The 247,823-nt window shown below is 36.3% G+C and overlaps 15 protein-coding genes, 3 long non-coding RNA genes and 1 pseudogene across 26 annotated transcripts; 12 read left to right on the forward strand and 7 right to left on the reverse strand.

The window, feature by feature from the left end:
• Positions 1–25,053: 25,053 nt before the first annotated feature.
• Positions 25,054–27,560, reverse strand: LOC113495729 (annotated as a pseudogene).
• Positions 27,561–28,041: 481 nt separating this feature from the next.
• Positions 28,042–31,979, forward strand: LOC113495727 (UPF0061 protein Pfl01_0444-like). Its single transcript, XM_026874637.1, has 12 exons — positions 28,042–28,300; positions 28,394–28,557; positions 28,630–28,710; positions 28,911–29,074; positions 29,405–29,577; positions 29,787–29,886; positions 29,996–30,156; positions 30,349–30,470; positions 30,615–30,744; positions 30,953–31,079; positions 31,457–31,638; positions 31,815–31,979. The coding sequence occupies exons 1-12, from the start codon at positions 28,157–28,159 to the stop codon at positions 31,935–31,937; spliced, it is 1,671 nt and encodes a 556-aa protein (XP_026730438.1). The 5' UTR covers positions 28,042–28,156; the 3' UTR covers positions 31,938–31,979.
• An 83-nt stretch (positions 31,980–32,062) lies between these two features.
• Positions 32,063–38,055, forward strand: LOC113495728 (UPF0061 protein PFL_0486-like). The gene is made up of 12 exons (XM_026874638.1): positions 32,063–32,520; positions 32,835–32,998; positions 33,412–33,492; positions 33,851–34,014; positions 34,740–34,915; positions 35,366–35,465; positions 35,978–36,138; positions 36,460–36,581; positions 36,836–36,965; positions 37,131–37,257; positions 37,423–37,535; positions 37,735–38,055. The coding sequence occupies exons 1-12, from the start codon at positions 32,329–32,331 to the stop codon at positions 37,855–37,857; spliced, it is 1,653 nt and encodes a 550-aa protein (XP_026730439.1). The 5' UTR covers positions 32,063–32,328; the 3' UTR covers positions 37,858–38,055.
• Positions 38,056–38,508: 453 nt separating this feature from the next.
• On the reverse strand, positions 38,509–41,073 carry LOC113496000 (DNA repair and recombination protein RAD54-like). Its single transcript, XM_026875044.1, has one exon. It carries the CDS (start codon positions 40,928–40,930, stop codon positions 38,630–38,632), a length of 2,301 nt encoding a protein of 766 aa, XP_026730845.1. The 5' UTR covers positions 40,931–41,073; the 3' UTR covers positions 38,509–38,629.
• Positions 41,074–41,733: 660 nt separating this feature from the next.
• LOC113495731 (leucine-rich repeat-containing protein 47-like) lies at positions 41,734–46,499 on the reverse strand. The gene is made up of 6 exons (XM_026874639.1): positions 45,747–46,499; positions 45,053–45,481; positions 44,166–44,325; positions 43,700–43,802; positions 43,204–43,362; positions 41,734–42,747 (listed from the first exon to the last, which is right to left on the reverse strand). Exons 1-6 carry the CDS (start codon positions 46,366–46,368, stop codon positions 42,640–42,642), a joined length of 1,581 nt encoding a protein of 526 aa, XP_026730440.1. The 5' UTR covers positions 46,369–46,499; the 3' UTR covers positions 41,734–42,639.
• A 633-nt stretch (positions 46,500–47,132) lies between these two features.
• LOC113495732 (collagenase-like) lies at positions 47,133–50,779 on the forward strand. Of its 2 annotated transcripts, none has more exons than XM_026874640.1 (8): positions 47,133–47,226; positions 47,634–47,673; positions 47,878–48,034; positions 48,761–48,927; positions 49,306–49,419; positions 49,784–49,929; positions 50,276–50,384; positions 50,579–50,779. In XM_026874640.1, the coding sequence occupies exons 1-8, from the start codon at positions 47,185–47,187 to the stop codon at positions 50,719–50,721; spliced, it is 918 nt and encodes a 305-aa protein (XP_026730441.1). In that variant the 5' UTR covers positions 47,133–47,184; the 3' UTR covers positions 50,722–50,779. The 2 variants fall into 2 exon arrangements, with proteins under 2 accessions (XP_026730441.1, XP_026730442.1); XM_026874641.1 differs by having other exon boundaries at positions 47,881–48,034.
• A 9,802-nt stretch (positions 50,780–60,581) lies between these two features.
• LOC113495784 (collagenase-like) lies at positions 60,582–65,998 on the forward strand. Its single transcript, XM_026874721.1, has 8 exons — positions 60,582–60,677; positions 61,803–61,845; positions 62,177–62,336; positions 62,758–62,927; positions 63,908–64,009; positions 64,262–64,407; positions 64,901–65,009; positions 65,340–65,998. The coding sequence occupies exons 1-8, from the start codon at positions 60,630–60,632 to the stop codon at positions 65,909–65,911; spliced, it is 1,350 nt and encodes a 449-aa protein (XP_026730522.1). The 5' UTR covers positions 60,582–60,629; the 3' UTR covers positions 65,912–65,998.
• Positions 65,999–66,829: 831 nt separating this feature from the next.
• LOC113495743 (collagenase-like) lies at positions 66,830–75,368 on the forward strand. The gene is made up of 9 exons (XM_026874655.1): positions 66,830–66,908; positions 69,365–69,407; positions 71,720–71,879; positions 72,082–72,251; positions 72,851–72,952; positions 73,092–73,237; positions 73,492–73,600; positions 73,811–74,538; positions 75,234–75,368. Exons 1-8 carry the CDS (start codon positions 66,867–66,869, stop codon positions 74,536–74,538), a joined length of 1,500 nt encoding a protein of 499 aa, XP_026730456.1. The 5' UTR covers positions 66,830–66,866; the 3' UTR covers positions 75,234–75,368.
• Positions 75,369–77,125: 1,757 nt separating this feature from the next.
• Positions 77,126–113,187, forward strand: LOC113495751 (ATP-binding cassette sub-family A member 5-like). The gene is made up of 36 exons (XM_026874663.1): positions 77,126–77,406; positions 92,478–92,643; positions 93,688–93,867; positions 94,104–94,276; positions 95,095–95,326; positions 95,821–96,047; positions 96,185–96,263; positions 96,402–96,509; positions 96,929–97,072; positions 97,437–97,587; positions 97,989–98,130; positions 98,905–99,135; positions 99,393–99,507; positions 99,766–99,915; positions 100,173–100,340; positions 100,448–100,523; positions 100,924–101,100; positions 101,439–101,611; positions 101,689–101,787; positions 102,057–102,213; positions 102,518–102,869; positions 103,183–103,369; positions 103,786–103,902; positions 104,373–104,592; positions 105,031–105,118; positions 105,375–105,543; positions 105,998–106,147; positions 106,537–106,764; positions 107,115–107,275; positions 107,875–108,082; positions 108,304–108,395; positions 108,477–108,570; positions 108,712–108,790; positions 109,187–109,307; positions 109,696–109,862; positions 110,093–113,187. The coding sequence occupies exons 1-36, from the start codon at positions 77,333–77,335 to the stop codon at positions 110,206–110,208; spliced, it is 5,571 nt and encodes a 1,856-aa protein (XP_026730464.1). The 5' UTR covers positions 77,126–77,332; the 3' UTR covers positions 110,209–113,187.
• A 24,585-nt stretch (positions 113,188–137,772) lies between these two features.
• LOC113496007 (mitochondrial fission process protein 1) lies at positions 137,773–143,387 on the reverse strand. The gene is made up of 6 exons (XM_026875056.1): positions 143,002–143,387; positions 142,673–142,785; positions 142,043–142,170; positions 141,465–141,562; positions 140,893–141,061; positions 137,773–139,974 (listed from the first exon to the last, which is right to left on the reverse strand). The coding sequence occupies exons 2-6, from the start codon at positions 142,725–142,727 to the stop codon at positions 139,963–139,965; spliced, it is 462 nt and encodes a 153-aa protein (XP_026730857.1). The 5' UTR covers positions 142,728–142,785; positions 143,002–143,387; the 3' UTR covers positions 137,773–139,962.
• On the forward strand, positions 142,147–187,638 carry LOC113496003 (solute carrier family 26 member 10). 6 transcript variants are annotated; one of them, XM_026875048.1, is made up of 18 exons: positions 143,825–144,206; positions 166,477–166,682; positions 176,565–176,665; positions 177,009–177,170; positions 177,495–177,640; positions 178,016–178,088; positions 178,392–178,468; positions 178,877–179,041; positions 179,339–179,443; positions 179,811–179,944; positions 180,339–180,501; positions 180,933–181,013; positions 181,271–181,434; positions 182,222–182,302; positions 182,630–182,753; positions 184,138–184,326; positions 184,771–184,897; positions 185,465–187,638. In XM_026875048.1, exons 2-18 carry the CDS (start codon positions 166,624–166,626, stop codon positions 185,614–185,616), a joined length of 2,103 nt encoding a protein of 700 aa, XP_026730849.1. In that variant the 5' UTR covers positions 143,825–144,206; positions 166,477–166,623; the 3' UTR covers positions 185,617–187,638. The 6 variants fall into 6 exon arrangements, with proteins under 6 accessions (XP_026730852.1, XP_026730849.1, XP_026730850.1 ...); XM_026875049.1 differs by having other exon boundaries at positions 166,493–166,682; XM_026875050.1 differs by lacking the exon at positions 143,825–144,206 and adding an exon at positions 164,704–165,441 and having other exon boundaries at positions 166,493–166,682.
• On the reverse strand, positions 181,988–189,234 carry LOC113496008. The gene is made up of 2 exons (XR_003400773.1): positions 188,512–189,234; positions 181,988–182,147 (listed from the first exon to the last, which is right to left on the reverse strand). It is a non-coding gene; the product is annotated as an uncharacterized LOC113496008 (long non-coding RNA).
• A 73-nt stretch (positions 189,235–189,307) lies between these two features.
• Positions 189,308–194,768, forward strand: LOC113496006 (collagenase-like). The gene is made up of 8 exons (XM_026875055.1): positions 189,308–189,411; positions 190,300–190,345; positions 190,620–190,776; positions 191,318–191,490; positions 191,935–192,042; positions 192,533–192,681; positions 193,183–193,291; positions 194,621–194,768. Exons 1-8 carry the CDS (start codon positions 189,361–189,363, stop codon positions 194,743–194,745), a joined length of 918 nt encoding a protein of 305 aa, XP_026730856.1. The 5' UTR covers positions 189,308–189,360; the 3' UTR covers positions 194,746–194,768.
• Positions 194,769–199,735: 4,967 nt separating this feature from the next.
• LOC113496005 (collagenase-like) lies at positions 199,736–204,881 on the forward strand. The gene is made up of 8 exons (XM_026875054.1): positions 199,736–199,838; positions 200,480–200,528; positions 201,035–201,200; positions 201,696–201,862; positions 202,180–202,287; positions 202,964–203,109; positions 203,418–203,526; positions 204,396–204,881. Exons 1-8 carry the CDS (start codon positions 199,785–199,787, stop codon positions 204,677–204,679), a joined length of 1,083 nt encoding a protein of 360 aa, XP_026730855.1. The 5' UTR covers positions 199,736–199,784; the 3' UTR covers positions 204,680–204,881.
• A 1,737-nt stretch (positions 204,882–206,618) lies between these two features.
• Positions 206,619–212,588, forward strand: LOC113495604 (collagenase-like). 3 transcript variants are annotated; one of them, XM_026874415.1, is made up of 9 exons: positions 206,619–206,723; positions 207,798–207,843; positions 209,014–209,176; positions 209,607–209,773; positions 210,216–210,323; positions 210,729–210,877; positions 211,180–211,288; positions 212,004–212,362; positions 212,453–212,586. In XM_026874415.1, the coding sequence occupies exons 1-9, from the start codon at positions 206,673–206,675 to the stop codon at positions 212,549–212,551; spliced, it is 1,251 nt and encodes a 416-aa protein (XP_026730216.1). In that variant the 5' UTR covers positions 206,619–206,672; the 3' UTR covers positions 212,552–212,586. The 3 variants fall into 3 exon arrangements, with proteins under 3 accessions (XP_026730216.1, XP_026730215.1, XP_026730214.1); XM_026874414.1 differs by having other exon boundaries at positions 212,004–212,416; positions 212,489–212,552; XM_026874413.1 differs by having other exon boundaries at positions 212,004–212,588.
• A 149-nt stretch (positions 212,589–212,737) lies between these two features.
• LOC113495605 (hsp70-binding protein 1) lies at positions 212,738–217,077 on the reverse strand. The gene is made up of 6 exons (XM_026874416.1): positions 216,736–217,077; positions 215,893–215,973; positions 215,355–215,547; positions 214,787–215,005; positions 214,176–214,331; positions 212,738–213,723 (listed from the first exon to the last, which is right to left on the reverse strand). The coding sequence occupies exons 1-6, from the start codon at positions 216,856–216,858 to the stop codon at positions 213,419–213,421; spliced, it is 1,077 nt and encodes a 358-aa protein (XP_026730217.1). The 5' UTR covers positions 216,859–217,077; the 3' UTR covers positions 212,738–213,418.
• A 2,690-nt stretch (positions 217,078–219,767) lies between these two features.
• LOC113495903 lies at positions 219,768–223,415 on the reverse strand. Its single transcript, XM_026874903.1, has 2 exons — positions 223,383–223,415; positions 219,768–223,047 (listed from the first exon to the last, which is right to left on the reverse strand). The coding sequence occupies exons 1-2, from the start codon at positions 223,413–223,415 to the stop codon at positions 219,811–219,813; spliced, it is 3,270 nt and encodes a 1,089-aa protein (XP_026730704.1). The 3' UTR covers positions 219,768–219,810.
• A 2,396-nt stretch (positions 223,416–225,811) lies between these two features.
• On the forward strand, positions 225,812–227,989 carry LOC113496090. The gene is made up of 2 exons (XR_003400778.1): positions 225,812–225,877; positions 227,243–227,989. It is a non-coding gene; the product is annotated as an uncharacterized LOC113496090 (long non-coding RNA).
• Positions 227,990–237,709: 9,720 nt separating this feature from the next.
• LOC113495999 lies at positions 237,710–238,002 on the forward strand. Its single transcript, XR_003400772.1, has 2 exons — positions 237,710–237,751; positions 237,889–238,002. It is a non-coding gene; the product is annotated as an uncharacterized LOC113495999 (long non-coding RNA).
• Positions 238,003–247,823: the final 9,821 nt, after the last annotated feature.

The raw sequence follows: 247,823 nt of genomic DNA on the forward strand, positions 1-247,823 counted from the left end.
AATCGCGAATAAGGCATTAACTTTTTCGGGCTAACCAGATGGAATGCATCATTATCTATATAATCATTTACTGTTGCCTGCTTGAGACATGAGGTTGAAGCAGTTGGTGGAGGTGGAGAGTTTGCTAAATGATTTACGGCGGTGTAGCCATTTAAGCATCAGGAAATGACAACATTACTGTTTTTGGAACTGTACTATAAAAAATAGTTAATGTTGAATGCAATCTCAATACAAACTGAATAACAACTCAGCGGATAAGATCGGGTACCTACCCCGTCTTGCCCCACATAAGTGTCCCATCTTTCCCAAACTGGACTTAAAAGTTGTATTGAATTTTTAGAGGTTATAAATCAAAAGAAACCGGCATGAATTAATGAGTTTACAATAGTAAAATAAATACAAATTAACAAAAAAAATATGTCACACATTATGTTTATCATACATTATAACAGTCATGCACTTTATATGCTTCAATAATTAGATAAAACCACTTCAAATTTTAAAAATGTACTTACCATGAAGAATCGTGCGCTCCTTCGAACAAACTTTTTGCGACTCTAACAAGTACTGATAAATACGACTAGATGGCGTCAAAATAACTTTTCAATTAATACTGTATTATATATTTTTGGAGGGTCCCCATCTTACCTCGCTACCCCGTCTTACCCCACCTTCCCATACGTGTACATAACTACACACACGCACGCACACACCTATAGCTCGCTATAAATGAACTATGTATGTGTGACGTGGCGAGCCGAGCGGCGTGTGACGTTTGTTGCGTCAACTTTTACTCGCACTTTCTCGCTGCGCTTGCGCAACTCTAGTACGGCGCAATACTGGTTTACTCGACTCGTCGCGGTGACAGCATTTCTCTTCCACCTCCATTTATTTACATCAACGTCGCTACCAGTTATTGCTAGATAATAACTAATCTTACGATACCACAACCAGCAGCCGGTGACTTAACCACTGAAGAATTTTAGTAGCGACAGTTAACGAGCGCTTTATTACACGAGAACATGACCTTAAACTTAATAAAACCTAAGTTGCAACAAACAAAGAAGGGAACTCAGTCCGTTATTCACTATGCTCCGTGTACGTAAGTATTATAAATGTTAGCAAAGTATTTTTGCATTTAACATAGAATATTTCTAAAGCAAGCAATAGAAACAATTCAATGAAAAGTTAGTGGTAGGTAACGGGACGACGGCGGGGCGCGGGCCGCGGCGGGGGGGAGCACGCGGTACGTGCCCCAGTTTCGCGCGGGTGCATGAACTCTAACGAGGTAAGGCCACCGACCGTTGCGGGCGTCAATGTAAATCCTACCTTTTACTTATTGTATTACGTTATATTTTTGCACAAACAACTTGTTTCTCGATATATCGTAACGAAGCACCTATCTAGTGATACCAAATGGAAGAGTCGGGCGTGTGATGCCACATCCAGCTGCGACGTGACCTTCGCAATTATCGCCCTCGTGAGATACGACACGCTCCTGTCTAATAGCGCCACTACATAAAACCAAATCTCTATATGGGCCACGGTTATTTACAGAACGAGATACTTTAAAACGCAGAGACAAAAGATCCGAGCTTGTTTTGTTCTAGAAGGTTTATGAAGTCCTTAGTACAGTCACTTGGCTTAGAATAATCCTTTCAGTTCTTATTTCCATAGAGACGGATATAATTAATGTTGTACAGCAACATGCATTTGAATAGCATTGACCGAATTCGCGCTGCGTCGGTAATACATACTGGTATTAGTCTTTAAATGCCTTCGTTATGCCAATCACTATTGTTATTGAATTGTAATTACAATACCTAATTAGCGTCTAAGTGATCCTGATCATTATTTTGTCATAGTGTGACAGGTCTTACGGTTTTGCATTTAAATGTGGTATTTAAAAAGTTTCAATGTTAAATTGTAAAGATTAAGTTATGCGATTAGTAATTATAACTGTTCACACTGTTAAAATTAAATAAAGATTTAAATATGGTTAGTTTGGTGTTATTAAAAGAATATGGTTTGGTTATTGTAGCCTGTGGTAGTGTAGACAAAGATCCGTCTGCATGTAGGTCAGCGGGAGCCGCGCTGCACACGGCGATATTTGCGCATCACAAACTATCCCGAAATAGATCAACAAAATATTCCCACCTCAGCTCTGTGACATTTCATAATATGACGTGTCTCGTCATTGACGTACAAAATATTATTTTAGTTACAGGAATAATACTCAATTTAATTAATTAATACGTTTTGACAGATATGCCTAAACGCATAAAGTGATAACCTTGTTTTTCCCTAATTGGTATTAAATTGGGAATAATATGTTTTTGTCAAGTTCACAATGACACATGGTATTCACACCATTATAAATCAATATTTTAAATAATATCTACCTAACCATATTTGAACCTCTTCACGGTTTTCTTTTCAGTTGAAATAAAGGTTATTGATATAAAAATACAACAAAAAAGAAAACAACTATCATAATATAGAAGCGCATATTGAATGTAAATTAACAGTAAAGAGTGTTTATTCTTTTTTTGTCCTTAATTCCACGTCAGATCAAATCGAATACTCTTCCGACTGCAACGAGCTTACTTTAATAGGTCACCGTATTGTTATGGTGCTACACAAGTATACCTATAGTGGACTGTGATTATGTGCGACGAAGGCAATCGAGTGACAGGCTCTTGAATAATACAATTGTATTGGTATATAGGTCAAGCCGACGTCGGATACGTAAACAGCTGTAGTTACAGCTTGGGGGACGATTCACTATCTTAGCTAAGTTCTTGCATTAAAAACTAGGACAAGCCACCGATGGAGACGCAACCGTGACGGCCGTGGGTGGACGACCCATCGTGAACAAACCCTTTGTTATGCGAACCATTTAAATTTAAAAACGCTGATGCTGATCGTATCGAATGTATACTAATCTAATCTATATTCAACAGGTGCAAAACTGTCGTTTACATAAACATTTAAAACACAATGGAAACATGCAATAGCAATAGAAAACGACGCTTGGTAACAGATATCAGAGCGAACTGTGTACGGGCTCAAACATTCTTCTTTAATAAACAATGTGCATATATTGTAAAGGATAATTCATCAATGCAATGCATGTGTGGAAATGTAAACAACCTGTATTTGGGACAATAAACTTCATCAAGAACAACCGATAATTCTGGTCGATAGTTAAGTAATTATCTCATTATGTTTCCGAACAGATTCATATTTATCTTGAAATTAGCTGAACGAAGCACGCATTCGCGTTACAAGAACAAAAAAAAACTATTACTGATGTTAATATTGCTATGAACCTTGTTGCTTTCGATATGGTGTGAAGGATAAACTGTACACAGAGATAAAGGACATATTATAAGCTGGCGATGGACCGAGCATGTAGCAATATAGTAAACATGCTTATCGTTAATGAAACATCAAGGCATGACGATTAGTACCATCACAGAAGCTCAACTTTAAAAATCAGACGGCTAGAGCTACAACTATAATATGTACCTTATTAGTGGCAATCGCTAGGCATGTTACATGTGTAGAGACCTAGCAATGATCGCAATAGTTAACTAGAGGCCTACCGCCACAGCGTAACTATTACAGTTAAACAAAAGGTTTCATTGCGTGTCCCAAAAAATGTTTTCTATCACTAGTTGCGAATTGTAACTGATTGCGTAAGGTATATTTGTAAATTGTTACCTAAGTATGGTGTAAGCTTAAGCAAATTAGATTGTCGTACTGTTGTTGTTTATCTGTGGTGTAGTTGGACCGTGTCACTGGAGGTTAGATGGGCACCCGCCCGCGCGCGCCCGCCGTCGCCTTGCCGGAGCAACAAACTCTGCAAGGTTGCACTGCGACCGACTCCGCTATCGCTGGCTACAGTTACGATATCGCCCGCCCTTCTCGGGCAAACTACTTTATTTTATTACATTGCTGTCATTCGATATTATGCTCGAAGGTCTTAAAGATTGTACCTTTGTTTAAACGACCATTAATTGATAGTATAATTAAATACGATGCACTATCCTGTTAAATAATGCGGTTAATATCGTAGTTTTACTAAACGTAATTATGTCACACGGTTACTTATAATTAGTTGCTATAAATGTGCATTTTGTTTTTAAAACTTTGATGAAAACTCCTTTATACATAATATATGTAACTTACTATAAAAAAAAAAATTCCTGGTATTAATAAAATATTCAAATTCATCTTAATGACAATAATAAGAAGTTTAAACACAACAATAAGTATTGTTGTCACGTAACCATCGTCAATTAGTATATTCTGGTGATGTCCATCGCTCTGCACAACAAATATAACGCGTGCTGCCATCTATGAACGAGTAGCGAAACTAAGAGGAAAAAATGAAATTTAAAAATATATATCATTATTATTTTATCATGAAAAAGATGAAATGAAACAATATGTTTAAAAATAATTTGGGTTTCTGTCTGCTTAATACTTATTTTGTTGCACTTACAGTCTCACGACGCAACTTGGTTTAGTTATGTAGGTATACTGTCTATAATAACTATCTATTTATTTTAGTTGGAACTCATTGGTAACCCAATTATCGCAGTTGCTATATCCTTATATGAGCAATGAGGGTCGTAGGTTGAATGCCTCGCAAAACTGTATTTGCTAGGCAAAGTATGTGAATTTGTAACCTACCATATGAAGTATTTGAGTCTATTTTCCTCATGTGACTCTCGCAAGGCAAATAACCTAGTAAATATAATTTGTTGAGCAATATAACAACAACCATACGATGACCTAACAACCGGTCAGCAATTTAAAAAAGTAAAAAGTTTAGAAAACCTCAAAAAAAAGAGTTGTAACTTGCGAAACGTTAAGAGATATAGAGAAAAATATTAAGTACCTACCTAGGTATCTGCGGGGCTAACTAGGTCCTATAGGTAGTTTAATTATTCTTTATGTGACTGCATACTTTGTGCCTGCAACTTAGAATGTCTGACCTTACAAGTACTTTAATAGTCCGCGTTGCCTCTACTTTAGGAACGTTCGATCTACAGGTATTTAAAATATGTACCTAGTTCTATGAAATATAATGTTAAGTAGTAAGTATTAGATGGACAAGCAAAATATCCCTGCAGAATAAACAATATTTTACGAACAAATATAAATAATCAAAAAAGGAATGTGATGTAAAATATAGTGTCGCATTTATTTTATTATTATTTAGCTGTTAAAAAAATGGCATATCTGCACTTAAAATATTTATTAAAAAAGGTTTTGGCTTATGCAACCAAAGAAAGAAATACTCTTCTTTCTTTGGTCAACCAGCAAACAAGCACATCTGAAGCATCTGAAAAAGGGACAACAATAACAATCAGTCGTTTATATTTATATTTACATTCGACGACTAAAATATGAGAGGTTGTGTTGTGTTATACAAAAATACCCATAACGTTGATTATGAGTCAGATCGTTCGTTGTAAGGGGAGCGACGACCGCGAGCGAGTGAGTAGTGACGCATTTCTACGTGCCTTACGAACACGCAACACGTCGCGCTGACGTAGCCCAACTTACTGTTTTATTTGTTTATAAGTACCGATCCGGATTTACAGCCCACATAATTCAATAACAATAATTGCGTTTTGAGTACATTGCCCGATAAAATGCAGTGTCGGTTGTCAAATGATTGAATATGAATGTTTTATGATTGTCCTACGTTGCTCTACTTAGATGAGAGATCTAATTTTATAGAGATATAGTAAGAGCATTATAAAAAAAATATTAATTCAAAGTTAGACAATGATCCTTAAAAAAATACTCTGGTTATGTAAAACCATTTATACCGAATTAAATAACTATTTTTTAAACTTCTGCAAGATTATCCAAAGATTCGCGTTCATCTCACAAAGTGTTGGACAGCGCCATCTCTGAAGATTCACTTGAAACCTCAAGTTGCTTACAGCCTTCGAGTAGCGCCATCTAGCGGCATTTTCCGAAACAACGTAGGCTGTATAAGGTTGGTGTTTGGTAGAAGGCCCTGGAAACGCTACTAGATATCGCTTTTCTCAATTTCGTTCCGTCTTCGTCTTTCGTTTAACATTTTTTAACTTTGGCGTCAATCTTGTTATTTAGAGACCTTTTCAAAAATTTTACACAAGAATTAAACTACTAATCTAAATATGTTAATAATTAACTTTTCAAAATCTAGTTTTCTTTTAAATGTCAATTGACAATTTTCATCGTAATTTTGCGTTGGTTTTATTTTAAATTGTTATTAAAAAACAATTTCTAATATAATGTATGAAAAATACTGTTTTCGCATCCCTGTGCTAAGCGAAGCAATAAACTAAAGAACTTATTTAAATAAACAGTGTCATTAAAATCCTACGTACTTAAGCGTCCAAACAAATTATGCTTTATAATCGATGATGATGCAAGAAGTAGTTACCTAAGTGTATTTAAAAATAGTTCACTGATGTGTGCAATTGTGCATGTCCTTTTAACCTATGAGCTATGAGGACAAAGAACTAAGAAGGACTCGCTCGGTCAGGCAAATTGCCTGACCGAGCGAGTCTGTTTACAAGTTTCCGTCACGAGACGACGTGCTAAGTGGTCTGATTCAGCAGATTTCAGCTGTGTTGATAATTTGCAAACATTGTTTGTTGAGCTCTAACTTAAATAACTACGTAATGTAACCTCCAGCCGACTTTCGGACTATCGTCCGGAACAAATACACGACTGACCTACAAACAGCCGCGAACACAGAAGATAATGTCGGCCATCCTTTTTTAACCTCTACAATTTAGTATAGTGCGGAAGAGATGGAGAATCTTGTTACGATGACGAGCCTCCGTTCTCAATGTCAAGTTCACCGATTATTATTAGTGTTCAATGCCACAAAACACACGCAAGCATTATGGCGGATCGCCGGACGAACAAATATACTCTGAGGTGATTTTTCTTTAAACTATGCTATAATTACAATCGACGACGTAACTAGACGCAAAAAATGTACCACATGCACGGCTCTCGTCCCAACTGACGCGTACCAAAGGAATACTTCTAAATCTCTTCTATTTTCAATTTGCTCTTTTGCAAATACAATGACAACATCTGATGAAATTCCTTTTGTGCTTCTGATTTATTGATTTTTGATCAATCACACTTTACTAACTTTTATTTATAAAACTTACCTCTTACTTTAATTAGTCTAATCATTAGTGTAATTAACTGAATAATGAGAACTATTCTTACACATTTAATTAATTACAAATAATTTATCAACGTAACGCATCAAGTGTGACTGTTTACTAATTTGGCAATTCTGAATCGATCTTATTTAGACATCTTATGTTTAGATTAAATGAGGAAACTCCTGCATCGTAAACTGATATTACAATTTAACGCATCTTACTGTAAACGCAAAGCGTAATCGACTTACGGAAATCGTCATTGACCAGCTTCTTAGGAAAAACTTATTAATCCAATCTATGACTAGATGAATAGACCTTTGCATCAAAGTAGTTACAAGCTGGTTATAAACAAACGCTTGTTTATAATGATAATGTGTAACTCGTAACAAAGTATTCAACTAACACGGAAGCGTGTATTATTTAATAAATTGATCATGTTACCTATATTTACAAGAGTGAGTTAGGGCCAAATGGCAAGTTTCCAGTTAACTTCCGCCAAAATAACGTCTATATAGTAAGTATTCCCTGAAACGGACCAAAACTTCGAAACTACAAATAACTTTATAATTTCAAGACACATTCGTAGATCATAATTGTTTAATCGCAAAACCTTGTTTCGTTGGGTTTATTTTGTTGAAACTAATTAACGTTTTCGGAGGGTATTATAGTATGGTAATAACGAATTCTTTCGTAATGTTTGACCGCTTTACCACACAAGGCCGCGATATCACGATTACATACGATATTTGAGCATGATTCATATTTCCGATCAATTTGTATCCCACAGTCAATCGACCGTTAAATCTTCTCATAAGGAATGAGTCCGGGAACAGCCGAACAGCGCCCGGGGTAAACCCGAGGGCTGGCTAACAAACAGAACGCGGATATCGCTATTTTCGTCTCACAACTGAAAATTACAAACATAAATCAATTTAGAGATTACAGGTTGTTTAACGGTCCGCAGACGGAGAAAAACAACAAGGGCCAGAAGATTAATTATGGTGAATCCTTTTGACATCCCTAACAGATTCAACAAGTTCTTTACATTTATGAGATACCAAATTAATGTGCACAAATATTGGTATAAGTACACTTTAATGCATCGAAACAAGAGAAGAAAGATTTCATATATTTAAAAAAGAAATTCCACTATATTAGTGTGACATCACCAAACATTTAAAAGAGACACTGTTACACTAAAAAATATAATCATTAGAAGCGCTACAAAATACAAAAGACGATGTAGTTTCTAAATCAACCCATTTACAACGAATTATAAAATAAAACGAGAAACTCTAGATGAAATTATCATACTGTTGTATACGTTAATACCATGTTATGACCACTTTCTCTAACCGGACAAGTAAAACGCCAAGCGATGTTTTTTTAAGCAGAAAGTCACAGACAAGCTGATATGTGTATGCTGAAAGAACAAAAACTGTTTACAGTTCATAAGTAATGTTTACATTGAGCTTACAGTTATACTCGCTTCAGTGGTCATTCAGTACGAAGACAAACCATGTTATAATTTCCAGTTGCTATAAACGCAATGCCTGACAACGCAACCATTATTCTAATGTTGACTCAACAAAGTATTTTATTTTGAAAATGTCTTCAATGTTTATATCGTCTAATCAAAACTCTTGGGATTCTTTCTGTTTGGAAAATAAACTTTCGAGGTTAAGTTGTAATCTGAAATGTTTGTAGTCTGTACGCCGAGCGATGCGACCCGCAGTGAAAGCCGGCTTTTAGAAATCACCAAACACCTGTTTTAGAATAATTATTGTTTATTTACAATCTCTCCACTTAACTTTTACTTTTATTAGTTTTTTTAGGACTTTAATGACTAAAACTCCCATTTTTATAACATGAATTTACTATTTAACCTTGTGTCATTCGATTACTTCATTCTCTCGACAAACTAACGGACGTGGGTCCACATTTCCCAATAGCCGACTAAATTAACTATAAATAATATTTAAACAGCAATAATTTGAATAACTCAACCTCAACTTATGTTATTGATCATAATCGAATAATAAACCTTGAACGCTGCATAACATTAGAAAAAACATAGTGAGTGTAGGTTACACCGGGGCAACGACACCTTTATCAAAGCGTAACATAGTGAATGAAACACGTACCTAATTCTTATCACTGTAAAAAACAAACTGTTCACACAAATCACGAATCACTTTGTCTATTACACGATATATTTTTTTATCGAACGCGTTTGGATACGTGCAGCGGCGTGCACCGACCGCGGCCCGCCAAGTCCGACGACTGACTTGACTTCCCGCGCTATACGCGGATGCGGCCGAATGACCGGCGGCGCGCTTGTGGGCGTCTTGTTGGCTCGCTCGTAAATCATCAGCATGGCCGAAGACGAACCGTCAAGTGTTACACTAGGTCTCACTCTGGTTTATTACGTGGCATTGGAGCCCATAGTTATGGAACCACACGTTTGAGTTACTCAACATTGTGTGTGCTTGCACCTTGTGAGAGTCGAATACCACATCTGCCCGCCCTCAACGATTACACTCATCTCTCTTTAGAATTTGACCCTTTTTTGCTTTCGAAATGTGTCCGAACGTTCACAAAAACAAGAGGCATGATAAAAACTGGGTACATGAAAAAAACGATGGGTACAAGAATACATCATACATCTGTGTAACAAGTACCCAACTAAAATCAACATTAGCAACACGCAACAAAAGCATTGATAGGAAAGTCTGGCAGCACGCACGGAAAGCAATCAAACATCCTCGTTTGCCGGCCGGAGGAAAACCTATTAGATTACTTATTATGAGAATAGCTAAATACAGTTTAATTTAGTTTAGTTACGTAAACGAATAAATATTGCCGAATTCCGAGGCAACATTGTTAATAGTAATAATTGTTATTAGCTTGTTTTGAATGGATAGAGATAAAATAGGGAAATGCTTTCGTATAATTTTGTACTGAACATTGAATCATCCATCAATAGAATCCCTGAAAAGGCAGGCAAACAGTTGTCAATTTTGAAATATCATGTTTAATGTAAAACTACAGCTACATTATATACAAGTCTGATAATTAAGTGCACATCAAGAGATTCAGCAATCCATCACACTCGAAATCGACATGGATCAAAAAACACATGGCTAAAGTTTTGAATAATTAAACCGACATAAAACACCTTCTTAAATGATGTTCTAACAGCGCAAATACACGTAAAGTTTATTTGAAGAATACTGGGAAACGGACTATCTTGTAATACACGGAGAGCCCGACATCCATAAACAATCGTTGTACATTCTTCCCAGACTACGGACAGAACCGTTGGTGACATCAACATCAATCATTATTCCACACACATTTAACACATACTTAACCTATCGTTAGTCTTTAATACTAACCAAAAAACTAATTTATTTTGTAAAACAAACCAATTAAGTTAGAAGATGTTTCATAACTCGCTATAATTCGACGGGACCTTGTGCACCGCACCGGTGTTTGATATTGCGCAACGCAAACCCGAGTATTTTAGCATACTCTTGATGTTGACTCTGTTACTTAAGCACCTTTGTTTACTTAACGCCAGATAAACGTGACATTGGCATTTGATACCACGAGCCCGCGACGGTCATATTTTTTTCTGTTTTACAGAGAAAGCTATGACTCCATGTTTTGGTTAACTCATGTGTGTATGATGTGTTCAGTTTTTAATTAGCATCTTACTCATTAGCGTCGGAAAATAAGCATAAAATATAGGTAGCCATAGTCACTATTACTCAGATAAGACTAAACTAGCGCTCAAGTACTTAAATCTTGATTATCGGACTTGTGCAACTTATAGCAGATAATTTAAACGTTTAGACCTAGTTACAAGTAATTATCTTATTGACTGAGATCGAGTTTTTTAAACAAATATTTGTTATGTGCTAACAAAACCCGCATCGCCTGTTTGGCAATTGCGTAAAAGCTATTACATTACAATAGTATGAACTGGTTGACGTCAACAGTTTTCATCAAGTAATTTTTTATGTCAAGTTACATTTTTGAATGAATGATACATAACTTAGTTAAAAAGAACTCGCTAAGAGCCTAGTGACTAATGTTTCAGGATCTTAGGGACATTTTTGGTATAGTGACATTCTCTCAAATAAATTTCAAATTATTGTCAAGTTTACAAGTTGAACCAGCTCCAAAACTTTTATCAGTAATTTGGCTACAAAAAAGCCAAATTATTACTACGTTTCCGTTACAACTTGGGGGTTACATAAACAGTTCACTCCATGCGCCCCCGCGCTCCGCGAGCTGCGTCAAGGCTGTCTGACGTCTACGATAAGGTGCGGTTACTTTATGCCTAGATTATTCTGACCGATTGTTAATACTGAATTCAGCTACTGAATAGATAAACAAAGATTATCATTATATGCAATCGATTTGTCGAAAGCATTTGACACTGTAAGCCCGGATCTAAAATACGGTGAATAATAGAAGGTAAGTAAACAACTTTTTAGTATCTACGATGCAAGATACTAGGAGTACCTCAGGGCGCAGTTCTAGGGACCATTAGAATAATTCAGTACTTTAAATTCAAATTAAGGCATAACCTAAGTGCGGTCTACATAGCCGTTTTAGAAGATATCCATGCACGTGTTACATATGTTTAAAATTGTCTATTGTTCACTACCAAATAGCTCATTTACATGAAAGAGAAAAAACAATTGAATGGATTGGAAACGGTGATTTACTACTGGTGTTTTACAATGCGTTTAAATAATGGGATCGTATCACTTCGACTATCTTTCTGTAACAGAAGTATTACCTAAAGTGTCATTTCAGATTAAACGTTTTAGCTCTTTCAGCACATTTACACAAATTTCACGAAAACTGAAAGCAATTGAATTGTATTAAATTTGCTTACTAATCTAGAGACTTAGTTTCTATCAAATAGCCATTTCGCAATCAATGACCTTGAAGATATGATAAATTGATTTCGTATTGCTTTGTTTCACGATAACTAGGCACAATATTCGTTTGTACCAGTACTACCAGTAGCAAGGTCGGACATTGTCATGTACGGAGAATGACTAAAACAGGTGAAAGTAACACCGGACTACTTTTCCACAGTGAAAGGAGATTTGGGGCAAATTCTTAATGCGTAATTACACTGTCCACTTTTGACTGGTGTGGTAAAAAGAAATGTACGGCCGACATGTTTTTATGCACAACATATTTCTCTTTTTCGGGGAATAATAAATGTATACGTAAAAAGTGCAATTATGGAATTGTCGAAATATTTTCACAGGCACAGAAAAGGAATGACTTTTCCAAAAAATCAAACTTGGGCAAATCTAATATGCATTATATCTATCACACTACATCTGCATTTTATCAACCCAAAATATAGCTAGATAAGGATGTAAGCCACTATTGCCACTAGGGTCACAGCTAGCAAGGTTAGTAGCCTTGAATTTGGACCGTCACTCAAAACTACACTCCATTGTGATTTACTAAGAGTAAGAATTTTATAAAACTGACATTTAACACAGTTATTTTTGGCAGTTTGTATATGTACCAATACCAGGTCCACACACAACATAACTTTTGAATCATATGACCGGTCTTCCGAAAACAAGTATTGTGATTCGTTTTCCCTTTCTATTGACATCAAATAACCTCGTTTGCATATAATTCGTAAATCGCGAAAGTGACTTAGGAAGTTGCTTTTATTTCCATTTAGCCCAATGATACCTAGACAACTAATTAGGTTAAGACTTTCCCTCTTTCTAATTCAAATAACAAATGTCGAATTTAGACTGTCTTCATGGGCTGGTGCTTTTATTTATAAAATGGTTGATTAATACAATATTTTATTTATGCATAGTCGCGATGAAACGCATAATTTTAAATTATCGTTTATTTTTAATCCATTGGTATACGCTGACGTGGTGTCGTGCGTGAAGTTTATCTTTACGTTAAAGCGTTTCTATCTTTCCGATTTTTTATCCTGTTATTTATTTTTTTGATCAATGCACCATTATTCTTAATATGGGAAGCTCAACAGTAGGAAATGAAGGTTAGAATTACTTTTTTGCGTTGAGATATTTTTATTTAAACTAAAGAGTCATGAGGGTGTGTAAGAAAATTATTACCCTCAATAAAGATAAATACTGGTACAAAATTGCGTCCATGACATTATCATAATGGTAGGTTGGAAACGCAATCAACCAAAGAAATTATAGAGGCACTAACTCAATCGGATGACATTGTAGGAAACACAGCATTTTCCAATTACAATTCAAGGCAGCACAAAGGCGAACTCGACTGACTAAATTAGTAAATTAATATGCACGCAATGAATGAATCCTAATTTGATAAATAGCCTATACCTACACTGAATGCAACAGCATGAGTTGATTAGGCCACAAGTCTAGTCAAACCGGATGAAGGTACGTACTTAGCTATATAGATAGGTGGAAATCTAGACAAGAAAGTTACTAAGGCAGATCGTAAGTTTGAAGACCTTGGAGATATCGTTGATGACCCAGATGTTTGCCCCAGAGATACCGGAGCCAATGAACTTGCGATAACTTTGGCACAGTTTGTAACACGAATGCGAATAAAAGGGAAAGTGATACTTTCTTGTTTCTCAATAATATCCTAATATGAGCTAATAGAAAGTAATTTATTTCTACAGCTTTCGTAACAGAATGCGTATTTTTAGGATTTAACTTTATAAAACTTCAGACTCGGCACCCGTCTCAAGTTTGTAATACTAGATTTCGCAATACGGCTTCTTACTTTGGCATCTACTTACAAATGTCTAAGTACATTAATAACAAATTGAAGTTCGTTATTTAATATTTTTTTCAAGGAATTACACGCAATTATTTTACATCATTTTATTTTGAAACTATACAGTTGAACTTTCTTTATGCTATTCAATTTCACGGTTGCGAAAAGCTAAGTACATTAGTACGTTTTGAGGCCAGACCCAAATTCACTGTTTAAGTCTACTTACATGTAATTACTATTAATACAAAATATTCAGTTTTACGTTTAAGAAACCATCAAAAATTTGAGCAAAATATGTTTCATTCATTTATTCTAGCGATTAAAATCTTTTGAATACTACAAGTTAACACTTAATCTGATGCAATAATTTTATGCAGTATCTTTATATTACTCACTTGTCACAGATAATTACTTTACACATATTTTAATACGTCACATAAAATATGATTTATCTAAATTGTCGGGTAGCCACAAGTCGTTTTGCAATCCGTTGCAATTCGTCCATTGTCTTTGGACATGTGTAATGGCCATGGATGTCTGCACATTAGGACAACTGTAAGCGCGGTGAGCATGTGGCACATGCGCAATTTTGTTGAAGGTTAACCTAAATGGAGCAACATTTTATTTTATCTAGCAACATTATTGCATCTCTTACTGAATTCAAAAGAACTTAATCACTTAACCTGATTTACAGAGAACTAGTTCCAAGTACTTAGATGATGTTTTGGAAAAAATAAACATAGTAGAGACGAAAATATAGGCAGATTAACATACCTTGACTAGAATTTAGTATAAGTAATCTCTGGAAACCAAAACACGTAGTAAGGACTTAATTTCTTGTTTCATTTATTTGATAACGATCTGAGAAATAAAGAAAAGCAGACGATCCAATGTTTACGTAAAATCGAATGTTGTTTTCATGTGAGTTTTACTTACAGTTAATATAAACACTAAACACATCGTTTGTATTCGGGGTTTTACAAATATTACATGCATAAAATGAATATATTAGACATAATTTAAGTAAATAAATAAAAATAGCAATTACAAAAAGACTCATGATGGTCAGTTTAAAATAAAAAATGCTGTTTTTTCCAATACACTATTTGATAAGTCCTACAAACAAAATTATTTTCAGGGTTAGTTCATTAAGTAATTGAAACGTCAGGAAAGGAGTCTTCACCAAGGCCTAGAACACGGCGAAATATTGAAATTTTCACTTTTTTTCGTCACAAAGGGACTGACCGATGACCTGTCTGCCTCGCTGAAGACCGGTTACTTTGAGCTAATGACCTTCATCACTAGTCAATCGAGTTAAAATTTGTTTCGCAACAAAACCTTTACGGATTTCGAATTGCCATTTTTGCAGGGTTAAGAGGATATTTCGTTATAATGGCACTGTTCAAACTAGATTTCGAGTTTTCGACCGATACAAACCGGATATTACGAAAAGCAAATTATAATTAACTAACTTAGCTTTACCAGGAATATTCAAGTCACCTGAAATAAGACCAAAGATAATGATGTCAATCTTTAACAAAGATCAACAGGAGATACTAAGAAACAGCATCTACAAAATATTGGAAGTTAATCAGAGGATGAATAATTACTCGATAAAATTTCCAGAAGTCTTTGTTTTCTGAAAATATGAATGATTTCTAGGAAGTGTTCGCTTCATGGCATCGCATGATCACAACTCCATAATGTCACATTTGCATTCGCTATAGATAAAGGTGGGCGGGCGGTAATATTTTCCTCATCTGTATTACATGTTACGCATAAGTGAATAATTTAGAACAGAACATGACGTCATACAGATCCCATTTGATAATAATGAGAGTCATTCATTGTCTTTGCAGATGCAGTAGTAGGAATTAGTTTCAGACATGGATATTCATTACACAGCAATTATGAAGAGTGCATTTGGAGAACATTGTAGACCGTAATGATACTTTCAAGAAACGGAGTTCGTTTTTGTTTAAATAATCACAAAAAATATATCTATAGATGTAATGAAAAATTGCCGTTCTGGATTAAAAGCAAGTCCCATTTGCATTGTTACCGTTAAAATATATGCGGTTAACGATTTGCTTAACAAAAAGAAAACGTCCAAGAACCCATTGAATACTTTTTTGTCTTACGTACTTTGTCATCAAGAATTCGTCCACATTTGGAAACACCACCAATTCTTGTTTGCGTCACCCTCATGCCACTACAGAATTCATTATATGCGTAACACGTTGTTACCTTAAATATGCTTCGCATGTTGCGGTCAGTTTCGGCGTAAAATAGGATGGCCAGTATTAAATAAATTGCGGTTGTCTGCAATAAATACCTATTACAAGAAACTATTAACAGCCTAATTATAAATGTTAAAGCGTACTAACATTTATAATTGAATACGATTCATTGTTTGCCGAAGAACGTCTGGTGTTAAACGATTGTTACCTAAATATTGTATTGAAGTAATTTTGTTTCAATATCTACTTTTATTATTATTTTGAATTCACTGCAATCAATTCGTTACTTGCCAACAGAGCAAAAATATACACCAAAGGCCGTCACTCATTTTAGCAAGACATGAGTCAGTGCTTTGTATGGAATATCGACTAATCAAGTTTTTGCCAAGTCATAGGCCGTTTCAATTTTCAAAACCTTGTAGAAGATATGATAATTGATAATAATAGGGAAAGGTAATGTCGAATTTTAAAGGTTAATTATAATTTATATACATCTGTAGATGTATATGTACGCAATTGTAAATGTCTTTTTCAACATAGTACTTTACACTAACATAAAGAAGTTACATTTTGAGCGAATGTAATGTCAAAATCGGTGATTCTTTCAAACATATCTTACGAAACTGCTGACACAAATATATTTCTAAGACCGATATATCTTAAATCTTAATTAATATTGACGATAAAAAAGAATGATTTAAACAAAGCGCAGTTTAAGTGATGGTAACAGCCGTTTGATGTGGGAAAGAAATGAGAATAATACGAGACCAGAAGCATACAATTAATCTGGTATCAGTTTCAAGTACCGATATCAGTATCGGAACTTTGATCGATTTAAATACAAAAGGATAACTTGTCAGTTTGAAGTGCCGTCTATCTCTTTCCTTCATCATTCTTATGAAAAGGAAGAAGAACAATTTATTTTTAAATCGAATCACGCACTCACAAATTAGCTTCATTGTTCTGTTTGCCGTTTTGTCTATCATGAGTCAAAAACATTCCTGGGAGTCCCAGAAATTATTCCTATTGTATCACGAATTACGATCGCTTACGATACTTTTTTGCGAATCGGTGACGCAACTTTGGCAGTGTCGCCTGTGGGAAACTTCGAGGAACTGTTTTTAAAACTGTAAAGGCCAGTGAACAAATGTATGTGACGTAACTGTAATAGAGAAGCAATGAGACATCTGAATTTTTAAGATCTTTGTCATGGGACAATTGTCTTTTAGTGGGACTTTACGTTTAAGCTAGGAGTCATAGTGTCAGGACGAGAATATTTAAAACCTGGCAGTAACGTCGGTTCTTTTAGATTCGTGGAAGCACTTATGTAGTAGTCGGGAGTGGGAGTCATTAAAACATGTAAAATAGATAAGTTTATCAGTACCTACTCAAATTGTTTATTATTCTTCCGGTAGAATGCTTGGCACTCCGCACTCATTCGTTTCGCCAGTTCAAGTTATACACGCTATATTTACGTACGAGCTTCCTTTCTGTTTTCCTACGCGTTTGAACCTACCAATAAATTTTGATTATGCTTACATACCGAGGTTTACGACTCAATCTCATTACCATTGCCCCACATCACCGCTTCAAATAGTTCAACTAAGTTTATCGAGATCTGCTTAGAATACAGAACTAGTTTAATAGAAGCGAGATTTGCATGCACAACAGATACTGACGCTTTTGATAGTAGCTTTAATTAAATACATGACAACATTTATATGACGCTTTGTAGGTCTCTTAATCATATTTCTGATTCTTGTCAACAACGCTAATGTATTCCCATAGTGCATTTCTCAGGGACATAAGGATAATGATAAAAGTATTGACATCACGTACTAAAGCGACTTACTTTGGTACAATGTGTAGCATAATCTGAAGTGTTCAGACGTCAGACCAGCTTATTAATCTGAAACGCTTATTCCAAAACATTATGCACTAGTTGCAGCTTTTATCTGAAAAGGCATTGAGATAAAATAATCAGTAAAGATATCAGTGCATGAAGACTTAAATTGATACAAGTTAAAAGCTAAGTTTATAACAAGATTTTTCGTTGTTTAGCTTGATCGGGGAAATACTTCGCTCTCACCTTTATTCAGGTATTAATTAACAAGATTATGATTAACAGCATTTCGCATAGTAAGTGCCGGAAACGCTTCAACGATTCCTTTGGATTGTAACGTTCATGACGATGATCACTTACCCTCACGCTAGCTTATGCTTAATTTCTTCTATTTATGATCACAATATCTAACTATCTTCATTATGAACGTCTAAAAGTCTTTAACAAATTCCAGTAGCTATATAAATAATTTTATACAGTTGTAATCTTAGGCTAGTATCATTAACGTTCGTGAGTCAAGCGGACATAAGCTGATTTTGTCGAATTAAAGTAGTTATGTAGATGTTTTACCTACATGTTAAGTGCTTTAACCATCAGTTAATTTCTCTCTTTAATAATTAAGTTCCGAAGGCTAAAGTTAACCACAAAATTGGGCTGAATATCTCCGATTTACTTGTAGTGCTGCCCCTCCCCAGTCCCCATTAGGCTGGTTAACTTGGCGCGACGCAAGCGCATCGATATGGCGTGTGGACGCACGCGGCACGCAGACCAGTGTAATGATGCGATTTGTTTCAGTGTTGTGCTCTGTATAGGACGCGTCGCTCCAATGACGCGTTAATTTATGGTCAGTAATTTGCAGGGACTGAAAGGGGTTACGGTATAAGGTTACGCTACCGGTATAAAATAAGTGTACCTTAAAAAAATAAAAGTAAGGGTATACCGCTATTTAACCTTTATGCGATATCGGTACCGAAAAATATAGCGTTGACAGTTGCGGGACGTGGGCGAGGGGTGCGAGGCACCGAAAAGGGTGGTCAAGGCCAAGGCACGACCGTGCGCACCGGCAACAATCCTGTTTTCTTCGTCTTTCCGTCTCTTTCATACTTTTATTTAGTAACGGCTAGGTACTGCTAGCGAAATATACCTTTTTATATTGGTACCCAAAAATTAAGGTACCGAAATAAAATTAGGTATCCAAATATAGCGGTAACTATTTTTTTACGGTATGACGTCATACCGTTATTTAAACATACCGTAATTTTCGGGTTATTCAGTCCCTGGTAATTTGATATGAAAGTTTCAATTTAATGTTGAATCGCTCTGTAATCTTCTCATGCGAACAAATTGTTTCATTTAAAATTTTGCCATCAACTAACACAAAAATGTTATTTTATTTGTGTACTTAACGTGTAGCTTCCAAAAGCGAATGCATATTTTAAAACTTAAATTTATAAATTTCCATCTACATTTTATGGTGAATTTTTCATCATTATTTTTCGAGTAAGCCCTGCAGCCAATTTATATTTGAACCCCGCTTAGGATTGGTGTCAAGTGTTGTATTGTGATCAAGCTAGTCTCGTAGATACCACAAATTAATCAACTGACCAATTTCTTATCTAACGATTGACAAATGGGCAGGCAAATGGATTCACATCACCGTTCAAGCACGTGCATGCCCAGTGAAATCATGCGTCAAATTATGCAACGCTCAGTGAAAACAGCACGCACGCCGCATACCGAGTGTTTGTGGCAGGGACTGAATAACCCGAAAATTACGGTATGTTTAAATAACGGTATGACGTCATACCGTAAAAAAATTGTTACCGCTATATTTGGATACCTAATTTTATTTCGGTACCTTAATTTTTGGGTACCAATATAAAAAGGTATATTTCGCTAGCAGTACTTAGCCGTTACTAAATAAAGGTATGAAAGAGATGGAAAGACGAAGAAAACAGGATTGTTGCCGGCGCGCACGGTCGTGCCTTGGCCTTGACCACCCTTTTCGGTGCCTCGCACCCCTCGCCCACGTCCCGCAACTGTCAACGCTATATTTTTCGGTACCGATATCGCATAAAGGTTAAATAGCGGTATACCCTTACTTTTATTTTTTTAAGGTACACTTATTTTATACCGGTAGCGTAACCTTATACCGTAACCCCTTTCAGTCCCTGGTTTGTGGGTTACATTTGTGACAGAGTTCCCCGTGGCACACTGGCTAAAAATCAATCGGTGGGCTGGTCTAACCTGTACAACTTGGTTAAATAATCAAGAAACAGATAGGTAGGTCCGTTAACCGGTCAAGAAGGAAATCGTTCTGATTGTGTTACATTCGCCGTTATCTAGGTCAAATTAGCTTACTTTCTGGTTAGAATTTTAGATTAGGTTAGAAATAACTGGCGCTCTTTATTACATTATAATATGTATATGGGAGAAATACATAATGTAAACGCGAAGTTAATTTTACTTAACATTAGACAGTGCTTGTGTTTTTTAAATTAATAAGCAGCAATGTTTTCCACAGTGCATTGTAAGCAATTATTTACCTATTTTATGTACGAGTCTATAATTAACTTCAATATAAATAATCTAAACAGTTAAAAGCAACTGAGTGTGCCATAACCGTAAAAGTTTGATGAGTTTTCAGATTATGAGTTTTAAAATAGGAAACATGAATTAGCTTTCGCCTTTGATTTTCCATTTTGACTCTCAACAATCAGAAACGCATTCTTACCAATCTGTAAGTAAGTATGCCACTTACGTTTTTGAGCAAGCAAGTTTTTGTTCGCAATTTATTAAATTGCAAAATAACAAAAAACTTGGCCTATTTTATGTACTTAAGTAATTACTTTTTTCTACTTGGTGAATCTAATTGAAAAGAGTTAAAAAACTTTCTAGACGCTCAAATTCAAGTAGCAAAAATTAATAAGTTTTAACTGTGGAGCATAAATGCTCCGGTTTACTCATATACATAAATAAATGTTCTGGGAAACGGAAGTTATGATCAATTATTATTTTTGTATGATGACTAATGAAGCAAGTGAATGACAATACGCTTGTCATTCATGGGCAGATCTGCAATCCTACACGATGTATCGTTTAGAAGATAAATGGATTAATAATACGATCCTGTTATCGCCACGTTTAATATACTTTTACATACATTCTACATCAAATAAGTAGGTTTGGGTATTTCTTGCCAGAGGAATTTATCTTAATGTTGTACATACAGGATAAACATTCAGAAAATAAAAGCAAAAGAAAAGTACGATATTCCGCAGAATAATAAAAGGGCATTTAATGATGCAGCTCGTATATCCAGATACGAAAAAGGAAATACCAGTTGAATGTAAAACCAATTAGTTGGACACTTTTACCTCACGAAAAGGCGGAAGGGAACACCACAGAATGATGGACAATTTATAATAATATGCTCACATTTACATATTCAAGATTCGCAACCATCAAGTATGATAAGACTGAGTTATTATAAACAATTATTAATTTAACCTTTGCACTGATAAGCTCCGCATAATGTGAAGACATTAGTCGTTGCCTATTAATTGCGAGGAAATGAATTTATTAGTGACTTAAAAACAACTTATTAGAAGGCATATACCTAAAGTGATCGATTAGTTTCAACTTGACTGGAAATTAATAACGGGCGATAATTTTTTGTTTTCCTTATGAGATCTAATTTCAACTGCGCCCGTGCTCATCAGGAATCTTTTATTTTCTCTTTGAATGGGAAAACAACATATTTTTATGAGGTCCTTGTGTCTGATCATCTGGAAAGATTTTTATCATGCATGGAGCAGATCGATTGAATATTTTGCTATTCTTCTAATAGAAGCTTTCAATAACCTTGATAAATCATTAGACCCGTAGTCGCCCGAATTACTGACGGACTATCATGAATCCGCGTAGTGTTTTCCGTCAGTGCCCAACAACCATGTTGTTATTTCAAAATTAACAAACAAACGCGATAACAGACGATAAAAATGAGAAGATTGCTCGTATTTTATTAATTTTATATATTGCGGTTAAAAAGCGAGTAGGATCTGAATAAACTTTATCACGGCTTCTTTGTCAGAGATGATGCTGTGATTAAAATCATAACCATAATACAACCGCAATAAGCCCTAAGTAGCTACTTTTAAAATCTTTTTATTTCATATGCCCATGTTTTATGGCTGATCAAAACGGACATCCAGCCGTTCATAGCTTTCGATTTTAGATCGACAGAAGATTACCAATTTCTTTTCTTGAAGAAGTTCTTTCTTTTCAAAGTATCAACTAGTCCGGTAATCTGCATAACATGTAGATTTATACATATTCTTCATGTTTTGTCTAGAGGCATGTTGTAACAGCTGCACATTGTGCAAACAGCAGTTGACAATCTCATTAATTCTCAAGGTAGAGTTTCGTGAGGTTTTGTGTTTAGTGGTAACGAAAGACGTCCGATTTCTCGTCTTTATCATGATCAAAGATACTACAACAGGATCTTTTTATTAATTTATATCAGATCCGTGTATCCGTTTGATAGTTATCAACGGTTTCCTTGAATTAATTACACGTAAATAGATTTTAACCAACGTTACACATTCAATGAATAACCTATCTTACCTACTAGTTACTTGCCTCTACATATTACCTTGCGTATCAGCATATGAGTTACAAGTACATGAAACAACAACAAGTCTATGTTTTAAACGATTTTAAAAAGGCGTTGATTTGCTAATTTTATTGCTGGCCAAGTTTCTTTTTTAATTTTAAGACCATAAACTTGTAAGGCAATTGTAAGGTCTATACAGGGTGTAAGGAACACCGTGACTTTTCCGTGGGACCTGAGTTCTAGACATGATTCCAGACCCCACTGCGTTGGAATTTTTCATCGGTCTTTTCATGAAAATTGCAGTTTTTTTTCGCGTTTTTTTAATTTTATGTGTCATAAAATCATTTTTCCTACGTATTTCAATAATATTTTCATAAACAAAATCATTATTAAGCCGTTTTCACAAAAAAAGGCAATGTAAATGAAACACTAAAAACTGCTCTCGATCAGCTGATTCGTAAAGGTACTCGTCGGTCATCGCTCTCTTGCAAATCTAACCGAAAGTGACGTCAAAACCGAACCAATACTCATGAGCGACAAGCGTAAGAGATAGCGCAACTATTGCGCGCGCACTCGCACGCATTATTCGTAATCCTGCCTACTATTCCTTTAAAAAAAGCCGCGCGCTTTGTAGGCACCGCTAGCCGCCTTTGTCGACACCGCCAGCGCGCCGACAAACACCTACAGCGGTATCGGCGAGTGACGTACCTGTGACACTGGATAAAATAGTACATCGATTTTTGTTACACGGGTTCCATGTTATAAAATAGAAAATCACCTTCTCAGCGTTTATCAACTTATCGTACTACGAAATTTATTAAAACCTTTTATTATTAACAGTTTGTTATTGTTTAGAATTCTGTAGTTCTAAAACGTGTTGTTATAAACAATAATTTATTTTTTCTAAAATTAAACTCTGTTTTGTTACTAATATCCATCATCTACTAATGAAATTCCTGCCTAAAAATTTTTATCATTTTTTTTCCTACGAACTGCTGAATAATTATTCCAGTCACATAAAACAATTATGTTCTTACACAAAAGTACATTTTGTGATTAATCAATTTTAAAGGTTTAAGTTAAGTACTTTATTGTCAAGAATAATTTTACGATATTCACTTCGACCTCATGTAATTTATCGATAAAGAATCATAGGTACCTAGGTCCAACACTACTCAAAGGTAAATCCGAAAGTTCGGCTTTTTTCAAAATAGTACCTATTTTTACTCAGTTTGTTCCTTACGCTAATCGAATGTGCATGTGCAATCGGGTAATTCGCGGACTAATTATCGTGTAGGCAGACAATTTTATTGTGTTAAGTGATATAAGTGCGTGTGTTGTGTGTGTATTATTTAAATTACGATCCTAGTAGCTCGATAGGTTATTTTACCGCCCGGGAGAATGGCAACATGCTAATGTGTTATGGCGAAGCACGTGGCAATGCAAGTCTCGCGATGAACATTTACTGGACGCGGTACTTTTTGCCCCGGGTTCAGCAGCAGATTTTTCGCCGCGCCAAAATTTGTGTGCACGTACATGGCGGACATTTCGAAATTTTCGAACCTTATCTGGTTAGAAGTGAGCGAGATTAAGGTAAGAGTAGGTTTGATTTAATAATACACAAGACACAGATTGAAGTCAGAATAGTGTAAATTGATTGGTATTTTTTTGTGATTGTTTTTCGTTACATCACAACATTTTTATAAAATGCGCGCGCGTTTCGAATGTTTCGATCGTGTCGCCGAGTGTCGCCCTCCTACCACATTACAGTTCGTGTAAGTACGTACGCTGAGCGTAAGGATCGCGCGGTAACCAATTCATTGCGTGCTCAAAAATGACTAAATCTATAAATATTAATCTCCGACGGTAGCGACTTCTTTAATATTAATTAACATGTTATTTTAAAGTCATTATGCGACTTTGGTGGTACGGTGTTCCTTACACCCTGTATTATGTACATCATTAGTACTTGTTACTGACTGAGCCTAATTGACGTTAGAACATAATGTTAAAAGCGCTATGATGTTGAATTGTACGAAATTCTATATCCTATTACCTTTTTACTAGGTAGGTAGGTAGGAAGGCGTGTTATATGATACTAGTTTTACAACTATGATGTCATAAATGCTGTAGGTCAAGTGATTGAAAATACCTTGGCATGTTAGCCTAATCAGTACCTAGGCTGCCTTTATAGCTAGCTCTAATATAGCTAAAGTTGTATTATTGCAGTTATAGAAGAGATACGCCGGTCTATGCCGTTTAGTGCATTGTCACACTTTGACAAACCTCCCACAATGTAGGCCCTCAAAACTGAAGATTTAAGTCTTTAAATATATTCACAAAGGGAGGGGGTTAAAGAAAAGCAATTTATGCAATCTACAAATTCATCAGTACCTTTATTGGGAATGTAATTTAGAATAAAATAAAAACACTACTTACAACAATTAATAGATAACATAAAATTAGTTTACTTAATTTAGCAACTCACATCTAATTTTATAAGCAGCAACTGTACACTTAACATGAAAAATCACTAGAATATAACAATTTTAAAACATGTATGTTAAAATCTGTTGAGACTTAAAATAGGTAACTTTAACTCGGTATTAACTATCACATTACTTTCTTTTGACTTTTGTTACCGCTGGCAAGCAAACAGGCAGGGAAAACTGTTGGTAGTAGAAGTAGAAGAAAAAGAAAAGGAAATGCCCACATGAATATGCGGAAACTAACAATGGGAAAATATCAGGGTACTGTGGTGGAGGCTCTACAAACACTGTCCCTATAGTCAATAAGATCATCCCAATTACAGATATGAAGAATATCAGGCTCAAGAAACTCAACAACGGTGAACTATCCTTCTTATTTGGTTGAACAGTCTTAGCAACACGGTTTGCATTGAAGATAGAAAAGTAGCCAGAATTTGGCTGAGACAACCGCAAGCAGATACTGTAAAATGAGGTATAAATGAGGTTGGTAGCAATAAAAGGGATAAACAGACCATCTTTTACCAACAAGGGAAGCATACTAAAGCTAGACACTAACAAAAACCAGAAACACATGAATGGATCTTCAGGTAAATGTAGAGCAACAGGTATTGCCACTAGCAAAATAGATTTTTCATGAACTTGGAAAGAAAACAAGAAAAATGCCAGTGACACATTGATTAAGCATGGCACAAACTTCTTCTTATTAATCCTAAAAAATAAGTCAACACAAGCTGGCCCAGCTGCCATTGCTGTGATCAACAGGCAAGTTTTAGCCATTTCATGATTGCTGTAAATAGTTTTAAGCTTAATAAATACATTTACCATACACCAAACATTTGAGACTTTATCTTCAAATATACCTCTATTTAAGGGAAACAGTCTATTTAAAACTTGAAAAACATTGTCCCAGCCATCCAGGAATGGGTACCAAACTATAACAAATGTTGAAACAACAGCAATAGCAAGTTTATTAAAGCTCCGGACAAAATGTGAAACCTTGCCCCGGCCCAACGGCATTCCTATAAAACATTTTCTTAACAAGTAAAAGAAGAAAGGCAAAGCATGATACAGTTCCATCTGTTTATAATTCAAAGCAAACACAAAAAAGACTGTAGCTAATGTATCATTCTCTATGGCTATTATAAAGAAAGTAGCCCACAAAAATAAACCAAGAGAAACACAATTGTATTGGAAGTGACCGTGGTCAATTAATATTATGCCAGGGTACAATAAAAACATTGTGGTAGATATGTCAGTCCTTTTAAACACACTCTTATCTTTTGGTTCTTTACCCAACACTCTTTCAGCATCCATGCATATGCACAGCACTACAGTCACATAAAAATAAATGTCACTCAGAAAAACAGTCCATCTCATGAATGTTTTATGGAAATCGTTTTCATAACCTCTGGACGCAAAAAGGCGCACGGATTCTGGATCGAGCCAGTCGGCAACCAGCCCCATGAGAAGACTATGGTACGCCGTGAGCGGCGGGTAGTCCAGGCCCCAGTATTGAAGATCATTTTGCGTGGTGTTATGGTACCATTTACTGGCATTTACCTTTTGGCGTGTGCACTGTAATTTCTTGCCAATGTCTCTGTGCTTCGTAATCGCCGTACATAGGCGGTGTCTTATATCCTGAATACGGATAAGCCGCCACGCACCAACGCAGTAGCAAAGCGAATAATAGACCGGGAAGTAACGCCTCTTTCGTCACACTAAATTTGTCCGGATCTGCTCTTCTCGTCATGTTGCCGATTTATTAGATTAAAAACTCGATACAAATACTTATTTTCATTCATAAATAACTATTTATTTTACAACGCGGCACAGGTTGTTCGATAAAATTTTGACAGATTACTTACGACGTGAACGGCGTCCAAATCCTTGGTCAGCTTCTCCTTCAAATATCCCTCTGTATACACCATATTTTTCGATAAAAATCCATTTAACGTGAAACAAATACCATGCACGGCTCACGAAAATTATTTCACACTTTACAATGGAATAATATAAGTACGGAAACGGGTTTGATTCACACAAGTAATATTTTTTTCGAAAGTGACAAAACGAGAAAGCGGCTCACGAAAGTGAAATTGCGGTCGCCGAACTGACGAATTTCACACCGGACGAGTTCTCATGCGTATAAATCTACAATTTCAGATCACCTTAATACAGGGCAAAGTTCATAGAAAATGTGGCTAATACAATTTAGTAGCTTAACCATGACCTTGACCACTACTATTTGGTGCCACTAGACGTAATACCTGCGCATTATATTTTTCATTATCTCTCGATTATTACATAATTAATGGTCAAATTACATTTAAAATAAAACAGATTAAAGGATTATAATCGAGATTCGCAATGTCTAATAATCATTTTTCTCGTTCCCGTAATAAAAAAGATCATTCAGTTTTAAATTATTTATGTTTCAGGAACAACTTGGTACTAGTAATCTATATGAGAATATCATCTGTAATTTATTCAAATAAAGCGTCCCATGTAATTAAGACATTGATCGATTTCATCTTAGTTAATAAATTTCAATGGTTTAAAAATGCTTCATGACGCATATTTCATAAAAAAATCATTTTCAAAGTTAGGCAGGATATTATAAGAAGATAAATAAAAACCCAAAAAAATATTTTTCTTGATAAAAGTCAGAATGGTAAGTCGAACTGTGAGTGGAAGCTTTATTTTAATTTTCTCTTCATATTTCACACCGATTATTTGTGAAAAGAATTTATGTAATTTTAGTAGTAATAGTAAAATTGAAATTTTACTATTACTACTAAAGGGTTCTCAGTAAAATACTAATTAAATTAAAAAACCACAAAGCACCTAAAATTTTTACAACTGGCTACACTTTTGCCATAGACTAGTAATGGCGGTCAGTTCAATATTTTCTGATTTTTAATGTGTTTTTCTTTTTCTTTTAATAATTGTTAACAATTGAGTTAAAATTAATTAAAAATTTCGCTATGAAAATGGAAGGAGAAAGTTCACCATTAAAGAGAAATTTAACTGAGTGGCGATTTAGCCAATACCCTAAATACATTTTATTGCCGATCGATGAGAACCACGACCAGATTAGGTCAAATATAAAAAACGTTGTGTTTTCTGAGGTTTGTTTGTTCATGTTACAGATAAAATTTATTTTGAAATGTGGTCTGATTTAAAATTATTGTTTTGTATAATAAAAAAAAAATGTTTGCTAGGTAACTCCTCGACCACTTGAACGCAACATAAGGCTTGTGTGTGCATCACAGGATGCCTTAACCAATATTTTGGACATGGATCCCGACATGGCCAATCGTGAGGAGTTTGCCGAATTCATTGCTGGTCGTAAACTGCCGTATGGAGCTTTACCTGTAGCACATAGGTAAAACTCGTCATTCTTGTAGCAGTTAACAATCGGATCAACTATAATACTGACGGTTATTTCAAATTTCAGATATGGTGGACATCAATATGGCTTGTGGGTAGGACAACTTGGTGATGGTAGATCTCATATCCTTGGAGAATATGTTAATCGGTGAGCTAAAATGTTTGGCATTGAGTAAAACTATTTCTTGGTAATTTGAACACTTTATACGTACGCCCAGATGCGTTTCCATTTTGTCCTGAATAAAACTCCTGTCTCCCTTTATGGGACAAGGAAAAACTACATATGCCCGCAATATTTTTTGAGAAGATTAACTGTCAGTAATTTGAATGTGGTTTTGGTATGTTTAGTCGCGGAGAAAGATGGCAGATCCAGCTTAAAGGTTCAGGACAAACGCCGTACGCTCGCGTGCATGACGGACGCGCAGTGCTCCGGTCTGCTATCAGAGAGATGATCGCATGCGAAGCCTGCCATTTCTTGGGCATACCATCTACTCGAGCTGCAGGATTAGTTGGTAAATTTAATGAAAAAAGATACATCAAGTCAGTTCAAAGTAATGGTTTTGGCAAAAATGAATTATCCTTGCCTTTTCCCAAGCGATTTTAGGGTCTTCTTCCACTGCTTTCAGGAGTTGCAACGACTGCTTATCTGACCTTCAATAACATTATATTGAGTTACATCGCTATTATAATCAAATCAAATAAATTGGTACTTATATTGTTGTAGGAAATTTGTCCTAATGAATATTTTCGACTTCCTTGACCTAAAATCCATTGAAACGAAAATGAGAATTGATATAAATGTAATTACTTACATAACCATTGTGTCAAACCTTACATTAAAGTGAGCGACGAAGCGATAGTCAGGGATGTGTACTACAATGGATGCCCTCGGCGCGAGCGTGCGGCCGTGGTGCTGCGTCTGTCCCCAAATTGGTTCCGCTTCGGATCCCTCGAGATACTGTCTAGGACCGGAGAGATCGCCGTGTTGAGGCAACTGTCTGATTTTATTATAAAGGTAAGAGAGGTTATTAAAGATGAAAACTCTTAAGATTTTCGCTGGCTCTAAATAAACGGAAGTCAACCAATTTTTGTCGGAAATTGCTGAAATGGCTGTTTTATTGTTACTTACAAAGAAATTGTAGTGTAAAGTTTGTGTAAAGTTCATGAAAGGCAAGTTGCTGAAAGACTACCATCAAGCTTAAGATAATTTCCTTCGATTTTCAGGAATATTTCCCAGATATCCAATTATCGGACGAGAATCGTTTCATTAGAATGTTTTCTGAAATTGCGCACAAAACATTGGACTTGGTCGCCAAATGGCAAGGTAACATTAATAATTGAATAAAGATCATTTAGGAATAAAATCTTTATTTGCTCCACTGGACATCTTAGTAGGCATCTTGAAATAAACGTTTGTTTTCTTGCACTCGTAGGTTTGGGTTTCACCCATGGTCTATTAAACACAGACAACATGAGTCTTCTAGGCCTCACCATGGATTTTGGACCCTTCGGTTTCGTGGACTCCTATGACGGTGGATTCGTCGCTAACTGCTCTGATGGCGAAGGACGGTATGCTCTTGCTAAGCAACCAGATGTAAGATGTTCCTTATATCCTTATCATTATATTATATGCCGATGGTTTACCTGAACCTACATAATTACATAAATCTTTGATTCCCGACCGCGATACTTTGCGATGACAAAACGAGCAAATATTTATTTATCTATAAGTTATAAAGGAGAAAATGGAAAAAGAGTAGAAATCTTTTAATCATTCTTCTTTAAGGTGGTGGTATGGAACATAGGTCAGCTCGCCAATGCTCTGAAGCCTCTATTAACTTCTTCTCAACAAGTCCACATGTCACACATTCTGAAGACTTTGGACACCTACTGCAAGAATAAAATATTGTTAGTAAACACAAATTACTCTCATAAACCCTTATCTTTGTTTCACGTATGGCGTACCTAAGTATGTCAATCCACTGAAAGCCGTTCAGTCTACTATTTACTGTCTATGTCTACTAGTCATAAATGTATATTTCGCTGTTACAGGGAAACGTTCCTCATGAAGATAGGTTTGAAAGAAGAGCGTTGGGGTGATGAGCAACTGGTAGAGAAGCTTCTGGATATGATGCAACAGACTGGTGCAGACTTTACTGCCACTTTCAGACAACTTGCTGAAGTAAGAACTTAATAGTTAGCATGATTCTCATCAGTTACGCTGAACGGGATTGGTAATACTTACTGAACAAGTCATAAAAAAAAATCAACAGTTATAACCTGATAGTATAGCTGTAAAAGTAATTGAGTCATTTTGTTCCCAGCAATTTTTGAAGTGGTGTTATTAAGTACTTTTGCAATCAATTCTTTAATTTCTTCTCCAATTCCAGTTAGAGCCAAGTGAGATGGTAAGTGAGATTAAGCTAGAGGAGAAGTGGTCGTTAAAGCGGCTGTCGTCTCATGCTTCGTGGGGATGCTGGCTGGATCAGTACCGCGAGAGACTCGACAAAGAAGCGGGTAAGAGAGCCACCATATTTACTTCGAAAAGTGATGATAACAGCCATATGACTTGTCAGCCACTTGCTTTTCCTTTGAAGTGCGTATCGAAAAAAAGAACAATGGAATCGCATAGAGTGACCGCTTGCTCTTAGCCTTATCTTGCAACCGTATTCCGTATACAGTCCTGCTGCAATCCGTATACAGTTCTGCTGAGACAGCGGGATTGTCCGAAAAGGTTACCTGGTTCACAAAGGGCAAAAGAAGGAACATGGGTGGGATTTAATCAATAGTAGTCTGACACTGCCTTAGCCTTAGCCTTAATAAATACTTCGGCTAATAATGCATTTTAGACGGTCAAAATATAATTTTGTTTATATGTTCATCTGTTTTTGTAGGTGTTCTACCTGTGAACAGTCGTGTGGTCGATTGTGGTGTTACCGCTGTTGACGCCAGCTCCTCTGGCTTGTTCGAAGACGAACGTCGCAGGCGCATGTTGAGTGCCAACCCAGTGTATGTGCCACGGAACTGGCTGCTGCATGAGGCAATTGTTGATGCTGAACAGGACGATTATCAAAAGGTTTCTAATTTGTTATGAATCTAATTTTTGGGCAAAATATACTACCTATAAACTTAACATAATTATAAAGGCGTAATTTATATTTGTAAAACCAATCACGTTCATGATTAAGGATAAGATATAATTAATACTATAATTTTTTGTGTATTCAGCTATTTAAAGATTTTTATCCTTAGGTACGCTTTTTGCTGGAAGTTCTAAGAAATCCGTTTGAAGTGAACCCTGAAGCTGAGAAGCGAGGCTTTTCAGCGCAGCCACCACAGTGGGCGTATGCTTTGAAAGTCAGTTGTTCCAGTTGAATGTTTGTCTTCTCTTAAAATAAATATTTATTATTTACTAAATTTTGGTATAGTTTAATTTTAAATTGTAGTAATAACAAAACTAACTTTCTTTACTTCACATCGAAATGATATAAACAGTATGACAGTTACTGTCACTTGAGCAAGACAAGTGTTTATTTATATTTTGTGGTGAACCTGATAATGCGTGAAACTGTTTCAAAAAAGACCTTATAATGAAAACTTTAGAGTTGATTTTGTAACAAAAACAGTAGATATATGTGTGTAATTATAAATAAAAATCTCAACAATAAAATTGATAGCATAACATTATTTATATGCCAATAATCATGAGTATGCAGTAAAAACTTCAAGGACATAATATATTTTGCACTCCTTCGTATGATAATCGATGAAGCGGGCTTTTTGTATACTAGCGGCTCTGAGAACCGAGCATACAGCTAATTATATAGCTAAAATGAGTCCTATAACCAATTTCAAGGAGTGGAAGTTTCACGATCCTCCAAATTACGCTGCGTTACCCATAAACGACAACCCTGAGTATAATGTGCCGGTAGCCGTTAAAGATGCTGTGTTTTCTAAGGTAAATATTGTGCTATAGATATTGTTATTACAACATACTCATAGCCTATGTTATTTCGTTCAAAGTTGAAGAAATAATGCTGGATGAAATGAATTTATTATTTCAATAAACTTTTTAACATTACGCCAAGTAAAAATAGTAAACATATTTAAACTCTTAATTAATTCGTTTCATATATAAAACAGTCATACCTTGAGTGCTGAACTTATATTCATACATAAAATTTATTCAGATTTTTACTTCTGCAGTACTTTTATATAAGAACTTAATAAATTGCAACTGCACACTACAATTTCGAACTTCTTCGTTATTAGGTGCCGACAGAGCCTTTAGTAGGTAAGCTGCACTTAGTGTGTGCATCAGATGATGCTCTCACAGACATATTGGACTTGGATCCATCTGTGGCTGAGTCTGAAGAGTTCATCAACTTCATAGCTGGGAGCTACTTGCCTGAAGGAGGACTGAGTGTCTCACACAGGTAAGGTACAATAGCCTATTATATGTAGTATACAATACAATACAATACAAATCCACTTTATTGCACATCAAAAGAAAACATTAGCTGTCCCAGCAAATATTGTATTGTCATAGTGCAGAAAAAAAATAAACAAGTAAAAAGACTAGTCTAAGGGGTATGAAGATGTTGTCCAAAATCTGAACATAAAATTTAGTTCAGCTGTTTCAGAGGATTTCGATTTTAAACACTATGATACAAGAATGGTAGAAGAATGAAATTTCCTCAATGCTGATAAAATTTCATTTAAAAAACAACTTACAGTATTAAACAGATAATGAAAAATAATTATTAGCTTGTTTCACAAAAAATTAATTACTATTTTTTTTTTTTAATAGTAAATTATGTTTTATAGTCAGTGTTTCTTTTCTTTACAGATATGGAGGATATCAATTTGGCTTCTGGTCGGACCAATTAGGTGATGGAAGAGCTCATATACTTGGAGAATATATTAACAGGTATTATAATGAACATAATATTTATTATAACAGCTGTTTGCCTAACAAGGAACAAAATAAAATAATTTGTTTTGTCTTTTTCTAAAAAAAAAAACCTTTTTAAATCATTCCTATTTTTATTAAAAAACTAGCTACTTCGTAGACCCGCCTGCTAAAAATCGAAAAAGATCCAACAGGAGCATAAAATCGGGTTAAAAACTATGTGTTAATTCTGGTTACAAACTATCCGTGTACCAAGTTTCGTCTAAATCCATTTAGAAGCTTTTGCATTGAAGAGGAACTAACATCCAAACATCCATACATACAAACTTTTTCATTTATAATATTAGTAGGATAATAGATTTATTTCTAATTGCAGTAAAGGTGAAACCTGGCAGCCACAGCTGAAGGGTTCTGGAGAGACTCCCTATTCGCGCATGGGTGACGGTCGCGCTGTCCTCCGTTCATCCATTAGGGAAATGATTGCTTCAGAAGCTTGCCATTACCTTGGAATACCAACTACAAGAGCTGCTGCTTTAGTTGGTGAGGCTTTTAGGATATTGGATTCAAACACAACATAACAATATCTGACTCTAAAATGCTTCAAACCTGGTCAGGTTCATGACCGCTTTAAAAATTTATATCTGAAATCATTAATTTTAAATAATATAAATACAATGTACAATACAATAACCTACAGGGATTTAAGGCTTACTCTCAGACTTAAAAAAAAAAATAGATTTCCCAAAACAAAAAAAGCAGACAGACTGTCTGCTTATTTTTTTATTTGGCTCTCGATTTCGAATTAACCAAGACCGAGCAGCGATCGAGTGTTATCGGCGTCATTAGTTGTCAACCGAGCGTAGCTCCAACTCTGACGACCTCCGTGGTCGAGTGGCGTACGCACCGGTTTCAAGGTGTCGCTAGCTCTGAGGTCCCGGGTTCGATCCCCGGTCGGGTCAATGTAAAAATTAACATTTCTACATTGTCTCGGGTCTGGGTGTTTGTGGTACCTTCGTTGTATCTGAATTCCATAACACAAGTGCTTTAGCAACTTACTTTGGGTTCAGAACAATGTATGTGATGTTGTCCGCATTTATTTAAAAAAAAAACTCCTGCCACTGCTCAGATTAGCGCTAATGTCGGCGTTCCAATTCGAATGTTACAGATCTCGATTCGATCGGGAGTAAGTCAACTTCCTCTGACGTAATTAGTAGTTAGTACATAAGGAGAAGCTACTAAACTAATCTGAAGACTTTATTTCCTAGTAAGTGATGATCACAAGGTGTGGCGTGACAAGTCCTACAGCGGTCACTCGCGGCAAGAACGCGCCGCCATAGTGATGCGGCTCGCGCAGGCGTGGTACCGCATCGGATCAGTGGAGATACTGAACAAGCGGCGCGAACCCGCACTCATGAAGGATTTAGTCGACTTCATTATTAAGGTAAGTAGCTTATTTACATTATAAGATAATATTAAAAAAATAAAAACATTCACTGCAATTTTTGAAACGCTCGACCGATTTTTATCAAACATGTCGGATTTAACAATGACAATGACATGATAATACACCTTTAACACTTTAACGAACTACTACAAACTACTAATTCGCTCAATGTTTGGGATGTCACAGGCAAACAGACAGACATGTGAAACTAAACACACCCCTATTTTTGAATGTTGCATTTCTGGAATACTGCAGTCGTTCAAGACTTTGTATCATTGTTTTGAAAATCCTGACAGTCTATTTATGTAAATTCAGCCTTAGTTAGTGTTGTGTTGCTTTCTGCGAAGTAGGGTTTTTAGCTGGGAATTACAAAAGCGGGACCACTATACAGGGATGTCACAACTAACTTTTATTAAACATTTAATTTTGTTTTATATTTTATTTTAGCACCATTTTCCGGAGATTGAGAACGGCAGTGGCGATAAATACGTGAAGTGGTTCCAAGAAGTGTCTTACAGGAATCTAGATACGGTTGCTATTTGGCAAGGTAATAATTTTAAGCACATTCAGCTTTATTTTTTATATTAAACACTGTTGCGATTCTTTCATAGCTGTCAAGATCAATATTTATTAGACATTTTAACGTAAATGATAATCACTGTAATCCCGCATCCGTTTACCCCCGATATCTTCAGCAATAGGGCCATAACTGAACAAATATTGCTAAATTCAATTAAAATATCTTCGTAGACTGTTTATGAATGTAATATAATATTTCACAACTTTCACACAACGCCATCTAGTCTCAAAATAAGCAAACCTTGTATTATGAGACAACTGATGAACATACTTAAATATATCTTAACACATATACTATAGATAAATTACACTCCGACACAGAACAAATGATCGTGCTCATTACACAAAAAATGTCCTGACTAGTCCTGAGTACGAATCGAGCCCACGACATCCCGTTTGGGCCACAAACCTCAGTAACCTCTCCACCAGTCAATGCCACCACGAGTCACGAACTATTTAACTTAAACCTCTTTTCCCAAGGCTTGGGCTTCACTCACGGTGTTCTGAACACGGACAACGTGTCTCTTCTCGGCGTGACGCTGGACTACGGGCCGTACGGCTTCATGGACTACTACAGCCCGCATTACGTGCCCAACACCTCTGATGATATGGGTCGCTACGCTTTCAATAAACAGCCGGCGGTGAGGTCTTTTTGTATATATATTGTATTAATATATAGGTACAATCATCACGCTTATTGTCACTGTACCCGATACGATGTTCATGAGATCGAGATGGTTTTTTTTTGTTTTATTTGATTTTTTCTATTCCTTACTACTTCTAAGGTATTTTAAAACAATATTCAACACTTATCTACTTAATTGAATTTCAAAATCAAAGGAAAATGTATGTATTTCAAATAGGCCGTTTTCCGGGCACTTTTAAAACGTTATAGTAATGGTAATCTAGTTTAGTTTTCATTTATAGTGTAGTTAATTTAGTCATTTATTATATTTTTGCAGATTATGGTATGGAATCTGTGTAAGTTGGCGGAGGCCTTGGACCCGATACTGTCGGAGCAGCAGCGGCAGAAGATCAAAGAAATTGCCGCCACGCTTTTAGACTATGTCCATGTTAAAGTTGCGTAAGTATCAATGTGTTTACCTAACTATTATTTTTATATGACTTAGGTCTCTTTTTGTCCGAAGAAGCATCTGATTTGTTCCAGTTTAGAAAGTACACGTAGGTTTGTGGTAATGTAGACCTCATTTTCTCGTACTAAGGTTGAGTTTTGTATTTCTCCCTGTTACGGAAACAGCAGGTTAACTTTATTAGTGTTGTTTAGTAAATGAGCAAAGTTCTTGATTCTGAAGAATCCGATCATAATTTTTCTTTCAGACTGGCGCTTGTTTTAAAACTTGGATTTAGAGAATACAAAGGAGGCGATGAAAATATGGCCTACGATCTCCTGAAAATGATGCTAAACAAAATGGCGGACTTCACTGCCACGTTCAGGCAACTTTCTGAAGTATGTGAATAGATTAGAATTATTGCATTTTACGATTTTGAACCTTACTATCAGAGTATAGAGTACATTATCATTTCACTCTAAAATATTGAGCACCTAAGTTAGTATATTTGAACACCCCTAAGTCTCTTGTTCTTTAAAACATTTTATTATTATATCTTTCAGGTAGATCCACAGCATTTATTAGACAAGACAGTTATTGAGAAACATTGGTCTCTCAACAAATTGATAGAAGACAGCGATTGGGAGAAATGGGTGAAAAACTATGAAAAGAGATTAGCAGATGAAAATAGTAAGTTACTTAATTTGCAGTCAGTCAAGAGCTAAATTAACATATCGAGCAAAATGCCGCTCTCAGAATATAGAGACAGTCAGATAAAACATCACCTATCTGTCACTTGTGACAGAGTAATTTCACTTTTATTTATATGAATATAAGGTCTATATTACTTTGCAGTTACCGAGGAAGTAAGAAAACAGCGAATGGTCAAAATGAATCCCTTATACGTACCAAGGAATTGGATCTTAGAAGAAGCAATCAAAGACGCTGAGAAAAATGACTTTGAAAAGGTAAATATAACTAAATAAACAGCAATCTGAAACAAAAACCAACATCCCTTAAGCTGTTATTGCAAAAGAATATTTGTAATTCTTTAAAGGTATCTTATAATATAGTAGTACTTACCTAAGTACTTATGATATTTTATAAATTAACCATTTCTATAAACTCTGCGTTTGTTCTAAAATCATTTATAAATATGTATTTCAGGTTAGATTTTTACTGAAGCTGTTTAAAAAACCGTTTGAAGTGAATGAAGAGGCCGAAAAACTGGGTTATTCATCTCAGCCGCCGAGTTGGTCCTATGGACTGAAACTTAGCTGTTCCAGTTAATGAATGTTAACTGCTCAAATTGATGTTGTACGTCTTGTTGGTCGTAACGTAAACGTACAAATTGCGAAAGAGGTCAAGTCTGTTGTATAAAGTGCTTGAATCAGGCACTAAAATCAATAATCATGTATTATTAAATGATGTAACGTTTAACTCACGCGTATTTATCGGGGTAGCCGGACCCAACCGGAGTCCTTAACCATGAGCAGACGCGGCAGGATCGCGTCTAAACTAGTCGGGCTACCCGGATAAATACGCGTGAGTAAACCGTTACATCATTTAATAATGAATCATTCTCACGACAGTTACTATCAAAATAATGATGTAGTTTTATTATATTAAAGATACATAGCAAGAAGGTTTATGTATTTGAGGGTAGGCAAAAAATGTTAAATGGTTTATTTTTTTGTTAAATGTACAACTTTAGATTATAAGAGGACATTATTTTTTGTTTATTTATATTGTTTATTATAAATAATATATTGTTAAATGAATGTTTGTTTATTAAATATATTTTTTATGTTGAATTTGCTCCAATATTTTTTCGATTCCTTTTAAATAGATCATTAAAACTTCAAAGTAGTCGGCTTAAACTAAAAATGTTTACTTATAAAATAACATTCTACTTCTACTATAACCAAATAAAAAATTACATATCAATATATTGTTTAATTCGCATAATAACTTAGAACATAATATTTATATACAATCAACATAATTTCCTGTCTGGCTAAACGTCCAGCATATTATTATTATTAATACAACAATATTCACATTATTCATAATCTTCGTCAGCACTATCATCAGGCTCAGAGTAATCCTCTTCTATTTCTACCTTCCTTCTTTTCGGTTCTGGAATATTCTCTTTTTCTTCTTCAACAGGCTTTTCTGCTTCAGTCTGAGCGGACCTATGATGGAATACAAAGGAAATAGTCTTTGCTAGATCCCAGCATTGCTTTAGCACCATATCAGCTAGGTTTTTCTTGTCAGCACAGTGGTACCAATTGGACAAATCAGAGGTGCAGTCTGAATTTTCTGGAGGTAATGTTACTTGGATGTTGTTGACACATCTGCGGCATTTAAATTTACTGTGAGTGTCAGATAACGTGTTTTCTTCTAATCTAAACAGATCTTTTAAGTCTTCAGAAGTGAAATGCCTCAGAGACTCCTCATTTTGATCAACTACAGTATCACTTAGTGCCTTCTTGTGTGCTTGTCTTTGGAAAATCTTCTCCTCAATGGTTCCAGTTGCTAATAATCTATAAATGAAACAAGGTTTCTTTTGCCCATCTCGCCAAACTCTTGCCATTGCTTGGTCATCATTTGCAGGATTCCAGTCAGGATCAAACATGATTAACCGGTTAGCACCTATAAGATTAAGACCACAACCACCAGCTTTAGAACTTAACATAAATATCCATTCTTTATTTTCCTTATTGTTGAAACTTTCTACTACTTTTGCGCGTTTTTTTATTGTCATAGAACCATCAAGTCTGACATATTGATAACCTCTCTTTCTACATAATTTTTCAAATAGATCCAATGTCTGTGTATAATTGGAAACAAGCACGATTTTATCATCTGTGTTAGTTTTCAAGTTGGCTAACATACAATCTAAGATCATCAGTTTTCCTGATAACTCAGGTTTCACATCTTTTGTGTCATAATTACTTGGTAACAAACTAAGCGCTTTCTCAAAGCCTTCAGATCTTTCAACAATTTTATCATAAACTAAGTCTGGATGATTGCAGAGCTTTTTGAGTGTAGTTATACTAGAAAGAGCACTCAGGGTGCTGGTGTTCTTTTCGCCCGTTCCACTAAACTTGTTGCGAATGGCATCAGAGTTGATGAAGTTCTTATAAAGCTGTGTCTGAAGGGGAGTCATCTTCACACATATGACCTGTTCAAACTTAACCGGCAAGTATTTAGTGAGTAAACTGCTTGTTCTGCGAATCATACATTTGTTGACTATGGATGTTAAAGTTTGTAGACATTCCTGTGCTCTCTCTCTTTCTGCAGCAGTAGCTAATGCATCTTGGCCTCTCAGAATGGCATTTTCATACCGTTTCTTAAATTCTTGTGCTGTACCAAGAATTCCTTCATTGACAAAGTGAACTAAACTGAAATATTCTGTTAAATCGTTCTGGATAGGTGTTCCTGATATTAAAATTCTTCTTTTAGCTTTTAGACCCATTAATGCTTGGTAAGTCTGGTTCTCACTGTTCTTCAATCTGTGTCCTTCATCACACAATACTAATCCAACTTCAGATGAGTGTAAAATGTTGGAATAAATTCTGAATGTTTCATATGAGATGATGAGCACTGGGGTAGCAACTCTGGTGGTTGTGAATGTGTTCATATACTGCTGCAACTTTAGAGTTATATCAGCTTTAGATCCTCCATCCATAGCTAGAGCATTTATCCTTTGACCCAACCACTTATGTATCTCATTATACCAATTCTTGACCAAACTACTTGGGCAGACAATAACAGCTTTACAAATTGTTGGTTTGCAGTCTGGTCCTTGCCTTAACAGAGTCCATAGCAAAGTGATACATTGTAAGGTCTTACCTAAACCCATTTCGTCTGCCATGATACAGCCATACGCGTTCTCTATTTGGTTTCCTGTGACACAGTCGTACATGAACTTCACACCGTCTCTCTGATGCGGTCGTAGGATATTTCCCAGCACTGGGTCGACTACAACAGCCACTTTTATGTCGTTAGGGTTCATCTTCATCTTCTCGTGTTCCGGGATGTACGGCGGTCGGTACAGGACGAGAGCGTTTGGTTCGTCAGGATCGTGTAAAGCGCGCCTAACCTGTGTCCTCTTGAGGCCCAAACTTTTACCGCAATACGACGAAACATAGTTGGGTATAGGTACTTTGAATGGCTTAATAAGTATCTGTCGAATCAATTCTTCGTGTTCAGAAGTGGATAATGCTTGAGAAGCAGACTTCTGTGTCAGAGCTATCTTCGTACATTCCCGCCGCTTATTTCGTTTCGATTCAAGTATTGGGCTTTTGAAGACGTTTTCGCCGGAGCCAATCTGGCTCGGCGCTAAACTGCGCCGCATATTTGTTATTCTTTCTTATGCACCATTAAGTTAAACACAACTTACACAACGCCAAACAAAAACACTTATTTCATGCTTTAACTTGTTTTGAAAATGTGTAAATAATTTTAATATTGACAGTTCGTTAGCCAGTGCTGCCAACAAAAATAAATATATCTTCGCGGGGTTTTGTGACAGGGGTCGCGTCCAGCTCGATTGATTGATTTCTTCAATAGTTAAAGGGTTTAGAGAATCACAAAATCACCTAGAAGACAATGATAAAAATGTGTGTCAACTAAAGAAATGATATTAAAACTCAAAGGTACCCGAATCTCTCAAAGATTCTCATAAAATTTTGTGTGCATATTGGTTGGCTTGAGAATCAAACATCTATTTTTATACCCTCATTTTCCCTCGTAGGTCTCATTTGTATGGAAAGCTAGTATGTAGTACTAGCAGAAATGGTTCTCCATTTCTTTCACTAGCGGGCAATGTTTATTAATTTATTTATGTTCCTAAGATTTTGACTTCTCTTTCTAACGCTTAATGGTTTCTTTTTTCTAAGACTCTGAGTACTTAAGAATAGAATGACAGTTAGTAGACTAACAAGAATAGTTCATTGTCACGGATGCGGTCGAATTCACAGACATCTGAATTAGCACATTTTTTTATATTCCTAATTTATACAGAACCATTTTCAAAACACTATATTTATTTTGGTCCAAGTTCAGTTGAATAATCGATTAAATTATTATAACTCAATTTTCGATGTTCAGTATCCATAAAAGTAAGGGTTCGAGGCACCAGGAAAATAAAACAAAAAATACAGGTTACAAAAATACTTATATTAAAAAGAAAACATTTAACAAAAACTTTCTCTTACTTTTTAAGTTACAATCGGTATTGATGTGTCACATCAAGTACTTTATACTAGCATGATTCATCACAGACAAATTTTAAACTTAATTAAAGCATACATCAAAATGATTTTATAGTCTAAAATTAGTAAGACATTTATAAGTTTTTGATACATGGATAATTAGATGTTTAGATTAGGAAATACACTGGTTTAGATTTAACACAAAGCAATGTTGCCACACTTTTAATTGGCACGCTTAATTTAATCAATCACAATATTAAAGACATAAAAACATACAATTAAACTTTAAGGCTGTTAGTAAATGAGACAGCGCTTGCATTCGATACCCGAAGTCTTTGGTTTCTATGCAACTACTGCCTTACAAGACCACAGAGTAACACACTTGTAGGCAAAAGTCTACTAGTGGTTTCGCGCGTTTGGCCCAGTACGACCCTGTACGAACGCGTCGTTGACTTGTGATCAGGTACCGTATCAAACACTTGCTCTCATGAAAAAACAAGCCAAATCAACACTCAAAGACAAAAAAAATCAAAATTAGCCCTCTTTAGGTGTAAAATTGTGGCATTAAACTTATAATCACTGGTTACACATAGCTTGGTAGATATTTGTGCATAGGTATATATTTAACGGTATGAAATATGAATGTAATCGCTTTTCAATAATTGTACAGAATTTAATATACAAGCGATATTTTTTTTAAGGATTATCATGTGAAAAATTCCAGTATATGTATAGTAAATATTTTTATAAAAAGTTTTTGGGACAGATCTTAATCTGAATCTTGCCTTCTCCGTATGTACAATCTTCTAGTGAACTTCCATCATAGATTCATGGCCAATGGGAGTGTGGTTTACTTCTTGTTGTTTCGTACAACTTTGATGTTGGTGCCTTCGTAGACGCAGTCGGTTCGCGACGGGTAAACGTTTTTGAGGTTGCCTTCAGGATCCACCACTTTTACCTGCAGAGGAGAAAACATTTTTAACTAGCTGAGCCTGTAGATTTCTATCGCGATCATTTATTTCTGATATGATTTCGCTGGAAAGTTGAAACTTGAATATTGTCGTCTTTGACATTGGCCTAAGTTACAGTCGTTTATTATCTGTTACATTTTATACACTACTTGTTTCTTAAGCCATTTACTCCATTTGTCTAAAATTTCAGTAGAAAAATAAAACGCTACTAAAAACAAATGTAAAACATCAATAAAGATTACCAAATGAAATATTCCACTGCAATAAATTACGCGTTTATTTATTTAATGTGTGTTTGTACAAACACACCAAGATTTAGATACTCTATTATAAGACTATACAAACAGAGGGAGCATAGAACCTTACCGTACCATACCTACCTTAACGTACTGGCGGCGATATATATATATTCATATGTTATGTAAAGAACAGTCGTATATTACCTGTTGAACAGTAAGCGTGTGGTAAGAAGCGCCGGGTTCCTGAGGCCCTATCCCCAGCAGCAGGCACTCCTGCAGCACCTTGTTCATCACAGTCTTGCAGGCGCCGAGGGACGTGTGCGATGTTACTTCGACCAACATCGACTTGGTCTCTTGGGACATCTGAAAATAAATGGTGGATATAATGCTTATAAAAAATGTGATAAGTTTTTCGTACGTCGGCAGTCTTCTTTTTTATTTTGGCCGAAAATTGGTGGGGGATGATAAAGATTTTATTTTAAAGAATTTGTGTGAAATGGCTCTGAAGAATACAGTACAGAGTTGAATAAGAGAGGCCTTTGCTCAACGGCTAATTCATTAAATGTCTTATTTCCCCAACATTTTACGAAAATGGCATTCTCCTCATATAAATCACAATTTGGTAACAAAATATGTTTTTTTTTTTGTTAAGTAAATGTTTAATCAGCTACAAAATGGTCGAGAAGAAATTAATAAGTACCTTAGTGTCTTCAGAATTGGTTATGGGTGGGAAGCTGATCACTTTGCCAGAAGAATCTGCCAGACAAGGATACAGTGGCTTGCCTTCTAACAAGTACAAGTACCTGGAATAAACGTGATTATTAGAAACTCACTTGTATTAAAAAGGTGTACGATTTTTATAAAATGTTTCCACACTCAAATGGCTGGACCGAAATAGATACAATTTGGGTATGGAGGTAGCTAGAATAACTACGAAGATGTTCTCTGAAGTTATTTGAGTTACTGAAAATATATTTTTATTTAATAACGGCTTTCTAATACGCGTATTTATTGGGTTCGCCCGACGAGTTTTGGACCCAACCCGAGACTCGGTAACTTTGCGATGCGATCCAATTCTCTTAAGTAAACTATTATTCAATAAATAACTGTCTTGAAATGATAATAATATGCATTAAGACGAAAAACTCGTTTAGTAAATTCCTTACTTATGTATTCCAGAGTAGACATTCCTCTTCTTCTCTTTACGCAGAGCCTCAGCTTCCGCGGTGAGCTGCTGGAACAGTTGCTCGCCAGAGTAGAGCCGCAGCCTTGACAGGGGCGTCAGTTTTAGTGCCGCTGGCGGTTTAGCTGTGTATACTAGGTCACCTGCCAAATGAAAATATTGAAAGCTGGTTTCCCATTGCAATTACAATCAATGAATCGTAATACTATACAGGAACTGTGATAGCCTGATGAGGCAAGTTGTATGGTTTTTAGAAAAGCAATTTCGCCGCCGATTATTGACATTTAAGAGGGCGGAGTTGCTGGCAAGAACTAATACAATAATATAATATCAATGTGGTTTTTTTTTAAATCTGATGGCCAATTGGCATCTGACAAAAAACTTCATTTTGCAGCTGAGTTTTGATGAATTTTTTTGTAGTTGGAGAGCAAAATGTCTAGCATATGGGAATTTGTGATAAAACATCTAAAATAAACACATAATATTATGTTTTCCTACTATAGTATATTATATCCATTAGTTGCATTAGGATAGGACGACAAACTAATGGATGATAAGCTTATCTAATCTCCTAAAAATAGGTGGAAAATCATTCTCTAACACAATCCCTTGCATTTGCATTGTTTTTGGTTTAAGGTAAATTATGCCTAACATTGAGCAAAGAGTGAATATAAAAATTAATATATATTTTTTTAAACTGATAACAGTTACTGTTGAATGCAAAATACCCTGAATTGAGTGTTTCTTTTTGTCATTTGAGGATGGTTTTGCCTGAGAAAGGAAAAAGGGATTGCTTGCACATGCTCTGCTATATGACTTTGTACCTACAACAATTTACACAGACAACAAATGGATTAAGAACTAACTAACCTGGTGCAATCTTATTCAGATCATGAGTAGCAATCGTAGCAACATTTCTCTTATCACATACGGTATCATGGAGCTTCGTTTGTAGCTGAATAAACTTCTTGAAAGAAGTCTCATCAAAGGACAGGTCATGTACAATACAGCACAATATGTACGGACGGACTGCAGATACGAGGGACTCATTAATCTTGACCCGTAGGATGTCATCTTCTACGTGTAATATCTTCATTGAGTGGCATAAGTCTGATTCTGTGTCTTCTGGAGGTGGTTCTTCCTTCTTGCCCTTCTTTCCTTTGCCTTTGCCAGCAGGCTGAGCCTGGTCAGACTTGGGGCAATGGTCCCGTATGTAGTCTAGGATCTGCTTAGTGCGGCATTGGTCTACGAGTTTCATGAACCTCTTGTCCGTGAATTTGTTGCCTTTTAGATTTATTTCTGGAAATTAGTAATTATTTTTATTAGTGGATGGTTATTATAATGAATCATGTATTGTGAAAAAATAATGATAAATGTTGTGAAATTTTTGATCAGAAAGGAGGCAGTTGCATCACATTTAATAAGAGCTTGTAACTTTAATTATTCAGTATTAAAACAATGTTTTTCTTTTTTAATTTATTACATCTTGTCAATTTTTTTTTATTGAGAATGGTCTAGGAATACCACAATACTGCAAATAGCTTTAACACACTGATGAGCTTACCTTTCAATTTAGACATGTTAGCTATTTCTCCAGGCATGCTCTTCAGTTGATTATCTCCAATATCAAAGTTCTTCAGAAGTGGAAAGCTGCGTACTATGTACCCTGGCAATGTGTCAATGGCATTCCCCTTAATCTTCACATCAGTCAGGTGCGGGAACACGGCGTCCTCCACGTCCAGGAAACTAGTCAACTTGTTATTTGACACATCAATGGTGATCAGATTAGGAAAATCAATGAATTTTGGCATCTCTTCAATTTCATTAGAACTCAGATTAATACTAGTCAGTTCCTTCATATCGTTCAAACTCTCCGGAATACTCTTCAACTGGTTCCTCGACAAATCCAGCACTTTTAATTTTTTTAACGAGGTTATGTTTTTATTGAATTCCACTATTTTGTTGCTGAATAAAAGCAGAGATTGTAGGTTTACAAGACGACTAATATCATCAGGGATGCTCGATAAACATGTATCACTGATATTTAGAAGGTTGATATTCGTTAATTGAAATATACCTTTGTCTAAACCACTTTCCGATATACGTTTCGAAATAGCCGCACCCGCCAATTTAATTTCATGACGATTTTCCGACTTCGCAGTCGTCACTTCAGGCCACGCACTCATTTTTAAGGTTAAAGTAGGTTTAAGTGATATTTCCGATGTTATATGGGTATCGAGTTAGAATTTAATAAGAAAAAACGCGCGCCACGACGGTTACAAACAGAAAACATGAGAAAAAATTATTGAATGTCAATTTGGTTCCTGTCAATGGCATTGTGACAGGTAAAGGTTAAGTGCTGCCAGCGTATTTTATTTTCAATCTTAGTCCAGCAAATGAGTCAATAGTTCTTCATTAAAAAAAATACTAGCTGGCTTCAAAGTGTTTTAAATATAGCCCCTGCTTTTCAAACCAATCCTTCGTGTCTTTGTGTCCCTATACGCAACTTTAACTATATTAACTACCTAATTATTCAAAAAATGTTTGTCCATCATGTGACACCACTGTATTCACACTATTCACCCATGGATTTCATATCCTTAATATTATATGCTCGACTTTTGATTCTAGGTAGAAACATATCAGGGACTTACAAAGAGGTCCAATTTTTAATTTTTAATAATTTTACTATTTGTTCGCTAAAGCGTCTGGTTTCTTTGCAATAATACGATACGTGTTTTCTATGAACAAGGAAATGAGCTCTGCTATTTGGTTTTGACGAGCTCTTGCTAAATTATGTAAATTGTAGGGCTATTTTGGCTAACTTAAATATAAATTCAAAGATCATAAATTGAATATCTAGTACAATGAATCATACCTGCGTTAGATAAAAAATGATAATAAGATAAATTAATTAGAGATTACATGAGATTATGATGACGCTATCAGATAGTAAGCTAATTAATTATTATTTAGTTTTAATTGCAATTGGCAAATCGAAGATGTGGGCTGTGGTCGCGTTTTTAGCAATAGCCGGAGTTTCGGTAATTATAAAAAAAAAACTATTTTCTTACTTGCTATTTTGGTAATTCTATTTAATTTATAACATTTATTGGTACGCCGAGGTATTCCCGAAATATTTCAATGTTCGAATAAGAAATTATGACGTCAAATAAACGTAAGCATCGAGAATCACTACTCACACTATGTACTTTTCTTTTTTTGCAAGCAAAAGACATTTGTACCTACGCGTAATTATATTTTAATCTTATTTGCAACTTATTATATTAATACCAATAGCTAGGTATGTACCTTTATCAATTAGATTAGCGTAATGAGCCGTGAACAGAATCGCGGCTTAACGAACTTTATTCCGTTTCGAACCAGATTGGATATGATCCGATATAATCTAATTGTTTGTGTTATATACAAAATATTGTTGTTATTACAGGCAAATGCTGACACTCTTCAAGCGGTACCTGAGACAAATGGTATATGTATATTAGTATGACTTAAATACAAAGTTCTATAAAATCATATCTTTAATAAGGTTTTGCAGTTGCGTAGTATATCTACTAGAAGCTTTGTCAATACCAGTAGGTAAATAGGCACAACTGGAGAGCTCAGTTCACTTATATTGCTGAAGAACTACTGGCCAGCCAGTATCTTCAATGTCTCTGTACCCCTATTCCCAGCAGATTCCCGCATCGTGTCAGGGTGGGAGGCCCAGGAAGGCCAGTTCCCCTACATGATATGGCTGAGGACAGTCCGGTGGACTGGCGACATCACCTCCTGTGGCGGCTCCATCATTCACAGGAGCTGGGGCATGACGTCTGCTAGATGCACTGCTCAGTAAGGATAACTTTTGGCTATATTTTTGTAGTAACTATCGTGAGACTGATCCATTATTAAATGATGTAACGGTTTACTCGCGCGTATTTATCGGTATTGCCCGATTAGTTTCGGACCCAAACGGAGTCCTTAATCATGAGCTGACCTGCCGCGTCGGATCATTTAATAATACGTTTGGCTGTTGTTTAGCAAACCCAGGAACTTTGGATATTTCGTTCTCATTGGATTTTTCCTTAGTACTAATACTGGTACTTCTAAAAATTGAAACATTTAGGGTGAAGGGATAATCGGAAAATTGTATACCTGGTATAAGTAATTTGACACTTTCACGTGCTCACAGATAAGCCCCCTTAAAAGAGCGATGATAATGTAGTTAGCAAATGGGTTGGAAACCACTAAACCAACAGGCCCATTCGTTTAGTGGTAAGTAGCCCTGAATGTTTTATCAGAGATTCATGGGTTCGATTTCCACCCAAGACAAATGTCGTATGTTGCGTTTCTCGTAATGAGCACGATAATTTTGCTTTGTGTTTGGGTGTGATTTATCTATAATATACAGTATGTATTAAGGAATATATAAGTGTGATTATCAGTTGTCGAGTACTCTTGTCCAAGCTTTGCCTCGTTTGATCTAGATGGAATTGTGTGAAAGTTGTAGAATATCGTTATTAATGACTTCCCAGGTAAAAAATACTATCATCGATAATTGTTCTCTGTTTGTTATAGGCGTGTTGAGATCACCGTCCAGGCCGGCGTGAGCCTGAAGGCTCCCCGTGTGACCCTGCATGTGACGTCATCGTACAGGCCCCCGGAGTACGACGATGTGCTGCAGCCCATCACCCAGCCCAACGACATTAGTGTTATCAGATTTAGTCAAGATCTTGTCTTCGATAGTGAGAACTTTATTATTAACATATTTTTAAAAATCAATTCGGATAAGTATAAGCCTTTTACTAGAGAAAACAAATCGAACGCGCCTGAGTAAAATTTCATCTCGATCTGATGTCAAAGAGCGGTTCCAATTTCATTTCATCCTATAGGCATGTACTTATTCTGTATACTGTAGACAACTGCAACGGGATAGATTAAGCTCTGTAATAAAAGTTTATGACAAATAATACGGTTTTGATGCGTCTAGGAGTCTGCCATTCAACGTGGCAATGCTGCCAGCCTTCTGGGCACACTCCCAGCCGGCAGCGGTGCCGATGAATTTTTTGATGCCATGTTTTAATTATTGAGGATGATGTCCTAATTTTATTTTTATTTTCAAGACTTCATCCAACCGATCAGGCTGCAGAGGTCAGCTGACATGGACCGCAACTACGAAGGTGTTAAGATGACAACAAGCGGTTGGGGATCCACTGAGACTTGTACAGAATTAACGTGTAAGTTGTTCAGCAACATTTGAAAATTTCTTTAGTTAAACTACTGTTAGGTGTTGTTTAAGAGGATGTTTCAAGATGCTTCAGGAAGCATGCTTCTTTATACTTTATAAACATCCTTAAACATAAGTGTAGTGAAAGTATGGTCCAAATATGTAGTGCTTCAGAAATTTCCTGAGGGTCAGTCAAGCACATGCACACACAACACAAGATTAGACCATGATTATGCAGTCCTTATTAGTTATTTATGATTTTTGCCAGTGAAGGTCTGGTCCATATCTGGTAAAAGCTGGAAGAACTTTAATGTCAACATAGGTCGGGGTGTGTTCTATCAGTAAAACTATCCTAAACGTTTCCTTTTATTTAGGTCCAACACCAGACATCCTGAACTGGGTGCATCTATCAGGCTGGACCAACTTCATGTGTCTTCTAGTCTTCAACTCCAACTACTTGATCAGGCCGACTAGCATCTGCGCCGGCCCTTACAATGTCACCAGTCAGTCAATTTGTGCGGTAAGACTCTCGATGAAGATTTTCGAACACATGTGCACTAAAATACCTATTTAATGCGTAGCCATTTTGGTCGAAATCTTTTATTTTTGTAATGTAAGGAAGTTTAAGTAAACAAAATGCCTATCATTACTGGCGCTGGCGTATGGTGTTTGGCTACAAGTATGGCAACACTCATTCTTTAAAAAGTGGTGATAAGTTCTTGAATTAAGACAAAAGAAGGCCGCCAGAAAAATATTTCCCAAGGCTATCAAACTAAGATCTGACTTTTTTCTAGAGTATTTCGGGCTATTTTACCCTTAAAACATCTAGCTTCAGTTGTTTTAAATTAAAAACTGTCTGATTTCAGGGAGACAGCGGTGTCCCTCTCACCACAATCGATGTCGACGGCCGTGTGACACAAATCGGAGTTGGTTCATTTGTTTCTAACTTCGGGTGCCATGTTGGTTTGCCTGGAGGTAAGGGATTCAGTGGACATTTGGAAATCGAATTATAATGCAAACATGAAATGATATTGATAATACTGTTATTTTCACATGTTTTAGGTTCCTACCTAAAGTTTAAAATTACTTTTTGTTTTTAGCCATTTCCAAATTAACTTTATACTCGTACATTCACTATTTTTAATTAAAGTACCTATCCTGTTTCCCAGCTTTCACTCGCCCTGGACACTACCACGCCTGGATACGTCAGGTGACAGGAATCAACTTTGACTGGAACCCAACAGTTGCTGAAGAGGAGCTTAAAGCGCAGGTGCCTGCTGCAGACAATTTACAAAAGATAAAATACTATTAAAATAAATAATTTTTGAAGGTCATTGACAAAATTAAAATAAATATTTATTTTTGGATTATCTTCCTTTTTTTGTCTTAAAATAATTTTTTTCTGATGTGAACTGCATCGAATTTCCGCAATCGTTGACGTCAACAAATAAAAAAACTAGCCAAGAACAAATCGAACTTGCGACCGAGCTAGACTTTAAGATGGCGATCTGTTGCTTAAGAATTTAGACTCTAACACAAGATTTTCCCCCATAAAAAAGGGATGGCAAACTCTTAAAATTTGCCAAATGTCCTTGTAGGTAGAGCCAAATTTCTAGTTCCACTTCCATTACTCTACAAGACCTTTTTGTGTCACTTTTTCGTGTGTGTCTGGAGGCCACCGTGTAAAGAGTATATTACTCCCTTTAGGCGTAAATGCGTGGCCTCAGTCTTTGGATAAACATCTATTGAAGACCTATCTTCTTTTAAACTAATATTATTTCTGTTGTGAAAGAGAGATGCCGCTCTACGTCTTGCATTGCGCTGTCACTTTCCCAGAACTGTCATAATAATACTTTAGGGCGCGACATTAGGCCCAAAGTTCAATAATTTTATGATATCAAATAAGTTGTTATAGTTACTTAATCATACTTATTTCATATTATCAACCGCATGTAATTAATTATTTTAAGACATAAGACGTTAATCTCAATGTCCAATAAAAAATAATTGTGGACTCATTGTTAATCAAATAATTTTTGTAGGCTTTTGAGAAATTATCCCAAATTGCCAACATTAGGTATAGTGTTCTTTTTCAATAATATTTCACAACTATCCCACAACATTGACAGGTGTCGTTGTTGACAAGGGCGGACGTTTCTGTGAATGTTTTTTCGTATTTATTATAATTTTATTGGAAACAGGTGAATTGTTTAGTGGCGATTGCTGCCTCGAGCAGTTATTGCCGAGATTTACCTTTGGCGCAGAACTGACCGCCTGGTTAGTTCTGCGTCCGCTAACAAATTTTGAGAATGTCGCTCAACGAAACCGAACAATATGCCTCCAGCAGCAATTTCTTAGAAGAGGAGGAAGAAGAGAGAATTATTGCAATGGAAGAGACAGAAAGCATGAAAGGAAGGAAAAGGATTCGGGAAGAATGTTCGTCGGAAGACAGTTGGAAGACAATTCGACGCAGTAAGGTTGGTCGAAAAGCGGTGCAGACTGACAATAAGAAAGTAAGCGTTTCCAGTAAAACTCCCTTGCCAAAACAATTTGGCTTAGCACGATGGTTCTTGGAGAATAAGGTAGCCCATGTTGAGCAGGTGAAGTATATCAACAGCTACAGAATGTTGGTAACGTTCCAAGACGAACCTAGTGCAGACTTTTTCATCAATTGTGCAGCTTTATTGAAGAAGGATTGGTTTTGCCAGAAGACTTCGGAAGTGGGGCTGTCTTTTGGAATAATAAAAGGCATTGAACTGGATATAACGGAGGAAGAATTAAAGAAAAATTTGTCATGTGATGGTAATTTTGAAATTATTTTTGTTAAAAGGCTTAACAGACGAAAAAATGTGAATGACAAGACAGAGGCGCAGTGGGTTCCAAGTGAGTCAATTCGGATAACTTTTAAAGGAAATCAAATACCAGAGTATATATCGATTTATGACCTAAAAGTAAGAGTTGACCGTTTTAAGTTTCCTGTGACCCAATGTTCAAGATGTTGGAAGTTTGGGCATTTAAGGAGAATGTGTCAGGCTAAGAGTATTGTTTGCCCAAAGTGTTCTGGCAATCATGAAAATTGTTCTGCTGAGTCGTACAAATGTGTGAATTGCAGTGGAAATCATATGGCACTCGACAGATTATGCCCTGCTTACAGCAGAGAAAATAGGATCAGGGAGATAATGTCACAAGAGAATTGCACCTTCAGCAAGGCAATTGCTATTCTAGCCCAGGCCGAGCCGCAACAAAGGGACATAATAAAACTCGAAGATTCAGAGGATTTGAATGGTGGTTTTGTGGAAACACAATATTGTGAGCCTACGTCGGTTATACCGGTAGATAAAGACCAAAGTAGCTCTCTGACAAAATCCAAAAAGTCTTATAGTGAAGTAGCTCGATCTGGACCTTCATCCAATAAGGAGCCGAAGCGGAAAAAGCCTGTTCAGAAAGGCCCTAAGCGGGGACTTCCAGAAGAGCCAAAAATAAATTGGGATAATTTTTTGACATCGCAGTCAGAGTGCTCGGTTGCTCCTCCTCCTCCGAAGGCGCCACCTAAGAGGCAAAAGAAAGACTCTTCGGGTTTAATGCAATTAATTATTAAGTTAAAGGATATTTTCTTAGGCAAAGAATCTTTATCTGTTAAAATCAATTCATTGTTTCTAGTATGTTTAGAATGGTTTCCGAAGCTAATAAGTTTTTTCTCCGAGTTTTCGTTTAACGACCTTTTTGTAAATAATGGATAGAATTCTTAATAATCTGTCCTTAATTCAATGGAACTGTCAAAGTTTGAGGCCTAAAGTAACCTCTTTAGATGCACTTCTTGCTCTCGAAAAAGTTCACATAGCCGTCCTTTCAGAAACGTGGCTGGAGCCCGATTCTGCTTTTAGAATTCGTGGTTACCAGATATTTCGCAATGATAGAATTGACGGGTATGGTGGTGTAGCCATATTAGTACATAATTCTGTTCAGGCTATTTTTTGTTCTACTCGAAGTTCCAATCCTGGAATCGAGCTTTTGCACATAAAGATTTTAAATTGTCGTCATATAGAAAACGTTTTTTCCGTTTATTGTCCTTCTAGTGTTCAAACAACTCAGAGTGACTGGGATTTTATTTTTTCTTCTGCTCAATCAAAGTCCATTATATTAGGCGATTTTAATGGCCATCACAATAGCTGGTCGTGCAAAACCGACATAAGGGGAAGTCAAATTTATGATTCCATGTTAGAACACAGTTTTATATATCTTAATGATGGCAGACCTACTAGGGTTAAGATGGTTGATGGGTGCTTACAGCAGTCTTCCCCAGACATTTCCTTTGTTTCCTCTGATTTAGCCTTGTTATTTACGTGGAATACGACGAATGAGTCCTTAGGTAGTGACCATTTAATAGTTAAATTATCGTGCAAGTTTTCTTCAGATAAAGAGTTTTCTAAGAAAAGAAATTTCAAAAAAGCAAATTGGGCTTCTTATACAAATTTCATCAGTAATTATTTATCTGATCACTGTATTCCTGATAGCCCCCAGGGAAGGTATGACGTCTTTCTGGACTCCATACAAAAAGCTGCAGATAGTCACATTCCATTTGTAAAAACTCCGAAGGGTATCTGTGTTAATTTTTCTCCTAAACCCTACTGGTCAGCAGATTTATCTAAGGCTGTGGCTGAGCGGAGATTAGCTTTGGCAAATTTGCGGCGGTGCCCTTCAGCTTCAAATTTAATAATTCTTAAAGAAAAAATTCGTGTTGCTCAAAAACTCATTCGGGCTGCAAAATGTAAGTCCTGGCAAGAATTCTGCTTATCTATAGATGAGACGACTACCTCTTCAGAAATGTGGCGGAAGATGCGGTGGTTGAAAGGTCAGCGGAATCGGAATTTTACTGCGGATAGAGATATGGTTGAGACCCTCCTTCAATCTCTTACTCCTGATTCTGTTAGTTTACCTCGCCCTATGTTTTTATCTAGTAATAGGCAGTTGGAGGCTGACATTACTATGCAGGAGTTTGAAAATTCTTTGAAAAAAAAGGATACTGCTCCTGGAAGTGATGAAATATCCTTTTCTATGGTTTTTCATCTTCCCCCAAATGCCAAACGACTTTTACTCTCTATTTATAATCAATGTTTTTCTTTAGGTTTTGTTCCAGCACAATGGCGTGATATTAAGGTTATCCCTATCCCAAAGCTTGGAGGTAGTGGACGTTCGTCGCTACGTCCAATATCTCTTATTTCTTGCATTTGTAAAATATTTCATACAATCTTGAACAAAAGGCTTGAATGGTATTTTGAGAAAAACCGTATGTTTTCAGATGATGTTGTGGGTTTTCGTAAAGGGCAGTCCTGCCTTGATAATTTGGTTAGGCTTGTGTCTCACATACAGCTCGGGTTTTCTAAAAATATGAGTACAGTTGCTAGTTTTATTGACATTGATGGTGCTTATAACAACGTCGATGTATCTTGTTTACTTCGTATTTTGGATGAAATGGGAGCTGGTTCAAAATTTTGCACCTATTTGTGGTCGTTTCTTGGGCAACGAAATTTAAAAGTCTCTACCTATGCGGGTGAATTATGTCGGTCTACTGATCGTGGCTTAGCTCAAGGCGATCCCTTATCTCCGCTTTTATTTAATATACTTACGATTAAAATATGCAAAACTTCTCATAATGTTAATATTTCCCAATATGCAGATGACTTTGTATTGTATTCGTCTAAAGGAAATATTCATTCAGCTGCAAATGAATTGCAGTCAGCATTAGTCGTATTTAATAATCTCGTTAATGATTTGGGCCTTTCTATTTCACCTACAAAAACTAAAGTCTGTGTTTTTAAAAAAGGTCGATTTACGGAAAATATTAGTCTTTCAATAAACAATCAAAGAATTGGCCTTGTTGATCATGTCAAGTATTTAGGCATGTGGTTAGATAGGTCTTTAAAATGGGGTAAACATATTAATGAAACAGTGCAAAAGATTCTTCAGTATGTTAATATCTTCAAAGTGTTAGCTGGTCCAGGGTGGGGGCTCCATCAAAAGCATTTAAGGCGATTATATATTTCTATTATCCGTAGCAGAATTGATTACGGTAGTTTTTTGTATGATAATTCTAGTAATAGTAATTTGAGTAAGTTGGACAAGATACAAAATCAGTTGTTACGCGTTGTTGGTGGCTTTATACGAAGTACCCCCATACATGTTATGGAAAGTGAATTGTGTATCCCTCCTTTATTTATTCGCCGTAGGTACCTAGCATCAAAGTTTGTTCTAAAGACTAAATCAGTGACTAATAACAAAACTGTTTGTATTATAAATGACCTTACTGCACACTGTCAGTCTAGTTACTGGGCGAACAAAAAAACACCTTTACTTACATCCTCCTTTGTATCACATTATCGTAATATTTATGTTTATTCTAGTAACCAAGTCCAAATGTTTTCCTTAGATACTTGGGTAAGTAATATAGACTTACTAGATGTAATCCACCCAAGTATTCCTGCCATAGATCGTCCTAAGCGTAGTTATAATCAATATCATCTAAACAGTATTTGTGTGTCTTTTATAAATAATAATTATTCTGATTTTTACAAAATTTTTACTGATGGCTCTAAGGAGCAGTCTATAGGTGGCGCTGCATTTTTAGATTCAATGGTCGGAATTGGTGCTAAATTCAAAATTAGTTCAAATGTTTCGATAATGCATATTGAATTAGTTGCAATAGCGGAAGCTCTTTCATACATCAAATCCTGTCAGCTTAGTAAGGTGGTCATTCTGACTGATTCTAAGAGTGCCTTGCAGCATTTGCTTCGCCATACATCGCATGCTGGTGGTTTACCTGTAGCGTATGATATTTATAAGTTAATTTTGGATCTGCAGCCTTTTATCGAAATCCGGCTACAGTGGATTCCGTCGCATGTTTGTGTGAGGGGCAATGAGGAGGTAGATTTTTTGGCAAAACAAGCTATAACGGAAGGTATTCTTTTGAATATTCTTCCGCTATATTCTGATTTTTTTGCTACCCTTAGATTAGCATGTTTACGTTTATGGCAGGAATACTTCGAGGACCGCTCTAAATATAAGGGCATTTGGTATCGGACTGTTAATCCACGGATATCTTCCTTTCCGTGGTTTGACTCCGATCTGGTTACCAGGAGAATAGTGACGACTGCCCTTAGGCTTCGTTCTGGACATGTTCCATCGAGGAAGTTTGCACACCTCATGAAAAAGGTCCCGTCGCCCAACTGTCCTGACTGTGGCACAGTAGAGGATGTGCAACACATCTTGGTGGAATGTGTCCGGGGTGAAGCCTATAGGCGAAATAACTTTGGTTGCTGTGTGGGCTTTGTAAATAGTGTTTTGGCTTGTCCATTCTCCGAAGAGTCAAAAACTTTATATAAGATATTGGACAGGGTGTTAGATAGAAGTTAATTGTTTTTTTTTATTTTTATTTTTTTTCGTGTCATAGGTAAAAATTGTTCTTTTTTATTTTATTTTTGTGTCGTAGATTTAAGCTCCTTGTAACAATTAGAACGGTGTTGTCGCCAAGCGACAAAGTTCTTAAATAAATTTAAAAAAAAAAAAAAAAAAACTATCCCACAACGTCATCTAGTATCAAACTAAGCAAAGCTGGTCGTTTGAGTACCTACTAGACAACCGATAATCGTACTGATATTTTTCACATATAGCTCTTACCCGCGGCTTTGTTGGAGTAAAATTCGTTGTAAAACCGCTCTTTTTCCCTAACGCAGCTTGCAGAAGAAAACTGGGAACGACATATAATTCTATACGCTACGAAATGTCGTGGTAGCCGTTCTACATGCGGACTTGTGGTGCAGATTCGATTCGAACGCAGGCAAAGATCCAATGTGACTTTATTAAATGATGTAAAGGTTTACTCACGCGTATTTATCGGGGTAGCCCGACTAGTTTCGGACCCAACCGAGTCCTTAATCATGAGCTGACGCGGCGGGGCGCGAGTCGAGAGTTCGACTAGTCAGGCCCCCCCGATAAATACGCGTGAGTAAACCGGTACATCATTTAATAATGAATCAGTCACACGATAGTTATTATAAAAATACCATATGACTTTTTAAAAGTTTCATTTAATTTCCTAATTCTTAAAAGACACCGCTAAGGAAAACATGGTGAGTAAACCTGGATTCCAGTTCCAGATAATGGAATCTGAAATCGCCAACCCGCAGTGAGCTACCGTGGTGATCAATGTTCAAACCTTCTCTATACGGGAAGAGGCCTGTGCCTGTGTGTGTGTATATGCTAGTCTAGACTCGCCTTAATGTGTCTTTCTATTTAAGGATAGAGTATTAAGATTCGTGAAAGCAAAAGCACTTATTTTTAAGTTCACCCGAGACACCTTTAATATGAGGTGTGGAAATTATTGGGATTTGTAGGATCAAAAGATTTTCCCGCTTTTCTACGCGCCTTAGTGGCGCTAATTAAAATAATTTTGATCTGAAAGTACGCGAGAACAAATGCTAACGCCAACAGCAGACTCAATGCAGAGAGTTCAGAACAGTGTGTGCAGCACAATGTTTTTGGGCCGTTTTATTTATTTAATTAGCCACGGCTGTAAGTACATTAAAAAAACAATTGATTTATCGATTTTCGATAGCACTTGTTGACTTCGATCAAATAGGTAACATTCGTAATGGAAAAATGAAATCACAACAAAATTTACGTAACATTTACCTACCTATAGGTACTTTGTTTTTTAATTGAATGTGATAAACTTAATGTAGTTTGGAACTCCGGAATTTGGATTTACAGACTTCTTGTCTAGAGAAAGCAAGTGCCTCATTTCGATCTTATTGCGGGCAGAAGTTAAGATTGATTATCGTGGCAGACGAAATAAGAACAATTAATGACATTTTACTTGAATTCGGTGTAAACCACCATCACAAACTATTAGAGTGCCTAATAAGTGGTTTTATTTGAGGAGGTGGTGGTATGCCCTAAGGCGGAAAAAAAGTAAGATGATGTTCAAGTCTTAGAGAGGACGCTAACAAATCGGTTGGACCCAGAAGAAGACAAGGTTACCTATATTATAACTGAGAAGTAATAATAAGATTCTGGAAGTTAGAGTAGACTGGAAAATCTAATATACTTCTGCAATGGATGATAAAAATGCTAATAAACTGTTTTTGTCATTTTAAGAATGGTGATTAAGACAATTACTAAATGTGAGCTTTAGCTTTCGAATGGAATGAGGAAAATGATCCCAAGGGAACATAAAATCCGGATAAAACTCCTATGTGTTAATATATAAACTATGTGTGTACCTAGTTTCGTCTTAATCCGTTCAGTGGTTTTTGAGTGAAAGAAGAACAAGCATCCATACAAACTTTCGCGTTTATAATATTAGTAGGATTATTTTCAGCCGATAGCTTCACAAATGAAGTTTGTATGTAAATGGGATTTATCAATGATAAGTAATCCTTCCATCCGGTGTTTATTTTCGTGCAAATTTATCGCTAGATTATATTGCTAAGCTTATCATGATTAGCGGATGTAAAAGCTAGACGAACAAAATGTTTTGTTTTCTATTAGATACTTTTTCATGGTCTACAAAACATGTATACCTATATTTCAAAAGCTAGCTTATAATGGTATGTGGCTTCTTTAAGACTAAGCTTGTTAACACTGGCAGGTAGAACATTGCTTTTTCTTTGGGCTAAACAGCCCTTTGGGATGTGGTGAAGGCTATCGTTTATCGGACAAGAGACGAAACATGTCCTGTGTTCTACTTACAACGTTGCATAACATGTATCTATAAAGTAATTTTTAGCGATAGTTTTTAAAGCAGTACTTTTAAATATGGTATAAGAAAAAAATACAACATAAATATTTTGAAAAGCCCCCGCCAAAAACTCACATTATAAATCTTATTTACTAGAATTGCTAGGACTGAGATTTCTAAATTGATACTTACTGTTCATTGGCAATCGGATTTCCATATCCCTTTAGTCCCAAAACCAATTTTTTAACAAGAAAATCTTCGAACTTTCTTGACTAACCCGTGGGTATTATATTTCAGTGTGCTTTAATTGTAGTACCCACTCAAGTACATTCTGTTATTCTTCCTTATTTTCACCCGTGTCTAAGAAACCTTGCACATTAAATTGAAGACGCTCTATCCTCTTTTTGCCTCAGGGTTTAGAAAGTGAGAAGGTGGTCTCTGTTGTGTATTGCCCGTCTTGCTTTCACAACTGAATCGATGCTTCTTTAGTTAGGATGGGTTGCTACAATCCAGATTAAACAGTACAGGTTAAAGTGATTTGTAAAAATGTAAGACAATGCTTTAGCTCTTAAACAAATGGATTTTCCAGTTTTTATAATTTGTGAGGATTAAAGTTATCCAGTCGCTTAAGATAAGGAAACTACAAGATTATAAGTTCATTCAAGAATATGGCCCAATAATAACAGTAACATCGTGGTGTAGTCGTAATCGTCGGATAAGCTTTATCGGAAATGACGCAGGTTGTACAGACAGCAACAAAAGTCGGTGAACCAAATCAGCCATAAAAATGGTGACATTATACAATAACAACTGCTTTTTTCGTGTGGTAGATGCTTATCCTGGTGTCAGAGTTTTAAACCGTCCGTGGCCCCTGACGTGGCATAACGCACCCTTAACTAAGCTACGAAGCGTGCCGATTTCGACACTATGTTTTCGTTCATCGTGTTCATAAAGTGGTAATTACGTGGGTGAAAAACTTTTGCGTGCAATTTGACTTGGCCGTCTTACTTATATGACAAATAATTTTCAGTCGAACGGGATGGATTTCGTAAAGAAAACAGTTTTGATCGCATCGTTTTTAAAAAAATCTCAAATCAGCTCCTCCAGTCTACCCGTTTGCAGCTAAGCAGCTAGCTGACCAGTCCTTTGAAAGACCAGGGAATCCTTTGGTGGTACAGAGTTCAGTCTTTTTGTTAGACGAGAAAAGGTCCTGCCGTAGCTGTAGCCTATCCAGATTAAACGTGTTTTGTTTCTCATTAAAAATAAATAAATCGACCGTAGCCAATACAATAAATACCCGCTACGCTTGATTCTAATCAAATGAAATCATTGAATATCAGTTACGAAAACAGGCAAGGCTTAGAAAGATTACGAATGGTTAATTTTTTTAACTTATCTTCAATAATTAATCTTTATCAGTTAATACCCGGCTCTGAATTAATAAAAGGTAACGAGATTTTATTGTAATAAGTAATTTGTTTAAGATGGCGGTGTGGGGTACATTATTTTTGTTGGCGGTTGCTGGGACTTCGGTAAAATTTTTGTTTATATTTATAAGAAAGTAGAATAAATAGATTGTGACGTGTTATTGTTTTATCTAGTGCGGGAGAGCTAGTTAAGAGTAAAAGATACCATTAAAGTTAAAAAATATGCTGGCAATTATCAAATTACCGTAATGAAACTACTTTAAAGTTTTGGGCAATATTTAGAAATACGACTTCTTGTTTTAGCTGTGAGTTTTCGGTCAAGCATTAATTCACTGCCATTATTGATTAATGACATTTCTTCAATCTTTTCCTTTTAAGTCGAAAAGTCACTTGATTTTAGCCGAGTGAGAGTTTTCTCATTACCACTTACGATAGGCGGAATGGGCTAGAAGTCTAGGCCTGACTAAAACTGTGTTAACATTAGTGTGAATAAAGGACTGAAAAACATACGTTCTTAGGTACTTGATTATTTTAATTGTTGTTTATTGAGATAAACGGCAGGAAAAATAATTGTGACGCAAAGAGAAAGTTGCGTAACGTATAATTAATCACCTTCTTAAGATAACGCATTTTTTATACTGATTTTTCGAATAAATCTCGTGACTTGTTGGAAGCCTTCAGGATATGAATGCCCATCTTGCAAAGAAAGCTCAATAACCTGTAGACTCAGACAATCAAGTGCAGAGTCGTGTCGCCTAGACCCCCGTCTTGCTTTTTCCCTTAGTTCTTAGCTTTATGCACCTGCACAGTCCACAGAGTCAAAACGGATGCCCCCAAAAATATAAAAAAATACTTACAACAAAACAGAAAGTTTCATTTTAGTTAAATCTGATAGCCCCAAAAAGCTTAACCCCAAATTATGTAAAAGATGCAACATATATTGGAAAAGGCTAAGCAGAGGAATCCTATGCAGTGTTTGACAGCACAAGGTTGTTATTCCGTAGGCCTATAGTTAAGGAATTATCAAGTGACATTAGGTATGATAGATTTATTTATTAAGGCCATTGAGCGTCTGTTCATAAACCTAGATAAATAAATATATTCTTAGATGTTAATCAGTATTAATGAGATTATCTTGTGACTACAACTGATTAGGTATTATCGCGTTGTGTACAGTACTGGTTTTTTTCATGTTTACTTTTAAATAATTCGATTTTTGTTTCGTTTCAGGTTCTAGCAGAAGATAGGGGCACCTTCCCTGAAGTTGCGAGAGGTAAGGATGGGGTAAAACGGTTTTAAAAGTGATTAAGAGTCTGAAATAAGTTAACAACAAGTTGAAGATAGATGAAATTAATCAATCAGTCAAAGGTCAATCTTCAAGAAAATGATTGATTAACTAGTTATTGTTTTTCTCATTCCCTATGCTCCTTAATATCATACCTATACGTACAAAATCTTGACCTCTATCACCTTTCTATTTATTGCTATTGACCTAAAAGAACATAACAGCTTCTTTCTAACTTCATTATTCCCTTTGGACTTTGAAATAATCTTATTCGTTAACCTAAGTTTGTCTGTACAACTGTGTTTTCTTATTTTTACAGCTGCCGGCTCTCGCATTGTGTCAGGATGGGAGGCAAAGGAAGGCCAATTCCCCCACCAATTCTCTCTCCGAATGATTAACCCCATCGGTCAGGTGTTCGCTTGCGGTGGTTCCGTCATCAGCTCCGGCTGGGGTCTGACTGCTGCTCACTGCACAGCTGGGTAAGTTGTAACCATTTTTGACCATTTGACGAAGATTTTTTGGGACGAGAAACAGAAAATGAACTTTGTCAGGGATCCTTGTCGAACCTGCCTTATCATTTGCTTTAATATTGCTTTACTTAAAAATTGCCTACTTTGTTCATTGGATAATCTTATCTTGAATGAAGTTCAAAAAACCAAATCAATGACCGAATCGACTGACTACACTATTACCTAGTGGTAAAGGTTACCAAGCTAACTACCAAACAAGAAATGCAGCGGGTTTAATCCGCGTAACCATAAATGGTTGTTCCTACATTGTCTCTTAATTATGCATGTGATTTCTGTGCAAATGAAACGTACACCACGATTCCTTAAATCTGGCTCTGTTTAAATAATTGAATGTAATACGACCTAATTTTCTTTAACACTTTAATTCCAGTCGTATCTCCTTCGTGATCCGTGCTGGTGTCGTCAACCTGACCCGCCCCGGAATCATCTTCGAGACCACTGACTTCTACAACCACCCTCTGTACAACAATAACTTGCCCGGAGTTGTCCAGCCCAATGACATCGGTCTCCTCCGCTTCAACAGGGACCTTGAATTCTCCGGTGAGAATTATAATGTATAGTCACCATCATCCAAAAACACTATTAGGTTACAAGACGCCTTGATAATCATCATCATCATCAACTTATATTCGTCCACACTGCTTCAGATAGCCCTCCCCAATTGCACTTTGATGCTTGATGCAATTCAATATAGTATAGTATTGGGAACGGATACAAGGAAGATGTCAGATTGATAACAAAAAATACATGTAATTTTCGTCATCGTTTTCTTGATCTTCTTTCCTCATTGCAACAATAAACGTTAAAAATTTGAGATTCAAGGCCCATATTTCCCATCAAAAGAAATAGTTATGCATCCTTGGCGATGATAGTATGGTTAAAGAGTGTCATGGTACCATCCATGCATCTTATTTCATTAAAGAGTAAAATATTTTTTTTTACATTTAAATCACACTTCTATGGAGGAGTTGTCTAGAATCAGAGTCCATTATGAATGCAAAAATCTTAGGGACCCAGTACAACCAAAGAGAACGACTCTAATTAAAAAGAATGACTCCTCTTTTTTGTTTCAATTTGGGTTAACCTCGGTCACGTTATACAAATATTCAATTAGCTGATAAAGTAATTGAAATGCGTGCGTGAAAATAATATGATGAAAAACAGTCTGCGCCATCTATTGGCAACTGATTAGATTGCAACTAAACCAGTCGGTAAAACTGCTGTAACATTGGTTCGCTAGATGTCATTCAGTTCACTGGAAATGACCGTGCAAATAAGACAACAGTTACGCGACTTACGCGAATTGGCGCGGATTACCCGACTGTAGTTTCGGTCGCTACCAGATGCTGTTCTTGTAATTCCAGGTTCAATTTATTACCTGTGCCAAAAAGAAAGCCATCTTCATTAACCAATTCATTATTTGTTTTAATGAACTTGATCTTAATAAAAAGCCTTCAATATAGCAATTTATTGCCTAAGAAAGAAAACATTTCAAAAACAAATCACGACTTATTTCACAGACACCATCCAGCCAATCAGGCTGCAGCGCACTGCTGACAGGGACATCAACTACGCCGGCGTTATCTCTATTGCCAGCGGATGGGGTAACACTTGGACCCAAGGTAAATATTCTATCATTATTATCATAATTTTCCCCATCCAATTTCCGCTTTAATTCATTTTATCCTCGTCATTGCAGTTAATATTTCGGATACTATTTTTTGCGTAACTTGTTAGTACAATCATTGAAAAATTAGACTTTAGAAACGGAGAAGCATGTGTATCAAAATCCTAGAGTCAAATGCACTTTTACGCTGCAAAGGTATCTTTTGATTAATTTTAATTAATTTAATTTTGTTTCATTTTCCAATAAGGCACATCCCCCGAGAACTTGAACTGGGTGTACCTGACTCTGACCTCCAACGCCGCTTGCTGGGCCGCCTTCGGCTTCAGCTCCATCATCCAGCCCAGCACCATCTGCGCTGCCAGCTACAACGTTACCAGCCAGTCTACTTGCCAGGTCAGTACTATGTCTAATATCTAGAAAATTTCTAGAACCAACAAAGAGATTGTGAAAATGTGATTGACGTAACATAGTGCAATGGTGTGATTTGGGCTTTAATTGGTAAAGCGATTTGTTCGATGAATCGGGAGTCGCAGATCAAGCCAAATGTATGGTTAAACTTTACATAGCAGCATACAGAAAATTGTTACACAGTTTGCTTGTGTAAAAACGGAGTTAAAAACTTTAAATAATCTTATTTCCCCTGTTTGTTAATAGTAAATCGATGTATACAGTTTAGTACAGAATTTAACATAATGTATTTTATGAGTATGCTATAAAATGGTGATTACCGATGTTAGACCAATCCACACGTGGTATGCTTGCGTCATGGAATTACTTATTATCTTATCGTATTAAAAAACATTTATACAAGATGAACTTTTGTTTTTAACAATTTTTTTTCCCTATCTGACAATAATTCTTCTTGGGTATTGCGTGACGGTTACAGGGTGACAGCGGTGGGCCCCTCACTATTGTTGAAGATGACGGCATCACCACCCAGGTCGGAGTGACTTCCTTCGTCTCCAGCTCCGGTTGCCACACTGACATTCCTGCTGGTAAGTATTATAAGATGAACTTACAAGTGATACCTTCTAAGTTTCCATTTTCAGACGAAATAAAGAGAAATAGAGATCAGAAATACTGTTTCCACATTTTTTTTGCTATTTTTTAGCCGATGAATTGTTAACAAGACAAATTCTATGTAGTCTATGTCGATGCATCAAAAGATAAAATAGACTTTCTTTCTCTCTTATCTTTCTCTATAAGAAAGCAAGTCTATTGAAAATCTAATCTTTTAAAGTCTACATCGAACTTATTCATAATTAAGTCAGGATGTTTTCAATCGCGTTATGTAACACAGTAAAACCATTTTATTATCTCAACAGGTTTCATCCGTACCGGCTACTACCACGACTGGTACACAGATGTGACTGGCATCGACTTCGAAGGTCTATACACAACTACATCCACAACTGAAGCCGTGTCGACTGTAACTAGTCCTGAAGAGACGACACAGCCTGAGGATACCACCACGGAAGCTGCTCCTGAAGACACAACCTCTGTAGCACCTGAGGACACGACCACTGAAGCTGCTCCCGAGGACACAACTCCTGCCGCCCCTGAGGATTCTACCACAGAGGCTGCACCAGAAGATACAACGGTTGTTGATCCGGAAACTACTACTACTGAGGTTGCCCCAGAAGACACAACTTCTGCTGCCCCTGAGGATACCACAACTGAGGCTGCGCCAGAAGACACTACTGTTGTCGACCCTGAAGAAACCACAACTGAAGCCGCACCAGAAGACACAACTTCAGCCCCTGAGGATACCACCACTGAAGCTGCCCCCGAGGAATCCACCACGGAGGCTGCAACCACCGCGGAACCTGAAGATTCTTCCGAGTCTTCTGAATCTTCTGAGTCTTCCTCTTCATCCGAGGAATCCGAGGAAGATTAAGCTATAAGCTGTTAAATTATTATCTCTTACATTAATTAGTCATTAATAATTCCGATGGTAACCTCTAATAAAGAATTTTCGATTTTATTTTGTTTTTAGCTCAACATGTTACACCTTTCCATTCATTGTTTTATATATATCTTTTAAGTTGTTTGCGCTTAATACTGTCATCGAAATGAGAAATACATCAAGAAATGTAGAAGGTTACTGACGCTTCTTAAAATTATGCTCTTATGTCACCAGTGGACTACCGAACAACGGAACAGCATTGCTATTTTGAAAAAATTATAGCAGACAGAAAAGTACAAAATAACACTATTATAGATGATTGTTTTATTTATTTTGCTAATAATGTGAAGTAGGACATCGTCATCTTGTGTGAGTCATGTCATATGGGTTCCACTATATTGATATTTTGTCTTACAAGTTCTTAGACAAGCGACATACCTGTCCGGCCATAACTTCTAGGTGTGCAACTTTCAGACCAAATCATGAGTCTAGAGAGTTTTGGAGCGCATTATGCTGTTCCGTTTCCAGCCTTTAACTTCTAAAATACTGTGCTCCAAGGGTCGCTGGCAAAGTCCTGGTCAAAAATCTAAGATTAAATAGGCCGAATGAGTCTAAGACGTCGCTTGACACACTCTTGGCAAATTCTCTGATAGGCTGGTTTCCTTACGATGTTTTCTGAGGATCAACGACTGATATTGCTAAAATGCTACTTAAAAACCAATAGTGCTAAATAGACAAACAAGTTTTGAATTTACTTATTTACTACTTTATTTAATCTTGATAAATCTTGGTATATCATTTACAAAAACGTGCTAAAGGGGATTATTCAGATTAGGCAAAGTTAATTATTTGTTATCATTAAATTGAGTTCTTTATCATTTAATACCCGGTTGGAAATTAAATAAAAGTTCCATCATCGTAGTGTAATTAGTTAATAGTGTTGAAGATGTGGGGTGTTATAGTATTTTTCACAATTGCTGGGACTACGGTAATTTTTTTTCGCTTATTAATTATTACGCCATGTAGCCTTAGCCTAATTTTTTCATAATTTAGATTTTTTCTATTTTCGATCAAATTAAGTATTTCGTAATATTTTCGCTTACACCATCGGCGAGTTCTAGGGAAAAAAATATAATAAAAGATAATATACTTTTGTTAGATAGTTAGAAACATAGTGGTTTCTTAGGTTTACGCGAATGTTAGACATTGAAATGAAACTACTTTTACGGATTTTATCGCGAAGGTTTTGAAACGTCGGGAACTAAAATCTAAAATTAAACCGCGATAAAATCCGTAAAAGTAGTTTCATTTCAATAGAAACAGTTTGTGCATTGGCTTTACTAAAATTTTAATGCAAACAAACGCTAAAATACATACACATTGATGTATTCCTAAATAACATTTCCAAATTTTTGAACGTCTTTTGACATAATTATAGCGCCTTAACATTTCGTTCTCAGCTTAAAAGCTAGTTGTTCTCTAAACATCTTTGTTTATCAGTTTTTAGGGCAATCAGAATAAACGTTATAATTTAAATTAATATTACTGTCGGTCGCAAATAGGCCTAAGAAATGAAGTATAGAAGATAATTTGTGTACCTACCAAACATTATGTATTTGCACTGTTATGATCTTAAGAAAATTAAATTGTTTTAGCCACTTAACCGATCATTATTTCTGTCGGTTGTATCTTATAAATCTTGGGTCATCAATAGCCTAGCCTTTTCCCAACTATGTTGGGGTCGGTTACCAGTCTAACCGGTTTCAGCTAAGTACCAGTGTTTTACAACACGATACCCCTTGGTTGGACTTTTCAAGCTTCTGACTACCTGTAACGACTGTCAAAGTTGTAGGAATAACAGCCGGGACCCACAATTTAACGTGCCTTCCGAAAGTCGGAGGAACTCGTTATGACAAAGATGGTCACCATCTACGGACCAACCGCGTCAAGCATAGCTTAACCTGTGATCGAATCACTTATGCGGTTATAGCTTATAAATCTTAGGTAGCGAGTCGAACTTCGCGACAGTAACAAACTCATGTGAAATAATAATGCTTACTATACAAAAATCTTAATCGATATGACCTAGAAATAGGAAAATTTATGTATGAATAAGAAACGTGTTTTCGGATAAGAAAACTGTTTTAATGTCAATATATTTATGAAAAAAAAAAACACTTAGTATAAAAATATTATTTTAGAAAACGTAACGTACCTGATAAATCATACTATCAAATACGCATATCGGCGCCAAGTTTAATCTTACAAATTCGTTTATCACTATTATGACAGTACGAATTATTTGGTTATTAGGGCTTTTTTAAGTCGGTTAAAATACGAACGTGTGACGCCATAAAATCCTTAGAGTTTTAATTTAGCTCAAAATCCCGTTACAACAGACAGTTAATCGTATCCCCTGGCATACAATTTGTTTTTGTCCAGTGGAAATCCTCATGGATGTCCTTCGCCCTGGGGAAGGCGAAGGGGTATAGGTATAGGGGGGACTCCTACCGGCTAAAACCACTGGAATGCTTTCCCGTTTCCTTTAGTCGGGGCCCAGCGGGAACGCTTTCGCAGTCTACTACGAAACCCGACATGGGAGCTCCTAAAATAATTGCATCATTTTTGTGAGGAATAGCAGTGTCTTCCTCATTGCTTTTAAGAGGCGCGCTGAAGCGTCTCGCGCACCTTCCTTGCCTATGTATAGTACAGCAGTCTTCCCCAAGACTACTGTCCGAGGGAAATCATGGTGGCTGGAGGAGGGCAAATTGTGCCCTTCTTCTGCCCCTTGCTCGCCGGGCGCGTAGAGGATGGTCACGTCTCTCCCGTATTCTCTCCGCGCTCTCTTATCCTCTGGCATACCTAGCTTAAGTGTTTTGGTGGCTTTCCCTGGTTTAATTAGATCCTGGCTTGGATAAGAAGGCTGGATTCAAGAAGATCGTTTTATCGTTTTTTTAAATTTCTTGTCTTTACATTACACTACAGCGACAAAGGCTAGAACAAAAGCTTATGAGCGACGTCTACAAAATACGGTCGTTACAATAGTTAGCTTGTCAAGACGTGACTTATCAAAACGAAACGTAATTTTCATACATTTGAATGATTTCTATTGATGCTATCGAATATAAAAAGTCGACTTGCCTAGATGGGCTGGTATCAATTCGTAAAAATTTGACTTGGCTGGTATTCATTTGACAGATAGATAAGCTGAAGATATATGAATATTGCTGTAATTACTCGAAAAATTTGCTTATTTCCAATCAGGACAGGTTTATACAGGAAAATGATACAACAATGTTTTGAACTCTTTTAATCGCATTTTCCAATTAATTGTTTCCATTTATCAGTTTATCTATTGACTTAAAATATTGTTATTGTGTATTTAATCTATTAAACACATGTTTTTGTTGAATCACCTAATAAGACATGTTTGATTGATGGCAGGTTCTAGCCGATCCCCGGGCCGTGTTTCCTGAAGTCGCCAGAGGTAAGTGTAGTTCAAACAGTTCTTTCGTTTATACATATAATTAGTTATTATTGACTAATTAGTAAAGATATATACATGAGTAGTATGATAAGCAAGAGAAATGTCTTTATTTTTCTTATCATTAAAATAAGAGACAGAGTTTAAGTTTTGTTCATAATGTAGAGACTGATATCTGTATAAGGTAAAACTTATTAACATTAACTTTCAAATTAACTTATTAACTAGTAGCTGTTGCCCCCGACTTGGTCCGAGTGGTTAGAAGATATAAATTAGGAATTTTTGAACGGAAACCCTCGAAAATGAATATTTTTCCCCGTTTTTGCCACATTTTCCATTGTATCTTCGTATTAGTCGCAGCGTGATGGTATATAGCCTATAGCCTTCTTTGATAAATGGTCTATTTGACACAAAAATAATTTTTCAATTCGAACCAGTAGTTCCTGAGATTAGCGCGTTCAAACAAACAAACTCTTCAGCTTTATATATTAGTAAAATATAGATTATTGACTAATTAGTAAAGATATATACGTGAGTAGTATGATAAACAAGAAAAATGTCGTTATTTTTCTCATCATCAGAATAAGACGACGCGTGACGAAACAACTTCTTTTCAAAATAACATGAAAGAAAAATGACTGAACTTTTTCTCTGAAACTGTATTAAACTTTGTACCCGGACGTACAATACTTCATGTCAACAAATCAAACAGATCTAGGGTGTGATAACTTGATAAGAATTTCTTTGATAAGTCATCGAGATTCTACATAGATACGTTACGGATGTCCGTTTACATCTGCCCCTCCAGCGTCATTTTGACGTCGATGTGTCGTGATTATCCTTTATAGTATGACTAGCTGTTGGCCGCGACTTCGTCCGCGTGGTTAGAAGATATAAGTTAAGAAGTTTTAAACGGAAGCCCTCGAAGATGAATATTTTCCCCCGTTTTTGCCACATTTTTAATTGTATCTTCGCTCCTAATAGTTGCAGCGTGATGTTATATAGCCTAAAACCTTTCTCGATGAATGGTCTATTGAACACTCAATCTTAAAATTTATACTCAATCGTGACGTCACGCGTAAGTTTCATTCACTGTAATTTGGTCAATTTATGTTTGCGGGACAAATAAAAAAATACGTATCCATTATTATACAAAAAAAAACTACAAGACGGACACTGCAAAAAAAAAATGTCATCATCCCTATTGTTTTATGGTGCAACTTTTCCCCGTTATTATTACTGCTCTGTTCCTATGAATCGTAGCATAATGGTAAATCATGTAGCCTTCCCCAATAACTGGAGTATCTAACACTAAAACGTTATTTCAAATCGGACCAGCAATTTCTGAGATTAGTGAGTTTAAACATAAAAACAAACTTAAACACAAAATAAGTACAGAATATGACATCTAAAATTGTAAATAACGTTATGGTTTGACTAACATAATGCCTTAATATGCAGTATATGATATTTCGCTATCTTTGGTCAGTTCACAATCTTGCCTGAAAGATTATTATTAAACGATGTTTTGTTTGCAATTTTACAGTAAAATTTACGAGAACCTTATACTATTTGCTAATTAATTGTCGCCGTGAGGCGGCCTAGGTATCGGTGGTGAGAAGATGAGAAGAGAGAAAACTAATTTAATAATTTGTAAACTTAAGATTTACATAGAAACCATAATTTAAAAAAGACACGATTATAAAATAAAAAAATATATAAAAGAAGAAAATGGCCGCCACTGAGTCCACAACTTTTTGTTTAGTAATCCAATGGTCACACGACAAGTATATCACAGTTAATTAATCTTACTTATTGCCATTTGATTTACAGTCTGATAAATCATATAGATAATAAAAAACAAATAACTTTATCTAATATAACTTCTTACAAATATGATAAAACGAAAAAGGATTTGTGTGTTTTTATCAAATTTTACGTTAGACAGTAGAAAACCCGAAAAATAATCCGGTACAAATTACACCATATTTTGAAACCAATATTATATATAAAGGTATGATAATATATATTTTTTAATATTAAAAAATAACCGACTCCCGCATTAAGGAATTTAATCCTTGTGTCGCGGGGGTTTTACAAACATACCTACAACTCACGTGAACAAAGACCCCCAGACTCAGAACAAGCATTAGTGGATCACACAAATGCTTGTCCAACGCGGGGATCGAACCCGCGACACGTCGCGCTCAGTGGCGTGTTGACCTCAACCACTCGGCTATTCGTGCAGTCTATATGTAACGATTGTTTTATACTATGAGTTCTTTACACTTTCTAAGATGGTTTGCTTTCCACAGAAGCTAGTTCGCGTATTGTGTCAGGATGGCCAGCTTCGGAAGGTCAGCTGCCCTACCAACTGTCACTACGTATGGTGACTCCAGTAGGTACTGTTGGGGGTTGCGGCGGCTCCATCATTAGCCGAGGGTGGGGTCTAACTGCCGCTCATTGTACCGCCACGTAAGTAGAAGTTTATGTAAAATTACTTCTAAAACCATGTTATGCGGCGGCTTTATTCAATATTTGCTTTAATGATTAATTTTGTAATTTCGTTGTTCTTTTATTTTGGACTCTCATCATCATCTTAATTCATTTTCCTTAAAATCTTCGCCATTAAATTCAATACTCATTCGTAGAAATTAACAAAATATTTTTTTGACAGCCGTATTACTTTGGTGGTTCGCGCTGGTACAGTCAACCTGACCCGTCCTGGAGTCATCTTTGAGACCAACGAGTACTACAACCATCCCAACTTCAACAACAATCAACCGACCGTGGTCCAGCCCAATGACATCGGTCTCATCAAATTCGGCAGAGACCTCGAATATTCTGGTAAGAGTTTGTTCAAAAATTAATCCGTCCATTTGATTTCCAGTTTATTAGTGTAACAAAGACATTAGACGGTCGCTGTAGCCCTAGTTTCATAATCTACATCTGCTGGTCAAAGGTGCAGCTCGTGCAGATCGTCATTCTGATCGTGATCATGAAGGTCTGCTATCAATCCGTGAACAACAATCCAGTTATACTCTGTGCCTTTTTAAGGAGAATATACTACTTACTATATGGTACGACAAGGGTTTAATGGAATTAAATGCACTAAGTATTTGACACATATGAATTTATTCAGACCAAGCTTTAAAATATGTTTTTTATCTAAATATTGGAAAATATCAAAAGTGTTAACTGGATCATAGACTAGGGATAGGCAACTCACGTGCACAAAGACACCCAGACTCAGAACAAGCATTTGTGGATAACACAAATGCTTGTCCAACGCGGGGATCGGACCCGCGACATTTCGCGCGCGGCATAAGTAATAGCTATAATTAAAAGGGGAGACTTAAACTCTGCTGTTAATGCTTCCGGGCTGATCATTTATTCCAGTTTTAAGTACCTTACTACAATATATTTACGATGATTTATTTTTACAGAGACAATCCAGCCCATCAGACTCCAACGTTATGCCGATAGAGACCGTAACTACAACGGAATTAGATCCGTCGCCAGCGGTTGGGGAGCCACTTGGACACAAGGTAAATCCCTTATCACTTATACCAACATCCCTCTATCAAAATTATAATTATAAGATCTTTGAGGATCTTTGTGGCTGCTGTTTTACAAATCTCAATTTTTTGTGGAACGTAATAAAACACATTTTTCTTTGTTTAAAAGGTCAATCTGCTGAGCATTTGAACTGGGTCTACCTGACTCTCATCACCAACAGCAACTGTTGGGCCTCATATAGCTTCAGTCCCATCATTCAGTCCAGCACCATCTGCGCCCGCGGATACAACGTCACTAGTCAGTCTCCTTGCCAGGTTTGTACAAAAACTTCGTTTAGAACTATTATTCAATTTTTTCTTTTATTGACTAGGGAATTCAGTAGTATTAGCCCTGAGAGATTCAAAAACACCCAGACTCAGAACAAGAATTCGTGGATCACAGAAAGGCCTGCACAAAACGTCTTGTAATTGGGTTTAGCATGCTGACCACATCCTCTCAGCTATCCGTGCAGTCACTATGTAAAAGTTTATCTCAATATGCATTTGTTTCATGTACTTTTCTTTTGTAGGGTGACAGTGGTGGCCCACTAACAGTTGTTGAAAGTAACGGTGAGCTCACTCAGGTCGGTGTTGCATCTTTCGTGTCAGCTACTGGTTGCCACACTGATTTCCCTGCTGGTAAGTTTTTTCCATGTTTCGTTTTTATTATCATTATGTTTATGCTATTATTGCAAGCTATGACTCGATATAAATATACATATATGTTTATTTCTCAATGGCTTATTTTGTGATGACTTAGAAAATATTTTTTACAACTACTATAATTATATACTTAAACCTCATTAATTCAATGAAAACCTAATTTTTAAAACTCTACAAACTTTTCAGGTTTTATCCGTCCCGGTCATTACCACAGTTGGTTCACGCAAATAACCGGTGAGGATTTCCAACTACCCTTTACGACCACTACGCCAAGACCTACAACCACGACGAGCCGACCAACAACACCGGAACAAGTATCGACAGTTACGCTGCCGGAACCTACTACTACCACCCCAGTACCAACCACTACCACACCAATCCCAATAACCACTACCCCAGTCCCAGAACAAGTATCGACAGTTACGCTGCCTGAACCTACAACTCAGGCACCTACTACCACCACCCCAGTTCCAACCACCACTACCCCAGTTCCAACCACTACCACTCCAGTTCCAACTACCACCACCCCAGTTCCAACCACCACTACACCAGTCCCAACCACTACCACCCCAATCCCAACCACCACCACCACCCCAGTTCCAACCACTACCACACCAATTCCAACAACCACCACCCCAGTTCCAACCACTACCACCCCAGTTCCAACCACCTCAACTACCACTCAAGAGCCGCCAATCACCGTTCAGGTTCCAACTACTACCACTTCACCAGTCCCAACCACGACTACTCAAGAGCCGCCAATCACCATTCAGGTCCCTACTACACCCACGACCCAGCGTCCAACTACTCGTCCTCCTAACTCGTCTGAATCTTGTTCCTCCTCGTCATCATCTTCGTCGTCATCATCATCATCTTCATCGTCTTCTTCGTCTTCATCCTCTGAGGAATGTTAAATGATTAGGGATGGGCCGAAATTCGTTTTACATTCGGTTTAACCGAACTTCGACAGCTTGAACCGAACTTCGTCATTCGGCCGAATTTCGGTTAAAATGCCGAATATTCTGCACTAAATATACTTGCACTATCATAATAGAAATTAATGAAAAAACTTATGTGTAACAGTGAAATAAAATAAGCCTAATATACTCATAGTTATTTATTTGAATAAGAAAAAGTAATCATACGTGATAAACAAAAAAACATTAATTAATTTTTTAATTACCTGTCTCAAAAATATTTGGTTACTTAATCAAACAAAACACAAAATTAAACCGCTCTTCTTACTAATCAAACCAGCCTTAGAAATCTTTATTTCTTAATCAAAAACAAAATTTTAATCGACTAAGTTTAGTCAGTCAAACCAACAAAAATCACGTAAAAACAATTAATTTAATTTGCGAAATGTAAATAATAGCACGTGACAAGATGGTGACGTCTTTACAAATGACTAGCTTGCTAACGGCCCCGCGGGGAAGTGCGGAGTACGGGCGAGGTACATCTAGCAATATTTGCAGCAAGTGCGTAAACAAGACACAACACGAAAAAGCTCGGCGAAATTGAACCGAAGTTCGGCCGAATTTTTCATTTTTACCGAATGTTCGGCCGAAGTTCGTATTCGGTTTAAACCACATTCGGCCCATCACTATAAATGATCAGTAGACATAAATTGATCTTTGAAATTGGTTTCTTGCCATATTAAGGTGCGAACAAATTTATCAAATGTTTATTGTGAGTTTCTAAGAAATCTTAATAATTGAATGCAAATAAACTTTAATGAATAAATGAATGAATAAAATAAAATGAATAATAAATTACTGTTTTGTGTTTTAAAATCACCCCCAAACGAGATAACTATTTTTGCGACACGTTTCGCAGCCTTTTCATATGACGATCCATGTAAAATATGTATAATCATAAAAAATCTTTTTTGAGAATTGACTTAGGCAGCGGAACAGACTGCAGTTTTAAAGGCGTTCTATCGGGTAATATCTTAGGTCCACTGCTAAACTTGCTATAAGTTCATGACTGCATCTTTTGTGATCAATTTTGTTATAATCAATGCATGAAAAAATATGTTGTAAATATTCATCATCATAGCAAAACATTAATATGAAACACTGACTAGAAGTTAGGCACAAATTATAAATTAGCTGAAATAGGTTCCCTAGGGGTTTCCCTCTATTAGATATCGGACAACTGTATTACACCTATAAAGCAATAGCTTTGTCTCCTAAAAAGTATCAAGTAAAGTAGCTACCTACATATATATTTATGTTTTCTGAAGAAATAGATGAACCAGAGTCATTATGATAATAAAATAAGGTAAAAGGCCAAAATTTCGCTATTTACAATGGCCGACGAATGATTTTCCAATCATTGTGTTGGCAAAACGTTTTTTTAAAGAGAATACGAATATTGTCGAATTTAATCCAATTCCGTTGGAATTGGGGCCAGTAGTGCTTTGATGAATCTTTAACAGTTTTAACCTAACCTTTCCAAGTAACGTGTTGGATCAAAGCTCTCAGCTGTAAGTCACAACAGGTCGCTAGCCTGCTGCTTCTACTCCTCTCACCTGTTCCCTTACTCGGCTTAACTACAAGACAAAGGAATGATTCCCCGATATTCCTTTGTTCTACAAATCGCTATGAAAAGTAACACTTTTACCGGTATTTTGTAACCTCCTTACCGTCTCAATTCTGCTACGGAGTCGCGCCGGGCGGGATCAATGTCGCCCTTAGGGACCTTAAATTTAAGCATGAAAATACGAAGGAAATTCGGTTTTGGGTTTCATAAATTATTATTGAAATTATATGACAGATTCTCGTTACTAAATTAAATAGTTTGTCGTGGAATATTATGTAGATGCACAAATTAAGTGCGGTTAGTCGCTAGTCGCAAATCGCGTGTTGTAGCGACAAATCGTACGGAAATAAAAATAGGCGCATGGTGCTACAGCGTCGTATTGCAGTGGCGGGCTATCGCGCATGCGTCAAAGTGTTGCAAGCGCTCGGACTAAATTAGCCACAACCCGTGTATTTTTATTGAGCTTTGTAATGTTATGAAACCGGGTTGTGAATAATGTTTATAATTAGAAAGTAAAATGGATTTAGGTCAAATTAAACTACATGTACTTTGTTTTAGAACTTATTTTATACATTAAAATTCGTACCTACGCGACGACCTAGAAATAAAAATATATCTACTGAAATTCCTCGTGATATGTTTTTGTGGATTAAGTGTCACTTTGTTCTACTACAGGTAACTAGTACATTTTACAGATATTGAAAATCATTTTACAATAAGAGAAATATAACATTATTTTTAAAAGTAACCTAGGATACTTTCCCGTGGTAATCTATGTATGATATGTATCTAATAGGCAGATAAATAAATCTATTTATTATGTTAAAATATGAAAACAAGGAAATAATGCATTACGAAACAGTAATCAAATAATAAAAAACGATTTGTTACGTAATAAAAAAAACAACCAGAAAAAGTGTAAAAATAAAAACTTGGCAACATCTAATTGCATTTGGCGCGCGCGCGAATTGCCCTACCAAAGCAACATGGCGAACGCTCGGGGAGCGCGCCTCGTCTCATAAAACAAGCGGATAATCCCATTCTAACATCACATACATAATTATTATTTCTACAATTCATTCGCGGAAAAAAATGTTATAGTGTCCGACCCGCGGCTGTGAATAGTGAATTCTTTTGTGTACACAGTGAGTTATTGTTTATTGCATGAGTGGATCTCATGGGGTGGCCGAGGCACGGGACGATGGACGCGACTCACCGGCCAGCACGGAGCAGCTAACGTAAGAAACTATCGAAAATAATATATAACAAACCCTTCATCTGAAATTGAAGCACTTAATACGTTTGGTTGCGTTATTTGTTAGAGACATTTTCATGGACTTAAGTACTATGCATAATGAACATTTACCGCACCCCTAATGGCAGCCTTTTATCGAAAGGACGGTTTCTATAGTTTTCGTGAGGCTTTTGTTATTCTTTGAAACGGACGGGATAATACCACAGGATTGACTTGACAGGAATTGTATGTTTGTCATAATCGAAAATACGATGTGATTCAGGAAGTTTAAAGGGTATCCGTTTGTCATGACCGTGATTCAATTGGTGTTTAAGACAAGCTAAAATGTTTGCCTTGTTACCTATTAAAATAAAATCCTGCATTAAAATCACGTTTAATATTTCTAAACTGGAATATTTTCGCCCTATTCCATTTCTAGGATATATCGACCCGGTCGTTTTCATAGAATGACACATTCACCAAAACAGCCTAAAATCGAATTAGCTTTGTTTATATGCGCTGTTAAGATATTTAAGAACAGAACTAATTACACTTCCATTTTATGGAATGGACAAAACGATGACCTAAAATACTTCTTACTCTATAGAAACAGAGTTAACAGAGAAGATTATAAACGTACAAGACATGATTCACAAACATTTTCCTTCATAAATTATATGCAATCGAAGTCATTTGGCCGCTCAATGCTAACGCCGGCTGTCAACAGATGCATTCAACATACCACCTACCTAACACTAAGTATTATACGAACAGCATTGTCACAAGATTCCATTCAATCTTCACATTGAGACACAATGTGCCTTGTATTTATTACATGTATGTTTATTATACCACATTTAATATAATGCATAGTAAAATCCATAAGCAAGACAAAAACCGATCAAGTTCGAATCTAATAACGGAAATAGTTACCCAGTAATTTAGTATCGTAACGATTGTTGCTAAACCAAGATCCTTGTTTTAGGATTTGTTTTTACGTTTGCGGCTTTATGTGAAACAGCCTGGTAAAAAACGGATAGATAGCAGTGCCTCAGCTTCATGTTACTGTTATTACGTTTTAGATACGGAATTTCTTAGATATTTTGGAGAAAGTTATGTTTACGATTAATCAATCAAGGATGAACAATTAAGGAATTTATGAAACAACAGCCAAAAAGAAGATACTAAACCGTACCCATATTTTGTTACAGTGAAATTCAATCTTATATCGATTTTACAAGTGTTTGCAAATCATTCAATATGGCCTTCAATTTTTTCCCTTTTATAACACCGAATTTTATCAAGTCCCGGACAAACAAAAATATGAGCATAAACCATTACTCTCAGACTAACAGGACGATAATTCGAAGGTGACCTTTCTTTCGACAAATATTTACTTTGTCCAAGTGACATCTATTTGTTACCATTTTCGTGTAACATGGTTTTCTAAGACGAATCCAGCCAGTGTGTCAGTGTAGTTGGCCGGGAGCCAGACAACAACGTTTACGCTTCAGACGATTTCTACGTCATCTCTGCGTAAAAATCCATACGTATTGTGTAACGTAAGCTTGGAGGGCTTCTATAGACACCGATACGACTCGTAATTAGAGCCGATCTTAGACTGAAGTATAAAGGACCAATTAGCAAGCTTTGTGGTTATGGGAATACCCCGTTCCTTATGTGATAAAATACGTCAAAGACTTATAATAGCTATTACTTAATTGGAATTATTTTCTATATTCATATAAGCTAAGATGAATATTAAATCTTTAGCTGATCATTATCAATTTTAATCTCGTCTTCAAATTAAAGTACTATCAGGAAGAACGCATTTTTTGATTTTGCGCCAATTTGGCAGCTAGATACATATATTGCATTATTATGCCTTACGTCACGTTAATTTTACGGTTCGAAGACACTTAAAATAAATAGGTACTTGGTCTCATTGATGATTGATATATTGTAGCATTACAATTAATTGCATGAACGACAAAGAAGGTATAAAAACATTTGAACTTCGGTTTATTACAAAAATCCCGTAAAATTCATCTTAAAAAATGAACAAGAAGTGATTCTTACACATCTTCTAGAATTACATTTTAATATTTTCCCTGTAATACAGTATTACGTATGATTCCCACGCGGTTCGTTGCGTAGACCTAGACTAGGTCAGACGGGAATACATTAGGGATGCCCCTCGCATTACAGAACATTTCAGACTTACTGGACGCTTATTAATGCATATTGTGGAAGACAGAAGACTGTTTATTTTGCCTTGAGTTTGTTTGATGATACTTCTTTACAAAGCATGTTTTGGTACCTTCTGCAGGATACGTTTACTAACCACCAGAGATTTGGAACTTGTGAATATAATTTTCACGATAGCATAATGTATATTACTGAAAGTAGTTATATACTTAAAATAAAATTGGTTTATTTGTTCCCAGCAAAAAAGAAACTAAAGTTATTGTGAGTATAAAAAAAGAATTAAGAAATTATTAACATTATTTCTCATTCGTATGCGTTTCCTAAACAGTTTTGTTGCAGAAAACTATAAATATTCCAGATATTTCCGTAACAATGTGGTATTTTTAGTCTAGAGCTATTTATGTTGGTGTTGTTGGTTCCCACTTGACCGTGAGTCAATGAATGGTTTCAAAACAGAGTTAAATCAACTATTTTTGTTGTATGGTCTTACATTTTTACTGTTTTCTGGAATTTTGTTTATTCCATGGCAGTGTCATAAAATCAAAAAGTTTGCCGAGTCCTTCTAATTTAGTTTTATCATTTATTGAAGTTGTTTAGAACAGAATAGAATATTCTTTATTGTACACCATAGATTGATATCAGCCAAATTAATTACAAGCGATACAGTGTATGGGTACAATGGCGGTCTTATCACTAACTTCCAGACAACCTGGTAGATATCGCTATTAGCGATAGCCAGTTTCTGTATTGCTTCATTAAACGAATTAGGTACTTATTAAAAAAGGTATGTTGCCGATTTATCAGACCCATTGTTAGTTTTGTTCGTGGCTCATGAATTTTCTCTTTCTTATTTAACCATGAAGAGGCTTACGTCGACAAAGAATTATTAAGACGGTATTTAAAAATATTTTGTCTGGAGAAGAAATAAATAGGACTGGGTTACTGAATCGGGACACATGCCAAGTAAAACGAATCAACTTCGTGTGAGCCTAGCATGCGACGCCGACATGTCTGTGTGCGCTTGAAAGAAATGTTTGCTTTATATGTGAATTATGTTCCGTTGTCACTGACAACAATGAATTTTATTACAATTTCAAGGGTATTTGGGGGCTGTAACTCATAAGGAAGTGTTTTCCTGTTGGCGCCCAACGTGGGGCTTTGAGACTTTGGGCGCCTGTCATTAGCCATGCTCTCGAATTATCCTCGTTTAAAAAAAAAACTTGTGTGACCTGACTATTTAAAAAATACATATTTGTGAAAGAGTAATTTATTCCGCCAAGGTTCTTTCTACTTCACATAGACTTGAACGCATAAAATAAGAAAAAAACCTCTTTCTTACTTAAAATTTAACTTTCTATGCCGTCACTACAATTACAACCATTGTAACCAAAAAATATATCAAAACGTAACTTATACAAAATATTTCACCATCCTATCAGACTTTCCCATTGGACTTTCCCATCGTCCCGCTTCACTAGGGGCCTAATTTCGGCTGCGCCTACTACCCTCGTTCGGTGTTTATTCCAGTCACGTCGCCATTACAGCACCCTACGTGACGTCACCCATCCGAATGTCAATTAACTTATAAATTTGCGAAACATTTTCTGTTAATTAGTTATGATGTTGCTGATGGTATGAGTGTTTTGGGTTCGGTTTTCAAAACTTACCTTCATTTTTTGGGGAAAGTCCCATAATATGATAAAAGTAGATGAAGAGATTCGGACATCGCTTGGGGAAATGTGGCTTATTGACGGGCTAACAAGCCAGCAGACATTGGAAAAAAAATGTCATACATAATTTCAAGTGACTATTTGTAACAACGCTTAAGCGTAACAATGTCTAAGCCCACAGGTCTCTAAAATAACGTCAGATAATATTTTTACAAGAAACAGGACTAAGGACGGAAAGCTTTACTTTGTAAACTTAACACTAAAAGGGTTTGCTCCTAAAACTACATCATACTTCCAATCTTATCAAACAGAACGGCTAAATTGCCACTTTTCCTTACAGACCAGATTATCTGACCTCCTAACCCCTTACTGGACAACACGATACCCTTTAAAAGATCCTTGAAAAGATACCTTTCAAGAACATTACAATATAACATCAAAAGTCCATTCATGGACCCCTTAAAAATGTCCCCTTGCGTATTAAAGCGTCACAAAGGAAAACCTTGGCATTTTAAACACAGCTGCAAGTTTATGCGAGTCAGGAGCAAAAGTGATTGACGTAAGCACCAGAAAAATGTTATATAGCTTTTATAGGATACTTTTTTGAGTGCCACAATTAGGTGGTCAATGTATGTAATCATTATTTAATCAGTTTTATGGATGTTGTGATGTGAACACAATGTTTTGTTGAACAATCTTAGATTACATTATATGTATATGTATAATCCGTAGTTTAAAGGACTAAAAATAAGCTTTATTAAGTGTTAAGTAAACAAGATGCAAATATTTAAATCTTGTCATGCAATTTAATGACTTGGCATGCTTCAGTAATATATGTAAATCTAAAATTTTGAAAATTTATTTCTTTATCAGTATCAGGTTCATCTCTAGTATCTAATTTAATATCGACCTATCTAATATAGATTAAAAGACTAGGTGCCGAGCAGAGAAAGATAAAATATTTGACCTACAAAATAAGGTTTTTTTAAATTATTGTTTGGAACTTTTACGATGTATTCCCCAAACAATAACCCCTATCGACCGCATATACATAGGTAAGTGTAAAGAATGTACATAGACCGTTACACTTAAAACACCCCTCTATTTATCGAGGGTAAAAAACAATACTAGGTATGTATGGTAGCCCTTCAAGTAGATGCAAACATCGTGTGTCTACTTGCTATGGTTTAAATTTATCTAATGTCAGTAGAAACCGTTTAACTATCATGATTGTTGTTTATTCAAAAATATTTAACATTGTTTCCATAACTTGACACGGTTAAGAAACATTTGTTGACAAATTACCTCTTACCTTAACTCTTAATCCTTAATCATGAGCTGACGTGGCGGAATAGCGAGTCGAGCCCGCCAGTCTGCTGTTGTTTCCGTAACGAGTCGGGCATACCCAATAAATACGCTGTAAAAAAGTTAAAATTTACCAAGTAAAATCTAAGGCAAACGACACAAGATGATTCTACAAAAAGTTCTGTACTCGTAACATGATACCTCTACGCTCTGTAATTATAATTTGTAACTACACACAACTAGTTGCAGTAGTTCAATTAGTGGTTACGATCTAACTACCACTCACATAACCATAAACGTTTTATTAAACTACCATACGTTATTATTTATGACACGCGACTGTATGTATGTCTAAGAAGGTGACATTTTGCAGACAACAAAACTATATTAAGTGGTAAGCGAGGATGTATATTTTTGGAGCGTACTTTTTTTCTTTCAGAAAGTGGTTTCTTAGCATGATGTGAAAGACGTCTTTCTTACTAGATATAATATGTTGTAACATGCTGTTACATGTTGTTTATAATTTAAAAGTTTTAATTAATTGATTTACGTTTATAAGTACTATAGTATATAGAAAATATCTCTAGATTTGTCCTTATTGGATGAGAAAAGCAGTGGCAATGTTAGCAATGGAAAAATCGAAGGGAGTCCTTTGCCTCGCAGTGGAACAGTAGTAGCTAAACAAAAAAAAAAAGTTAGCAATGTCTCATATGGCCAGAAAACCACGAATGTAATTACGGTTATCAGATACTTAATGTGTATTTTCTCTATTTATATTTACTTCATCTAATGAGTCTTGATGCTATGTCGTTGCCGTGGTGAAAAAGAGATGCCATTATGGGGTATGTGATGCTCCATCTCACTTCCACCAACAATAGCCCTGCTTGCGCATAGTAGTACCATTGTTTTAATAACATTAAGTACCTATGACTTTTGTTTTAATGAATCGAAGTCTAAAAGCGTATGTAACAAAAAGGTAGTTAAACAAAATTTATTACCGTCATAAAAATATATGGCTTCTTAATTATTCTATGCATATTATGGAATTGAATAATGAACACATAACTCATATATAATTGTATGAATGAGTATAATAATAAACTTTACTTTGTCAGATTAGCTTTTTTACTAACACCATATATACATGCTGCACGAAGACCTCTTTATGTTATCCAATCTGCTCCTTTACCACGAAGGTTTTATTTAAATCTAAATTGGGAAAGTCAAAACAGTCTTCTTCATTGAATATGTCCCTGACTCAAGTCATTACCATGCTTTTGTCACCACATCACATTAACATCTTAACTGAAAATATATTAACATGGGTACAAAGCTGGCTCAGGTTAATTCTAGAACCTAATTGTAACCTTAGTCAAGGTTTCAAGCTAACTAATATAAATGATAATTCTGCCCCACGGTGGGCGCCATTAATGATTTCAAAGTTAATTAAAACTGACTCACTGTATGTGTGGACGAAAGATAATGCTGAATACGAGTAGTGATAAAAGTGAATCCTAAAATTAATTGTCAACGACACTTAGCGATGAAAGTTATTAGACTTAGTGATTAGTCGATTATGAAATACGTGCGTGTAGTGAAAACTTTCCTTCCATTAATTCCTCTTGGTCAAGTAGGGAAGGACGGGTTGATGTCGGGTTGGGCCGGTGTATGCGCTTAAAGCCCAACCCAACCATATCGGATAATAAAAACTCTAAACTCAACGGGTGTTCCAAGTTTTGGTCATGGTATTCTTCGTATGACTATGACGTGATGTTTTTTAAAGGGTTTTAGATTCTGACTTTTGTTAATCTATGACTGGCCACTAATTTTGATGATGATGATATGTAAAAAAATGTGGCTTCCTCGTGAAATAAGGACCTTCAATGTTTTTCTTATGAAATGGAATATGATTCCCAATCGTTTTTTTTATCAGAGTAATTATAAGCACTTATCAAATAATATGTTGTTATGAAGTGTAGAATAAGAAGGTCTGAAGCATCTTTCAGTGTTTTCATGGTAAATCACCCTTCTTGCTTTTACAATTTTCACTTCACGTCACATGAAGTTATCTGGAAGAATATTAAAGGAAACCTTTGTTCTGAACGTAAAGGAACACGTTTTCCAAATAATGCCATCATGACATAGCTTTTGTAAGGTAGACGAAATCGATGTCACCTTGGTTGTGATGTAACGTGACGTCATACCTTTGGTTTCAAAAGGTATACTCATAGAGAGCTGTGATTGCAATGTTGTTTAATGGGAAACTATGTTTGATGCTTATTCATGCAATGAGACTTGGGGTCCGAAAGTAGTCGGGCAATCCCGATAAATACGATTGAGTAAATCGTTGCATCATTTAATAACGAATCATTCTCACGATGGTAACTAAAAATATATGCAAGAGATTCGTTCACAATCAAGACTTAAATATTTCTTAGGTTTCAATTTTATATTTCGTTTTCCAAAAACGATATTTAGTACAAACATTTCTTGTAACTGACGTGGCCTTAAATGCTTTATGACTGTAAAGAAATTAAGTACAAGTTAATTGAATGACACAACTTCAGAAGCGTTTTTAATTAAGTTGTGATCAATTTGAAATTGCTTTTTAATAAACGTCTGTACAATTTTGGTGAGATATAGAACGGGGCAAAACTGCAATGGTGAAAGTGTTTTCTCATCTCCACTCACATGAGGTCTACATCTCATATAATAACATTAGTTAAGGTTGCAAATCAAAATAAATCCTTCTTGCCTGAAGTATCCTATGACACACAAAAACAAAAACATAAGAATCAAATAATCAATCTAAAAAGTTTAGAGAGTAGACACATCACTTATCATTTGCCAATATCTGTACATTTTAGCATTTTACGTCAATGTTGGTATCGCAAAAATGCCACTCTTTGACCCCCGATCAATTACCGGATGGCAGAATATTGATTTTAATTTAGACAAAGTTCGACATTCAATGTTCGTTATTAGGAAAGTTGAAAGCAGTTAATATTGTAACTTGGCATCGGATGGCCTACTGGCTCATGTAACGTCAAGTATCAAGTGTATTTATGAACGAAGCTGGGTGAAAGTCGGCCTTATGTCCTGCTGGGCTTATCACTGTCAAAGGGGTTGGAGAGACAAATATAAATTAAGAATGGAATTGAGTTTGGTGTTGTGTCAGGACAGATCAAAATGTTTAATATACTCTTGGTTCCGAAGCTTAGATACTTTTCAAACACTGGATTGGGTATAAGGCGTACTTACGCATATGCTTTATATCAGTCTAGGAAGGGTGGTTACGAAGACTGCGAATTCTATCAATCAACCTGGGCTGTCGCGAACTATGGCAGGACATAGGCCTCAACTGTACCAAAATAACTGATGTTACGCCTTGTGCATCCAATCCGACCCAGCTACCTTTCGTAGGTCTTATATATTACCTGAATCACATTAAATCAAAGAAAAAATACAAATAGAAAAAATCATACGATTAAGGACCGATTTTTCAATCGCCAGATAACTATTATTCGACGAATATGTTTGACGTTTTGACAGCTTTTGTATAGAAAATATGTCAAACGGCCATATTTATTCCTCAGATAAAAGTTATCTGACGATTGAAAAATAGGGGCTTAGTTAAATAATACAGCAGGTAACGGTTAAGTTATCTTTACCTAATATTAATTTAGATAATATGTAATCTGAGCTAAAAGCATTTACGGTTGACACGTATCTATCTGTATCAAAGAGTACGTCCTTGTCCTAACTAATTGAAAGTGTTCACGAGAATATGAGTTTGTTTATCACGCGTCCTCGCCTGAACCAATTAACCAATTTTAATGAAATCTTTAATAAATGAAAACCCAAAATATCATCAAACAACACAACGAAACAGACTTTCTCTTCATTTTTTGAACGAGGAACGCGACGTGCTAAAATAGATATCGTATTTAGTGTCTAATGTAGACAAAAACTATAACTGGGTGAAGTTATAGTTTTTGAAACTACGTTGTTTAAAACTATGTTTTTTACAGACTGTAAATAGTTGGCTACATGTTGAAATACAAGTCTATAAACCTTTCCGATGCTAATAAACATATAGTACTTCTAAATACCTACAATACTGAGTCAACCTCCAAACGTTACTAGACAAAAATCTATTTCTGTACATAAATAGTCATATTATATAAAAAGCTAACAAGTAATAAAACAGAGCTACGGCATTATCATCAGTGAGTTAAAATCGCGCGCCCAAGTCACACCGCCCTTTCAGCTATTGATTTTGTAAGGAAAACGCTTCGCTTGCGTCAAAACATTTTAACTAATCCGACTTTATGGAAGCCTTGACATTACCTGAGATCTAGATTAGCGAAGGACAATAAACTTTGTTGAATTGTAAGAAAGATGTCATTCTGTCTAATGTTTGTACAGAAATGGAGACTTTTGAAACGAAATTGAACTCTTCTGAAACGGCTATCCCGATTTTTATATGAAATTTCGTGTGCGTATTGGATAGGTCTGAGAATTAACAACATCTATTTTTCATACCCTTATTTTTTTATACCCTAGAACTAATTTCTATGGCAAAACAACGTTTACTAGTACAGCTAGTTCATTTATATAGCTCTCGTAAGCAATTTGAGTTAGGCCGTGCTTTTTCGACAAATAATTTTGTAATCTATGATTTTGATGATAAAATCATGAAAAAGTTACAGGAATGGGAGTCTAGCCTTGTAAAGAGTGACGTTGCAGTCGTAATTGGATGGACGGTACTTCAATGGTTACGACGAACTTTAATTTATTTTCAGTACTTTGGAAAAGTAAGCTATAAATCTAAAAAAATATTACCGTCATGAGCTAAGAGCATTGAATTTGTTCTTCAATTTTATCTCACCGTCCTTGGCCTTACATTTATCCGCCGATGGAATTGCTTCAAAGTCTTAAATTAATTAATTCTGTTTCATTTAAGTTTAGTTCGTACATCCAGGACTACGTAAAGCGAAATAACAGAAATGAATGTTAGTACCTACTTTATTTTTCACTGTCCAAATCCAATACCACGAAGAATATAAATCCGATGTTTAAGTGATCAAGTAGATACCTAGACTGGTCTCCACAATCTTGGCATAACGGCCATGACCGCGGGGGTGCAGCAGGCGCACCCTCGGACGCCATGGAACCATTACACTAAGTTACGCTGAGCTCATGTAGAGCCAAATTAGATAGATGTCACGGACATATTGCCAAGGTTGTTTGTAACTGGTGGACTATTGATCATTGCAAACTTCTTAATGACTAGCCGAGGGGAATGTTTGAGTAATGCCGTGTTTTAGGTTAAAATGTTTTGCGGACCTGTAGGCTAACGAATAGAGTGGATTTGAAAGGAGTTAAGGAGTATATTATGATTTTGAAAATGGAAACTTTTTGGAGGTAAATCTACGAACGATGATAAGACATTAATATTTTTTTTTAATTAAGACATGTTTGTTAAAAAGAGCAATTTAAAAGTTGTGGGGGATAAAATAATCGTGACTTACTTCAAAAACGAAATATTTGTCTCACCTCGTCAAGGGTAGCGAAACGGCGACGCCATACATGTTGAGAAATGAGGGTTGGTAGAGTTACGCCATATAGATTTAGACGCTTGGTTCTACGCGAGATCTGATATCTTTTTAACAGAGCAAACCTTGTGTACTTAGTCATCTTGGTAACATTTTACATGAAATGTTTTTGGTGGGATTTTATCTTGCCAAAAATCAGTTATCTAGACGAGAAGACGGAATTCCAAAAACGATGTTAATAATATGCGTAGATATTAGTCATACACGAGTGATAAGTTATCAGTACTGACCGGAGCGTGGTCGCATTGCGCAAGTTAGTATCTAGGTCGTCAGACCGTCACCTTACCGCCGCCAAAACCATTCTGTTACCAGTTACTATATAATGTTCATCATAGGTGACTGACACGAAAATATGCTGGGCTACAGAAAAGGTTACTGACATCGACAAAAAAGCCCTTCTTCTCAACTTGCGAAAATACTTAAAATGTTCTTAGCACGCAATTATTAACACATGAAATGTGGCCGCAGTAAGTTTTCGTAAATAAAAATGAATTACTCTTGGAAAAAATACTTTCAGCCCTTACTTCAGTGGCTTGCTTCATAGAGAGAAGCCATCATTTCTGAATTGAGTTTGTTCTTCTTTTTGCAAAAGACTTATGCAGAACGGTATAGAAAACATATTCGAAAATTTAAATCTCAATCTGACCTTATCCTTATATAAACTACCCTTTAGTAGGTTTCTGTGATCGAAGCACAAACGTTATCATTAAATTCGACAACGGACAAAATAGGGTGTTTGACTAAATCTTATAAATGTTTAGTTCAACATTGAATACGTGTATGATAGTGGGGGCTAGTAACATCACTTGCTAGTAAAAGCCGTACTGGAAAGTGGCGTCACACGAGATTTTAAATCACTGTATCCTCTTAATTTTTCTACGAGATGAAACGAAAACGTACGCATCCAATATTTTAAGGAAATCTATGTGGCGGACTTAACAGTAAAATATAGTTATATATATAGTTTCTGTAAAATACCCTATTGCTAATGTTTCGAGAATCTGGGAGTACCTATACAAAAGTTCTAGCAACCAGTAAAGTAATATAGCCATGTTCTGATCGTAGTGTCTCGCACGTGGGAGCAGGAATGCTCTTTTATTTGTATTCCGTGTACATCGTGTCCGTAATGGACGCCCACTGTCCATTATACAGACAAGCATTTGTCACCAGGAATGCCATTAAATGTACTTGGGTAGTGATTTATCTTGCATTAAACTGTCGGATAGAGAGAAATAAAGTGATGAGGAACACCTGGGGATCTCTAATTTTACTCGTTTCGTAAATACCTTAGTTACAGATAAAACGTTTTTGTGGTTTGGGTGGAATATCACGTCCTCGAGAGAGGAAGCGACAGTGTCCAGACTCTTACTGACTTAACTTGAACGTTTTCTGCATTTGGTTGGTGGTTTACGTTTAGCAATTTAGCATGCTACTATTGGTGACCCTTTTTTTCCGGGGTGAAACTGTAATGACTTCAACCCACGCCGAGGGCATGGTGAGGGGATATGTCGGACTCCCACCGACTAAAAACACCAAGGGCCCCTTCAACTGCCTGATCGCAACTATCAGTGACCCTGACTATCCTGGTACCCTGACTTAATATTTACGTAGTTGTTATCTTTTTTCTTTCATCTACCTTTTTTTCTTATCTTTTTGTTTGAGTCATCTTCCACACTTAGAATTCAGCGGTTACCAATCTTTCACATAAAGCCGCTACCTCCCTGCCTCCAATAACTCAGTAAATAGCCCACATTGTTTTGATGGTCACGTTCACGATTTGACTGATTTCCTGAGCCTCTTTTGTAGTAATGTGTCCAGGCTTTAGTCAAATTACAATTATTGTATAATCCTCAGCGCATATCGAACCACTCAAATGTACCTATAGGAATCATATTCCTATTTGACAAGAGGCGTGGCATTGACTTGTAAACTATCTACCAGCTTTCGCGCTAAGAGAAATATCGGATACTAGCTGTTGCCCGCGACTGTTGCCGTTAGAAGATAAGTTACCGTTAGAAGATTCATACCTGCCCTGCTTTTTTCACATTTTCCATTGTATCTTCGCTCCTATTAGTCGCAGCGCGATGGTATATAGCCTAAAACCTTCCTCGATGAATAGTCTATTCAACACAGAAAAAAAAAATCATTTTGAACCAGTAGTTCCTGAGATTAGCGCGCTCAAACAAACAAATAAACTCAGCTTCAGCTTCAGCTTTATATATCAGTATTGACTTATAGAGTATAGATTAGGTAAAAGTAGTCTATAAAATATTCTGTATCAAAATTATTAGTAGTCAGTTAAGAACACGATACTCCTAAAATATACAAGCGTTTAACGAAGGGGGGGGGGCGGGAATTACCAGGTCAGGGCGTGTCATTTACTTTTATAGTGATTAGGGATAGAAGACAACCGGGGTGTGTTCCCATAACTCATTATTTACGAGGGGAACTCTGATATTTATGCGATATAATGGGTATCGAAAATGACTAATTGGTTTTCGAAACGTAGAAAAACGTTTAAGGCGATTTTGTATCGTGTATCGTCGTCCATACTTAAATATTACTTAATGTCTAATATTTTTCTTATCACGTAACTAAACTTTTTAGCATATTTTGCTATTAATTCGACAGAATTTTTAATGTATCGAACTTAAAGGAATAAACCTATATAAAGTATTTTATACGCCTCTCCATTATACCTTAATGGGGTTGAAATAGCGTGAAATCGGAGGCCAAGTAACCGTGTCTCCTGATGACTGTCAATTAACTAATCAATATAAAGGGGAGCACACGACACCGGTCCGAAAGGGACCCTACCCCTGCGATACAATATGCAGCGACTTCCGGGCGCCAGCACTCCCCTCAGTTTCGTGGCCTTACCCAACTATCGACCAGTTCCACGGAAGTCGACAGGAAACCAGGGGTTCTATATCGGAAGAATTACAAGTTTATAAGCAACATATCGAAAAAAATTGTCCTTGTATTTTGTGTATGGTTAAGTTTGATAACGCAAGAAACATTGTTATATAATGTATGTATGTAATAATAATGAACAAGATTAATTTCAAACGATGATTTTATCGCTAATTCCGATTCCATAATTACAAAAAATTACATAAAAAAAAACAACAGAAAACTGCTGAAGAAAGGACAAGTCTATATTATGACCATTTCACTAAACCATTTTAATCAACGTGAATATTAATAGGTCATATTTCTTCTCTGAAAGGCCGCTAACTAAACGATCCTATAAATTTATCTAGGTACTTAATAAAAACAGTGTCTTCTAAAACTGTAAGTAGGTAGGTACATTTTAAGTTTCGCACAATATCTGACCTTATTTTTTATGTTGCGCAACTTTTATACTAAACTGTGACACTGCAGTGTGTAATCGTTAAATTACTTCTGAGAATAAATCGATTTTGTTATTAAATACAATGTTGTTTTTAAGGTTTCGCATCTATTTAAATCTAACGACTCGGAGTGCCAACTATTGCGAATAAAACTTTTAAGAAAGAAAGAGAGAGACATTAATGAAAGAGACAACAAAATTAAACTTACTTACCTACCTATACTTATCTGCTACATCGCGTAAAGCTGAAACAGAGCAGTCATAGACTGACACTAGCCTATATACGACCCACTGCTGGGCACAGGCCTCTTTCTGTATAGGTAAGGTTTGAGCTCTAAGTACTTAGCTAGACACTAGCATTTAGCTAGATGGTAAATAGTAGGGAATTATGGGTAGTGACTGGACACCTGTTTCGTGAATGACGCCAAGTATATCTCTTGACGTTCCATACCAACAGTTGGCATTACATCAATCCGAGTAACGCTAAACGTATTCACTATGTAACATTTTATAAAACAAATGTTTCCCTACAAATGTACTACGCAGTCTTTAAATGCTCCTAAACCTCATTTGTTTGTGACGAAAATTGTACTTCGTTATTCATAAGGAGAACGACTCCTGCAGTAAGGAATTTAATCCACATGATTTGTACCTATATCTCATTTTTAACTTTTTAAAATGTCGCTCACATGTATCAAATTAGTTTTATAATTTCTTAATAAATATACTTAGGTTAACAGTAAACTATTTACTTATTCATCTAATGACTATCTAATGAAATCTAATTTATTACAAAATGTTACTGATTTTGAAGAGACAGACAGCTCTACAAATAACGATATATTGGTATCCATACAAATTGAAGCAAAGCTATAAAACATGTTAAATTAAAAATAACCTCAAAACCTTATTTAATCCTCAGGAAATGCGGGGTGAAGGGTACGAGCGAGCTGGACTGCGTAGCAATAGGTAGCCGGCTGCGCGGAGCCATGGGGACCAGGCCCCCGGCCAAGTTCTGGCCCCAACTCTGGGCCACCATCGTTAGAAACATTCTGCTCAAGAAACGGGATACCAGGAAGACTCTTGCTGTAAGTTACCAACATATACTAAGAATACAATAATATTACTAGCCTGGAATTTCCCAGGCATGGTTCGGAAGTATCTTAGGCAAAGGCCACTCTTCTTCCACTTGTCTTCTTCATGAACCGCGAGATCAGTTCTGTAAGAACAAATTTAGGGATGTCAAAATGTGTGTGTTCCGTATTTAAAAAAAAAAAAGTTCAGTCTAAGAAATTACTTAAATATGTCATATAAGACAGCGTTTACCAGGTCACTACCATCACGTACCATGTTTGTTCGAAATTATTGGTGTTCATGAAGAGAAAACTTAGCACCAGTTCCTAATTTATATGTTTCGAGTTGCCAATTTGCCATACTTTGGTACTCGAGGTCCTAGTATCTACTTCTAATGTACAAATACTCTTAAGTGTGAGTGCGTTTGTGTGCGTATAGACAAATTCTACAGGTACAATTGTACCTACCTATCTTTAAATATCAAGGAAGCACCACAATGTTTAAAAACAGCAAAATATGATTTACTTTAGTGGCAGCCGCTCGTAAAACTACCCTTCACAAATGGGTTGTACGTGTACCCGCAAAAGTATCCGGTACATGACATATAAACGAAAAATAAGTAATGTACTCATGAAGGAAGAGGACGTCTTTCTTAAAACCGCAAAAAAAATGTCGGGAACGCGGAATTTGAATAGATAATGATTCTTATTTACCTAGGTATTACTAAAAAACTCTATAAGTTTTTTTTCACGTTTAAACGACTTGAAAATAAGGAAATTAAATTCTTTGTGTCGCGGGGTTTTCCAAATTAAATACATTCAAGTCACATCGAAAATACACCCAGGCAAAACATTTGGAATTACAAAAATAGAATTGAGAAGCACATGGGATAAAACTCTTTGTCTACGAGTATCTCTTACCTTTGATAGTCTGTTGTTGACACCATGAAAAATTACCAAATCTTTCCCGGTATTATTACGTTGAACAAATTTGAAGTATTCTACGGTTCAAACATTGTGCGCCAACTATTAATAAAAAATCTCGTTTTGAATTACCAGGAGGTGCTGGTGCCATTATACTCTATGGGAGTGCTGATATTCCTCAAGATGTTGGTGCCGAACCCCAACTTCCCGGAGATGTCGAAACCAGGCCCGTTGCTCAGGATCCATCATGACGCCTTCCCCGAAAACCACTCGGTTGCCGTGGTAGCTGACTGGCAGAATGCTAACGGAACTATGGTATGTCAGGTGGTTCGACAATTTTACTACAAGCTAATATTGTAAAGTACCTGAGTAGGAAGAATGGAAGTGGAAATTAAACTAATGTTTTGGAATGTATTCAAATACCTTGTTTCTTTTGAATTCTTTATTACCTACATGTATTATTCTTTGCATCCTGTCAGTACAAAAATAAATAAGTACACGTTGTATGTTTAATATTAAAGAAATCTTCACCATAATTTGTTATTTTGCAGGGTTTTCTTGACGAGATAAACGCGATGCTGGCGGAATCCCACCAGCAACCGATAAACTGGATCAAGTACAACAACAATTCCGAGCTGAACGACGCCTACCACAACGACGCCAAGAACTTTCCGATCACCGTTATTTTCCAAACTGACCCCACGTCTCGCACCGAGCCGCTCAGGTATGGGAACATTAGTTGAAAATCTGGATTCCAAATATTTGAATCTGGGATCATCCATTCGCAGTGATCAAGTAACGTGGCCGATGCTCAATTATTTCTCTCATGCGACGACGCCTTTGCCCGGCAGTTGGAAATTAATACTGATACTATATACTTACTATTATTTTTATATTTACAACTCTACAACATGAGAACAAACGAATTCGAAAGTTTTATCAAGATTGTATCTCTATTTATTTTTTAAATTTGCTTATTGCGTATAAAGTTGCCCTTCTACATTTGCATTACGTAGATTGAATTTACAGTCATTGCATTATGCGAATGCGCATTATGCACTGATTACATTCAATAAAGGGTGAATACTGACTATATCGAACTACACAAAAGGGGAACAATATCGGATATGTGAGTACTACATATACGCAGTGTTCTAATTTAACTCAAATTGCACCACTTAACGTAATCTAAAAGCCGCATTCAAGAACAAAATCTAGCTTCACGATGTTCTAAAGTACCTTTTTATCTCTACATGCTGCTTAAGAATGATAATTGTCAGCATTTTGCCTCGTTACATTCGTCATTACAAACATCGTCGTCTTTTATTAATAAAAAAAATTCCAGCACTAAAAAATTAAATCCTTGCTTTTTTTTGTAATTTCACAAACATTCAAGTCACATTGTACAAAGATAAAGACTCGAAGAAGTATTGGAAGCATTTGGAGGAACACAGATCCTTCTCCTAGTCTCTACACGGGTATTGAACTACGTGTGCAATCGGTGTGACTACAAATTTTCTAACACACATATTACCTCCACAGATATACCATCCGGACCAACCCATCCCGTAGCGGCACTCCAACAACTCGTGCCCTGTATACCTCTCAAGCCAAGTGCCGCGTCAGGTCCAGCTCCACGGAGTCGGACTGGGCGCGCGGGGGACAGCTCATCCCTCTGTCCGAGATGAACCGAGAGGACACGTGCCCAGTGCTGCAGTATTACTACTCCGGATTCCTGGCATTGCAGACCCTCATCGATTACATCAAGATGAAGGTGAGTTTTTTCTGTGTCCTTGTCGTAAACTTTTTTAGTAATGTTTAGCAGTAATGGAAGAAAGATGCCGGTCCTTATCGTGTGCTGTCTCGCTTCAACGCCTGCAGTTAAAAGTTATTAGTAAACCTTATGGTACTAGGGAAGATTTGTACGTCATTAATTAAATTAAGTTCGCATTCAGTGCGAAAGTAACTAATTTGAATAACGGATTAAGTAATTGCTGTTGTTTTGCGCTGCGGTTACTGTGGTTTTACAGTGCTACATGATCTTACAAATATACTGTAGTTTTACTTGTGTACTGACCACTTACCAAGTTATAAATTTTTAAGTTTCCACCACAACGGAAACTCAACTTTCATAACTTATTCAAGGCTTTACGTTAATCTTCAAGTTTTAACTATACTATATCGTGATGGATCATACTTTCGATCATAACACAAAAGTCACAGTCATCCACAAAAATCTAATCCTTACAAGTTTACTTGTCTCCTCAGGTGGATACAGACTCCCCCATCCCTCCTCCCCGCATAGACCTGCGACAGTTTCCAAAGCGCCAGCACACGGGCGACTGGCTCGTCATCTTCAGGGTCATCATGCCCATGTATATGGTGATGACTCTATCTCAGTTCATCACCTATCTTCTAATGTTCGTTGTGGGAGAGAAGGAGAAGAAAATACGAGAAGGCATGAGGATTATGGGGTTAAAGGATTCTGTATACTGGTGAGTTAGATCCACGGATGTTTAAATGTAACTTAACTTTAAGAGGGTCTTAAATATTTATTCCTCTTTATCCTTATTCTAAAACGTGCCTTAAAACAATTTTTTGTAGATTAAAATGTTTTGCATGTTGTTTTCAGGGGTTCCTGGTTTTTAATATACGCAGTTTTTGTAACCGTATTATCAATCGTCAGTACTGTACTTCTTTTTACATTAAAGGTAAGAAAAAAAAATCGAATAATTCTTTGATACATGTTAAAAATATTGCTATATAATAAATAATTCAAATGTAATTTAATGCTTTAAGTAAAAAAAATATACTGAGTATACCAGTATTTGACGAATTTCTTTTTTCAGGTATTTCAGCATTCGTCGTACATCTTGATATTCCTCCTGATGCTTCTGTTCGGCTTCACAATAATAACCTTCGCATTCATGCTGACACCATTCTTCGACAGAGCTAGGGTAAGCAGAACAAATATAATTTACGATTCTATAGACTGCACGGATAGGCTAAAATCACCGCGTCAAAACACAAACAGACGATAGTCCATGTTATGATCTATCAAAATATTCTCCTTATAACGGACATAGTATGCCTACGTAGATAACTTAAAAAAGCCACTTTTGGATTTTTTTACTTTTTGCGAGTAGGTAATTGTAGCCTTGACTGTCCAATTTGACCGGTCTATTGCCAGTGAATTACCCGTATGTCCTACTGGCAAAATTTCCCATCTGTCAGCAATCTTTTAGGGTGACTTTAAAACAACATTCAGCATATTTGCGAGTACACTAAACTTTAATTCTTCTTCTCTAACTTTAATTTGTGTTATGAGCTTAATTACTTTTGTACAAAATATATTCATATCTTATATTAATTTCAGACAGCGGGCATCCTGGGCAGCTTCGCTGTGAACCTGATGAGCGGCCTCTACTTCATCCAGGTGTTCGTCTCCAACGCGGACTCCCTCGCCTTCTGGTTCGTCTCGCTCATCAGCTCCAGCTGTTACGCTCTGGCTATGGATAAGGTATGTTCTGATGTAAATCTATGTCCTAAATAAGTGTTGTTAAGAACTACCACACGTCTGCCACAATTATAAAACACTTTTATATTATTTATTTTAAGCTGTCCCTTTTATGACCATGCCAGAAACCAATAAATTAATAAATCAATGGTAATTTACAAACGACTTATGTATTGCACTAATTGTTGACGAAAAAGCCACGTCGCCTTCTGGGTCCTTAGACAAAGGAAAATTTTACAACCACTAGTACCTATTTAACCGTTCAAAAGTGTGGGATCTACAATCATTTAAGACGAGGCAATTCTTTATTTTAATACTCGATCTTAACATAAATGTCATAAGGTTCATATTCACTTGTTTACCATAGGCGTTAGTCCTGGATATGGCCGGTGTGGGAGTGACGTGGGACAACCTGTGGACCGGACCCGGTGTGCCCTTCGGAGGCAGTCTCATCATGATGGCTATTGACACCGTCCTTTATGGATTCATCGCCTATTGGCTGGATGCCGTTATGCCCAGTAAGTTTTTGCTAAGTAGTATATCAAAAAATGATATTACTTTTAATTGCTGGATATTTTTTTAATCAGTAGTCGTCTTTTTGCTGGATTTTCCCATAAAGAGAAGTATTGCTACACCAGGTTTCCTCACTGTGGAGTGGCTATTCCAGAGTCCAATTTTTGGAATCCAGTTTCCCACAATGTTCTCACAATTTAAAGTTTGTCAGTAGGCCGGGGCCTCTTAAAACAATATTGAGGTATTGATTATGAAAAAAAAAACAGAATTGAGCTTTGATCATCATGACGACTGCTGGTCAGCGATTCTAGATTCAAATTATCGAGAGTCTAGGTTTCTGCATGATGTTTTTCAACGTTAGTTAGTGGTGCTTTAACTTTAAATAAATCTAACGAATCTCTTCCAGGTGAGTACGGCATCAAGCAGAAGCCATGGTTCTGCCTGATGCCGTCTTTCTGGCTCGGCAGCCGGCGCAGCAGGGTCTCCGCCGTCCACTTCCATTCCAACGGCGATGCTGCCCACAATAAGGATATCGAACCAGTTCCAAGGTTCGTAGATTATTATCAAAGTATTTGTAGTACCTAGTGGGAAATACTTAAAATGTAGGAAAATTTACAGAATTCCCTCTAGGCCAGCTGTGTTGCGCATCATCTAGCTTCTACATTCGTAGTTTTGGAGATGGTTTAGCTCCTCTGGATTTCTATACATTTCAAAAAGAAAAAGTTTATTTTTGGTCCTAAGTAAATGTTTGCAGAACATTGTACATAGTTCTTGTAGACGTTTTTGGTGAATGCGCTATCTTCTATTTCAATACAATATGAACGGATGATGCTCAGTGAGTGAGTACATACGATTTCAATTGCGGATGTCTCTGTAGTTTTGTTTGTGGGCTGGTTGCCAAAGCGCCGCGTGGGAGCAAAGTGCGAAGCGCCGTTAAACATTCTGTATCAAATTTTGATTAAACACTTTAGTAGATATCAGAAAATAACGTTCTTATATACTAAGTATATATGTATGGTGAAAAATGGATGTTAACATTTTACAAAACAAATTAGAGATCTTTTGAGATTTAAGCCAAAACATAAATAAAACGACATTGATGGATGAATAGACTTCGCTAATGATCATACGAAGAGATCTAAATGAAACAAATTATTGCTTGTTTTTCTTCGGTAGTCGACAGAAAGTCTGATCTAGATAGTAGGGATAGAGAAATTAAATAAAGCTTCAGTTTATGTAAAAATCTAGTACTTAGCTGTATCCAACATAATTGGGATAATTTATATTAAGACAGCTCCTCTGAATTCAATCTTTATTTCCAGGGAACTCCAAGACAAGGAAGCCATTAGGATCGTGGGTCTGCAGAAGAGCTTCCGTCAGTGTCGTCGTCCAGAAATGAAAGCCATCGACGGCATTGATCTGAGCATCTATGAAGGCCAGATCACTGCAGTGCTGGGTCACAACGGTGCCGGGAAATCTACGCTCTTCAATATCTTGACTGGACTAACTGCACCCACCGCTGGGACAGCCTATGTTTATGGGCTTGATGTTAGGTACCTCGGCTGCCCAATATTTAGTTGAAAGAAACTGGAGACCTTAATAGCCCCAGATCACTTACAATTTTTTCAAAATATGCTAAACGCAATCAGTTTAGCACTAATTGTCATCATTCCGTCCCAAACATTTGAAACTAGCAAAGAAATTAAAAAGCAAGCCTTTGTTTAGTATCAAGACTCTGTTGAGCTTTGAGTCTGGAACCTTAATGGAAACCGTTGATAAACACTGTGACTACAAAAAAAATGTTTTGCAGAGACCCCGCCGACATGCACGAGATCCGCCAGATGATCGGCGTGTGTCCTCAGCAAGACGTCCTCTTCGATCTGCTGTCGGTTAAAGAGCACCTCAGGTTCTTTGCCGCTGTAAAGGTGAGATGCTTTCAAGTCTTAACTCCAAAACTGTCACTTTAAGAATTTTTTTATCGTCAGCTCCTTTTTTCTGGATGGGAACTCGTCAAATTACTCCTCCCACTTTGGGTTAGTTGGAAGGGAGTTTCAGACTTACCGACAAAGCTGCAATACCTCTTTCAAGCAAAAGGCTGGCCCGGGAGGCATCGGCGCCATTGGGCCCTGAGTCGCCACTTCCTTAATGGTTTTTTAAATAATGCTTCATAATTTGTTTTCCAGGGGATCCCTCGTAAAAAGCAGCCAGAAGAAATACACAAAGCCATATCGGATGTCGGCTTACTGGACCAAGCACATGTATTTGCTAAACATCTATCGGGCGGACAGAAGAGGAAGCTTAGTATAGCCATCGCTTTAATTGGAGATCCAAAGGTAATTGTGATGTTGATGTAGTGATGGCAGACTTAACCGAATGGGGAAAATACTGTGTCAGACTAGATTGATTTCCTTGGTTGCTAACGCAACTGAATTGTTTCTATGTACTGGATTGAAAGTTCATTCACTAAAAAGAAAGTAAAGGAAGGGTCAGAAAGAAAAGAAAAGAGACCTATTGTCAAAAATAATGCTCTTTCTATTTATTTAAAGATTATAATTCGTTCGTTTTTCATTTCAATGTGTGGCTTTTTCAGATTATAATCTTAGACGAACCAACAGCGGGTGTGGATCCAGTCTCTCGGAGACAAACATGGAGAATCCTTCAAAGGGCTCGTCACGGGAAAGTATTATTATTAACGACACACTTCATGGACGAAGCCGACATATTGGGAGACAGGAAGGCTGTCATCAGTAAAGGCAGAGTAAGTTAATATTTAGAGCCTTATAATTTGAGTTATAAATGCCTGTCTTCTGTGTAAGTGCGTAAGCCAGTCTTTTCAAAATAAAAACTGTAATATTTTGTTTGCAGGTACGATGTGCGGGCACGTCGTTATTCTTGAAAAACAAGTTCGGTATTGGATACCATCTGACTTTGGTGTTAGACGGTAAGAATTTTTACAAGCTTTAGCTATTCATGCCTAAGTAAAGGTGGAAATCGAAGCAAATGTGTGAAGTAGACAAAGAGGGTCTTTATTGAGTAAGTTGCCAAGGACACTGACCAGGAGATCGAATTTGACCATTGTCCTCTGGTTGACGTGCATCTGGTGGGCTAATGTTGCAAACATTAGCCCACCAGATGCACAAGCTTTAGCTAAACGTATTAGACGCTCTAGTGGCTTTACCAACTAGTAACTTTAGCCAGTTGTTTGCAACTTCGAATTCAGTCTAAGTTTTTTTTTATATTATTGAAAATTGCCCTTTCTCCAAATTAAGTCATAAAGATATAAGCTGACTCTAAAAATCCATACCATCTCCTACATATTGTACCCCGTTCCCCCGTACCAGGCGCATGTCGCGAGCACCAGATCACGCGGCTGGTGCGCGGTCACGTGCCGCGCGCGGAGAAGGCGCGGCGCCACGGCCGCGAGCTGTCCTACATCCTGCCGCACTACGCCGTGCATCTGTTCCCGCCGCTATTCAACGCCATCGAGCATGAGATTAAGGACAAGACTAATAGGCTCGGTAAGATGAAATTCGATACTACAACTTCGACAAAGGATGAAGATAATAGAAATTATGTCTTTCGAAGACTTATTTTTATATATGGGCCGTTATACTACCCTAAATATTAGGAACGTTTAAAAAGATTCCTTCTTTTAGCATTTAGCAAATGTTAAATGACGAAATGTCAAGTGAGCAATCTAGCAACGTAAATGAATAGTCAGAGACAGGTATATCAAAATGTTCTCCTCTTCCAGTTTTTTTAGACACCATTCCACTTGAAGATGCGGATAGGAAATTAAACTCTTAAAATGTTATTAAAAAGAAAACAATTTAATAAGCTACTTTAAATCTTCTAGGTATAACAAGCTACGGTGTATCAATGACGACTTTGGAAGAGGTGTTCCTGAGTTTAGAAGGTGAAAATGCAGAAGAGACAGAAGTAGTAGAAGGCGTGTCTTCTGTGAAGTTAGTGAGAGCAAGAGCGTTGTCCAGGAGTCTATCATTACAAAGCAAAACATTAAGTTATCAGGTACGAAGAATCATACTCATTTAGATAACGCCTTTATTGAAATTGGAACGAAGTAATAAGCAGATCTTTGGTTTTAGGAGCTCAATGATAAAGACAATCAGAAAGCAACGTCTCTGCCGACACCACCGGCATCACACGCGTTACATTCCACCACTCACGGCGTGGAACATGTTAAGGTAACTAGATAAAAAGCTTCAATATCGGAATGGGGAAAGATGCTTTCAAAAAAGAATAGCATGGCGAATTATCATTAGACAAAATTTTCAACAAACTGAAAAAAATAATTTGGTTTTTGGACAATCAAATTCGACGTTATTACAAGGCTGCTTCCTAAAAATAATTTTTAGGAAGTTTTTAATTCATTTTTAAGTTATTTTTAAACCAACTTAGTCTAAAAAAAGAAACGTTTCCTGCAAGCAAGCTAACAAACATGTGTAATTTTCAGGTGGCTCCCGAAATGCCTATATCGGTAGACGCGTTAGGTGAAACAGTGAAGACCACTCCGTCGTGTTGGAGGACATTCTGCGCGCTTGTCTACATCAGAACAGTCAGGATGATCAGGGACCCTTACAAGTTATACGTCATGATCTTGCTGCCGATCAGTAAGTAGTAAAATCTGTACACACTTCCCTTTTTTCATACCAGCCTATATCCGCCCTACCGCATGACCCAAGCCTCTTGCCATGTCTTTCGTTAAAGTTTGAGCATTTGGTCAATGCTATCTCCAGATATGTTAAATCTAGGCTTCCTTATGATGAATAAAATTGTTTTACCTTTTTGATTAAGAAACGTATTTTTTATATTCACAAAAAGATAAGGACTTTAAACTCAAGATTAGGCTTGTAACGTAAAACTTTGCTGCACAACTGTAGCTTGAAGTATTCTATGTTTTTGTTTTGTTTCCAGTATCCTGTGCACTGGGTCTCTACATCAAATCCAAGCAGATCGTCTTTTTTCGAATGCAGCCGCTCAAATTGGATCCAAATGCGTATTCCAACAAAACTCCTATAGCCATATACAGCGAGCAAGATAACTTTAAAGAGCTCTCAGATTTGAGGGACTCTTTAGAAACATTAGGAGCGTATCCTATTGTAGATTTTGATGGAAACTTCTCCAGTTTCTTAGACATGGAGAATTTTGGGGCTTTTAGTTTAGGGGACAGTTTGATTCCTTACGGCAAGATCATGGCTTATTACAACACGTCTTTTACGCACAGTCTGCCTGTTATAGTGAATTTGTTGGATAATAGCATCTATAGGTGAGTTGAATTTTTATTTTGATCTATCACCCGAATATCTTTGTTGTATTAATATATTGTGTATACTACAATTTATCATTGAATATATTTTCAAATTATTGCCAATTACATGAACTTTTTTTTATATTCACAGCTATTCAGAGGCATTATCAGTCCATATTGCAAAAGCAACACCATTTGTATTTATGTTATCAAAATCAAGATTCTTTATTTCAACTTGAAAGCCACAACTTAAGAACGCGCTTCAACTTTTTTCCATAATTAAGAAACATCATTCTTTTTACTAAAATAACGTCTTTTCTCCTTCTTCCAGGGTTCTAATGTCAACATCAGGTCTCATAGAGAACTTCAAACCGATCGAGGTGCAGACCCATCCGTTCCAGATGACGGAACAGCAGGAAGAGTTCAACCTCGGCAACGTGGTGTGCGCCATCTTCATGGGCATGATCTTCGCGCTGGTGCCCGTCACTCTGGCTGTGGATATCGTTTATGATCGAGAGGTAACTGTTTCGTTATAGATTTTGTGTGCCTGTAGTCGAGTTAGATTGCGGTACGTTAACGCTGATGGATTGCTCTTATGTTGTCTGCCCTGACTGACAAGAACAATTTATAATGTGTCTTGTCTAAATAGCATGTACCAGTAAATTTGCAGTTATCTAGTCCAACGCAATGAAATTTCGCTTTGACCATCAGATTTTTTTATGCCTTGCAAAAATAAGAATTTTTTTCCAATTTCTTTTTAAGAGTCTTTGTAACATATTTGCTAAACACGTAATCTCAAAGCATTTCATTTATTTTTCATCCTGATGGATATATTTTCCTTGTACTTTATGTGCCCTACAAAAACCTAATTATCTATAATTCCTTTTGGTTAATGTTTCATAGTCTTCAATTGTCGCATTCCTCTTAATTTCAGATCAAAGCCAAGAACCAGTTGAGAGTGAACGGGCTGTCAATGAGCCTGTACTTCATCACGTACTTCATCATCCTCGCATTTATTATGGTCATCACAAGCGCTGGAGTACTTCTCTTGGTATGTCTTTACTATAGTCTTGCTTTAACTTCTTAGATACTCGTACTTCTGCATGTAGAGATGTAGCAAGCAATATCTATAAAACATGACGGAAGAAGAGGCATATTTTCACAGTACTTTTTGAAGAATATTGTTATAATTGGTGTTACTCAAAATAAGGTCCATAATATTTTGCTGTTTCCTGCGTCAAAATATTTTAAAGTCTAGGACTAGGAATATATTATATTACAAACAATGTTTAATTACAATGTCGATATCGACCGTGGGCAGTCTCAGTCCCTACCACATTGGTGTGAACACCTCTGATTTTTTCCTTTATAAATTACAATACCAAAACTAAATTTATGGTTTGCGCGAAGATAGCAGAATTAAGGATATACAATATTTACAGCGAACTCAAAAATTAACCTTATATCAATCCATTAAAGGTTGCTTTAAAGTATTTTTAATATATTTTTTCATATTTTCAGGTACTGCTAAACGACATCCCAAGCTTGACCAACAGTTCAGCCATGACGATGCTCTCCGGCCTGCTCGTGCTCTACAGTCCGTCCGCCATCTTGTTCAACACGTGTCTCTCGTACATCTTCGACAAGATGGACTCCGCGCAGAGTATCATGCCCAACATTACGACGTGGGTTGGCGTTATACCCTTCGTGTTGGTGTCTGTGCTTGATACTTTTAAATGGGGTAAGTTGGCTATAATTTATTTTGGTTACAATATTTTGAGAACCAAGAGCTTTATTGATTAGCCAGTTGGTCTTGTCGTTACTTCTCTGACTGCTGTACTGGCGGTCACCAGTTCGATTACCACCCGGGATTTTTTTAGTATTATCAGCACGACCAGTTTTGTGTTAGGATGTAATTTATATATCGTATCTTTATCTGCAAGCTTGCGAGACTAAAAAAAAATAACAATCCACCTACAAAGCAAATAGCGGTAAGTGCAGGTTTAAAAGGAGGATTCAATGAAAGAATAAGCGTAACATCTTCATCAAAAACTGGTACATGCAGAACATTGTTTTTTTGGAGCAGAAATTGCTGAAAATCACCCCTACATACAATTCAAAGTATGTGGGGGCTATTTTCATCCATTGGTGGGTTTTAATGAAAACCTCCTTGTTACAGGCAGCGATACAGCTTTCTACTTACACATGGTGTTCAGTTTCCTCGATGTGATGTACATACCTTACGCAATAATATACTATGTGGATAGGTAAGTACCACATACTTTACAATATGTTTGGGAACTCCTTAATTCCGATAAGTGCTCGTGAGTAAACCGTTGGATGTGGCTGAAGCAATTGGTACGTAAAAGGGGAGGCCAAACGCCAGCTGTAGGAGGACAAAGGCTGTGGATGATGGTGATGAAACCGTTGCATCATAGTATAATGAATCATCCTTCGGAAAGTGTGTTTTGTATTATGATACTATGAGAAAATAATGTATTACATTTCGTTTTTCTCGTGTAGGGTGTACGTGACGTGCAACCTGCGCGGGCTGTGCACGACGCCGGCGCTGAGCAGCTACTTCACGGCGGAGGTGTGGGTGCTGGTGGTCGCCATGCTGCTGCACGTGCCCGTCTGCGGGGCTGTGCTGCTGGCCGCCGACAGGCTCAAGTCCGGGGGCAGGATCTGTCCGGTAAACTTAGATTATTTTAAAGGTTTTCCTTATTTTCTTCTTCATTGACGACTTCAAGAATTTAATATTTTTCTCTTGAGGGTTTTACAATAACTTTAAAGTCACAAGCAAAAAGCAAAAGTTTTGTTAACTGGTATATTAAAATTAATTGACGGATATTTCAAAGAGAAATTGAAGAAAATTCAAAAAGTTGCGCGTGAGTAGATATACGGAGTTACATCAATTGGGTATAAGGATATTTTTTAGTTGTCCTCTATTTTAGTTCGGCGCATATTATTATAAATAAAATATAAGCTTCCATGACTACACTTTTATAAAAAAATCTTCTCCTATATTCCACGTAAAGAATTCAATCAGGTTCGCCAACTAGGATAGATAGAACTAATGATTGAATAGAACTTTTAGCTCCAGTAGAAAAGGTGCTGTTGTTGCTCAGTGGTATTTTGTATTGCAGCGCAAACGCAGTGCGGCAGAGAGCGCGGGCGCGGAGGAGGCGGAGGCGGGCGGCGAGGCGGGCGAGGACGAGGACGTGCGGCGCGAGCGGCGCCGCGTTGCCAACATCCTGCACCAGCCGCTCACCGCCGCGCCGCCGCTCGTCGTGCATGTGAGTAGCGAACACGAGAAAACAACACTTGCAAAGAAAACTGATCATTGATGATCACTTACATCATCATCTCGGCCTATAGCAGTCCACTGCTGGACATAGGCCTCTCCATAATTTCTCCAACGCGACCGGTTCATTGCCACCTGTATCCAACGGGACCCAGTACTTACATAGCCAATATGAAAGAAGCAGCCTCAGTGGTTTGTAACACTTGAGTGGGGAATCACATAATATTGTGAGACTTACAGTTAACTTCATGACAATGACATCATAATCATCAGCCCATATTTGTCCACTGCTAGACATAGGCCTCCAAAACGCACGCAACAGAAAACTCATCAATATTATAATCCAAGTAATTGAAGTCCTGACAATAAACATTTCCATAGAATCTACGCAAGGAGTACAAAGTCCGTGGCACTGGGAGTGGCGGCGGGTCCTGCTGCTCCCACCAAGAGGAGACCGCGTCCCGCGTCCGCTCGCGGTACGTGGGGCTGGGCCGGCTCAGCCTGGCCGTCGAGGGGGGGGAGGTGTTCGGACTGCTCGGACACAACGGCGCCGGGAAGACCACCACCATGAAAATCATTACTGCTGAGGAGAGGCCCACTAATGGCACGGTGAGGATTTACTTAAACAGTTTAGATAAATTTGCGGATATCGAAGTGTTGAGAAATTTGCGACGGGATTTTGGAAATGTCCACTTGAAGGACATTTTCACATTTGTAAAGAAATCAATGTTATTGAAAAACAAAGAAAGGATCAGGTTCACAATAAAATACAATTGAAAAATTAAAACCACAAATCTATGAGTCCTGTTTGCGGTGTGATATAACGCAGCTATTTACCAGATTTAATGTTGAGCCAGAGATACCAAACTATCAAATGTATAACTTGTATTTTAATGGCCAGGATGTTCTAAAAGCACTTGCTATAAATTCCCATTCTTACTATTATTTTCCATCTCCAGGTGATTCTGGGCAGTCAGAACATGGAAGACTCGCAGACATCGGCGTTCAGGATGCTGGGCTACTGCCCGCAGCACGACGCCATCTGGAAGAACGTCACCATCCGCGAACACATCGAGTGCTACGCTGCCATCAGGGGCGTCAGCAAGCAGGATACTCCTAGGTAATACATCCATAAACATACCTTGGAGATACAAATTGGTAAAAAAAGAAGAGACTATTGCAGAAACGATACTTAGCTAAGTAAAGTTCTTAAATGTATTTTGACTCCATTGAGAGTGACTATAAAAAAGATGGTATGACAAATGAACAGGATGTTTTGCTATGCAACGTTTTAGTACATGACTAGAAGCCAAAGACAGTTTTCTGGAATGAGAGTCCCAGATCGTTATTTTCCTAAAAACTTATTTTTATGATATACGTTTTGAAGTAGGCAACTATGATAAAAGTTATGATCTCTGCCTAGTTTCTCTGGAGCTTTAGTTTCTGTCTAGGAATTTCCACACTTGTGTTAGTTTATTCGCTGGTTAGCTAAAAATAATCGTCGGTTTCGTTCATTTCTTTTTCTTCTTCCTTTTCTACAGTTGATTTACAACCTAGGGTTTCAAATCATCCGTGGGCCTTTAACGTTGCGTGAAAATTTTGTGGTGTGCTGGGTTTCCTTATTTTCCGTATTTGATATGGAGCTGGAACTTTTTCAGGGATCTATTTTTTTTTACCACTGTGTATCACAAGTCTTCATCAAATTCTTCCCGTTCTTAGGATAGTAGACGCGTACCTGAATGGCCTCCAGATAATGGAGCACGCTCACAAGAACGCGGAGGAGTGTTCGGGCGGCACGCGGCGCAAGCTGTCGTTCGCGCTGGCGATGGTGGGGTCGCCGCGCGTCGTGCTGCTGGACGAGCCCTCCACCGGCATGGACCCGCGCAGCAAGCGCTTCCTCTGGGACACCATCCTCGCCAGCTTCCAGGTAATAATTGTTGTTTTTCTAGGTGTTTGTGTCCCACTGCAGAAATGGTCAGACCGTTCAGAGTTAAGACCCGGGTTGGTCTAGGCTTGGTACGAAAATATACTAAGTGTACTCTGTGGTAATTTCATCTTCAAAGTCCCATAAAATACCTATAACTTATGCCACTTAGGTACAGATCATTAGATTATATTATTAATAGCTTTTGTTTTTTTTTGTTCTAGGGAAAAAAGGGTGCTATACTTACGACACATTCCATGGAAGAGGCTGATGCTTTATGTTCCAGAGTCGGCATCATGGTTAAAGGTAGCCTAAGGTACGAATAACATACAAGACAAAAGAATCTCTTACCTAGCAAAATAAGACCAACTTATCTTATGTTATTTTTCTCTTTTAGATGTATTGGCTCCACACAACACTTAAAGAATCTGTACGGTGCGGGTTATACGTTAGAAATGAAGATCGGAAACAATAGTTATCAGAAATCAACTGTAAGTTTATTTGACTATAAAACAAAACTATCCCCATTTTGGGCGCCAATATTATAATCAGTGTTGTCGCCCAACGTGGGGCTGATCTTATTTTTATTTTATTTTACTTATGTAAATGCTAACAAAAACAATTGTACATAGATGATGGAGTCAGAGTCTATGTCTCCATCGCCGCTCAGATCAAATGAGAACTCCCCATCGCTAGGAGAAGCTGACGAGGGTAAGAAAAGATTTTAATATGAAATATTCCCTGTGGCTATGAGCCATTTTACTAACATCTATCTATAAAAGTTTTACTGACATGGAACCTACTTCTCAGATTTTGAAACCTGAACCCACGTTTACCCTCACATGACTTCCATTTGCCTCTCAAAGCATTACTAAGACATTGGACATAAGTTTAAAAGGTCAACGGAATGTTACAGATTTCCAATCAAGTATTCTGACAACAATTTGGAAAGATGGTCTTACAGAGAACCCAATAAGATATAATATGCACCCTATAACCTACCTCACTACCGCACATAACGCACTGTTTGTTGTGTCCGAAACCCAATAACCTGTACTATATCCACCTACTTCACTACCTCACATAACGGTATATTTGTTGCGGCAGGTGCGTCGGGCGCGGGCTCGGTGTGCGCGGAGGCGGAGGCGGAGGGCGAGGCGGTGGACGCCAGCATCCACACGCCGCTCGTGGCCGGCACGCCGCCGCCGCCCAGGCTGCAGCATCATCGGTAATTACACCACTCATTATTGTTAATTACTAAAGTTTGGCCTAACGGTAAAGGAAAAAATTGTGAGGAAACCTGGATTTTCAAAGATAAAATCCACAGTAACCCAGCGTGGTGTTCAATGCTAAAAGTTTCCCTTTATGGGATAAGACCTGTGCCTATCGGTTGGGCATCTATAGGGTGGTTTTATTATTTTCACTCTTCAATAATAAATATTGTTCAAGTATACTTATTTTGAGTAATACTATAAATAAAAGCAACTTGATTTTTCATATTAAAACTTTCCAAAACCACTTCTTGCCATCTAATTATTTAATTTCCGAATAGCCAGTAAAGATCAAATGGATACTTTACAAAATGAAATATTCAAATTTCACTATTTATCATATAGGACGGAGTCCGGTGGTGGTGGTGCTAATGCTGAAGCGGCGATAGCACTCGTAGGTCAGCTGTTCCCCGCCGCAGTGTTAGAGGAGAACTTCGCCGAGCGCCTCGTGTTCTCCGTGCCGCAGTCCGCTGTCTCCAGCCTCGCCAGGTGTTTCCAGCAGATTGAGGACGGTCAGTACTAACTAAAACATTTAAAATCGTGGAGCAAAGCTTGTTAAGTAATTTGTTGCCCCACGTTGGGTGTCAAATTAAACGCGTTATCTTTGAAGAAATATAGTTTTTTCAAGTAAAGCGTTATCATTTGAAAAGATTAACAATAAGTCAAAAGCAAAATACATTTTAAGTGTTTGAGCACTATGTTTTATTTAGGAAATATCATTGTCTTTGTTAATTTTTTGCAGCGAAAGAAAAGCTGAACATAATAGAGTACAGCTTTAGTCAAACGACATTGGAGCAAGTGTTCCTGAAATTCGCACAAACTGAAAACGCCGATTCTACAGACCAACAAGAACATTAAACCGTTGATAGTATTGTAAGTGTGACGTCACTGTTTCGACTTGGCGTTAGGTAGCGGTAGAAAAATAAATCCAACAATATTTTTACAAGAGGAAAATAACTAAGTCCATAATATGAGGGTACTTCGAAAATATTCTCATACGATCTCGATAGGAGTACAAAAATCCAAGAATTTCATAGATTATCGTAGACTCCTCAAATATTATAAAAAAACAATGGCAGCTATAGACAACGTAGAAACAAGATGGCCGGTTGGATGTTGTAAACGGTCAAGTCAAAACAGTGACGTATTTTGTGCTTTTTTGAAAAGAAAATGTAAAATAAGAATCGCTTCTGATATTAAATATTGTGTAGTTAATTTAGTTGAGTTATGTTTATAGCCAACGGACTTATGGGGACTTTTGGCGCCAATTCGAGGTTTTAAACCTTAGCAACTATTTGAATATTTTACTTTTGACTTTCTAGTAATATCGACTACAATTTAAACTTTAATGCCTACATAATACATGACTTTTGAAAAAGTAGTGAAAACCTTATTGTTTGCCTTTAAGAAAGACACCCGAGCCAAGTGATATTTCTACAATATTTAACTCCGTAACAAAATACTCGTGACTTATCGAAATGAAATAGCATTTCTATATATTTGTGCGTTATTTATTGACGTTGATAAAAGTAGATATTCCTCTTGGATAAGAAAGCAGGACGCCTCTCGTTATTATCTCACTGTTGCCCATCTTTTTTTCCCAGGCGTCATCAATATTTTTATTCTCGGTGAAAGAGATTTCAAAATGTCTTTCTAATTAAATTCTATCAAGAAACATCTGTAATCTATTTTTAATGTTAGATGAAGTTGGCATCAAAAGTACCCCACTATGTAAGTACAGGCTACAAGCTTTGTAATATTTCCGGGCGAAGAGAGAATATTACCTAGGTGTGTAGACATAGGAAATGTTGACTGCGTGACGTTTTATAATCATTTGATACGTTTATTCGCCAGTTTTATATTATATAGGTACACGTGAGGTAAGGATTGTGTTATCTGTGGAGTTAAAGCTGTTTTTTTTATATTTGTGATATTTTTTTAAGATCGTTCTTAATTTAAACGCTATAAGCCAATATGACACTAGTGATGGTTAAAATTTGAAGCTTTTCCATGTCAAAGTGAGATAGCGCTCTATATTATGGATAGTTGTATCTCTTTTGCACAAAGGATACGTTTTTGCTTTTAAAGCCCGAGGTTACCTTGTAAAAAAAGAAGTTTTTTTTATAAAAATTTTGCGCATTATAACCTTTTCTTGTTAATGACTTTAAAAATGCGGATATTATTATTAATGTAATGAACGCCGAATAACAGACACAATCCTTACTTGACAGTAGATATAATGTCATTCACAGCGTACGGTCTAACAGTGCCTAAGAACGTTATACAATGTGTAACAAAATAAATGCAGGACTTTCAAAAGGAATACATCATTATGGACAACTTTTATTAAACGACTAATAATCTACACGCGAAATACATTTTGTAGAGTCATGAAAGCCCAGAAATGTATGGAGAAGTCAATTTATGTTTTGCGATTACCTAATTATTTTTCTCATGATAAAAGTTGTTCCTTATGGTTAAAATGAGCAATTGAAAGATTTTGCGTTTATTCTGTTATACGGTGTAAAGAACCTACTATCACTTCTTAAAGTACGGTGGAACAGAGACAGCGATAGCCCATGTAGAGCGCTGTCCCTCTTCCACACTTCAAGAGGTGATGGTCGGTCCCCTGGTTATAACCATATGGAAGTTTATATCTTTATTCTTAACACCAATGTGATTTTTTTAAGTCTTAGATAAAAACATTGTGATTGATTTTCTAGTCGCTAGTTGTGTGTTTCATTTTGTACGGAGAAGGAAAAAAAAAGTTCAGTATTGATTTTCAAGCTTGTTGAATTTGTTAAACAATACTTATGATTAAATAGGTGATAAATAAACAAATTAAATGGTACTAATATTTCATACAAACCGTCTTTCCCTTTATAAATGTAATGCGTAATGTCCAAACTCGAAGCTCAATACAAAATGCCGCACACACGAATATATTTAGTTATAATTTATAGAATTTTACATTTTCATATATGTTGCTATGTTTAATAATGTCGATACGTATATTATACTGCGATTGTTGACAAATTGTCTAAAAACCTAGTCTTTAAAGTACGGACTGTGAGGTGTAAGTACAGTTTCCATTGGCTCGCCGTGTCGGGTGTCAAATGTATTACATATACCTTGGAAAGGGAATGATATAGCTAAGTAGGAACTACGTTATACGTTGACTTCATCATTATAATTACTTTCGTGAGGATATAAGAACAATTATTTATTAATAACGGTATAATCGTGCGTATTTATCGGGAATAAATAGTTTCGGGCCCAACCGGAGTCCTTAATCATGAGCTGTCTAGACGGCTGACTTAACATAATGTTCTAAAACATCACATTTATTAAAAAAAAGTAAGACGAGTAATTTTTTTACATAATTGATTAAAGTATTAATTTCAAAAGGTTTTAGTAACATATTTTTATCTAGACGTGATATGAGTGTTAGGTATTCCCGTATGCGCTAAGGTTTCAATAACTTTCTAAAAGACAATAATTAAAATATTATGCAACAATAAAAAAATAAAATATTTTCAGATAAAAAATTGGCCCTGGAACGCTAAATACTTACGTGAAATATAATATAAATACATAATTGTCTGGTATACAGAATCTAAGTCTCAGCGAGCAATGAAACAAAATTGTACTCCAACATCCTGTAATATTAAATAATTGAACTAAGTTTAATAAAACAACGTTTAAAGTCCGCATAAATATCAGATCGGAACGCAGTCCAATAAAACTATTTCGATAATATTTATATCTTTACCTAGCTATAACAATCCCTTATCCAACTACCCATAGCTATTTGAATATTATTTAAAATATAAAGAACATATAAATGTTCAGACAAACGTTACTCCGACGAATGAGTTTAATATACTGTTAATAGGTTAAACATTTTAGGGATAAGTATCAGTATTAGGTTAAGATCGCTTTTATATTATAATTATTCAAATAAACTACATTTTTATTGAAGTACATATTTTTGCTGTATTGTTTTTTTAAAGCTTCAGTTTTCGTTGACATTTCGGGCGGCCATTTTCGCGCCACGAAATGTCAAAACCAATAATTTGGACAGACAATAAATCAACAGCCATAGACACTTTGATTGTACTTTATCTTTGTGATTATAACAAAGTATTTTTTGCTTATAAAGCCAGAGGAATGAACATCAATATTGTTCTTAACATTATTGTTTTATTTTTTCTCAACATTCTAGAGCCATGTGTTATAGGAGAACTATTGTAATAATTAAATAACACGCATTTCTCAATAACTGAGAGGAAGTGGGAACGTCACGTTTTATCTTCATTTCACTTTGTTTAACAATGTCACTTTTGTAGACAAGTCAAACATGCTACTGATACGAGATAAAATCTTCATTGAATAATATTAGAACAAACATTATGAAAATTATAACCTGATCTTTTAAGTTTTGACTAATGTTATACAGAAAAAACAATATGTTAATGTTTTCATCCTATTTAGTAAGGTTCCTAATGTATTATGTTTAAATATAAACCTAGCAATACTTAATTAAGATCATGATAATCAAAACAGTCCAAGTATTTCTTCTGGCTTTAAGCATTTCATATCATTTTACATTAAGTTGTCCTAACCTAAGGTACAAACCTAATATCAAGTGTTAATAAATTTAATTGCTGTTAAGAAAGTGTTAAAAGACAAATTATTGTGTGTTTAGCTTCTGAAGCTAGTAATTGAAAATGTCAGATGATTACGCTTATTTTAATCTTTATAAAATATGAACGGTTAGCAATCAATATTGGGTTCGGTGAATGGGAGAGCGATTATTAAATTTTAACAAATTTCAAGGTTAGACTTCAAAAATCCGTTGTTACAACACTAGTAGTGCTATAATATTTTATGAGCAACACTATTAAATTAACGGTTATCGATAAAACTAAAACGTAACTTGGTCCAAACAATCGTTTGAAACGACATTTTTAATGACAAAAACATTCATCAAATTGAATTATGTGGTGTACGAAGAATACCAATTTATTTCACAATTGAATGTTCTATCTTAGTGATTTATGATATATTGTTAAACCACAAACTATTTATTAGAATTTTCTAATAAAAATAGCAAATGTAGAATCATTGAAAAATCGTCTGAAACTACTATAAACCTAACCCTAGTTGATTCACCGTTCATATGATATGAAATTGGTATTTTTATTTTCGCATTGTAAGAAACGAAAAGTAAAATGTTGAACAAAACTACTTAAATACGTAGTAGTTTAAATGGCAGCCATCTCGTTTGAGTGTGGTCAATTTATGCTTGAACAAAATGTTACTTTCATCGCAGGTCTGTTTGCATCTCCCAATAATATTCTAGTGGACCTGACAAACTTTGTTCTGTACGATATTTTGAATGATTAAAATAATCAAACACATAATTGAAGCAAAATACATTTAAATATGATTTTTGTGTATCTAAAGTAATAAAATCTATCTAGAGTTTCACGCACGTAAAAAAACATTCAAATCGGTACAGGCGTTTAGAAAGATTTCTGTGAAAGTCACGTTAAGTACAATTATATGAAGATAAACGAAACTATATTACATATTTCTACTTTATTTGATAAAATCCTTAACCCAGTTTCAAGCACGGGAGGTGAAGGGGGCCGCATATCAGATTATCCATGCATCTTTACTCTAATTGAGTTATGATGGCCAAATTAATTACTTCATTCTTAAGCAAACCATTCGTTCATTCAAAACATCACACCTTCAATCATTTAAGGTTTTAATACTTTATTTGAAACGTGAAATTATAACCAGTAAAGTTGATATATAACATCTATTCATTATACACGGTGATTTTTTAGTCGTCTTACAAAAGCAGCCCAGTTCATGTAACTGTCGTAAAATACCCCTAGGCGCGATTATTATTTTTTTATCATCAACTAAGATAATAAGTACGAAGAAAAATTAAACAAGAGAAATCTGAAATATACTCTTAAAAATGATAAAATTGCCGCCGCCCGCGCCCCTCACCATTGTTACAAGGCTCGGACCGCACTCGCAACAGAGCTGTGTTTCTAAAAAAACTACAAATTGCATCATAATATTGAATAAAAATTGCATTTTTTTTTTCAAATCTCATAAATACCTATTTTTTTATCATGAACGTGTGTCAATGGATACATGAACTGGGCTGCTTTTGTAAGACGGCTAAAAAATCACGGAGTATAATAATTGTTAATGTGTTTGTTTGTTTGTCCGCGTTAATCTCTGATACCATCAGTTGTATTAGAAAGGATATTTTGGCATTTGATAGCGTAATTATTGAGGAAGGTTATAAACTATCAAAAAATCTTGTTAGTTGTACTGGGAGAAAAGTAAAGCAAGTGAAACTGCGTGACATAAGTAGTTATGTATCTGTTTCGAATAAATGCAAAGCCTTTGTGTGATTCCTGCACGCTTTTCGTGTTAATTGTATTAATTTATTAAAATGACTGAATAATACACAAATATTTAATTAATATTATAAAGAATTCAATTTCTTTGTCAAATTATTATATCCTTATCATTAGAATTAATTTGTCTGTTAAGTAATTCAAATGTACCCTTATATTTAGGTCTTGAACCGTTAATTAGTTGAATTAATAATGAGTTAAGTAAAAGCCTACCTTTATACATATTGTAGATAATGGAAATTATAATTTTAGGATTTGTTGTCTCCATAGTAAATGCGAAAATAAAAATACATGTGATTGTAAGAGAAGCCGGGTCGGTCTGGTTGTATGTGCTGTTACCCTTTTAGTTCATTCGTTAGTGAATTTTAGTCAATTAATTTAGTTCAGAATAAAACATCCGACACGATATATCTTGTTGTTTTATTATTTTACCTCATCTTTGCAATATAAATCCTTGTTTATAGAAACAGATCACAGGTTACTGATTTACTCAGTAAAGATACAGCTGTTTTCGACCTCAATGGGGACACTGCGAATTGCTATCCATAAGTCTCGCTAAAACTCGAGGACAGCTGAACCGATTTGGCTTATTAATTCTGAAACATACTTGCAAGTCCAGGGGTGGTTTAAACGGTGATAAAATAGGGAAAAATTGCGAGGAGACAAAATTTTACACGTGGTTGAGTGAGGTTAGTACCAGGACTACCAGGACTACCAGGAGACTAGGACTAGTTTATGAGGGGTGGTGTCGAGACAAAGGCGCATACAACAGATAATTAATACTAATAACTAACACTATCTACGATGTATTAACACGAAGAACGTGTCCGTGACACAGTTCTGCATACTAAGACTTGCTATTGATGCTATATACCCGGAAAACAAGATGAAACTATTGTGTAGTTAAATACGCATTCATGAGAAGGTAAGAAATATACTTGGATAACATTTCGTGGTCACACTAGATTAGAAATGCGAAAGTCTGTGAGTGGTTTTAAGTGTGCGTGTTTGTATTTATGCTTGTTACCTCTTCACGCGTAAACGGCTGGTCTGATTTTGATGAAGTTTGGGGTAGATGTAGCTGACACTTGGATTAATATGTAGGTTATTTTTATTCGATGTCATCAAAGGATAGTCGTCTTCGAAACTTTCATCTAGTAAAAGATTTAAAACGTTGCTTTTGTCCAAATTTTTTGATGTCGACCTTCAATACCTGCACACAGAAGTGGCAGAAAAAGGAAAACCTATAATAAGATCAGTTAATATGAAGACGACAGAGGCCGTCGTTTCTTTAAAAAAAAAACAAGTGTGCACTTGGCATATCGAACTCGCGACACTAGGGCTCCGTACATATAGGGTTATAAAAAACAAATCGGTTGGTCGACAAATATACTTTGAGTTTGGATAAAATACTTAACAATCAGTTATCAAGCCTATCCATAACTTCCTCCCACATTTTGTATAGTGGCATTTGAGAGAAAATATTTCAAAATAAATATATTTTCTCCAACTAAATGACTACAATTCGTCGTTATTGTAACAACATGGAACAATAGTTTGCATGTAACGCATTATTGAATAATTAACATTAATATAGCATAGTTAGACACGTGCTCTTTATTTACTCATCAAACAATATTATTTACAGGAATAACAAAACAGATGGCAGTCGACAATAGATAGATGCAAACGCATTACCTACTTATGAAAAAGACTTCCCGATTATTGAAAATCTTACTACTTGCTACTTGGTACTAGGACATAAGTTTTAATAAATTTGAAAATATTAGTCTATTCATCTGATAGTTTTATAATTAAATCGGAAATGGAAATGAAATTATTAAATATCTGGGAAATGAGAATTATGTCGCAGAGAAATATTATTAATACATTTCTCACTAGTAAGGTCTTATGAATCACATTTACGTAACCATTAATGAATGCACGTAGCACGTGCTAAAATACAAAATAATAACGCTCTCTTTTATATAGGTATACGAGTATATTTTTAAAGTATTATCATGGACTAAGTATAAAAAAAAAGATTTTATTAGCAAAGTGCACGCCATGGAGTATAGAGTTAATGCAGCGTAAGCTTTGTGGAATGAAAGTTTTACTGCCAAGTCAAAGGTCGTAGGTTCTAATCCCGGCACATAGATGAGAGTTTTCGAATTCATGTACGTATTAAAAAGTTTTTATTCTGTCGATTACTAAACACGTAAAGGAACGCAAGGGTGTGCAAAACCACCTCTGGGACCAATTTTTTTATAAGTCGTAAGATAAAAATAAGTCGGGGAAGTAGAAAGCTAAATCTTAGTTCAACGGCTGGAGTATTGTGTAGCCAAAACAAAACTACGCAATAGTTACTACGATCCATTAGACCTGATCAATTTGTCTACGCATCATTACATAACTTCACATTCTCTACCGCAATTTATTGTAAAAGGAATTCCTTGTTATAAAAACCTTTCACTCGGTAAAACATTATTGAGATACGTATTGGTCTAGATAAACTGTATTCTAACATTGAGTGAGTTTAAGATCTCAAGTGTCTTAAAATGTTAATAACAAATAAAAACAATAGAATTTTAAAGAATTGAATATAATAACCTACTTGAATAAAGGTTTTATGATTTGTGTCTCTAAGTGCCTGTTTCACAATAACTGATTAGCCGCTATCTGGCGGATATATTGAAAAATTTGACATTATTTGTATGAAAAATTATCTAGTAATTTATCGTGAACAGGCCCATAGTCCATCTCTTAAAGAAAGTGTTGCAGTTGTAAAAGAGAGAGCTCTGTCACATTTCGACGTCTGTAACAATACTAACTCAAGTCTTGGCGGCAGGCCTTCTGATTCCACCCCGATAGGGTTGCCATACTTAATGTACCTATCGGTTGTGGTCCCAGTACGAGGCAGAGAGCCGGGCGCTTTTTACACATCGGCGTCTAAAAACTACCCACTTCCTCCCCCGAGTAGGTGATTCCCCATGACGATTCCCTCGCCTTACCAATTTCTATAGAATTTACCAAGAAAGTAATATTAGGTATGTACTTATTGCTAATCCTATGAAACTGTAATTTTCCAACCTTGGCAATCAGAATTTCTCAACAGAAAAATATTATTGCACATGAATAAACATCACACCACTCACTCAACAAGTAGTTTATCATTTATTTGTACACCATTCCCCGTGTAAACAATATTCTATAGTATAATTGCCACTTGTTCTACTACATTATGAAAACTACGAGATATCTTATTTGCACAACCCTATTTCAATCAAAATAGAATAAATAACCTATATTCTCCTCGTACAGACCATAAAGTATTTACTGTCATCCTTTTTTATGGCATAGACAACAATTACATAATATATTTATTATCTGTACAATGTTATGTGAACAAATTCCCGCGAAAATGTGGTGTAATTATGACAGTACATTTTCCTTATTTATTGTTTTATCTTTTCATTTTCGCAGATAAAAGCTGTGAAATATTGTGCATTGATTTTGATTGATAGTGTCTTGACTTGAGGGGATTTTCTTACCAATCGACGCACCAAGACGTCGTAGATATTTTAATATTACTTATTACATCCAGTAAAAGGCCGACCGACTCGGGACACTTGCAATTTACAACAAAAAATCGTCACAAGTATCAAATCTATGATCGTTACAACTATCGTTTTATCTCGAAGTATATTTTTATTATTTTTTATTCAACCACATGAATACATTTTCGGCGCAAATTTCAATCGTCTAACTATAGCAGACGTACAGGGGAGCCTTAGTAAAGGGCTCTTTTATTACTCATTAATTACAAAACCCCAAAAAACTACATCCTTGGCCACAATAACTACCGCTTCTCGACAACATTACATTAACACACTGCTTTAAAAATATCCTTCAGAAACTGTCACTCAAGTATATTTATAACACAATGGTTTATTTCTGTAATGCACAAACCTAGTGACATTCCGAAGGACGTGAGTTCAGTTACCGATCGTAACAAATGTTAATACGTAACGTATTAAACAAATATTTGTCATATCGTGTAGTCTTACGTTCGTTGCAAGCACAAGTACATATTTGCTTGTTGTACAAGACGGGAAAATAAAAACAATATCATTGTCACCAAGAATTCATAACTATATTTTAATGTGTAAGAAAGGGTAACTCACTTGTTTTTAATTCCGGGTGGGTTTCGAATCTCCAGCCTGGACTCTGGATATTTTTACAATCGTTAACGTCAATAAATACAGTTCTAATTTATGGAAATGGCATTTCGTTTCGATAACTCACATGACTTTGACCTGGGCCCCGATTCTGCTATTTTCAATTGCCTATGAATGAAAGGCAATAAGATTAAATTTGAAATTATTCCAATTCTCGTAAGCATTATGCCAACACGGTAATTGAAAAATCATTGTATTAATTTTATATTATTGTGTAGGAAAAATGCTTAAGAGAATACGAAAAGTGTCATTTTAAGCCAATTTTCATTAATTCATCGGCAATTGAAAATAGCAGACTTGAGGCCAATCTTCATTCATTCCAGTGTTTGAGTGTTCTCAACATTTTTCTTTTTTTTTTTGTGGCTGGGAAAAAAATGCTGTTTACGCATCCCCTTCCCGCTGGGGGGCGAGAGAGGGGTATGTGGGACTCCCCGGTGAACAGCGTTCCCGGTATACCCACTAAAAAGACCCAGCGGCACTCCGACCTCGCCTGAGTGGAGGGGGCCTGGGAGTCTATGTCGTCCAGTCCCCCACCGGCGACTGCCTGCCTTGCGGCAAGCCCCTCACGCTCCCCCCCAGAGGTGAGGGAGCTTTATAGTGGCCGGAGCATGGGGGGTGATAGTTGTGATGCAGGCGGCCCCGCGCCAGTCGCCCGCTGATGACCCCCTGGGGCGGATGAGGACGGGCGCTGTGCTCGCCGTCTTCCGCCCCTTCTTCGTCTGCGGAACGGTGCCGCGAGAGGGTCGTCCTCCCGCATGCGCTCCGCTGCCTCCTTTTGTGACATGACGACCTCACAGAAGGAGGCTACCGCTTCCCATGCCTCCGCACTCCCCAGCATGGCAGCAATCACGCTGGGGAGTGAGAGGTCGTCTCCGACCGCTGACATCAGGGTGCGGCGGGGTGCGTCCCACGATGGACACACCTCCAAGGTGTGCTCGGCTGTGTCCACCGCGGCCTCGCAGTGGTGGTGTTCTCAACATACGTTAACCTGCAGCAGGAGCGTTAGCTCACGATTAAGGACTCTCTTCAGGTCAAAAACTAAATAAACTTAGATCAATACGCTTGCGTAAACCGTTATTAAATAGATGTGAATCCGCTTATATTTAATAAAATTTTAATGGTAACAACCTGAATTTGGGAATTCAAATGTTCAAAATCGAAATATAAATCATGCAATATTTGTTTCTTAGAAAATATGTACATAGAGTTATGAGGCACAAAATATTACCAAATAAAGTATGACGATAGTATTATGTAAAGTAGGAAATTCGAGGCTGATAATGATATTACAAGTTAATTTTGAGGATGCTGTCTTATCTGATAGCAAACAATGCTAAATAAGGCAAGCGATGGAATCAAGATGGCAAATAACTTGGTACTTACCTAACATGGGTACGTAATTAAAAAGAGATTTCAATTTAAATACAATAAGGTGGAAAATGAATGACATTTATGGTATTTATAGAAAGCCTTAGTAACACCGGAATATGTTTAAATTAGAATAGGGATGACGACACTGTTTTTATTTGACATGCAGTTTAATTGTTAATGGATAAGTTTGTTTTTTCCTCTTTCATAGCAAAAAAAAAATAGAGTCCGAAAACTATACAACCTTAAAGTGAGGCTTGATGCTATGAATTAAAAAAAAATTGAGAAAGCTTCTGTGGGTTCCAGAGAAAACAAGTATTAATTATGCGGACCAGTTTTTTTGTCTTATCATCAAACTGAGGTTCATTTTAGGAAAAATACAAACAATACAAAAGTATAACTATTTTTTTAACAACAAGTTCAATTATATGTCCTCTGAAGCTAAAAACAAAAGCAATAATACTATCACTACTACATAATACTACAATATAAGGTATCAAAAATTCCCCTATCACTGGATTCACTGGAGGCTGGGAGGGACGGCTTTAATAAAGTCAAGTCAAGTAAATAGGTTTTAACATGTTTTCATGTAACAATAAACACAGTCTCTACAGAAAGTAGGAATCTCAATCCAAAACTTGTCTTTCACACTCAACATCTTATTTACCATTCTGCCGAATACTGACCGTGACTCTTAATCGTACATCGAAAACATTGTAAATATAATTGAAAGTGCGACAATTAGCGAAGGGCATTACCAAGGCAGTGTGTTATTGCTCGTGAACTTGCCGCGAACCCTTGCATTGGGCCACTTTATATAACGGAATTGTTGTTTGTGGTGCAAATACAAGCTTACAGCGGATTTAATTAATATTTCTTAAGAATTGTTCTCGGAAAGAACTTTGTTAGACATAAGGAGATCTGGTGGTGCCCGATGGTCAATGTCTTGACGCGTGGGACGAGCGTTTCTGTGATTCACAAATGCATGTTTTGAGTCTCGTGCCTTAGTCCGTGCGGAAGTCGTTTTTCTCATTTATTAACCCCCGACGTAAAAAGAGTGTGTGGGAATATCTATCTATTTGTCTGTCCAGCGTAGCTGCCGAACGGATTTAGCGATTCCAATTTAGTCACCACGATACCCCTTGGTTAGACTGGTTGTCCGACTTTTCAAACTTCTGACTACCTGCAACGACTGAAAAAAAAATAGGAATAACAGCCGGGACCCACAATTTAACGTGCCTTCCGAAACACGGAGGAACTCTTTATGACAAAGATGGTCACCCATCTACGGAACAACCGCGTCAAGCGTAGCTTAACCTATGATCGATTCACTTCTGCGGTTATAGCTTAGCCACGAGCTCCTCAAAGCGGTGATAGTAGTCCACCCGGTAATTTCTTTTAAGAAAGTCTGACATTTATGAATTACAGAACAAGTAACAAGTGTGACGTAAACCTTTTAAAAGCAGTTGATATCATTGGGTCAGGAGTTTCGTTACGTGAAACCTTATTTTATAAAGCTTTTACGATGTCATTATAAGCAACGCAATTATCTTAGCCTTATTACCGAGGCTCGTTAATATTATTTTTAATTAACTCTAATATTATAATTTCGAAAGTAGTATGTGGGTATGTTTGTCCCCTCTTGACGTCCAAACGGCTAGACCGATTTCGATGGAATTAAGCATGGTGGTAGCTGACACTTTTGATTAACTTCGTTAATGAGGGGCAAGGTTTTGCAGATTTAACCAAAACTCAGGCGGGCGATGCCGCGGGTCAATTTAACTGTAAGCATACTTCAAATTTATACAAGATTAGCTGTTGCCCGCGACTTCGTCCGCGTGGTTAGAAGATATAAGTTATAATTTATACCTGCCTTCTATCTATCTATCTATCTGCCTTCTATCTATCTTGTAGGATTCAGTCAGCGTTTGCAATGTAAGCGCAAAAAATGTGTTTTTTTACGACCTCACATTAGAAACCTCAAAAATTGTAGCCTATGTGTTATTCTGATGTATAAGTTATATTGTGGTAAAGTTTCATTCAAATCCATTCAGTAGTTTTTACGTGAAAGAGTAACAAACATCCATACATCCATACTTACAAACTTTCGCCTTTATAATAGTAGTAGGATAATTATCTTTACAATTTACAATAGTTTATAGCTATCTTGGGCTTTCATGTCTGTTCTGGCAGAGAGTAGGGGTTGATGCTGTGATAGCCCCGGATTAATCTGTGATCCTCATCACATTTAAGATAAAAAAGGCCGGTGCATTTCGAACCGTCCTGTGACATATCCAGTGAATAAATTGTACACACATTTTTTTAGTAAAATTACTTATAGAGAATAAATATTCTTGTGGCTCAATAACCAATAAAATGACAAAATAATTTGATCTCAAATCTGTTATTGTAGATATTAATGTATAAAACGATGATCAAAGGAATTGTTAAAACGAGACTACATACGACGTATAGCGTCTCGCTCTTACAGCTAAAATAGCCTTTCTGTGTCTGAAAGGCAATACTCTGCTCCTATAAATCATAGCGTGATAGTATATAGCCTTCCTCAGTAAACGAGCTCATATTGAACAAAAAATGAAAATTGGATAAAATCATTTGAGAAAATCGTGTTCAAACAAACAAACTAATGACCTTTTCAGCTATATAATATTAGCACAGACACTAAAAAACATTTTACGTTAGTATAACCCGCTCCGCTCATGTCTTGCACCTCGTATCTATGATCTATAACCGCGGTTGCTTGGCCGCCACACATCGCCGCCCGCGCAGTTAACAAACGCAACGGGGTTGTGCGCACGCGCATCCACTCGCGAAAAAACGAAATAACACGCGAAAAAAAATGACTGTTGAGTTCTAGTGAAGTGTGAACGTTTTGTTGATTTATTGACAGGTTTGTAAATTATTCTTTTAACTCTTTTTTTTTTGAAAAATTAAATGTAACCCTGTGAATACTTAAATAGATTTAATCGATTCGCGAATATTTGTGCGAAAATTTAAATTTGAATATTATGTTACTTTTGTCGTATTTTATTGTTTTTTCCTATAAGTAATAATGTTTATATTGCTCGCGATAACCGGTCAGCTTTCTACATCCAGTTTTCTTAGATCTAAATATATAGCGTGTATGCTAAAAATATCCTGGCTAGGTGAGGGTTGAACTTTCATTAAACCTTTGCTTTGACATACTTTTAGATCAAACCTATTTGTAATGAAACCTTCTAGTGTCACTCAATTATTAGTAGTTATTCATTTAAAGAAGATCGACAGTAAAATAAGCGACAGTTTGTTTGTATTCGTGAACGATTAACACTTAATACCTAGCCAATTTTTATTATTTGTTTAGAAAAGGTTGATAATTAGAGACGGAAGAATAGAAGAGAATATCCGTTATTGTACACTTCATAACAACAGGATGTGATAAATGGTTAATTTCGCGCTTAATTCGACAAGTAACGACCAAACAGTCGTATAGTCGAATTTAAACAAATAAGTTTAGTCGTTCCAGATATATTAAGTCAAGTGAAGATCCTATTCTCTATTTTTCTCTATATGTCAGGTTAAACTTACCTGTTTTATAAGTTTTCCGGGATGCAACGACCACGTCGAGGTCGCGGTATTAGGATATATCGGACTTCTACCAACTCAAAACAGCCCACCCTTCTAAGGTTTAAACCAGAGTCATGAGAGATCTCGCGCTTGCTTTCTGTTTGTGTACGCGGCACAAGGATAAAATTCCTTGGATCGCGAATCGTGATTTAATGAAAAATTATAAGAACAACCTGTCATGCTGGTCAGAAGACTTTAAGAACCCACGTGTTTCTACAATTGTTTTTAAAAACATTAAGTTAATCTTTATTCGATACTACGTAATACCCGAAGTAACAATTATCACGTCGCAGTGTGGCAATAAGGACTGTAAAATAAACGTCTTTTACGATTTGATTTGAATGAAACACGTGTGGGCAATTTTTATTAGTACAAATACCTTTTTTGTTTAACTATATTTTTTTCAAATATTCAATGGTTTAGGGGTAATACAACACCGACACGCATGTAAAACCATAATAGGTAATGTATTTAGAGACTTTAAAACGTTCTCCTAGACAATCGGATTCTGATTCTGATTCTACATATGGTCAAAAAAAAAAGCGTTTCCTACTCACTTATCAAATCAAGACATTCGTTATATTGTATCAGAAGAATAACTAACATTTCCACTGTTTCACCAGACTACTTATCTATACTATAATATTATGAAGAGATGAAATTTGTGACATGGATCAATCTCTGGGTCTGCTACTCGTAAATCGCTTATGATAATTCTTTTACCTAACAAAAGCTTCTTTAGTTCTAAAAGCATAATTAAAAAAAACTCCCTTGAAGCAGGCTGGAGTTGCTCTTTATTTAGATACTAGCTGTTGCCCGCGACTTTGTCCCCGTGGGTAGAAGATATAAGTTATGATTTATACCTGCCCTATGTTTTCACATTTTCCATTGTATCTTCGCTCCTATTAGTCGCAGCGTGATGGTTTATAGCCTAAAGCCTTCCTCGATGAATGGTCTATTCAACACAAAAAGAATTTTTCAATTTGGACCAGTAGTTCTTGAGATTAGCGCGTTCAAACAAACAAACTCTTCAGCTTTATATATTAGTATAGATATAGATAATATATCTGTGGGAGCGTCAGGAACATTTTCCGAACAGTCTAGGTTGGCCTCCATCTTGGGCGTATGAGCGACGGGATGTTCGAAATAAAAGCGTCAATGTTATCTTGTAGATTGTATAATGTGAACTTATAACATTATGGAGTAGAATACAATAGGACGGTTGAGATGGAATATTATTTGGAGCCAATAGGTTAGTACGTGCTCGCTATTTTTATGACAACTGTCTTGACAAGCAAAACGAACGTCGTCGCACCTAGCGCCACCTACTACTCTATTCGGGGTAACCCGCTCCCTTTTATAATTTACCACTTACTCATTATAATAATAATTATGGACTATCTTAATACACATTTCCACAATCAATTAAAATCGTCTAAATAAACAAAGTATTCTCAATTAATCCGCGCGCCGTCACGGCCGTCCTGCGTCGTCACACGTCCTCGTGTGTCTTATGTGCATCGTTGTTGTCTGCAAACATTAGATAAAATGATACACTACACTCTCGTCTTGGCCTTCCTGACCAATTGGGTGACTGCTGATCACTTATCATTTCTCATAAGACACATTTTCCACAAATCTATCTTAAAAATTATAAAATCCATCTCCGAACTATACTCCAACTACAGCTATAGCTATAGATTAGCAAATATTAAACACACCGGCTCACCAATGCCACATAGGCCCTTGAATGCCAACCAGGTTCGCCACCCAGGCTAGTTTGTGCCACACAGGATAGTTGTCGCCACACAGGCTAATCGTCGCCACACAGGCTAATCGTTGCCACACAGGCTGGCCACACAGGCTGGCCACACAGGCTGGCCACACAGGCTGGCCACACAGGCTACTTGCCACACAGGCTTGCCACACAGGCTACTTGCCACACAGGCTTGCCACACAGGCTATTTGCCACACAGGCTATTTGCCACACAGGCTATTTGCCACACAGGCCATTTGCCACACAGGCTATTTGCCACACAGGCCAACACACAGTCCAATCGGTGCCACACAGTCCAACTGATAAATTGAATCAACTGCTAAGTAGTGATCTCCTCTAACCACACAAGTAGGACTCACTTACCCGCGCCGTCATCGGCACATTCTACTCATGAAGTATCCCAGGGACAAATTATCAAAAGTACAAGAAACCAAGAACAAAAATTCACTCAGTTAAGTTCCAAATTCAGGCTCCACACTTACGTGGATTGGGTCTTATTTGACCAACGGAAACCTTGTAGCTCAAAATTCAACATTTGTTTTCAGCCAAGAATATTTCTTTATGTTTACTTATGAAAAATATGAAATCCTAATTTTTAGGACAAAGTCATTTAAGTCCGCACGGCCACGGCCGCGTTGACTCAACCCAAAATATCGCTACGTATTGCACAGCATTGTATTACGTTAGCCTGGAAACTTGTCAGCTAAAGTCTGCTTTATTAAAGATCATTATGCATCAAAGAACAACACAGCAGTACTCACCACTCGGTCATTCGTTATCATGATTATAATAGTTGACTTTATCTTAACATCTGTATCTTCTTTACCAGAAACCTTTCATTAAGTCAGAGCTACCAAGTAACTCTACAATCTTACAGTTGCCACCAGCAACTCACTACTGGAACTAATCACGAATCTCAAAGCAGGAATCTGAGTCATACAAAGTCCGCACGCATTCCATGTGAATACTGAGTCCACCCGACTCCATGGCCTCTCCAAGACCCAATCTCAGCCAGAGTCACCATAGTCTCTTCAGTCGCCACCTCTGCCATAGTTAACACGGTCTCTGCTTCGATCCCGACCATTGACCTAAAATTCTATACTATCACCATTCTCGACCTCGTTCTTTATTTGGAACGGTACTTAGTTTTCGGACTAAAGATATAGACACTTTGGATAAAATCTTTACTAGTGGTAACAACAGTGTTAACAGCCTTATACTCAGAACGCATAACTGCCAATGACATGTGCAATAACACCTATTATCATTCAAACAATAAGAAACTTATTATAACATATCAGTGCTTAACTTTGATTAACCCTGGGAAATGTTCATCATCACACTTATAACTTTAATCCAATCATAAGCATCAAACCAAAATGACCTCCCTCCGGGCATGATCATGCAACCTCCTTAGGTAACGATCACAACGGGTAACCTCTATCCAGTCACTACCACACGTAACTTCCATCCGGTTACAAACACAACACCCACTACTAGAGAACCTCACTTTCTCAAACCTTGATCAAAATAACATTAAACTTGGTTCTTTCAATTTGACACTTTATTTGTCCTATACATAGCCCCTTTTGTAAATCAATAACTTTAAAATCTTAAATAACCAACTTCTTAACGAAACTGCCATCAACTCATACTGATAAATATGCCGCTCCTTATCAAAAATAAATTGTAATCGACCCACCGTTGTGTTAGTGATCCTAAGGAAAGCTTGACCATAAGCACCCAGTTCAAATTAACTCGATACTCGCTGGAGCTCACACAGCGCAACACGATCAGATCACTCTCCGCACTTCGCACCAGTTTCCCTCGATGACTTTAAGGTACAGACATAGCGGTCGACATAGGTCGCTCCTCCTCCGCAAATAACTGTCTCTTTGAATCGACATTATAAGACGACAAGCTGTAATAAGAGCAATAATTAGTTGTCAATATTGGCACCATACAAAAATCAAACTCAAGACATTTTGCTTAAACTTCCGATACCTCGCCTAATGGCTACAATCGTTATACTTACTCACTTCTTTTTTTCAAACACAAGACATACAACTGACTTGACCACATACAATTGACTCGAAGTGATGATGCTACATTCCATTTAGCAAAGACAAATTCACTTACGTGCGTTGCTTTTCTTTATTAACTTAGTACAATAACCATCAAACCTTTAAACGTCTTGCCGAATTTCAATTTAGTACGCATTGTAAGACAGCAACGTAGTATATAGTTGGCCAATTTTCATTTTCAAATCTAGATTTCAAACCAAATCAATCCGCTTTCTTCCAAATGCTTGATCTGTCAACCTGCTTTTTCTCGTACAAACTGCTTTATCGTCGATACCGATTTCAGAACAACCTCACTTCTGTCTTCTAGAAGCTTATACAGGAACTTGATTGTTTTCTTTATACGGTTGCGGCACTCATTCGATACCTAATCCTGCTTGCCACAACTATAGGCCTTTGGAACGTCTTCTACTCGTGACTTCATTGCCACTATCGGCGAAATGGTATACTCATACATAGTAGGCTTTGTTTTCTAAAAGTAAGCGCGACGAGTTCTTGTTGCAGTCTACTGCGACTTTTAATATCTGTGGTAAATGCAATTCTGTACAATCGTGGTTCTATCATCGCTGCGTGCGCCAATGTAAAAGCAATAGCAGTCTTCTCCACTGACAAGAACTTCATCCGTGCGGTTCAGGTGCTCATAACTCATATCAATCATCGACTTCTATTGAGTAATCGCCATAAATTTGCAGCTGGGGTTTTTCAATTGATCAAATGTTGCCAAAACACGTCTTCAATTCAGGCATGCTATTCCAGGAAACGGTCTATATTATCTTCACCAAATGTATTTCGTAGTTGCATTGCAAAAAGATATTTCCAACAATCGCAATAATTTTCTGAGGACATATTTTCATGCTGACCTGTATTTATCTTTTACGATGCGTCGCTGGTAATCCCACTTCTGATGTGGGAGCGTCAGGAACATTTTCCGAACAGTCTAGGTTGGCCTCCATCTTGGGCGTATGAGCGACGGGATGTTCGAAATAAAAGCGTCAATGTTATCTTGTAGATTGTATAATGTGAACTTATAACATTATACTCTATTCGGGGTAACCCGCTCCCTTTTATAATTTACCACTTACTCATTATAATAATAATTATGGACTATCTTAATACACATTTCCACAATCAATTAAAATCGTCTAAATAAACAAAGTATTCTCAATTAATCCGCGCGCCGTCATATCTATATGTCTCTACAACATGAGTGTCATGCATGTCAAAAAACTCCTTAACGGCTGGGCCGATGTAAATGCGTTTTCTACGATACCGGCCGAGATAGTTTAGATTCACAATTCAGCCTGACAGAACACATTTCGCCGGATGTATCTGAGTATGATATTTTCAATAATCTATATAATATTTATTATAATTTATATAAAATTTATTTCAAAGGATATAAATAAAACATGTTTTTTTTCAAAAAGAAACCTCTCGTAAATCTGATTTTATTTTAAGTCAATATAGTATAAAATTACTTATTAGCATTTGTAACTTAATATCTGACATAAAACTAACAAGTTTTATTTAATATTTATTAATTTAGGAAGTTTCTAGTTTTATACTAAAACAGTTACAAATAATTTGATTACAACAATATTATATAACCAAATCCTGAAAGCTTTATAATCTGTATTTCTTTATTTTTAACTATCGTGATAATATGTAATTAATTATTTAATGATGCAACAGTTTACTCACGCGTATTTATCCGCATTGCCCGACTAGTGTTGGACCCAACAGGAGTCCTTAATCATGAGCTGACGCGGCGGAGTCGCGAGTCGAACTCATTCCGGTTGGATCCGAAACTAGTCGTTCAATCTGTACAGAATATATTTTTTTGCTATTATTTTGTTCACACGACACTGTAAATTCGAAGAATGAGGTATCCTTTAGTAGACTATGTCTTGACTGGACGGGCCTGTGGCTTTAGTGCATTCATTCCCAAATTGGGCGGGCCTGTTGTTACGTTTTTTTTTCTTCTACTTTGTAAAGAAACATTAGAGATATTAAAATAATGATTAATTCTCTGTCTCTTACTTATGAACACATTCTTGGTGGCAATCATATTACTATTACGCTTTTAACCTGTCAGATAAAACACTCGAAATAAATGCAAAGAATAAATAACAGCGTGGTTCGCATTATTTTATTGTAAATGACTCGTAGTATCAATATAAACTATTAAATCCATTTACCAATTAACAAACACCTTCACACTTTTACAACTAAAGCTAAAATTGGACAGCATGGCATTGTACCCAATATTTGTGTAGTTCTTTATAAAACTGACAGCACTTGATAGGAAAAATGTATGTCATAATTGCTGTTAAATTCCTAATTTGTAAGACCATTGTCAGCGGTAAGTAATTGTGCTAATATCGAATGAATGACATGACTTATTATAGTTATAATATTTAATATCTCCTTTTAAAAATAATTTAATTACCGACTTCGGCCACATCGACTGAGCAGTTTATATAGTGCCAGCATCCATACCACGTTGATCGGAAGAGAATCGGTGTATTCAACACCGGTTCTCTTCCGATCAATGAAGTTAAGCAACATCGGACGCGGTTAGTACTTGTGTGGATGACCGCCTGGGAATGCCGCGTGCGTGTTGAATTGCTATGCCGCGCAAAATTTCGTCATTAAGAGTCTGACACTACCCGCCTCATCCGAGGAGGTCGGTGTCCATGAGGATTCTCCCTCCCAACCCAAAAATAAGGTATATTATAGTGACAGCCAGTCAGACTGTTTCGCAGAGTATGCGCCCCAAGAAGGGGCCCGGGGTGTTTTTAATCGGTGAGAATCCAACATATCTCGAACCTGCGCCGCGCGCCGTGTCCGCGACGAAGTTAAAAGTCATTAGAATTTCACTCCGGAAAAAAGGGCGTACGATAGGACGGTAACCTTATCTGTATATATTGTTGTAACAAATACCCATACAACCGTCTTCATATAAAAACTTATTGAGCCAAACTTGGTGATTTTTTGTGGGAAATAAACAACAAAATCGGTTCATCCAATCCGAAGTTATGGAGTAACAAACGAAAAAAAATACAGAAGTTGTTTGAAAACCAGTGTTTTTCTCTCTTACGCTATTGTAGGTTACATGTTATCCAACACAAAGTCAAGTTTCCAGCCTTATCACTACATTTCTTTTACTTTTATTGAAACTGTTGAGTAAGTACGATCAACAGCAAAAGTTGGACACAGTATGTACCTACTTAATACTGTAAACTTCCTAAAAGATTCAGTGATCTTTACCATATTAATGAGTAGCTAGATTTCTGTAGATTCTCGATGATAAAACTTATTTATTTTTTAATCCCAATAAGTTACCTCTAGCTTTATATGCCTTGAAGATATAACTTTTCGCGGACCCTACTTTACTGTACGTTTTTGTTCTGAGAGTTGTAATCGTTGTTTTTGTTTAATCTGTGGTTACTAATTGTAACTAGCCATAGGGCACGCAAATTTACATGATAGTCTTATAATTAACGCAGGCGTTCATTATGAGAATTACTGATTAGTCAGAATAAGCAGTCGTTACAAACTAGTAGGTACATATGTTTACTACTGCGCGTAGTAGTAAGCTACGTAACTTCCGTCAGATAATTTGAAACATAAAATATTATTGAAACTATATATTTTTCATTTTTTTAAACTTAAACGATACAGCGGTATACTAATGCGTCTTTATCGGGATTACCAAAGGGTTTCAGATCCAACTAGAGTCCGTAATAATGAGATAGTGTATGCATAAACTATTTACAAATAAAAAATACATTTGGCACCTGGCTTACCATTATATAGGAACTGTTATCGATGTATTGTTTAAAAAATTAAAATGAATTTATTTCCGTTTTATTAGATACGAAGATCGATGAACTTTTCACAGTTATATATAAATAAAATTTTGTTTTTTAATGTTGCTTTGAATGAACAATCATCTTTAATCAAAGTTAAATTATACACATATATAATACCAGTCTATCCCACAGCTTGACACAGACCTCTTCCCGCATTAACCACAAAGCTAGTTCACTACCATTTGGACTTTTCAGATTGCATTATTTCGAATCCAGGTTTCCTCACGAGGTTTTCTTCCACCGCTTGTCAATGGTGTCTTAGAAAATAGGTCAATAAAGTGTGTATAGGTACCTTACATCATTTTCTTGTGTGGCCACAAGATCACAATATGTAAATGTCTGTTCAATTGATATTTGCAATATTAATCAAATTTTATTTTAAGGAGATGAGCGTATGTCTTATTGGTTTACGACAACATAAAAAAGGGATTCCTTTGGTAACTTAATACATTGAAGTAGTTGCCCAAACGATAAGACATAAACTTTTATGAAATACATAAATAAAATTACGATTTAGCATTTACTTAAATTAACATACGAAATATTAGCTTTTCCCCGCGACTTCGCTCGCGTGGCTAGAAGATATAAGTTATGATTTAAACCTGCCCTGGTTTTTCCACATTTTCCATGCTATCTTCGCTCCTATTAGTCGCAGCGTGATGGTATATAGCCTAAAACCTTCCTCGATGAATAGTCTATTCAACACAAAAAGATTTTTTCAATTTGAACTAGTAGTTCCTGAGATTAGCGCGTTCAAACAAACAAACTCTTCAGCTTTATATACTAGTAAGTATAGAGTATAGATAAATAAATAATAATAGTTAAGCGATATTTACGTTGAAATATACGGTAATGACATATTGAAACACCTGTATATTATACAAATAAGTATTTGATTTGCATTGATTTTGTTTAATCATAAAATATATATCTATTGGTTTCCTTTCTTCTACATGTTAATGATCCTATTGTTATTATTAGATATTATTACGCATATAACGAGTTTTTGTTGTTTTGAACTGTAAAATTTAAAACCTTGTTCAAATATTTTGATAATAAACATGTAAATAAAAGATTTGCATGCCCTGGCAAACGACATTCGAAGTAGATAATTTAATCCTTGTATCGTGACAGTTTCACAAACATTCAAGTCACATGCACAGACTCCCAGATTCAGAACAAGCGTTCGAGGATCACACAAATATATGCCCAACGCGGGGATCGAACCAAACTATCGAAAGTTTGGTGTGATGGCTATGCCACTCGACATGTAAACAAACTATACATACTTAAGGGCCCCAATTCTGCTATTTACAATGGCCGACGAATGATTGAAATTTGGCTTAAAAAGTCAATTTTCTAAGTATTCTTTTCAGAATTTTTCTATACAATAATTGGAAATTCAGTACGGGACGGTACACTCAAGGTCAATACAATTAACTTACAATTATTATATTCGCAAACTGCTTAAGAGAATAGGAATAATTTCAAATTTAATCCAATCGCCATTTATTCATCGGCCATTTGATTGTAAATAGCAGAATCGGGGCCAAGGAGTTGTGTTACAAAGACGAATATTGTAGCCAAAATACTTTAATAACCTTTATTCCTAGTCTTTTTAAAATAAATCAAAAGTGACCCAAAAGTTCTCGATATTATCGTGGAATAAAATTAAATAAAAACTATCAGTAAAACGTCCTTAGGTTACGACGCATTAAAACTGACAAACTCGTTTTGCCTTCAGTAATTTGATCTGGACAAATAACTGGCATTATATTAATTTTCAATGGCATTAATTAATAAATGTCAGAAAAGGACAGTTTTAAATGATTATCATAAATATTCTTTACACGATTCTATAATAAAGTGCGAATACTGTAACTTTATATCTAAAGCGCATATTTTAATACAATTAACCTTTTTAAAACATTATATTTATTTTCAGCTTATGGCAACACTGGCCACCTACATGGTTGATAATAATAATAAAGAAGAACACTTTACTTTTATACACTGTGTGAAAAAAAAAACATAAATCGAACAAAACTTTTTACAAATAGGCAATGGTAGCATAAAACGATCTCACCTATTTACAACCTTTTTATAAATACAGTAAGATTAATTAATATTTTTCTTTACACGATGTAAATCGAATATTTTCAGTACACGTCAGAGAGAATCAGTCAACAGCTATTGACGAAGCCGCGCAATCGCATGCGCGTACGCAAGGATTATTTTTCTTACTGCGCGAGTTTTTTAAAAAAACAAGCAATACGTGTCGCCCCCTGTATCCGTCCTCTTTATATTAAAGATAGAAGAAGATAGAAGAGGTATCTTATACTACTTACTATTGGATGAATTTAAGATTAAAAAACATAATCTGATCGATATTCTGCTATCGCGCTAACATCCGCTTCTCTGAAGGAACTTATGCTCTCATTAATAACAATTGCATGATCTATTTACAATGCATCATATTTGTTTTAATTACCATAATATTACGGTTACTTCATCATTGAGAAAATATACCAATATAGGTACATAAGTACCAGAATCTATTATTAAGTACTTATTTATTTATCTTTATTTCACACAGATAAGTATTTTATAAGTTTAACCCCAAAAAACCGTTGCAATGGTTTAACTGTGGGGTCAAAAAGTCTCTAAAAATGACATTTAAATGAACTCATAATCAACTTACACTTATACATATAAAACTTAAAACGTGACGTTCCTAGACAATGTTATTATTTTCCATGTAGGCACACACAAGCACAACGTATTTTAGCGCCAAAATGTACAATAATGAAATGAAATGAAATTATTTATTCTGCAAATAGGATATTTTTTATCACTTTTACATGTCATTTTTGAGAACGATGGAGCCGACATTTCCTAGCTGACTACCCTAAGAAGAAATGTCGAAACAAACTCAGGGGTCGCAGTCTCTTTTAAAGTCCAGACAATTTTCAAATTCGAGTGTATAAACTAATGCAGAGTATTTCAATAAATTGATAATATACCTGCATAAGGTTTATACTTACAAAAAAAAATGTATAAAAAAGATTTAAAAAATAAAAACGCAAATGAGTTGCATGTTATTAAATCAAATAATAATTAATATTAACAAAAATAAATTTATGCAAAAGCACAAAAAATGTCACATATGTATAAGATTAAATGCAAAAGCACAAAACATGTCAATATTTATGTACATAAATAATGATAGCTGTATAAGCGAGCAGTTCAATCCCAAGCATTTTTATCATTTAAATAATCTGATATTTTGTAATATCCTTTTCCGGATAGTTTTAATTTAATAAAAGTTTTAAATTTCTTAGTCGGTAGCTTACGAACATGAATGGGAAGCTTGTTGTAGAAACGTATACATTGACCCATGAACGAGTTGCTTACTCTATGGAGACGAGTAGCATGTACGGCTAAATTATGTTTGTTCCTTGTATTGATTGAGTGGACATCGGACAATTTTACAAAGTTTGATTCGTTTTAATGAACAAACATTAAATTCTCAAATGACAGGTCTAAGTCATGCGATTAACCGAAACTGAATTTCATTCCTTTCATGCTACTCTCTTGGAATTGCTTAACGGCCTGCAAGGTTGCTGAAGGACAGTTGTCCTCTGAATGGGGTCGTGGTAGTTTGCATCGCATGCGTGGTCTCAGGTACAAGGGAAGGGTGAAGCATTCCGGTGGTTTAAGGCGGTAAGAGTCCGGCACACCTCTCCTTTTTCCCAGGGTGGATATAGATTTCCCCGGGTAAAAAAGGACTGTTGTCCTGACAGCTACCTAAATATATAAGGTGAGGGGAGGGGTAACTTTACACACCACTTCTATGAAAAATGTCTTTCATGGGTTGCGGGAGACAGGGGAAGCATAAATGTATATTTTTACTCAGCTCTTGTTCGACATGCCAGAGGAAAGAGTTGACTGTTAGTCATTAAGTTTTGAATCCCAGATGAAATAACAGAATCAAACGAATCCTAAACAACAGCTGTTCACGTGTAAGTCGTGAGAACTTTATGTATTACAAAACATGTTTTGTTTGCTTCAAAACAATCGGTGTTACCAACAGTATTAATTACATATCACTTCCGCTTTCGGATTTAGTCATTGCTATTTGTAAAACATAGCTAGGAAGAAAATACAGATCTTATAAACATTGTAGAGCGCGCTGTTTTATAAATCGTAATAAAAAATAAGGTAATTTAAAAACTGTTTTACTATAATAATATGTAGTGGCAAAAAAAGTATTCTTCTTTAACGAAGTCGGTTACGAATAGCCTGTGTTAATGCGAGGTGTGGCTTCTTTCATTCTGAATATAATCGAAATCGGTCGAGCCGTTTGACGCAAAGAGATAACATACTTACGCACAGACAGACGCACTCACATACTTTTGCATTAGAATATTAGTGTGATGATATGTTATTAACTTATTAGTAACGTCTTAGATCTTATAATATAACTTTAATAAGAAAACTATGTTATCTATCATACTGCTCTTCCTTTATTTACTACGCAATATAATTCGTGTTTTTGAATAAATTTTTATCAAAATATTTATTTAGTATTCAAACGTGATTAATTTATAATACTTGTTTACTATGAAACAATGGCTACGCAGTAAATTTTGTTTTTGTTATTCTATATTTTAATTTTAAGCCTTCATTACACATATTATTTAAACAAACATAGTTGATAATGAGAAAAATATTTGTTTTCTATTCATGCCATTAATTTAAAAAACACTCTGAACACATTTGCTTTGAATTTCTTTTACAATACACTAAAAAACAAAACTAACGCGGTCTAGTCTAGAAAAAATAAACTTATGATGAGTCACAGCAGAGCAGCTAAATGTATTAAAGATGCTTAGCGCCTGACAAAAATGTCACAGCTATGTTGTAGGAAAAACATTTGCTAATCTTGAAATAGTAGGCGCTATGTAAGAAAGTAATGTTAGGTAGAAGTCGTAATAAAAAAAAACGTTTCTAAATAAATCAGATTTTATTAAACAGTCAACAAGATCTATAAATGAACAAATAAATACCTAAGAATACTTTTAGTCAACTAAGAAAGATCACTAGTTAATCAAAGACATTTGTCATAATATACTAAGGAGATGGTCAAAATAAATATTTCTTTATACTTTGGAATCGTTTATCACAGCCTATTAACGTATATTTAAGCGTTTATTTTGGTTTATCGTGCACAGTTAGATCTAATTGCGTTTATTATTTAGGAACTTTTATAAAGTCACTTTTTACAACAATGTCAGGCATAAGCAACTGCTTTCTTAAAAAGTTTAAAAACTTGGGTGTTTACGCCGTTACGAGATCTTCAAAGGAAAGAGAAGGTCATTCGACCAACCGACTATAAGCCCATTTAAATTAACACTGATCTGTGATATGTTACAACAAAAAGCGTTCATTTTCAATAATCAACTTGTTTTCAAGTAACTCATTATTATCATCGTCTATAAGGCGAACTTATACATTAATGTATTATTATTAATTGACAATTGGTTCAAGAATTTATAAGGATTAAGAGCTCATACACATCGCACAGTATAAAGTACCACAGATCAAATCAAAATTACTTTTTAGTAAAACGCAACTAAATCCAACTAGGATTCATAATACTTCTGCACATAATTTACATTGAACATGACTTCACAACTATGTATACAATTTGAAATGCCCTCCAAATGTACTTATTTGTAATATTTCGCTTATTTTAAGGACACTTTACAGACCCATCGTCCTTCAAGATTCAAACTATAGCAAAGCTTCGCAACTGTTTCTGTACATAATAATACTGACCGGGAACTCACAAACAGGACTTCAACTACACTCAACATACCCACACGAATATAAACTTTAAAACATTGTCATAGAGATCAAATTCGTATGCGACGTAGATACAGATGTAGAAAAACGACGTTATTCACCTACAAATAAAGTCTATATTTGCATGCAGATACCTGTTTGTGAATCTCATACTAAGATCTAGTCTATGTAGTAAGGTAAATCTATAAACAACACTATAAAATGTCCTTTCACAAAGAACGCTGAACAATTTCGTTATACGTTTTCTAATTGTACGTTTTAGAATTTGTATAGTACATGATTTCTTAGACTTCGGCTTAATATTTCAGATTCTATGAATATTTGATAAAACATTGTATATTTCATGATATTTTTGGAACAAGTGTGGTGTTATTTGCGTTCTAGAATGGTGCGAATGATTTAAGTAGATATTTATTTTAAGTTAGTTTTTCTGGACGTAGTTAATGTCTATCGCCACGTCCAGTTATGGTCTCGCGACACGTGGGCTTCCTCTCTTTAAAACCTAGGTTAGAAGAGAGATATTTTCCAATACTAGAACGCAACTATTGTGAACTGTGAAGACGACGCGACGTAGTTTTCGCGTAATAGTCCGCGCCGCGCATACGTTCAGTAAACGCGTGCGCTTGAGAAACGATAGTGTGAAGTAATAACTGAAGTAGCAGAGCTTTACATAGTCATATCGCAGCGCAGCTCACTCGAACCGTAATAGTACAGCAAGTTTGGCACAGATGGCGTTGTACTCAGTTAACGTTAAAGTCCAAAATGGCGGATAAGTTTGTGTCAGAGTGCGGTGCGGTGCGCTTAGCTCTGCCCTAAACCAATAAGTCATTGAAATCACATTCTACAATTCAATTAAAATCTAATTTGGTGCATCTCAAAGCTTAATACTAAAATTAATTTGCTATCTGTCTAAATAAACATCTACGTTTTTATCTAAGATAAAATAATTGGCGAGAGCATTTTTCATTGGTAACCTCTATTATCTAAATAACTTGTATACCAGTCCCAGACATGTAAACTTTTTGCTAAAATTGCCAGAAAATAGTACATTTTACTGTGAGATTCTGAGTATTATTGGAAGTATATTATGTAATCTGCATTTGCCTGCAAGGCACATGCCTGGGGCCAGCCTGAGAAGCTTACACTTCGACTACACCAACCTTCACCCAACTATATCAAATCTTCCATTCAGGATTAACGTTTCATTTTAATCCTAGTTTTGTATAGGAACGACATTAAATTAATCTCTTACGGAGTTTGACACTCAAGTAAGGAGTCCTAAAGTTAATATAATTAGCACATCGACTATGTCCAAGTGCGTTTCCGTTCTTACAGTTCATTCTGAAAAAAATATGTATCTTTAAAAAAAATATTTCGCACTTATCTTAATATTTTATGAAGAATAGGGATGATGACATTTTTCTTTGCCTGTGGCCGTCATGAAGTTAAATGAATTATAATGGATAAGTTTTTTTTTTATAATTATAGCGAATGGAAGTTACGCGTGACATCACATCTGTCTATAAGCTTTGCGAATTCGTTACGTCACAAGCCTAAACTTTAAAGTATTTATTTCTGTTTAGAAAAAGTCGTGACTAAAATGTATTTTACTTTTCATACCCAGTCATCATCCCTATTATGTAAAATGCTTCTCTTAATAAATATATTGTAACTTGAACTAGTACAAATCTAGAAAATAAATGAGATTACAAGTCAAAAACTTGGCTGAAAAGGTGCGGGTTGGCACTCTTGGCACTTCATTGAACATTATATCGCGATGTCAAAAATATATTGCATATATATTTGGTTTATTTATAATTGTTTGTGTGTATAAACGTGTTATAATAAGTATTTTTGTTTCACCTTTTTCGTTTCACTGTATTTGATGACTAGAGTCAGGAAATTAACTTTTTAAGAAGTTCGCCAATTCCTTTGACAAGTTTAGAGATAATAAAATTGACCCATGGAGTCTAAATATTTCTTACCTACAAGGTAAGCAACGCTTACGACCATAACACGACGAACAGATCAATAAATAAATAAATGAATACAAAAAATAAATACCACTACAAATCTTCAACCTTCAAAATATGTCAACTAAACAATAGTAAAAAGAAACAACAAAAGTTTCATTAAAAACATGCAGAAAACGACCGCACCGCACCTCTTCAACATAACCAGTACCAGCACTGTATGAAAGCTGCATCAATTAGAACGTTATATCTATAACCGAGATGTTACGTTATGCTGTCACACTACCTTCACCCAGCGGCGGTACGTCACGTCCATGAGCATGGTGGTGCCCGAGTCTATGGGGTGCACGATGAAGGGGATGGAGGCCAGCCCCACGCCCACTGCCATCCAGTTGCGGGCCTTCCGAGAAACTTTGGGGTACCGCGACATGTATATCAAAGAGTATGCACATAACCTGGAAATGGGAAGAATAGCTTTAGTGAGAAAGATGGTGGATGGAAAATTAAATACTGAAGATAAAAATATGAATTTATGTGTTATTCATCTATATAGAGAGATGCCTTTGCCCATAAGTGAGACATCTGTAGGTTGATGTTGTAGCATTGATTTACTTAGAATCTACCCAAAAACCGATTTATTCCTATTATTAATCGTAGTAACGTCATACAATGTGGGAAGTGATGTTGTAATTAGTATTTAAGGACCTGGAATAAAAAAATGTTGGATACGCGAACGAATAATTAATACCCGCGCTTTAGTGCTACGTTACTTCGTAGCTAGACTAATTGAAGTATACTTTTTTATACCCAGGCAAAATTCCTTACGTAAAAATTGTGTCATAAGAGACAATGATATACCTGTTTATAACAAAGCCAGGGATTACGACCGACGCGAGCGTCTGCCACAGCAGCGCATCTCCCGTCTCAATCAGCACCCGCTTTGGTCGCCCATCTTTCTAGAAATTGAGTTAAACAATAATTAGTTTTAATCATCTTATACAGGAATACAGTGGATATAATATATGTATTACAATCTATTAGTTCTGTTAGCTGCAGGACTATTTTCATTATATGAAGGATTGCAATGCCTTGAGGTACACCGACACAAAAACGCGGATGAACGTCATCCGCGTTTTTGTGTCGGTGGCACGGCTGATGGCACGGCGATTCAGGTTTAATCAGTAAGTCTGACACTACCCATTTCCTCCCCCGAGGGAGTGGGTGCCCCTGAGGTTTACCGCGCCTTAATAAGAAAAGGACTATTTTCATTGCGAAGCGATTTTAAACCAGAGCTCGGCGGATAAATCGTCGTGCCGTCGTCGTGTTGAAGATAAGATTCTCAAACCGAAATGAGAAATTTAAAATACTTACATTAACATGTTAAATTTTAATTACGTAATTTTATTGTAACTTTGATTGATACAAAGTGAACAAACCTTTAACATCCTGTAACTTTTGTCTGCAGTGTCGGCGAAGGTGTAGGCGAAGGCGACTGCATAGCTGAAACGAACCACTTTGCCTGGCACGAGCGCGCGGAACGACTCCCCCACCTCATTGGCGTACCCTACAACATGAATCTGTTCAGTGACCGATATATCACTCAGGATGAAGGGTAAGTACTTAGAAGGTATACAACTTCATTTGAATATTTAAATAGAAAATTATAATTGGTGGTTCTATGATATCTGCACCTATATTAATAATACAAAAGATAGTGGAGTTGTGAAGGCCACCTCACCAAACCTACTGTATGCAGCAAGGGTTCATTCTCCACATAGGACAAGCATGTCTGTGATCCAAATATTATAGTTTTCTGTGGGTGTCTTTGTGCATTTGACCTGAATGTTAGTGACACTAGGAATAAATTGCTTAAGACAAGTTATTTTATTTAAAAAAAATACTTGAATGTTTATGATCAATTTAATAGTCATTTTAGAACGTTATTTACTTAAATATTTAGTGTCGACTTTCAGAAAAGTTAATTTTTAACTTTGAAATGAACATACTATTAATATGATTATTTCTAGAAAAATGAATGAAAATGTAGGGTTTTTTTACATAATTACCTAGGTATCGCACCCATGTGTCCCTCCAGAAATCCCTTTCAATTGGTTCAGTCATAGTCAGGATAAAATTAGGACTTTTGTAACTCAAAACAGTCAGTTACTCCATGTCACAACTATAAAAGAAAAGAATTAAATATAGTTATTACAAGTATATAAATGCACTATTATTGTCAAGAATAATAAGATCATGTACTACAGTTCACTTGAAACCAATTTAATATACGGAAGTATTAATTAAAAACTGTTAGGTAACAATGTCCTTGGTTACACTAGACACTAAACTAAAACAATAACATGGCGTGAATTAAATAATTAATTATATTATTCACCATTAATTTATTTGTTTAATGAATAACTATTTCTCCGTGCTCCATTATAAATATAAATTCAACCAGATCTGTCGGTCGGTTTTCAAATATGACTTTGATTCAATTCTGTCGCTATAGTTTCCGATGTCAGTTTGACATTTCCCTATTGATTTAACTTTTGACATTGACAGTTTTGGCTTGCCAGTATTTAAATTAAAATGTCCTTTGTTTTTTACCCAACTGCAAATTGTATCAAGACTAAAATAGCACTCAATGGTAATTTTGGTATCACGTATTTTGAACGGCTATTTGTCAACCAAAGGCATTACTTGTAGAAAAAACAATAACTATTATTAACAGTTCACCTACCAATTTAATCGAGCAGTCTTCTGTCGGTATTCGGTTTTGTTGGCTGGTTTTGCAATGACTTGCAAATTGTGCTATGAGAGATTTTTTTAAGTAGCAATTTATGTCTTTTTATTCACATCTTTTAATAACTCCATAATTTTAAGGAATCAGAATTATTATAGCAACACTTTAGGGAATATACTTGCCAGATAAGAAAATTCATTCATTTATCAAAACAGATTTATACAACGAGACCTTTTTTGCTATTTTAGTACTGAAAAAGAAAACACGTTCTTTATATAAATAGGAAATATACAACCTATTTATCTAAGCATTCTGTAAAGCGAAAAAATAGGCCGAAGTTAAATTAAAGTTGATGAAGGTTTGGAATTGATGCGAAATAGTTTAATTTATAATAGTAATAAAAGTATTTTATATAACAATGATATTCATAAGTTGACAATGAACAGTCAAATGAAATACGTCTACTTGAATACAACCTAAATACCTTTTAAATTATAAACTAAAATGAATATTATGTGATAACCAAATCAAAGAGATCGATTCTCAGTCTCAACAAGGATCTGTAAATATCATTGAACACGGTACAATAAAAGTTTAATAAGACTTATTTATAATTTCAACGTTCAATGTCAAGATTGCCAATTGGCCATGTACAGGCACGCAGAAAATGTATGCGAAGCACTATTGCTAACTTCACGATCAGCTGTTCATTCATACTTGGTGAAGTGAGACGTGTATTAGGTTATATTTAGCTCGTCAATAGCAACAAACAATTTGGACGTAGTTATTTGTGGTGTTGTGTGAAACAGAAGAAAGTTAAAGTGAACAAGGACAAACAATAATTAAATATTCGTGTGCGTATATTACCAAATTATCAGACATCTTTATTATTAATTGTTTGTATTTGCGAAGTGTCATTCGCGATCTCAAATGTTATGAGTTTTAACATTTACATTGCATCGAATTTTGTAGGGAAAATAGCATAAATGACCTTCGATTGTAATACAGTAGTAACGTGACATTGGCACAAATATTTTTTAAATCATTCTAGATACAATATTAGATCGGTTACGCACATCTAATAACACAATGGATGTTTACGTATTTCTTGTATAATATTATGAGTTTAATGTCTATTATTAATCAAGGAGTACTAATACAGTTTGTACCAATATGTGCCTAGTTTTACCTGCGTTGAAGTAAACCTAGGTAGGTAATAATAGCGGAAACTTGCATATGCTAGCAATTATAAGAAATGAAACTCTTTGGGTTTTGTCCACATACTAATTGACATGATGACCTGTATTAATTTCCTTCGCTTAAAAAGAGCACGGCAAATGAGTAAATATTAAAAATTCTTTCTGTTATTATTTTAAACCAATACGCGTAGAATTATAAATAATTGAACGGAATATTAAGTAGATATTTTCCTGTTTGAAATAAGTACCTTGTTTCAAATTTGGAAATCCCGCGCTTTTGTAAAGACGTAGCATTGATTGGTTTGCATTATTTATTTAATTCGCGATAGGAATTTGTCAAGTTGAGATCGATTATCGTTCGTACTTAATTGGTAATACCATAAATAATAATTTAGTTAAAGGACAATGGTTTGCGCATACGCGACTCTTTTTAGTAATATTTCATTCATGTCTTGGAGTCTAACAGTCTCTTAAGTCTTAACCTTTAAAGAAGTATTATAGCACTTATAGAAGACGCTGATCTACGCCGTGTTGAGTCCTGTTTCGTTTCCACATTTAAGACAATAAAGCCTTTAAAAGGTGAATAGGTCCATAGCTTAGGTTATTGTTAACTAAAGAAGTTCATTGAAAGCCGTGATACCTTTATTTGGGGGCCTATCACCACGTGTTAAAGTAATGTTATTGGTGTCGAAGACAGATGCCGCTCTACGCCGTGTATTGCGCTGTCACGCTTCCACATACATTAATTTAACACGTGTTGGTAAGGCCTCACCTTTTCAGGCACATAGTAACTATGCGTGCTCAAAGTTAGAGCAATGCACTTAGAAGACATAATTTAGAGACATCATTTATGAATTTCTGTAGATTTCCTCGATTATTATGGAGACTTCAAACTCTCCTAAAAGGTAATTCACGATAGTACAAATGAAGTTACATATTATATTTCATTCAAAAAGTCAGAAGCTAATAGTCAAAAACAATATTTTTCGTATACCTGCTAAAAAAAACTGGATCGAAAAATCTAAATTAATTAAACATTTGAAACCGGTTTAGAGCTAGTTTTACTAAGTTGAATACGCCAGCCATATGATTTAAATTTGATTAATTTGCGCGACGTTTAGGTTTGTAGCTCTTGTGAGCCAGGGCCCTAGCGTGGCCTGAATCGAAACCAGTTTTGTTCAAATCTGTAAATCTTACGAAATGATAAGACTAATATAATTAGCGGAAATTAATAAGCGAAGTATCTATAGAAAAAGACGAGCCAACGATATCGCAATGTCTAAGTTATTTTATTGTCATCGTAAAAAAAAAACTGTTTAAAAATGATAAATAACTGATTTTTAAATCTGCAACTCTTAAGTACCTTAGCTTATTACTCCGAAATAAATATGTACATAAAATGATAATATGAAAAGAAGGAAATAACCAAAAAGTATTTAAGTGGAATATTAATTATGCTTAACACGTAAAAAAAAGACAACCAGCTTAATACTTATATTGTCTTGTCCGAACAATGTGTATTTGTATGAGCAGATTTCGGGCGGCGAAATGTCCGTTTGTTTGTTATTTTGTCTGCCCCGCATACGTGCATACAATAGCCAGTAACGTTATGCACATTCTTGTTGTAAAAACAAAATGATTCATCTTGAATGGAGGTGCCAAAAATTGCTGTCAAACTTTATTATAGTCGGGGGATGCAGTTTAAGCTATGGAAGAGTTATAATAATTATCTGTTAATAATACCGTCGAATTGATTACTTGCCGAAACGATAACCTATATTCTACTAGCTTTTTTCTACTTAGCATCAGATATTATCACATATCAGTCAAAGAATCTTTGCTAAAGTAAAAAGCCATGTTTCGTTAGTATAACCCCTTTCCCAGTTTTGATAGACGACTAAAGCTCTGGGAAACCTTCAGAGGTTGATTGTCCTTGGAATAACTGCTTGTACTTTATGCCTAGCTATCAAAAATGCACACAATCACAAGCAAAATCTTTTCTCTATATGCCTGAATATCTTTTGAATTTCGTCTTCCGTCATTTTCAAAGAGAAACGTCATTTTAAGCCGTGTATTGTGCTGTCAGGGTTCCACAGTACAACAGTCTTAATTCAAGAGGTGTTAGTAGATAACCTGGAATATTTTCAGACGGGATTCCCGGAAACTATATCGTACGGGAAATTCCCGTTAGATTCGTCATTCTTATTCAACCTGTATGCATACAACTTTTAAAATATTATCAGTGGTGTTTGCCAACTGGGCCTAACTTGTTTATGTTTTTTGTATTCTATAGCATGCCTCTTTATTGTACCTACATATTTTTTTGCTACTCCTCTTATTTACTACGTTTCCCTTGCGCATAACAAGAAGTGCTGGGTGATTTTCGTTGGTTTAATGATTGATCCAGCTTTCTAGCAGTTGCAAGGATGTGTAAGGGGCCTAGTCCCATTACAAATACAACTTAAAATCCCAGCTTATATTATTTCAGAAATATAGGATGCTCTTACCGTATTAGTAGCATTCATTTACATTTTTAATAATGTTTATGTGTTCATGTGGTGTCATGAAAGTGCTTCTTATAATATTGACGGTAATGTCACATTACATGTATAATTATAACACTTATTCGCAGAATTTAGCGTCTTGACTGTGTGACTGGCATGTAGGTGGCACACCATAATCATAAACCGCTAATTAAGTGTTTTCCTTGAATTTGTTTGATTTACACAACAATACAATAATGGTAAAATCGATCGATTTCGAGTCAAACTAGACATTGAAGGTTCAGTACGAATAGGTTATAGCAAAACAAATTTGCATCAAAAATAGTTGCCCGGCAAATTAATGACCAATTGAACTCATGTCTATTAGTGTCTGTGTGTATTGCAACAAAAATACACTCTCTTTGAAAATGTCAACTATCCAGCGATCAAGGTTATGAGACATGGACTGTTGGACAGGCAGACAATTGTAATACGGGTCCATTTGTATGTATAGTTACCGGCACGGAACTTGAGCGCTCGGCGGAAGAGTGGGGATCACTTTACGCATCGTAAAATAAAACGCCAATCAATTGTGCGTACTCGACGTCTTGTGATGCATGCAGCTGCAGCAAAGAACGAATTTCAACCAATCACGAGTGACGGCTAAGACGCGATGCGCTGCGGGCCAATCACTGCACTTTATCCGCCCCGCGCCTCACTTCATACCGCAAAAGGGACCCATAAAATCACTTCTGCGCAGTTGAAGGTCAGCGCTCAAGATCCGTGCCGGTAACTATACTAGGTGCAACCCAAAAAACCATAACCCTAAAAACATTTCCATAATCATCAGCATGTTTAAATATGCGAATACTTAGTTTCCTGTAATGCTACTTCATTTGTTATTATTATTCTTAGCAAAAAAGCCTCAATAACTTAAAGTCAGAATGTCTTATAATGTTATTCTTTGTTTACGTCATGACCTATAGTTTCTATGCTTCTTTAATTCATAAGTCACGTGCCCATTCTAACCACAACGAATTTCACTTTGGCAAATTCAAATGAGTTTTGTGATAATGTAATTGCTACCGTATCAGTCGTTGTTATGACTGCGTTGTTCAAAAAAATAGAAAACAGATATATCATAAATTAAAAAACAAAATCTCATATATACTTGCATAGTTCAAGGCATTTACTATTAAATTAGGCTTCTAAGCACTTGTAACGCTAATTTACTGTCTCAAAAATGCGGAAAATTGATTCTTATGGGATGCTCCTATTCGATGCTATAAGCACCATTTTTTACATGCGAGTAGCACACTTATTTGGTGAAGAAATATCTTAAAATCTGTTCAGTAGATAGAAAGAGATGTAGATTTTACATAACAAACTCCCAAACATGACCTATTTACCTTTTGAAGATGTAGCTCTACATTCCGAAGGAATCTGCCTATGTGGAATCACGACTGACTAGCAGTTTAATACTCCTCGAGAACTCATTTTAAACTGCTCAATAGCAACAAGCCATCGAGTCATTGACGATTAGTGTTCGACTTGCCGATGTAAGTCCCTTATTAGATAGAGAAGTGAGCAGAAAGCGACAAGAGGTACTTTTCGACCCATACTAATTCGTAATTCTCCATAAGTCTTATTATAAACTCATAATCATGAATATTACGTGATTAATACCATGTACGTAACGTGTTATTGTAATTTCTTCAAATTCGCGTTGCTTTTAAACGGCACGGTAGACGCAGTTGCATCGACAAATCAAGCAAATCGATTACCTCGTACTCAGTCGAATAAAGGTCGTTTATTCAATGAGATATGCAATTTAAGGTTTTAATCATATAGCCAGTTGGAACTTCAGTATAGACAGTCTCCATAAAAAACAGCACGTTTTTCTTAAATATTTTGTAATGTTTTCCAGTATTTAATATCGTTGCGATTTCTTCGTAACCACATTGCCATCTACATACTGTTTGTTCTACGTATTGTTTGATTCTTATGAATATTATTAATTATTAATGTGGTTCTCTTTCATCTTATGATTAAAGTAGAGTGCTTCAGCAAAGCTGACATACTTAAAGCATCACCCCAAAACGCACGAAAGGATGTTTCAGATAATGATCCTGCTAATCTATATACTTACTAATATATAAAGCTGAAGAGTTTGTTTGTTTGAACGCGCTAATCTCAGGAACTACTGGTTCAAATTGAAAAAATCTTTTTGTGTTAAATAGACCATTCATCGAGGAAGGTTTTAGGCTATATATCGTCACGTTGCGACTAATAGGAGCGAAGATACAATGGAAAATGTGAAAAAAACATGGCAGGTATAAATCATAACTTATATCTCCTAACCACGCGGACGAAGTCGCGGGCAACAGTTAGTCTCAAATATGAATGGAAGTGAAGAGTCGAAATCATGTTTATTCATACAATGAAAAAACTTCTATCAATCAGTTACATGCAGAAATATCACTCGTCTGAGATCGAAGGACATCTCTAACACACAAAATAGCGGTTCCTTAATTATATGGTAATATAATCTTGACCGCTATTGTGCATCGGGCATCCAAATAACTGCACACTTGCATTCATTCGTACAGCTGAGACAAAACTCTTTGCCTGTTCATTTTAAAATGGAAATAGTCACAATTACTGTATTATACGCGTCTGTAACGCGTATAATACAGTAATTGTGACTATTTGAGACGTTGACCCAGAGTTACCGCGCGCAATTCAAGGTTAATTAAAAAAACAACACGTGATAAAAACTTGGGTTAAGATGAGTTCTTTTTATTGGTTTATGTAACTTTTTAATAAACATTTTAAACGCTAACGTTAGTGTTTTTAATAATTTTAATACTGTATGGTTTTAATTATTTTGGGATTTTTTTCAAGATGTTTTGGTGTAGTTTAGTTATAATTTTTCTTTTAGTAGTTACGTCTTAATTCGCTAAAGCTAATCTAGTTTTAGTTTTTTTAACGACCTTAAAACATTTTAAATTTTACTTAAACACATACTATTTTAATCCTATTGCTCTCTCCCGATCTCTGACGCTCTCTCCCTTTCTCTCTGGTCTCCAATAGTTTTGCAACCAAACTCTCTCTTTTTTCCGCCATCTTACATTCTTTCTAATTTGGTTTCTACTATTCTCTTTTTTCACCAATTTCGGGATAAAATTTATCAAAAACCCTGAGACTTAAACGTATATTACTGACCTGATAGACTAAAAATATCAACACCATCACGTATAAGTTCCCAGGGTCAATGTATTTTTATCATCCTATATTGATTAATTTGCTTTATCCACATTTCGGTGGATAAAACGTGACTGTCTACATCGTCACAAGCAAACATAACATCTAGTATAATATAATTATCTGTGTTAATTTAAATATTCGCCTTTGCATGACGTGTGGAATTGCTGTCTAGACGAAGGCGTACTTTAAATAAGTGTGAATGTGAAATTGAACGATAAAAATTGTTATCATTATTGTTATTAACTACTGCATAAGCCTATTTAAAGCTTCTGCGTTTGTGGAGTCTGTACCTACAGTATAATCATCTCATTTTCCTCAGACTCTTGTCATGTCTTTCCTATTCCTGCTATCTTTATATGATGTCTAGTCATTTCATCCTGAATTATTTCTATCATCTTATTCGAAGCCAAAATTCGGTTACAGCTAAGTTTTCTGGCTCTATTTCAGTTGTGCTATTCTTTTCAGTGAGCGTATTAATTGATTTTACTATATTTTAGGAGTTATTTTTTTATTATTTGTGTGTTTCTGGGTGCTAAATTCCGTTATACCTGTTCGCCTTTGGTTGAAAGGAAGAGTAATTGACTAATCTTTGAGTATGCTTTACTTACATGGACATTATTCAATCAATTCAGTCCACTGCTGGACGTAGGCCCTCCCCTATTTGCAATACAACAGCTGGTCCTCCGTCTTCCTCATACAGTCTTAATTGGCTATCTTTTCGACAGCATTCAGTTTGCCAGAATAATTTAAAACTCCGTTATAATTTGAATTTGTCTTAAAGCGTCTGTATTTGCCTTAAGATTCTGTAAATAAAGCATAAATATACGTGACAGAGTCCATAGCAATGATTAGAGCCTTTTCTTTACTGTTCCTCGAATAGAGGTTTTGTAATATAAGTATTTCTGACATCATTTCTTATATACACATGGGTTTTTTGTTGATCACACTTAGGATACTAGTAAAGTACGTTGTGAAGTTCAAAAACGTTGATTTTCCTGTTACATCAGTTATTTTGTTACATTTTATAACCGGTTACGATCATTTGCAAAATATTTTCTGTCCTTACAAATAAAAAATGGACATATGGAGATTATTATTCACATAAATACTTAGACCTTTGTTTAGTCCTAGCTACCGCATTAGGTTAAGTAACCTGTAATGGTAGATTAGAGTGATAATTAAATAAATAAAATAAATAAATAAATAAATTTTTGATTATATTGCTTTTTGAGGTTAGGTTTTGCCGGTTAAACTTATCCAAACGCAAATAACGCGCCAAATATTGTACCTGCGTTTTCAATGAATGAATGATTATCTTATCGCCTAACACCTAATTATTATTCCCTTATGGAGTTGAGAAAAGATAAACATCCAGAGGTATTTACCTTGTAGTCTAAGAGTCCAACAAAATTCGCCTCTTACCAAGGGCGAAGGAAAACCATAAACATTTCATCAAACTGAATTGATAATTTAGCATTGTTAATGTCTTTGTACAACTGTAATTTCGACAGCGATGTTATATAATTAATTACATATCGTGATGGTCTGATGAGAAGGGTAATGGCCGCATACCTCTCGTTCTAAATACTCTATATAAGTTGCAGATTGTAGAACAGTACAATGTAACTTAGCGCGTCGGTTTAGGGATAAAAGTTTGTTACGGCAAGATCAAACTATTGATGGTAGCTACCCGCGAAGAGTTTTATTCAAACGTATTAACTTTATATGAGTTTTCCACTTGTTTTGATACTCATCATACGTTTTTCGAACATGACCCAGAAATGTAACCTCATTGACAAGGAAAATGTTGATAAAGTTTTATTTTTATCTTAGTGTTGCAATTAAATTAACGCTTTTCTTAAACATTTTTCTTATCTTGCCTGTAAGAGCCACATTGTTGTAGGTTGACTGGCAAGTGAAAAGAATATAATTAATTCATGTCTCTCAGTGTATCTTGCTGTGGAACACGGGACGCTTAGGGTTCTGTACCCAAAGGGTTAAACCGGAAACCCATTTCAGTTGATCCCTCCGCCTATCATCAGGATGTATCTCATGAACCGTGATAGCTAGACAGTCGACAGTTGAAATTTTCACTGATTAAGTATTGCTTTTCACCGGACTGATTGTCACCCAACCGATTTGGGATCAGATTCTCATATTTGGGATCTAGGGTTTTCATGATCACTAGGTTCGTGTAGGTCGCTGTACTAATTTCGATGATAAAAGAGTCCGTTTTAGACTCAAACTTACTCCTGATATCTTATGTAATAAATAAGGTAACACAATAAATTCTATACATTTTCCTCATGGATAAGGTATATTCCAAATACCTTATCCATCATTAAATAGCATGTAAATACATCAATGGACGATAAATAAACAGTAATGTGCATTAAAAGTCTAACGCAGAATGATTTTATGATCTTTGCGTATAGTAAAAATGATTTAGTAACAGTTTATGAATCGTTAGCATTTAAATTAGATATGATACTTCAAAGTATGGATGTTAATATGTTAAATGATTTAATGCACGAATAGTCAAATCGTGCCCCAACCACTGTCCGCGAAGTGTCAAGGGTTTCATCCCCGTAAGACAAGCAAATGCTTGTCTTAAAAAAATGATCAAATGATCCATGGATGTTTGTTCTGAGTCCTGGTGCCTTTGTGCATGTAGCTTGAATCTTTGTGACACTGTTGCGATCGAGGAAAGGGACAGTGCTCTACACGGCGTGGAGCGGCATCTCGCTTACCGTAGGACCTAGGCGAATCCAATAAGCAGGCATCTATCAAAAAAAAAGTACCTACGTGATGTGTCAAAAGTGCCTGCTCCTAGATTATTTGAAGTGAAACCTTTTTTATATTTACTCTGAACGAACTTCTGTTACTGGCTGAACCGATGCATGTAAAAACATGACAAGTCAATGAAGTTAAGCAAAGGCAGCGCGTTAAGAAGTTATGTATGCAGTACTTACGTTTTCATTTATCACCTAGATCTTGTAAATTGTTTATGTCTTGTAATGAATTTAGAGCGTATAAAAACGATTATATAACAACGTACTGTACTAATACTATTAAGCTTTAAAGTCAGTTTGTTCAGATTATATTTTTTTTGTTAGAAAGTCTGTTTTTCAAGGAAGGCTAGACTAAAGAAGGCTACAAGACTAAAAAACATTGCACCAAACATAATACAGAAAAACATTTAAAATCTTCTACATGAGTGATGTCTTTTGCCGATTTTATTGATAGTGGTACTGAATCCTTCTAATCCGAGTTGTACTAAAAAGTCCTATTTATCTTCTACATAAGCTGTTTTGTAAATCTTTTCCTGGAGACAACGTCTGTCATTCAATGTCACAATCTTGACGTCCAAGTATCAAATATGTAAATAAGAACCCATTCATCCATTCAAAGGCAATTTGCTATGACAAACAAGTATACAGACGTATTATTGTATTACTCAATATATTATAGAATATGACTGAATACATTGTGTATAAAGAATGTATGCACAGCACAGACAATGCAAGTTCAACGTATTTCATTTCAAAATATACTTCCAAGAATTCTGAGAGCCCTGATAAGGTGATAAAATGGATTTTGATACTTGTAATTCAATCAGGATTTATGGAGGCATCTTGATACTTATTTGTTTACCGTTGATGTCTGACAGGCAGTCAAGTAGTGAGATTTACGACTAGAAATATTTCTCCTCATCCGTATTTTAAGTGATTTTACTATGTCGTTTTAGTTGGTAAATTTGAGAGATTCGATGAGTGTTTACGCTTTGAGAAATATATTACATTGCATTAGATATAGACTAAATAAAATAGATACTATTATGTACTTTATGGGACAAGACCCTTCGGTTCTTTTTAAGCTCCTTTTTGTAAGGCCCACACGTCAGAGAACACCAGATTCACATTTTTACTTGACACTGAAGCTGCGATATTTATTTCTAAAGCTCACAACACACGAACAGTCGCTAGTCGGTGACCTCCTCAGTATCGAACTCGAATCCTCTGACTGCTGACGCAGAACAGCCAATTCTTCGGTTCTGCATACATTAAAAGTAAAAAAAGATATTTGAATTGAATGAGGAAACAAACCGTCAATTACCGGCCATGATTACTTTTCCTTAAATTGTTTACTTTCATGGTCTCAAAATAAAATCACTTAAAACCTTGATTTTTTCCTTGTATTAAGAATCTGATACAATGCGATTGTCTTTTGAGTTAAAATTAACACTCTTATTGTTTGTTTGGAAGAACTGATGAAACAAGAGATTTCAGTCCTTCCCCTTTTTAATTAAATCTTTTGGTTTTGTTAGTAACAAAAGACAAAAATTATCTACTAAATTTTACATTTGTTAACAAAGCCATAATTAATATTTTAAAACTATGCATCAAAATATAAATCCTCAACCCTGTCATAGGCGGAAAGTGCTCAAAAGGCTCGCGGCATAGCCACGTTCAATGGCAATGCCAATTCTTTGCCCAAAGAAAAAATTATTTGCTCGACTTGGTGGGGGCACGGCCGCGCCGTGCTCCCAGATCCTTCTGATCACGGGTGTAGTTGACCAAGAACTTTGGTAGTCCTTTACAAAGAACTCGTTGACCTGGTCCACTGTCCCAATACTAAATCATTATACTTAACGCACACATATGTATCCGTGTATTACTCATTTTCTTGTACCCAAGCACAAATGTAAGTGGAAACGCCATAATGTATGTCGGTAATGAGGACAGCTATTATTTCAAACCAATTTATAAATAATATGTGACAATAAGTTCTTACCGTAATTATTATGTAAAAATAAATGCACACAGTGTATAAAACAATGTATTTGAATAGAACTCCGTCATATTTTGTTCTCGTACTTTAATCACACAGTTTAAGAAAAGATAAAGTATTTCTGGGATTATGTTGAAAATAATTGAAAGATGAATAAACAAAGGAATTAAGTTTTTAAGGGACTTAATAAGTAGCCAATTTAAAGAAACTAAAACATCCTCATGTCCTTTTAACAATTGTATTCTTTTTCTGCCTTTCTTTGTTTTTTAGGGTTCCGTACCTCAAAAGGAAAAAACGGAACCCTTATAGGATCACTTTGTTGTCCGTCTGTCCGTCCGTCCGTCTGTCCGTCCGTCCGTCCGTCCGTCTGTCAAGACCCTTTTTCTCGGGAACGCGTGGAGGTATGAAGCTGAAATTTATATCAATTACTCAGGTCTACTGTCCCTTGAAGCTGTGAAAAAATCAAACTTCTAAGGCAACGCAATCAAAAGATACAGCCGTTTATGCCGCAAATTTTCGACACTTGCAAGGGAATCAAAACCTACAGGGTGCTTCCCGTGAACTCAGAATCTTGAAATTTGGTACGAAGCAACGTCTTATACCATAGATAAAGGAAAAATTACAAAAACCATAAATTTTTAGTTACATCACATAATATTTTTTTTTTAATAATTTTAAACTTACTACCTATTTCCTCATAAACGCGTAGAGGTATTAAATTGAAATTCATACCAAATACTCAGGTCTATAATACCTTTAAGCTGTAACAAAATCAAACTTCTATGTCAACGCAATCAAAAGAAATAGCAATTTAAGCTGCATATTTTGAAACGCGCGAGTACTCGCAAGGGAATCAAAACCTAAAGGGTACTTCCAGTCGACCTAGAATCTTGAAATTTGGCATGAAGCAACGTTTTACAATCGAGTCATATATATTTATATGACTCGATTGTCGTAATGAACGAACTTTGTAAACCTTGCAGGTTTGTACGGAACCCTCGGTGCGCGAGTCCGACTCGCACTTGGCCGGTTTTTTTTTCGCGCTTTGCTCTTCACTGGCTAAGTACGTAGTGCCTTAGCTAAATGGAATGCACCTGTTTTAATTTAGCATATTTATAAATACGTAATAGATTGTTACCCATACAATGCTTTTAGTGCATCCTTGCCATGTATAACATTGATGCATGAAAAAAAACAACTGCTTTCGTAACAGATTTCGATAATTCCGAAAAGTAAAAAATGGATTTTGGATTTGTTGCTAAATGCTGTTGCTCACTGAATACATTTAGTTATTATTTACGAAGAATATCCACCACAATTTAGAAAACCAAGTAACCGATATTTTTACAACCTATTTGATTAAATAAAAATGAATCGAATAATTTGTTTTTGCCGGAAAATTCAAATACACTATATTAATAATCTAGTTTTTCCCAACTTTACCAATAATTTCGGGCATGGCGATCACTTCGACTCCTAGTCAGTATTTTGGCACTCATGCCCAAAGATGGCTTACGAAGCCTCTTCTAAAATAAACTTCAACCACAAAAAAACTACAGCAGTCTGACCAGATCCTCGTCTTCCGAACTTGTGCGAAGCTTCTTATCAATTCTATACCTAAGTTAGGTGGGCGTGCCATGTTTACCAGCATTAAGATAAAACCTATTTTCCGCATTTTGTTTTTCCTGACACATTACGTCATTGCCTGCACATACGCAAGCAAGTTCTGAGATACAAATCTATGATTATTATCACTGCTTCGTCAAATTGACTAAGCTTAGCAGATAATGTCTGGTTGTGTTGTATTATCGTAAACGTTCCATGACAGTATTGGGACTTTTTTGGGTAAGACGGGTGATTTTTCATGGACACCCGCTCCCTCGGGGAGAGAACGGGTAGTGTCAGACTCTTACTGCCTAAACCTGAACCGCCGTGCTACGTCATACGCGTTTTAGTCTCGATATATGACAATGCGTTGTAATTCTTCATGCAGGCTGCATAGGAGCCTACCACCGGCTTTTAACAAGCTTAAAGCTTAAACTTAGACTCCGAACATTCCTCTAGAAGTCTTATTTAAGGATAAGTGTGGGTAATTTGTGGGCCCCTGAGATTGATAAAGAAAATACGAGTTACTAAAAAAAAAAAACAAATCAAATTGTATCTTTTAAGCTGTTCGTGCGCTAATGTTTCAGTTCGGCACAGGCTTGAAAAAATAGAAAACAATTGAGGTTTAATCGCGCTTGCTTAAATGATTTTCCAATATTTAAATCCAGGTATCCTCACGATGTTTTCCACCTCTAGCCGCAATAAATGTCTCGTACCATAACATATCTTTCTAAAGGTCACCATATCTCAGGTCGCCCTGTCACCCCGCCACATGTTACACGTTTTACATAACATGTTACATTATACGTAGACACGTGATTCACGTGATGGTCACACGTGAGATAACTCCCGTGATAACTTCTGTTTGGAAAATATGCAGCGGTAAACAGAAAAAAATGAATAAATTTCTTATTATAAACGGTGTTGTGTTTTGGGAGTTTGATTCTATTTTGTTTTCTGACTAGGTTTAAAGACCGCGTTTTTAAATTCCCTGAAGCAAATGTAGAAGTAAGATAGCGTATATCATAAAGGTACTAATAGGTCTATGCCCCTATACCATTAACGCGAGAAAGCCTAAGGGGTATGGAGATGATATGTCGTTCCCTATAATCACGTGGCTTTGACATACCATCTTCATACAATCAAGTATTCTCAAACAGGTTTTCTTTCTCTTTTACCAAACCTGAAAGGACCCTTGATTAGAAGTCTGAAGTATCATTTTGTTGTCTCTGGTTTCAGTATAACACAAGGCGTATTTTTTGACGAATTCCGATCAATACAAAAATTGGAAATCACCTTACAAAAATGTCAAACGCAGAAATGTATGAAGGACTTGGAGCCAAAAAAATCACCGTTATTACCACTCGATCTGTTAACTTTCAAATAATGATTATAAAAATGACGCATAATGATTGATTGTACTTACGACAGAATATGCCTTACTATACATACTTATGCAAAACAGATGTTTAAGCCGGAAATGTTAAGATAATCCAATTGTCATCTTTGCATGCATACTTGAAATCGATAAGATCATTAAAATCGATAACTTGTCGACACTACTCACAGCTGTTTATCGCATCGATACACATCTCTTACATATGCAAGGATATGCGAAACATGGAATAATAAATCTGCGCACATGTCAGCTTTGCATGTCTAATTTCATGATTATAATCTTCAATGTACTTGTCAGACTTTGAAGAGATTTCTCTTGCTGTTACCCCCCGTATTGCTGTATTACATAAGCACTTCCCGCTTGTGTTTTTATAAGCAGTCTTTTAAAATTGGAATCGCAAGTCTCCGAATTGATCTTAATAGTAGAATGAACTGCAACGAAATTTTGTCCAAATCTTATTTGATTATCACTGGGAAGACAAAAATATTTATACCGGATTTGCGTGTGCCATTATCCTCAACTAGTTATCGACATAATTCCTATATAATAGTGCGAACAAACAGATACATAGAAGTTGATTAAAAGGAAATTACAGTTCCATACTTTGTATACTTAATAATATTTATGGACTAATGACTCACTTATTTATTATTTCTTACATATAGATGTGAGGAATATTAACCAGCCTATTCATGTCCCATTGGTCTCTGGCCTCTTCCCGTATAGGGAATGTTCAGCATTGCTCACTGCGGATTGTTAATTTCTGATTCCAATGTTTAAAATCTAGGTTTTCTCACCACGTTCTCCTTACCGTGTCTCAGTGCTGTCTTACAAGCATTAAGGTTTAAAAACTTTAAGAATTCACATTGGCAGTTACCTTCATTTAAATGGAACCTGCACCTTATGCACACTAATCCATATTTAGAACCACAACATTTCTGACATAATGGCGACTGTTCTATAAAACGATTTGACGATCCCGTGGACATCCGGCGGAATCATTTTATTGCCAATGTCCTGTATTTGCTGTCATAACACCTTTGATGAGATTCAACGGAGATAGGTCGATTTAAATAGAACCTAGAAATTGATATTCATCGTATTAGTTCTTATGATTGATCAACAACTTGCTGACAAAGTTTTTAACTGCCCTGTGGGCCTCTGAAGTGCCGTAACTCATTCTAAAAGAAATCTCAGATATGCTAGTTTACTCATAATGTTTCACCGTTTTTACCAAGTGATGATTACTTTGTAATACGCCCATGTATTCAAAAAGACATTGAATGATTGCTGGGATTCGAACATACGACTTTTCACTTGACAAGACAGGCGAATGGTCACCATATCCCCATTAACATTCAGCTATCTGGTTATAACATACCTAATAATGTAGAAGATGTAGGTAACAAGGGATTTTCCTGACATAACCATACTGAGGTTATCTAAATAGTTTTTACCTAATAAGTACCTATTAGTATTTACCTGGTATTTTCAAATCGCAATATTTTTACCGTTTCATTTTACGCAACTATTGTTAGTATGTTTATGATAATAATATAAGCAAATATCTCTGTTGCTTGTTTTTAGTTTTATTAAGGAAGTCTTCCTGATGTTTTAGCTTGAAATACGGCATTATTTTGTGATTATACTATCTGATGAATTATCACGTTGATGCCGTGTTCTGTTATCATTAGAAATTGTTATCTAATGCGCAATGCAAAGTGCTGCTGAACTTACAATAATATATTTAAGCCGATGAAGTGTACTTGAATAGAATTATGTTTTAATATTGCAACTTTACGAGTGGATCGATTGCTGGTTAAGCTTACGGTAACTGACTAGCGATTTTCAATAAATAATTAAATTCCTAGATCAAGTTCCGCTTTAGGATACGTCCTTTCAGCCCACAAAAAGCCTAAGTTGAACAGACATGATTTTAAAGTGAATTACAAAGATAAGAACTTGAAAAAACAAGTTATAAAACCCCAACTAAACTTTAGAACTACTACATAACGCTCTTCGTAAGCAAAGTAAATATTTTCCAAATGAATTATCTACGTAAATCTAAGAAAAACAAATAATTATTTTATCAAAAAATGTATTAATATATGACAAATAAATGGCGCCAAAAACAGCACAGCTTAAGGCTCGCTTTACCACCTGGCACCACTTAAATATTAGATAAATATTTATCGAAGCACGTCATTTTTTATGACGTGAAACCTTTATAAAACTGTATTACGTCAAACGGACTGATAACTTCTTGACAATTGACTTCTGCTGTCAATAACAACACTTTGATTGAAGACGCTAATCTTTTGACATATGAGGATTGTAGGATTAATAGTATGTCTAAATAAAATTAAGCTTTACAGTTTAAACTGCACTGATTTGATCCCCCGTAGGAATAGCGTTTGTGTGATTCATAAATGCTTTTCCGGTGTCTTTAAATATGTGTTTTTGACTGTCTTGTAAGTTTGTGGATCCCTTGGCGACATAAAATCTTCTTCGTTTTCTTTTGCTTAAATGAAATATTAAGACGAGAATAAGCATGTACTAAAAAAAAACATCTTTTTCGATATCAAAAGTGGGAAACGTGCCTCGAAGGCTATGCAGCATTGCCACGTTGAATGCCATGCTTCCATGCTTGCCGGGTGGAGTCAACTTACAACTACATGATCGAAACAAGACAATGCTCCGAATGTACTTTTCCTATATTGCTTTGTCTTTGTTTCACCACGAACATAAAATCTCATCGTACTGATTTCTTGAAAATGATGCAACATTTTAAGAATCGGGAATCATCCATCTTAGCTGTGAAAAGATTGTGTAAACTGATTATTGGTTATTTTTAACCTGTTATTTCGTAAAACTTTTAAGATCACTTTACCTACTCTGAGAAACCAGACCAACGGGACCAACCTTAGTAAACCAAGTAAATAACTGACTTACCCTTACACATTTCAAAAGGCAGATTTTTTTTATTCTCTTTCGACGTTTATCCTGTAATTGACAAGCGAGGAAAGTACAGTCATCTTCAAAATTGAAAACACAATCTTAATATTCCTAATCGCTTATCAAAATCTTGAACTTGATTGAATTGTTTCCGATAACAATATCAATTTGTATCTTTATTCAACCGTAACGTTATTATTGTAAGCTATAAAGTAGTCATTAGTCGATCGACTGCCGATTTCAATCGACGCGACGGCACGGCGGCGCGGCTCTATTAAAACCGCGTTCAGAAATTACGCGCCAATTTAAAAGCGTGTTGTTAAATTGGAAAAAGTGGAAAGTTTTTGACTTGAAAAGTGTGTTGTGAATAAGTTTATAAGTTTAATATTGACGTTTAAGAAAAGTGCAATTAATACTTACTAAAATATTTAGGGTACTTAAATTGTATACGGTATGTATATATAAAAAAACCTGTCCGATCAATTAACGGGTTGTATTGCAGCGTTAAATTATAAAGTACTTGCGATAATCAAATTGCGAAATTGAAAAAAACAACTAAAGAATAAATTTTCTCTAATATCGTATAGATTACCTGTCATTACTGAATTAATACTTCATGACAACTAGGAAACTTCCTAAAACTGAGTTTTCATACTTTAGGTAAAATTCCCAAAATTCAGGGTAATATTTATCGTCAATGTTGCACTTACGAAGTATACTTTGGTTTTGCTTTTTTCCGTCCTTTTCAAGTCTCTTATTTGTGTTTAAAGGATCAAACAGGCTTTTTTTACCTAGTGTATATTATGTCACTCTATGTGCATCTAGAAAGTTACCTATTATTATTTCTGCTATCCATTTCTCACTACGGGAAACTTCGATCATATTGTTTCTATTACATGATTAATTATTTAAATATGGCCAAGATACAAGGCAATACTTTTCCCATAGCTGCAGTATCGTGCTACTCGTAGTAACCTTCTTTCATAAATCATTGTTTTATAATTATGAATTTACGATATAAGGTAAATCAGGTTTTAATTCATCAGTCAATTTTAGGTGTGACAAATACGCTATTAATTTACCTTACGTTTAATAGAATTATTCGTCCAATGGAATTGCAAATCCGGTCATAGAAGTAAACAAATTTTACAAAAAGAAAAATTCATATCATTCAATTCATTCTTCTGTTTTCTCATATGAAAGTTTTCCGTCGTGCAAAGCCGGTCTTTAACGATCTAAGTTTAAATATGATATTATGATTAAATTATATAGATATTGTTTTTGAAAATACTCCTGTCACGATGTACGGAGTTAAAATACTCCGAAACGGCTCGACCGATTGTTATGAGTGCATAACAATCGGTCGGGTGCAAATAATTTTGAGCGCATATTCGGTAGGTCTGCCCTTTTTTATTTTTTCTGCTCTATAGCAAAACAACGTTAAGTAATATTATAAACTCTATCCAACCATATGTTAAATCTCAAGCTCTTTAAATTCGTTTAAATTGTTTTGTTGTGCATTAAAAGAAACCAAAATACTAAATTGAAAATTTTGCAATAATTTTCACAATTATTTGTGTTTTTAACAATTCTTAAAACTACTTACCAAGAAGTCTCATTGGTACTACTTTAACAGAATCTCCTAGATAAATCCTAATGTCCCCTAGAACTAGATAACCCTCATCTATCCAACGCGAGATGTAAATATACGAGTTGCAATACATTGTCGTGTCGAACAGCTCGAGTATCAACAATCGTAAAACATAGCCGGCAATGTATAAGCAACTCACAAGTTTCTCTCATCGTCCGTCTAAACCTTAAGTTATCGACATTATCAGCCCACCGTCTCGTGAACATCACGCGAGATTACCACAGGGTTATTTTTCCATTATTTTAAAAACATTTCATAATCTGTAATCTAAAGTTGTTGAGGTATTACACACACACTTGAGATCACAATTGTATTTGAGATAGGTAAAAGGCTTTGAAAATAATACCAGCCAGTAACTGTCCCACGATGGTTTTTTAAACAAAGAATATATTAGTATTTGTTTTTTTTTTCTTTAATAGGTACCATATGTCATTTGTTTTTTTTCTAATGTGTTGTCTGTAATCCTTATTCTTAATGGGCCGAAGGTCACCTGTGGATCAAAGGCATGCGAATAGTTAGAAAATCCGCCGAGTTTTTTATTTGTCTTCCCTTGTTAGTATGTCTGATCGGAGTTATCGGTTTTGCATGCCCTTGGCTGAATTTAATCTCAATGTAAGCCCTTTTATTTGGCACGGCGGGAAAATTCTAGTAGATGCTCCCTCATCGGCTAACTCCCTCGCTGCTTTATCCACATTTTGTAAATGAAAGGAAATGCGTATAAATTTTTCATACTGTGAAATAAGCATGTCCTTCTATAATTAGTAAGCCGTGCTGATCAGGTATACACCTGTAAAATTTAACTCTTGTATTAACTACTGCGGTAATTAACTGGGTTCAACATTCTTTCATTATTGTTATTTAAATATTAAAGAATATCAATGATTACAATATGAAAATCTATATTTAAATAGAAAAAATATAAGCACTAAATTTAAAAATAAAAATAACCGGAAAATACCGCATTGTTTTCTTTTCAAATAAGATACAGGGATTAAAATGTTTTATCGTAGTGTTGATGCCACTGCGGTAGGTAGGCAACGTGATGGTTGTACAGAGCATATATGATATCATGAGTAAATAACAATTACCACCAACAAACTATGTTTGTTTAGACATGTTTGCCGTTCTATGTATAGAGTCACTTTCGTACGTAGTGGTTATTCCAATTTATTTTCATGAATTGTTTGCCATGGATATGCGTTCGAGTCCGCGTCGAGAATGCAGTTGTGATAAAAAATAAGAAATACCCGAGAGTATCCTAACACCAGGTTTCTTATCAAATGGACTCAAATTGAAATTTCAGTGCGCTTCAATTTAAGCAGTAGTAATATTTGAATATTTGCATATATTCAGTTATTCTTCCCCGCTTTCACCTTCCATAACTTGCAAATCGCTTAACGCAACACCCATTCTTTTTGGCGTCGGGAGTTACAAAGGAGACTGGTATTCAATCCAAAGTTCACTTTTTACATCGAACTGTTCTGGTGAAGTACTTCGCTCCGTGTAAAACACTGTTACTTAGATTCATCTGGTTAGTTTGGAACATCCAACACAGTTCGGAAAAGACTATAAGGAAAAGGCTAGGTTGATAATGATGATCAAGAACTATCCATAGTAACGTTATTTGGAAACAAACGTACCTTAATTACAAATATGTATGTACGTAACTTATCCTAATCCATCAAAATCCAAACTCCTTAATTAGGTAACACGGCGATTAATCTTACTATGGAAAACCATGCCCTTCGCTTGTTTGTTTGATGTAACTAACGGGCAAACAAACTAAGGGCAATATGTTACAAGTACGTTATCTTCATAGTAATTCTGTAGTAGATATATTAGGTAGAGCTTTCAATTATTCTATGGCATCACTAAGGAAAGTATCTTGAGGAAACTTGGATTTCCAAATGTTGGAATCTGAAATCCCTCAGTGAGCGTGATGCGATGCACGCTAGGGATGATCACTCAGGCTGACGTGATGATCAATGCTCAAATCTTCTAAATGGAAAGAGGCGTGTACCTAGATTGGGAACAATTATATGCTGGTATTGTTAATATACATTGGGTAGGATTTTTTTCAAACAGGAAGTTATTGAGTCATGTTTTACAATATGAATGAACTCTGAAAACACAGCGATTATCAAATTCTGTATGAATATAGACCAAACAATTGACATTAAAACAGTTCATTGTTCATGCAGTAATGACCGAAAATTTGACAGGCTTTTTGGAGATTCCAATCTCGAAATATTGAATCAACGAGGTTTGGAGTTCGTACTGAATACTTTTCGATAGCATTTGCCTTCTTTATAGTGTCTATGGTTTGCGCTTAATCAAGAAAAGCTCAATCCGCCAAACTACCCCTCATATGTCTCATCACATCCTTTGCCGAAGTCCCGGGATAGCTTGCACCGACAGAAAATATTCCACCACGATCTCTTTACCTACAAACCTACGCCGTAAATTAAATTTAGCGAATTACCTAACATTTGCAAACTGTTACTATTTGTCCAATGTATCAAAGCCTATTTAATATCTTAAATGTATATTTACCATTAGATCCATCATAATCTTTCAACATTACATATTTTATCATTTTATCTTTTCAGTAGTGGCAATGAAAATGTATATAACGGTGTGGTATTTATATATTTTCTATATTTTGCGCTGTGATCGTGGATAGTGAAGTTTTTGTGGCAAGATGAAAAGTGAACAAAGTGATAAAAGCACTATACTTCGGTAATTTATTTCATTCAAATCTAATTGTTTGGCGTGATTAATAACAACGTATTGCTTTCTATAACACATTGACACGTGACTGCGCCGAATTTGGGAGTGTATCGCTGGACTATTGACTAAAGCTTACAGTTTCGTAGAAAAGTACTTTGCTTCCCAAGTGACTATGTCGAAATGTCAGAAAGTATGAACTAATATCGATTGTGTGTCGAGATGTACGAGTTATCCCAGTTGTCAGATCAATCAAAGTCTTTGCCCTTAAATTATACCTAATTGACATTAATTGACTAGCTACAAAGCCGTTCCTTATTGCTTATGCGGATTGATTAAGAATCTAGTTTAAAAGAACAAATTCGCCCTTCCAATAGTCTTATAAAAAAGGCGTTACTAATACTAAGAGTTGTTATACGTTTTGCAGAATAAGAAAACAAATGAATCGTATGATTAGTTGTGACGTCAAGAATTGAAATTGTTGCCAAATCTTGCGGGTTTTTTTTCATATAATATATGCTGAGGATAGCATGAATGTTAGGACGTTCGTACGCGGGGCAACGATTACGTAAATCTCCGATTAATTGACTTTAGTTTACAAACGAATACTGCTAGGTACTGAAACTTATAGATATTCGTCTAAAATCTCTCTCGTTGGGCGCCATCTTGTTTCGGAGTATCAGCCCCGTGCAGAAAGCTAAAAGTTACACTCGTAATAACGAAAATTACCCGTGCCTAATATAGCCCGCCTAATTATAGGATATTACAATCATCAATAATAAAAGTATATTATAGTGATGAGGATGTGAAAATAATAGCCTATGTCAAAATGACAGCGGTTGACGACTAGGGCTGTCTTCAAAAACGGAGGGATACGCTATGATATTTTTTATTAAGGTCCTCTATGTCTGCCCACTAGTTGCTCAAGTTCCAATGTGAGAAGGATAGTAGATATAGAATATTAGGTCTGTAGATCTGTAGGCTCATAAGTATAACATAGCAACTTGTTGTAATAACTACCTTATATTTATAAGACTATATTGACAGTATAAGTTTATTCTAGATACAACTAGTGTTACAAAATATATACAATTTACGTTATATTTACTTCAAAAGTAAATAAGATCTGGACCTATGTGATAATCTTCCTAGTGATGCTTTAGTGTAAATAAAAAGAAAGAAAAAGTGTTAAAAATGAGAAACGGTGAAAAGGGAGCAGATTGGGAAAAGGAGAAACTGGACCCTGATAGATGGTGAGTCTAGAATTCATGGAATCTATATATCTATCTTCTGTTCTTCTTATTCCTTTATTTCATAAAGAAAAAAATATCACCTCTTTAAACTGGTCAGTATGGCCGTAGAACGTAAGCCTGCAACAAGATAATTTAAAAAAAGTTGCGCTGTCAAACGTTCCCGCCAAATTATTTGTCAAAATAGTAAAGTGCTAAAAGTCGCACCGAAGACAAATAATTCGAATTATTGTCTTGAATTACTTACAAAATGTTTCTTAAAGTTTTTAAGAACGTTCTTTGTAGTTTTCAGAAGGTACTGTAATATATTTCCCACAAATTATTTGATAAAATATTGAAGTGCTAAAGGACGCACCGATGCTTGTTATTTTCTATTATTGCTATCCCTTACATTTCCAAACTATTTACCAGTTAAAGTGCTAAATTGTGCACAAAATACGCTAATAGTTTACAGTATACCATTTAAATAATGTTCTTACCGAATTATATTACCATATGATAAAGTGCTAACATACGCACGCATGTGAAGCAAATAATTTTGAGTCAATGCGACATTTAGATTGAAAGAGAATATCGACAGATGACAATTTATATTAGTACAGTTGATTCCTTTGCCGTTCCTCTGACCTACTTTATAACTTACTGACCCTGGTTTGCGGAGTGGGAGTTTTTGAGTTATCATAAAGCACACTCAACGTGAAATGCACAAATAACGTGGCTTTCTGTAGGTAAAAAAAAACGCCAATATCGATTCAGTAGATCCAGAGATTACCTATTATCTTACCAACTTACAATCTTTACCTTTCCAACCAATTCACCGGCATCTTTTTATTTTTGTGACTTCAGAACTTTTGACTGGGTAAACTGACATTGTCTATTAAATTCTTTTTATATTTAGGTAACACAGAACAGCTGTCATTTGGTCCCATAAAAAATTTGACAGTTTGACTTGTTCAATTTTATTTAAGGTCGTAACTTGTAAAAATATTATTATCATATTCGTGTAAGTACATAATAGATTTAAAAACTAGGTGTATAATTCGACAAACGCAGTTAACATTGATTTATAAACATTTCACCTTGTCGGCTGCACGGAAAATGTGTAGTGGAATATAAGGATCTAAGCACTACCTTGATATTTATATATATCAGGTTTATTTTATATAACTGCTACCTGCTTTTAGAGTGACGTACCCCAAGGGTAAAAACGGCACTCTTATACTGAGTCGCAGCACGCTGTCTTTCCGTCTGTCTGTCCGTCTCCTGGCTGTATCTCGAGAACCGTGATAGACAGATAAAATTTTGAGTGATGAAATATTTCTGTTGGCGCTTTAACAACGAATACTAAAAATGAAAATCAAGGCTAAGCAATGGTTCTAGCGGTTAAATATTTGTTGGGTGATAAGTGACAATTTCATTTACGATTATATCGCATAAGCATTTTCTTCCTATTTGCTGGGAGCCCTGTGTCGCAAATTTGACTCGCACTTGCGCCAAAATTTTAAAGACAATGCCTCGGTATACCTATTATACCTCCCTCGGTATAACTTTAAAATAACACATGATTTGCACACTCAATGTATCAGATTCCATAAACTAATTGAACTTTGGCCCGTATGTTTGTAAAACAGCGATAATTACAATTATAATTGCCATTTGTATGATATTACACATGATAAAATAATTCCATTGTGTATAAATGTGTTTTAAATTAATGTTAAACAAAAAGAATAATTGCACGGAGCAAAAACATTCTGATATTTAATTAAATACTAAAAAACTTGAGGTGAAAGAAAGTAAAGGAGCATTTCAATTAAACTTTGTGCTCAATGGAAATTAAAGTTACCCTAGACTACCTAGACTAACCTAGACTACCTAGTCATCTTCGATAAGCGATGCCTAAAATAGACCTACTTGCAATTATAGAAACGATAGCTAATGAAAGAAGTTATTCAAGGAGGAATTCAAAAGCACTAGCCTTATCAATACACGGCTGCAAGTAATTGAGAGTTTTGGATCAAAAAGGGTTTTAGCAAAATAAATCATTAAAACAGTATGATGTCCACGATTTAATTGTGTGTCGACAAATTTGAAAACGGACACTGATTAAAATTGTAGTCTTGCGCCTGATCGTATTTAGTTAGCAATATGTAGTGGCTCATAATTGTAATCACACTATCTGCTCAGGCGCTCTGATTTACATATAAAATAAGAAAAAGGACTGAGTATATTATAAAATATATAGCAACGTATTTATATTTTTGAACTCTGTATTCTGTACCACCATCGAAACGCGTTTAAACAAAAAGATAAGGCAAAGGCTGAAGACTTTCATTAATTATTTTGCACTCACAAAGGATGGCGAGAAAACCAGATTCTTTAACGATATACATACATGTGAATAAATAAAGTACCTACTATTAGTACAAAACAATGTGCATCGTGGTCTTTGTAATATGTGTGACTAAGTACTTGGGTTCACTGGCATCACAATATGACTCCTGTTGTTAAACTCTACATTGTAAGCGAATAATAAATTAATGATCCGTTTAAAAAATATTAAACCTCTTCTGATTTCTATGCCCAAATAAAAGATTTCTCAGATGCAGTGTGGTACTGGTAAGTAGTAAAAAATGATAAAAGAAAATCTTTCTACACTTAGGGTGTGTCAGCAATGGACGCTGATGGTGATGATAAGTGGCTTTATATCATGAAGTTAATTTCCTAGTAAAGATGATTTTTTTCCCCGATATTAAGGAATTGTCCACATCGCGGTGATTCCACAAACATTCAAGTCACATGCACGGTGACATAGCTAGACTCAAGATAAAATGCACATAATAAGCGTGGATCGGGGCGGGTATTTATATACACTCCCGTAATAATTTAAGATTATGTTTTAAACTAATAAGGTTATATACCAAGAAGTGGGTACATGTCACAAAACCCCATACCTAGTTACATTTATCATTACGACGATACAGGTTGTCCCAGAAATTACCGCCAATTATACGCATACTCCATGTAGCATCTAGATGTGCAAATACTAGGGCATAGAAAATACTGGGCCATAATAATCATTTGACAGTAATTGATAGTCGGTGGTTCGGAGTTTGTCATGTACGCAACATATGTGTTTTGTGAACCCTTTATCAAACAGTGCCAGTAGGACAAACTCATTGTTTCTGGTTTCTACTATAACTAAATATGTATAATGGCACTGACGGTTCTACCTACATATAGACGATGTAGCGTGTTGTTCAGTTTTATAATACGAGTAACGAATGTCGAAGGGGTGGAGTGAGTTTATAATGAAATGGTTAAGATGCTTAAATGGGTAGTTACACTACTTATGTAATTTTATTGAAGCGAGTATTAGATGCCTTGGTTTTGATACCTGATGGTACTTCTACATGCACATTTTTTGCCTAAGACTGAGGATAATTCCAGACTCCTACCGGTCGGACTTTTTTCCGTTTTCTGCCACCGTTATCCAGACGGGGACGAGTTTGTAAAGATCCGCAACATCACAACAATTGTTTTTTTTACTATCCTTTAAAAGTTTACTTTACCTTCGCACTGAAGACGGCAGATACTTCTTCTACCGGGTAAACCCACCGGAATTGTAGTAGTGGGTTCCTAATACAATATCGCAAACCCCCCCAAATTCACCGCAGTTTTTTGTTACAAGGGGAAAATTCTACAAACTTCTACTTAAAGCACCAGAGTACTTCACCATTCCCTTCTGCCTGTTTCTCCATAGAAACTTGACGCGATCCTAACCTAATCTTAACGGGGAAACATACAGCAGATTAGACTGTTTTTCCTACTATTTATTTAACATATGCTACGTAGTTACTCTTAGTTTCAAACAACCATTGTTCACACTAGTTTTACTTATCTAGAATTAACAAATGTCTTGGTAAATACTAACTGAAATGAGACAAAAGACTGATGATATATCTATGCATGTAATGTAAGAAGAGCATACAATGAGAGCATAAATAATTTATCGAATCTTTGTACTAAGTTTGAAGTGTCACTTGGTCGGCCATCTTTCCTGAATGCCTGTTGAAAGAATAGTCCTTCTTTGAGCATAGTCTTTGACTGTTTCATCCCATTTAGAAACAGAGAGTCTACTTATCTTAAAATACTGTAGCAGAATCACAATTGTTTAAGATTGGATTCTATGAGATTGGCATAGGACCAGAAAAAGTCCTACCATAAAGTGAGGCTAAAAACCTGCACCAGGGAGGCAAAGGTTGTAAATCAATCATTTCGTAAACAAGGTAAAATACGTGTATTCGTTACATTTCCAACACGCCTGTCAATAATAAATCGATTTCGAAACCAGAGAGGTATTTTTCACGCGTACCTAGCTAATGTACGCAACAACTGCCTTGATACGTTTAAGACCATTACGAATCACTATAGGCTAAGGTAAGTTAAGAAAAAGGCAGTATTCATTTGGAGCTATCCTAGCTAAAACTCATAAAGTTATACACGGTGATTTTTTTGTCGTCTTACAAAAGCGGCCCAGTTCATGTATCCGACGTAAAATACCCCTAGGCGCGATTTTTTTTTTTTATCATGAACTAAGATAATACATAAGTACCAAGAAAAATTAAACAAGAGAAATCTGAAAATACTCTTAAAAATGATCAAAACTTCGCCGCCCGCGCCTCTCACCATTGTTACAAGGCTCGGACCGCGCTCGTAACAGAGCTGTATTTCTAAAAAACTACAAATTGCATCATAATATTTAATAAAAATTGCATTTTAAATTTATTCAAATCTCATAAATACCTATTTTTTTTTATCATGAACGTATTCTAGTCATTGGATACATGAACTGGGCTGCTTTTGTAAGACCACTAAAAATCAAGGTGTATAATACTAGATGTTCCAGGAAACGTTGTTTTGCCATACAATTAAGTTTTAGAGAGAAAAAAGGCAGTGTGAAAAAGGAAGTGTGGCACATGTGCTCTGTTAAATTATATAGTAATTATGACGTAGTTATTACACAAACAGCAATAATTTTATGAACGTGCTTCTTTGATTATAATGACCAGTATCATCATAAGGAAATATACTTGATTTTTACATAATCAGTGTTAATATACAAGCCACGATAGTCTTGTAAGGGTTTTAGAAAAATAATATTTTATAGATTAGGTTATTTTTTTACACTTAAAAATGAAGTCCGACATTTGTATACGTTACATTTTAAATTTGAAATTTAAAAAAGAGTTGAAATGCTAAACATCCTAAATCCTAAATGCGGGAGTCGTTTTCTTTTAAAAAGACAAGAGAAAGAAAGTAAATGAAATAAATGAAAAAATGTATTTGCATTTTCCATATTTTATGCGATTAAATCGAAATCTAAATGAAAACCGGTCAAGTGCGCGCCGGACTTGCTAGAGAGGGCTCCGCAGTCCGCACAAACAAACAAAAAAGCTTATTTTTTAACTTTGCCCATCGAATTTACAACCGTACCAATCGTTCCTTAACCTAGATATTTTTTATTTTGTCTTACGCGTATTTATTGGGATAGCCAGACTAGTTTCGGTTCCAACCGGAGTCGAGTCGCGAGTCGTAATTGAATTAATATTCAATCACCTTTTAGACATATGTTGATTTATTGTTATTACGTCCTAATATAGATAAATAAGGGCTAATAAGCCGTTGACCGATAACACATAGATAGCAGCATCACATGACGGCTCAGTAGATAACGGGTCACGGACGATTGATTTGACTACCAACTGGCATAAATTATGTCATACTAGTAATATACATTTATAGGATTTAGTTATTTATTTTATATTCGAGGTAAAGAGAAAAAATGAATCTTGTAATGTCGTTGGCTTGTTGGTCTAGTGGTTAGTGGTCCTGACTGCTATACTGAAGTCCATGGGTTCGATTCCCCCAAAGGAAAAATCTTTGTGTGATGAGCACGATCGTTTGTTCTACGTCTGTGCGTACTTTTTCTATAAAAAATAAGTATGTTTATTAGTTCTGTAGTACTATAATATAAGCTACGATTATTATAGACTAGATGTCGTTGTGTAAAGCTGTATAAAACCGAATTTATTTAACTGGTAAGTATAAGTAACTTAAATGTAGTTCTTATAATTGAAGACATAAATGACATAATGTAGGTATCTCACCAATTTACTAAAAAAAATATAACTTTCGTATTTTCCATACTTCAAATAACTTTAAAAGTTAAATTAGGACTAAGAATTAAATCTATAACCCTAGGTAAGGAAAAAAGAAATATATTTTTAAACATCATGCATTCACTGTTCAGTTTGGTTGAGCAACCGAGTGACTTGTAATATTGTGTAATACGTTTTGTTACTTAAATTATTTCGTTTTATACATTACTTTCTCGTAGTAATAAATATATTTATATCGTACATACATATACCTATACGTGCTCACCTATATTTTAGTATAAAACTAGCTAATAAAAAATGATCTCACGTCTATCTACTCAATATTTATTGGACGTCTTATCTCTATCTAGATTTAGTCAAATACCCTATTATGGTGACCACATCGTTCACTCAAAATTTTGTACAAAATACATATTGTACAAAATAGTGTATTAATTAAATATACCAACCATCTGAATCTAAGGGATTGTCGATTTCGTCAAACTTCAACTGGCAAGGTCAGTTAATTCAAATTTCTCCAAGTAATGCCCAATAGTCGGGCGCAGACCATGACGGCTTGCGTTATCTCCAAGCCGCCTAGTTTCAGTTTAAAACTAACTGATTGCCTTGTTAAACGTCAAAACGGTATTCGTATTATAATATTATTATAACAAGCTATATCAGTTTTAAGTTCAGTTAAATTGGTGTGGTTTGTGCGAGCCCGGGAGTCGGGAGTGAATATAAAAAAAAAATATTTTTTATTAATTAATATAATATTTTTATTATTGTCGTGTGTGAATGTTTCGGTTTATTTTTCTTACTTAAATAATATATTAAAAATGGTGTTATTTTTTTATAAATTATTTGTATGCGTGTGATATTATATTTAAAATTTATTAAAATTGTGTGTGGCAATACTAAAAATGCGTATGAAAAAGACGTTTTTGATTTTTGACAAGGATGTTGATATTAATAATGAAAGCGAACCGCTACTTCGTGATGGAGACAGTGACTCTAGTGAATGGCAAGTCTTATTATTCATTATAATTCTCAAATCTTAACATTCGTTCGAATATATGGGAATAAGTTTTTTTAAACTGAGATGTATCGCCCTAAGGCAGTCACAGCTTGTCACACACACGATAAATGCCAAGTACAAAATTAAATAAGCTAAAGAAAAACAAAAAAAACATCCATCAGCATTATTACCGTACCGAACATTGCTTAACATCGATTCTTATTTTCATTATATCCGGCTATATAGACAACTGACATGCATCATATAAAAGTGCAACTGTCTATAAAGTTCCCCTTTTACCCATTGCATACACGAAACTACTTAAATATGTGTGTGCCGAATTAATGTGAACCCTATCACTAAGAAGAACGTCACGAAATATAGTGTAGTCGCTTATGAACACAATTAACTATATGTTTTGATCCAAGTATATTGCTCCTTACGTATATACGGAAATCATTTTATCTAGATAACAACATTATAATGCAAGCAAAGTATTAGATTCAAGTGCTCTTGATTTACTTGATCAACAACTATGGAATACATAGTTAATACTGCAGTACTGTTAGTACCCATATATGTATATATTTATATATATACTGGTATTAACAATAATGTCTTCACCGACTTCGGTTAATACGGCTAGTGACACAGGAGCTCCACCCAGAGCAAGATATAATAGTTATGCACAGGGTCCCAATTCTGCTATTTACAATGGCCCATAAATGAATGGAAGTTGGATTAAATTCGCACTATTCGTATTATTCTAAGCATTTTTCCAACACAATAATTTGAAATTCAATACGGGGTGGAACAATCGCGGTCGATACAATGAATTTCTAATTATTGAGTTGAAATCGTTTCTAGTTTAATCCTATTGCCATAAATTCGTCGCCCACAGTTAATACCAGAAGGGGCCCAGGGGCCCATGAGCACTTGTTCCCTTACTCTCATAACCCGATGCGACGATAATCCGACACAATGGAAAGAGATCAGGCGCTGGACCCTTATTTTCACTTGTCTTCCGAAATACACCAACTGTGATATGACCCTTTAAAATGCACGAAAAGTTGATGCGTGGACATCGAAATTGAGACCTTTGACGAATAAAGCCCTAATTCCGCATTTTACTATGGCCGGTAACTGAATGGATTATATGTGACACTCTTCGTATTTATAATGTAAAGAAAGATCCCGCCCATCTTTGCCAACTCCAGAAAACCATGATCAGATGTAATTATCTGATCAAAACCGATTACCAAACAGCAGTTAAACTCAGTGTATCCAAGGGAAACGATTGAAGGTCTTGGAGCACGCAATGAAATTAGAATCAGAAGTAGTAGCTTAGGAGTAAGAAAAAGTAAAAAAATTTCGTTTATTATGAAATTATTATTTTGAAACACTTTACATCCTGTAAAATCTCCATCTACCATAAAAGTTTATTGGTAAAAGTTGTTGCAATTTATGTTTATATAATAAAATATTTCGCTATACCACATGTTTAAAATACTAGCGGATGAGAATCAAGGTTTCGTGTTGACCTGATAATATTACTGATAACAGTTACATTTTGACGGAGTTCAAACTCCGAACGATTATATGTACATAGTAAAATGAATAAGAATGAAAACCTACAAGACAAAGTGGCTCTACCAAAACCCACACCAAGTAAAACTGATCCGTTTTGGGAGAGGGATGCCGCTCTACGTAGGATAATGCTGTGTCTCCCATCTATAAAAAATAAATGCGGACAACATCACATACATTGTTCTGAACCCAAAGTAAGTTGCTAAAGCACTTGTGTTATGGAATTCAGATACAATGAGGGTACCACAAACACCTAGACCCGGGAAAATGTAGAAACGTGAATTTTTACATTGACCCAACCGGGACCTCAGAGCTAGCGACACCTTGAAACCGGTGCGTACGCCACTCGACCACGGAGGTCGTCATCTTTTCGTCGCTTTCTATTACTGCGTCAGTCCTATTTCATAAGGTTCTGGTAGGGTTAGGATATTATATACTGGAAACCGATCAGAAATATTTTCCCGATCAATTTAAATGGTTAAAGAAAAATTGTTTTCATGTTATACGAAGACCTTTATTTTTTCATGGTTTTTAGCACGTCTGACAAGTCGATATCGGACGGTTACTTACGGAGCTTTTCTTTTATAAAAAAAAATCAAAAATCATTTCTTTAAATAAGGCCGTTATTTAGCAATTTTTGAACGTCAAAGTTCATTTATTCAACATCCGCCGGTTTCTAGTAAATCTAGCTGTAGTTTAGAAACGGTGCTTAAATTCTTCAACACAGCACATACCCTAACATTTTATTCTTGGAGTTAAATGCTAACGTTAAAAGAGATACATATTTAGTTTCATGCCCCTTCTCCATGGTATGACATTTTGGATCCGCGCAACTAGAGTCATCAGATCTGAAATTTTACTTTACCTAAGTGCCTTATTAGGTCTAGGATAAAAAAAACTTTCTGTTTTTGAACGAGGGATAACTTTGTTTACAAATCAAGTATGTTATGGTAAATGACAATTGACAGGTAATAGTTGACGCTATAAATATTAAGGGTTTATCTAAAAGGCAGAAATGACGCAACGCATAATTCTTTTGGGAACTTTTAGCAGTATTTCCTCTGTTTTCCTAGAGTGTGACGTTTGTTAGTTGTATCAATGTTGATGTTTTGTCTCCAGGAGTCAGTCGCCGCCCAACCAGCAGTTTAACGTCATCCGGAGGGTGTACCAGCAAGATACACTGAACAAGGATGCTGATTACCAAGCCCCGGCTAGACCATGTATGTTCTATAACAGTTACTAATGTGTTACCAGTACCACAGAATATAAAATAGTAGTGTTACCAAACCTATCGTTACAAAAAATCGTAAATTCTGACCTTCTTTTTGAAATCACTACTTTTTTTTGTTAACTCTTGGAAAAGAACAGTCGTCGTGAGTTTTGGGCACTCATTAAAAAGGTTTAACCAGTTTTAATAATAAATAAATTCATACACGCGTCTGATATTTCAAATCCTATTTGAAATATCCTGTTTAATTTTTAAGGAAAAAGGTCATGAGGAATTACTTTACGAAATAAAGTTAACATTGAAACCTTTAACCATTATTTTACGTATCGTTACAGGGAGTTACCGGTGCAAGAAGGTCATCAGTGGTTGTGGCTTCGGCGATTGCCTCATGCACTCCATCCCACTGGTGCGATGGCTGCCGAAGTACAAAGTTCGAGAGTACCTGTTGGGCGACCTGGTTGCCGGCGCCACCACAGCCGTTATGCACATACCACAAGGTGAGAATCACATAATACTCGTCTGTTTATACTAGTTCATAGTAAAACAGCCTAGAAGATTCTATAGCCGGGACAACTAATTTCCGAATTAAACGTACTTACTGAAATAAAAAGTTATTAATTTTGGTACAATCCATCGCTTTCAACTATGACCACTTGAATCAAGACTTCATTTTTTTTCTAAATTCTATTGATTTAAAACAGCTATGATGTTTTCCATTTTGATAACCGTAAGATTTTACATAATAAATCTTTAGGCTACGATTAAGCTTAAGTCGCAAATTGCTATTACCTTTCGTCTAAAATGTTCTTTTCTCTTCACAGGTATGGCGTACGCGCTCCTAGCAGAGGTCCCACCTATAGTGGGTCTGTACATGGCTTTCTTCCCTATACTAATGTACGTCATATTCGGAAACTCGCCCCACGTCTCCATGGGAACATTCGCTGTGGCCTGTCTTATGGCTGGCAAGGTAAGCAAACGTAACAATATAATTACTGGTAAAGTGTAAAAATTTCGACTTTATAATAAATAATATAGTACTAGCCTATATAAGTCCCACTGGTGGGCATAGGCCTCTTCCCGTATGAGGAAGGTTTGAACATAGATCGCTTGTTTCGTAAATCAGATATCGACTCGAAAACTAGGAAAAAGGCTCTTACATTAAGTACTCTTAGATTAGTAGCGAGCATTGATATCTTTTTGATTTGTTAGCGTATTTTTGGAACCTCAAAATTCATTTTATGTCTTTCATATTTCTTTGGTTTCCAAAATAGCTCCTTTACGTTACCGATTATTTTTATACAGAAAATCCTTTTTTAATAATAAACTTGGATACGTTTTGCAGGTAGTCTCCCAGCACGCGACACATGCTGACGCACTACATATGAACATGAACATGACAAATGCTACGACGACAGGTATGCTTTAATTTACATTACTTTAGTCAAAAATAAAAATGAAAATGCGTTTTATAAGAAGTCTACCATAAATTCATGAAATAGTAGTAGTAGTAGTAATAACAAATGTCGCTTTCGTATTGCGCCATTTTGCCTGAAGTTTTTTTTTTGTTTTGATTTAAAAGGTGGCAAAGGTTCAAAGTATTTTTTATGTCTTATTAGGGAAACAAGGACTTTATATTCCATAGCTGATATGATGGCTACCAATAAAAGCTTCTTTTTTGTGAACGAGTTGTGTACTCATTCTGATGTTTTCTGCTTCAGTGGTTGCCTTGGACACGATACAATACACGCCGATACAAGTCGTGAGCGTCGTGAGCCTCACCGTTGGAATGTTTCAGGTTAGTTAAATTGAGGACCCCGGTCGTTATTCACACAGACGACACTCGTTACGGATAATCCGAAACTAGAAAGCCTGATAACCTGTCCAAGAGGTCTCGTGTTGCTCAGGTAACTGGGCTGAGGAGGTCAGTCAGGCAGTCACTCCTTGTAAAACACCGGCATCCGGTTACATTAGAAGACAATCCCAACATAGGTGGGAAAAGGTAGATGATGAGGCTTATTATAATAGCGGCAACAAAAATACACATGAAAAAATTTCAACTGCCTAGCTATCATGGTTCAAAAAATACAGCCTACTGACGATGGACAGACGGGTTCCTTTTACCCTTAGGACACGGAACCTTATAAATATTTTCCAAAACACCTTTTAGTACTATAAACTTACCCAGTATTATATTTACCGGTAGATGATGATGTGGGTGTTCCGGCTGGGCGCCGTATCCACACTGTTATCCGAGCCGCTGGTCTCCGGATTCACGACGGCTGCCTCCTTCTACGTATTGGCCTCACAGCTCAAGGATCTCTTCGGAGTCAGGCTCCCACCTCTACCTGGCAACTATAAAGTCATATTGGTGAGTAGCGCCTTCAAATTTTCTATTTTGTCCAGTGAGTAAGTTTTCCGCCTTCGGCTATGCTGTTAGAGTAGCTAAAAGTAGTTTTATGACTGCGAAAAAAGTGGTTTATGTGGAGAACTATTCAAGAAAGGCAGAACGGCTTTTTACCAATGGTGGGGAAAACATTGGGCAAAAATAATCGATTTACGATCGTTTTTTTTTTTGGAAAAAAATCATAAAATGTTTTATTAACCACTACATAAAGATATCGAAAACCATGTATCTTGTTTTATATTTTGTTTTGTCTCCTTTCAGACGATTGTAGAAGTTGTTAAGAGTTTACCGAATCTCAACTGGGCCGCATTTACGATATCTGTCATCACCTGTTTCATCATCGCATCAAATAATGAGTTACTGAAGGTAAGCGTCTTTGGAACTATTCATCAGTTTTTCCATAGTTCATTTTTTCTTTTGTTTTGTTTTTTTAACCATATTTTCGTCTACATTTCCTTAATGCTTGGTATCTGTGTGAATATCTTACACATATTTTCACTATATGTACTAGAGCTTATCCTTTAAAAATAAAGAATAGAAATATTTTAGTCATGTTTCTGCATTGTAAAAAATGTTTAGTACTAAAGTACAAATTAACTGCATTAATCACCAAGGGATTAAAAATTGTGACAAAAAATAAAGCACCCAATATTAAAATGTAGAAATTCAGACAGGTGCACAGCTTTTGATAACCACACATCGTGCTAACCTTGTTTAACCTGTATATTTTCAGCCGTGGGTGAGCAAGAGGTCGCGTGTGCCGGTGCCCATAGAACTGCTGGCCATTGTGATCGGAACTCTAGCATCTAAATACGGCGGGCTTAAGGAGAAGTTTGGCATCGGCCTTGTGGGAACCATACCTACTGGGTAAGAAACATATACATATGTACTCCTTGATGCAACGGTTTACTCACGCGTATTTATCGGGATTGGCCGACTAGTTTCGGACACAATCGGTTACCTAAATCGTGAGCAGACGCGGCGGGATCGCGGGTTAGAAAACAGGTCTACAGTTTCTGTCTCAGACACTGCAATAAATAAATTAAGCTGTGGTAGCCCAGTTGTTAGACCGTGTTGGACTGTCAAATCAAAGGTCTTGAGTTCAACTCCAAAGGCACGCAAAGCATTTTACGTATGTTTTAAGCGTTTTAAAATGACTTCGTTTTTTTGCGTAGTTTGAACAAATTTTTGATTCAGAATTATCAGAAAACATGGCTCGTCACTAACTACCTTATAATCAAGTTTGCCCACTTGCCCGCAGTCTGCCGGTCCCCGAGATCCCAGCGTTGGAGTTAGTCCCGAAGGTGGCGGTGGAGTCATTCACCATCACCATGGTGACCTACACCATATCCATGTCCATGGCGCTCATCTTCGCCGCCAAGGACAAGTATGAGATTGACCCTAACCAGGAACTGTTGGCGCTGGTGAGTCACACTAACAAATATTAAATTGTACTTACTTATACAAATCATGCTAAGGACATATTTGCAATGCTTTCTGAGTAAGGTCCATTTTTATGCATCTATTGTGCGTGTCTTATGGATGAAAATCCATGCTATTATTTTCAATCGACTCCCAAAAGTAGGATATTCTGAATTAGAGTGTTTTTTTTCATGTTTGTTACCTTGGTACTTGGAATTGGATGAAACGATTTTGTTGAACATTTTTCAAAAGTTTGGCTTAGTAGTTTTTATTCGAAGCAGGTTACATGTTTTGGTCGTTTAAAAATATTATTAAGAAGGTTTTTTATTTAGGATGGTAATGTATTATGTTAACAACTTAATTATCATTAACAATTAACTATTATGTTAACAAAATATTGTGTTGAAAATAACTTTTACGTATCTCTTTACAGGGTTCAAGCAACTTATTCTCTTCGTTCTTCGGCTGTTCGCCCATCTGTGCCAGTTTAACACGTTCATATATACAATATCAGGTAAGTCCTATAGCTTTTTCTATGTTAGGGTCGACTTTGAGGCCAACCGAGTGCAGGTATAATAAATAATGTCGGTCAGACTGGTTGTTGTCTTTCTCCTTTAAAGACTGTTAAAGATGTATAAATAACAGCTAGGACCCCCAATTAAAGGAGTCTTGCGATAAACGGAGAAACTGGCATATATGGTCACCTATACGTGGGCTGACCTTATCAAGCGTAGCTTAAACGAGCTCCTCATTACTTATTGCCTTGGCCAGGTCGGCGCCAAGACCGGTATAACATCTCTGGTGAGCGCTACGCTGATCCTGTTCGTGTTGCTGTGGATCGGGCCCTTCTTCGAGGTCCTCCCGCGCTGTGTGCTCGCCTCCATCATCGTCGTGTCGCTCAAGGGCATGTTCATGCAGATCAAGGAACTCTCCAAGTAAGTTTAACTGATGTATTAACTAAAAATATGAAGATATGGGCCTATTTGATGTGAGTTGTCAAAATACGTTAACCAATTTTTTTTATTCAAATTTTGCTGATGATGATAAGGTTTTCAAACGACTTTAAATAGAAGGAGATTTTTCATTCGACTGTGTTTTGTTTTTTTTTTTACTGGTAATAATTATGGTCTGAATCAACCGATTTTGTTGTTGTTTTTTATAAAAAAACTTTTTCTTAAAAACTATTACAAGTCCAAATTACTATTGTTGAAAGTACTCACGGTTTTTTCACCATACACTCACTGACACTGATGCGGTGGCGCCCTCTGTGTCACGGCGTTCACCTTCCTGCTTGCCTCCCTCGCTTCGCCCTCCGGCTGCTGTTGTCACCAGTAGTGCTGCTCCACGCTCCACTGGATCCTCCCTGCACCAACCGGTCTTCCACCTCCAGCTCCTGGCACCCACTGAAGGCTGATCTGGACAGCAATCCGCTGCCCAGTATCGAAACGTAGAATGGTAGATTCTACCACCTCTGGAACCCGCCACAACATTCAACTTGTAATAGCTGTCATGTGATCCAATAATCTTGTTTACGATTGTACGTGTTTATTGTTGAAAAAAAATATTATTTAACAAAAAGACGCTTACCGCGCGGGCTGGTTCCAAGAGGCAGAACAGAGAATCGTTCAAGGATTTTCACTCAGTGGCCCTAGATAAAAAAGAAAAGTCTTATATTAATCTTGTCAGTTCCTTGATATTGGAAGTTGTTATTTATTTTCGCAGGTTCTGGAAGCTCAGTAAGCTGGACGCGATGGTGTGGATCGTGACCTTCTTCGTCACAGTCCTCATCAACATTGACATCGGGTAATAAACATTATCTTTATGCAAAAGCAACCTATCAATAAAAAATATAGTCCCAATACTAGCACAAAAATTGAAACTCCAAATCAATGAGGCTATAAATATGTTTTTTCATCTAACTACAAAAAGACGTCTATATTCCAAAAGAGGCTATATTTTTTTTGTTTGTTATCTCAGAACTTCTGATTGGATAAACCGATTTTATTGATTCAATTTAAAGAGAAATGTCTGGTCCCATAAAAATGACACCAATTTCCCTAAATACTTTTTATTTAAGTCAGTTTCACTTTTGTTGTTGTTAATAAATGTTACTTTTCTATTCTTTCCCAGGTTGACAGCCGGTTTACTGGCGAGTGTGGGAGCTCTGTTCTGCAGGTCACAGAAACCTTACACCTGTCTGCTTGGAAGAGTATTGGACACAGACCTCTACCTCGACATTAAGCGATACCGCGCTGTGAGTAACTTTCACCCACATTCCAAATATCTCTCTAACATTCTAGAACTTTTAAACAACGCCATCTAGTCTCAACTATGCAAAGCTTGTATTATGAGTAGGTACTGATATAATGACTGCACGGATAGTCGACTGGTTGAGGACATCACACCAAACTCACTGAGGGAGACGTGTCGCGGTTTCGGTCCCCGTGTAGGTCAAGAGTTTGATCCACCAATGCTTGTCCGAAGTATGGGAACGAACACGAACTCATAGACAGAGGTCGTGCATTTGACTTGAATGATTGTGAAAACCCGCGATACATGGATTAAAAACCTTAATGCGGGAGTCGTATTAAGGAAAAAAATTGAAAAAGTTTTGTGAAATACGAGTTAATAGTCAGGAGCCTGACATTAGCACCAATCCTTGCGTCCTCAGAGTCGTTCTGATAACATAGTGACTTAATTAATTTAATCCAAGCCCGGCCAAAACTTTTGCTAACATCCTCGATAATTGGACACCTTTTTTGTCTTAAATACTACTTATACTGACCTCGCCTCTGCCCAAAATATAACAAAAACGCAGTAACAAAAACACCTATTTCAATGTACTAAATTACTTTATTAAATTCACGGCTTTGAACATTAGATATAAATGAAATCTGCATTCAGGTGAAGCACAGCACAAACCCAGTGGTAGAAATACATTTTGATTTTTGTTTAATGCCCGATCAACATTCCACGGCTAGCCATCTCCAACTCGTTATTATTGTAAAGGCAGAGTATGACGAACTGCACGGAGGACATAATTATTATGTTAATTAATATGAACGCGAGCCATTTCACGAAGTCGCACAGGCTGATCTGGTAGCTCAAGGAGTAAGGATATGTTTTGTCTGAGATAAATCTCATTCTTGATGTTGTCCCCCCTTTTTAGGGGATCGCGGATTTTTTTGCATTTTCACTTTTTGTATTTTTTCCCGTTTTTCAGATGTGATTTGAGATGATGACTTTATTTGAGTGTTTGTGATACTGATGACGGATGTCAGTTTTGGAATGTTGATTTGTTTTCTCTTTTTTTTTCAAATTCGAAATTCGATGGAGTTCGGTCATTGGTTATACAACCTTTTTTGCGGATCAGTTAGTAACAGACTATATTCCTTCATCGTTTTGACTTCGAACAACTCAATCTACTATTATTATTTAAAAATATTTTGACTATACTTTCATGCCTCAAATTGATTGATTGATTGATTTTTCATTATGGCTTACTTGTAATCATCAGACATTGCTTTAAAAAATTGTTGGGAATTGATTGTCTTTACACATTCCCCGCATATCGGACAACATCAAACCATTTTCTCCAGAAAACCTTAAACCTAACTTGTACAATACCTTATCACTAGGCTGAAGAGTTACCGGGCATCAAGATCTTCCACTACTGCGGTGGGCTGAACTTCGCCAGTAAGAACCTGTTCCGCGCCACGCTGTTCCGGAAGATAGGCTACCTGAAGACAGCTGAGGTCGTCCATGACGAAGACAACAACCTCACCAAGAACGAGGCTTACGAGTGGGACCATCAAATTAGTAACAGGGTAAGTTATTGTGTACGTGATATAATACAGACAAACTCGAGAGATGTTCGCGGCGGTTCTGGTTTAGTCAGTAAGAGTTTGACACTACTCGCTTTGTCTAACGAACAAATCCCAAACTACCCAGAATTGGGATTGCTACTGCCATACAACGGTAGGTTGCTAAGCAATTAAAATTACTGAAAGAAAAAGTAGTTCTGTGCTACCAAGCATCTGATGGTCTGAATTAGAAAAAGGTCAAGTGCTAGTCGGACTTACAGCAGTGAATATTTGGCACAAATAGGCAAAAAAAGGGTTGAGGAGGTCAGATAAGCAATCGCTCTTAGTAAAAGTTGCATCCGGTTAGACTGGAAGCCGACCCAAACTTAGTTGACATGAGGTGATGATGATTACCTCATTTCATGATTTCCTTATTTATTGATGAGTTTATCTTCACTATCCTCGCAGGTCCAGTGCGTGATCATCGACGCGACAGCTCTGTCGTACGTGGACGCGCCCGGCATCAAGTCGCTGGTGGCGGTGCAGCGCGAGCTGGTCTCCAGCCACATCACAGTACTACTGGCTGGAGCTAATGGTAACGTATATTTTATAGTTTGCTTTACTGATCGTGTTCAATATGGAAACGGCTAAGCCGATAGATAGCCGAGTGGTTGAGATCAAAACCCCAAAACGACGGTGCACGACGGGTCGCGGATTCGATCCACGCGTAGGACAAACTTGTGTAATATCCACGAATGCTTGTGCTGAGTCTGGGTGTCTTGTGCATGTGACTTGAATGTTTGTGAAACTGATTTTTATAGATTTTATAGTCTTCTAATATATAAAATTCCCGTGTCACGATTGTAGTAACCGTACTCCTCGGAAACGGTTCGACCGATTTTTATGAAATTTTGTATACATATTGGGTAGGTCTCAGAATAGAACAACATTTATTTTTCATATCCCGAAATGATAAGGGTTGCTCACAATAAAAATTAATTTTTATTTTTGGACGAAATTTTTTTGTTTTTATTTTTTTATAATGTGGCATTAAAAATACATACAACTAGAAAAAAAAATATTCGGAAAAACAACGTTTGCTGAGTCAGCTAGTATTTTTATAAAAACAACTTCATCACAATAACTTATTTCTTTTCCACAGCTCCAGTACTAGAAATGATAGAGAAATTCAACCTTTTAGAAGCAGACAGACTACAACTGGACACGTTCCCGACTGTCCACGACGCTGTGGTATACTACAACGTCTTGAAGTCCAGGAAACATTCTGTTCCTATCACTGTGACCTTATCATGAGGACAAGTAAAGACCTCAGAGAAGAAACCAGGTATCTGGCTGTGGAAGTATGTAACTAAAAAGGAAAGACATTTGTAGCCTCGTTTTAAGTGTATACGGAAACTGGAACACGTCACATTTAATATAGAAACTCTAAGGACATGTAAAGGGAACCAAAAGGTATATAGTAATTATGCGATGGTTAAAAATCATAAAGTTCTAAAGCATACGTGATATTCATGTTCTTTACAGAATTCTAATGATGGATAACTATTTAACATCCCAGTGCTAATATTAAATTATTGTGTCTTCACTGTATTAGCAATAATTACTGTAATACTTTGAAATCCCGGTGCGGTCGAGGAATTTTCTTGGTGACTGTACGAAAACGTTAAAACGCGTTAAGAAAATTTTACAGGGCTAGGAAAGATAGTTAAAATAGTACAAATATTAAATTGATTGATTGAAATACGCTTCCAGGTTTCGTCTATAACTAAAATAAAATGGGGGCTTGTTTGGGGTCATTAGTACTAGAATTTGTCATATGGGGTCATGAGTACCGCATCGCGTCCAGTCTCAATCTTCATCCACTCTAGCTAATTTTATATCGTTTTTTTAACCTGCTTTTTCCTAATCGAATATTTTTTCTTAAATCCCCTTGCGATACAACGGTTCAACTAAGTTCTGTACAGTATTATAATACTAAGAAATATGCAGGGTAAATAGTGAAATACAGGTATTTATTTAAGTAAATAAATATGTATATATAATGAAGAGAAATCATTCAATGTTTGGAAATCTATCTTGGGGCCTACTCTGCTTAAAGTAAGACGTTGAAGTGAGAGAGCTCACTACCTGAGGCAGTGTGGCATCTCTTTTCCACAATGGAGTAGGTTCGACCCCGAGATTAGTTAATTAACTATAGTCTTTTAATTTTAATCAAATGTATTCAAAATGTTGAAAACGATTTCATCAGTGTCACAAAACCAAAACTACTAGGTTTTTATCGAATATTAGCTACGTGATAAAATAATAATCTTCATTGTAATTGTTTTAAATAATTTTGTTATTACTTCAAAGAAGTTTCATAGTTCAAAATGCGCTTTTATTTATCTTTAAGTTTAGTAATCATACTTCGTTTCATTCTTGACGACCATTTTGAAAAACAGTTTCTAACTATTTTAGAGTTCTAGACCCCCATTATTTGGGGTCATAAGTACTTAAACCTGCCAGTTGCAATAATTAATGTTACTTACCGCCGTATTCACCGTCACTTATACATGTCGAAATTAAGTGTCAGTCTGTCTATACAATTAGCATATACGTTCTAAAATGGACAAGTCTTACTCTGTGCGACGTACCCTGGGGTCGATCCCCGCGTACGACAAACATTTCTGTGATCCACGAATGCTTGTCCTGTGTCTGGGTGTCTTGTATGTATATACCCTCGTGATGCAAGGAAATACGTGCTTGATAAGAGAGTCCTTTAATTAAGAAACAAACTATTTTTCTCTATAGCACTTGACACTTAAGAAAGCCATAAAAAAGTGAACTTTGTGAATACAGCTAACAGATTATTTGATCAATAAATGTGATTTAAAAGTTACTCAAGTTTTTTATAATAAACTGTAAATATTATAAACGTGCCATTTTTATTGATCAAATATCTTAAGAAATTATGAAGTACTTAATAGTACTTAATTAACTATTTTATTAAGACAACGCTCATTTGGATCAAGATTTATTGTTTTTTATTGATCTTATATTATTGTACAATTTCTAGTGTCATATATTTTTATTATTTTTAATTGACTTGCAATAAACTGTTGAATGTGATTAACTATTGAGTCGGCTAATTTAAAATGACCTGTCTGGCGTTGGGCGACTAATGTTGGAAAGAGATGCAAGTATTTATAAAGTTTAGTGTTAGAAAGAAAGCAATGGCTTACAGCGCTATTCAGATAGGTCAAGTTATTTTCGTCGAAACATTATAGATATAAATTATTTATGTGTTGTGGCCTTTTAATTATAATCTAATATTTCGCGTTGATATAATCATTATGTATTTTAATACCATTTAATGGTACAATAAGTTTTTTTTATGCTTTTTAGCTTAAAATGTTAATTCCTTTAAAATATAATGAGAAATCAAATCAGTTCTTATAGTGCTTATAAATAAATCTATTTTATTTTGAACTAAAAAAATACGTAATTTATTTTTATAGTATTACGTACCTACTTATTAAAAAATCAAGCATAGATTATATAGAAACTGCAAAGCGCAGGCAGCTATATTTTTTAACTTATTTATTATAAATAATGGCATAATATTGTATGTGCGGTGTGTGCAGTTTTGTTGCTAGTATATGTATTTATTGCTAAGCCTGTTGTGATATTTAGTACCTAATGTGATTATACAGGATGTACTTAGAAAAAAATAGAATGTTGAATATGAGTTGTCTTTTATTTAGAAATAACTTTCTCCACTACCATTTTCAATCCCTACAACCAACTTCACTAAACTGCTGAGCCAAATTCGGTGCAATTATGGGACCAAACGCAATTATTTCAGGAAAAAGTTTCATTCGGTTTATCTTTTCCTTTGATTCCATGACAATTACACCAAGTTAGACTAATTTTATTACAGTTTTAATACACTCACTTTTCTTGTTTGTTTGTCGTTCCGGTTGGATTTTTGCAACTCAATTTTGAGACACTTCCCGATAAGCTAGCAAGCTGAAATTTTCAGGCTAGCTTCAAACCCGATGACATTCCAATTTACAAATATAAAAACGGCTAGACCGATTTTAATAAAATTTGAATAGGAATGGATTTTTTAAAGCTATTAATTATTTTAATAATCCGATTGTGTTAAGGGACTTTGTTTCTGATGTCACCATTAGGTACGATTCTAACCTGCTATGCTTGCTGCTAGTCTGATGATTGCTGCCCGGTCCTTCGCGTTATAAAAAGAGGTTTGATTATAAAAATACTCTTTAATAGTCTTATAAAGATAATTTTATAATTACATCTAATTAGGCATAACGTTAACGGCTGAATTGTTTCTCATTTGAAGCGAATCGCCCTTCGATACGAACGGCTCGATAAGAAACATATTTTTTTGGTTTATATCTTTGATTAATTTATTTGTCACAATGACTATTACATCATTATCTTACAAGTTTGGTGTAAATTGCATTTAGCAACAGTATTTTCAGAGCATAATTACCTATATTCCCGCGAATTACATAATAACCTAAGTAGGAACTTAATCTTTGTTGTTAAACTGTATTCTATTATTGGTACACCTTTGCCCTGTTTTTTATATCGCTGTTGTAACAAAAACAACAGGAATATATCACCTGTAAAAATGTCAACCGCCTAGTTATCGCGGTTTATGAGATATAGTCTGGTAACAGACGGACAGACAGTCCGGTTCCTCAATAATAGGGTATGTTTTAACCGTATCTAATATAAAAAAGAGTTCCATCTTGAGCTGAGGTCTATGAATAGCAGAGGAATAGCTAAATCCAACAGTGGATTAGTACTACGTACTGAATTCAACAAAATTTTAAAGAAAAATACCAATGCCTAAATATTTCAATAGTTTCTTACAAAAATGTCGTTAATATCTAGAAGAAATTGAGCGTGAAGATACAGTAACATTAATTAATATAGATAAGACTATCTGTTCAGATTTAAACAGGATAATCGCGACTTATATAGTAGTTGAGTAAGAACCAGGTGTACACAGTGGTGAGCAAGATGGCGGCTTTGTACATCGTTGGGGTGCTCGCAGTCCTTGGATTAGTCCAGGTAACCTTTTTTTTATCTGGCCCCCGGTGTCCCACAGCTCAGCAAAGGCCTCCCCCGAAACCCTACCACGATTGTCTATTCTGGGCCATATTTTTATTTAACCACTATAAATATATAAGATCATCATCCTCTTTATTAAGATGAGGTGGTTAGGAGTTATATTCAGCGTAACGGTTTTTCTAACCTCTAAGTCCCTAGCTATTAAAGCAAGGCTGAGCTGGTATTATTTGGAAACGACTAACCGCACTAAGGAATTCAATCCTTGTTTCGCGAATGACCTAACTGAAGACAGGCATTCGCCGATTACACAAGCGATTGTCCTATGCCGGGATTTCGCCGATACGTCGCGCAAAGTGATTTTTGTAGAAGGGACGCAATTCTTCTGCAGGTAGCGCGCTATCTCGCTACCAAAATTACATTAGCCTTATTTGAAAGAGGTGGTTGTGAATCTCTTTGTTTGTTAAAATGCGGTATAAAGTAGTTATCGATAGATCTTCATAACTATTGTGTCAAATCGCTAGCAGAATTCTGAAGAAGCCCGGTCTTACCATAAACTAGATAAGATCAAAGTATAAAACGAACATTTATTTATTTAATTATCACACTAATCTATCATTAAAGGTTACTTAACCTAATGCGCTAGCTAGGACTAAACAAAGGTCTAAGTATTTATGTGAACTAGGGTTTCAAAGATTGAATATTATGCACATAGTTGCAGGTCTAAATTCCAGCAACTGTTTTAATATGTAATTTTCTGATAATTCTGATAACATGCGTAGGTAATTAAAAATAATTAATTATGACGATAAGGCCGGTGTTATGACGATATCCATGTCGATGTTTCCACTTTTAGAATTTATCATACCTAATCTTCATGGTTTCTTTCAGGGAGGATTTGACTCTGATGTCGTGAATATCGAAAGCCTTCGTAATGGTAAGTATTCTGAAACCTTTGGTAAATATTTTTTATAATACTTTTTCCCGTAGTCGTTTTTGTATCTTTTATATCTTTTCACGTGTAAATGAACATTACCTACGGATCGCAATACGATTGTTTTTTTTATTATAAAAAGACATGCAATTTGATTTAATCTTCGTCGGTAAAAAACAGAAGATTTATTTTTTGTTTATGACATTTAAGTAAAATCGTTAACCGTACAAACCTGTACCTAAAATTGTTATGTTAATCTAAGTAATATTGTAAATAGGAGGTGAAAGGATCGTAGGTGGGTGGGAGGCGGAGGACGGCCAGTTTCCGTACACCGTCAGCATCCGTATGGTGGGTGCCACCGGCGGCGTGGGTGCGTGCACCGGCTCCGTGCTCAACAACCAGTGGATCCTCACTGCCGCTCACTGTCTCGCCAGGTCTGACTTCTTTTGCTTATCACCCTTTTTCTTGTAGATCGGATTCTTCATGGACGCCCTGTAAAGTCAGACTCTTACAAACTAAACCTGAAATGCCGTGCTACGCCAGCCGCGTTTTTGAATCGGCGTATTATTGCAATCCTTCGTATACCGATTGTTCATAACCTTTGCCGTACTGAGTTCTCAGAGGTAATACTTTTATGGCCACTGTGAAAAAGGCTAATAAAAGTATTGCCTGTTTTTCTTATCACCCACATTATGGTATCTCATGATAATGGCTGCTTGACAAGCTTTTGATTAGTTTATGTGGCATAGCTTTTTTTTACGAAGCTTTTTTAAGCGGCTAATAACGTCGTGGCTAATTCGTATGTTATATGGAAAGCACAGCTGTTTGACCTAAAAACGTTTTCTTTCTCCTTTTAATCATGATTGATGAAAAATCTATGACAAATACACATCCCATCAAACACACATCATGATGAGCAGTGAGCACCCATTCTTTCTCCAACCTGAACCTAGCCACCACATCTAACATTTCCAGGCGCTTCACGTACGTGGTCCGCGTCGGCCTGACCAACATCACCCTCCCAGAGTACATCATCGACCGGGAGAGAGACTCCGCCGTCATCCACGAGACCTACAACCACGACACCACAGCTGTGCAGACCCATGACATCGGGTTACTTGACCTTGGCATCTCCATCCCCTATAGTGGTCAGTATATGAACCTTTTTGATGTAACTTGTAAATGAATCAGACTATTTAGCTTTAAACTTAGCTTGTACGTTAAGTGCTAGACGACTGATAAATTTAATTGATTTTCCCAAATTACATACATTATTATATAACAGATAAAATTCAGGCAGACGGAATGAAATGGTGGTGGGTGAATATCGAAATGACAACCGCCAGTATAGCAGTTATTGCCACTAACTGTTAGACCGTCAGCCTAGCCAGCCATGATTAAACTGACTAAATATATTCAAAGAAAAAGAAGGTTTCTAAAGTAATCTTTATTATCTAAAGCCTAGCACATAACGAAACTACTGATCAGCAAGAGTTATTTATGTGACGTTTCTAGTGTTTCTAGTCGAAATAAAACTTTTTGATTCTAAACGAAACAAAATAGATCTTACAAGAACTTCTTGCAATCCACAGAAACCATCCAGCCTATCAGAATCCAGAGCAGCAAAAGGCAGCAACTGGAATATGGTAACCTCCAGCTTATACTCAGCGGGTACGGCCGTACCGACGACTGGTGGGCAGGTACTGTATTATTCACACTGAAACTTAGCAATACGGGAAGATGGCATTTTTTTTGCTGATAAAAAAATACCGTCTGCCCGAGAAGGCATTTTTTTATCCTTTTCAAATAATTTCGGAAACGTCCAAAATTGATTTTTGGAAAATGGCGTCCGTAACATTGTCTCCACAAAAAGAAAATATATTAAAGTTAATCCATATTTAAAACAGTTCTGTAAACGACAAATAATTATAATGGAAATTAAACATTACTTAAAGAATTCACATCACTCCACTTTTGAACTTAAAAGCATTATACTTTCTTGTTTTGTATTGTTTTGAGACAATTTACGGCTTAAATGGATACGGCTTAAATGGATACGCCTTATATGATATATTTGTGTACACTCTCATCTTTATTAAGCCGAATAAACGAAGAAAATTTATGAAAATAGGATGTTAAACTTTCTGACGTCAGTTTATAGAATAAAAATAAAAGTCCCGTTACCTGCAGGTGGTATCGTCCCCGAGGTTCTGTACTGGGTGTACCAGCGCGGCATCACGCAGGCGGAGTGCTTCACCTGGTACCCCAACAGCCAGACCATGGGCCCCTTCACCATGTGCTCCCAGTACTACAATAACACCAACCAAAACGCCTGCACTGTAAGCTAGCTCATCAGTTGGAGTAACCTTGCTCTTTTTTTTCTGGGTGATACGCTATATAGACTTCAACCCACGTTAAAGGCACAGAGTTAGAACATTTCGGAGGTCCCCAGACTAAAATCACCCCGGGCCCCTTCTTCTGCTTAAGTTATGGAATCGCTAGCAAATGCTCTGCGCAACTGTATCTACCTTACTTTTCTTGAAGTCTTCGAGTTTTTAGCTTTTTTTTTTTCACCAAAACGTTTTCTAAGAGCTGCCTAGACCTATACCTAGGCACTGATACCAATATCTGCAGAATAGACATTCCCTTCCGACGTACCGTGTCTTTGAAATGGAATTCCAATACATTGAAATAGGGTCTGTGGATAATGCTATGAAATTACTAATTTTGATATCTTTGTATCCTATTTCAATCATAAGTGTTACGTAACCCTAGATGGATATTTGGTTCTTCATATTCATAAAAGAATTCTTATACTTAAGTTAATTGTTGTAATCCAGGGTGACAGCGGTGGCCCCCTCACCGTGGTCGATGTTGACGGACAGGTGACGCAAGTCGGCATCATGAGCTTCGGATCACAGCGCGGCTGTAACACCACTCACCCTCAAGGTAAATTGAAGATAACGTTGTCGATAAAACAAATTAGTTTGTAATAGATATTCCGCTATTCGAGGAAAAGAAATCCAAAAAACTATAATCTTAAATTAATATACTATCTAGACTTAGCTGAGAATATTTGGTCATACTTCTGGAATATTCTTCGCAAAGCAATGGAAATATATACATATTTTTTTCTCAAAAACGACTCTCGCATAAAGGGTTTTAATCCTTGTGTTACGCAGGGTTTCACAAGCATCCAAGTCACATGTACAAAGTCACCCAGACTTAAGGCAAGCATTCGCGAGTCACTCAAACATTCGCTCATTGGGTCTGGCGTGGTGACCACAACTAGTGATGTTCAAATCTGCTATAAACTATAAACATGTGACTATTGAATATATTTAAATAGCATGCTATTTTAAATGCTATAATTATAACACGCTATATCAAAAAGCGGCAGTCAACTGAACGCGTAGGTAGGTAGGTATTCTATTCAGCAAAAACGGACTCAATAAATGTTATCTTGGAGCGCATTGTTATTGAAAGCGTTTAAATCCATCAAAAAACTTCCCTTCGACGACTAGGACTGTCTTTAATATAAATTAACAAATTTTATCATCAATATCGTTTTGAGGCGTATTTAAAAGTTCATTGATTGTCTTTACAAAATCAAAATTTTGTTTCGTGCTACAGTCATCATAAATTACTATCTCGTTTTGCTAAGCAAAACACAAGTTGGTATGTGTAGGTAAGCAAGCAAGTGAGTAAACGCTTTCGCGTTATGTTGCTATCCCGTTTCAGCTGCGCTATCGGCGTCTTGTTGTGCGAGGCGCTATATTATAGCACGGAGGCAGATCGCTAGTAGCAAATGCTAAATGCGTTATATTAACTGACCGCGGAGATGTTATAATTTTATGTAGCAACACGCTATGCGCTATTATATCTTATAGCGTATTGTTCTTGAAAGGTGTCTCGTGAAGCGTCTTAATCTATAAACTTTTTTCCAGCCTTAGGATTGTCTATAATAATTATAATTTAATAAATATTATTATTTATATCGTTTTTTGAGAAAATTATTATGTTATGAACAAGTTCATTGATTGTAGGTATTTACAAAGTCAAAATTTAGCTTTCGCGTTATATTGCTATCTCGGTTTGGCTGCGTTGTCGGCGTTTTGTTAAGCGAGACGCAATATTATAGCACGGAGGCAGATCGCAAATAGCAAATGCTAAATGCTATGAAAAAATTGCATGCTACGTTTTGGCGCTATACGGCACTCGGCTATCAATGCAGTGAAATAATATGTGACCTAACAATCATTATATTTAATTTCCCAGGCTTCGTCCGTCCCGACATGTACCAGGACTGGATTGAGAAGCACACCGGCATTAGCTTCGACTGGGACTCCGAGGAGCTGGAGACCACCTACGGCAAGAAGCTCCAACCTATTGAGGATTATTAATAAACTTACTACTAATTATAGTATTCAATGACTATCATTCTTAACCCCTAAACATTCTTAAATAAAATTTTCGAAAAAAAATGGCAAAAAATATCTGTAATAAAAAGTGCCGAAAATACAAAAATGAAATTGTTGACATCCGTAATTCATTATTTTGTGGATTGATTTGAAAAAGTTGTCCATTAATAATTTCTTTAAAAGATAATCGATTCTATTTCGATTGATTTTTTAAGACGTTATAATGCTTTATGCATTCGTTTATTTCTATAATTATTACGAGGTTATGGTTATTTGAAAAGTGAAATGCTATGCTGATTTACAATTAATTATTTAAATTATAACAAACGCTCTGCATAGCACAATTTGACTATACTACTGGTTATGAAAAACATGTAATATTAAAAAATTGATTATAGAAACTAAAAGACTATGTTTGAAAGACGTGCAGAAAGCTCTGCGCCTCTTTTAAACAGCCCTAACTATGAATATTTTTGTTACGTTATAATTCAAACAAAATCGACATCGAATTCTCGATTTGTTTTGGAAATAGCAGAAGTGCGAAATCTTATACAACAATGGGTTGGACCACAACTGGTAAATAGTTCATCAATGGCACCATGTGTCATGTCTTCCTCTAAGAAATGCTTTATATAATACTGTATTTGTGAAAATAAAAGCCAATTTATATCTTTAAAACCCGGACTTTTTGTAAAACCAATTCCTAAACCTTTTGATTATTTAAGATGCATAATATCATTTCTGTATGATATCTATGGTGGGCATTCCCCTTTCAGCCCGCTAGCTTGTCGGGAAGTCCCTCAATGTTGAGTTACAAAAATCCAACCGGAACGAGAAACAAATAAACGAACATACAAACAAGAGAGAGTGTTTAAAAAAACGTTAGAAAATATAAAAAATCTATCGTATTTTGTTATACTTTTTTTTTTTTTTTTTTTTCTTTTTTTTTTCTCTTATTTTTTTATTTTGTTATCCTGGTTGTCTCTTAAAGTATGGTTGATGTACATACTCTTACCGTATTTAGAACCCACTGTTTAGGTGCCCCAATTTTTCCTGAAGTTGTTTTCCTATGGGTACTATTTATCTACTACTAGCTGTTACCCGCGACTTCGTCCGCGTGGTTAGGAAATAAGATATTTTCCTTTAATAAATCGTAGCCTATGTATTAATCCAGGGTGTCAGCTAACTCCATACCAAATTTCATTAAAATCGTTTCTGCCGATTTGACTTGAAGAAGTAACGAACATACACACTCACAAACATTCACCCTTATTATATTAGTGGGATGGGATGACAATGGCACAAGGTTATTTGCGGATCAACATTTAACAACATTTGTTTTGACTGGTATTTGACGCAACTGCGATATTTTGCTTAGAGAGGTGGCGACAAGCCCCTAGGCATTTGATTAGTTTAGTCCTCGCACAGCATGCGCGAGTCAGGTGTAGCTTCCTGACCCTTGAAAAAGTGTTCCACTATGATCATTTCTAAACCGATTTCTGCCACGCCTGCTACTCTCACCGGATATATTATAAATAATATGTGCCCCAGCACACTTACTTACACCATGTTCCCTTACTCTCATAGCCTCATTGTACAGCAATTGGACTCGATCGGAGAAAGATCAGGCACAAACATAGTTCAAGCGCCGAGTTTTTAATATCTACTTATCCCAGTTCTGTAAGACCTTTACTCAAAACCCACCCACATCTCCTGTTAGGTAACTGCGTAAGATCGATATCTCAACGATCGTTGACACAAGTGTTCAATCTTCTTGTATATCACATTTAAACAGGAAGAACCGTATTAAAATGGAATATTTCGATAAAAGACTTAAGATAGGTACGATTATATACATCCTTTCACATACAGCCATCTACAAAAAAACGCATATTCATGATATGACATTCACAAATTACACAAGCGAGTATTTGTAAAGTAGGTATTAATAATGGCTGTATGTACATTTATGCATACAAGTATTCTTTCTTTACAAGTACATTTTACTTTGCTCATCATAAATCACAGCTTAACTGTGTTTTTAATTGATATTGAATCACGAATATAAAGTTCTGTTTCATATAATGATTTCGTAAGATGTTTATTCTTCTGGCAATGTAGTGGAACAATTTACTTCTTTTTTTCTGGAGTGAGGAATAACCACAACACAGTTCTATACTACTGCTGTCGTCATAGTTTCAATTTCATTATATCTATATGCGTCTCTTGATTTTGTCAACGTGCAGAAGCCTTGTAAAGCACTTTACTCTAAAATGTGATGGGGTATCAATGGGGGCCATGGGCCAATGCGCCATTCACCCTTTTTCTATAAAAACATAGACATGGACGACCCAAGGTAGATACAAAAATATTGTTCTGTGGAGGTTAAACTAATTTGGGAAATTGGTTTCTATTACTAGATTATCGTTCGTTTCATCATCATCATCATCGGCCTAGCCTTTTCCCAACTATGTTGGGATCGGCTACCAGACCAACCGGTTTCAGCTAAGTATATATAGTCCTCCTTATTGTTTTCGATAACGGCGACCATTCTCAATTCACCTCATAGCGTGAGCCTTGATGTGACTGGCTAGACCGAGTTTGGATCTAAATACTCGGTCGCAAGCGCTGCAGTAAAGTTGACCCACAGAATTGAGAGTATAGGTGTACGACGGCTTAGGCTTCTCTTTTTGGGCTTGTGGCGCTTTTGTCTAGCTTCTGGAGTTGTTTTACATCGAACGACTTGACGTTTTCAAAAACAGTATTGCGCCAAGAGGACCTATTTAATGCAAGCCTCTCCCAGTCCTTAAGATCAATAGCGCAAGCCTTCAGATGTCTTTTGAACACGTCCTTGTAGCGCAGATATTGTCCTCCAAGCTTCCGTTTACCTTCAGCCATCTCAGAATAGAAGATCGCTTTGGGTAGACGGTGGTCGTCCATACGAAGGACGTGTCCACACCACCTGAGCTGTCGCTGCATAAGTAGCGCCTCCATTCCATTCATATTCGAGCGTCGAAGAACCTCTGTATTGGGAATGTGATCCTGCCACTTAATCCCCAAGATGCACCTAAGACATCGCAGATGAAACGTGTCAAGCTTCCTTACGTCTGATTTATAGAGGCACCAAGTCTCTGCGCCGTACATAACCATAGGCATGACTAGCGCTTTGTAGACATTAATTTTGGTCTGTAACTTTATGTCATGAGATCTCCAGACACGGTCGTTGAGCTGGCCAAAGGTTGCAGCAGCACTTGCAACGCGCAATGGTATCTTAGCTGGGAGATGGTCACCCATCTACGGACCAACCGCGTCAAGCATAGCTTAACCTGTGAGCGTTTCACTTATGCGGTTACAGCTTAGCCACGAGCTTCTCATATCTCCAATTTTATCTATATGTATACTGCATTTGTGTTTTAGCTCTCTTTGCAATTAAGTTAACGCCGGGTAAGCCCCGTCCCGACCAAGACGTCTGGGTAAAAATCGTTACACTTATGTAACCGAATTATCATCAGCCCAGCAAAAGATAACAAAAGCTAAAAACCCTGTTATGACTAATTACTATCACACTCCATGTTATTAAACGAGTCACTCGTGCTGTTTGTCTGTCCCTATTATGTATATGATTAAATCTTTAAAAGCACGCAACAGATTCTGATGCGGTTTTTTCTAATAGATAAAGTGATTCAAAAGGAAGGTTGAAAAACACTGACCATTTTAGAGGTTTCTAATGTATTGACTATTTTTACCCTTTCATTGCGAACCCTACGAGATATTGGAAAACAGTATCGAAATAATGTTCTACAATATTGCACACCTGAAAATGGCTTACAAAAGTCCGCGACGGCCCTATTTATCTTTTAAAGTTGACCTACTACTTATAACCATTTTTTGGCAGTCAACTTTTTTCTAAAACAACGCTTATTTGCGAAGAAAAAACGTCAACCGCAACATTATTAAAGGGGAATGCCCACCGACCATACAAACTTCAAGACATATTTTTATACAAAAGCATGTCATTGGGCGTTTCATGGCCAAAAATGGGCATTCCCCTTTGTTGTCTATTAGTTCATTTAATTTCATTAAATATCTTAGGAAATGTTACAGTTTTAACTAAAGTCCTCACTGTGGGTGTGCGGTAGTGGTAGCCCTGAAAGTTAATCATTAAGAAATCAGCATTAGGTAAACCCGTGTGAAGCCGGGGCGGTCACCAGTATTGTAGAAACGAAATTAAATACGAAAAACCCAATATGTTTTTTAGATTATTATCGTTATTTACAAAACAGTAATATCAAGATAAGTTAATGATTTATTTATAACAATAAGTAATATGCTTGTTTGTTTCTATATTATGAAATGTAGGATATATTCTCTAATAAATACAACTCCTCCGAAATGGATTGACCGATTCTCATTACACGCACTTTGGGTAGGTCTGGGAATCGGACAACATGTATTTTTCACAACCCATTTTTTTATTCTCATTGTTCTTTCTACACTAGGCATTCCCCAGAAGTTAATTATATGGAAAAAAAACGTTTGCCGGGTCAGCTTGAATTACTCCGCTGTGGAAGCGTGACAGCTCTTCTCGTCATAGAGTCGAGACTTTAAGGATTTAGGCTTACAGATCTTAAAAGGCCAGCAAACTTTTTAACTGGCCATACTAGTCTAAAAGTTGTTAAATGTATTTTTATACTAACACTCTCATGTACTTTGCATCTTTTGCAATTAAATCGTAAATTAACTGAACAATAAGACTGAAGACTCTTAACAATAAGACTCGCAAATCAGCCCGGCTTAACGAAATATAGGATGAGCTAGTACACTTATATATTCACCCCATTTTACTTGCTTTTATTCAGTCAGAGAGACAAACTCAAAAATATCAAGCATAAAGTAGAATTCCCCAAACAAGGCATAATCCGCGATAATTACTCACTCAGATTTATAATAACGCTTATCAGTTGTCAGTAACATAATAAAAACACAGGTGAGACTAGAGAAATACATTTGAAGAGTGATCGATGAAGATGGTGGTGTCTTTGTTCGGACTGTTTTTAATCTTGGGCGTAGCTCAGGTAAGAACGCAATACAAAATGTGAATGTAAAATCTCATTATGGCTTCTACGGTTTCTTAAAGAAGGACTTGTGATGTTGAAGAAGAGAGAAGGTATAGTGCTCAGCATGTAGCATTAGTCTAGCTTCTACAACTTGACTGTCACTCCTAATTCTTGTAAGAATAATTGACTGGTGACAGTCACGAACTGGCAATTGTGGAAGCAGTGTATACTGGCACTACTGGCTTCGGTTCCCTTAGGATAGTAGTGTGATCCATGAATGCTTGTTTTAAGCTTGGGTTTCTTTAAATGCGTAGGTGTCCTTTGAGACAGAAGGATTAAAGTCCTTGGCGCGAGAGACAAATCGTTTTCAACTGTATTAGATATTTCGTTTTTGGCCCCCTCTGTGTTATATTCATATAAAATTTTGAATGGAAAGGCTTTGATATTCTCGCGAGCTTTAAGGAGTAGCGACGATCTTACTAGAAAGACATTCAGGAAGCTTTGCGTCTCAAGTTTTACGTCTCCTTCTTAAACAATCTATTGATACTTCTATCACGAACGATGTAAACAACGCACACACAGATAATGTGAAAATGTAATGTTGACTGATTCGTGACTTTGAGTAACTTACAGTACTAAAAACAATTTCAATCTTTCAGGGAGGAGTTTTCAAATCAGGCCCAGCCATTATCGAGGACCTGAGAAATGGTAAGCATTCATTATGGGAATTGTTGAAAACTGTCTTGTAATTAATGTAACGTCAATGTAAGTTAAAATAAAAATACTGCATACAGAGATTATAATATAAGCTACAGTGCTACAAAAATTATACAAGTACACTCATAACAAACTTATAACACTCCTATAGAAAAGAACGGCTTGGCCGACTTTGGCAGATTGTCAAGAACGATTGCTAGAGGGTTCTCTAGCAATCTTAAAAAAAGAACTAAATCTATTAACGCGTTTGTATCGCAGTTAGCCACATAAACCGGTGAAACTTATAAAACCCCTATTTTTGTATTGAAGGTCAAGTTCTGTCTATCCTACGTACTAACATCTCGCTCTAACAACGGCATATGAGGCGCAATCATAGTGACAAGACAAATTAAAGTTCTAAAGATAAACTGATATCCGAATATGTTACAAAACATGTATTGATTAAATATATTATCTGCATCAACCATTTTATATTTAGAGTTCTATTTTTTTCACAGCTCAGCCCCCATCATCCCGTATCGTAGCTGGATGGGAGGCGGAGGAAGGCCAGTTCCCCTACCAGGTCAGCGTGCGTATGGTGGGAGCGAATGCTGTTGTCACGTCCTGCGGGGGATCCATCCTGCATGAACAATGGGTGCTGACGGCTGCTCATTGCTTGGCCAAGTAAGTAAAATGACGTTACCGTAAGTACATTCCGAATTTGTACGTGTGAACACTAGAGCTTACAAATCTAGGTCAGACTGGACTAGCACTGTGTTGTCTAGTAAAGCACTGCTTCTCGAAGACTGCCACAGGTCTAGTTTTAGAGGCAATGCCCCCTCCCCTTGTAAATAATACTTACGTATTTAAATCAATCTCTTATGCAACCTCGCTTGTTATCGTCGCAGTTACCATTTCAAAAATACTCACTACGATTGAACTACATTTGTCCTTTCTTAATATAAAGAAAATAACAATCTTCTTTACAATACTGTACTTCACATTTATCACTGTAGGTCTTAGAAAACTAATTGCTGCTGTTTTCTAAATCTAATAATTTTCGCAAAATGTCAAAAGTCGTTAGACTGATTAGGGCAGTTTTCGCTTCGACTTATTTGTGTTTCTGCAGCTAAAGGTAATAGGAGCAAAGCAAAATAATATATTTATAATAATTTCCAGCTGTGACACATTCGTGGTCCGCTTTGGTCTCACGAACTTGACCCGTCCGGAGCACATCGTCGAGTCCACTTTGAAGCACATCCACCCAGAATACATCGAGATCATAGCCGGAGTGCAGAGAGACGACATCGCGCTCATCGAGTTCACCAGACCCATCCCGTTCTCTGGTAAAAACCTATACAAGTGTCCCTTTTTAAATGTAGGTCCACTTTTCGTAATATGATTAACAATAACAAAAGAATATCAAAATCAAATGTTATTTATTAAAGTCAGGCTACTAAGTAGCAGTTTTTTAAAGGTCAAATTACACTGGACTTAACCCAGTTTCGCCCACCCTTCACCGCTTCCTAAATGGTTTTGCTGCGAGAGAAAAAATAGCGCTACAAACGCCCCAACTGTCTTTCCCTTTACAATATTATTATAGAAAATAAAAACTTTTTAATATTTCATCATGAACGTCGCTGATAGTCTGTTTGTGTTTCAGCCAACGTGCAGCCGATCCGTCTCATGAACAGTGCCCAAAAGAACACCAACTACGCCGGAGTCACGATGATTGCCAGCGGATTCGGTCTTACTGACGATCCTTGGAACGGTTCGTACTTAATACTTATCAATAATCAACTCATTAATTTCATAGTCCGGGGAAGCAGGCAAAACTCACATACACACAAGACAACTGTAAAACAATCAAACAAATATAATATTTTCGGGCACATTTGCCCAAAAATATTATATTTGCAATAATCATCATCATCATCATCATCATGATCAGCCCGCCTCAGTCCACGACAAAGGCCTCTCACCTGACACAACATACTGAAATCTCATCACCATCAACATGAATTATTTATTCTAAAAGTACTTAGGATACGAGTATATGATTACTTTAACGTGTGTTTTTTTGCGTTCGTTGAAGTCTTCATTTCCTATCTGACTACCCAGGGAAGAAATGTGGAAAAAGTCTTTTAAAGTCCAGATAATTGTTGAAATAAGATCGTAATGCATTTTCTAATCTAGCCCTTTGAATAAAATATACTCGTAGTTACTTTTCTTTGGCATGTGCTACAGCTTTTCGTAATTTTATAAACCACTAGCTGATTCGGGGAACATCGTACCGCCTCTTCGCGACTATAAATTAAGAAGGAAGCTATCGTATTTTTAAAGTTGGATAAAATTGCTCACATAAACAACGTGACGCGTAATTTATAATACGTATTAAGAGAACTTTTAGATGAGTGGCACCAATAATTCTAAGATTATTTCTCCAGGTGGAACTGGCTCTGAGGTCCTGAGATGGGTTCTGCAGCGTGGAATCTCCAACGCAGAGTGCAGGCTCTGGTACAATGCCCAGAATGTGCAGGATCCGATCATCTGCTCGCAGTTCTACAACAACACCTCACAGTCCACGTGCCAGGTCAGTTATGATAATACATTATTAAATATATATTTTCATATTTTGCCTGTTTTGGTATCATTGACCTTTGTTGGGCTATTTCTTCTCACGCGACAAGAGTATTGAAGAGGCAGAGAATGGCAAAGATGGTGCCGTCCATTCTAGGCATTCAAAAAGTGCTCCTTAGTAGCCTAATCTACTACTTTTTTTTCAATGAATGCTTCCATGTAATCATTTATGATTATGGTAAACTTCTTTAGTAACTATCCCCTCTATCTTCACAATTATTTGTTTTAATACTTACATGAACCATATTAATAATTGTCCAGGGAGATAGTGGCGGTCCTCTAGTCTTCGTCGATGCTGACGACAAGCTGACCCAGATTGGAGTGGTCAGCTTCGGAAGCATGTGGGGTTGCAACCACCCAGTACCATCAGGTAAGTCTTAATCTGCGTTCATCTTGGTAACTAAAAGGCCTAATACTTAGACCTATGTTAAGTCAGCTTTTGTTCTCCGCTCCAATTTTGTTTAACTTTAAGCTAACACAGAAGAATATAAACGAAAATTCTGAGTTTTAAGGAAAACATTCTTGTGATGCAATTTAACTTTCTTTATTATTTAAAATACAAACAACAAAATGTCGTGAGCACTCCTCCCTAATCCTAAACCCTTCTTCCCCCTCCTTAAATTATTACTTAAAAGGAAGATTCTCATAGTGAAATCTCACGAAATCTACTGCAATTAGTTGTTTTAGGGAAAACCAAGCAATCAATTAACTGATAAGAACATATTTATCAAATTCAAATTCAAAAGCATTTCAAAAACCAGCCATTACTAGTAACAGATATAGAAATACGATGATAACATAACACATTTTAGACGAAAAACATTTTCAACAATTTTTGATTTAGTAGTGTCGATTAAAATATCCGTTTTTCTGTCGAAACATAACTGAGAAACATATATACATTCTTATGACTACAGAATGAATTATTTCAAATCCTGAATGGTCGGTTGATACAGAACTGAATTATATCAACCACGATACAATACAACCTCTAGCCTAGTAAATTTCTGCAAATAGCGTCAAATAAAACCTAAGCCAAAATTTATGAAATTTAATGGATCCAAAATAACAGCTATTTCACGTTAAATAAATAAAGAAGCAACAAAATCAGCTCATCCAGTCCAAAGTTCTGAAGAAACACACTTTAACAAAATACGAGAGACGAAATGTGAATCTCCTCTTTCATGAAATTGATTATAAAAGAAAAAGTAAAGTAAACCCCAATCTTCGCTTTTACAGGTTACGTTCGTCCCGGATACTACCATGACTGGCTGCAGAATGTCACAGGAATGAACTTCGACTGGTCATTCTCCAGTGAAGACGACGGCTCCAGCTCCTCAGAGGAAGATGATGTCACCAGCGCCCCGGAAGAAGACGATGTCACCAGCGCTCCGGAAGAAGACGATGTCACCAGCGCTCCGGAAGAAGACGATGTCACCAGCGCTCCGGAAGAAGACGATGTCACCAGCGCTCCGGAAGAAGATGATGTCACCAGCGCCCCGGAAGAAGACGACAGTGCTTAAATACCTGATAACTGTAAGGGCCTACCACCAGATCTTAAAGTAAGACCTCAGCGTTGCGAACGAGATAGTGCTCTACATTGCATATAGCGGTGTCGCTTCTGCAAAATGGACATTTGTAAAGGTAGTAGGCTGCCTTGACCTTGTCACCATACGAATTGGTACCTTAACTTCATCAAAAGTCAAAATGAATAAATAAGTCAATTAAATTACGGCTTTCGTTACTACCCAACCTCTATTTTCATTGTCAATTGCTTCATTAACTTACTACTATTATAGCTCATCTGTTTTTTCTTGAAATTGCTATCGAAAAGGACAGCAAACAAACAAATACGCTAAAACTCAATCAAAAAATCCATAATTGAATATTCTTGGAACTACATCAAGGCAAATTGGCGTCCACGTGCCAAAGACGCCACTAACAACCATACATTCCTATAGGTAGACTTATTTTCACTCCCCAGCTCTTACAGTGTAGGAAGGACAATATTTAAAGCAATATTTTACCGTAAAACCAGAACACAGCAATGAGCAAGCGCTTTCATCACTCGATGGTTCCTCTGCTACAACCAATGGCCTGCCTTCAAGAGGGTGATCGAAAAATCCTCATGTGCTGTATAACATAATTACCGACCCGAGTCACCAAATCGACCACTCCTGAGGCATACTGCTTTTAAAAGAAATATAACAGCATGACAGCTCCCTACATGCGTAAATTCTTTCTTCGACAACTCCCCAATCAGAGTATATTTGAGCGTCGCAATACAAAAGCGACCAGTAGCTTTTATGCGATAAACTCCTTACTAGAACTCGTTGGTAAAGCCCAAAATAAGTTGTTATTGAATGATTTCCTGATCATATCTCTAAACGTTACGTATCTTACAATATGAGATACTATTTTCGTACATAAGAGTGTCATTTCCTTTTTAACGGATAAGTAATGGTTGGGTTAATCCCTCAGTATCTTTCCTTTAATACTAAGTGACGTCAAAAAATGTACGCAATTATTTGTGTGTTTTTGGGACATGTCCTAAAATCAATTTCACTTGCCTGTAATGCAACGATGTACATTGGAACCGTGCAACGTTTAAATATGCATTAAATGAGGATTTCTATGTAGACATAGCCCAAAATGGTCTACATTTAATGGATAAAAATTAGACATCAATCAGCTGTAGCAATTGGCAGATTGCATAGTAGGTACCTTCGATGTAGATAATGCCATGCAGCAATAAGTCCACCACATGTACAACAATTATACTAGAAAGTTTAAATAAATAAATAGTTAAGAATAGGATCTAGGATAAAGATAAACAGTCACTGACATAGGACAAAGCGCTGACAAACGGTGGAAAGAAGATATGGCGTATTTATTATAAATAATAAATAAATAAATGCAGACAACATCACATACATTGTTCTGAACCCAAAGTAAGTTGCTAAAGCACTTGTGTTATGGAATTCAGATACAACGAAGGTACCACAAACACCCAGACCCGAGACAATGTACAAATGTGAATTTTTACATTGACCCGACCGGGGATCGAACCCGGAACCTCAGAGCTAGCGACACCTTGAAACCGGTGCGTACGCCACTCGACCACGGAGGTCGTATATTCTTGATAAGCAGACAGAAGAGAGAGAGGGAGAAGAAAGTTCAGGAGTAAGTCTTCTTATTTAAGCTCTTTTCTGGAATGGAATCGAGTTGTAAACAAAACTGACATAAAATCTCTACTTCTGATTATATATGGTGGTAATTAATGGTAAGGTTCATAATTAAGTATCAAAACAGAGATGTAAAAGGAAATATACCTTAAAAAACAAAATTATGGTGACAAACAAATCTAAAATTAAAAAAAAAACCCTAATTAGTTTTGATATCGTAAGCCAAGATGATAATGAGTTATCATTTAATCCAATGTTCGTCATATTGATGGTCAGTTAATATAATTATACAGCAATAGTTAGTTATCCATTCCGAAAGCGATCGTTCGCAATGGCGGCCGCGTATCTGTTGGGACTATTCTTTGTCTTGGGCTATGCCCAGGTAAGTACCATATTTAAAATTATAAAGTTATAAAAAAGTATTCAGAAATATACAAGAAGGAATTTGACAAAAAAGAAACTGTTAAGTCTAACAGACAGATTTTCAAAAAATGTTGGAAACGTATTTTTTCTTTTATCTCAATTCAATTCGATTTACTTCTCAATAGTTTTCCTTTCTTTCTGTTATCTCATAATCAAGAAATGAAGTGGACGCGGTGATTTAAAATCTCGTGTGACGTCACTTACCAGCAAGCCACATTTTACTAGCAAGTAATGTTTTTAGTCCCCACTACCACACTTAAGTGCTTTTTATCTTTTTCTTGCCTTTTAATTTTGAAAATAACTCAATATTTTTTGAAAATCTATATTTTTAGCTTTAGTAGCCCTATTTGTATGTAGCATTCTTTAAAACTTACGTAAGAAGTGTAGTGTTTTATATCTCAAAAAAATCTTTAAAAGATAATTTAAGTATTTTTATTATCCCCATAATATTGTCATTCAATTACTGATTATGTTATAATTTGTATGTTTTAACATCTTTAAGGGATGTGGCGACACGAAATAATCGTAGCATTTCTTTTTAAAACGAAGTTTTTAGGCTTTAACTTTTTGTAAATTAAAAGCAAAATTAGAACAAATTGCTAGAAACACAATCATAAGCTTACTAAATAAGGTCTAGACCCTTAGGTATCTTCTATGGTTGTGTTATTAGTTTTAACTCCGAAGTTTCTAACATAATTACAATATCCGCTTATTCATATAAGTGTTTACACTGTTATATTAATAGTCAATAATAACTTACATATCATCATCCCTGAATACGACCCTCTGGCATTCCATAATAGACCAGGAACACATATTGTACAGATTCTTCAAAAACCATGTAATCAGTAGGTAACCAATAATACAAAAGCAACCTTGCACAGGAGTCGAACCCACAACTCCTAGTTAAACGCACCAGTTGCTTTAACAACTACGCTACCAAGGTCACTGACCAAGGGTTCAAATTCATCCATTGTATGACCGAAAATGCTGTCAAATATATATACATCTAACAGTATATTCATAATTACAGGCTGGCCTATTCAGGGCTGAACCAGCCGTTATCGAGGACTTAAGAGGTAAGTTGACATTAATATCAATTATCATTTAAGTAAGAAAAATAAATTTTAAAGTACTTAACATTCTTAAAGATAAGACAACAGAAAAATCTAGATTAAAAATAATCTTTATAAATCTTATCATTTCTTTGAGAATAATAACAGCTAAATGCGCTTCTGATATTTTTCCCAAATTTTAAAAATAATGTACAATTAAAAACCATACTTTTAACTAGAGCCAATTTGTGGCAAAAAAATATATGTAACAACAAAATATACAAAAAATAAAGATTAAGGTAAACAACGGTTAAAGTCCAAGTGTTTAATAATAAGGTTGGGTGACCAATACAGTTGAATTTTATTCGTCGCCCAACATATTTTACTTAATCAATTTTTTCGGAACCGCGCTTGACCGACTATTGCCTAATTAATTACCAAATATAATCTACTTGTCATATTTTATAAGTAGATCATTTTTATTACATTAAAGTATATAATATTATATGAAGGTGTTGTTGGGCAGTCAAGATTAATAATCTATTAGATCATAATTCATCCATTGATGAAGTTATACTAATGCAAATTTAATTATGTCTGAAACGACAAATTTCAAAATAAATCACACAAAACGATACATTGTTTATCGGAGAAAATAATTTAATGCAGTATAAAAATTACCTATTGCAAAATTAATTAGGATCGATATCTCGTATTTAAACAGATTATCGAAACACTTACGATAAAGTGTCATTGGCATAATTATTTATATATCAAAGACGCTTTAATACCTATTTATAATCAAGGTCAATCGAGTTCTAGAGATTTTAATTTTATTTTGAATAAACCCAGAAATGCATAGTGAAGAAAACATTTTTACGTAGGTACTAAATTAAAAAAAAACATCGCTTCATAAGTATGTGTGTTAAACGATTACTTATTAATGATAGATTACTGCGATTCTGCTCTAATTGAGAGAACAACAGAACAGATACAAAGAAGATTTAATTCAATCATACCTACCTATATTTAATTTAAATATGTTTATGGTAGTTTCATATTTGATTTTAATCGCGTTTTATTTTCAAACTGAGTTTTAGACAAAAAGACGCACCAAGATTGTTTACCTTGACAAAATAAATTTAGAACAAATATAGGTATTTATGTTTATTAATTGATTCCTAACTGTTTCAGTCCAGTCCGGCTCTCGTATTGTGGCTGGCCAGCCCGCCGAGGATGGTCAGATCCCCTTCCAAGTGAGCGTGCGTATGGTCAACAACTTCGGAGCCGTCAGCTCCTGCGGTGGATCCATCATCGACGAGAAATGGGTGCTCACAGCTGCCCACTGCCTGGCCAAGTAAGTTAATAGAAGCTTGATAGATGGACAGCAATAAAATAATAATAATATTTAAATGAATTAGTAATAGTCGAAGAAAATCGCCAGAAATTGCAAAAGATAAAGAGGTCATTAAGAGAACGGGTAGGGAATGCCTTTGCCCAGCAGCAGGATCTTAAACAGGACATATATAAAAAAATAGTTTTGCTTGAAATTAAATTATAACAGATATTGATAAACACTGAATTCTAAGGCATCAAAATAGGTACCGTACCTATTAGATATATCTTTTTGTTAATTATGTATAGTATAAAAACAGACAGCACATGATTAGCTCGTTTCTATGTTGCCAATGGCAAATCTATTACACTTTTTGTTTGTGAATAACACTGCCGCCGCGCCTGTTGTTACTTGCAAGTCGAAAAAACTTACGAATCAACTTTTTCCCCAGCCGTTTAACTTTCGTCGTCCGCCTGGGTTTGACAAACCTGACTCGTCCTGATTACATCGTGGAGACAGACCTCAAGTACATCCACCCCAAGTATAATGAAATCCTCGCCGGAGTTCAGACTGATGACATCGCTCTGCTTGGACTCTACCAGGCTGTTACCTTCACCCGTAAGTAACACCTTCAAAAAAAATATTTTCATTCATCTTTGACGGCCTTAAGAAGCATGGATCGGCGGTAGGTAGTACCACAGCTAGTTCGTTACCACTTAAAATAAGACTATTAACGAAAAATCATTTGTTGCAAAGTTAGAGCTTAGCAAGGAGCGTACAAAGCCTATTAACACGGACTAGAGGAGTATCACTCTTTTACATAGCTGCAATTTTCTACATAAGATGCGGTTCGAAGCTCAGATCACCAGTTGAACGTAACCAAGTTCTGCATGCTCGATTTGCCTCGTTCAGAAAAAAGTATTTGTGTCTTCCATACATGCTTATTTAAGTCTGGCTGTTAATTCTTAATCTGATTTTATCGTTTTTGTGTTTATGATTCGAACATAAGAGGTTAAACATATTTTTATTTAACAATTCTTTTTCTTCTTCCTCTTTCCAGCCAACTTGCAACCCGTGCGTCTGCAGAGCCGTGCCCAGAAGAACAACAACTACGACGGTGTCGTCCTGACTGTTAGCGGATACGGCCGTACCGACGATCTGTGGAACGGTACGTATCTAACTACAAGTCGTATCCCACCCAAGAATAGGGAAATAGTTATTGTCATTTCATCAAATCTCCAGTCCGTTAAAAATAACAAAGACATAGGTTTCCGTCCTGTAAGGACTGTGAAAGGAAGAGGGGAGTTGTAGTTGCTGAGCCATACCCCTTCGAAGAAAAATCGCTTTTGTGATCCCCGAATGCTTCTTCTGAGTCTGGGCATGTGGCTTGAATCGAGGTTCCTTTTAAGGGTTAAATTATCCCCTAACCCCATCCCGCATTTACCCCCTAAGGTAAGGTAGTTTTTACGAAATCAAATGAAAATGTAAGAAGTAAAAGAAATCTTATTTTCCACAATTCGGAATAAAGTAATCTAAAAAAACTAGAGTTTACAGGATTTTATGTTACTCCCAGGTGGTGCTGCATCCGAGATCTTGTTGTGGGTGCTGCAGCGCGGTATCACCAACGAGGAGTGTCTGAGCTGGTACATCAACAGCAGCGTCATCAAGGACGAGACCCTCTGCGTGCAATACTACGACAATCCTTCCCAGTCTTCATGCCAGGTAAGATTTGATCTACTCCTGTTAATGTCAATGGAAGTCCATTGAGACTTTGCAGTGGGTTTGACAATGGTTAAACGCAACATAGAATAATTTAAAGTGCTCCTTGAAGGCAAAACAGATAGTCATACCAATAAGTTATTTTACCTCTTGAAATAAGTGTAGTTTTAAAAGAGAGAGCAATTAAAATCAATCAAACTGAAACGGACTTATAGACATTAAGAGGTAATGATAGACCCTCCAGTCACCTATAGATAATGAGATGTTACTTGAGCTTTTTTTTAATGAATGAATTCAACCTTCAGGGTGACAGCGGTGGCCCCCTGACCGCCATCGATGAAGATGGAGTGCGCACCCAGGTTGGAGTCGTGAGCTTCGGATCTAACGCTGGATGCAACACCCCCTGGCCTTCTGGTGAGTTAAACAGAACTGTCTCTAGCTGTGCCTGATATTTTTCTAAACAAAGAGGGTCTCCTCTTTGTAGACAATATAGTAAATGTATACTTAGTTGCTTGATAGTTTAGTGGCGCTTTGGTAGGAAGCGAGCCATCGTTTCGAAAATGTAGAGCCAGCAACTAAGTATACATTTATGATCCATTTCATACGTTTCTCTACCTGCAAGGCATTCTCCCATGAGTCTCTCTGTATTGCTTATTTGTCTCCACAACTCGAGTTAGAACTTTGAATACTAGAGCTAATCTACGCATAAGCACAAGTAGTAACTACGCACTATGCTATCGCTACTCGATCTTGGTTTGGTTGGTGGCACCAACTCAGGACCGAATTGAAAACTGAATTAAATTCTAATCAAAATTAAAAACAGAACCATTCAGTTTTGTGAAGTTGGAAGAAATATAACTAAGGCCTGATTCTCACGGGAGCTTTTTTAAGGCGCGTTAAAATAGAACAAATGCATTTCCAAGTACATGTTCATACAACTATTCTCTTTAGCGCCCAACGCCCAGCGCTCAAAATGCAACACTACTCGATAAAAAAAGCGTCGCGTTCTTACTGAACCGCCGTACGATATCCGCGTTTTTATGTCGGTGTATGGCAATGCGTTGCAATTCTTTACACACAAGCAGTACCACCCTATTCTAGATATTGACTGTTATATCTTCATGTGCAGGCTACGTTCGTCCCGGACACTACCACGACTGGTACTTAGAGGTCACCGGCATCGACTTCGACTGGACCGTCGCCGAGGAAAGCTCCTCTGAAGAAGACAGCTCATCATCATCCGAAGAGGACTCCTCCGAGAGCAGCGAATCTGACGAGGAGGAGCCCGAAGAGCCTGAGCAGCCAGAGGACCCTGAGAGCCCTGAGGACCCAGAGGACCCTGAGGAGCCAGAGGACCCTGAACAGCCTGAAGACCCTGAACAGCCAGAGGACCCTGAACAGCCTGAAGACCCAGAACAGCCAGAGGACCCTGAACAGCCAGAGGACCCCGAACAGCCTGAAGACCCTGAGGTCCCAGAAGACCCTGAGGTCCCAGAAGACCCTGAGGTACCAGAAGACCCTGAACAGCCAGAGGACCCTGAGGTCCCAGAAGACCCTGAGGTCCCTGAGGACCCTGAGGTACCAGAAGACCCTGAACAGCCAGAGGACCCTGAGGTGCCCGAAGACCCTGAGGTCACTGAGGTGCCCTACTTCTCTAAAGTACACTTTGTCAACTAAATTATAAATAAAAAACAGTGTTTACTTTAAACATATATTAAATCTATTTTATTATTTATTATAAGGCTTTTTTATTTTACATTTATGTGAATATGTGATAAGAAATGTTTTTATAGCGGATTATACCAGTATGGTATTTGAATGTAGTTTGTATTAAATGTATTAGTTTAAAGCAAAACAAGTAAAAAAGAAATTCAGTCATCTATACAAAATGCAATAACTTTACAGAATCACAGTTTATAACGACACACATACAAAATTATCCAACACATCTGGACAAGCAGTTACCTATATTATTAGTAGTGTTACGATACGTTTTTTGACTACCAGTTTACAAAAACAAAAATATGTTTTTTTAAGCCGGTAGTAACCAGTATTGGTGACATCCATTGCAGCTTGTACTAGCCTTATATTGCCTAATTAAAATGCAACAAAACTAACAATATTCAAGTAGAACTCATTGCAATGAACAAAATGCTTTTTACAATATAAATTATGTAAAGTGAAACTATACGGAGTATGATTACTAAATCATAATCTAAGTGTATGTATGTATGTACAGATGGGTGAAATCACATTTGGCAGTATCGAATAGCACTTTCCTATACCTTCAAACCTTTTTTAACCCTCAAAACCGCCATTTTTCAGAGCGAGATAGCGAGAGTTTGAGAGTAGAAGTTGCTTTCTCGCTCTAGCAAATACGCCTCTAAGTGAAAAGACAAGGACAGAGATATGACAATGCGTTTCAATGCCACCACATATGATTTAACCCTAAGTAAGCATTAAGCTTACAGTAAACAGCCATCTTTATTCAGAGTTTGTAACATCACTTATTATTTACCCTGCTAATACGCAGCACAACATATCCTATCTGTCAGCTAACTCTTCAACATGGTCAACCCGTTGTTGCTGGTTGAATATTCTATTGAGCAACTCGTTACAATACTCCTTTTCCTCGCAATACCGATCATCCTTCAATTCTGGTCGTTTGAGGTAGTTTTTTAGGACTGTCTCCAGCTTCAGACTGGGATCCCGGCACTGGCTCAGCACTTTGGGGTCGAGGTCGTCGGACATGACCTGCAGAATGCTGAGCAGGTGTTCGGTACTCTCGTCTCGGCCTTTCTCTATTAATGCAGTTATTGTCCGCACGATGTTTTCTTTCACGAATTGTTCTGAAAATAGAAATATAGTTTGTGTGTTAATTTAATAATGTTAACAAGTTCGTTGAGCGGTTGTGCTCAGATCGAGCTTTACAAATTAGCACTCCCAGGAGAGGAAAATTATTTAAGAGTACCAGTCCGCGCCTACGGAAATATATAATACTGCCATTTTCTTCAATGGGTTCGTCGACTTTGATTTCCGACACACAAACTATTCAGTAGTACTAGCATATTCCTAACATACTTATATACATATTCCTAATATACTTGACTTGGATGATTTTACCACCTATTTTTCTTATACACCGTATTTGATACTAAGCATAAAGCTAATGACTTATGACAACCTATATACCACGAGTTAATTTTCTACTGAATCTCATGATCATAGTCTTAAATTCTGCGCTCAAATTTCCATATCCCGTACTTAGAACTACAAAGGCACTAGTTATAGATGTTGTTACCTTTAGCTTCGCTATAATGCTGTGCGAAGTATCTGACGAGGAAGGCCGCCTTGGTCCTGGCGGCGGGCTCGGGCACGCTCAGCAGCTGCAGCAGCGTGTAGCAGCCGCCCTGCGCGATCAGCTCGCGACACGACGGCTCGAACTCACGCACCGCGCCTACCATGAGGGAAGGAGGTTAAAATTAATACAATATTGGAAGACCTACTAACAGCGACAGTATATTATTGTAGTTGTGAATGAGGCTTTACGCCGTGGATTTAAAGTAAAAGAGCAACCAGGTATTTAGGTAAATACAGTGATACAGTCACTTGGTATGTAAAAATATATTTTATTTTCTTTATTTGTATAAATCGATTGCACTAAGGAATTTAATCCTTATGTCGCGGGGTTTCGACAAACATTCACGGCAACTGGATTTTGAAATAATGTATGAATTTTGAATCAAACACACAGACGCTTGTCCTACAAGGGGATCGAACCCGCGACACGTTGCGCTTTGATGTGGTGATGTCAACCACTTGGCTCACCGCGCCGTTTTAGTCCTGAGTCATTTCTTAATCTTATAACTCTGTTTTAGATATTGGGGATAGAAAATCAACGAGTACACTTACAAGATATAGCAAATAGGCACTTGGCAAGTGTGACTCCGCGCTCCGACTCCACTAAGTTGAGCAGGACATTGAGTAGGCCACACTCGAGGGCCCGGGTCTGGCAGAAGGGGTTGTTCTGGCAGAGCGTGCCCAGCAGTGAGCTGGCTCGGGAGCGGACCTCCTCGTTCTCACTGCCATAGCAAATCGCGAACACTGCGAAACCGCCCATCTTGTAGAAATCTGAAATATGATAGAATCGGAATATAGGCTTTTTCAGTCGTATTTTGTTTGATTGCTTTTGATCTTTTCGCATATTATATCTAGATAAAAAGTGCACATGATTTACCAAAAGATTATTTTGTACTGTACTTTGTATTTTGTACTATTGGATAACAAAATAACTAATATAGTCAGACATTTAGAACATATTAAATACTACATTTACTAGCTGTTCATCATTGGATTGATTTAACAAATTTTTGTTACTTACCAATAAAAACTATAGTTTTGTTGCAAATCAGTATAAATAGATAACCTTAAAAATCTTATAACTAACTAGTATTCAATCAACTTAACATAAACTACCCACCATTAGCCACATCCAAGTCTTCAACGTAATCCAGGAGTACGGTAAAGGCGTTCTTCACATCATCAGGCAGAGCCTCACCGAGCTGTATGCTATTCATCTTCGCAGAGTTCGTCAGCACTTTGATTGCATTCTCCAGCACTTCCGCCACATTCACTTGTAAACTTTTCAATGCATCCTCAAGGAACTGCCGCCTCTGTAACAGGTTATATATATTTTAGGTTTAACTTTTAAACTGCTTATTTGTCTTGGAAAGATTAATTTTGGTAATTGTTGCAATTTACTTTGAGCATTAAAAAATAAACTATTGTCAAAAAGGTTTTCATAGATTTTTGTTTTTAATATTAGTAAAGAAAGAGTTTTATAGCCACTAGTAAATAAATACATTTAAATAACTAAATAATATACTTTAATTGACATGCAAACTGTGTAACCAACACAATCTTTTAAACTGTAGCATGACTTGCATGACATGAATTTATTGAAAAAAAAAAGAGGAAAAGAAAAGCACGTGCAATAGTTAAAAAAGTACAAATTTTACCTCTTCATCTAAGGGACCCACTTCTGAGTTTCCTGGAGCGTCCTCAGCCTGTGTAGCTTCCATGGCAAACCGCAACAAACCCTAAAATATTAATTTAAGTCAAAACACTTCAATTTTTTAATTAGATATGAAGTTACAGTAATTTTTCCATTCATGATTCATTGATTCAGTTAGACTTGATAAAGATATGTTCAAATATTAAGGTATTTGTCTGAATCATCAATCTTTTAGTACTATAATTATTCAGGTTTCATATCAAGCATAATTAATACTTTTAAATACAGATTCATGTTTGTAATGAATAGATCATTAAAAATAAATTATTTTTTTATGTTGCTGAATTGAACTAATTAGTAAGTAGAGTTTGAGTGACTCTATAATCTCTAAAATTAAAATAGGATTGCTTTCTCATACAATCGAAGTTAATTTGAGGAGCTTGTGGCTAAGCTGTAACCGCATAAGTGAATCAATCACAGGTTAAGCTATGCTTGACGCGGTTAGTCCGTAGATGGGTGACCATCTTTGTCATAACAAGTTCCTCCGTGTTTTGGATTGGAAAGGCATGTTAAATTGAGGGTCCCGGCTGTTAGTCCTAAATCCTTGATAGTCGTTACAGGTAGTCAGAAGCTTGAAAAAGTCTGACAACCAGTCTAACCAAGGTGTATCGTATTGCCCAGGTAACTGGGTTGAGGAGGTCAGATAGGCAGTTGCTCCTTGTAAAACACTGGTACTTAGCTGAAAACGGTTAGACTGGTAGCCCACCCCAACATAGTTGAGAAAAGGCTAGGCCAATTAATGACAATCGAAGTTAATTTATAAAAGTACATGATGCAATCTTTTAACCTGCAAACTTCGTGGTTGCCTCGGCTGCTCCGCAACGCGCTGTGCTGGGCTCTGCTGACTGCTGGCAGGATACGTGAGAGCCCCAGACATCGGACGCCGGTTTTCAGGGTTATTCGAACCCATTTTAATTAACAAAAACTTCGTTTACACTCAAATGCACACTTTACTAAAAATATCGACAAACTAGTCGTTTGCTTGATGTTAACTAAATGTGTATAATTAACGATAGCCACAGCTTTTATGTTATGCGATGAATCACTTACTAATGGGTAACAGCCTCTAGAAAATTAAAGAATTATCGAGAAGCAAACGCTTGACCGCACACCATTAAGAAATGTCACTGTCGCTATGAATGACACTGTCAAAATTATGACAGTCAATGTTTAAAAACATACAATGGCACGAAAACTAGTCTTTTAAGCATACATGTACGTAACGTAGATTTATTTGTTATTCTTTTTATATACGCGGTTTTATGTTTAAATAATATAAATACAGGCTATCTATATTTATACTCTTGAGGAAAGTTTAATATTTACTTATATTTGGTATAAAATTAAAATAATAAGCTCTAACCTAATCTATATATATAAAAGAAAGTCGTGTTAGTTACACCACTTATAACTCAAGAACGGCAGAACAGATTTGGCTGAAAATTGGTAGGGAGGTAGCTTAGAGCCAGGAGACGGACATAGGATATTTTTATCCCGTTCGACAGCGTTCCCGTGTGACTTGACATGAAACGTCAGTCACTATAAAACGTGGTATAACAAAACGCAAATGACAGCTATGTAATGACGTATGGATGACAATTTGATATTTGTAAGAAATCAATATTAAAACTACTTCTATCTATATATATATAAGAAAGTCGTGTTTGTTACAACACTTATAACTCGAGAACGGCTGGACCGATTGCCATGGTTTTTGATTTGTTGGATTTGTTTCCGTCCCGAAAACAGAATACATCTTAAAAACAATGAAAACTCGATATGAATACTTTCATTTCAATAAATGCTGATTTGTTTATTACATGTAAAACTTTTGTTGTCCATAGGGTGATACCAGGAGATCAGATAGTAGTATTTCATGAGGGTTGTAGCTGGGGAGCACGAGGGCGGTACCAGGAGAGCACGTAGCCGTAGTTGATTAGGGTGATACCAGGAGATCAGATAGTAGTATTTCATGACCTTAGAGTAGGTAGCAGTCATGAAGGGATTACCAGTAGAGCAGTGAGGGTTATAGCTGGGTAGCAGGTACTGTACGCGTGAGAGTAGGGTGGGACCTTAGAGTAGGTAGCAGTCATGAGGGGATTACCAGTAGAGCAGGTAGCAGTAATACATGAAGGTGGTACCATTAAATCGGGGAATGGTAGTCAAAATCAAAAATAAACTAGATATCTTTATTTATTTATTTATTTATTTATTTATTTATGTACACACAACATTGTAGGAATAAAACAAGTATAAAAATGAAAATACAATAGGTACAAAGGTACTGCTTATTTCTTAAGAAATTTCTGCCAGCAGACCTGCGACAGGAGATAAGAAAAGAGGAAACATAGACACAGTGTGTAAAAAAAAAAAAAAAAATATAGGAAAAAAAGAAGTACAATTTATATCAAATATATACATGGATATATACATATATATATATAAAGTTACATGGATGAGGAAATAAGACTATCTTACTGAGGCGAGATAGTGTTCTTTGACACGACGTTTGAATAGGCTGACAGATTGGGAGCCACGAATGCTAGGCGGTAGGGCATTCCACAGTCGCGCTGCATGAACAGAGAAGGAGAAGGAATAGAAGTCGGTGGAGTGGGGTTGAATTTTGAGATGGGATTTAAGGTGTGATCTGCAAAGGGCGTCGGGAGGGCGGATATAGGAGAAGCGGTCACGCAAATAGGAAGGATATAGTGGGTTGTGAAGAACATTGTATAGGAGACATAGGATACGAGTGTTCCTGCGAAGGCGAATCGGGAGCCACTTGAGTTCTTTGCGAAACTGCGAGATGTGATCGTATTTTTTTAGCCCAAAAATAAAGCGGATACACAAATTTTGCAAGTACTCAAGCTTATTAAGCAGCTCCTCGGTGGCATCCAAGTAACAAGCATCGGCATAGTCAATAATGGGTTGGATAAGGGATTGGGCTAATAGAATTTTGGTCTTGTGGGGAAGAAAAGTTTGTAAGCATCGAAGAGAGTGTAAGGAAAAGTGGACCTTGCGACTTACCTCGTTTACTTGATCACGCCATGAAAGGTGTGAATCCATTAACACCCCCAGGTTTTTAGCCGTCTCCGAGTAGGGGATCATCTCACCATCAAGACACAGAGGCCTTAGAGAGGACAGATCAAGAGCGTTGCGATAGTGCCTACTGCCAATAATCATTGCCTTTGACTATCTATTGGCAGCACCCATGAGTTTGGCTCTAAGTTGCAGTAGATGTATATGAAGGTGGTTGCGATCTTGCTGAAGGGCCGCGATTAGCATAAAAAACTAATTCAATCGGCAATATTAGTAAATCATGTGTTTCTTATTTACAACCTATATACAACTTAAAATGATTACTTAAAAACAATCAGCAATATTATCATCGACTCTAAGGCGGTACGAAGTCCGCCGGGAAAGCTAGTAATAAGATAAAATATAATAAGACAACGTGAACTCGTCACAGTAACCCAGCTTTGAACCTCTTGATAGATTTCATACTCTTATGACAGTTTAACCTTAAATGTAGGCTTTATCAAACATTCTAGCAAACTAGTAAGGCTAGCAAATTGTAAAAGAGTAACTGAAACAGTCCGATCTTCTGTTCCTCTATCACAAACAGCACGCTACTCGCTACATATCCAGTAAATGTTGTTTGGACTCTGTAGAATAGAACATTATTTTTAATTTTAAATAAATACATAAAGATAGAGAATTAGAGTGAAATAATTGCACTTACAATCAATTTGCCGTCCCTTGATGACTATCGACAAGTTGCCTACTGTTATATAGCTAGAAACCATTCAACAAATTATAATAATAATCTTCCACACCGATTTCGGTAACGGCGACTGCTTCGACTCTATTGGCGTGCGTGTGCTCTCATGTGGCTGGAGTAACCAATTTTGTGCGTAAAAGTCCGCGCACACTGCGGGCATGTCAGGGTACCAGCCACAAAGTTGTAGTTGATAGCTACAGGTGGTCGCGCTTTCAACTCATCTCGTTTGGCATCCAGCTCAGAAAGCCGACGGGCTTCAAAGTCATAGATATTGGCTTTTACGCGGCTTCTCCAGTCTCTGCGGTTGGATGCCAGTTTCTCCCACTGAGACGGATCTATGGAACAGCTTTTCATGTGTCGCTTCAGCACATCCTTGTATCGCAGCAGTTGACCGCCACATTTTCGCTTGCCCTCTTGCAGCTCAGAGTAGAGGATGCGCTTGGCCACCCTAGTATCCGGCATGCGGAATACATGTCCGCACCAACGCAGCTGTCTCCTCATAAGGTATGCCTCAATGCCACCTACCTTGGCCCTCCTCAACACATCTGTATTACGCACACGATCAGACCAGCGGATATTTAATATTTTGCGCAGACATTTGATGTGGAAGCGGTCTAGTTGTCTGATGTGGCGTCGGTACGGCGTCCATGTTTCCGCTGAATAAAGTAGGCAAGGCAACACAACTGCCATATAAACAGAGACCTTTGTGGATAGCTTTAAGTCATGGGAACTGAAGACCTTCTTATCGAGTTTGCCGAAAGCAGCAGCTGCAGCACCAATTCTGCTATTCATTTCGGCGTCAAGGTCGCACTTTGATGTTATAGTGCTACCCAAGTATCGAAATGTATCGACCTGTTTCAGCACATCTTCACCAAGCACGATGGTCAGTTCTTCATGTCCGTGACTGTCCAGTGACATCACTTCTGTCTTCTTCACGCTGATCTTTAGGCCAAAAGTACAGCACTGCTTGTGAAGGTTCGTGACTAACTGCTGCAGAACTTCAGGGGATTGAGCTACGAAACAAAGGTCATCTGCATACATAATGTCCTCTATATGTGCATAGGACACCTTTGTGGTCGCCCTGAGTCTATTCAGGTTAAAAAGTTTCCCATCAGTCCGATAACGAATACGAATTCCTTCAAGAGAAGAGGTCGATACTTCCCGGACCACAACTGCGAAATATAATGCAAACAATGTAGGAGCCAAGACACAACCTTGTTTCACTCCACAGGTGACGGAAAAGAAGCTTGATTGGTCATCTTCAATCGCTACACAACATTGCATGTCATCGTGCAGGAGTCGCAGGAGTCTTATGAATTTCTCTGTACACCCGAACTTTCTCAGTACCTTCCAGAGAGCCTCGCGAGGGACACAGTCGAATGCTTTTTCCAGATCAATAAAGCATAGATACAAGTGCTGGCCCTGCTCTCTACTTTTTTCCTGAAGTTGACGGACTGCGAATATTGCCTCACAAGTCCCTCTATCTGGTCTGAAACCAAATTGGGTTTCTGGCAGAATCTTTTCAGAGAGATTCCTGAGGCGGTTTAGTAGTACTCTGGCGAAGACTTTTCCAGGAACAGAGAGCAGTGAGATACCTCGGTAAGAACCACATTCCGACCGGTCGCCTTTGTTCTTATAGAGAGCCCTGATGCGTGATAATTTAAAAGCATCAGGAACCTGCTCTTTCTCCCACATAAGCACAAACATTTCCCAGACTCGCGAATGCAACTCCTCGCCGCCATATCTCAGAAGTTCACCTGGTACAAGGTCTAAGCCAACCGCACGCTGATTCTGCTGTTGTTTGATGGCACAAACTACTTCGTGCTTAGACAAGGCATCATCCAGCTCTTCTGCTATTTGAAGTTGAGGCAAAGTGTCTATATATCGTAGATCGGCTGTTCGATCTAAATTAAGTAGATTCTTGAAATATTCTGCCCATCGATCTAGCACTTCATTTTTGCTCGTTAGCAGACTGTTGCCATCCAGCGACTTCAGTGGTACCTTTATGAAGTTGATGGTACCCATAAGACCGCGAATTTCGCTATAGAAATTCCCGAGCTGATTACTGTCAGCAAGCCACTGTATGTACTGAGCCTTGTCTTGCCACCATTTATCTTTGGTACATCTCGTGAGCTTACACAACTCGCGGTCGCTCTCTCTTATTAGAGTGCTGTTCTTACTGTGCTTGAGAAGTTCTCGGTGTTTGGCAATAGCTTTAGTAAGAACTTCGTCGTTCTCATCAAACCAGTCTTGTTTGCGTCTTGTTTTTAAGCCTATGGTGTTAATGGCTACATCAAGAACTGACGACGACAGAGCTTTCCAATCAGTATCAATGTCACCGGTATTTTGATGAGAGTGTAAATCACATGCCAGCAATTCAGCGTATTTTTCTCGGGGTGCCGGATATTTGAGTTTCTCAATGTCTATGCTTCGAGGCTTTTTCATGCTAGCTCTAAATGGCCGCCGAAGGCATAAACGAAGTTTGGTGACAAGAAGCCTATGGTCCGTCCAGCAGTGAGCACCGCGCATGACACGAGTGACTAGGACCTGAGAGATGTCCCGCTGCCTCGTGATGGCATAGTCAATTAGGTGCCAGTGCTTAGATCTGGGATGCATCCACGTAGTTTTGTGCTTAGCAGCAAGGCGAAACATGGTGTTTGTGATTGCAAGTTGGAATTGAGCACACAAACTAAGCAGCAACTGGCCATTAGAGTTGACGTTGCCTACCCCATGTCTACCCACAACTTTAGGCCACGCTTCATAATCTCGTCCAACTCTGGCATTGAAGTCACCTAATAACAGTATCTTCTCTCTGTTCGGTATTTTATGAAGACATTGTGTAAGTTCCTCGTAAAATTTATCCTTAGTGTCGTCGGAACTATCTAGCGTCGGTGCATAGGCACTGATGACGTTAAGGAAGTTATCACAGTCTAAGTGAAGGCGCAAAGTGGTAATACGGTCCGAGATATGAATTGGACATTCTTGTAGTGTCTTCACAAGATTGTTCTTGATCGCAAAACCAACTCCCGACCTTCTTGGTTCTGTTGCAGCAGTGCCCTTCCAGTAAAAAGTGTAGCCACCGCCATGCTCGACTAATTCGCCCTCTTCGGCAAGGTGGGTTTCGCTTATAGCAGCTATATCAATGCTGTAGCGATGTAGTTCCCGAGCAACTATGGCAGATTTTCGTTCTGGGCAGGCGTTTGTGTCACGGTCGAGAAGGGTGCGGACATTCCATGCACCAAAAGTCAGTATTGGTGATTTAAGTTTATTAATACTGTTGCGTGGACCACGAATAAAAAGATGCGGAAGCAGCCGTGGTAACTACTATCCAAAAAGTGTTTGGGGTGAGCATTTTTTGGGGCACCTTTTCTAGCCCCCTCCCAGGCTGAGCAGGGAAAGCAGTGCTCCCCTAAAAAGGGCTGCTTTGTCACCCTGGGTGCTGCCGGATTCTCTCTGTCCCCCCAATTCAAAGAGAAAACGACCACGGCGTGTACTCACACCCCCAGAGCCGCTAGTGTGCAGGTCTCAGACAAAGCTCAGGTTGCATCAGCCCGAACCTCTCTACCTCAACCCATCGCCACCAGTCTTTGCCAAATCGGAGTCCATTGTGTGGAAGCAGTCAGATGCGCAGGATATATTATAGTGCTCAAACATACGCGCAAACGTAGGAGCACTCTCTCGTCTAACATCTCTTTATCCGATGGAACGGTGAACCGTTACGATCAGAGAGATGCCAGATGCAGCAGTTTGACATACGATAACACCATCCCTATCGCTGCCTCTAGGCCTTCCTGCGATTGCCTCGGTGTCTTGTAAACGACACAAATTCGGGGGATTTCCGTTCTGGCTTGGGAGATGTTATCACCAGGCCCCCTTCTCTAGGTTTAGCCCACGAGCCAACGTGGTTACCAGGGTGTGGCCGCTGCGAACAGCTTCTAGGAGCCACTAGAGAAGAGCTGTAGATTGCCGACGGATTATTTGTTCCCTGTCACCTTTACAGGTTGGCTGACAAGAGATAACGCAGGGAATCTACTACACCCTTCAGGGAATCTTCAACAAATTAATTATAACTAAACAAAGAAAAAATGTCAGTGCTAAAGAAATGAAATAATCGTATAATATACAATATGGACTGCACTGCACAGATTATCAAGTGGTCGAGCATCGAACTCAACGTTCCCGCGCAGGACAAATGTTTGTGTGGTCCACGAATGCTTGTTCTGAGTCTGGAGTTTTTGTGCATGTGACTTAAACATAACCCAATCCATATTACATATTTAATAATACTTTATATATGTGGCATTATACGTTCAGCCGATGTTTGATCTGCCGAGCGTACCATTGAAACAGACAGACATACTACTGACACCCTTTCAAGGGTATGTTAAGCCACATGCGAACCACACAAAAAGAGGTTACCGTAAATAGAGAAGAAATCATTTACAGCCATTGACAGATTGTCTGCAAGGCATGTATAATACCTAATTATTATATGTTAATTAATATTACTTATTCCGTTTTAAAAATATTAATGACCTTAGGCTTTTGCCATAGGCTTGGCGAGAATAAACAATCAAAGATTTAAGTATGTTGTTATAATAGCTTTCGTGAACATGGAGGACTTACATTGGTTCATTAAATGACGGTTAACAGTCTGTAACTAGTTCGAAATAAATAGATAATTAAAGTTAAATGTGATTAAATAAAACTGAAGAGTTTGTTTGTTTGAACGCGCTAATCTCAGGAACTACTGGTCCAAATTGAAAAATTCTTTTTGTGTTGAATAGACCATTTATCGAGGAAGGCTTTACGCTATAAACCATCACGCTGCGACTAATAGGAGCGAAGATACAATGGGAAATGTGAAAAAAAACAGGGCAGGTTTAAATCATAACTTATATCTTCTACCCACGGGGACGAAGTCGCGGGCAACAGCTAGTATTAACATAAACACATGAATATTAAAAACTTGTTAGGTGCTCATCGACCGAACACTAGGTACCTAGGTAGGCTCATGTACCAAACAAGTTGTAGTTATTATAGAGAAGGTTATCGAATTCGCTTCAGGTAGTATCTATATCATCTTCTAGCTAGAAAACTAGACAGAAAACTAAACAGCTTATCTTAGGAATTTTTACACGCTTAGATTAAGTACGCAAGTATCTACATACTGTATCAATGTGACTTTATAAGGTGACATACTTCTTTCTCACTTATCATACACATACATACCACAGACGACCTCCGTGGTCGAGGGGCGCACACACCGGTTTCAAGGTGTCGCTAGCTCTGATCCGCGTTCGATCCCCGGTCGGGTCAATGTAAAAATTCACATTTCTACATTGTCTCGGGTCTGGGTGTTTGTGGTACCTTCGTTGTATCTGAATTCCATAACACAAGTGCTTTAGCAACGTACTTTGGGTTCAGAACAATGTATGTGATGTTGTCCGCATTTATTTATTATTATTATTTATCATGTTGCCAGCGATTCCGCCCGAAATGATCCCACAACGAAACAAAATTGGGCTAAAACGGAGTCTGTAAAGGTTATAATCAATCTATCTACGAATTTCGTCCGAGTCCGTCTAGTGGCTTTTACGTGACATATTAATATTATGTAAAAACCACTAAAATATGAAATTTCAAGTTTATAACACTAGTCGGAAGTAGTTTTAGGGACAGATCACGAACTTAGGTACATAGAATCGTTATTAAGGAAAATAACTCATTAGGTACATTGTTTTCTACTTCAAGTAAAAGATGTTTTAGTAAATTAATGAGATAGATCATTATAATATATTGTCCACAGTTATGTAATTAGTTTATGACAAATCTGTTTGAATTCCCGAGCTAAGGGGGACTTGAAGCTAAAATCTTGTAATTGCTGTACTTGTTAACATGCTAAAAGTAGCTCCAATGATAATAAACACAGGATTATAAGGCTTGATAAATATCACTTGAGATACGTTATCACTTGATAATGCCCAAGCCAACTTGTTTTCACAATAACATTCCGCATAGCAGGAGATCATAGTGTTTTCGTACACGAGAAAATTTTGCAATTTAAACGTATATTATTATTTTTTTGTGCATTGTCAAATATTTTTCAGTGTTGTGTTAAAATATTTAGGATTGTATTGTTTTACCACAGGTGAGTTAACAGTCAAGTCTCAATTAATCCAAAATAATAATTGTTCTTTGATTGACATTGTGTTTTCTTGCGGTATCCTTAGAATGGAGTAGAATATTCGTATTTGCTTCCCTTTAAAACCTTTCACTTTACAAATAAGAAAGTTTCTATATCTGAAAAAAAAGACTTATCTGAAAAATGAGATAAAATATGGTTGCATAAGGACAACAAAAACAAATAATAATAATATTAAAAAATTGTTTAAATTCTAACACGTTTCAGTTGAAGTCCGTTGGTTAAGTTCGGTATGAGGGGTTGAATCGCATCTTAAATATTTTAAAAAGACATTGCGTCTTAATAGGGCATCGTTGTTTGTATCTTCTCTGTCTGGCAGAGTGCGTTTGTGGCCATTTTGAAGTGTCTATAGCATTGTAAGAGGATAAAACTTCGTTATTGGAGTTTTCATTACCAGTTCACTCTATCTAATACTAAGGAGTATTGGATAGATTTATCTTCACCCAATAAATATGAAAGAAACCCAGAAAGTCATTCTACAAATAGCGGCATTGTTGAAATCATTTCGCTGATTTTCGCTACAATTTAGCGAGACCGATTTAATTTAACAAAACAAGGAGTAAGAGAAAGCGACGTGGTAATACAAATACCGCACTGATAACACATTAAAAACTTGTGTATTTAAATAAATAACAATGTTTTATCACTTGCTACAAGCAAGAATTATCTAATTTACCTCACACAAGGACTATATCTTATCTAAATTAATTATCATAATTATGTTGTTGTAGAAATCGATAACAAAAGAACATTTTATTTAATTACTTACTAATAACAACGTGTTATAATGACACCTTCACTGAATTTCATATTATTGTACTAAGAATAATACGAATAGCGCCAATTTAATCCAATTTCCATTTATTCATCGTCCATTGTAGGTAAATACTAGTAAATAGCAGAACTGAGTCTTCGTCTTTGTGAGATTTCTACAATTTGTTGCTGTTTTTGTAACTTACGCCTAAAGTAACGGTTTGGTGATGAAGTTTAATGACACCTAACAGTGACTAAGATCTAATTTATTAACGAATGTTTTACTGCTTCGACCAATTGACACTTTAAAGTAGTATGTTTTTATTATATCTGCTTGACTCTTTAAACTTTAAAAATTGATTCAAAGTAATTTAAGTACATACCTTAACTGCAAAATCAGGATAAATTCAGTCTTCGAACTAAACAGAAACATAAAAACAAACATAGTACCAAAAATAAGCCACATCAAAAAACATAACCAAACAAGAAAAACACCTCATTCAACATTCCACAGCGTATTTGATTCTGAGTAATTGAGCTTCGTCTATCGATTTTCAGGGATGGCACCTCGTCAGGACTTTGTCGCCCAGCCGCAGCCGATCAGAATAGACCAGGGGCGCGCGCCGCCGCCGCCGCCCGCGCCCGGCCGCCTCCAGCGCCCCCCGCACGACAACCCTACAGCCTACATAAACAGGCCTGCCAACATACCAAGGACTACTGTCAACAACACCGGAGTAGCGCGCACGTAGGCAATGGAAATTGCATTTTCTGATTCGGCAAAAACTGTAAAGAGTACTAGAATGTATAAATACAGCGCGAAAAAGAATTGCTGTTAATTATGTTCTGAGTTAAACTTTGTAATTGTCTGTAAATGTCTGTGTCCCATATTCGGATACTCGTTTATATTTAAGTTATAATAAGATAAAATTAATGATTCACCTTCTCATTACTTATCAACCCACAGCTGGGAATCTGTGGACCTATATCAAAAATCTAGTTCCATTTTTTTCTATTAGCGTCCCGAAAGTTTTGTCGCTTTCTGTGAACTGTAACAAAAAACTACATGCGCTATAATTACACACAGTATTTAAACTGTTCAAGTGTTTGAACGGTATAATATATAAAACCATTCTAAAAATAAATCATAACAGAGATAGTTTAGGCTAACAAGAAAATCGATATATTAGTTCATTGTACCGTTAGTAGGGTATCTTTTTATGTCCTGATCAATATATTTGTGTTATGGCCGATGTAAAGGTGTTTTGTTCACACAATAATATATGAATAGAGGCACTGATTCCCCAATATAATAATTAATAACTATATATATCCTTCAATATGCGGCACATCTTTTTGAAATATTTTTTTTATTAGCTGCATATTTTTTTTGTATAAAACACATATGAAGTAAATTGAGGTAAATAGGTCGAGCGGGGTAAATTCAGACATTTACTATCTTCGGTTTTGACAAAAACAGACTTCTTGATAAAAGTAAAACAGTCTATCCGGACCTAGTGTACCGTCCCTTACAGAATTTCCATTTATTGTGTAGAAAAATTCTTGAGAGAATACAAAAATTGACATTTTAAGCCAAAAAGCAGAATTGGGGCCCAGGATCAATGTTCATTACAAATAAATACGATTAATAAGATGTGCTAAACCTCTTTGATTAATGTGTCTGGAGCAATTTTAATTAAAAAAGATAAATTATGAATATTTTATTCAAAAACCGTTTTAAAAGCCTTGCTTTTATTATCATATCTGACTTTTAATTTAATGTAAAGTGACTTTTATGAAATCGATTTTCTATACAGAAAATTTTACTGAATTTTGATTGTTAGGCCATGTTATACAGATCTACAAAATATGTATACATATATCACACAATACCATGTTTTTTAACATGATAATTTAACATATTCATAAATATTCATTTAATGTGTAAAAAAGCTCAGAACTTCCCAGCCTTCAACTCTTCACTATTATTTAATTTTGTATATATTAGACCTTACTTCCACAATATGTTAATTAATTTAAGTCATATTATATAATAAATAAGTACAAATTGAAAATATACGCAGGTATTATCTTTATTTCAACCCTCTATCACCCTCTAATCAACTTGTATGTGTACAATCGTGCTCCTAAAAATATATAAAAGGCCGCATAGAAAAGAGTAAAATCAATGAATTAAAACTCATACTTACCCATATTCTACTCTTCACACGCATCTTTGTCCACAATGCATAAAAGCTTCCAATGAAAATCGAATTATACATGAAAGGAAAATAAATTTATATTAGCCTGTTGTCTAAAAGGCGTCGGAAAAAGAAATCCCTTACATCCCGAGACCGCGCGGCGGCGCGCGTCGCTATCCATTGTATAAAGTTTTCTGAAAAGTTTCCAATAAATCCCGTCGTCTGTAGGTGTCTACAGAACAAAGTTGGCATAAAGATTCTTTTTATTAATGGCATCATTGTTTCTAAGCAAACTGTTATAAACACTCGCACCTAAAAATTAAAATCTAGGAGCGAAGAAACTAAGCAGGGTTCGAACCCAACTTATGACATTGTGACTGAGAACTTATGATCAGTTTCAATGTACCCTCCAAATTGCCGCTTTGTGTTCTACATCGTTTTGAGTAACTCTAAGTCTCTTCAAAAACCTTTTAAGTTTAATAAAATTATATTGGAACCAAAATAATACTTAATAAATATGGCACAGATGACGGGTTAGTTTGTAACTTTCCAGTCTGTACATTAATATATTAAGTTGTGGACAAAGATAGTGTTAATTCTTATAGAAGAGTGGTGGTTTTTTGTAAAGGCGTAAGGGCGACAAAGAGTTACAGCGCTCAAATGGACAAAGCAATTTAAAGCATTAATTGAATTTAGAATATATATTTTAATTAATCATAAAATTAACATGAGAATTACAGTATATGCAATGAATCGAATGATCGCAGTATGGAACAAGTGAAAACCAGAAGCACCACTTCTCGTTAAAGAGAGAGAGACACCGCTCTACCCCATAAAGTGCGCTCTCTCGTTTATACAACGGTACTAATATTACTTCGAGACGTGGCGACCGGACCTTTCTTTTCGGATGTGAAATCATTGAATTGAAACATTGAAAGGTGTGTCAGGCTTTTACTGACTTAAACCCACCCATGTGCTCTCCTTTGCCCTTTTTGTTCCGGGGCCGGAGCCTTTCGGACACTCCCGCCCTGCCCTGGTGCCGGTAGGCCATCCGGTGTCAGGGAGTACTGGCCAAAAAGTTTTGGATCTAGGTGGAAATTCAGGGGGGATACCCTAAACACATGCCGTGTGCAACGTATGATAGTATGGTATTGATCCTTATCAAATGAAACTACTTAGTACGCTAATACATGGTGTTCCCTCATGTTTCATTTGGCTTGGAAGCCGCGAGCGAAAGCTCACATAAAGTCTTCAGTCTTTCAACATTTAAAATGTTAAATAGTACAGTTACATCTTACTAACTTAAAAATAATATTGATAATGAATTTTACACGTTCAACTGCGTGAATCTGAGTTCATTTAATCGATGTATGGTACGTAAATGGCGACGTGAGGGCTGCAGACGCGTCATCACTGCTGCGCTGTCCACAAGCGACTGGCATAGCGGCGGCGGCGGAACCCGAACAAGAGCCGAACGTTGCGACCTGCGCTCCGTGCTATACACACACATATAAAAAAAGAACTAAATGTTACGTTGGTATACAAATATGTGGGGATGGAAGGATTTTACAAGTATATCTGTATTGCACCAATGCACCATATATTTAACTTCTAAATGCAGTCATGAATGATAAGAGATAATTTAGTATAACCAGTCTAACCAAGGGGTATCATGTTGCCCAGGTAACTGGGTTGAGGAGGTCAGATAGGCAGTCGCTCCTTGTAATCACTGGTACTTAGCTGAATCCGGTTAGCCTAGAAGCCGACCCCAACATAGTTGGAAAAAATGACTGAGATGATGATTTGAGATCATTAGATTATGCACTAAACCGAACACACAAAACGAACCAGGAACCCCAGTCACGCACGTGCGGTGAGGGTTGACTCCACGCCGCGACTGATCTATACTCTATACTAATATATAAAGCTGAAGAGTTTGTTTGTTTGTTTGAACGCGCTAATCTCAGGAACTACTGGTTCGATTTGAAAAAATATTTTTGTGTTGAATAGACCATTTATCACGGAAGGCTAGAGGCTATATAACACCACGCTGCGACTAATAGGAGCGAAGATACAATGGAAAATGTGGAAAAAAACGGGGAAAATTCTAACCACGTGGACGATGTCGCGGGCAACAGCTAGTGAATTATAATCGCTGTTCCTCTATTATAGACACGGTGCATTTGTGGATGGGAACTGTTCTTATTCTGATAATATCATAACACTCGTTCTTCTATATTTATCTTCGTTAGCAATAAAAATGCAAATATGTGATATAAATGAGATTATGTATTTCTAATCAGATAAAAGCCTGCAATCAAAGACCAAGATTGCAATTTATGAAAGCAAGTGCATACAATAGGTATACTATAGGTATAATATACTATAATATAGGTAGGTACAATAGGTATAATATATAATATAATACAATAGGTATACATATATAATATATTGGAAATGTGCAGGTATTGGATGGGCAGAATTATTATTGTCTTAATTTATTTGTGAGCCGGCCTAGCTTACAGAGAGTATTAATATAATAATACTATATTTGTGTATTTGTCTGTACTTCTCCTCATCGGCTAGAACGATGTGAATGCATTTAATTGGAAGTAGAGTAGAGTTGAGATTCACAAATCACTCCGATAGAATAAGGATGATGACTGGATATAAAAAGAAAAAATCTCATTAGTCCCTCAGTTAGACAATTGAAAAGTATGAGACACGTATTTTTTCCTTTTTCAGAAAAACTAGAATTGACAAAGATTAACTGCTTTAAAGTTTAGGAGAGGGGGCTTGTGACGTAACGATATGGTAAAATTTATACTTAATCGTGATGTCACGCGTAAGTTTCATTCACTGAAATTTGGTCAATTATGCTTGCCGGATAAATTAAAAAAAAGTATCCATTATTATGCAAAAAAACTACAAGACGGACACTGCAAAAAAAAATTGTCATCGTCCCTATTATCCGCCAGAACAGCTAGTTCAATATAAAAACTCTTCTTTTATTAAACACTAACCATGGATGTACCCCATGTAGGTACATGATGTATTTTTCTTTCGATTTTGGACTAGGCTCATTTGCATACCAGTGTGTAGAGTTCTAAGGTGGCCTCTGTAAGGGACGGCAAAACTAAAAGAGAATAAAAGTTACATAAATGAATTATCAAGAGAAAGTCAGTATTAACGAGCTGCGTATTGAAATGATTTTCTATTTATTCAGACACCACTGACAAAGGTGAAGGAAAAGGTGGAGGAAACCTGGATTCCGAATATAGAAATCTGAAATCGACAACCTGCAGTGAGCTAACGTGGTGATCAATGCTCAAACCTTCACTGTATGGGAAGAGGCCTGTGACCAGTAGTAGGACATTTATAGGCTGGTATTATAATACCACTCTTTCTTGTTTTATTAATGGCAAGCTTATTTTCGTTTAAGTCCTGGTAAATGAAAAGTTTTTAGCCACAAATAGATACATTTATCTATAATTAAACAGTACATCAGTCAATATTTAGATCAGAGTAGGTTACTATGTAAGCTGCTGTCACTATTCCTCAATAATAATTGATTGGCAACAATAAAAATAAACAGAAGTGTCGTGGAGCGGGCGCGGGCCCTGCACGGGGCGGCAACGTCGCACGATCGATCCGACGTTAAGGCCAGGAGTTCCCCCGTACGAGAAATGTATATACGCCTTTAAGTTTCTTTGGAAATAGACTTCCTGGTGAAGATATACGGCAATTTTGTCTAGAAAACTTTTCTAAGAAAACCTAGCTCAGATCGTCGTAAATATTTATAAAAAAAAAAAAACTTGTTTTCCTTGCGACGTATTTGAGACGTTGGTTGCAATAGCCTAGCTACCTTAGCTTAGCTTTGGCCATCTCAGTTCTAGTATACACCTATCATGGGCTTTTCGTATTCTAATATACTTGAATTTGTTGTAGACATCGTTCAAAGAATATCGAATGCGATCAGAATTCAAACGTTCGTTGCGCTCTTTTTCTATCTCTTCATGCCGTACTCCAATAATTCTTTCTTTCTGAGTTTCAAACTGATTATGAATATTTTGTTGTGTACTTGTTCGGTACAATCAATGTCCCGATCAACAGTTAGCCGCTTATCACGTTCATCACTTGTTTCAAAAAACGTTTTTGTAAGATCCCACTAATATTGTACAGGCGAAAGTTTGTGAGTGTGTGTGTATGTTTGTTACTTCTTCACGTCGGAACGGCTGAACCGATTTCTATGAAATTTGGTACAGAGTTAGCTGACACCCTGGATTTAACACAATTTAGTACGAGAAAATATCTCATTTCCACGGAAAAGTCGATGTAAATGAATTGGCAGATTATGTATGGTGAACTTTCTACCTGCATATTTTTTTCAAGTAGGATATAAAATCTATATTCACACCATAATTAATAGGAGGCGAGCAGTGATGAAAAATCTTACAAATATGGACAGAAGTTGTGTGGACTCTAAAAACTAATCCGATTTCAAGAAATCCTAAGTTATTTCTTCTATCCACGCGGACGAAGTCGCGGGTAACAGCTAGTACTGTAAAAATTATATACCTAATAGAATCTCCCAATCCCTTTCGACGCGAACCACTGCAAGTTGATAACGTGTTGCCTGTTTGTTCCGCGCTAAATTATTTTACATTAATTTAATAAAATTAGAGATCAATTAAATTGTCAAGAGTACTAGGAGTGCATAAAAAGTAGAAGTTCCCAACTAACTATGGCTGCAGCTCTGTGCGCGCTACTACTGCGTGCGGATACTCCAAGCTGCCTGTGCGCCTGGTAGCAAGCGTTCGTAGGCGTTTGATCCACGAAAGCTTGTCCTGAATCTGGGTGTCTTTTTGCTGACACTAACTCGCTGCAAGATTTTGCTTTAGCACGGACACCAGACGCTTTTCACTTCACATGATCCGTAAAATATATAAAAAGTAACAAAGAAAATGTCAAGTAAAAATAACAGGTTTGAATAATCTCTGAATATCTTTCTGTTTTCTGAACCTTTCTTGAAATGTATTGATTGATTTTGGCTAAGCCTTAGTTTGACTGTGCAGACTTGCGAGTTAAGTAGAAGGGAATGTCATAGTTGTATTGACTAAAACCCCCTCATGGCTCATCCTAGGCCCGGGCTACTTAAACCTTTTCAGACAATTCCGCAGCCCCGACAGGCATCGGCTCTAATTCGCTTTACAGAATTTGCTTACATCTACTTGAGGAGCGCGTGGAACACGAATGCGCGGACACGGACCTGTTTCTGTTCCTGAGCCGAGCTATCCATCACTCACGGCTCGCAGGCCAGCGGCTTACGGAGGGTGGGAGTCACGTGCTTCCCGACGCCCGCGGCCCGAGGCATCTACCACAGCGGCTGGATAGCTTAGTTCTTTGCCTAGCGTGTTCAGCCTCCTCCTTTGAAAGCATATAGCAGACGGAGGAAACTGCTTTTCAAACCCTTTCGGACCACACATTATACCAAGGCCGGGCGTGAGAGGACACCGCCGCCGACCGCCACTATGGAACCCAGCGGTGCTTCGCCCATGCAGGGCAGACCTTTACCGTGTTCCACCATGTCCTTCGGGCGATCCTCACAATGGTAACACCCGGGAGTTTCCTCCCACCTGATCCTGTGAAAGTACCTCCCGAAACAGCCGTTTCCTGAGGACCTGCGTCAGGCGGAAGATGCGGACAACGTGACGTCTCATTAGCCACTCCTCAAAAAGGGGCCTTACCGCTATGAAACAATGTAGAGGTGTGCCCTTGTGATTTTAAACAAGGGAACTACCTTTGAAGTGTTGTAGCTGCCATTTTATTTTAATATGCTATGACTCCTCCACATTAGACCACAGTAATATTTGAAGACTAAGAGCTTGTCAATGTAGTTATTTACAATAAAATCACAAGGAATTCATTAAAATTAAGTAATCAATCTCTGGCAGTATTTCAAAACAGACAGATAGTCTTATTATTATTATTATATAGGAAGCGCCTTAAATATTTTAAACGCGTATTGCTATACGCATTTGAAAAGGCATTAGTTCTGCATTACTAACTATATCGGAGATTACAAGATTAGTATTCACGATCAAAAGGGATTTTTTGATTCCACGATCAAAAGGGAATCAAAGAATGTAACAACAAATTGAGGTATGCACGGCCAGTATCGCGCTCCCTTTTACCTACGATGCGAGGCGGCAGGCTGGCATCACCGGTAGCTCCCGGTGATAGGTGATAGCCCACGCCGCTTGTAACGCGCCCACATCCACTCGGCGACAACTGGTTCTAAATTCAGTGGGTTGCGGTTTGGTGAAAGTTTAGAATGTCTACAGTAAGTAAACGCTTCATTTGCGAGCAAAATCTTCTTTATATAAAACTGAAACATAAACTCCGGTCTTATCACTTATCACGATAAAAACAGACAACAACAAAAAATACGATTCGTAAGTTCCTTTATGCGTCATGTCAAAATGCTTTTGTAGCAATATTATCGAGTATTAAAAGTTAAAAAGTCGATAATAGAGGTTCTAAATCTAAATCGATATTCGTAATGAGTGTAATGACGTATTTCAATAACATTCAGAAACTTTTCTAGTGCTATAAAAATAACAGAATATTGATTGAATTCTGCCGACTACTATTCAATTGGTGTAAGGTGAGAAAATAAAAATTGATAATTTGTCATGACAAAATTACAGTTTAATAAGTAATTACGTGGCTCGATCATAATGAACGTTCAAACCTTTATTCGGAAAGCCATCTGCACAAAATGCAGGTTGCTCCTCTTTCATTCTATATCTATTTGGTAGGTGTCGGAGCTAGCTTTATAAGGTTGCACGATTGTTGTGCACCAGTAAGGACAAAACTCTCGCCAAAAAAGATATTCAAGGAATTCGAGAAATGAGCAGTTAAAAAGTGAAGAGCCAGCAGTGAAACTCATGACACAGATGTTTTAAAGCCCTGAATGCTGTTCCCTAGCGTGTATTAAGGATTCCAAGTCGGTCAGCACTCTAGATTATATACTCTTGAATGGGCTTATTTATGTTGATCCGAGCAATGAAGTCGAGAAGTAGGATACAGATAGACTTGAGCCAGGCTGCTGACTATACATAAATGTAAAAAATGAAAAGCGTCTTGTCAGCCCGAAGATTATCTTGGCAGTTATGAACCACCCACCTATTTATACCGCGCTGTGTCGGTCGGCGCGACGTTGCCAGCTCGCACTCACTGCCGAGCACTTTGAATTTCGAACGCGGACCGGTATTGTTGCTAGCACGTAGAATTCGCCCATTTTAGGAGAAAATGCATGTGAAAAGAGTTTTATAATTTGTTGCCTTTCAAATAGGAAGAGTGAAGCTGTTAGTATTCAAATGGTTCGCTATGTATTTTAGGCTTAAAATTACATCCGCACAAGTAAAAATCAATACAAATGATCAAACTTGAGTGGAAACTTATATCGTATGAGTTATTTCAGCATTGTTCACGTCTTTATTTCAATCAGAGCACTGTGAAGAAACTAGTATCCTCTTATAAAAAACGCTTTCCTTGATATACTTAAGATGAAGAACAATAAAAAAGCTATAAGATCTACATTTCAATAGAGTTCGACCCGCTAATGTACCTTCCTTTGTCCATTGTCATTTTTCTCTTTTAGGCACTAGTTACCTTACACAAAATTAGTATAAATGAAAACCACCCAACTTCTTTTAACATAAATTTCATACGATCACTCCCTCTATGTCAGTGCATTTTTAGTCTTGCTCTAAACAAATGTCCCAGTTTCTGTATATTTTCACATATAAAAAAATGGAAAATCCTGGAAACCCAAGATTCGTATATGTAAAGAACACCTCTATAGTCTATCAATAAATTAATAGAATTATAAAATCGAAATACCTATGTTTTTAAATGTTATATAAATCGGTTTAGCCGTTTTCAATTGCATTGTCATCGGGTTTGAAGCTACCCTGAAAATTTCAGCCTGCTAGCTTATCGGGAAGTGCCTTAAAGTTGAGTTTCAAAAATCCAACCGGAACGACAAACTAACACACAAGAGAGTATAAAAAAACGTGGGAAAATAATTTATATCAGAAATGCTATCCATTAATTTCAAAGTATACACAGAAATATTTCCCTGCAAAACATTTACAATTTTATTAGGAAATTTTAGCATGTAGGATGGCAGCTCTAACATTCTTGTGCGAGCTCGCGACCGCCACTGAGTGCCCGGCACTCAACGCGCGTAACTGGATCATGGGGGTGACAGTACAGTACTTTGAGGACAAGAAAACAAAATGTATGGAAAGTGATGCCATCTATGTGACAGGGCAAGTCAACTAAGGCATAATATTCCCTTAAATATTACTAGATGCCGCTACAGTAACTGCTTTCTTCAAAATGTTATTCTTTTAATAATTTAATAAATATTATTTAATAAAAAGTGAACTAAAAAATAATAAAAAAAAAACTGAATCGCCTTTTCGGTCTTCAATTAATCTTATACGCAATTTTTATTTTGCTAACGACATGACAGCACTGATATGTTTTGAAAACTTTTCACTCAACGTTCGTTTCTTGTGCCGTGAGTTTACCAAGTTTTATTTTCGACTTATTTGCCTATTATTGACCATCGCGTGTTTTCTGGACCTCGAAACTGCTTCCTACGTATTTACTTGGCTTCTCGTGAACGGATACCGACGAATATATTTATTTCTCTTGACCCTGGCATCGTTAAATGGACTTCGACGTGTGTTTACATTACTTGATTTAAAAATTTGGCTGCGTTTTTTACGGATTACGATGGCGAGATTACCGAAATACTCTCGCACTCATTGCTATTTTGGATGTGAAGAAGGAGGTAAGATGATTATTGATGATAGAATAAGTGATCTTATTGTAGGAACGATCCGATCGAAGTTTGTACTATTATATATCACTATATTTTTAAAACATAAATTTCACAACCTGCAATTTACTCATTCTTTCTAATTTCAGGTACATTACATCATTTTCCAAAGCCAGACTGTCATAAAGAAAGGTTTGAGATCTGGAAACAAGTTTTAGACGATGATATTATAATGAAAGGAGATACATACATCTACAACCAAATAAGACTATAAACATTTTGAGAAATACTACATAGGTAAAGGAACGGTATTAACGAGAAATGGAGTGCCAACCTTTTACACCAGCCTTATCCCATCAGGTAAATAAATATATTTGCATATTATAACATCCAATTTACATGTAAACAAATATGCAATTAACATTTTGGCAGATGTCTATTAAATGTATGAAATAACTGTGAAATCTGCCCCTAAGATGAACCACAGACCAACAAGTGCTGTTTCAATTTTATTTTCTGTCACCTAATCATCGCAAATGAAGTGCATTAACTGTCCTGTTGGTCTAGTGGCTAGTGTCTTTTAGTGCTATGCCAGAGGTTTTTGGTTTGATTCCCAATCAGGACAAATATTTGTGTGATGAGCATCATCATTTTGTTCTGTGTCTGGGTGTAAATTATTTCTATATTTAGAAAGTATGTTTATCAGCTGTCTAGTATCCATAACACAAGTTCTGCTTAGCTTGGGACGAGACAACATTGTTTGATAGTTGTGAAATGTTATAATTATGTTAAAATACTTCTAAGTAGTCTTTTGTAGAATTGCACAATTATATTAATAGGTTTTAAAGTACGTGCTTAGTCTTTTCTAACAAGATTATTGCTACTTTCTAGATACCACCAGCTCATCTGCAGTTGCAGAAGTATCAGTTGAACCAGTCGCTTCAGTTTCAATGTTGGAGGATAAGGAAAAGGACATGGAGCAAACATTTGTAGAATGTATGTTGCAACTCATAATGAAAATCAGTTAAATGTTTTGATTATAAGTATTTTTTATCCATATAAATCATACATATATACTTTTTCTTGTGAATACATATATATATTTTGAAATTGATTATATATATATTTTGCATAGGAACATAAATAACCACAAACATTAATGATGTATATATATATTTTTTTGTTTCAGAATGCAACATATTACTAGCTGAGTGTGAAGAAACTGTAGATTTATTGCTGATTTTTGATAAATTATTTGATTCATTTAATGGCCACTCACACCGTGATACAGCAAAAATACTCAAGGGATGTCTTAAAAACAAATCACCACATTTCCCGTTCTGGGCAGAAATTAAACCTGTTTTTAAATCAATAGAATTTGAAAAAATTGTAAAAAGTCAAGATGGGTCTCAAACAGTTAAATATGATGATTTATAAAATCTGATGATTTAGATTCTGATTTTGCAGTTGATTCCTTAATTTCAACAATGAGTCAAATTATTTTTAGTAATTTGATTTTGCATTCGGAAGCGAAGAAATATGTACCCTGGATATATAATAAAAAAAACTAAATCTAATATATTTAAAAATTGTAATTGTATTGTTGATTTACTTCAACAAGAAATTGAACCTAATGCATTTAATTGATGCATGATTGATTATACAAAAAAATCACATGTGATTCATTTATTAAATTACTTAATGAAATATATTTTATGATTGAGACTTGATCGCCCGAAATAATAAACTTAAAAAAATAATAATTGTGTTTTTTATAAATTGCAGATGTGATTTTTCAATTATTCAATGCGATGAACATAAATTGATTTTAACTAATTATATAATTAATTTGTTCATCAACTTAATTGTAAATAGTTGGTGTACGGGTGTAAATAGAATTTTAACAGGAAAAATTGCTGATTTTGATAATAACGATACTTAAATTACAAGCATACAATTTCTATAAAATTCATAAAAAAAGGAAATAATGTGAATGATATTTAAAACCTTATTGTTAATTAAATGATTTGATTGATTTAAATCATGTGATTTTTGATGGGTGGCCATTTCCAACCATCTACTTTATTTACATCGATAAATAAAATAGAAGGTTCTCAATTATACCCTTAATAATTTAAAAATGGTTTCTATTAATGTGAATTAATTGGTGATTGTAATATACCATAAGTGTATTATGAATGTTAGCCAATGAAATTAAACCATATTACGATTTTATTAGAGAATAATTTTTCTACAGAAAATCATATTACTTAGTAAATTATAATAGTAAAAATGTGTCAAAGTAAAAGTGGTTTAATTTCAATACGTTGTAGACGTTAATTAATAAATTGTATAAATTATCCGTATTTATAAATAAAGAAAAATCTTTATATTTTTGTTGTATTCTTTTTTCTCTTTAGTACATTTTATACACGGCAAAAATGCTGTACTATGCGTAACTACCTATAGCAACCTATAGATATTATGTAGATGAGTGCATACATACATATAGCTATAGATCGCTTCACAGACGCTAGCGCCATCTAGTTTACAGGGCAAGTAGTGAAAAAAAGAACTGATCTGTCAGTGTCTCATCTATACCAGTATTATATGTATTATCTATGAACTGGATGCAGTTTCGCGCGCTTCGCCGCAACCACTATTCGAATGTCGCGTATTTCTTTACGATAACACTTTGAAAGTTGAAACATGATTCGAATTATCAGTGTATTGTTTCTGTTATGGATTTTAGCGTTCCGAGTTCAGCAGTATTGTCTCCGAATGTTTTGGGAGAATATTTCACTTTAAAAACTTTTACTTGTTAGTAAATCTGCTCGCTTAACGCTGTTTGAAATCTCTTGACATTTTTTGCAAACGTTTTGATGACTGCGAGTCGGCAAATTATATTCAATAGGTACCACCTATGTTGTTTTCCTATATTTTTGAGTTTGGGGAAACTCTGATTTCGCCTTGTGTGACCTTCAGTGAGATTATCGTGGTCAATAGCGAGAATAATAACCATTTCAGCGTTTGCCTTTGCCAAGTGCAGTAAATTTGACCTATTCTCCTCGCAGTGGTTCGATAACAATCCATTGTGAGCGTTTATTGCCGCTTTGACCAATCCTTTTGATACTTTGGTGTTATTTCTAAACTTTTAAACTTTTATTTTGCTTCGTTTTCTACTCGTGCTGGTTTATAAAATGGTTTAGTTTATAAAGTAAGAGAAGCAAGTTTATTCATCGTTTCCGATTTTCATACAACGCTCTGAAAATTCTGATATTCTCGTTCAGTTTAATATTCTCACCATTAAATATGGTTATTTGGTTATATACGAACGTTACACGCCTCAAGCCTTTTCATTATGTAGGTTTTTTAATTAATTAATTTTCAGCTAAAATTTTTATTAAAACCTACGTCTGTGGTTTCTTTTTACCTTCATTCTTCATAAGGCTATTGCGTCCCTTCATAATTTGTGAACTAATTTATATGGTAGACTACAAAAAATTGACGAACGGACTTAAAAATCTCTGTCCAAACTTAGGTATTCTTGAGTATTTTAAACGAGTCTGACTTGGATATCTACATATGTCTCTTTAACATTTTACCTTACGATAAAAATGAAAACTAAAAAATTTGAGACAAGTAGGTATTTCTCAAATAGCTAGCCACTTTAGATCGTGGAGATGTAGCCAGACGAAAATAAAATGCTGTCTTTGTGCCTTTTGACCTAGAGTCTAGTAAAATGGGTCACACAATGCTGTGCTGCAATCGATAAAGCGGATATGTTATAGCCACGGCAGTGCACGAGACTGGGAGTAATCGAGTACACATCGTGGCTTCAATTCAACTCATATTTGCGCGCGGCGTCATGTGTGGGTAGCCCTTGTAAATACACAGTGACGTGTACTAACACATTTTGATTTGTGTGCCACTGTCACACGAATTAAAGCTTCCATAATAAACAGTTGCCGTCAATCGCACGCACACATAGCGCTGCGCGCACAAATGGGTTGAACTATCTGTGCTGATGTAGCTTGCCGTCTGAATGTCCTTGGTGTGACATCGATGTGACTAAATCTAGTAATTTTGCATTACTATGTTGTTAGGGTTGTCCGGAGTCGAGATAAACCCGGATGGCGGATATACATAGTTAGGCTTTTTGATTGCATGTCTGGTCATAGTAGGCGTGTTGATCCTGTCCGGATTTTGTTAAACTGTCTTGACATTTCATTTTATTTCTATTTCGTGAACTACATTATGTAATTAATATATGAAGCCCGGACTTGAAGGTAACAAACATAAAAGAAAACCAACGAATTGAGAAACTATATCCTATTTGTCTAATGTCTTAAGATTATCTAAAGTCGGTTGAAAAGTAGATTTCTAGCCAACAAACAACTGAAGACACTGGCAAACGGTGATGGAAAACATCATGTAATAAAGTCAATGCAAGCTTGTTTTAATACCTTTATTTTAGTTCTAGCTTATTTCACACATAATAACTATTCACAAAAAGCCTTTAAACTGGCCTATACCTACGTAAGGTATAGGCCAGTTTAAAGCAGTGTTTTGCGTAGGTATATAGGCTGGTATTTTTATTATACTAAATATGAACAATTATTGTTTTGATGATTATATTTATACCATCTGTAACTTCAAAATGATAACAAAGTGTTAAAGGTTCTGGAAGTGCATATTAGGTTCTTACGACCGTAAAACGGGGTGAATAGAATTTCAAGGGTGGTATAGAAAATAGTGTTTTTTAAGGGGTCGTATGTATTACATAAAAATTCTTAAACATGCTTTCTTAAAATGCAAAAAAAAAAATGCTTTCTTAAATGCTTGAGAATTTTCGTATACTCTTTATATTTTATCTTGTTAAACGTCTTAATTTTAATAAAACTTTTTCTATCCACCCCAAAAAACCTCTATTTATCCCGTTCTACTGATACTCCTAAAACTGTGCCATATATTATAAGAATAAAGATTCTATTCTATAGTACTTACTAACTTACGTAAGTTTTTTTACATCTTTCAGTGCATTCTTGTTTCTCGTGTCGAAGATGTTTCTGTAAAAACTTATGTAGGTACTAGCTTACCCAGCAAACGTTGTTTTGCCTAATACATTATTTCTAGTTGTATATATTTTTAATGCCACATTATAAAAAAAATCGTCCAAAAAATGAAAAAATAAATTTTATTGTGGGCAACCCTTGTCTCTTTGGGGTATGAAAAATAGATGTTGTTCGATTCTCAGACCTACTGAATACGCATATAAAATTCAGTAAAAATCGGTTAAGCCGTTTCGGAGGAGTACGGTAACTAACATCATGACACGGGAATTTTATATATTAGAAGATGACTCCTGGCGTCCGAGTATAGAAAAGCATTCTAGTCTATTTAGTACATTCAACTCGACAAGTTACAGTTTAGTTTAGTTTAGACCATTAAGTTTCTTGTTTTGTAAATGAAACTCGGCACTTTTTGTGTACAAGCGGAACCCCGTTACTGAAACACCGCTGTCTGTCCGTCTGTCAAGCTGTATCTCAAGAACCGGGATTGCCAGAGAGTTTAAATTTTCAGTGAGTAAGTATTTTTGTTAGGTCCCGATCGAGATTAAGCAACGGTTGTTGAGTTCATGAATTTATTCTTGAGCCTATTTGCGGGGAACCCTTAGTCTCACGAGTCCGAATTAAACTTGACCGTTTTAACTTAGTCTCTCACCGATTTGTCTTCCTGCTATATTTTCGGATAAAATTGGGTTATCTCGTTATAATAAACACAGATTTATATTTGGACGAAGACGGAACCCGCCCACTGACTCACTGACACATCAATCAGCATTAGTCTTGATATTTAAGCATTTATAAGTTTCTTATTAATAAATCAGGGGAAAAACTATTTTTTAATCATAAATCGTCTTTTCAGACTTTTTACGTACGTTGCGACATTCTATATGTATAAATCAATAATTTAGAAGCTCTATAAACCTACATACATATACGTATCGCTCTAAATACTATAATAAAAAGGTAAAAGACAGTCAGTTGTCTACTTTTCCATGAAGAGTGAAGAATTATTTATTAAGGACGACAGCTCGCGATTTATTACGTATACTACAGTCCCTAATAACTAAAGGAAATCTATTTATACCTTAAATACTAGTTTAAGTACTGCCAGACATAATCGCTTCTTGGTAACAGTTCTTATAAATCCATAAACGGTTTAGATCTATTTTTAGGTTAGTTAGCTTCCTAGAATTGTTTAATGTTTATTTTCATTTAAACTTTAGTTTTGATAATAATTCAATTTGCAATATCATTTATAATATCAATGCACTTTACTTGCTATTTCTAGTTTTTTTTAGATAGTTATTTCCAGAAATTCAATTTAGTATTTATTTCACTGAAACTCGGCAGAGTATACTACGTCCAGTGCTTTGTCCCATCGTTTAGTTCAGCTCGCAGTCAAACCTGCTACAGACAGTCTCAATGACACTTCCTCTCGTTAAATTTACAAGCGGTACAGACTCCGCTGAATATAGTCACTAAAATTACTTTACCATACATTGTAGATACAATTTTAAGGCTAATTTTGTCAAAGCAAATCATTAAAGTTCTATTAACCGATTAAGAAATTTTATAATATATTTGTTTTAAAATATTTTTCTATTTAAATACAGAAGTAGGTAACTAGAAATACTTTCTTGAATCATTTTTACGGTTCGCCGAGTTCGCGCCTCGACTCGCGCCGTCCGCGGCTCCGCGTCACTGAAATTCATTTCCAAAATGGCGGACCTGTCATTGACAATGACCTTTTATGTTTTTGCAAATTCGGTAAACCTATGTTATTTTGTGAGACGTAATCATTTTTATTTTATAAAACTTGAAGGATGGAAAATCCTAAAAGCGTCGAGTGATATAAAATATAACCTATTGCTAAAATACAACTACTAGGTACCAACATGGATAGAAACGTGTTTGGTTGAGCTCACAAGTACTCACAACGATCTATTTAATCCTCTCCCTTAACTCGAGTAGGGCAGGCCAGGCCGTGCCAAACTATTAAACCCAAAATAATCAAATTGAGCTCTCTTCTGACCCCTTAAGCCTGTTCGAGCCCTTGCGGGGGCTCCTCGGCCTCCTGCTCGACTTTTCCTTTGTCTATCGCATCAAATTATCGACTAAACATCTCACACCTGAACTTCCCCGAAGTTACTTTAAACATACAGTAAGCTGCATAGGGAGATGGATCCTATCTTAACAAGCACGATGACTGCACCCTTATTACCAAGCCGTTAGGTTGAATTTCGTCATTTGCTTAATTAGGCTACGTGCGATGCACCGCATACAGTTTGCTTATAACAACCTTATTATTTTTGTCGTTAGAAACAGGTGTGAAACAAAGTTTAAACAATTCCAATTAATTGTATCATTAAAATGCAACCACTGACACAAAAACAAAAATAGAATAGGAAATTGTTTTGTTACATTGTTTTGTCACTAGTTTACAATTGAAATTTGAGTCAACTTTCTTCCAACAAATAGTGAATGATTAATGAAATGTACGTAGAAGTTTACCTTTGAAATATTACATTTTGTGGTTGTGTTTTCGGTAGATATTATTGTAGAACGCCCCCGGCGCCGTTCGTGAATAGTCTACTCCTTTTCATCCCTGTGATCCCCTTTGCTACTTTATCAGCCTGTATCTGTACATTCTGTACTCGTGCCATCGTTTGTTATGGCATTACGAGTACACTATATTAATGCTGCGCTTATTTCTGAGTTACTACTTACTGTAACTAGGAATTAATGAGTACCTATTTAATTAATATAGATTGTCTCTAGTTAGATGTTTAAAATGTCTGCTAGGTAGTCAGTATTTCCAACGTTGCTGATGTTTTCTACGCTCAATTTAATTAACATTTCGAGCTTATTCTCGAAAAAAATCCTGGTGTATTTTAACACGAACGCAAGCTAACCTAGTTACCAAATGAACCGGTTTAAGCCAGCCTACATCCAGCTTCTAAAACCGTGGGGAAAATGTATTAAAATTGTTCTTCAGCAAGAGCGGGTTGCGTGCATACTGAAAAAAATAACTGTCGAGAGTCGTTATTCATTTATATATTTAAGGAGCACCTTCCACACCCCATCTGATGTCTGTCCTCATGCTAAATATTTAATGCGTACATTATACTTACATCCATTCGATATTCTTCTGAACGAACTAAACAAAACAAAATATGTTATTTCCGAAAGCGTAGCTATAATTTATATAACTGCTACATTCCTGGATAAAATCTTGAGATGATTGATTGAAAAGCAAATAGGAATTATTGCTAACTGTTTCGATCAAAACCATTACGATTTCCAAGAAAAGTAAGCGGGGATCAACAACGGAATATTCTTGGTACTTATAAACATGAGTTTTCAAACACAGAGGTAGGTATTTGACTAAATTATAACACAAGACATCACAATGTGACAACAACAAACAGGAATTAGCTTACACTTTCATATTTTATAAGGTAAACAAATCCCTAGGCAGTACCTCGAAAACTCCCTTTCAATGTTTTTGGCTTTAAATTACACAGCGCAAATCCACGTGTCATGTAAGTCTTGCGTGTACGTGAATGTTGGTGGGGCTAGTGTGGTGTGGGGCCCCCGGCCGCTGGGGGCGTGGGGGGTGGCCGGGGAGGGGGCGGGGATGGGGGCGCTCGACGCCCCGGGGTGACGACCTTCGCGGAAGTCCTACTCGCTGCTGTAATTACTGAAACGGCCTCAGCAGGTCTTCCAACTCAATTTTCTTTGGGAAACATTGATTTTTAGCTACCCACTACCTTGTTGATCTATATTAGGAAGAATAATACAATCAGCTGTCCGATTTACACGTGTATGTTGGGTACAAACAAACAATAACGCTACACACCTACTTGATGGGTAGGTATATATATAGTGTTTCGAATTGTTCGTTGAGGGCAATCTGAATTTGTTTTCATTAATTTTCTTCACATTATAGCTACCAATGGAAAAGGTTTTTGTTTTAAATGGTTCATTATTAGATATTTCTTAAGCCTTCATTCATTTAGGCTAAACTCCGAGTACGATTGTAAACAGAATTACGTGTAGGTACATTTTACCTCACGTAGATTCTAGAAATGTCATCGTCAACTCTGACGTTATAGGAATATTACGATAGTTTTTTCTGGGAACTAAGCAGTTGCGATTCATGCTAAACCAAGGCTTCGTGAAGTCAATAACAATACATTGTTAGTAGTCAACTATAATATAATAAGCATTTTGTGAGCGACCGGTCAAAGACCTTCCGACGAATAATGGTTTTGGTTTTGTTGTTGCTGTAGCAATTTATAAATATTTGACAGTCTTTATATAAGGCCTCCTTTAAAATAATAGACATTTGGGCGAACTGTAAGCACCCAGTAAGTTCCGATAATTTTACCGAGTAAGAACCGTTCTCCTTCCTGAAATTTATACAATTTGGTAGACCTAGGCGCTTTTTTAATAAAACCCCAATGTAAGGAGAAATTCCTTTAATACATGACACACAATGCGGTGCGATGTATACGAGTTGCCAACGCTGGCTGAACTGGCTGCGACCAATTAAAAGAAAGAGTAAACTTGTTTAAGCTTGGCAAGTGTTCATGCCTATGGCTTCTGTACAATTCTAAATGGTTGGAAACGTACCAAAGAGAACGGGGATGGGGCCAGAAACTATCTTCTTGGCTAAGTTAGATGAGCATACTCTGATAGATGATACAAAGATAAAGTGAGAAGAAAAAAAACAATACAATATCATTGTTCTTTATTTTAGGTAAAAACTATGGCTCATATTTAACATTTCGAACTGTGTATGTATTGAACTGTTATAATAATAAAAATAAAATACTATCTATACTAATAACCAAGAGTCAAAAAAGAAATCTTAATTCCTGTCACAGGCAGGAAAGCAGCCCACCTGTCTTATAGTACCTACGGTCGTTAAGCATGTTCTATTTTTGTGCAAGAATAGAAACATCCTTCTAAACATCATGCTTCGTTACGAAGAACTCGTAGATTTTTACTCC

Source organism: Trichoplusia ni, chromosome 7, assembly GCF_003590095.1.
Source record: "Trichoplusia ni isolate ovarian cell line Hi5 chromosome 7, tn1, whole genome shotgun sequence".
In the NCBI taxonomy this organism is placed as follows: domain Eukaryota; kingdom Metazoa; phylum Arthropoda; class Insecta; order Lepidoptera; family Noctuidae; genus Trichoplusia; species Trichoplusia ni.

Coding starts and splice junctions, on each gene's coding strand:
- LOC113495743 (XM_026874655.1), top strand. CDS start 66,867: ATGTGGGGTGTTATAGTATTTTTCACAATTGCTGGGACTACG. Junction 69,408..71,719: donor GTTTCCTGAAGTCGCCAGAG/GTAAGTGTAGTT, acceptor TGCTTTCCACAG/AAGCTAGTTCGCGTATTGTG. Junction 73,238..73,491: donor CTAGTCAGTCTCCTTGCCAG/GTTTGTACAAAA, acceptor TTTCTTTTGTAG/GGTGACAGTGGTGGCCCACT.
- LOC113495605 (XM_026874416.1), bottom strand. CDS start 216,858: ATGGGTTCGAATAACCCTGAAAACCGGCGTCCGATGTCTGGGGCTCTC. Junction 215,548..215,892: donor TGGGTCCCTTAGATGAAGAG/GTAAAATTTGTA, acceptor AACCTGTTACAG/AGGCGGCAGTTCCTTGAGGA. Junction 213,724..214,175: donor GCATTATAGCGAAGCTAAAG/GTAACAACATCT, acceptor TTCTATTTTCAG/AACAATTCGTGAAAGAAAAC.
- LOC113495784 (XM_026874721.1), top strand. CDS start 60,630: ATGGCGGTGTGGGGTACATTATTTTTGTTGGCGGTTGCTGGGACTTCG. Junction 62,928..63,907: donor CAGGGACCTTGAATTCTCCG/GTGAGAATTATA, acceptor CTTATTTCACAG/ACACCATCCAGCCAATCAGG. Junction 65,010..65,339: donor CCACACTGACATTCCTGCTG/GTAAGTATTATA, acceptor TTATCTCAACAG/GTTTCATCCGTACCGGCTAC.
- LOC113495731 (XM_026874639.1), bottom strand. CDS start 46,368: ATGAGTGCGTGGCCTGAAGTGACGACTGCGAAGTCGGAAAATCGTCAT. Junction 44,326..45,052: donor TCTGAATAAGATTGCACCAG/GTTAGTTAGTTC, acceptor TTCATTTGGCAG/GTGACCTAGTATACACAGCT. Junction 43,363..43,699: donor CCAATTCTGAAGACACTAAG/GTACTTATTAAT, acceptor ATTTATTTTCAG/ATGTCCCAAGAGACCAAGTC.
- LOC113496005 (XM_026875054.1), top strand. CDS start 199,785: ATGAAGATGGTGGTGTCTTTGTTCGGACTGTTTTTAATCTTGGGCGTA. Junction 202,288..202,963: donor TACTGACGATCCTTGGAACG/GTTCGTACTTAA, acceptor TTATTTCTCCAG/GTGGAACTGGCTCTGAGGTC. Junction 203,110..203,417: donor CCTCACAGTCCACGTGCCAG/GTCAGTTATGAT, acceptor ATAATTGTCCAG/GGAGATAGTGGCGGTCCTCT.
- LOC113495751 (XM_026874663.1), top strand. CDS start 77,333: ATGAGTGGATCTCATGGGGTGGCCGAGGCACGGGACGATGGACGCGAC. Junction 95,327..95,820: donor TCGATTACATCAAGATGAAG/GTGAGTTTTTTC, acceptor TTGTCTCCTCAG/GTGGATACAGACTCCCCCAT. Junction 108,083..108,303: donor CCATCCTCGCCAGCTTCCAG/GTAATAATTGTT, acceptor TTTTTGTTCTAG/GGAAAAAAGGGTGCTATACT.
- LOC113495604 (XM_026874413.1), top strand. CDS start 206,673: ATGGCGGCCGCGTATCTGTTGGGACTATTCTTTGTCTTGGGCTATGCC. Junction 209,177..209,606: donor GCTGCCCACTGCCTGGCCAA/GTAAGTTAATAG, acceptor CTTTTTCCCCAG/CCGTTTAACTTTCGTCGTCC. Junction 211,289..212,003: donor CAACACCCCCTGGCCTTCTG/GTGAGTTAAACA, acceptor CTTCATGTGCAG/GCTACGTTCGTCCCGGACAC.
- LOC113495728 (XM_026874638.1), top strand. CDS start 32,329: ATGAAGCGGGCTTTTTGTATACTAGCGGCTCTGAGAACCGAGCATACA. Junction 32,521..32,834: donor AAGATGCTGTGTTTTCTAAG/GTAAATATTGTG, acceptor CTTCGTTATTAG/GTGCCGACAGAGCCTTTAGT. Junction 32,999..33,411: donor GGACTGAGTGTCTCACACAG/GTAAGGTACAAT, acceptor TTTTCTTTACAG/ATATGGAGGATATCAATTTG.
- LOC113496007 (XM_026875056.1), bottom strand. CDS start 142,727: ATGACTGAACCAATTGAAAGGGATTTCTGGAGGGACACATGGGTGCGA. Junction 142,171..142,672: donor CACATGGGTGCGATACCTAG/GTAATTATGTAA, acceptor TTCATGTTGTAG/GGTACGCCAATGAGGTGGGG. Junction 141,563..142,042: donor AAAGTTACAGGATGTTAAAG/GTTTGTTCACTT, acceptor CTCAATTTCTAG/AAAGATGGGCGACCAAAGCG.
- LOC113496003 (XM_026875047.1), top strand. CDS start 173,764: ATGCGTATGAAAAAGACGTTTTTGATTTTTGACAAGGATGTTGATATT. Junction 173,865..176,564: donor GACAGTGACTCTAGTGAATG/GCAAGTCTTATT, acceptor TTTTGTCTCCAG/GAGTCAGTCGCCGCCCAACC. Junction 176,666..177,008: donor CCAAGCCCCGGCTAGACCAT/GTATGTTCTATA, acceptor GTATCGTTACAG/GGAGTTACCGGTGCAAGAAG.
- LOC113496000 (XM_026875044.1), bottom strand. CDS start 40,930: ATGCGGCGCAGTTTAGCGCCGAGCCAGATTGGCTCCGGCGAAAACGTC.
- LOC113495903 (XM_026874903.1), bottom strand. CDS start 223,415: ATGTTAGACGAGAGAGTGCTCCTACGTTTGCGC. Junction 223,048..223,382: donor GAGTGCTCCTACGTTTGCGC/GTATGTTTGAGC, acceptor TTTGGATAGTAG/TTACCACGGCTGCTTCCGCA.
- LOC113495732 (XM_026874640.1), top strand. CDS start 47,185: ATGTGGGCTGTGGTCGCGTTTTTAGCAATAGCCGGAGTTTCG. Junction 47,227..47,633: donor TAGCAATAGCCGGAGTTTCG/GTAATTATAAAA, acceptor TTGTTATTACAG/GCAAATGCTGACACTCTTCA. Junction 50,385..50,578: donor CCATGTTGGTTTGCCTGGAG/GTAAGGGATTCA, acceptor CCTGTTTCCCAG/CTTTCACTCGCCCTGGACAC.
- LOC113496006 (XM_026875055.1), top strand. CDS start 189,361: ATGGCGGCTTTGTACATCGTTGGGGTGCTCGCAGTCCTTGGATTAGTC. Junction 192,682..193,182: donor CCAACCAAAACGCCTGCACT/GTAAGCTAGCTC, acceptor GTTGTAATCCAG/GGTGACAGCGGTGGCCCCCT. Junction 193,292..194,620: donor TAACACCACTCACCCTCAAG/GTAAATTGAAGA, acceptor TTAATTTCCCAG/GCTTCGTCCGTCCCGACATG.
- LOC113495727 (XM_026874637.1), top strand. CDS start 28,157: ATGAAAATGGAAGGAGAAAGTTCACCATTAAAGAGAAATTTAACTGAG. Junction 30,157..30,348: donor CTCTTGCTAAGCAACCAGAT/GTAAGATGTTCC, acceptor TTCTTCTTTAAG/GTGGTGGTATGGAACATAGG. Junction 31,639..31,814: donor AACAGGACGATTATCAAAAG/GTTTCTAATTTG, acceptor TTTTATCCTTAG/GTACGCTTTTTGCTGGAAGT.